General features: G+C 39.4%; 2 protein-coding genes and 1 pseudogene across 3 annotated transcripts; 2 read left to right on the top strand and 1 right to left on the bottom strand.

Moving 5' to 3' along the window:
• The first annotated feature begins 8,789 nt into the window (after positions 1–8,789).
• Positions 8,790–49,084, top strand: GORASP2 (golgi reassembly stacking protein 2). Its single transcript, XM_033231162.1, has 10 exons — positions 8,790–9,680; positions 29,190–29,270; positions 30,712–30,915; positions 31,366–31,452; positions 32,511–32,641; positions 35,841–35,973; positions 37,633–37,756; positions 43,454–43,540; positions 44,838–44,945; positions 47,738–49,084. Exons 1-10 carry the CDS (start codon positions 9,618–9,620, stop codon positions 48,076–48,078), a joined length of 1,359 nt encoding a protein of 452 aa, XP_033087053.1. The 5' UTR covers positions 8,790–9,617; the 3' UTR covers positions 48,079–49,084.
• Positions 49,085–69,109: 20,025 nt separating this feature from the next.
• TLK1 (tousled like kinase 1) lies at positions 69,110–232,914 on the bottom strand. Its single transcript, XM_033231161.1, has 21 exons — positions 232,627–232,914; positions 195,953–196,071; positions 156,807–156,878; positions 139,858–139,933; positions 136,931–136,977; positions 135,074–135,169; positions 133,732–133,821; positions 132,397–132,489; positions 128,704–128,814; positions 128,451–128,587; positions 124,822–125,010; positions 106,747–106,813; positions 93,052–93,149; positions 89,522–89,603; positions 85,139–85,230; positions 84,967–85,056; positions 84,640–84,809; positions 84,321–84,456; positions 76,475–76,586; positions 75,396–75,503; positions 69,110–71,171 (listed from the first exon to the last, which is right to left on the bottom strand). Exons 1-21 carry the CDS (start codon positions 232,763–232,765, stop codon positions 70,995–70,997), a joined length of 2,301 nt encoding a protein of 766 aa, XP_033087052.1. The 5' UTR covers positions 232,766–232,914; the 3' UTR covers positions 69,110–70,994.
• On the top strand, positions 205,911–207,623 carry LOC117094871 (annotated as a pseudogene). The gene has a single exon (XR_004441712.1). The product of XR_004441712.1 is annotated as a phosphoglycerate mutase 1-like (transcript).
• Positions 232,915–288,358: the final 55,444 nt, after the last annotated feature.

Genomic DNA, 288,358 nt, shown 5'->3' with positions numbered 1-288,358 from the left:
AGGCATGGTGGCGCACACCTGCAGTTCCAGCTACTTGGGAGGCTGAGGCAGGATAATCGCTTGAACCCCAGAGGCAGAGGTTGCAGTGAGCTGAGATGGTGCCACTGCACTCCAGCCTGGGCGACAGAGTGAATAATAATTATTATTTTATATATATATATGTGTGTGTGTGTGTGTGTGTGTGTGTGTGTGTGTTAATGAAGATGATGGAAATGTCAAAGAAATACAAGAATATCAGTACAATTCAGGCCTTTTATTGAGTTTGCTTGCTGGGAAGATTGTATCCAGCTCCAGAGATTCTCTTTGACAGAGGAACAAAGACAATTCAATGGAGGAAGGATTGTCTTTTCAGCACATGGTGCTGGGAAAATTGGATATCCAACTGTGAAAGTAATCCACCTAAACACATATCTCACATCTATACAAAAATTAAGTCAACATGGATCATAGGCCTATAAATAAAATGTAAAACTGTAAAACTTCTAGAAAAAAAACTTAGAAGAAAATCTGCATGGACTTTGGTTTGGTGATAAGTTTTTAGATATAAAATCAAAAGTACAGTCCATGGAAAATATTGATAAGTTGGACTTTATCAAAATTTAAAGCTTTTGCCCTGTGATTTACACTAAGAGAATGAAAAAACAAGCCAAACCTTGGTTTCTAAATACAATTCTCCATTCTAAGGAATTCAGGGTGCCTTAAAGAAATGACTAACTCTAGGGCTAGAGCAAGAAAAAATACAAGATGAATCTGAGCATCCTATAGTGCCAGAAAGTACAGGCATGCTCAAAATACAAAAGGATAATTGCACAACAATGTGAATATATTTAATACCACTTAACTGTACACATAAAAATGATTAAGCTAGTAAATATTATGTATGTATATTTTACCACAATTTTTTTTTTTTTTTTAAAGAATGGTGGTCTGTCAAAGGGACACAAAAGCCAACCTGAAAAGTGCTTCCCATGGTCAAAGCCAGTACCATTTAGCAATAAAATGTGGCATTCCCACCAGCAATGAGAGAACCTGTCTCAAACAACAACAACAAAAAACCAACCAAGGACAAAATACATAGACATGAACCCATATTGATATATAAATGATTTAATTAATAAATAAATGGGAGAGAAGGGGCAAAAATCCTTACAGAATTCCAAATTATTTTTGTCATTGTTGTGCTTTTGTTTGTTTTGTTTTTGTCGTTGTTGCTGTTTTGAGACAAAGTCTTACTGTGTCACCCAGGCTGGGGTGCAGTGGCGCGATCTCGGTTCACTGTAATCTCTGACTCCCAGGTTCAAGTGATTCTTCTGCCTCAGCCTCCCAAGTAGCTGGGACTACAGGTGTGCGCCACCATGCCCGGCTAATTTTTTTTCGTATTTTTTAGTAGAGACGGGGTTTCACTATGTTGGCCAGGCTGGATTTGAACTCCGGACCTCGTGATCTGCCTGCCTCAGCCTCCCAAAGTTGGTTTTTTGTTTTGTTCTTTTAGAGATTGGGTCTTACTCTGTTGCACTTTAGAATGCAATGGCACTGGTCACGGCTCACTGCAGCCTCGATCTTCCAAGCTCAAGTGATCCTCCCACCTCAGCCTTCTGAGTAGTTGGGACTACAGGTGTGTGCCACAATGCCAGGCTAATTTTTAAATTTTTTATAGAGACAGGGTCTTCCTATGTTGCCCAGGCTGGTCTCAAACTCCTGGCCTCAAGTGATCCTCTCTCCTCAGCCTCCCAAAGTGCTGGGATTACAGGTGTGTCACTACACTCCACCCCAAATTATTTGCATAGATAATCCCCTTCAGGAGGTGGAGCTTAATTCCCCTCCCCCAACACACACACATACACACACACACACACACACACACGCCCTCAAGGATGTCTAGACATGGTGACTTGCTTCCATAGGAAGAAGGGGAACATAGTAACTTTACTATTAAAATGGACAGCATCTTAATGATCAAGGTTAAAATCACCATTAATAAGTCATGTTGATAGCACATACTCCTGATATGATCTGATAAGCATGGGCATTTCACCTCTGTGGTATTCCTCCCCAGAATCCATAACCCCAGTCTAATCATGACAACAGGCATACCCAACAAGAGGTATATTCTTTAAAATACCTGGGCAGGGCCAGGCGCAGTGGCTCACGTTTGTAGTCTCTGCACTTTGGGAGGCCAAGGCAGGTGGATCACTTGAGGTTAGGAGTTTGAGACCAGCCTGACCAACATGGTGAAACCCCGTCTCTACTAAAAATTTAAAAATCAGCTGGGCATGGTGGCGCATGCTTGTAGTCCCAGCTACTCAGAGGCTGAGGCAGGAGAATCACTTGAACTCGGGAGGCAGAGATTGTAGTGAGCCGAGAGATTGCGCCCACTGCACTCCAGCCTGGGTGACAGAGCTAGACTCTGTCTCAAAAATAAACAAACAAAGAAACAAAGAAACAAAACCTGAGCAGTACTCTTTGAAACTCTCAAGGTCATGAAAAATAGGAAAGATTGAGACACAGTCGCAAACCAGAGAAGACAAAGGAGACATGACAACTAATTGTGATGTAGGCCTGGATTGAATCCTGCAACAGAAAAAGAACATTAGTAGAAACACTTGTGAAATTTGAGTAAAGTTTAGAGTTTAGCTAATAATGTATCAATGTTGATTTCTTGGTTTTAACAAATATATTGTGGTTGATGTAAGATGTTAACAATAGGAGAAACTGGGTAAAGGGGACCTATGAGAACTCTCCGTACTGGCTACAACTTTTCCTTAAATCTAAAATTATTCCAGGCTGGGGAAGGTGGCTTACGCCTGTAATCCCAGCATTTAGGGACGCCAAAGCAGGAGGATCACTTGAGGCCAGGAGTTCAAGACCAGCCTGGGCAAACTAGCAAGATCCCTGTCTCTACCCAATTTTTTGTTTTATTTTAAATTATGCCAAAATCAAAATTTTGTCTAAAAAATAAGACAAAGAATAATTTGACAATAAAGGTGATGGAAACAACAAAGATCTATAAGAAACTGAGCACAATTTGGGTCTTTGTGGCCAAGTCTGATTGCGAAGAGAATTCCTCCCAGCTCTAGAGATTCTTATTCATTATCTGATTACCACAAAAAAGCAGAAGTTTATTATACATTGCTCTAATGGGGAAGTTCTCAAAAGTGTGTATCAGAATCACCTGGAAACTAATGACAAATACTGGGACCAGGGTCATCGAAGTAGACTAGCACTGGGACTTCTGTATTTTTACAGGTTCCCTGGTGAACCTGATACATACCCTAGCTTGAGAACCACTGGTCTAGTGCTTTTCTGTTGATATTGTCACAGGATCCTTAGGGTGTTGCTTTGCCAGCTGGAAACCTCTGTGATCAGCAGCACCTCTGCTTGAGTTTTGCTTGCACCCACTGGGCTTGTCCTGCCCACTTGGCCTGGCAGGCTGCACTTGCTTGTGCTGCCGGCCTGGATCCCACACCTGACAAGGGTGAGTCAGGTGTGAAGCAGTGAGGGGTATGTGAGAGAGTGAGCACAGGTTCTTGCCTCTTTGCACAGCCAGGCACACTGGCTGCTGTGGCAGGGTGGGCAGCTCCAGGCACTGGCACAGGCGCTGGCTCCATGCAAGGCTGCGGCTGCACCAGATATACCGCAAGTGGCTTCCACTGTGGGCACCAGCATCTAGGAGAGGGGAATCTGGTGGCACCCAAAAGCTCAGAGATGCCAGGAACTGCAGAACTCCAAAGAAGATGTTATAGTGTGTCACAGCCCTGGTTCAGGGAGCCCAGAGGTCTGGGCATCCAGAAGGGCTGCAGCTCTTCTCTCCTTCTCATTGCCCGTAGCATGGTGAGTCGGGGGGGACGTGTTTTGGGGGGCATGTTTCAGCCCATTTGTGTTACAGCTCTTTCAGTCCTGCTGCCACGCTCTGGCCCACGGCTCCTGGGCTAGCCCAGACCCACTGCTGCTTCCCATCACATGGGGCAGCTGTCTGGCGCCTGCGAAAGGTGGGAGGGCTATAGTGTTGCAGCCCCTTTAGCTCCCACCATAGCTCGGGGAGCCAGCCAGGGAAGTGTTGCAGCTCCTTTCACTCCTGCCATTTGGTGGGTCCCGAGTTCTTGTCCCATATCCAGGAAGAATGAGGTTGCATGGGCAACTGGAGGGTGATCAAGGCAGAGAAGAGCTTTATTGGGCAACCAAACAGCTCTCAGCAGAGAGGAGACCCAAAGTGGGTAGCTCCTATCCACAAGCAGGTAATCCTGATGAGTCTCTGAGTCTGGGTGAGTCTGGGGTTTTCATGAGCTGAGAAGGGAGGAAGTACATGCTGACTGGTTCATGGAAAAGGCACCATCCAACTGGCCAAAAGGCATCAAGGAAGTTCTCACTCTGGGTCATGAACTCCACCTGGAACTGGCAGCCAGACCCCCAGGTTTTAGGCCTGGCCTGAAGATGGGGTTTCACTGGGGACCTGCCTCTTCCCACCTAGGAACCTGTCTGCCTCCTGCCACCATCAACAGGCCATTTGCGGTGCCCAGGCTGTCTGCAGGCCCATGTCAAGCCATCCTCAGCACCCCAGCCTTCCTCCCATGCTCACTGGTGCCCAAAGTCTGAAGGGAGCCGAGGTAGCAGAAGGCTGGTGTCTCAGTACTGTCCCAAGCATACACACACCTGGTTGGGTTGCAACAGTACCTGGGCTTGGCCACAACTGTGTTCCACACCAGAGTGGGTGCTGGGGATGTGGAGAGGCCAGGGAGTGGGAGCAGGCACTTCTGAGCTTGTGGGGGAAGAGGCTTCCTGGGACCCTGAGAGCATAGGGATGCCTGGGTCTGGAGCCATAGCCGGGCAGCTGCAGCTGCACCGAGGAGTTGGTGGGCTCCCACCCCACCAACTCGGTAAGGCATGGGAGCTCCCACTGGGATCATCTGTTCCTGGCCCCCATGGGCCAATGAGTGCACAGCCCTGGTCACACTTCCCCCACTACAGTTGGCGTCCTTGCAATGGCAACTCCATACGGGTCACCACTGCCATCAACATAACTACTAACATGACCATTCACACATTCAACAGCCATTTATTGAGTAACTATTATGTGCCAGCTCTTTGTTAGTACGAAGAGCACAGTAGTAGACACTCAGGCAAAGCCCATGCCCTAACGGAACTTACATTCTAATATGCAAATAAATATACACTGATGGAGTCTCTCCTTGTACTTCCCAGTTCCAAATCCCCAAAGTGAAAACCTGATTGGTGTAGCTAGTCACTACCATCCACTTGTGGGGGGAGAACCTTTTCTGAAGGCCACCTCATTCAGTGTGAGTGTTGACTGCCTGTATAACAGGGTTCCCCTCTACTCCAGTCAGCTGTGACGGAGAGTGCATGGCATGTAACATGGTCTCTCACGTGGTCTCATGTGGTTTGCTCTCTCAGCAAAACAGGCTAGGTTAGGAGATCCCCCTCTGCCCTATCCAATGTGGTCCTTATCCAAATATGGTAGGAACCAAACTTTCTCAGGGTAGTCTGAAGGCAAAAAGATAAGGCTGCACTAGCCAATACCAAGCTGAGTATCACTAATCTAAAAATCCAAAATGCTCCAATTGGAAACTTTTTGAGTACTGACGTAACACTCAAAGGAAATGCTCATTGGAGCACTTTGGATTTTGGATTTTTGGATTAGAGATTCTCTACCAGTAATGTTCCAAAATCCAAAATCCAAAACACTTCTGGTCTCAAGCATTTCAGATAAGGGATATTCAATGTGTATGATAAAAATGATCCCTCCATCATGAACCACTTATTTACAAGAACTCAGAATTGGCCAGGTGTGGTGGCTCACACCTGTAATCCCAACACTTTTGGAAGCCAAGATGGGCAGATTGCTTAAGGCCATGAGTTTGAGACCAGCCTGGCCAACACGGCAAAACCCCGTCTCTACTAAATATATGAAAATCATCTGGGCATGGTGGCGCATGCCTGTAATCCTAGCTTCTTGGGAGGCTGAGACACAAGAATTGCTTCAACCTGGGAGGTGGAGGTTGCAGCAAGATGAAATTGCACCACTGCACTCCAGCCTGGGCAACAGAGCAAGACTCTATCGGAAGGAAGGAAGGAAGGAAGGAAGGAAGGAAGGAAGGAAGGAAGGAAGGAGGGAGGGAGGGAGGGAGGGAGGGAGGGAGGGAGGAAGGGGAGGAAGGGGAGGGAAGGGAGGGAAGGGAGGGAAGGGAAGGAAAGGAAGGAAAGGAAGGAAAGGAAGGACTCAGAATTAATGTTAATGGAACTCAGAACACACATAAAACTAAGTACTGGATACTTCTTCCGGAAGAATAGATTACTTATGTTTTTTTAGCCTGTAGACATTTGCTTCTGTTGGACTTCACTTTTCTGCTGCCTCTGATGTTTCAAAATACCAACCTGCCTGGAGCAGATTCTTACTCCAATTGAGGCTGACTTGACAATAATCTCCCACGTGTTCCCTCCATCATGTTATATTGTTTATATTAGCTTTGGCAACATCCTTGAGATTTTATTCTTTGCCTTCTGTTGGAGCGTATTCTCCAACTAAAAGAGTAAAACAACTGGCACCAGGAAAAATAGGGCAATCATTCTCACATTTTTTTCAGTTCCAAACCAGGTGGGCCCTGTACCTCACCCCCACACCCCCCACCAACTGCTGCTAAAGAAAGAACATGAGATTTTACCATCACCCTGGGAATTAGGAAAAAAAAGAAAAAAGACCCACACATTTTGATGAGACACAAATAGTAACCACAGATGTAACTTATTAACTGATTCTGAAACAGAAAAGGCTTTGAAGCTATTTATTACACACATTCAATTCAAATCAGTAAACAGTACTATCATGTTCCCAATACTCAACCAGGAACTGGGGATCTAAAGATGAAAACACATGATCGGCTGGGTGTGTTGGCTCACACCTATAATCCCAGCATTTTGGCAGACTGAGGTGGGAGAACCATGTGAGCCCAGGAGTTCGAAACAAGCCTGGCAGCATAGTGAGACACTGTCTATGCAAAAAATCAAAAACATTAGCTGGGTGTGGTAGTGCGCGCCTGTAGTCTTAGCTACTCGGAAGACTGAGGTAGGGATGATTTTGAGCCCAGGAGGTGGAGGCTGCAGTGAGCTGTGATCACACTCCTGCATTGCAGCCTGGGAGAGAGAGTGAGACCCATCTCACAAGAAAGAAAGGAAAAAAGGAAAAAAGGAAGGAAGGGAGGGAGGGAGGGAGGGAGGAAAGAAGGAAGGAAGGAAGGAAGGAAGGAAGGAAGGAAGGAAGGAAGGAAGGAAGGAAAAAGAAAAAAGAAAAACATATGATCCTTGCTTTGATTGAATGGACCATAAATGGTAGAAGACAGACCTGTGATGATGACAGTGATGTTATAGAAATGAAGGAACTAACTGTTTCATGGCGAGGAGAGAGTCACGCTGACCTTAAGGATAAATAAGTAACATTTGAGATGGGACTTAAAGGATTGGGATTTTTTCAAAGTTAGGATTTTTGTAAGTGGAAAATATAAGGAAGGGCATTTCAGAAGTGGAGAATAGCATGAATAAAATCAAGAAGGTAAGAAAGTAAATGGCTTGTGTGGAGAATAGCAAGCAGCCACTCATGAGGCTGAAACATACACTACAGCTCTAAGGAAGGGCTGGACTTGCCCACGGACCACCAACGATCCACAGCCTGGGTTCTACAAGCCATGGCTACCATCAGACATATGGGAGACAACTGGTCCAAAAATTTTGACCACTGAACATGGCAACAGCTTCCATCATAAAGAGGGTTATAATTGCCAAGCAGAACGAGAACATTATAATTAGATCTAGTTCTTACAGTTATTCTCTTGCACTAAATTTATTAAATTGTTGAATGAGCTGCTAGGCACTCTGGTAAATATCAAGAACATAAAGGCAACTCCACTGCAGACCCTGTCCTTGAGGAGCCTAATAAATGGAGATTTCATTTATGGATTTATGGATATATTAGGCCTTCTAAAAACCTGCTATTCACTTGTTGATAGCAGAGAAAATTATTTTTAAATTTTAAATAATATTTTCTTATTACAAAAGCACTTCATGAGCATCAAAGAATATGCAACCAGCCAAAACAAAAAATAAAACATCTCTGTCACCACCCAGAGATGACCACTGTAGCCCTTGGTTCATATTCTCCTCCCACATCTTCATATGCATACATACGTATTAATCTGTATTTTGAAGACATGTTTTTCGTATTGTCTACAGACACATCCCGTCTTGTAACCAGCTTTTTAAAAAGACAATAATGTCCACGTTTCCATGTGAATAACTACTCTTCTAATACTCAGTACATATTCAAATTTCTCCAAATGAACCAAAAATGTTCTTTACGCTTATTTCTCCAAGTTGGCCCCCAACTCAAGCCCTTACAGTGTGTCTCTTGGTTATATTCTTCGTGTTCCTTTTAATCTGGCATAGGCTCTTTCATAGGACTCTGACTCGATAAAGAGAACTGGCCAGCTGTCCTGAAGGAAGGCCCACTTCCTGTATTTGCCTGATTCCCTGTGGTGTCATTTTACTTGCTCCTCAATTCCCCTTACATCCTGTAAACATCAAACTCAAGATGCCATAGAGGCAAGTTAACCACTTTGGGCTAGAATACATCATGGGTGATAGTACATACTTTACATTGCATCACATAGGAATCCACATAATACCTGGTTGACGCACCATTAGTCCAACTGACCACAAGGCAACTGGGGGTTTCAGAGGGAGTACATGTAAGGGGCAGAAGCAGCAAAGGAATACGACAACGGAATAAGCATGAATACGACCTGGCTACCTGAAGGAGGTGGGACGGGAAACCGAGCAGCAGCAGGTGGTGGAATGCCAGGGAAATCCAACCGTGCTTCCCACGCTGGCATCGCTCTGATTGTGACCAATCCTCTAATCTTATTCTCACAATTAGGGAGGGAGAAAAAAAAAAAACCCAAACCAAAAAAGAAGTTGGTAGGTGACTCTGTGAGACTACTGTTTTATAAAGGGAGCGTTTCCTTTTATAAAATTTAGCTGAGCAGATGCAGTATGCTGTGCTCATACTGTGCAGTGGCCCCACAGGGGGCCACTATTCCCCTCAGCTGTACAGTCTGGGAAAATACCTGTACACCTGGAGAAGAGAGAGCTTGCTGTGTGTTGAGTTCGCTCCTGTTTATCAGCAGCCTTTCCCTGCCTCTGGCCACCAGGGGGACCTGCAACCTGTTCTTTCAGGCGAGCGGGAACGCGTCTGCATAAATCTGGCCCAATCCAGGGCCCCGTAGCAAGGCGCCAAAGCAGGGGGCAGCGCATTTCTGTTCTCTCGCGAGCACGACGCGGCACCTCCCAGCCCTTCTCCTGCCCTCCCTCTCCATCCTCCCGGCCCGCGCGCGCTCGGGCCCCTTCCAGTGGCTCGCGGCAGGTGGCGCTGTCTGCGGCGTCGCAGCGGCCCGGGCTGCAGCGGAGACGATCTCCCGGCGGGCTGTGCGGCCCGGCTCTCCGGCTGCAGCGAGTGCCACGTCCCAAGTGCTACGCGGAGGAGCAGAGCGGGCGGTGCGCGGGGGGCGGGAGCAGCGCGGATCCCGGCTCAGCCACACAGATCGCCCGCCGCCATGGGCTCTTCGCAGAGCGTCGAGATCCCAGGCGGGGGCACCGAAGGCTACCACGTTCTACGGGTAAGGGCTCCGACGGCGGCCGCGGAGCTGCGGGTTGGAAGTGGGGCCGGCCGCGGGGAGGCGGAGGCCCCTATGGGCTCCTTCACGGGGCAGCCAGGCCCGATCCCGCGAAGGAGAGGCTGTCGCGGGCGCTGCCTTGGCCGAGGCTGGTTCCGGAGGCCGCTGGCATCCCGCCTCCGCGGAGCGCCCTGTGCACGGGGTCCGCGGCTGTGGGAAGACGGGCTGGAGCTGGAGACAGCTGCCGGCGACTCGGCCGGGGGGCGGCCCTGGGAAGGGGGCACAACCTTGCTCTTTTTCCGCACGGCCTTCTCTCTCTCCCACCCACCCTCGTTTTTGGCTTCCAAAGTTAGGAAGGGCGCGGAGGGAACGTCTCCAAAGTAGTGACTGTGAAGGCAGCCTTTGCGCTTTCCTAGGAGAGGGATCCTGACCCGCAGTCCGGAGGCGGGGCCTGCGGCGGCAGGTGTTAAATCACCTCGGCGCCGGCTGAGTGACTTGAAAGGCCAGCGGGAAGGAGAGGGAGATCGAAATGGCCTGGAAGTAGGTTCGACGGACCTAAACAGACTTGATTTCGACAAGACTTCTCCTTCCCCGTGCCACTCCTGACCCTCCCAAACCTCCTTCTCAAGATTTCCTGGAGTGGGAACTTCCGTTCTGTTCCGACTGCTGAGGGTGTGGTTTAGATTAAGGTTTAGATCCACAGTGGTAAAGAGGTAGTGCAGAGGAATGTTTTTTTAAAAAAATCTGAGTATATAAAGGAAAACAACCCTAGCTTAACTTCCAGGAGGCAGAGAAACATAATACCTCAAAAGGCGTCAGCTAATCCCCTACCTATGAACGGCCTGGGCCTGGGTGGTACAAAGCATGTGATCTTTTCCTCATGGAACCGGGCAACTTTAGAAGTAGCATTGATGGTTGTGTGCTGTGACACCTGTGTGAGTGTTAACATGCAGAACTGTCAACAGAGTGGCCGCAGCGTGTAGCGCCATTTGGGGGTGTCACTCAATATTAGCTCCTCACAGGCAAGAACGTTTTCACTGAAAGTAAGAGAATGCACTTCCTGGTGCTACCTTCATTTCCTGCCCTGGGTCCCATGTTTTAGGTGAGACAACATTCTTAAATTGCCCAGCTGTCTAGGTGATAGGGCTGAGGCAGATCATCTTTCTGATCGTCAGGATTATCGTGTCTATTGCCTTTCCATTACACTAAAAATCCCTCCTCTCGCCATACTCTTGGTAGTAAAGGGTGACTTTTTCCCCCGAAAGGAAAAGGGAGCCTATAAATAAACCGTATTATCTTCCTATCCCCTTCAGCTAACCAAACCCCCAAGAGCCACACTGAGAGAGGAAATGGAAGGAGAATTATCAGTTCCCAAATGTGAGGTGAAAGCTGTGCTTTGCTTTGTATTATCTGATCTGATTTTGAGTTCTCTACCCTGCGGTATTACCCAGTATTACCAGCTGTTTCTCACAGTGTCCGATTGTGGTCATGAATCCTTGGGGATTCGTGATGTTTTTATAATACATGCACTCAAGGAAACTCAGTAAAACACATGAATGTTAATAAGCAAAAAAAAGAAGTCGCGTGTTTGAAAGAAAGCCATACACATCAAAAGGATTCCAACTTAATGACTACATTCCAACATAAAACGAGTTTGTATTTTCTTTATGTAAGTGCAGTCAAATAAATCAGCGTTCATACATATTCAGTAGTGCAGATGTGTTATTAATCTATAAATCTGATTTTTACAAACACTAGGGACAACCTTAGTTACCAGTCTGCATCTGGAGCATTAATATTGCACATGATGAAATAATTCTTATTTAGTTAGACTTTTATTAAAGAGAGCTTTAAAATAGTAATGATCTAGTTTAGGAGAATTTTGTGTCTGCGTTCCTAAGACCCTCTGCCCCTGATTCTGTAATTGGTTTCCTTATCTTTGTTTTTAGAGGGAAAAGTGCTGTGTTAAATCTTAACATATAAAAATGTCTTCCTTTCATTTGTTATTGCCTAGATGGACAGCGATATATTTCATTATTAGATTACCAAGCTTGTAAACTGGAGTAACTGTGGCAGGAAGATTTTGAATAAAATCACCCATATTCAACAAGTTCTAGAGTGATTTAATCAGAAGTTAGTTTTCTTGAATAACCAATTCCTGGCCATTTCCTGGTTGTAGTAAAAACTTATATGATTGACTGGGTTTTGAAATACCAATTATAATATTTATATCCACTGCTGTCTTTTGATTTCATGAGTCCCTATAATTCAGATAGATTGAACTTTCCATTGTTTTCATTATTTTTCAATATCCATCTAAAAATCTTTAGGGGACAGCCTTGAAATGGATTCAGAAGTTCTGCTATGAACAGTATAGTTCCTTTTTATGTATTCTCTATGTGTGAGTGCATATTTTCATGATTGGGATCATATTGTGTACCCAACTTCTTATCCCCACTCCAGAGGTAACCACTGTGGACAGTTTCTTACATAGCCTTTCAGATATATTTTATGCTTATAAAAAAGTCTCTTTGGCCGGGCGCAGTGGCTCACGCCTGTAATCCCCGCTTTGGGAGGCCGAGGTGGGCGGATCACCTGAGGTCAGGAGTTCGAGAACAGCCTGACCAACATGGTGAAACCCCATCTCTATTAAAAATATAAAAAATTAGCCGGGCATGGTGGTGCACACCTGTAATCCTAGCTACTTGAGAGGCTGAGGCAGGAGAATCACTTGAAGCTGGGAGGCAGAGGTTGCAGTGAGCTGAGATCATGCCATTGCACTCCAGCCTGGGCAAAAAGAGTGAGACTTTGTTTCAAAAAAAAAAGTCTCTTCTCTCACCCTTCTCTCTTTGTTTCTTTTTGTTACCTTGGAATCTTGGAATCATATGATCCATGCTGTTGCACACCTCAGTCTTCTCAGTTGATGACCTATCTTAGCAGTCTTTCTGTAGTAGCAAGTCAGGATCTGCCTCATGCTTTCAGTTAGCTCGTGGTAGTCTGTTGTACCATAGATTGGTTAAGGAGTACCTCCTGGTGTTGAATATTTGATTTTCTAGTCTTCTTTTGTTATATGTACATATTTACAAACTTGAATCCTATGTTTTGTTTTCCCATAACATACATCCTTTTCCCCGATTACTGTATTGAATTTTAATGGTAGCTGTCTGTATAAATATTGATTTTTCATGTTAGTAAATAACTACATTGTTTTCCTATTATCAACATGTGTCCATTAGAGAACATTTGGATATGGTAAAAAAGGACCGCAAAGAACCTGAATTACCTGTAATCCCACCATCTAAAGGCAAATACTGTTGAAGTATTTTCCTTAGTCTCCTTTTTTTCGTGGGCCTAACATCGTCCCTTAGCCATGTTTCACAAAGATTTTGAATGATATGACATATTCAAGGACTATATGGCCAAAAGTTATCTTAAGAGGTTAACATTACAACCAAAATATCCAACAGCTGAGAAATTATTAAACAAATCAGGGCCTAACCACAGATAGAGTGCTATACATTCGCTCAAAATTGTGTTTCAAACACCCTGTGTATGTGCAGGTACATTTGAGTGCTCAGGAAAATAAAGCTGAAAGATAATAAACCAGGTTGTCTAAAAAATTATTAGTTAATGGTTACCTTTTTTTTTTTTTAACTTTAATGTATTTTCGAGGATTTCTGAAGTGATCATTAAATACTTGTATAGTCACTCAAAGTGTAGATATGCAAAATTACTTTTAAAAAAGAAGTGGACTTCTAGTGGAGGATTTAAAATTTTGTGTAGAAGTCTTTTTTAAAAAAAATAACATTTCAGATTCTTTTATACAGTGGGTCAGATTTGTGCTTACTATGAATGGCACTTTTATTTTGGTCCTCCAATCCTAATGTAAGGCGGGAAAAATGTTAGGGCTTCTCAGTTTTTGAAGTTATTGTAAGTTACTTCCTACAGATGAACTATGTTTAATATCGAAATTTTACCTACATTTTCCATTAATTATCCAGTGAACCCAACAAGACCATTCTCAAAATTAAATTTTTGCAGTGACCTCACAGATGCCTGTTATAGGACCTGCTTCTAAATTAAAATATTCATATTCTGTTCCACACTTACAAACTCTGAGATGGGGGATATCTGAGGGCATACCTTCTAGAGCAAGTATTCACACCAGTGTGGAGACATGGAAAAGAGCATTTTCATTCTTTCTCATGCTTTCTTCGGGGAGAGATTTTGAGGTGATGGAAGGGTCATTGACATGTAGTGTGTCACCAGTGTAATAACAGGTTTTTATTTTCTGAGCCATTTGCTGCAGACTGGGCAGCATTTAGGTGTTCTTAGAGAAGCAAGTGACTGCAAGTGGAATTACTTCTATAGAAAATGCAATGCCTAGACCATATCTACTATCGTATGGAACTGCTCTTTTTAAATATTTTTTTCTATTTTGTCAGAGATGAGGTCTCCCAAAGGAACTGTTCTCTATAAATGGAGCCTAACTAACCTACATGCAATCCTGTTGCGATGGGATTTCAGTTTAGTACTTACTTTGAAAAAGTTAATTTCTAATACTCAATAGTCATTGTTTTCTTCTTTATTCTTCTAACATTGTCTTTCTCAAACTTTGAAACACATGCCATCTTTTTGTTGTTGTTTTGAGACGGAGTTTCACTCTTGTTGCCCAGGCTGGAGTGCAATGGCGCGATCTCGGCTCACTGCAACCTCCTTAGTTCTCCTGCCTCGGGCTTCCCAAGTAGCTGGGATTACAGGCGCCTGCCATCATGCCCAGCTAATTTTTGTATTTTTAGTAGAGTTGGGGTTTCACCGTGTTGACCAGGCTGTTCTCCCCTGACCTCAAGTGATCCACCTGCCTCCACCTCCCAAAGTGCTGGGATTACAGGTGTGAGCCACCACGCCCGACCTCATGCCCTAACACAGAAATCTCACTCTGGCTCCTTTCTCACTCATTCTGGAAACAATGTGTAAAAAGAGAACAGTAGGTTTATTTAGTATTGTTTTCTATGTATAAAGTTATAATTGTGAAACCTGAAGAGTCTGACCCTGTCCCTAAAATTGATCTCTCCTTTTTTTTTTTTGTTTTTTTTGTTTTTGTTTTTTTGAGACAGAGTCTGGCTATGTTGCCAAGGCTGGAGTGCAGTGGCACAATCTCGCTCACTGCAACCTCCGCCTCCCAAGTCCTATCAATTCTCCTGCCTCGGCCTCTCTAGTGGCTGGGATTACAGGTGCCTGCCACCATGCCCGGCTAATTTTTGTATTTTTAGTAGAGACGGGCTTTTACCATTATTGGTCAGGCTGGTGTCGAATTGCTGACCTCAGCTGATCCACAGTCCTCGGCCTCCCAAAGTGCTGGAATTACAGGCGTGAACCACTGTGCCCAGCCCAAAATTGATCTTTTCTAGTAAAAGGCCCAGAAGTTGTTTAATAAATATTCTTTAAAATTGCTTTCAAATGTAGGAATCAGGATATCTCAGTTTATTAAAACCATGGAATACAATGTATATAAACCTTGGGATACTTTTAGGAATTATATCATTGAACATAAACTTTTTCTAATGTTAATAGACCTTGAACAAATTAGTAGTTTCATGTTGTTTATATACACTTTTTTTTTTTTTGAGACGGAGTCTTGCTCTGTCACCCAGGCTGGAATGCAGTGGCGCGATCTCAGCTCATTGCAACCTCCACCACTCCAGTTCAAGCGGTTCTCCTGCCTCAGCCTCCCAAGTAGTGGGGATTACAGGCACCCACCACCACACCCAACTAATTTTTGTATTTTTAGTAGAGATGGGGTTTCACCCTGTTGGCCAGGCTGGTCTAGAACTTCAGACCTCAAGTCATCTGCCCACCTCAGCCTCCCAAAGTGTAGAGATTATAGGCGGGAGCGACTGCACTCCCAACCCCCCACCTTTTTTTTTTTTTTGAGACAGGATCTCACTCTAGGCTGGAATTTAGTAGCACAGTCTCCACTCACTGCAGCCTCCAACTCCCAGGCTTAAGTAATCCTCCCCCATCTCAGCCTCCCCAGTAGCTGTGACTACAGGCACACACCACCATGCCCAGCTAATTTTTTATATTTTCGGTAGAGATGGGGTTTTGCCATGTTGCCCAGGCTGCTCTCGAACTCCTGAGTTCAAGCAATCCACCCGCTTCAGCCTCACAAAGTGCTGGGATTATAGGCGGGAGACACTGCGCCCGGCTTTATATGCTTTCATACTTATGTGATGAGGTGTGTTTTAATGCCTGCACTATCATCCTCAGGATTCTCACTGGGGGAGATCTGCTGCTAGTAGTTAATTATGGTTTCAGTAAGTAGTAGAGTGTACAATACTGAGTTTTCTGTCTTCTGGGTCAGATACTAGCAGGGGTTTTTAATAATTCCTCTACAAATTTTATAAAAATTGAGCTTAGAATAACCTTTAACATCAGTGTGTTCATTTTGCTTACTTTAATGTTCTACCGAAAGGATTATATATATTGATTGATTGATTGACTAATAAAATATCAATGTAAACTAGGAAATGTGCTTTAGAAACTGTGACTTTTTTTTTTTTCTTTTTTTGAAACAGGGTCTCTCTCTGTAGGATCTCACTCTGTTGCTATGGCTGGAGTGCTGTGGTGTGGTCATGGCCCACGGCAACCTTGAACTCCTGGGCTCAAGTAATCCTTTCATCTCAGCCTCCTGAGTAGCTTACAGGCATATGCTGCCATGCCCAGCCAACTTTTAAATTTTTTTGTAGAGCGATCTTTCTATGTTGCCCAGGCTGGTCTTGAACTCCTCGGCTCAAGTGATCCTCTTGTACTGGCTTCCCAAAATGTTGGGATCACAGGTATGAGCCACCATGCCTGGTCCTAAGTAGTTACTTTGAGAGACTATACATTTCCCTGTTGGCATTGCAAATAAATTTACTGTAGCATGAAGGTAATTTTTCTGGGGTTTTGTTCTCTCTCTTTTTTAAGCACCAATGAGAGATAGCTCAAGCACATTGTCAGAAATAAGGAAGCTTGAGCCAGGCACAGTGGTGTGCATCTGTAATCCCAGCTACTCCAATCAGGAGACTGAGGTGAGGTGAGGGCCCAAGAGTTTAAGACCACCCTGAGAAACATAGTGAAATCCGGTGTCAATAAAAGCAAAATTGTCACTTGACCCAAAACTTTGAGGCTGCAGCGAGCTATCCTCATGCCACTGCACTCCAGCCTGGGTAACAGAGCAGCGTCTCTAAAATTAATTAATTTGTTAATTTTTAAAAAAAATTTTAAGGCTGGGTGTGGTGGCTCATGCCTGTAATCCCAGCACTTTGGGAGGCTGAGGTGGATGGATCACCTGAGGTCAGGAGTTCGAGACCAGTCTGGCCAACATGGTGAAACCCCCTCTCTACTAAAAATACAAAACTTAGGTGTGTTGGCGCATTCCTGTAGTCCCAGCTACTTGGGAGGTTGAGGCAGGAGAATCGCTTGAACCCTGGAGGTGGAGGTTGCAGTAAGCTGAGATGGTACCACTGAACTCCAGCCTGGGCGACAGAGTGAGACTCCATCCCCTCAAGAAAGAAAAAAAAAATTAGACACCCGGTTTTGCTCTGTTGCCCAGGCTGGAGTGCAGTGTCACAGTCGCAGCTCACTGCAGCCTCGACTTCACAGGCTCAAGCAATTCTCCCTCCCTGGTCTTCCAAGTAGTTGGGACTACAGGTGCGTACCACCACATCTGGCTTATTTTTTTGAAGGGACAAGGTCTCAAACTCCTGGGCTCAAATGATCCTCTTGCTTTAGCCTCCCAAAGTGCTGGGACTATAGCTGTGAGCCACATCCTTGCCCTCATTAATTAATTAAAAGTAAAATCCAGGCTTTGCGGCATGTGCCTGTAGTCCCAGGACTCAGGAGGCTGAGGTGGGAGGGTTGCTTGAGCTCAGGAATTCAAGAGTAGCCTTAGCAAAATATTGAGAGCTTGAGAAAGAAAAAGAAAGAAAGAGAGAGGGAAGGAGGGAGTGAAGGGAAAGAGGGAATGAAGGGAGGGAGGGAAACAAAGGAGGAAGCACCTGGTACAGTGACTCTCATCTGTAATCCCCACACTTTGGGAGGCTGAGGCAGCGGATTACTTGAAGCCAGGAGTTCGAGATCAGCCTGGACAGTAAAGTGAGACCCTGTCTCTAAAAAAAAAAAAAAAGACAGAAAGAAAGAATCTTGTTATCTTTGTGGACATGAGTACATTGAGAAACTATCATAGTCAACCACCAGAGACCACCTTTGGGAACTGGATTCTAGTGCCAGCTCTATCACTTCATTCTATTTCCTTGAGCACCCCTTTGAAATGCTTTGAAAAGCTTCAGTCTTTGTATCTGAAAAGTGCAGATAATAGCAGAGCCACTTCCACCTTTTCCACTGAAAAACACATTAGATACTGTATGAAAATAATGAAAACAATTGAGCATTATTAAATCTCTTTCTTAAAACAACACTACCTCCTTGATTATCCTGTGGATTAAATGGGATATTTCATGTAAAGCACTTAACTTAGAATGTGGAATATAATAAGGATGCAAATGTTTGGTGATGGCTTTATTACTAGTATTTGCATTATTGTGTAGAACCAGTGTTGTGGCAATACTAGCTAAAATATACTATTGTAGTTGTCAACATTTTTAGTATTTTTATTTAATTAAGCAACCATTACTTTTTGTCTGTGTACCTAATCTGTACTTTGCTGCTGTTTAAAACATAAGTTTGAGGTCAAATCTGACCCATTAATTTTAGTCATTTAGGCACACACACAAATGGTACCTGTTAATTTCCTCCTATCCTCATTTTTAAGGAAATTATTTTTTAATTTTAAATGGAGAGTGCCAGTATCCTTTTCATTGCATTGCTACAGTGTTACTAGACATATTAATTAAAATGGCTGAAAGAGTCTATGTAATTAAAATGATCTTGCTATATTTGATTTTCTTCATTGTGGAACCTATAGATAGCTTAGCAACAGTTAGATTTATTTCATGGTGGGTCATTCAGGCTTACAGGTTACCTAATTAGCCTCCTCATTTTTGCAGTTAAAGAAAAGAAGTGCAGGCCTGTAATCCCAGCACTTTGGGAGGCCAAGGTAGTGATCACTTGAGGTCAGGAATTTGAGTCCAGCCTGGCCAACATGGTGAAACCTCGTCTCTGCCAAAAAATACAGAAACTTAGCCAGGCATGATGGTGGGCACCTGTAATCCCAGCTACTTGGGAGGCTGAAGCAGGAGAATCACTTGAACCCAGGAGGCAGAGGTTGCTGTGAGCTGAGATTGCGCCACTGCACTCCAACCTGGGCAACAAGAGGGAAACTCTGTATCAAAAAAAGAAAAGAAGCACAGAGAAGTTAATCTGATTTGCCCAAGGTCACACAGCAAGTTTTCTTTCCCTAGGAAACAAATCCCTAAGTTATTTGAGGAATATAAAATGCGTTAAGAAGTTGTCAGAATTTTTGCTTCATTTAGAGCAGAGTTCAATTTCTTCCAATGTTATTTTTCTAATGTACAGATCTTTTCTGGAAAACCATTATGCAATAATGAGTTTTTATTTCCTATTAGTTGCCATTACAATTTTATTTTAAATTGCTTGAATGTTAAAAATTATGTTAGGGTTAGTGTCAGGAGAACATGCACTTTGCTTTGTGAAGAACATGGGAAGACAATGTTTTAGCAGGTGAGGCTTGAACTCTCTCAGTCTACTGCAAAATTATTTACCACACATTTGTGTCAAGACTCAAATAAGGAAACTTACCCATTTGCAGACACAGAAAACAGTACTCTCTCCTTATCCACAGTTTGACTTTCTGTGGGTTTCAGTTACCTTTGGTTACTGAGGTCCAAAAACATCAGATGGAAAATTCCAGAAATAAACAGTTCATAAGTGGTAGATTGCTCTATTATTAGTTACTGTTGTTAATCTCTTACTGTGCCTAGCTTATAAATTAAAGTTTATCATAAGCATTTGCATATGGGAAAAAATATAGTACAGTATATGTAGGGTTTGGTACTCTGCAGTTTCAGGCATCCATGGGGGGTCCTGGAACATATCCCCTGCGGATAACAGGGACTACTATAGCTCCCTCACCCTTCCCTACTAAAAAAATGCCTATTATAACTCTGGAGGATTTAGGATTTCTTTTTATTATATCACTTTCCCAGATCTTTTCCCGTCATTTTGAACACCTGCGCACACATATAGTGCATGAGGATTTATGTTTATAGTTGAAGTGGGTCATCATTTAGTTATTGCTTGGATTGAATTTATTTTCTAGTCTTGTTTAACATCTTTACTGTTTTTAAAAGTAGTACAGGAGGGAGGGTGTTAGAGGAGATGATGGTATAGATAGTCATTCAGTGGGGCTTACCTACATTTTGTGTGTGGAAAAGGAATATATGATGCAGTAATAAAAAGGAGACAGTTATACATTCTAGTAAGCCGATTTTATGATAACATTTTCACTGTTAGAAAACTTAAGGAAGATAATTTACGTATCAGCCAGAAACGTGGATAAGTGTGTCTTTGTATATCACCTAGTGAAATATGTAGTCTGGTGATACCCTGTATGCTGCAAGTTGCCTTGTGGTTTCCTTTCTTTGTTACTTTAAGGTAGAAGGTCTGTATACCTCAGCTGAGAGTATGTAAGTCAATAGACCAATGCAGGTGGGAGAATGCCGCCTGACACCCAACTCCACCCAAACACTTCTTCCGTCTTACTCTGCCATTCCTCGCTCCCCCAAGTGAAGAATTGAAGAGAGAAAAAGGTTAATGTGAAATGATCCAAACCTACCATAAGTAGTAGTATTTGAACACTCTTAATCCTGGAAGAAGAGATGGATGCTTCACTGGAAAGCAATAGTTAGGTCTGTGTGGTAAAAGAAAAGTTTAGGCTAAATCTGGTAAAACTTTTTTTTTTTTTTTTTTTGAGACGGAGTCTTGCTCTGTCGCCCGAGCTGGAGTGCAGTGGCCAGATCTCAGCTCACTGCAAGCTCCGCCTCCCGGGTTTACGCCATTCTCCTGCCTCAGCCTCCCAAGTAGCTGGGACAACAGGCGCCAGCCACCTCGCCCGGCTAGTTTTTTTGTATTTTTTAGTAGAGACGGGGTTTCACTGTGTTAGCCAGGATGGTCTCGAACTCCTGACCTCGTGATCCGCCCGTCTCGGCCTCCCAAAGTGCTGGGATTACAGGCTTGAGCCACCGCGCCGGCAAAATCTGGTAAAACTTTTAATGATCCGGTATCAGAAGTGGAGGGAAAAGTCAAGAAGTTAATTGCCCTTTTTTTTTTTTTTTTTTTTTTTAACCAGGAACTTGATGGAGCAAAAGTGTTAATGGTATCTTGTAGGACAGCTTTTCCTAACTTTATTTTTATTGTAGCTCAAAGCAAAAAATGTATTTTCCATTACAACCAGTACATACTACATTTCATGAAGAATATAGGCCTTTATTATATCATGAATTTTTGACAAATTTTCTATTGTGATATTGTGTTTTGATACTTGTCTTTTGTGACACACTAAATTGATTTCAGAACCTACTGAAATCATCCACTGTAGTTGAATGACACCACTTTAGGGATTATTTCTATAAAGTTGGTGATTAAAAAATCCAGCTTCTAATCATTGATGGAAATTTCTTTTTATGTAATAAAGATGCCCCTTTGCTGTGCAGTTTCATCATAAACTTCTCATTATTGCTTGTTGAGGGTAAAAACTGTCTAACAAATATCATCTTGTTTATTGCAGCCGTTTTTTCTAGAGTGTTAGAAGAGAAGCATTTCTTTCACACTGCTGTGATTTTTATTTTGTAAGCTAACCTCAGATGTATAGTTTGAACCTTACAACTGCCAGTTAGTGTGTTCATAATTTCTTCTACCTGTCCATGTTTTGGTAATATATCTTTTTATAATTATTATTTTGTAAGCATAATTGCTCTTTAGTATTTTCAGCTGCTTTATTATGTTTCTTAATTGATCAAAGAAAATCATGTGGCCCTAAGAAGAACTGGACAAAAGGGCATTGGGAAAAGGGCAACCTCAATATACTTGTTTTGATACAGGGAGCATCTCTTAAGACTTTATATTAAAAGAGTACACACAAGTGTATAGCTTTGTGAATTTTCACAAACAACACACTTACTGTAACCAGCCTCTTACCCCTTTCCAGTGACATCCTGCACACCCCCCACCTCCGCAGGATGAATACTATCCTGATTTCTAACAGCATAGATTAGTTTGAGCTATTGTTCTTTGTATAAGGGGAACCATGTGCTACGTACTCATTTGTGTCTGGCTTCTTTTGCTCAGATATTGCTTGTGAAATTTATTCATGTGTATTATTGTAGACCTTTCATGGCATTAATGTATTTGGTGCCATTGAGATAATATGCCAATATTTATTAACCTGTTGATGGGCATTTTTGTAGTTTTCAGTTTGGGACTTTTATAAATAGTGGTACCGTGAACAGTATAGTGTATTTCTTTTTTTTTTTTTGAGGCGGAGTCTCGCTCTGTCGCCCGGACTGGAGTGCAGTGGCCAGATCTCAGCTCACTGCAAGCTCCGCCTCCTGGGTTTCCGCCATTCGCCTGCCTCAGCCTCCCAAGTAGCTGGGACTACAGGCGCCCGCCACCTCGCCCGGCTAGTTTTTGTATTTTTAGTAGAGATGGGGTTTCACCGTATTAGCCAGGATGGTCTCGATCTCCTGACCTCGTGATCCGCCCGTCTCGGCCTCCCAAAGTGCTGGGATTACAGGCTTGAGCCACCGCGCCCGGCCAGTGTATTTCTTTTAGAGAACAGGTGTATACCCACTTCTGTTGGGTATATACTTAAGGCTGGAATATACGGTCAAAAGGTGTGCATATTTTCAATATTAATAGATATTGCCAAGTCATTTACTAGTTTGCATTCTAACCAGCAGTAATTGAGGTTTCTAAATGTCCTACATCCTCACTCACACTTAATATTTTTCATCTTTTTGATTTCGGCCATTCCGATAGGTGTGTAGTAGCACTGTGGTTTTAATTTGCATTTCCTTGATGACTATTGAAGTTGAGCACATTTTCATATTTCTTGATTACTTCAGTATCGTATTTTGTTTAGTGTTTGCTAAAATCTTTCCCCCATTTCTCTGTTGGGTTGTCTTTTTTCTGTTTTAAGCAACTTTATTGTGATAAAAGCTACATACCAGAAAGTTCAGACTTTTAAACTATACAATTTGGTGACTTTTTAATATATTCATAGAGTTGTACAACCATCACCACTGCCTAATTCCAGAAACTGTTTATTACTCCAGAAAGAAACCCATATGTATTAGTAGCCATTTCCCCCCTTCTTCCACCCACAACCCCGCATAACAACTAATCTGCTTTCTGTCTCTATGGATTTGTCTATTATGGACATTTCATATTAATGGAATCAAAAAATATGTAGTCTTCTGGACTAACTTCTCTCACTTAGCGTTAATGTTTTCAAGATTTATCCATGTCATAGCGTGCATTAGTACTTCATCCTTTCTTATGGATATACCACATCTTGTTTATCCATTTATCAGTTGGGGGACATTTGGGCTGTTTCTACGTTAGGAATATTATGAATAATGCTACTATGAGATTTGTGTACAGGTTTTTGTGTGGAGATATATTTTCATTTTGCTTGGTTGTTTGTATACCTGGAGTGGAATTGCTGGATCATTTGATAACTTTGTGTGTAACATTTTGAGGATCTGCCAACTGTTTTTCACAGCAGCTACACCATTCCCACCAGCAAATGTATGAGTGTTCCATTTTTTCCACATTCTTGCCAATGCTTGTTACTTTCTTTTTAATTGTGGTCATTCCAGTGGACAAGAAATGGTATCTTGTGGTTTTATCGTCCATCTTTCTTAATGCTTTACAGCAGTTCAAGATTTGTTCAGTATGCAGATCCTTTGTTGGATATGTATTATGTCTTTTTACTTTCTTAATTATACCTTTTGATGAGCAGAAGTTCTTAGTGTAGTTCACTTTATCAATTTATTTTAGTTTGTGGTTAGTGCATTTTGTGTCCAGTTTATTAGGAAGCCTTGCAAACTTGAAGGTCTCAAAGATATTCTCTTATGTTTTTCTCTACAGGGTTTATTGTTTTACCCTTGACCTTTACATCTACCATCCATCTGGAATTGATTTGTGGGAGGCAACATTTGAAAAAATGGTTTGTCTCTCTTTCCTGCCAGCACTTTTACAAGTCTTATTTTTTCTTTTTAAGAGTAAAAGGTATTTAATATGGTTGCAAAAATAATGATGTGTCCAGGAATTGGTTAGCTATAAAGATTTACCCTCAGATGGTGATAGCAGAGTTAGGAGGATGAGCTTAAGATTTCTTGGCCTTCTATCATAGGCGTGAGACTTAGCTAGGCATTTCATACACTTAACTCATCGAACCTTTACAACATGCTTATGAAGTAGATGGCATTATCCCTTACTTGCAAATGAGAAAATTGAGGCCCGGGTGGTAAATAAACTTTACCAAGCTCACACAACTCATAAATGGACAAAATCATGGCTTAAAACCAACTCAGTCTGGCTCTAAAAGTATTATTTTTTCACTATATATAATCTTATAAAATCTTATTTATTTGTGAGATGGAGTCTTGCTCTGTTGCCCAGGCTGGAGTGCCGTGGCGTGAACATGACTCACTATAGTCTCGACCTCCTGGGCTCGAGCCATCCTCCCGCCTTAGCTTCCTGAGTAGCTGGTACTACAGGCGTGTGCCACTATGCCTGGCTAATTTTTTAAAAATGCTTGTAGAGACAGTCTCACTTTGTTGCCCAAGCTGGTTTTGAACTCCTAGCCTCAGGAGATCCTCTCACCTCTGCCTCCCAAAGTGCTGCGATAACAAGTGTGAGCCACTGTGCCTGGCCTTAATTATTAAATTTACAAATTTAACCTGTTCATCGTAAATTGCTTTGATATTTGGCCCAGTAATAAATGTTAAATGGTCTGTGGAGCCAAGTATATATAAACTTTTAGTTAAGATGACTTGAAGAAAGCAGAAGATAAATTAATAATCAGGAGCTCTCATAGGGGATCGAAAGTATTGAAGTGGTAATCTGATGCCTGAGAGATTAGGTGCCAGGAGATTCTTGTCAGTGGATAACACTGCAAGAGAAACTTGCGTCAGTGTTTGGTTTGCTATGTTGTAGATCATATTTTCCATGCTACAAAATATAGGAAATTTCCTTTAGGTATATTAGGGTCAAAGAGAGCATTTTTCTAGGGCACCCTCTGCTGACTTCCTAGCAGTAATTAAGATACCTGCCTGACGTAATTGCACAGATTCTAATGATGTAAATAAATTAAGGAAAGAAGTTAATTTCAAGGGCCATTAGAAACAAAGGAAATCGATGTTAGTAACAAATGATATAGAAAAATAGAGCTAGGGAAAGGATCAAGTTCATTTTAGAATTTAAAGTTAGCTATTGAATCCTTTTTGAATTATAGGAAAAATACTTCTGATATTGGAAAATTTCCATTTCAGACAAATAGTTTAAGCTTTATACTCTAAAGTTTATACTTTAAACTTTATAAGGGTGGCCTGATAAGAATCAGCATGTAGGGTCAGCTTTCTAAATGAGTGATTACATTATAAAAGTGCTGTCTGTGGCCCTTTTTAACTAAAAGGTAAACTTCTGGCGGTCTTAGTGGCAAAGTCTGAAATTGATCAGTGACCTAGTTGGGTTCTAGATAAAATGCTATTAATAGTTCTTTGGAAACATTCAGATTCAGAGAATTAGATGATTAGATGTGGGCTTTATTAGATGAGAAACTCCACTCTGAGGAGGCGCCTAAGGATCTGTGCTGTTCATCCCCTTTCACACCTGAGGCCTTTCACGTCTAATTGATAACCACCTAATAGGCATTTCAGATCTAGGTAATCTGACTTTGTCCCAAATAGCTGTGATTTGACCTCACTTTTCTTGTGACTCCAGGCAGCCACTTCTTTACCTTTCAGAGTTGCCATTTGAAAAGAAATATGCTATTTTGAGCCCTAGACATTTTATTTGATAACATGTAGAATATGAAATAACTCCCATAGAAAACAGTATACAGAAACTAAAAACTGGGTATGGTGACTTGCTTTGGGATTCTGGTGCTTTGGGAGGCTGAGATGGGAGGATCGCTTGAGACTAGGAGTTTGAGACCTGCCTTGGCAACATAGCAAGACCCCCATCTCTACAAAAAGTTAAAAAATTAGCTGAGCATGGTGGTGCACTAGAAAAAATTTAAAAATTAGCTGGGCATGGTGGTGCACACATGTAGTCCCAGCTACTTGGGAGGCCAGGAGTAAGCTATGTATGCACCACTGCACTACAGCCTGAGCGACAGAGTGGGACCCTGTCTCAAAAAAAAGAAAAAGAAACTGAAGACATTTAATAAATACCTTTGATATTTAACTTAATTAGTTTACAAAAATGATTTGGTCCCAAATTTGCAAGAAAACATAAAAACATGATCAAACAGTTTTAGGGAGTTAGGCATTGAACTGTCTATGTAGGGCAACTATTCTTTACTGTAACAAAAGAAGAATATCAAGTTTTACTTCTTCTGAGACAATACTATAATTTGGCTTAAAATAATAAAAGGTAACAACATTAAGAGGTAATGAACAATTCTGATTGACACTGTATAGAGGGATGTATTTTAGGAACAATCTGGGTTCCATTTTGAAAGTATTAAAATGACTTGTTACTGTATAAATAGCTGTAGCTTTGTGTATGGTTGAATGTATCTGTCATTTGCTGTTGTTATTTGCAAAACTGACTATAGAACTATTTGAACTATTACAGAAAATCAACCTATAAATATCAGTGCAAACTTTTGTTCTTGTGGAATAGGTTTTTTTTGTTGTTGTTTTTTTTGTTTTTTTTTTCTATTTTGTTTTGTTTTGAGACAGGGTTTTACCCTGTCGCCTATGCCGGAGTGCAGTGGTGCAACCTGGACTCATTGCAGCCTCAGCCTCCTGGGTGCAAGTGATCCTCCCAGCCCAGCCTTCCAAGTAGCTGGGACTACAGAAGCACACCCCGATACCCGGCTAATTTTTTTGTAGAAACAGGGGTCTCCCTCTATTACCCAGGCTGGTCTCAAACTTCTGGACTCCAATCCTCCTGCCTCAGCCTCCCAAAGTGCTGGGATTATAGGCATGAGCCACTGTGCCTGGCCATGGAATAGTTTTGACAGCACTTAATAATATCAAGCAGAATAAAAATTCCTTAGAGGAAAATATTTTGGAAAAAAAATGCAGAATGGATTATATTTGTTTTTTGCTTTTTTGTCATATTTCTGTTACTAGCTACTAACATTTTACTACTGTACATTTTGAAAATTTGACAGTCCATTATCAAATATGGGGTGATAAACATTTGAGTTGTTGAGAAGCTAAGTAATCTTTTTTATTCTATGAACCTATGAATTACATTAAAAATAATCTCACTCTTTCGTTTAAAGGCCAGTAAATGTAGCTCTACCCCTTCTTTCTAGCCTTCTGTTGGACTAATAGTTTCAGGATGGACTTTCGGCCAGGTGCAGTGGCTCACACCTGTAATCCCAACACATTGGGAGGCCGAGGCAGGCAGATCACTTGAGGCCAGGAATTTGAGATCCACCTGGCCAACATGGTGAAACCTTGCCTCTACCAAAAAAAAAAAAAAAAAAAAAGGCAGATGTGGTGGTGCACACCTGTAATCCCAGCTACTTGGGAAGCTGAGGCACAAGAATCGCTTGAACCTGGGAGGTGGAGGTTGCAATGAGCTGAGATTGTGCCACTGCACTCCAGCCTGGGCAACAGAGTAAGACTCTTGTCTCAAAAAATAAAAATAAAAAAGATGGATTTTTGAGTTTCACTTCCACCATTAGGCAGCTATGGAATCATAAGCAAGACACGGTATTTTTTTTTTTTAACCTATCAAATGAAAGAATTGCACAAAATCCATGGTTTTTCCCAGCACTTTGGGAGGCCGAGACGGGCGGATCACGAGGTCAGGAGATCGAGACCATCCTGGCGAACACTGTGAAACCCCGTCTCTACTAAAAAATACAAAAAACTAGCCGGGCGAGGTGGCGGGCGCCTGTAGTCCCAGCTACTCGGGAGGCTGAGGCAGGAGAATGGCATGAACCCGGGAGGCGGAGCTTGCAGTGAGCTGAGATCCGGCCACTGCACTCCAGCCCCGGCGACAGAGCAAGACTCCGTCTCAAAAAAAAAAAAAAATCCATGGTTTTTAAACCTTCTTGGAGTCATGGAGAAATCCTTTGAGAATCTAATGAAAGCCACCAATATTTACACCCTGAAAACTGCTTATCCATATAAAAGATTGTGTGTAATTTCAGGAGCTGTAGTATTCTCTGAAGCCATCCACAGACCTCAATTTAAGATCCCTGGATTAGAGGATTTCTGGGTTAATCCTAGTTTTCAAAGTCTGTAATTCTCTATTTCTGTCCACTACCCTGTCATCTAGCTACACATGCTGTGATCCTCATTCTTCAGACTCCTGCTTCGGGTGTTTGCTCATATTGTTTTGTCCATTTTCAGATGTCCTTCCTACCCCCTTGATCATCTTTACCTTTGAATGTTCTACCCTCTTTTTAAACCACAATTCATTGTCACTTTTTATGTCTGAAGCTTCTTCTTTCCCTTAGAACCTTATACCAAATAGCCCTTAGCCTGTTTGGTCTTACATTGTAGTGATTAGAGGGCTATATATACATTGCCCCTTCCTCTTCTCACCTATTCCTCAGCAGATTATAAATGTCTTGACATAGGTGACTATGTACCTGTATTCACTTTGTAACTGAGTGCTGCCTTGCTACTAGTAGTGAAGGAATAATTGCTTGAATTTGTCGCTTAATTGTAGTGACTGTCTGCTGTGTCCCCTGCTAATTGCTGAGCGGATTAGCCCCTTTCTCCCAAAAAAAAGGAGAAAGTGGTATGGAAATAGAACCACAGAGGGAAAACCTCGTATAGAAGATGAACGAGGCCCGGTGCAGTGGCTCACGCCTGTAATCCCAGCACTTTGGGAGGTTGAGGTGGGTGGAGCCCAGGAGTTCAAAACCAGCCTGGGCAATAAGGCAAAACCCTGTCTCTACAAAAAATACAAAAACTAGTCGGACATGGTGGTGTGCGCCTATAGTCATCCCAGGTACTCGGGAGGCTGAGGCACGAGAATCGCTTGCATTGGGGAGGCAGAGGTTGCAGTGAACCGAGATTGTGCCACCGCACTCCAGCCTGGGCAACACAGGTAGAGTCTGTCTCAAAGAAATAAAATAAAAATATAAATAGAAGATGAACTTAAAGAAAGGGTAGAGTTTAGGGAGCTGGACAGGCATTAGCGGGGAGAGATGAAGAGAAATGAGAGAACTAGTGTGTACTATGTTTCATTATTAATGAAATTGGTCTATTTTTACTGAAAAGAGATATTCGGCTTACAATTTTCACCTAAGCTTTACATTTGTTATTTTTGTCATTTTTGTTTCCGCAGGTACAAGAAAATTCCCCAGGACACAGAGCTGGATTGGAGCCTTTCTTTGATTTTATTGTTTCTATTAATGGTTCAAGATTAGTAAGTTCAACTTTTTGTAGTTTTGTCTGTAGTATTTGTAATCTCTCAAAAATGGAATTTTTCAGATGATCTGAGATGGGTGTTTATTAGTTACAATCATTCTGTATAGTATGATGCCAGTTTATAGAAATAATCATGTATTAAAAACATTGAAATATCTAGAATATTATACCTTATGCTCCACTGATTATCTTAGGGAAGTCTCCAGAATCAGTGGAGTCTTTTATATGTTAAATATTTAATTTTCATAAGCAGAAAGAAATAAGATGTAAAAGATTGGTTTTTAAAGATGTCAGACTTCTGTTGGTTATTGACAAACGAATTAGTAGAAAGATTCATTCTCTCAAATTGTCAGTTCTCTTGGTGCTAAGTTTCACAGTATACAAATAATGTTATTAGAACCAGACAGAGAGATATGCTCCAAAGTACAAAATTAAAACCACTTTTTATACCTTGTTTAGAGTTTACCCATAATAAAGTTCTAAGATAAGGAAATTATATAATCTCAGCAAATTCTTAGGACAGTAGCCACTTGGTTTAATTTTTCATAACAGTCTGAAGTTTTTGTTCATTACTTATAACATCTCTGACATACAAATAAAGGCCAGATGTTGGCCTGTATTTGTATGTCATCTGGCCTTTATTTATGAAATGAAATACTTAATATACTGTTTTTACTTTCTTTTCTATCCAGCTCTTAATAAATAATAAAGTATGTAGTTAGAAATAGAGTCCAAAATTAAACGTTAACCCCAGTAAATGTTTTAGATTTTTATAATCAAAGTCATCACAACTTCGTTAGTAATGTGACTTTTTATGGCATATTTTGTTTTTATACATTGAAGCCCTAGATCATTCTAAATAATGTTGGGTTGCAAATTCCATAATCCATAGTGAGCTATTAGAAAAAAGTCAGTTTCAAGTTGTTGCTAACATAAGAGTTGTTCTTAATTTCGTGACATTCCTTTTACATAGAGGAAAATTTAAATGTTGGTGAAACCTTTGTTGAATATTTTATTTATGTTGATTATTAATATTACTCTTATAGGGCCATAGGATGCTTAAGCTAACATTAAATTTTTATTGGCCAGGCGCGGTGTCTCAAGCCTGTAATCCCAGCACTTTGGGAGGCTGAGACGGGTGGATCACGAGGTCAGGAGATCGAGACCATCCTGGCTAACACGGTGAAACCCCGTCTCTACTAAAAATACAAAAAAAAAAAAAAAATAGCCGGGCGAGGTGGTGGGCGCCTGTAGTCCCAGCTACTTGGGAGGCTGAGGCAGGAGAATGGCGTAAACCCGGGAGGTGGAGCTTGCAGTGAGCTGAGATCCAGCCACTGCACTCCAGTCCGGGCGACAGAGCGAGACTCCGCCTCAAAAAAAAAAAAAAAAAAAAAAAAAATTTTTATTTACTAAGGAATGTGATTTCTATATGTTCACAGAATAAAGACAATGACACTCTTAAGGATCTGCTGAAAGCAAACGTTGAAAAGCCTGTAAAAATGCTTATCTATAGCAGCAAAACGTTGGAGCTGCGAGAGACCTCAGTCACACCAAGTAACCTGTGGGGCGGCCAGGGCTTATTGGGAGTGAGCATACGTTTCTGCAGCTTTGATGGGGCAAATGAAAATGTTTGGCATGTGTTGGTAGGTATCAACTGTGAACTGTTACTGGAGGTTCATGAAGCAGTGTGGAAAGATGTTTTAACAATGGTTGTTTCTGGCTTAATAAGATTGTAAGGATATTATCATTAGGCAATTTTTACCAAAAATCAGCATTCATTGCTTTTTAAATGTGGAACAATTTTTTTTTAAGTTGAGGAAGAGAAGGAAATGTAGAAGTTTAAGAACTTTTTCTAATGATTTATTCATTATAAGATGTGTTAGAGTAGATAGCTACAAAAGTATTTTAAATATTAAATATTATGTAATTTTTTGCTCAGAAGTTTAAAATATATTCTGTAGTTTCTGACATATGACACATCTCTAGCAAGACAGAAGTATACAGATTTTAAAAATCAATATAATTAAAAATTGTGACTAAACCTTGGAAGATTATATATATTAATTTTAGGGTATGTGTTTGTGTCATTCTAGGAGGTGGAATCAAATTCTCCTGCAGCACTGGCAGGTCTTAGACCACACAGTGATTATATCATTGGAGCAGATACAGTCATGAATGAGGTAATTCGTGTGTTTATTCATAGTGAAAACTATATAAAATTTTCTCATTGATGCTTGAGTTGAGAAAGATATTTGCATGCTTTGCATTTAGAGTTAAAATTTTAGTCTTTGCTGATCAAGAATAACTTATGCCTCAGGGTGTTAAATGGAACATCTGGTAGGTGTCTTATTAGGTATAGCTGTGAGGGAAAACACGTACTGTGCGGCAATTGCACAGATTTTGTGTGTAGTATACAGAAATCTCTGCATACCTCAAGTCTAAATCAAATTCTCATTTTCAATTGTTCATTGATTTCATTTGCTCTTCCCCTTTTTGTTCAGTGACAGCATTAGTGTAGCTATATTAGATCCTTTTCCTTATCTGTTAGCTAGCAGAAGTATACATTGCTAAATCAAAAATGAGAGAAAAGGCTGGGCACAGTGGCTCATGCTTGTAATCTCAGCACTTTGGGAGGCTGAGATGGGAGAATTACTTGAGCTCAGGAGTTCGAGACCAGTCTGTGACCTGGTTGTGAGACCTTGTCTCTACAACAAATACAAAAATTAGCCAGGCATGGTGTGGTACATGCCTGTAGTCCCAGCTACCTGGGAGGCTGAGGTGGAAGGATCACTTGAGCCTGAGAGGTTGAGGCTGCAGTGAGCCAAAATCATGACACTGCACTCTAGCCCAGGCAACAGTTAGAGAGACTCTGTCTCCAAAAAAAAAAAAAAGGAGTGAGAAATAAGGTGCCCAGACAACCAGGTCTTAATAATGGGAAGTAAAAGCAGAATATGTAGAACTTGGGTATAAAAGAATTGTACTAAGAGTGCCAACTAGATCTTAAGGAACTGGCCATAAAGCCTTGTATGTAGTAAGTAGGCTTTGCTTGAATTAATATATTGAATTAAACCTGCTTGGTGTATTGGTTTTAAGAAGTGATTTTTATGTCTAGGGCAGGGCCCAGAATCCGTATTTTTTTCTTAGGTTTCTCAGGTGATTCTAATAGTAGCCAAGTTTGAGACACACTGCTCCAAAGTACAGTAACATGAAACATTTTCCTCCTGTGACACTTTTGCAGTCTGAAGATCTATTCAGCCTTATTGAAACACATGAAGCAAAACCATTGAAACTTTATGTGTACAACACAGACACTGATAACTGTCGAGAAGTGATTATTACACCAAATTCTGCATGGGGTGGAGAAGGCAGGTAAGGTCATTTTTTAGACTAAGTTATGACTGCTTAAACATACCAGTCAGATGTGTTGTAAACATTGTTTTTATTTTGAAAGAAGTTATTGGTTTATTGTAAGACTCCTCTTAAAAAAGGGAAGAGCTAGTCTAAAATATTGAAATCAATTTTTTTAAAGTACATATCTAAGGAACATAGTATACATACTGTAGTCCTTTTCTTTACTGACCTAAGAGCTAATAGCATTTCTTTTTTAATTTGAGAAATTATTGAGCATAAGCCATAATTATAGAAAAGCCTAGAATTTGGAAACTTTCCACATGTTTTCAAAAGTTCTAATCCCATGCTGGGAAAAGGATGACTTAGTTGCTGCAGGCAGGAAAAGCCTCCATTTGCTCATAGTATCTTTACCCACACTACCTGAGATTCTCTAGCTGAATGTTTTGCCACAAGTATTCTAATTTGCTGCAGTTTGGGAAAAGTAAGATAGATGTGTCTTCCAAGAGTCTGGCCTATCTGGGGCAGTACTTGATCAAATTATCATTGTCCATTGCTCAGGTTTGTAAATGCCCAGAAATATGATCTACTCGAGGCATTCAAAATTTATTCATTAGAAGAGGCACTTCTTCATATAAACTAAATTTGCAGAGAAGCTGCTGTATTTATTTGAATAGCAAATTTTCAGTTTGCAATAGAAAAATACCCCCTCTCCAGTTAGAAGAATACTCAAGTCAGATTAGTACCACAGGAGTGCCTGGTGAGCATGGAATCAACTGGAGGAAGAGATTCTGTGGACAGTGAAGACCAACGGCAAAAAACATCACATATTCTTTCATTTTTAATTATGTTAACTACATTTGGCTACATTCTTTGGAAGACATTTTTTCTTTTGAGGTGTTTAATACTGTCAGTTGGCCATTGCATTAGCTAGGCCCATACAGAGCATTTTCCTCAGTCTGCCTCTGACCATGCATCTGGTCTTTTTGTGCCTCTGTTATTCCTTCCTCAGAGGCTGACCACATTTCATTTATTAAATCTTATTTCTCTTAATTTCATTCTTAGGCTATCTTTACGTTTGGCCAGGGTCTTGCTGTTGCCTCAAATGCATTGTCTATTACTACTTAATTACTTTGATCAATAAGCACCTTGTTTTCAAATGTAGCTACCCCTGAAAGGCTATAATTGGTCAATATAAATTATTTAATCTAAATAATATAAATTATTTCTCTAAATCTATGTGAGATCCAGTCTAGTGAGAATTGCAGGGTTTTATTTGTTTGGAGGCAGGGTCTTGCTATCTCTGCTGGAGCACAATCATAGTTCACTACAGCCTTTAACTCCTGGGCTCAAGCTGTCCTCCTGCCTCAGTTTCCTGAGTACCTGGGACTACAGGTGTACACACTGTACTCGGTTAATGTAGAAACTCTTTTTTAGAGATGGGGCCTTGCTTTGTTTCCCAGGCTAGTCTTGAACTCCTCACTTCAAGCAATCTTCCCACCTTGGCCTCCCAAAGTCCTGGGATTATAGGTGTGAGCCTCCATGCCTGGCTGAATTGCAGTTTTGATTGTGAGAAGAAGGAACAAATAACCGTAAGATGAAGCATCATTGTGCACATCAGACTGGTTAAAGAGGAGCTAGGCCTGGCATGGTGGCTCACGCCCGTAATGCTACCGCTTTGGGAGGCTGAGGCAGGTGGATCACTTGAACTCAGGAGTTCAGTACCAGCCTGGGCAACCTGATGAACCCTCGTCTCTACAAAAAATACAAAAATTAGCCGGACGTGGTGGCATGCGCCTGTAGTCCCAGCTACTCAGGAAGCTGAGGCGGGAGGATTGCTTGAGCCCAGGAGGCAGAGATTGCAGTGAACCAAGATCATGCTACTGCACTACAGCCTGGGCAACAGAATAATAAATTGTCTCATAAATAAATAAATTAATTAATTAATTAAAAAGAGCTGAAGTTGGCCACTGCCTGCTCACCCAGCTTTTGGTGGCAGTGGAGATAGTAGATGGTATGGCAGGAGAAAGGCACAGAGATATTCATGCATGGCCTACTCTGAAAGTGTCAAGTTGTTTGGGAAATAAAAGACATCATGATGGAAACATAAGTTGGAACCTGATTGTAGAGAGCCTTAAATACCACGGTCAGGACTTCTGATATATTTTGAGCAACTGAGGCTGTGATAATTGTATCAGTAGGGGGTTTTGGGTTCAAATGGTAAAAACCAGCTGTCACCATCGTAAGTAAGCAAGTAACATACTTATTGATATGGATTAGCTCATATAATCAAGGAAACAGCTGAAGAACCAGATGTAGAAAGGACAAGACTCAGAAAACCTCTAGGGATTTAGATAGGAAGAAGTATTTGGCAATGTCATCAGCATTCATTCTACTAAAGCCATTTTTGTTTTTTCTCTGACTCCCAAGGTTTGCAGCCATGGGCAAGAGAAATTGGCCTGGCTTTGACCATGAGCCATGCCCTTGGTTTGGGCAGGGCAGACACTCTGATTGACAGTCCTACCAGCACTGCACACAACAGCAGAGAAGTAATTCCCCAAAGGGAGGAAAGAGAAAGGAATGTTGAGAAGACATCAGACTAGAAAGAAGCAATGTGATCACATCTTACTAGAAAAATGCCTCTGGTGGCAGTGGGAAGTTGAAATAGAAGTATGTTCAATCTGGGTTGAACATACATGACTGATTTGTGTCAGGGTTCTGAAAGAGAACTATGGAATGTGTAAATGATGTCATCATGCAGAAGTGCTTAGAGCTCTTCAGTGGAAAGGCTGTATATATGTCATTCATTTAGCAAATAATCATCAAATGTCTGCCATGTGCCAGCAGCTATGAAGGCAGTTAACAGACAAGGTCTCTGCCCTTAAGGACCTTAACATTTTGTTGGGGGAGATAGATAGTAAATAAATATGCAGTGTGTTGGATGGTGATGAATGCTTGAAAAATAAAGGAGTAAGGGTGGTATCCACAGTGGAGGGAAGGGTGCTGTTTTCTGTGGGGTGGTCTGGGACCTCTGCTTAGATGACATTATCTAAAAGAATAGAAATTTGTTTTTATCTTTTAAAATCTCAAAGAAGGGAGTGCACGTTCAGGGCAACTTGAATCTATGCTCTTGGGTTACCTCCCCCCACCCCAAAAAAAACACCTCAAAGAAATACAAGCTGTGATTGATAACAATGTTAAGAAAAAAATGTTTTTATAGCCTAGGATGTGGCATTGGATATGGTTATTTGCATCGAATACCTACACGCCCATTTGAAGAAGGAAAGAAAATTTCTCTTCCAGGACAAATGGCTGGTACACCTATTACACCTCTTAAAGATGGGTTTACAGAGGTAAGGTCACATTCTTACCTAAGTATATCATAAAGTTTTTTACCAAAACAAGTCATGTATTTCAGTGTATATGGCAGTAGCACTATGAAATAGGGTAGACGATGAGTTAAGTATTGATGGTGTTAAATTTAAGGTTCCGGTAAGATACCGAGATAGAGGTGAGATACATGAGTCTGGGTTATAGGAAAAAGGACAGGGCTAGAGATGCAGATGTGGGAATCATCAGCAAAGAGAGGGTAATGTAACCCAGTGGCTGTTAGGACAGCTGTACAGCTAAGGGACTGGGTCTGGGCGGGTCGCCGTCTTGAAAATCTGGATGGGCAGAGATCTAGCAAAGGAAGCTCAGCCAGAGGCCAGAGGGAAAACCAAGCTTCAGGAAATCAGACACAGTCAGCCATGTCAGGTACTGCAGAGAAGTTAGGTGAAAGGAGTGAAAAAACCATGTCCTGGGCAAGAGCAATTTCAGAGACTTGCCAGGGGACAAACACAAATTGCAGGTCAGCAGAGTGAATAGGTGAAAAGGTGCTGCTAGTTGTTGCTTATTGTTTCAAGAAACGATTGAGAAAACAAGGAGAGCTATGTGTGTGGGGGTCATGAGGGGAGTGAAAGGGCTATTACAGGATCAAAGTAAGACTTTTCAAGGAACAAGAGAGATTTGAACAGGCTTATAGGGTTTTTGAATGTTTCTTAAGGAGGCATCTCAGGGCAGTTAACTCTTGTCTGCATAACTAAATAAAAACCAAATACCCAAAAAGAAAATGCTGCTGTTGTAAAAACAGAGCTGCTGCCACTGTGGTTTTGTCTACACAGTTTGGCCGTCTTCAATTCTAGAGGAAGGAAAGAAGAGCTGCTGGGAAGTTTCACCTCCAACATTGGCTCTTGGCCAGAGCCAATATAGTTACATGTTCAGACCCCAACCACCATACCCACTGGCCCTAATCAGGGCTTTCCCAGTTGAACCTCTTTGGGTGGTTTGGGAAGATGAGAGAGTGACTAGCAGCTAGGCACAGGGTCGGAATACAGGTTGTCTCGGAAGGTACCGAAGGGCACTGGAGCTGCTGCAGAAGGTGGATTATTCACAAATGAAACCACCCATCTGTAGAGTCCATATAGACTCCTTTTTTTCTTCTCCTGAAAAGTGGGGATCTGCCTGCTACATTTATTCACTGATGAGAAGAATATTAAATGCACTCATGAGGTTGGAAATCTTGAGAAGTCTATCATGTATTAAGACTTCCAGCTGATTTCTTTCCTGAGCAGTGAAAGTGAAAACAAATAAACCAGCTGGGAATTCAGACAGAAGAGGAAAGCGGTGGTAGTTTAAAGATTGAATAAAATGATTTCCAGGTGGTGAGGAGAGAGGAGAGAGTAGAATCTCTTCTAGTGTGGAAGTATCAAGAGCATTGTGTGCAACTTGGGGTAGAAGCCATGTGTCCCAAGACTAGAAGTGACAGGACAGAGAGATGCTTACAGTACATGGTCCGTGACATGTACCAAAATTAGGAGGGAGGGTCTGGAGGCAGATGTGCCAAATGAAGCTTATGACAGCTCATATGTGAACCAAATATGTATCTGCAGGGCAGGTAACAGCCAATATTTATATTTTCTTTTAAATAAACTTAAGTAATCTTCATGTTTTTTTTTTTCTCTTTTTGGAAGGTCCAGCTGTCCTCAGTTAATCCCCCGTCTTTGTCACCACCAGGAACTACAGGAATTGAACAGAGTCTGGCTGGACTTTCTATTAGCTCAACTCCACCAGCTGTCAGTAGTGTTCTCAGTACAGGTGTGCAGAAAAATATATTCTGTTTTCAGTCTATTTTATGTAATATTATTGCATATAATTTTAAAAATTGACCAGACACAGTGGCTCACACCTGTCATTCCAGCACTTTGGGAGGCCAAGGTAGGAGGATTGCTTGAGCTCAGGAGCTCTAGACCAGCATGGGCAATATAGTGGAACCCTGTCTCTCCAAAAAAAATTTTTTTTTAATTAGCCAGGTGTGGTGGTGTGCACCTGTAGTCCCAGCTACTCGAGAGGCTGAGATGGGAGGATTGCTTGAGCCTCGGAGGTTGTGGCGGCAGTGAGCTGTGATTGTGCCACTGCATTCCAGCCTGGTTGACAGAGTGAGACCCTGTCTCAAAAAAAAGAATTTAAAACATTAATGCCAGTGTACCTTGAAAACTGCATATATACTCTGTGTTGACAGGTACTGGCTGTGAAAGCTTGTTCTAAATCACCATGTGGATACACACGGGGCTTAAACGTCTTCCCTGCTTATTTTAGACCCTGAGCTTTCCTTAGATTCTACAACTTGTAAAGCCAGAACTCTTGACTTGAAATTCTGTTTAACTGCTCTGGTTACACAACACATTTGCGTGTTTCTGAAGTAGTAGGCACTGGGGATGCAAAAGTGAGGAGGAGCTCAGTCTTGCTTAGGGGACATGTCCCTGTCTCCTTCCTTTTTTTTTGAAACAGAGTTTCACTCTTTTTACCCAGGCTGGAGTGCAATGGCATGGTCTTGGCTTACTGCAACCTCTGCCTCCTGGGTTCAAGCGATTCTCATGCCTCAGCCTCCCGAGTGTCAGGGATTACAGGCACATGCCACCATACGGCGGCCAATTTTTGTATTTTTAGTAGAGACAGGGTTTCATCACATTGGCCAGGCTGGTCTTGAACTCCTGATCTCAGGTGATCTGCCCTCCTCGGCCTCCCAAAGTGCTGGGATTACAAGCGTGAGTCACTGTACCCAGCCTCCTTCCTTTTCTTTGTTCTACCTGATATAGTCCTTTTTGTTTATTTTGGGTTTTATTTATTTATTTATTTTTGATAGCTTTCTCAAGATAAAATGCATATTAACCATACAATTCACCTGCTTAAAGTATACAATCCAGTATTTTTTTAGTATATTTGTAGAGTTGTACAACCAATAACCTCAATCAGTTTCAGAATAATTTATCACATCAAAAGAAACCCTGTACCCATTTTCAGTTTTTCTGAAGTTTTTAGTTTTCATGTTTTTGTAGGGATGGGGTCTCTCTGTTGCCCAGGCTGGTCTCTAAGTCCTGGCCTCAAGTGATCATCCTGCCTTGGCCTCCCAAATTGTTGGAATTACAGGTGCTAGCCATGGCTGGTAGCCTCATTATTACCTTTTATTCCTGGGCTCTCTTAAATACTTATATTCACAATTTGTTTATATCCCACTTTGTTCTGTAATGGACTTAAAACAGCCTACCAAGATGCAGTAGTAAGGTTGCCAGTTTGGTGTCTATAATTGGTCTCCTAGGTTCTCATCCCAGCTCTTTAGTCCTGGTTTTATTTCTCTAGATGAAATTTAAAATTTCGGCCGGGCGTGGTGGCTCAAGCCTGTAATCCCAGCACTTTGGGAGGCCGAGACGGGCGGATCACGAGGTCAGGAGATCGAGACCATCCTGGCTAACACGGTGAAACCCCGTCTCTACTAAAAATAAATACAAAAAACTAGCCGGGCGAGGTGGCGGGCCCCTGTAGTCCCAGCTACTCAGGAGGCTGAGGCAGGAGAATGGCGTGAACCCGGGAGGCGGAGCTTGCAGTGAGCTGAGATCCAGCCACTGCGCTCCAGCCTGGGTGACAGAGCGAGACTCCGTCTCAAAAAAAAAAAAAAAAGAAATTTAAAATTTCAAACATACACAAAAGAGCTGGAATTGTATAATGAACCCCATCACCCAACTTTATCAATTATCGATATTGGGATATACTTCCATTTGCCTTCTTTGCTGGTTTTCTTTTTTTCCAGCTTTACTGATAAATAATTTGCATACCATAAATTAATTTGCAATAAGTAAACAACTAAATGATTTTTAGTAAATTCGTAGAATTGTGCAGTCATCACCACAATCGTTTTAGAATGCTTCCTAGATGAAATTAAATATTAATGTCATCAGTCTCTAATCATAGAGTTGAAAGGGAATTTAGAGTTTATTTCATTCAAGTGGTATAAGTCCTTTTTATGATATTACAATTTTTTGCCTACATCTCATCACATAATTCTCTAGTTTATTCCTGAATAGACTTAGTAAGGGGTAGGGTAGTGTACTTCCCAAGGCAGCAGCCCATTCTGAGTCTGAATTACTCGTATTTGTTTTAGAGTAAGCGTGTTCCAGATTTTTTTTTTATTATTGTATTTTTTATTTTTTAGACAGAGTCTCACTCTGTTGCCCAGGCAGGCTGGAGTGCAGTGGCACTATCTTTGCCCACTGCAATCTCCGGCTCCCAGGTCAAGCAGTTCTCCTGCCTCAGCCTTCCCAAGTAGCCATGATTGATTACAGGCACGTGCCACCACACCCAGCTGATTTTTGTATTTTTAGTAGAGATGGGGTTTTGCTATGTTGGCCAGGCTGGTCTCAAACTCCTGACGTCAGGTGACCCACCCGCCTCTGCCTCCCAAAGTGCTGGGATTACAGGCATGAGCCACTGTGCCCAGCCCTTTTTTTTGAGGCAGAGTTTCGCTCTTGTTGCCCAGGCTGGAGTGCAGTGGCGTGATCTCAGCTCACTGCACCCTCCGCCTCCTGGGTTCAAGCGATTCTCCTGCCTCAGCCTCCCGAGTAGCTGGGACTACAGGCGTGCACCACCATGCCTGGCTAATTTTTTGTATTTTTAATAGAGATGGCGTTTCACCGTTTTGGGCTGGTCTCGAACTCCTGACCTCAGGTGATCCACCCGCCTCAGCCTCCCAAAGTGCTGGGATTACAGGCATGAGCCATTGCGCCTGGCCCCAGATGCACTTCTGATTTTAGGAGATAGTTGTCATGTCTCTTCAAGCCCCAGTTTCTCTTTGACATTTTAAATCTTTTCTCATTACGTTGTAGTTATACTTGTATTGTCTTTTAAGCACATGCACAGAGATCCCTGGCTTATGGCACTGCAGAGAAATGGCTTCTTGACGTTTAAGGACAAATGTAAATAAAGCACAAATTGCTCAAAAGAGACTGAAAGAAATTGACATCATCACTTTTGAGTAAATAAATTTAAAAAGACTAAAATATTCTAGCATAACACGTGAGAAACAACTTTTTGATGGGCATTTTTCCATCTTCACTTTTCGTTATGTTGCTTGCAAAGTAGCCCATACATTGTAATATAATGTAATATAATAGCCCATATAATGTAACTGTAGAGATATAAAAGTAACTGTAGAGAAATAAAAGTATATGTCTTTTTAAACTTTTTTGTGGATTTGAATATTTTTGGATTATAAAATTTTTTAGAAAATGACTACAATTTTGAAGTAGCATTGATCATTGTGACCTGCTTGATTTTTCTGCAGTGTATCACCTTTTTCCTTTTTTTTTTATTTTTTTTATTTTTGAGACGGAGTCTTGCTCTGTCGCCCCAGGCTGGAGTGCAGTGGCATGATCTTGGCTCACTGCAACCTCTACCTCCCAGGTTCAAGTGATTCTCCTGCCTCAGCCTCCCAAGTAGCTGGGATTACAGGTGCTCACCACCATGCCCAGTTAATTTTGTATTTTTAGTAGAGACAGGGTTTCACCACGTTGCCCAAGCTGATCTTGAACCACTGACCTCAGGTGACCCGCCCGCCTCACCCTCCCAAAGTGCTGGGATTACAGGCATGAGCCACTGTGCCTGGCCCGAGTGTATCACCATTTTACTTGTTACGTATTTTACTTATTTGATCTTTCTCCTTTCCTTTTCCTTCCCCTCATTAGAATGGAAATTTCCTGAAGGTTCTGATTTCTGTTTTCTTCATGTTGTAAAGTGCCTCAGTACCTAGAACAATGTGTAACATACAGTAGGTGCCCCCCAAAAAACTTGAACGAATGACCACACTCAACTGTCCATTCAGCTCCTTTGAGAATCTGATGAAAGCAAAGAACCTGCCTTCCAAAAATTGTTGTATACAATTTTAGGAGCTTCACAGACCCTCTGAAGCCCATTTGTGGGCCCTAGATTTAGAATTCCTGGCTTAGATTTAGTCAGTTATTTTTGAGACTTGTGAATGTATCTATCCTTTAAGAATGAAAAGCGCTGGATGCAGTGGCTCACGCCTGTAATCCCAGCACTTTGGTAGGCCAACACGGGCGGATCACAAGGTCAGGAGATCAAGACCATCCTGGCTAACATGGTGAAACCCCATCTCTACTAAAAATACAAAATATTAGCTGGGCCTGGTGGCAGGCGCCTGTAATCCCAGCTACTTGAGAGGCTGAGGCAGGAGAATGGCGTGAACCCGGGAGGCGGAGCTTGCAGTGAGCTGAGATCGCGCCACTGCACTCCAGCCTGGGTGACAGAGCGAGACTCCGTCTCAAACAAACAAACAAAAAGAATGAAAAGAAACTTATGTGAAAGATTTTATTGGGAAATAGAAGAAATTTGCTTAACCAATCCAAGCTGCTTTTATTTTCTTAAAACCGAGATTTCAAAACAAATATAAAAAAATTATAGCATTGCTATTGTATTTGACCACTTACGAAGTGCACACTCACTAACACTTTGGTACAGAGTAGAAAACAGATTCTTATATTTGAGTGAAATTATGCAGTCTGGGAACTGGTAGAGCATTTGCCAATGCTCCAGTTAGACTTTTTTCTTATATTTTGCTTGCCTCTGAATTCCACAGAAAAGTAGATAAATGAATAAATAATAGACTGCCTGCATGGTTGCTTCATACTTTTAGGCACAATTTATTCCTGCTACCATATTTAAGCAGATCTGTAAGACAAAATCTGGAATGTGTGTGCTAGATAAGTGAAAATGAATGCTAAATAGGTGAAAGATGTGCTTTCATTTATTGTTTTGACATCAGCAAAACCTCCCACTGGAGTAGGTGGTAAACATGATTAGGTGGTATCCTAAGGCTTGTACATGAAGAACATAACCCCCTCAAGCTAATGTTAGTACACATGGAAATGTGTTAGACTTCGAAGGACTGTCACAGAACCTAAGGTCAAAAGGAAATGGACATTCAGGAAGCCAAGTCATTCTCTTCATCCTAGAGGTTCATGTGCTCTTTTGTCTCTTTCAGGCCACCTATGTCATTCTCTTCTTTCACAGACCAGCATTCACTGTTTCACAGGGCACATGGTCCCCCTGCAGCCCCCGACTTACGTGGTATCTTAGTTTAGGAGCCCAGTTGAGATTGACTAGAATCCTTGTGTCCCATATACAAATGTCTAAGACTGTTTTCGAATCCAGCCCTGCTTGGGTCAGTTGTAAACCTCTTGTCCAGTGAGCTGGGCTGGGGTGGGACTGCACGGCCTCCTGCCCTCTTGCCACAGGCTCTGGTAACAGCCTTTGTTGAGAGCCATGGGCAGAGTTAGTGGATCTGCAGTAAAGGGTGATGGACAGTCAGTTGCAGCTGGAAATCGGGACCAAATGAAGACCTGACCACAGGGCAAGGAGGGACTGCAGATTGTCCTCACGTGTTCTACTCATTTTTTGTCGACTAAATTTGTTAGAGATGAAAAGATTGTGCTTTCTTTTTAGGTGTACCAACAGTACCGTTATTGCCACCACAAGTAAACCAGTCCCTCACTTCTGTGCCACCAATGAACCCAGCTACTACTTTACCAGGTAACCACCAGGGGACTAGAGATGTGGCTGTTGATAACAGTATTACTGATATTTGCATCTTCAGAACAATGAAAAATATTCTACCTATGTCGTAACTTTTTATGTCTTTTAATCTCAATTTATCTCTGCAATAAGTTTCTGATAAATGAAAGCTAGGGCAGCTGTCCTTAGTAGACAGGCACGTACCACCACACCCAGCTAATTTTTGTATTTTTAGTAGAGATGGGGTACATTTAGTAGAGATGGGGGCAGCCACTGTGCCCAGCCCTTTTTTTTGAGGCAGAGTTTCGCTCTTGTTGCCCAGGCTGGAGTGCAATGGCACGATCTCAGCTCACTGCACCCTCCGCCCCCCAGGTTCAAGCGATTCTCCTGCCTCAGCCTCCTGAGTAGCTGGGACTACAGGTCCGTGCCATTTACCAGCTAGTTAGCTGCCGAGCCTAGTGCTCCTTACCCCCGGCTAGCGGCCACCTGCTGCCCCTGCAGTTCCACAGTGCAGCATAAGCCAGGAATAAGGAATCTGCAGAAGTCCATTCTCCATTGTCTCATTAGTGAGGACTTCCTGACAGTAGTTCGTGGGAGCCTAGAAGAGAAGGCTTCTTATTTGGTCTTTAGTAGCTCTAACATTAAATTAAATTTTTGTGTTTTTCTCTTCATATTCCCAGTGAAGACCAAGTTCCTTTATCCAGCCAATAATAATCAAATATTATTTTAGTGATCAAATATACCTTCATTGTGAGCGCTTTTAATGTATGACTAAAAGTGTCATTATCCAAGCATATTAAGCCATGAACCAAATGTGTGCACACAGAGAATGATGAAGCAAGTGTGCTGATACATGGACATGTGGGAATTTGGGTGAAAGGTGGATTCTTTTTACTACTTTTGCAACTGTAAGTCTGCAATTATTTTTCAGAATAAGAAATTTAAAAAGTCATAGAGACTGTAAACCTCAACCATCAAAGAAAAATTCAGTTTCATTGTCTTTCATATCTACTGAAACAAATCAGCCTTTTCTCCAAGGCACTCGGGCCATCATCATCCGTATTCCAGAGTGTTAAGAGTATTAGTTATTTATTTTCATCTTTACCCATTTAGCCACCTAATCACTTAGGTAGAGAAATATATTTCAGTTAAGTGAAATTTCGTTGTAATATGATTATGATACAAAACTGCTACACATTAGGTAGACTTCTGGTACTGTCACTTAGAAGTGGCTGGGATTGTTTTTAATACACAAGGATTTATTTCTTCCCCAGGTCAAGTGATTTCCCTTTTTTGTTTTCTGCCTTCTCTTCAGGTCTGATGCCTTTACCAGCAGGACTGCCCAACCTCCCCAACCTCAACCTCAACCTCCCAGCACCACACATCATGCCAGGGGTTGGCTTACCAGAACTTGTAAACCCAGGTATGTTGCAGATCTCGCCCTCCTAAGACTCTCTCTAATAAAAGTTTTATTCAGGAATGCCCATCTTCCTCAGTTTTTTCTGGAAAGAGCAAATCAGTTTAACAGATTTCAGCTACTTCAAATAAATATTCATCTTTTTTGATTAAAAAGCTTAAGAGGATCATGCCTGTAATCCCAGCACTTTGGGAGGCCGAGGTGAATGGATCACCTGAGGTTAGGAGTTCAACATGGCCAACATGGCAAAACCCCGTCTCTACTGAAAAAATATAAACATTAGCCGGGCATGGTGGCAGGTGCCTGTAGTCCCAGCTATGCAGGAGGCTAAGACAGAAGAATCACACTACTGCACTCCAGCCTGGGCAACAGAGCAAGACTTCATCTCAGAAAAAAAAGCTTAAGAGGAAAGAGGAATGTCTCTGAGTCCCTGCTGCCTCTCCTCCTCCTCCCGCTCCTCCTCCTATCCCTGCACCCTGATGGCTTAGCCTCAGAAAAGCCAGGGTAGCAATAAAGCACAGTGGCGTGGCCCTGCTGCATTGACTTTAATGAAGGTGTGTAGGCTGCCTAGTGGAGGTGAATGAATTCCCCGCCATTCTCTTCATATTTGGAGCCGCTGCCACTGGGGAGGTAGTGGAGCCTATTGTGCATAGTCCAAGCCCAGAAATTATGCCATAAAACGTCTCCCCTGCTCAGCTGACTGGGCTTGTATTTTTTGTTTTGTTTTTTCGAGACAGAGTCTTGATCACCCAGGCTGAAGTATAGTGGCGCGATCTGGGCTCATTGCAATCTCTACCTCCCAGGATCAAGCCATCCTCTCACCTCATCCTCCCAAGTAGCTGGGACTACATGTACATACCACCACACCTGGCTAATTTTTTGGAGAGACTGGGTTTCACCATGTTGCCCAGGCTGGTCTTGAACTCCTGGGCTCAGGCAATCTTCCTGCTTTGGCCTCCCAATGTGCCCAGCCAATATTCTTCTTTTTTAAAAAAATGTATATATATATATAAAAACAAAACAAACGTGAATATCTTCCATTATTTACAAATGCTTTTATACTTAAAACTATGAGAAATTTTAGCTGGACATGTCTAAGGTAGCAGATATTCCAAGTGTCTACACTCAGATTTTCTGTCTGAAAATGAAGCAGCAGTGTCCTACGAGTGCATACGGTTAATGATCACCCAGCATACCTTAACCTTTGGGAGGGCTGACTTACTGGGCCATCTCAGTAGTTTGGCCCATCAGTGATGCCAGTGAGTGATCTTACAGCACCATGGTGTGCATCGTCACCGTCTCGTTTCTGTCTAGATGATAATTACCCCTCTTGTAACACTCACCATCTGTATATATTTCTTAACCTACTTAGTTTTCAGGCCAAAGGTTTAAAAATGGAAGTACTAGGCCAGGCACAGTGGCTCATGCCTATAATCCCAGCACTTTAGGAGGCCAAAGCGGGTAGATCACCTGAGGTCAGGAGTTCAAGACCAGCCTGACCAACATGGTGAAACCCTGTCTCTTAAAAATACAAATAGTAGCTGAGCATGGTGCCAGGTGCCTGTAATCCCAGCTACTTGGGAAGGTGAGGCGGGAGAATGGCGTAAACCCGGGAGGCGGAGGTTGTAGTGAGCTGAGATCGCACCACTGCACTCCATCCTGGGACAGAATGAGACTCCGTCTCAAAAAAAAATAAAAATAAAAATGAAGTACCAGTAGTAGTCAAACTACCATTTACTGTCGCAGCGCTCACCCCACCTTTTGTGCCCTGTATTCTTGGCTCCTCCTCTGCCCCTTCCCTAAATTTGACAGACTAAGTAGTTTCACCAGCTGGTGGTTGCCCTGAACCTGTGCTTTACACCCTGCCTTTCCTTTGTTTCTTGAAATAATTCTGCTTTCCTTCATCTTGCATTTTAATTTTTTTTTTTTTTTTTTGAGACAGAGTCTCACTTTGTTGTTCAGGCTGGAGTGCAGTGGTGTAATCTCATTTCACTGCAACCTCCGCCTCCTGGGTTCAAGCAGTCCTCCCACCTCAGTGGCGTTGTAGTCTCTAGTAGTTGGGAGCACAGATGTGTGCCACCATGCCCAGCTAATTTTTGTATTTTTTTTAGTAGAGACGAGGTTTTGCCGTGTTGCCTAGGCTGGTCTCCAACTCCTGGGCTCAAGTGATCCTCCCGCCTTGGCCTCCCAAAATGCTGGGGTTACAGGTGTGAGCCACCACGCCTGGCCTTGCATTTTAAAATCATCATAATGAGTCCACTGAGTGTAATAGAAATAGTTATCAATCACAGGTTTTAAGCAAAGGCTGAGTACCCCTGGTGAGGGCAGTGGAAAGGGCAAGAGTCCAGGCCCCTCCCTTCTGCTGCCTTTGCAAGAGGGTTGCGGCCTACCTCTCTCTGTTGTCTGTCAAGAATGCAGCTGTAACAGATTGCAGCTGGCATGGGTAAGCATGAGTCCCCGTGTCTGACATCCAGTGTAGCTGTGTCACCTGCTGGGTGGGCTGCTATCTGTTCTGACTAGAAGGATCCTATCTTTCTTCCCTGAGCCAGTTTCCCCCAGTGCTGGGCCAGGTCACATGGAGCCTAGAAGCTGAGAACCTATTCCTCCAGGCAGCCGCAATTGTAGGGAATAGTTAACCCTGCCAGCGCCTCTATCTGGAAATCAGCCAAGGTTGTGATTTGTGTTACCTCCTCAGCTTCAGTTTCCTTAATGAAATGTAAATTAAAATAGCCCTTTGACAATGCCTGCTGCCCTTTCAGTGCTGGGAGGATGTATGATCTATGCCGTTTTTGTCCTAGGTCTGCCACCTCTTCCTTCCTTGCCTCCCCGAAACTTACCTGGCATTGCACCTCTCCCCCTGCCATCCGAGTTCCTCCCGTCATTCCCCTTGGTTCCAGAGAGCTCTTCTGCAGCAAGCTCAGGAGAGCTGCTGTCTTCCCTCCCACCCACTGGCAACCCACCCTCCGACCCTGGCACAACTACTGCAAAGGCAGACGCTGCCTCCTCACTCACTGTGGATGTGACGCCCCCCACTGCCAAGGCCCCCGCCACGGTTGAGGACAGAGTCGGCGAGTCCACGCCAGTCAGCGAGAAGCCTGTTTCTGCGGCTGTGGATGCCGGTGCTTCTGAATCCCCTTAACGTTGAACCGTTCTTCGGAATTGGCGTGGTATATTTATTTAACCACGGGAGTGTGTCTGGAGATGCAAACTATCATTAATTTCATGCTAGTTTGTACCGTGTCTGTAGGCATCCTGTAAATAATTCCTACAGGGGAAACTAAACGAGGACGTGGGTTGTTTCCTGCCAAGTTGAGTGGGGCTCACGCGCTAGGGCGAGATGTCAGAAAGTGCTTGTATTTTAAACAGCCAAAAAGAATTGTAAGGGTGGCTTGCTGCCAGGCTTGCACTGCCGTTCCTGCGGGTGTGCATCTTCGGGAAAGGTGGTGACGGGGCGTCCACTAGGTTTCCTGTCCCCTGCTGCTCTTTCCGTAAGAAAATGAAATATTCTATGCCTAGTACTCACACGCAACATTTCTTGTACTTTGTAAGTCGTTTGCGAGACTGCAGACCACTTCACAAAACTGTAAACGGTAAAGAGATTTTACTTTCGGTCTCCGTGAGTCGCATCTCTATTAAGGTTTACACAGGAATTCCACCTGAAGACTTGTGTTCAAGTTCCACAGCGCGCACTGTTAATTGAACGTCTTTTTCTTCAGCCTATACACGGATCCTTGTTTTAAGCTCTCTGAATCACTCAGACAACATTTTGTAACTGCTGCTGTTGCTTTCTACGTCCACCTTATAAAGTGGCATTTCAAAAGAAATAAAGAAGGTGTCACAGTTTTAAACCAGAAGGTGGCACTCTGTGGCTCCTTGTAGTGTTATAGCTATACTGGGAAAGCATAGATACAGCAATAAAGTACAGTAATTTTACTTTTTTTCTTGTGTTACATCTAAATTACAACCCTTAATTGCCACGTGTGCACTTACTGCTCTCCGGTATGTCTTATTACTCTCCAGTATGTCATGCATCTTTAACTTTTCATGTCCTATGTTTGCTTTCTCCCATTTTTAAGAGATGGTAAGTTAACTGGAGTTGATTTACTGAATGAAATTAAATGCAGATATCCATGTTTTTGAAATAAGACAAAAGTGGTTCCTCGGTTATTGCCCTGGTATGAGTCTGTAGATGCTGATCCCCTGCAGGGAGGACATGGCTGGGGTGGCAGCACCCTCACATCACCCTCACGTCACTCACCCCTGACTGCCCTGCTGGACACTTGAAGTCAACGCCAGCCCGGCACTCTCCTAGGAGTCTCAGTGCCAGCCAGTTTTGGGGGTAGATCCTTTTCTGGGGCTAGGTTTGTACTTAAAACTGAATGATGAAAGAAGTCTCCAGCCCTAATCATAGCTGCTTCTGTTTACACTGTGTAAATGTTTCTAGAATATTTCAGTTAATCCCGTTTTTTGAAAAGGAGCTTATAACAGGTGAGGAAAGTATTCACAAGCACATTTAAATGTAATAATTTTTGGCTTTCCAAGATAGGAAAAGTTGAGAAAGTTACTACTTTCTAAAAGAGTTCTTAAATATTAAGATCTCCTTAATATTTGTTGTTTTTACATTAAAAGACAAATATTAAGGAGATCCCTTAGTGGAAAGCGAGTGAGTAATTTTTAAGTTTTACAAAATGATTTTTTAAAAACAGTTATTCCAAGGCAGTGCTTGTGAACTCTGGTGCAGCCACAGCTCTCATCTGGGAGTGATGACAGGCTGGACTCTCTTCCTGGGCAGATGAAGTAGCATCAATGAAACACTAATCTCTAGGGAGATTGAGGGACCTTTTTTTTTTTTTTTTTTTTGAAACAGGGTCTCACTCTGTCACCCTGGCTGGAGTGCAGTGGCTTGATCTTGGCTCATTGCAGCCTTGACCTCCTGGACTCAAGCAATCCTCCCACCTCAGCCTTCTGAATAGCTGGGACCACAGGTGTGTGCCACCATGATAGTGAGGGACTCTTAACACTCACCTGACTAATGGACACAGACTCAGCCTAGATTGGCTTGTTGGATCTTCCCTGAGGTGGAAAATACTTCATTATTTTCTGCTGCCTTCAGACAAACCAGTTTCAGTCTTTAACAGTGGTAGATCTGGTACCAGGTTCCAGAAACACGATGTAAGAGATCGTTTCCCTGATAGTGGGCCACTTCCATGGCCTTGTAGGGAGACAGACCAGGGAGTCAGTCCTTAGGGCCAAGGCAGAAGGATTGCTTGAGCCCAGGAGTTCAAGTCCAGCCTGGGCAACACAGACCTTGTCTCTACAAAAAATTTAAAAATTAGCTGGGCATGGTGGCATGTGCCTGGAGTCCCAGCTACTCAGGAGGCTAAGGTGGGAGGATCGCTTGAGCACAGGAAGTCAAGGCTGCAGTGAACTGTGAGGAAACCATGCAAGGCTAGGAAAAGTCTTGAGTGTTTGTGTGCATGAGGCTGGGTCTTGTGTGCTGGACTAGGGAGTTTGAGCTTTTGCTTCAATACGGTAGTCACGAAGGCTGGAGGGCAGCGCAGTGGGGTCCAGCCTCAGGAGGGACGCTCACCTGAACCTCATTGGCTAGCTAAGTCTCTACTTTGAGTCTAGGATAATGACTGTGTTAGTCTGTTCTGACACTGCTATAAAGAAATACCCAAGACTGGGTAATTTTATAAAGGAAAGAGGCTTAATTGACTTAGTTTCACGTGGCTGGAGAGACCTCAGGAAACTTAAAATCATGGCAGAAGGCAAAGGGGAAGCAAGAACCTTCTTCACATGGCAGCAGAAGAGAGAAGCGCAAGCAGGGGAAGTGCCAGAGGCTTATGAAACCATCAGATCTCGTGAGAACTCACTCGCACGATAACAGCAGTGGGGAAACCACCCCCATAGTCCAATCACTTCCCACCGGATACCTCCCTCAACACATGGGGATTATGGGAACTACAAGAAGAGATTTGGGTGGGGACACAGCCAAACCATATCAATGACTCTACCTTTTCCCCTCTGATTTTTCTGTTTTATTTTTAGTTCATTACTAATTGTGCTTACCTGGGAGCGGTTTAACTTAGCTCATTTCCTGAAAATTCTGAAGACCTCAAAATTACCTTGTGGCCTCTTCCTCACCTGAGAGGCACCTACTAAAGCTCAAAGATGGCCCTGCCTTGGATGTCCAAACATTTCTGCTTTTGACTATAGTGAAGATGTGAGACCGGTGGGCTGCTGGAGCTACGGTAGTGACAGGGAAGCCCCGATCCCACCGTTAAGGAACCTGTGGTTTAGGTGGGAACATGAAGCAACTTCACGCAAACTGCAGCAAGTGAAGAGTCTCAGCTGAGCAGAGACCTAGAGAGTCTGGGTGAAGGGAACATTCTCTGGCAGCTGAAGAAGGCTTAGCCAGACCTACATTTTAGCAGGTGGAGAAGGAGTTAAAAAATCCAGGCAGGGGCCCTAAGGGAGCTCACAGTAGGAAAGCCATGGGCATTAAAGCCTCCAGCAGCAGTTGGCTACAGGTGCATTTTATTAGAAAATTAAATACATCTTATTTAAATGATTGATTTGTGAAAAGTTTTTTCTTCCAGAGAGTGGCCCTATTTTTTTCAGTAACTTGTGAAGGAAGGTTGGGCCTTCCCCTGTGACCCTGAAGATGAAGGTCTTCTTTAATTATCTGACTACCCAGCAAGGTTTCAACCCTGTCTTCACATTCGCATTGGCTCAATTAGAATATTGATTCCTGGACTCTTGGAGTTTTAAAAACTTCCCCAGGGAGGGTGGACCTGTAACTGCGGGAAGTAGTAGGGGCATAGGAAGGTCATCGTTCTTGCTAGGTACTTGTTTTTACCACTAAGCAAAGTGCACGGGTTAGAGGAGGGGTCCTTTTGTCACATACATATATATATATATGTATATATATGGGTTTTTTGTTGTTGTTGTTTTTTTTTTTTTTTGCATTAGATTTAGGAAGAACAATTTCCGGCTTGGCTAACCAAAGTGTTCCTTTATAGGCCTTTTGCATATCGAGCCAATTGATAAAATGGGGAATTAATGCCACAGCCAATTATTCAAGCACTAGAACAACAGGACGTGGAAGGGCAAGTGGGTCCCACTCCCAGCTGGGGGCTACAGGTGAGGGGGATGGGGAGGGGTGAGGAGAGTGAGAATGCGCCGCTTTCGCCGCAAAAGAGCAGAGGAGTGAGGAGTGCAGACAAGTACAGATGCCGCCCCACTGCCTCTCCAGGGAGTTACACAAACGTGAGTACTCTGGTCACTTGACAGTTTAGAGAAAATGCCACACTCCAGCCATTGATGGAGGCGGGCCACGGATTTTCAGTGTTACCAGAGTTGAGGTTACAGTGTATTTCCTGGCAAGATACAAGCCCATGCTACATGAAGGCTGCTGGGGCTTGGGATAATAACAGTAGCCAGCATTTATTAAGTGTTTCCTGTACATGGGGTGAATAATAAGAGTGCTCTGCCCAGCAGAGAAGAGGAAGCAAACCGGTTCCCCCCAGGCATGTTTCCTTTGAACTCTCCTGTATATATTAAAATGTGGATTAATTGCCAACATTTAAAAATCAGAAGGTTTCACATAAATCCAGATTTCTGGTTTCTCAAAAGTCACAAGTTCTGACAACAGATCAATCCTACAGGGAAATGAACGCCCCTTGGAGTCTGTGTCCTCCAGTCTCCAATTCCCACAGCCCCACCTGCGTACGCCAGCCCCCGCTCCCACCGCCTGCAGGTGTCTGAGTTGGCAGAGCCCCGTGTTATCCTGGTAGTAACACAGCTGAGTCTGGGGAGAGGGAAGGGATGGCTGAAACCGAGGTTTCCTTACAGTCAGCGGGGCCCGAACCCTTGGGGACCCAGGATCAGGAAACAAGGTCCTTCATGGATTTCATTATTTAGGATCCAATGAATCGTGTGGAATGGGCACTAAAGTTAGCAAAATTTGAAGCAGCCACTTGGTAAACCTGAGGGAGAAAATGTCCCTGGACAATGACTGGGACCGTAACAGCAGTTTGAGTTTCACTAGTCTCTTTTCCTAAAGCCATATGCTGGGTCCCCAACCCATTGATTATTTACCTTAACAACCAACTCGATTAGAATTGATCATCAAGTCTCTTTTCACAACCAAGGGTTGTGAATAAGAGTTCATGAATCCCTGACTGACTTTCTTGCCCTCCACTCTCCATGGCCTTGCTTTCCTGGGGAGGGTCCTGTTTGCCAGGCTGGCCTGGTTTGAGACCCACACTAAGAAGTCGGCCTGAGGTTCAGGGCAAGCCTCTTCCAGAAGCACTTGAATTATGGTGGCTGGGAGTGGGGTTACAGGAACTTCTCATTTCTTATAAACTTGCGTATTGCCAGAATTTTTTAAAAACACAATTACTTTTTACTATTTTACTTTTTTTTTTGAGATGGAGTCTTGCTTTGTCATCCAGGCTGGAGTGCAGTGGTGCAATCTCGGCTCACTGCAACCTCCCAGGTTCAAGCGATTCTCGTGCCTCAGCCTCCTGAGTAGCTGGGATTACAGGCACGTGCCACCACGCCTGGCTAATTTTTGTATTTTTAGTAGAGATGGGGTTTCACATGTTGGTCAAACTGGTCTCGAACCCTGACCTCAGGTGATCCACCTGCCTTGGCCTCCCAAAGTGCTGGCATTACAGGCATGAGCCACCGCGCCAGGCTTTAAATTGCCGGGGGGTTTTTTTGTTTGTTTTTGTTTTTGTTTTTGAGACGGAGTCTCACTCTGTCACCCAGGCTGGAGTGCAGTGGCACGATCTCGGCTCACTGCAAGCTCCGCCTGCCAGGTTCACGCCATTCTCCTGCCTCAGCCTCCCCAGTAGCTGGGACTACAGGTGCCCGCCACCATGCCCAGCTAATTTTTTTGTATTTTTACTAGAGACGGGGTTTCACTGTGTTAGCCATAATGGTCTCGATCTCCTGACCTCGTGATCCGCCCACGTCGGCCTCCCAAAGTGCTGGGATTACAGGAGTGAGCCACTGCGCCCGGCCTGAATTACTTTTTAATTACTAAAAACAATAGGGTTATTTTGATCTAGGGGGTGGATGAATGGGAGACTTACAGAGCCAGAAAAAGCCTTGTTCTGGGCCGGGCGCGGTGGCTCACGCCTGTAATCCCAGAACTTTGGGAGGCCGAGGCAGGCGCATCACGAGGTCGGGAGATCGAGACCATCCTGGTCAACATGGCGAAACCCCGTCTACTAAAAATACAAAAATTGGCTGGGCGTGGTGGTGGGTACCTGTAGTCCCAGCTACTCAGGAGGCTGAGGCAGGAGAAGCGCTTGAACCCGGCAGTGAGCCAAGATCGCGCCACTGCACTCCAGCCTGGCGACAGAACGAGTCTCTGTCTCAAAAAAAAAAAAAAAAAAAAAGCCTTGTTCCATCTCTTCTGAAGCCTTTCATTTCAGTCTGTCCAGGACGGCCCCTGCTGCAGGGCCGGGGAAGCGTTTTCCCCCAGCAGCGTTATGACTGATCAGACTAAGGGAGCTCTTTGCCAAAAACCCCCAACACTGTCCCTAGGTTAGAATTATCCATGAAATTTCCCTGAATAGACTTGCGCTGTGACTGCTTTGCAATGCTGTGTTGTGTTTGTAAATCAGTTTGGCCAGAACTGTGTAGCTCAGACAGCTATGCTGAAAGAGCCCGGAAACACAATGGCGAGAGTCCACGTTGTACCCAGGCGCTGTTTTGACCTCTAGAACTCTGGAAACAGTGTTAGCATCAGGTAGTGAAGTATGCATGGTTCCAACACGTCCACTCGAGATCAATGGCCGAACAACCTGTGTGCTTCTTGGTGGTGAGGAACAGAACTGCTAGAGGAGTCTCATAAAATCAAGAAGAAACAGGTGCCTGTTGTATGAGTCCAGGAGCTCAAAGCTCATTCCGATTTCAATGAACGGTTACTTGCCTTGGTCTCTGTCAAGGTTTTGTTTTTAAAGGGCATGAAACTTTAGAGACTAATTCATTTTCCCAAATTCAGATCTCTCTTAGGTAAGTAGTACAACCTGAGAAAAGAGGACAACCCTCTGGGATCTTCGGCACCGTGACGCTGCCATATTCCAGGAAGGGACAGGTGAGTGTTCACTGTGGCTGAATCGGAAGGAGACAGAAGAGGCAGGGAGGAGGTACCGGTCAGGCCTCAGGGCAGGTTCAGGTTCAGGTTCAGAACTTGATCCCGTGGACTGGTGTTACCCAGAGTGTCTTTCCTCCTTTAATGCCTATGTATTTTATTTTAGCATGTTTTGGGGGAAAAGTAATAGTTGCATTGGATATGGCTAATTTTACAAATGAACTTCAGTGAGAAAAGGGAATGGTTTTAAAGAGAAGTGCTGGGTGAGGTATTGGGTTAATTCCCTCAAGCCCCAGGAAGCAGGTGAGCCTGGAGAGCTCAAACCGAGGCCCCTGCTTCACAGGCGAGCCTGCTTCACAGGCGAGCAGGGTAGGAGCTGAATCAACGTAGGTCTGTCCGGTCCCACGCCTCAGTTCTGTCCCCACACGGCAGGTTCCTGGAACGACATTCACCTTTGTTCAGGAACTCTGGTCTTACCGCCGCCCACGTGGAGTGGGATCCGAGCCACGGGGGCCTCCTGAGGGGAGACCGCAGTGCGCGCCACGGGCCACCAGGTGGCGCCAGGAGCCTGGGAAAACCGCGCCCCGCCAGCGGCCGCGGGGTCTCCGGGCCGGTCTCACAGGGCCCCTGGGCGGGGCCGGGGCGTCGCGGTGGGGCACTTTCTGTTCTTTGGAAGAAGGGCTTTGGTCCCCTGCTTTCTTTCCATCGCCGACCCAGTGCGGATGCGCGGGGGATGAGCCTTCACCAAACGAAGCCCCCTTTAATCAGATGTGAAGGCAAATCTCTCCACCGGGGGACCCGTTGGGTGCGGCGGAGACACCCTTCGGTGGTGGAGACACCCTCAGACGCCGTAGAAGCACCAGGGGTCTGAGCGCCCAGTGCGGGAGGTGCAGGGCCGGCTTCCCTCCCCAGGGCTGGAGCCTTCAGGAGCACCGCCCCACCTGGCTTCCTCCGAGGGCAGTGCTGGTCTCGGGCCTCGCCCCGGGCTGGCTGCTGCCCTTGGCCTCGTCCAACCCACACCCGCGGGCGACGGAGGCTCCTGCTGTGCACAGGCCCGGGGGCGCCGGGGCGGGGAGGCTGAGTCTGGGCCCAGGTGTCCCGAATCCAAAAGCATCCCACTGCACTACCTGTAAATTAGCCATTTCGGATCTAGTGATTGAGCAGAGGGGACAGAATAGCCCAGAGGCTAACTAACATGTGCGGGATCAAGGAAGGCGTTCGCGGGCAGCTACTATTAGGGCTTTGAAGGATGCATAGAGGTTCTCTTCGGTGGTCAAAGTGGAAGGAAGAGGTTCTCTTAGGCAGAGGGAACAGCGTCTGCAAGGACACACAGGAATGTGGCACGTGGTGTGTCCCGGAACTACAAACAGCTCTGGTGGCTGGAATGTGACAAGTATGGAGCGGTAGCAGTTGCCACAGAAGGGGGAGCGGGGCCAGATCGCCAAAGGCCTTGAATGCCATGCTCAGGGGCTTAGACTTCACTGCCCTGGGGAGTTTATAAGGGCGGTGTTTTTTGTTCTTGGCAGTGAAGTACCCAGGGAGCTTGCCCCTTACATAGGTCAGTGGTCTGAAAAACCTCCTTTTTAGCAAGCAGGGGCCTTTCGTTAAAAAAAAAAAAAAAATTCATATGGAACATAGATTCAAAAGCCAGGCCAACGTGGAGCTGTCGGCAGTTTCCCTGTGAGCAGGAGGGAAAGGCGGAGCATCCCTGAGAAAGGAGCCATAGTCATTCCCAGCCTGATGGCGTGGGAGAAATCTCACGAGTTCATTATCCCCAAAAACTAAAGTCCAGCAAAGTGCCGTGCCACACCTCATCCCCCACCCTCCACCTGCCTGCTCTAGTTGTGACTGGAGGAGTAACTCACATTTTCCCTGGTCGTGTAGCAGACTGAGAAGAACCAAAAGCTGGATAGGGTGATAGAGCGTCCTCTTTCTTCTTCAGCTCTTTAGCCAAAGGACTCTTTCAACCCTGACCTCAGAAAAGCAACGATCGAACAGTACTTCTCAGCCCTTGTGGCTTTGAAAAACACTGATGTCTATGGATCAGGGCAGTAGTGTGGAGATCCTCCCTCTCGATTCCCTCATTTTATAGATGAAAACCGAGAAATCCAGAAAGGTTACATGTCTCTCCAACAAGCATATGGCTAGGGGGTGGTAGAGCCGGGGCCATACCTAGTACCCAGGTGGAAATCGGAACCATCCAGGGATTCTTTCAGCAAGCCTGCGACCCGGGCAGGTGTGGGGCGGGGCTGGCGGAGCAGAAACAGACCAAGGCTGCAACTGCAGGGCTGCATGGCGGACCTGGGTGCAAGGTCCTCGGGCAGCTCGTGGGGGATTCTCAGAACTCAGCCCCCAGGGCTATTAGTATCTCCATTTTGATCAGAATTTAAAATAACAGTGGGTTAGGGTTTGTTTTACCCAACAAGGAGATGGTGTAGTCAGTGATCAGTCCTCGGTTGTGAAGCCATCTCGATTCAGCCTAGTCAAATGGCCGCCCGCTGCTGGGGGAGCTTCCACCACTGCAGGGGCCACACACCTGGCTTCAGCATTCTTCCTGGGCACGGGCATCCTTCTGCCGCTGCAGACTGGCAGAGCAGCAGAGGCACAGTGGACGACTAGGGTGAGAAAGTGCTACAATGCGACCTGTGAAGAGGGGAGGTGGCCTCAGGGGTTACACCCATCTGTCTTCAAGCCTTGGTGTCAGGGACAAAGTCTGACTTAAAGTTCTCTCCAGCACCTAGCTCCCAGCAGGCATTCACCATATGCCGCATAAAGGCACAGGTCATGAGTGTAGCTCCATTGGGTGCTAGGTTAGAGTCAAAGGGGTGGCAGTCAGTCCCTGGCATGTGGTGGGCACTCAATGGGGTTCTCTGCCTGGGCCACTCCCTTCTCTGGACCCTGGACAGGGATTCGAGTGGGGAGGGGCCTGCCTTCCTGGGAGGAAGTTACAGAAAGGAGCAGGGTGGGGAGGGGAGGAGGTTTCAAACCATTTCCCACGACCCCCTGGGGGCGCATGGGCTATCTCTGGAGGTTTGCTGTGCATGTGACCCAGTGTGACAGAAAGGCAAGGGCTACTCTGCCTCTAACACCCAGGTCCTAGGCTTTGTATTCTTGAATTTGCCATCCAAAACCACAAAGTTGTTTTTTAAAAAAACCCACTAAGTTGTTTAAAAGATACAATTTAGGCTGGGTGTGGTGGCTCATGCCTGTAATCACAGCATTTTGGGAGGAACACTTGAGCCCACGGGTTGAAGACCAGCCTGAGCAACACAGTGAGATCTCCGTCTCTACAAAAAATGAACAAAATCAGCTGGATGTGGCGGTTTGAGCCTGTAGTACTTGGAAGGCTGAGGTGGGAGGATTGCTTGAATCCAGGAAGTTGAGGCTGCAGTGAGCTGTGATTGCACCACTGAACTCCAGCCTGGGTGACAGCGTGAGACCCTGTCTCAAAAAAGAAAAACAAAAACTACATACACACACACACACACACACACACCACACACACACACACACATATCATTTGATCCTTAAAGAATAGAGCTGTCAGCCGGATGCGGTGGCTCACGCCTGTAATCCCAGCACTCTGGGAGGCTGAGGTGGGTGGATCACCTGAGGTCAGGAGTCCAAGACCAGCCTGACCAATATGATGAAACCCCGTCTCTACTAAAAATTCAAAAATTAGCCAGGCGTGGTGGCATGCGCCTGTAATCCCCGCTACTCAGGAGGTTGAGACAGGAGAATCACTTGAACCCGGGAAGCAGAGGTTGCAGTGAGCCAAGATCACGCCACTGCACCACAGTCTGGGCAACAAGAGTGAAACTCCAACTTGGAAAACAAAAAGGGGGGTGAGGGGGAAGAACAGAGCTGTCTTGCACCCTGACTACATTTACAGACTGCACTCAGAACCAGAGAACACTATTTATATTTTTTCCCAGGTAGGTCTTGAATCCAAAGTGTTTAAGCAAAAAACTGTTCAAAATTCTCCAATACAACTGCTTTTCTGTTAAGAAAATTAAGTATCTCATTAAATAACTTTATAAATTTCAAAAAGCTGTATCAAACATGATCCATGGAAGTTAAATTAATTTATTAGATATTGCACCACGGGCCGGGCCAACCAACATGGCGAAACCTCGTCTCCACTAAAAATACAAAAAAATTGGCCAGGCTTGGTGGTGCCAAGCCTGTAATCCCAGCTACTCGGGAGGTGGAGGCAGGAGAACTACTTGAACCTGGGAGGCAGAGGTTGCAGTGAGCTGAGATGGTGTCACTGCACTCCAGCCTGGGCAACACAGAGTGAGACTCAAAAAAAAAAAAGATATTGCACCATGAATTCACTGAATACTCTGCCCTGCCATTTGGTCACTTCAAAGGTTTCTGCATAGTGCGTTGGGGATTTCAGACTCTCAAAACACAAGAACATTGTTAAGAATATTTGACATTTAAAACGTATTAAGGCTCACTTTGTTACTTTTATTTTTAAAAAGATGCTGATGGATTACAGAATTAGTGATGTCTAATTCAGTTGAATTTTGGAGTCAGCCAGACTCGAGTTAAATCTCATCCCTGCTATTTGAGCAAACAACTTAATCTCTCTCCAGTGCACCCCTCCCCTCTTCCACCTACAAAATGGCATAATCATAGGGTTGTTTTTGGGGATTCAAGGAAATGTAGGTTACAGTGACTGGTATACCATAAGGGCTCGACAAATTGTCCTTGTTACTCTTTCCTTAAACACAAACCACTGTTCAAGTGAAATGTTTATTTTCTCCATCTTTGTAACTCCAAGTCAAAGTCTGTGGTAGAGTTGTTGGAAAAGAGAATCTCAAATAATTAACTGGGTCTAAAATAATTCTGGCTTTTTTCTAGAATCTTTTTTTTTCACTTAAAAATGTCAATCTAAAATATTCTGTTTTTCTTCAATATCTCCACAATAAACCAATCGAAATGAACCACCAGGCAGAGGGCACAACGTTGAGCTGGTTTGCTCTTATTCTTGGGTGTGGTCCTCAAGGGCTTCCCATCCGAGCCTCAGGCATCTGTAACCACCTCAGTGGATTCCTACCGATGAGAGGTTTTCAGCTAAGCTCTTCAGGTTCCTGTTCCACACAGCTCCCAAACTCTGGCAAAAGTCACAAACCACAGACTAGCTATGTATGTATGTGAAGCAGAGATTCCCTTTAAAAGCAGGTTACATTTAAATCTGGATTGTCATATTCAAATTCTTGATGGTGACAGAGATATAGTACCTCCTGTGCAGTTGATTTGAGGCCACGACTCAGTTCTAGAAAGGAAGGATAATTCTGGTCCAAAGCATTTAAGAACTAGGATGCTCCCTCCCTTCCTGCCTTCCTCTTCTGTAACTAGAGATTGATGTGAATAGAACCACAAGAAGCAAGCAGCCTGGGTGCCCCAGCCACAACCTAGAGAAGAACTGTCTTGTAAAGTTGCCTAGGGGAGTTACCAAGCTCACTATGGATTTTGCATAACTGAGAAACAAACTTTGGGGGGGTTAATTTGTTACTATACTTATCCTGTTTTCATTTCACACTTAGGCGCAGGGTGCGGGGCATGGTGGGGGGGGACCATGAAGATTTCATAGTTTTGGAAAGAACAATGAAACAAGAACAACATCTAATAAAATGTTCATGATACAGTCTAGGGAAGTAGTTGAGAAAGGTACACAGAAAGCTCCCATGTTTGGCTTTTTGTCAATTAAACAATATTTACTAAAATCTGTTAAATAACTTGTATATGGTACAGTATTAGTCTATCAGAAAAGGATAAGTGGACACAGAATAGTCATTATTTTTTGTAGAGACAGGGTCTGCCTATATTGCCCAGCTGGTGTTTAAACTCCTGGGCTCAAGCGATCCTCCCACCAGCCTTCCAAAGTGCTGGGATTACAGGCACGTGAGCCACCTCGCCCAGGCCAGAAGAGTAATTGTAACCTATGTATGTTTCTTGTAGAGACCAGGATCAGACTTTAATTTTAAATTGTGTGGTAATGGCAAACTACTACAGCTGTCAGTGTTTCCATCATGATCTTATTCAACTCAGTGACCCAGTGAAGGAAACAGTTCTAGTGCCAAGATGGTTGATTTGTGAGAGGAAAAAAGCTTTTTGAAGTGTTTATATTACAAGTTCAAAACAAGTCACTTTGTGTTGCCACTTTTATTTTGCAGTGCCAGGCCAATAAATAAATGGGGAAGGCCGGGCACAGTGGCTCACGCCTGTAATCCCAGCACTTTGGGGGACTGAGGCGGAGGGATCACGAGGTCAGGAGATTGAGACCATCCTGGCTAACATGGTGAAACCCTGTCTCTAGTAAAAAATACAACAAAAAATTAGCCGGACGTGGTGGTGGGCACCTGTAGTCCCAGCTACTGGGGAGGCTGAGGCAGGAGAATGGTGTGAACCTGGAAGGTGGAGCTTGTAGTGAGCCGAGATCTCGCCACAGCACTCCAGCCTGGGAGACAGAGCGAGACTCTGTCTCAAAAAAAAAATAAAATAAAATAAAATAAAATAAAATAAAATAAAATAAATAAATGGGGGAATGCTGTTCCTTCTAACTAACGTGGCAATGAGAACTCTGCTTTTCGAAATTTTGTCTCTGAATATAGTTTTTTACAGAGATGTGGGGAGGAGTAAACTTTATACAATGAATTTCCGTGGTGGAACAGCAGTCCCCAACTTTTGGGGCGCCAGGGACTGGTTTCGTAGAAAACAATTTTTCCTCGGATGGGAGTTGAGGGCATTGTTTCGGGATGAAACTGTTCCACCTCAGATCATCAGGCATTAGATTCTTATAAGGAGCGTACAGCCTTAGATCCCTTGCATGCGCAGTTCACAGTAAGGTTTGTGCTCCTGTAAGAACCTAACGCCGCCTCTGATCTGACAGGCGGTGGAGCTCAGGCAGTAATGCTCGATCAACAGCCCATCACCTCTTGCTGTGCAGCCAGTTTGCTAACAAGTCACAGACCAGTACCAGTCTGTGGCTTGGGGTTGGGGACCCTTGCAGAACATGAAACTTGGCTTAAGCAATTTCCATGGTCATTGGCGGAATGAACATCTTCCATAACCGCCACTGGAAAGTCTATCACCTATCACTTTTTCTAAGTCTTGATCACAAATATGCCAATTTACAATTAAAGGTTACTACTTTCTTTATTGTGTAATTTTTTTAAAAATCAGCAAAGAAACATCTTAAACTGCACTTTAGCATAGCTTCATTCCCCTAAACGTTATTTCACTCCCCAAAACTACAAAGCACATATTCTTTTAGTCAAATGTAAGGGTAAATATGTTTGAATACTAAAATGCTATTGACATAAATAACTCTACTCATGTTGCTTAAGTGTAAAGTTTCTCATACAAACTTGGTTGCTACATGGCTAATTCTGCATCTAGAAAAATATATGATCTCATTCTTCCAAGCTGAATTTCTTTTAAAGCTTTTTCACTAAAAGCTATGTACATACATAGTCTATACTTCTGGGAAGGAAGCTCACAGAAATTAAACTTTAAAATATTTCTACTATGGCCAGATGTGGTGGCTCACGCCTGTAGTCCCAGCACTTTGGGAGGCCGAGGTGGGTGAATCATGAGGTCAGGAGTTCCAGACCAGCCTGGCCAAGATGGTGAAACCCCATCTCTACTGAAAATACAAAAATTAGCCGGGCATGGTGACACATGCCTGTAATCCCAGCTACTCGGGAGGCTGAGGCAGGAGAATCACTTGAACCCGGGAGGCAGAGGTTGCAGTGAGCTGAGATGCCATTGTACTCCGGCAAAACTCCTTCTTAAAATATACATGTATATGTATGTATGTGTATATTCACTCCTACTAATGAAGTTAGAATTCATTGTCAAAGCAAAATATCAGTAAATTTTGTTACATTAGTTCAGAAACCACAATAGTGTTGTTTAATTTTCATAGTGGTTTCAACATAAACACTCTTGAGATCTAAACAGCATCCCCAAAGTGATGAAAACACAGACCAGTTGGGACCCCAACCTGCAGCAGTCCTGTTCCGCCTTGGTGGACGTGCACACTTCCGCAATAGCTGTGTGTACTGGAGTGGGGAAAGGAGGCATTAAAGAGCGTGCCACAGTCAAGAAGACAGGCAGGGCTCAGACTAAGCAGTTATGCACAGACATGGGTTAAATACAGAAAACTTCCAAGCCAGTAGATAGGAGACTGCTGCCAGGTCTCCTGAGCAACTCCTCCTCGCATCTCCCAACCATTCTCAGGTCCAACCCCCCAAAAATACAAAACACATAATGACCCTCTGATAGGGACCTCTTGAATCTGTCTTCTGCATTTGTGGCAGTTGTTCCATTTTGTTGCAGCCCATGCCATTATAAGTTGGGAAAACTTCTGAACCCCACTCTTGGTCCCCATGAGGCAGGTGCTATTAGAAATAGTTTACAGACAAGGAAAGTAAGACCCCAGAAAGGTTAGTGATTTCTGTAAGGTCGTATGTTATTAAGTAACAAAGTTGGGAGGCAAAGCCAGGTCAGACTGCCAAACCCGTGCTTTCTTCCACTTTCATCTTTCTAAATATCTCCTTAAGAGGAAGCTATGAATTTGGCAAGTAGGGGACATAAAGAGGTGCTCTTAGGATGCAATATGACATACGATCATTTGAAACACCAAAAACATGACTAATATTAGTGACAAATCAGCCATGCTCCTTCTTTGGATCAGATAATTTTAGTATCTGAGTTTGATGTCTGTCATATAATAGAAATAAGACCTTAGTACCCCTGTGACATACCACACACCCAATCAAGAACAGGTAGGATGCTGGTCATGCACATACACTATTTGACCCAAGGCATATAGTTCTGGGAACAATCTAAGGTCCTTCAGGTGAAAATGGATCACATAGAGAATCTTAAACATAATTACATACAGAAATTTTATTTTATTTTATTTTTGAGACGGAGTCTTGCTCTGCCACCCAGGCTGGAGTGCAGTGGCTGGATCTCAGCTCACTGCAAGCTCCGCCTCCCGGGTTTACGCCATTCTCCTGCCTCAGCCTCCCGAGTAGCTGGGACTACAGGCGCCCGCCACCTCGCCCGGCTAGTTTTTTGTATTTTTAAGTAGAGACAGGGTTTCACCGTATTAGCCAGGATGGTCTCGATCTCCTGACCTCATGATCCGCCCGTCTCGGCCTCCCAAAGTGCTGGGATTACAGGCTTGAGCCACCGCGCCCGGCCAGCATACAGAAATTTTAAACCCAAGTAGAGTCACCTGATGCAATCAGAAGTACCCATTTGTGATCTTGGTGGTAGAACACCACACATAGGTAATTTCATCAGATTTAGAAGACTTTGAGATACAATGTTCAGGGGCCATATATTGGTGAACTGGTAATTAGTGAAATTTCTCTCCAAAGTTCCAGGACTTCCTTTAGAGAAGTTACTGACTTACTAGAGTCAGTTAAACTTTTTTTGGGGGGGATGGAGTTTTGTTCTTGTTGCCCAGGCTGGAGTGCAATGGCACAATCTCAACTCACTGCAACCTCTGCCTCCCGGGTTCAAGCATTTCTCCTGTCTTAGCCTCCTGAGTACCTGGGACTATAGGTATGCACCACCGCGCCTGGCTAATTTTGTGTTTTTAGTAGAGACAGGAGTTCTCCATGTTGGTCAGGCTGGTCTCGAACTCCCGACCACTGGTGATCCACCCGCCTCAGCCTGCCGAATGGTCGGGATTACAGGCATGATCCACCGCGCCCAACATTTTTTTTTTTTTTTTAAAAAGACCAACTGGTACCACTGCAGGAAGAGGAGCCAGGTGTACTTTCTGTGCCTGTGACAGTGGGCAGAAGACCTTCATGAAGTGCTTTCTGTAAGACAGGTGGAATGGGGTAGCTCATCGATGGACCTGATCTTTGACTAAAAATGCAAGGGAAAAAGATGTAAGAACAGAAAAAGGTGCAGCCCACTCTCCATCTTACCTAGAATGGGTCTGTGGCAGGGCTCTGCTCTCTAGTGACTCATTCTTCATCTAACATTGATGAAACATTTGTAGGGCAGGCGTGTAATTCTAGCACTTTGAAGTGGGTGGATAACTTGGCCCAGGAGTTTGAGACCAGCCTGGGCAACATGGTGAGCCCGGGCAAAAAATACAAAAGTAGCCAGGTATGCTGGCATGAACCTGTAGCCCCAGCTACTTGGGAGGCTGAGGTGGGAGGATTGCTTGAGCCCGGGAGGTCAAGGCTGCAGTAAGCTGAGGCTGCATCACTGCACTCCAGCCTGAGTGACAGAGACCCTGTTTCTAAAAACAAACAAACAGGCCGGGCGCGGTGGCTCAAGCCTGTAATCCCAGCACTTTGGGAGGCCGAGACGGGCGGATCACGAGGTCAGGAGATCGAGACCATCCTGGCTAACATGGTGAAACCCCGTCTCTACTAAAAAATACAAAAAAACTAGCCGGGCGACGTGGCGGGCGCCTGTAGTCCCAGCTGCTCGGAGGCTGAGGCAGGAGAATGGCGTAAACCCGGGAGGCGGAGCTTGCAGTGAGCTGAGACCCGGCCACTGCACTCCAGCCTGGGCGGCAGAGCAAGACTCCGTCTCAAAAAAAAAAAAAAAAAAAAAAAAAAAAAAAAAAAAATAAAACAAACAAACAAAAAACCTTTAGATTTGTACTTTTAAAAAGATGACAATAATGTTTGTAGCTATTTGGCTGTCACCTTTGAAGAGTCATGATGAGATTTAACTCACTAAGCCATGTTTACTACATACCAAGATGTTAACATAGTTAAGAACCTTGCTCCAAGGCTCCAAAAGCTGTGCTTACCAGTTATGCGGCTTTACCAAGTTATTCCCCCCTCCAAATCTGTTTCCTCCTTTGTAAAACAGGGATACTGTCATCTGTCCTACCTCAATCAGTTGTTACTGGCACGGAAACTCTGGAAAATACGACAGGTATCTGTGAGGAAACAGCATCAATAGGGCATGATCCTTTTGGCAATTTGTTCACACACAGCTACTACTTTTTGTTTCAAATTGCTACATTTCCTCACCTTCCATTTCCAGACAATCTAATCAAATCACTTGTTTGAAACCTCAGTCAAGCACTGTGAAAGTTATTTCTTAAAATAATTAAAATTACCACAGGAAGCAAAGCAGACTGAATTTTATAAATAGGGCTAATAGAACAATCTTGGAGTTTTAAAAAGGGATGACAATAGCAGCTTATTAGATACAGTACCTACTATGAGCTGGGCAAGGTTGAGTGTGTTACATTCGTGAATTCACTTATTCCTTCCTTGCAGTCACTCTGCAGGATGGGTAGTTATCATTCCTAATTTTCAGATGAGGAACCAGAAACACAGGTAGTAAATGTTAGTCAACATTTTAATCCAAAGACTCTGGTTCAAAAAAATTGAGATCTTAACCTATTTTATTGCTCTTCTTAAAACAGTCATATGGGCCAGGCACTGTGGCTCACACCTGTAATCCCAGCACTTTAGGAAGCCCAGGCAGGTAGATCACCTGAGCCCAGGAGTTCGAGACCAGTCTGGGCAACATGGTGACACCCCATCTCTACAAAAAGTACAAAATTAGCTGAGCGTGGTGGCACACGTCTGTAGTCCCAGCTTGAGCCCGGGAGGCAGAGGTTGCAGTGAGTTGAGATGGTGCCACTGCACTCCAGCCTGGGTGACAGAGTGAAACCCTGCCTCAAACAAAAACAAAACCAGTCATATGTGTGTAGATAATCCACATCCCTATTATTTTAGACAAATGAAGATTTCCAGGTGAAAGCCATGCATTTTTGTCCAAACTATAAATAACTCTTCCACCCCATTCTCTGGCTCTCTGTAAATAACTTTAAAGGTTGATTTAAACACATTTACTCAAATCTTTCCTTTTCAAAAATTATAGATTTCCCGGGGATGGAGGAGGGGAGGGAAGGTGGGGAATCCTCACAAAAGAGAAAAAGAATAAAGGGAAAGTAGGGGAAGGTAAATGGAGATGTTTTTGTTGTAGCAAATACATCTAATTTAAATTGAAAAGCAAGTTATACAAATTCTGAAACCGCCGCAGAATGAACTGAAACACAGGAACTAGAATTCCAATTTAATTCTAAAACTAGCTGCTAAAAGCACTTATTTATTTATTTATTTATTTTTGAGCCTGTCGCCCAGGCTGGAGTGCAGTAGCGTGATCTCGGCTCACTGCAACCTGTGCCTCTGGGGTTCAAGTAAAACTCCTGCCTCAGCCTCCTGAGTAGCTGAGATTACAGGTACGCACCACCACGCCTGGCTCATTTTTTTGTACTTTTAGTAGAGATGGGGTTTCACCATGTTGGTCAGGCTGGTGGTCTCCAACTCCTGACCTCAAATGATTTACCTGCCTCGGCCTCCCAAAGTGCCGGGATTATAGGTATGAGCCATCGCTGCCGGCCTAAAAGCACTTTTTGAATTAGATTAAATCTTCAAAACACTGAAATTCAGTATATATATGTAGAAGAAAAATTATCAGATAACAGGACAAAACTTAAGGCAGAATGAGAGAACGACCTGTCAATGGGCTTTTAAATGTGTAAGTTAAGGTTGTAACATTCACACAAAAATCAAACAGCAATGTAATTAAATTTTAAGAGTACATTAACAATCTAGGTTGTAAACAGAAAAAAAAAACAATCTAGGTGAACTGTACTGTTTGCCACTAATACACAGCTAATGGCATGAGGGCAATCAACATTACTGCATTTAATAAGTAATGATGAACAGCAAAACAACACATAATATACTCTTCAGATGTTTTGCTGAAGCTCTACACCATTTTGACTTCATGTAATGAGGTGTTTGTTCACATTTTATATGCCATTTAAACTGACAAGAGTTGTTTTAGAAGGAGATGGCAGTGAGTGTTAAAAAAAAAAAAAAGGGCCGGGCGCGGTGGCTCAAGCCTGTAATCCCAGCACTTTGGGAGACCGAGACGGGTGGATCATGAGGTCAGGAGATCGAGACCATCCTGGCTAACACGGTGAAACCCCGTCTCTACTAAAAAATACAAAAAAAAAACTAGTCGGGCAAGATGGCGGGCGCCTGTAGTCCCAGCTACTCGGGAGGCTGAGGCAGGAGAATGGCGTAAACCCGGGAGGCGGAGCTTGCAGTGAGCCGGGATCGCGCCACTGCACTCCAGCCTGGGCGACAGAGCTAGACTCCGTCTCAAAAAAAAAAAAAAAAAAAAAAGATTGAGTCTTTATTTTTGAAAAACTACCAAGTATCTCCAACTCCCCACTTACAAATTAGGGTGGTTTCTACACTTACTTCCTCTCAACATGCACACACTAAAGCAAATTCAAATCAAAGAAAGATTTTTAAAAATCATATGCAAAACCGTAGATTTTACCCTGTATCAGTACTGACTCTTAAAAGAGGCCTTGGCTGTTATCATAGGGATGTAGGACATGCTTTAATTCTGAGGACAGACACCAGGAGACTAGAAAACAATCAAAGCCTAAAAAAACAGTAGTGTCAAAGACTGTCAGAGTGACCTTGAAATCACTTAGCAATAGATACCAACTTTCCATGTGAGGGTAAAAGTAAGTTATTCAATGTGGCTCAATTAGCCATCTTGGACCTGCTGGGTCACTGGCATGTTATTCAAAATCTATAACATTTCTTTGGGAAACTTTTAGAAGGAAAACATGGGTCTGTAAGTTGATTCATCTCCTATACATCTTTGATTTAAAAATGATGACCTAAACCCAGGTCAAGAAAGCAACTTCATTTCATGGCTTGTTCTTCCCCTTTCCTGCGTTCTGACACTAGCAGTCGCTCTCATTCATTTGAAAGTAAAATGGTACAGCAGTGATCTCTAGGTCTATACTATTAAACTGACTGAACCTCAAAGTTAGATTTACACATTCACTTCGTATCTCCCCAAAATTTTAAGCAAACTGGGCATTTTTAGTTCAGGAATTTAAATGTTACTTTATGAACATAGTACTTTATAATTCATAAAGATGAAAACTCCAACAACAAAACTGAAAACTTGCAGGCAGCACCTAAAGCACTCAATCAATGCTAAGATTTCATTACCGTGTAGTATTTTTTTTAATAGGATTTCTATCTGCTCTACAGAGGAATGGGTATAGCTGGCCCCTTAAACCACTCTTGATAGTTCTAAGCGTTACTTACCCAGGAGTTGCCTTGATAATGGTTATTAGGTTTAACTTTAACAGCTTGAAATAATTTACACTTGTCTTGAAGTATACTTAAGGAATTTATTCAGCTGATTTTTAAGTAAAGGAGCTCAGTCAGTCAATATCCTACCATCTTGAAAGCTCCCTTCCAATGTCATTTTCATAGTCTTTACATTTTAACTGTCATTGTTTATTACTGTTTTGGCTATATTCTCTACAATTTCAGCAGCATTTTAAAGAGACAATGTGTCTATGTACAATGAAAAAACAAAATGGCTTGCAACATCAGAAATACAGTTTAACTGTACAATATTAAAGAGAATCCGTGGTAAGTATAACCTCCTTTTTCTGCAACATGAACAACTTACATGTAAGTATCAGCATTATGAATGTGACAATAAAGAAAAAGTCCTTACAGGAGTGAAATACAGCATCCTGAAAAATATTGGTTTCTACCCTACAAGGCAGTTAGAAAACGTTCACATTTTAACAAATCTGTACAAACCACAAGAAATTTGTTTATGGGACTATCTTGCTGATAAGAACTTTCTAGAAATGCAGAATAACCATGAACAAATTATAAATCTAGTATCTATGTGCTCCACAGCCCTAGAACCCAATAAATTGATTTTAAAAACTCAATTATGTCCAACATGGATCACTTTTACGTCTTAATTGTTAATGACTGTATGCTTTTTAATATCTCTCTATGATGTACAGTCAACTTGCACCTTCTAGGTCATTTAATTTTTTAGCAAAGAAGCAACATCATTTAGCAGCAATTAGAGCGCCTTCAAGAAGACTTAAAAAAAATACAATATCCAATTAGAAAAGCCATATTTTAAACATTTGTACAAGAATAAGCTGCTGAAACTTAGTAATTGAAATATGACATCTGTACAACAATTTACAATAGAGCTAGAAGGGAATTTATCATTATCCTGCATAGAACTGGTCTGCATTTGGTTACATACTGTCACCTATTTTGATGAACAAGGCCTGGTAACAAAGAAAAATACCTGTTATCAGTTCTAACATGTTGAAAACACTGGCAATATTATAATTTAGTGAATTCAACTGATTTCAAAACAAGCAGCTCATTTTGTCAAAAGTGTAAAGTATTTAGAAATAATAGCTCTCCCTTTAATATAACCAGTGAAAGAAAACGGACATGTGATCTCGAGGTACAACTTGGTAAACGCCAGAATAGGCAAATGACAAAGCCTAACTATGTCCAAAGATTCTAACTCTCACATTCTATTACTATAAAACACAACTGTCACTGTCATTCAGTTCTTACTTTGGTTTCAGCAGATTAACTGCCAAATGCTGAAGAATGTATCCAGGCACTATAGTTCGTATGTTAGAAATATGTCTCTTATTTTTCCATGTGTTTTTAAATAATGAAAAACTACCCTTCATATTAGAACTCTCTAGCAACAACCAAATGTATTTAAGTATTATAAATGTTATTTACAGTGTTCCCCCAAATAAACAAAATTTTTTTCTTCTATCTTAACATGGTATTCCTGTTTCTTTGTAACAGGCAGTCATCCTTCACTGCTCAAAATTATAGTCAGAAGTGTGCATTTATTCATTGTCCATGATCCACTCTCATACAAATGACACTATGAGAAACTTCAGTTCACAAACAGTTCTTAACCATGTCTTGTGTAAAAACAAAACAAAACAAAACAACAAAAACACTCAAATGCTCTCAAACTCAAGTGTGCATCTGGAAGCAATTCAAATATATCATGCCAATCTTGGAGGAAAGTCAGTAAGTAATTATGCTTGAAGAAGGGGGCGTAGGGGATGCTGTCAGCCCAGCCATGTGTAGGTTTCCTGAAGAATTTGATCTTCTCATGTGTGGGAGAAGGTATGGGTCATTTGCCAGCTGGTGCACATCAAATCGATCTTCTTTTCGATATGCCAAACAGCGTCTTATAAAGGCCTCAAAAAGAGAAAGAAAAAGTCAGCATTTAATGATCTTTTTCCCTTCTAAATATCAATCAACTGAATCAACAGAAGGATGGACACATTTAAGACATAAGTAGATCTCATTTTATTGGAAGTTCAAACCTTAAAAGAAAATTCTGCAGCAATAAAATTCTCACTCCAAATGCAACTCACCGCTTGAAGCCCCTGCAGTGGTTCACTTTACAGTCTAAATTACTACTGCAACCATTTGAACTTATACTGGAAAGTTATTTCTGCTTACAAAATTCTGAAGACTTCTTTTTCTAGCATTTTTCTTCTGCTAAACAGTCCTCCCACCCTCATCCCATTTTGTTATCACTTCAGTTTAGCAAAGGGTAAGATGCCATTTTCAGCCATAATATTTTTTCCTACTGACATAAAGACTTTCTTTAGATGAAGAGACCACTGAAGTGACACTTCCATTAGGGATATTGTTTCCCAGGTTAACCTTATGCATCATCACACTCCTGGAAAAGCTAAATAAATGGAATATAATCACTATTTTTTTTCTCAAACCAATTTTACTTAGTTTTTCTTTGAGAATAGCCTCTTACAAAAAAAACCTTTCTTGAAGTGTAACACATTTTTAGAAATGCACACAAATCGTAAGTGCACAGCACAAAGTAAATACATCTATGTAACTGGCAACCAGATCAAGAAAAAGAACCTCTGAATCCCCCTCATGCCCACTTCCAGGCACTGGCTCTGTCCCCAGTTGAATCTAGGTAACCTTTATCTTGACTTCTAACAACACAGTTAAGTTTTGATTGTTTTGAATTTTATATAAATAGAATTATAAATTATGTTCTCCTTTGCCAGACCTCTTTCACTTAATATTAAATTTTGAGGTTCATCCTTTTTTTTGGGGGGGGTGACAACAGATAAAATATTCTCAGGAGGTAACTGGTAATTGTTTCCCTTTCTTATTGCTGACAGTAGAAATTAATATATACCACTAAACAGAAGTATAATCACATTAAAAAGTAACTATTTTGTACTTTCTTTGCTTTGAAATTCATTAGGAGTCTATTTTTCTCTAAAAATATACCTAGCTATTCTAATTTTACCATAGCTTACTGTTTATCAGAAGTCAATCTGATCCCTTAGAGGTCTTATCTTTTTTATCTTTAACAAAATTTCAGAGATCACTCTGAAAAATGATTCAGAGGGAGAAAAAACATCAAGACTGATACGTTAGAGTTTGAGGGGTGGAAAGGCTGTTAATAGCAAGGTTAAGATTAAGAAGTCTGCAACAAGTAATGTACTTAAAGATGCCCACACCAAGTCAGGGAATGTACTTGGCAAACGTATCTTCTGTAGGGATATAGAATATAGAGATATTATATATTACATTAAAATATTATGATATATATTATATAACTGTATCTGATTAATAATATATCCCCCCAACAACCTCTTAACCCTTCCTGGATTCCAGATCTCAAAAAGGTGACTGTGGCACCTATAAAGAGCCTAAGAAGAGAACCAGGAATGGCTAAATGAGACTTTGCCTTTGGCAACTCCATTCCTCCTGGCCTTTTTGGTCAGTATTAAAAAAAACAGATCTTGGGTCAACTAAATTCATTTAATTTCTGTTCTCGATGAGGCTATAGACAGAAAGTAAGACAAGATTTAGATGCTAGCACAGTTAAAATATTTATTAAAGGAGTCATGTTTATCTTACAAAAATAATTCATTTTGCTTTAAAATAAGAATATTTATCTCTTTTTTTGTTTGTTTGTTTTTTTGAGACAGGGTCTTGCTCTGTCATCCATGCTGGAGTGCAGTGGTGCAATCTCACCTTACTGCAACCTCTACCTCTTGGTCTCAAGCGATCCTCCTAGCTCAGCATCCTCAGAAGCTGAAACTAAAGGCACAGGCCCCTACACCATGCTAATTTTTGTATTTATTTTTTCTTTTTTTTGAGACGGAGTCTTGCTCAGTCACCCAGGCTGGAGTGCAGTGGCGCAATCTCTGCTCACTGCAAGCTCCGCCTCCTGGGTTCACGCCATTCTCCTGCCTCAGCCTCCCAAGTAGCTGGGACTACAGGCGCCCACCGCCACGCCCGGCTAATTTTTTGCATTTTTAGTAGAGACGGGGTTTCACTGTGTTAGCCAGGACTGTCTCCATCTCCTGACCTCATGATCCGCCCACCTCGGCCTCCCAGAGTGCTGGAATTACAGGCGTGAGCCACCGCGCCCGGACAATTTTTGTATTTTTAGTAGAGATGGGGTTTCACCATGTTGCCCAGGCTGGGCTCGAACTCCTGGGCTCAGGCAATCTGCCTGCCTGGGCCTCCCAAATTGCTGGGATTACAGGTGTGAGCCACCGCGCCTGGCCTATTTGTTTTTTTGAGACAGGGTCTCACTCTGCCCCCCAGGTTGGAGTGCAGCGGTATCATCAAGGCTCACTGCAGCCTTGACCTTCCTGAGCTCAGGTGATCCTTCCACCTCAGACTCCCAAGTAGCTGGGACTGTAGGTGTGTGCCACAATGCCTGGCTAATTTTTGTATTTTTGGCAGAGACCAGGTTTTGCCATGTTGGTCAGGCTGGTCTTGAACCCCAGGGCTCAAGCAACCACCTCTGCCTCCAGAGTGTTGAGATTATAGCATAAGCTACTAAACCTAGCCCCCCCGCCCCTTTTTTTTTAAGAGATGGGGTCTCACTATGTTACAGCCCAGGCTGTTCCTGAACTCTCTTCCTCAAGTGATCATCTTGCCTTGTCCTCCCAAAGAGCTGGGATTACAAGTGTAAGCCACCATGCCTGGCCTATATTTATCTTTTTTATTGTCAAAATGTTCTAACCACCATTCAAATAATTTACAAAAAACCAATAAAGATAGACAAAATGGAATGCTGGACAGTTCTAATAAACATAATCAGTGAGATTACACAAAACCCAGCATATTTTCAATTAGGTAGGTTACTACGACCCCAAACATCTCACAGTATGTATCTGCACTATGTAAGAATAAGAGAATATAGAAACTATATAGTGCTTGTTTATGAATTATTCTTATGGCCTGCACTATTCACAAAAGAAAAAAATAGGAGCTTCTTGGGTTTGTCTTATGAATTTGACCAGGTTTAGAAAAGAGAAGCCTACAACAGCAAGTCACAGAGAAAAGAGCTTTGTGATGAATGCAACAGAGGAGTAATAAAAACACAAAAGGCCAACAGGATGAAGGCAGGAAGATACTGAACACCAAAAAAGTTTTGCTATTAATTAGAAATAGCTATTTCCTGTAATTTTATTATACAGACATATGGATTATACTGGATTAGCTCTCAAGAGCTACTACAGAGCAGCATAGAGGTCAAGACTGTGGACTTTGGAGTCTGGAGAGGTAGATACTTGTGAGCCGCAGCTCTGCTGCCTACTAGCTGGTATGATCCTGAACAAGGTCCTTTTGCCATGGTATGGCTGTTCTCCTCTTTTATAAAATGGGAATAACAAAAGTACCTACACCTCATAAGGCTGTTACAAGACAATGTATATAAAAGCACTAAAATAAATGGTATTTATTACTTTTTTTTTCTTTCTTTCTTTTTTGAGACAGAGTCTCGCTCTGTCACCCAGGCTGGAGTGCAATGGCATGATCTCAGCTCACTGTAACCTCCACCTCCCAGATTCAAGTGATTCTCCTGCCTCAGCCTCCCCAGTAGCTGGGATTACAGGCATGTGCCACCATGCCCAGCTAATTTTTGTATTTTTACTAGAGATGGGGTTTCACCATGTTGGTCAGGCTGGTCTCAAACTCCTGACCGCAGATGATCTGCCCGCCTTGGCTTCTCAAAGTGCTGAGATTACGGGTGTGAGCTACCACGCCCGGCCCTATTATTACTTTTAATATTTCTTATATACTTATAATATCTCAGTATTAACATAAGCAGATAAATAATACATAAAAGGTAATGATGAGCCCAGATCTTGTGATTTTTCCCTAATTTTCAAAGTAGCAGCTGATGAACATAAACAATCAGGGACCATATTTGGCTGCTTAAAAGATAAAAACTGCAGCAACCAGAGGCTGATGCAACTCCTTTTCTGAAAGGAAATCACCAGCTCCTGCTGGACAGATCCCCTGCAGCAGCGAGTCTTGTGACTTTACTTATTTTTGGAAAGTACTTACCTTGTTGTCAGCAAAACTGATGAAAGAAAAGTTACTTCACAAAACTCATTTACAAAAATTTAATACCTTGGCTTCACTGCTTACAACAGGTTTTACAGGGAACTGGACTTCTGTGGCTTTTAATATTGTATTTTCTTGAAGAATGTCTTGTTGAGATTGATTGTGACCAAATGGCTTAAAAAAAAAAAATTAAAACGTTGAGATATTTTTCTCACAAAATATTTAAACACAGATACCATTTCTGTCTAAGCGAGTTCCCAAAATCCAAAATCCAAATATTTTGTGTTCTAAAATCTTCCTCAGTTATTTGAAACCAGAGATGAATTCTCATACAAACAAGGTATAACTGATAGCAGGCCAAGAAAGCCTATCTAATCAATCTTCAACATAGATTAAACACTCTAAGAAGAAAATAATGCTGTTGCAATATAAGATAAAAACATAAAAAGAAATGCAAAACTTTATTCTGAATGTTTAAACAATGAAGTTCAATAAGAGAAGAGATGAAGTAGTAATGAAAATACCTATGACAATTTCCAAAGATCAAATACTTTGTGTATCACAGGCGAATTTAAATGAAGGAGCTCTGGATGTGGAGTGAGGAGATCCCACACAAATCCCTTAACCTCTCTTCCCCTATTGATGAAGGGATGGGGTGGGATGTGGGCTAGATAATATCTATGGTAACCTGTACTTCCAACTTCAATATAAAAATAAGTTGGGAAATAATTAAGACTAACTTTGATGGTATCTCCCTGACAAGCAACAGGGGGAAACAGACCACCCAGGCCAAACTGTGTGTGTGGGTGGGGTGGGGGGCGTAAGAGGAGGTCAAGTGAATGGCGGATAATGAAAAGTATTGACTCCAGTATTCCCAATAGTAGACAAATATTAGCATGTTAACAGATAGTTACTTCTTTTCTTAAAAAAGGGGAAAGAAAGAAAGCAAAAAGCAGGTCAAGTAAATTGGTGTGACATTAAAATAATTCTGATCCATGGAAATTTTAGGAAGAAATAGAGGAGAAGCCTGGCTTTCTTTAGAAGGATCTAAATTGACTTTGAGTTAGTGAAATTTTGCTTTTAAGAAGGAAAAATTCAACTTAATTTATCAATGTATAGCTGAAGGCTAGCAGAATTGAATTTACCTTTCTACCATAAAGACACTGAAAGAAGATGACTCCAACTGACCATACATCAACCTTGTTGGAAATCTTTGGTGGCTCTTTTCCAACTACAAAACACTCAGGAGGTAAATACCTATAAGTTTTGTGGGAGAGAAAAAAGGAAAGGTTACTATTGACAATCTGTAACTTAAAATCTTCTAAGTGTAAAATCTTAGAACACTAATTTTATCCATACATAAACTCTAGGACTCCCATCAGTGAAAATCATCAACTGAACTTCTGGAGCATTTACATTCTTTTATCATTTAACTCTAGAGCCAACACATACAACATTGTGATAAAGTTCACCTCTATCTATCCTATCTATCTATCTATCTATCTATCTATCTATCTAATCTATCTAATCTGCCTGCCTACCTACCTACCTACAGAAACAAAAACTTAAGAGAGATTACAATGGTCTAATTTGGAGTATCTAATAATAGAAGAAATTTTCTCCCATCCTCTTTAACTACTGTTCAAACTGTAGGCACTTCTCTCCCTAAAATATACACCAGATCATGTGGTTCTTTTGTTCAAACAACCTCAACAGCACTTACTGCGAACAAGACCTTGTATCTCTTGTTTGTAACACAAGACCCATGCTAATCTGGCAACAACATACATTTTCAAAATCTGCACACACTATTTTCCCCCACCCTAACCCACCAAATTGGCTACTCAAAACCAATTCACTTGCGTCCTCACTCGGCTCTCCTTTATCCTCTGAGCTCTTGAATATGACAATCACTGCTGCCTTCCCTAATCACTCCAATTACTTAGCATCTTTTCTTCTTCAAGACCCACCCAATCCCCATAAGCCGTTTTTGCTTCTCCCCAGGTGGCTCTGCTTTTCTCTGTGTTACTGCAGAATGGTGCAGTGCCTCTATTATGGCATTCAACTACAATCACACCAGACTGTGAGCAGCTCCAGGAACTCTTATTCACTGCGCAGTTTTAAGCACTAGCAGTGTCTGAAACACAACGGATATTCAAAATTACTATTTTAAAACTATCTAAGTCCTATTTATAAGTTCATAATTTTTTTTGATACAGGGTCCCACTCTGTCACTCAGGCTGGAGTACAGTGGTACGCTCATAGCTCACTGCAGCCTCACACTCCTGGGCTCATGTGATCCTCTCACCTTAGCCTCCGGAATGATGGGACTACAGACGTGCACCAGCACACCCAGCTAATATTTTCTTCTTTGTAGTGATAGTCTTGCACTGTTGACCAAGCTGGTCTTCAACTACTGGCCTTAAGTGATCCTAGCCTTGTGCTAGGACTACAGGCATGAGCCACCGCACTAGCCAGTTCATAATTTTTAATAGATGAAGGGTAAAAATCAATTTGTCATCTCCAGTTATAAGTAAAAGATCCATCAGGGATGCAAGCATCTCACAACTCAAAAAATTTAGATAAACTTAAAATTCTCAAAAGGAATAATGCTGCTAAATGGGAATTTACTCTTTTTTTAAAAAATGCAGTTTTGTATTCACTATGCTAAAATCAGTAAGATTTCAGCAGGATGTTGACAGATCTCTTAAAAAACACATGAAACTTCCTTGAAGTAAAACCACCAAAGATAACCGATAACTCACTTGTAATGTAGTAAAAAGCTGGATTTATTTTATCAATAAAAGTGTATTTTATGCAGGTGTCTATGTGTGTAACTGAAACAGGAATGGCTTGTAAACATTAAGCTATACTCTCTCCAGGCACGAGGTGTATGTATGCAACAAGAGCAACCACAGAAATTGATGTCAAAGTAACTTGGGAAAAGATGTCCACCAGGATTTAGTGAATTTGAGACCAGAGAGACAAAACTAAATATTTCAAGCTTGTGAGGATGAAAGGTAATTTATAAGAGCAATATTATATGTGTATTCTAAAATACATGAGTATGTACAGTGCTATCCAAATATATCAAATACAGTTGACCCCTGAACAATATAGGGGTTGGAGGCACTGACCTATGCAGTTATGATTTTTATTTATTTATTTTTTTGAGACCGTGTCTCACTGTGTTGCCCAGGCTGGAGTGCAGTGGTGCGATCACAGCTCCCTGCAGCCTCGATCTCCCAGGCTCAAGCGATTCTCCCACTTTAGCCTCCCAATTAGCTGGACCACAGGCACACACCACCATGCCCGGCTAATTTTTTAAAAAAATATATACAGACAAGGTCTTGCTATGTTGCCCAGGTTGGTCTTCAACTCCTGGGCTCAAGTGGTCTTCCTGCTGGGATCAGAGGCTCACGTGAGTGAGCCACCGTGCCTGGCCACATGTCTAACTTTCGACTCTCCCTAAAAAGTTAAAAAGTTAACTACTAGGCTGGGCGTAGTGGCTCACACCTGTAATCTCAGCAATTTGGGAGGCCGAGGTGGGTGGATCACGAGGTCAGCAGTTCAAGACTAGCCTGGCCAACATGATGAAACCCTGTCTCTACAAAAAATACAAAAAAATTAGCCAGGCATGGCGGCGGGTGCCTGTAATCCCAGCTACTCGGGAGGCTGAGGCAGGAGAATTGCTTGAACCTGGAAGGCAGAGGTTGCAGTGAGCTGAGACCGTGCCACTGCACTCCAGCCTGGGTGACAGAGCAAGACTCTGTCAAAAAAAAAAAAAAAAAAAAAAACATTACCTACTAATAGCCCACTGTTGACTGGAAGTTGACTTACTGATAACATGAGCAGTTAATTAACACATATTTTCTATGCTGTAAGTATTATATACTAAATTCTTATAATAAGCTAGAGGAAAAAAATTGCTATTAAGAAAAATCATAAGAGAAAATCACTACTCATTAAGTGAAAGTAGATTATGACAGAAGTTTTCATACTTGTCATCTTTAGGTTGAGTAGACTGAGGAGGGGTTAGTTTTGCTGTCTCAGGGGTAGCAGAGGGGGAAGAGATGAAAGGGGAGACAGACACACTTAGTGCAACTTCAAAGACATACATCATAATTTCTGTTTTGCTTTTTCATATAATATCAATCCTTCTTCCACCATTTGCTTTAGTTTCAGTGCCTCTATTATAGAAGGGTCCATGTCATAAAAGTCAAAAGCAATGTCTTGACTAATAGAAACCCTTCTGCTAGGCTGTCTAATGTCAACTTGTTTTCTGGCAGTGTCTCTTCTGCTACTTCTTTCTCAACATCTGGTACCAGTTTGGAAGCACTCATCTCCATCAAGTCACCTTAATTCCTCTGGAGGGGTGTCCATTAGCTCTTGAGTTTCTCCAAGATCCATATCTTGAAACCCTTCACCCCACCTTCTTTGCCATATCCACAGTCTCTTTCATAATTTCCTTGATTGCCTCTGTCATAAATCCTGTGAGGTCACACGCAACATCTGGACGTGGTTTTCTCTTGCAGGAATGTACTCTTTCAGGCTTGATGGCTTTCATGGCTTTTTCTAAAACGATGATGACATCTTCAGTGGTGTAATCCTTGCAGACTTTCATGATGTTCTCTCTACTGGGGTCCTCTTTAACAGCACTGACAATCCTTTCCATAGAGTATCATGTGTAATGAGCCTTAAAGGTCCTTAAGACCACTTGATCTAGAGGCTGAATTAGAGATATTGTTTTGTTTGCAGACAAGTAGATGGCTTCAATATCTTCAGTGTTAAACTCATGGGCTACTAGGTGGCCAGGGGCATTGTCCAGTATCAAAAAACTTTAAAAGGTGGTCCCTTATTGGCAAGGTACTTTCTGACTTCAGGGACAAAGCACTGATGGAACCAATCCAAAAAAAAGGGTTCTCACTGTCCAGGCCTCCTTGTTGTATAGGCAAAAGGCTGGCAGCTGGTATGTATCTTTTCTGTTTGAGGCTCCAGAGTTAGCAGCTTTATAGATAAGGGTAGTCCTGATCATAAACCCAACTGCATTTGCATAAAACAGCAGAGTTAGCCTGTCCCTTCCTGCATCAAATCCTGGTACTCACTTCTCTTCCTTACAAATATAAATGTCCTCTGTGACATTTTTATTTTCTAGAATAGGGCACTTCTGTCTGCATTAAATTATCTGTTCAGGAAGCTATCATTTCTCCTCAATTATTTTTTCTTTTGCATTCATTCACTCATGAATGAGACCGAGTCTTGCTCTGTTGCCCAGGCTGGAGTGCAGTGGCGTGATCTCACTCACTACAACCTCTGCCTCCTGGGTTCAAGCAATTCTCCTGCCTCAGCCTCCCTAGTAGCTGAGACTACAGGCACGCGCCACCACGCCCACCTAATTTTTGTATCTTTAGTAGAGATGGGGTTTCACCATTGGCCAGGATGGTCTCGATCTCTTGACCTCATGATCCACCTGCCTCGGCCTCACAAAGTGCTGGGATTACAGGCGTTGAGCCACTGCGCCCGGCCTCAATTGTTTTCTTAATAGCATGTGGGAACTCTTGGGTGGCGGGAGCTGTTTCTCCTGTTATCTTGACATTTTTAAAGTCAAACCTCTTTCTAAAATTATTAAACTATCCTTTACTGGCATGAAATTCTCTAGCTTTAGATCCTTCACCTTCCTTTTGCTTTAAAATTGTCATATAATCTCTTTGCTTTTTCTAAAATCACATTACAGTCTATGGGTATCATGCAGCCAAAAGGCTGCATTTTCTTTGTCCTTTTCATTTGAGACAGGTTCTCACTCTGTTACCCAGGCTGGAGTGCTGTGGTGCAATCTGGGCTTACTACAATCTCCGCATCCCAGGCTCAAGCAATGATCCTCCTGTCTCAGCCTCCTGTGTAGCTGGGGCTACAGGCATGTGCCACCACATTTCGCTAATTTTTGTATGTTTATGTAGAGATAGGCTTTCGCCATGTTGCTCAGGCTGATCTTCATCTCTCAGGCTCAAGTGATCTGTCTGCCTCAGCCTCCCAAAAGTTCTGGGATTACAGGCATGAGCCACCGTGCATGGCTTGCATTTTCAATTAGAGACAACACGGTATTTTGCAAAAAGTACAAGGTTTCTGTGCCTGTTGACATAGCTGCAGCGACAGCTTTACAAATTTTTTTTTTTTTAAACAATGATCTTTTTGTTGAATTCATTTATCTTGGAATGGTGGGCAACTATTCCTCAATCCAAACTATATACCTCAATCTATGGTACATATCAAGCAATTCAACTTTTTCTTGTAATGCCATGATTTTTCTCTGCTCCTTAAGAGCACTTCTAGCATTACTGGTGTTATTCAAGGTTGACAATATTGCACTAAACAGGATGAAAAACATTTGAGAATCACGAGAGATTACTTTTTACCACGATAGGCCTTTTACTGGAGAGATTAATTGCTCACATGAAGGAGATTAGCATCACAGTGTTTTAAACAGATACTCAAAACAGTTGAGCTCCTTACAATAGTAACAAGACATAGCTACAAAATTATTACAGTACACAGTATGTGGTACAGTTAATTTTATGAAATTATGATTTAATACGGCATCTTTACGTTTGTTTACATTTCTCTCAACTGCAAATAGCACCAGGTAGAGTCTGTGTTTGTATACATGTTTTGATAAAGTTTAACTTCTTATAATAGATTTGTGTACATTTTACGGCAGTAAATGATAAAACAGATGAGTGTCTACATTAATTTAATGCCTTCATGACATATCTTTTTCTTAATTTTTTCAGTATTTTTTTCTTTTACTTTCTTTTTTTTTTGAGACAGAGTCTTGCTCTGTCGCCCAGGCAGGAGTGCAATGGCGTGATCTCAGCTCACTGCAACCTCCGCCTCCTGGGTTTGAGCAATTCTCCTGCCTCAGCCTCCTGAGTAGCTGGGATTCCAGGCATGCGCCACCACGGCCAGCTAACTTTTGTACTTTTAGTATTTCTAGTAGAGACGAGGTTTCACCATGTTGGCCAGGCTGGTCTCAAACTCCTGACCTCAAGTGATCCACCCGCCTCAGCCTCCCAGAGTTCTGGAATTACAGGCGTGAGCCACCACCTCCAGCCAATTTTTTCAATATTTCTACACTACATGGTTCATCAGTGAGATTTTTCAAATTGTTGCAAATCTCCAAAAAATTTTCCAATGTATTTATTGAAAAAAAAAGCCACATAAAAGTGGACCCATGCATTTCAAATCCATTTTATTCAAGGTCAGCTGTACAAAGCTAATCAACTAATATGACTGTAGACATAAACCAATTTTTGGACCACAGATTTCCCTGAGAAATACATTCCATGTTCTTATATAACAATGCCATCATTGTATCTCCTTTCAGTACAGCCCCTGAAACATAAGGTCTTTGTCCCTTGACCATCTGTAAAAGGGAAATTTCCTTGTCCTTTCCTATACTAGTGAAGCCAGAGTGAGAGAGAAACAAATATTGACAATGTCCGGTAGAGGAAGAATAATTTATTATTTAGAACATGGTTTTCAAGCTGTCTTCCATGGAATCTAAGAATCTACCAGGATGCTTTGTTTTTGTTGGTTTTGTTTATTAGAGTAAGATTTTGTTGTTAATAAAAAAAAGAGCCTTGTTGCTAAAAAAAAAGCCCAAAGACTTTGAGAATATTGACTTTCAGGGGGTTAGCAGTTTGAATAGTTTTCTTAAAATATGAATAAAAAATTCATGACATTCTTATCTTATCCATGTTGCTAGGAAATGCCACAAGCCAAATTTAAAATTTTAAAATGGCTTTAAAAGAATACACGAATATGACTAATCCCTGTTCATTAAAAGTACAGACCAGTGGCATCGTGTGTAACTGGTTATGATGTGCTCAGGCTGTGTGAACACTGTTCTGGAAAACCTGAGGTCACATTTATGTTTGTAGTCACAATCCTGTTTCAATGAACTTGAACGCAGTTATCTTTCTTCCCATTAAAATGTCACTGTTTATGCTAATTTTCTCTGATAATTAAGTTTGTTTTGAAATTTTATAGTTTATGTTCTCCACTCTGGTGAATTTAACAAGTTTGAAAATTCATGCTGAAGTAGTTTTTGTGAACACGTAGGTATACTGAGGGGGATGACAGTCACTTAGATTTGTATCTATGAATCTGTGATTATATCTAAATTTAAATCTATACATATCAAGTCTTTAAAAGGGATTTCTGAAAGTCAAGTCCAAAGAATATGCCAAATTTATCTCCCATTCACAACCAACAAAACATCCATCTTCCACAAAAACCACCAGGCAGGTGCAGTGGCTCATGCCTCTAATCTAAGCACTTTGGGAGAGGCAGATCACTTGATACTAGGAGTTCAAGACCAGCCTGAGCAACAAATTAAGACCTTGTCTCTATAAAAAATTTAGATTAGCTGGGCATAGTGGTGCATACCTGTGGTCTCAGTTACTCAAGAGTAAGTGGGCGGATTGCTTGAGCCTAGGAGTTTGAGGCTGCAGTGAACTAAGACTATACCACTGCACTCCAGGGTGGGTGACAGGGCAAGACCCTGTCTCAAAATAAAACAAAAACCCCTGCAACCATATAACTTCCACAGAGAGGGCTTGATGCTTGCAGTTTTTGCTTGCAATAGTTGAAATATTATATTAACATAAGTATTCATATTTATGATAAACATCACCCTAACATTATAGAAGAAAACCCATGAATGAATTCTTCCTGTTAGGAGTTTCTGACTGGCAGGTACTAAAGTCACTTGTTAATGCCAAGTCATTCTCTCTCCAGTATGCTGTTATTTGCAGTAAGAACAGATGAGAAGAGGAATGACCACAGAAGTCTCCCTCTCAACTGAGAATTTAATATCAGTACCTTTTACCACAGTAATCTTAATGGCCACATGGAAATAAAAAAAACTAAATTTTATCATAAAAGCACTGGGCACTAATCTAGACATTCTGATGTTTTTAGTAATACACTTACCAGTAAGTGCCTGCCCCCTGAGAAGTTAGATCCATTCCATCTACACCATAGCTATCATCATCCATAATCTTGGACAGACCAAAATCAGTGATTTTGATTTCACCACATGCTGTTCCATCTACCAGTAGGATGTTTCCTAAGAATAAAAGATTCTTTTAATGACACATACATGAAAAACATAACTTTAATAACTTTAAATGTTACTAGTATTCTACTGATGTCTTAAAAGCGGAACTAAAAATCATGTTTTCAGATAACTTAATGACTTTTAAAAACTATACTCAAGTTTTTTAAAAAATTAGACAAATTTCATAATTACCTGGCTTAAGATCATAATGTATAATAGGGGGTTTGATCTCATTGAGATATCTTAGTGCATTTACAATCTGCATTACAATAGACCTAGCTTCTTTCTCTGACATTAACTTGTGTTGCTTCAGATAGAAATCCAAGTCATTGCCTTCACAGTATTCTAACACTGTACAAAACCTACAACAGAGAAGAGAAAAAAAAATTGACATAAGTATTATCCAAGAATTCAGAATCACATTGGGGAAATGGAGAGTATTTACATCATCAACACAGGATGGGGAAAGACAGAGCAAGCATATCCTTCCTTAAAAATTAAACCTTAATATTCACTTACGTATCTGTATCCAAGGAGAAATAATCATAGAGTTTAACTATTCTGGGGTGATCCAGTTCTTTGTGTATTCTATACTCTCTGCAGGCATGTCTACGGGAAGACAGTGTATTAATTCTCCATGATCATTCAAAAAATATTCAATTAAAAAAAACCATAAAGTATTAGTATTTACTTGTGGTAGTTTTCTTTCTTCTCATCTCTCCAGCTTTTATTAAGCTGATGTATCTTCACAGCAGCATATCTTTGTTCATATAGGTCAAAAGCCTAGGATTTCAAGTCAAACACAATTAAGATGAAACACCAATTGAATACCTGAAGAGATGTTTTTTATTTTGGTGATAATTGTTGTAATAATATGGAATTAGGACAAACCCTACAATTATGAATTATCTTCTCTGCTAAGACTATATATAGTTCAATGACACTTTTATTATCAGAAGACAGAAATTCTATGGTAATAAATCAGAGAAAACCTTAATGTGAATTTTCACATTAAATTTTATAAATGCCAATATACTGAATAAAAATAATAAAGCTATTATTGGTTTTTAATATGGATTTATTCCTCTATACTGGTAGCAAGCAGCCAGGAAAACAGACTGTACCACTTTTTTTTTAGGTCGGATAAAACCTTTTAAATCTATCTTTTCCTAGCAATGCCCTACTTCTTTTTCACTTATTAGAAAAATTAAAAAGTTCCTAACAGTTATTATTCCAACTGTTGAAAAAAAATTCTACAGTTATTATAAAACTGTTCAAACATATACAAAAGTAGACTACTATAATGTGCCCTTATGCCCCACCATCCGGTTTCAACAATTATCAATATTTTGCCATTCTTGTTTCATCTATTCCCTACTACCCTTGCATCCCACCCCTTCAACCAGAGTATTATTAAGACAAATACATTATTTCCCCCTAGTAAACACATCAGTATTTAAATAAAAATAACCACATATCATTATCACACCTAACTATATCAGTAATAATTCCTTAATCTCGTCTAATACCTAACCTGTCCTCAATTTTCCCTGGTTGTCTCAAAAAGAATTTATACTTCATTTGTTCAAATCACCAGCCTACTTCTTAAATTAAAAACACAGAATGATCAGTGTTTTAACAGCTTTATATGATTTTTTTTTTTTTTTAAAAGAATACTATTAAAGAGACATTTAATAATTTTGGTTCTATTGTGATTTATACAGAAAGGTGCCCCTTTCACTTAAAAGTTTACGTATTTATTAGAAAGAAGGTCCCCATTCCTTCCCATCAATTTAACCTAAACATAAGCAAGAGGGGATAAATAGTAAAGTGACTACTTTGGTACAAAACTATAAAAGTATGATGAGATATAATATAGCATACAGTTGTTAAGAATATTCTCTTTGCAATCAGATTAGCTTATTAGCTGAGTGACTCTGTGCTAATACCCTCTCTGAGCCCCAAAAGTTAGGGTTATTGAGAGGATTAAATGGGGTAAAACATATGAGGTGTTTAGAAAAATACATGGTACAGCCAAGAAACATTAGCTAATTACATATTATCAAGGGTTAAGTATAAAGAAACTAAAAAGAATAAAAATAAAATAAGTTTATGTAAGGGACAAGGCAGAACAAATCTATAAAGAATTAAATTCAAAGGCAATCATAATAAAGGATAATTGAAGAAAAAACTAAGTATATAACCAATAAAAAGTTATTATCAGAGTATACTGATTATAATAAATTATATATAACACATCATCCTCCCAAGATTTCAGGTGAGTAGAAGTATACCTTTCTATAAGATTAATATGGCAATCACTCAGCAACTGACTCAACATCTCCCACCCTTGGTATAAAATACAACTCTTTACTTCTTGACTTACAATCTGCTTTTTGTCTGGTTGTTTTCCAACAGACCTGGCAATCATGAAAGGGCTTTAAAGGGCTTAGAGAATGATGTCACTAGTATTTAGGTCAGTATAGAAAGTTCAAGTCACTGGGCCCCAATCTGCACTTTCTAATCTCTATGTAAGCCTCTTCTACAAAAGTCCTACCTATGAGGCTAAAATAGTTATGTAAAATACAACCAGGCAGTGGTAGAGGGCTGTTATGAAGGCTCATGGTAAGTTCATAAGCTCAACAACTTTTAGGCCACGCTAATGCTAACTGCACTTTTAGTGACTTTTAGATCCCAGCTGAACTATCATGATAATCTTTTCTACCTTATGTTAAGCCTACTTCGAAGACCCATTAAGTTCTTAAGGATAAACTATTATTAGAATCAGAGAAACAGGAATTGGAAGAGAGCTCAAAGATCACTTTTGATGAATGAGGAAGGTGAGGACCCTGACGTGTAATGCTTACTTAAGTTAACAAAATAACAAAAAATAGTGCATGGTTGAACTGATACCAGAACTGAAGTTCTCTTAATCTAAATCCCATAATTTTTCCAACTCAGAACCAGAAGCGAGAAGGGCATAGTCTTTGACCCATGCAACAGTCAGGATTCCTTTTTTTTTTTTTTGAGAGAAAGTGTCTCCCTCTGTCCCCCAGGGTAGGGTGCAGCAGCACAATCTTGGCTCATTGCAACCTCCCACCTCCAAGGCTCAAGCAATTATCATGCCTCAGCCTCCAAGTAGCTGGGACTACAGGCATGTGCCATCATGCCGAGCTACTTTTTTTTGTATTTTTAGTAGAAATGGGTTCGCCATGTTGCCCAAACTGGTCTCAAACTCCTAAGTTCAGGCAATCTGCCTGCCTTGGCCCCATAAAGTGCTAAGATTACAGGTATGAGCCATGGCCAACAGGCAAGATTTCTAATAATCTTATCAGCTTATCTTAGCACAGATGTTATATGTGATTTACATGTGACAACTCAGTTAATCACTGCAACAACCCTATAATGTAGGTATTGTTACTATTCCCAGAAGGAGACATGAGACAGAGATTTAAATAATAAGCCCAAATTAATAAAATTAGTCAATAGCAGTCAGGATTTAAACTTAGCTGCCTGGCTTCAGAACCAAAGCTTTTAACCAACTATGCCAATATGTAATGAAGCACAAAGTATTACAAGGAATCTGTAATACTATCAAATACACCAAATCTATGTGAGAAGATGAAGAGGGTCCGGGAAGCTGTTTAGAGGAACTAAAGATGAGCATATACCCTTCATTCTAAGAGCAAATGGGAAGCTACTGGGGCTTTTAAGTAGGACAGATGATCAGGTTGCCTTTTATAAAAAGTTTACTCTATTTGCAGTGTACAAAATGACTTGAGAAAAGCAACGCCCAAAAGAAGACAACCAGCTATGAGGTTCCGGAAGAAGCCTTGAGCTAAGAGACAGAAGGGAAGGGTCATGGCTGAATTTACGAGAACTTAATGACATTAATAATAGCAGGAACTAGGGACTTACAATACGTGAGGGCAAGGGAACAAAGGGAAAAGAAGAGCATACAATGGTTTTTGTGTTTTTTTCACTTGAGGGACCAGGCAGATGAATGGCAATGCTATATACTGAAGTCAGGGAAGTCAGGAGCAGTGTTAAAAGGCATTTTAGAGGATATAAAGATAACTTCTATTTCAAATGTGAGTTTCCAATACCTATGCAGCACCCACATGAGGTAAGTCATGTATACAAACACACTTTGAGGTACTGAGCTCAGAAAGAAAGTGTGAGCTGTGTATCACCTGGGGGTGACACCAAATAGACAACCCAGTGAATGAGAGAGAATAAAAACCTTCTTAAGAGAGAATACAGAATGATAAAAGGGACCTCAGGAATCCAATATTTAAAGGTTACACTGAAAGATACAACGTAAAGTACAAAAAAAAAGAAAAAAAGGTATAAAATAGTGAACATGGGGAATAAAAATGCCTACATTTATACTTTTGCATTTGAGAAACGGACTTGACATAGGTAGAAATTTGGATAAATTCAGGACATGTTAATACTTCAGACATTTTTAAATTAAGGGGTACAATCTTTCTACAAGTGTACTGTATTAAATGGCTACCTGCCTATCTTGATTTAAATAGCTGCTACTCTTTGTATTGGACTGGTTAATGGTGACTAGGTAACAAATATCACAGGGACTGTGCAGGTGGCAAACAGTCTTTGGATTCTGGAAAGAAGACAACAGAAGCCACAACAAACCCTTTTTTGTAATGAGGACATATAATCGATAAACAAAAGACAAGTACTTCTTTTTTTTTTTTTTGAGACAGGGTCTTGCTGTGTCACCCAGACTAGAGTGCAGTGGTGCAATCATAGCTTATTGTGGCCATGAATTCCTGGACTCTGAGATACTCCCACCTCAGCCTCCTGAGTAGCTGGGGCTACATGTGTACGCCACCACACCTGACTGATTTTTTTTTTTTTAGTAGAGACGAGGTCTCACTATGTTGCCCAGGTTGGTCTCAAACTCCTAGCCTCAGGTACCCTCCCATCTCCCAAAGCCCTGGGGTTACATGTGTGAGCCACCATGCCCAGCCAACATAAGTACTTCTTAACTACATACTCCTATATCTTTGCTACATTAGTGTAAAAAACAGAATAAAATTTACATTACCTTATATACTTCACTAAAGCCACCTCTACCAAGTAGATGAAGTAATAAATATCTTTCATTTAATGTTGGGTGATCTTTGAACCTTATGGGTGGGGGAAAAAACAGACATATTAAAACACACACACACAAATTCCTTCTACATTGAAGTTCTACTCTCTTATTCTACTCCTAGCTATTTATTTCTCAGTTACTCCACTGCTAATTTCAAATTTCATTCAATATTTCTTTTCATTCTCTACCAGTCTACCTGCCCAACTACCACCCATTTTAAAGCTTTGGTGCTCACAAAACTTAACTTTTATAGCTCAATATTCAGGATCAATGACCAGTTATAGCACTCTCACAAAGACCTAACAATTACTGCATTGCCAAGAGCTTCACAAAATCCTCTATGTACTCAGCATGAATCACTTCTCTGGAAAAAATAGACTTTTATATTGGGAGTTATAATTAATCAATATTTTACAGTATGGACATATGATTAAACACAATTATAAACTGGCCTTCATCATTAAATTTTACTGTCTTTGGACTTTTGTAAAATAAATTAACCACCAATTTTTAAAAAGATTTTTTAAAATTAAAAAAAAAATCACTCATAGGTAATACTACTACTATTACTATTTAGTATTTATTGTACTTGCCATATATAGGCTGAGTATCCCTTATTGAAATACCTGGAACCAGAAATGTTTCTGATTTTGGATTTTCTTTTTTATTTTATTTTAGGATACTGCCAACTGAGCGTCCTTAATCTGAAACTCCAAAATCTGAAATGCTCCAATGAGCATTTCCTTTGTGTATGACCTTTGAATGTCATGTCAGTGCTCAAAAATTTTCAGATTTCAGAGCAGTTTACATTTCAGATTTCCAAAACTGGGATGTTCAACTTGTGTGTTTTATGCTCTTACCTGTATTAACTCATTCACTTTTCAACTCACCCTATCAGGTAGGTCCTATAACTATGTCTATTTTATAAATGAAGGTACTGCTGCAAAGAGAAGTTAAGTAACTTGCTTAACAGCTAATAAAAGGCAGGACTTAGCAGAAAATTATGGTTCCAAAATGTACACTTTCAAAAAAACAAAACAAAAAAAAAACCAGTGTTAGCTTTACAATGCTAACACATCGCTTTTTTTGTTTGTTTTGAGACAGAGACTCGCTCTGGCTCATCTCGGCTCACTGCAGCCTCCGCCTCCCGGGTTAAAGCAATTCTTCTGCCTCAGCCTCCCGATTAGTTAGGACTACAGGCATGTGCCACCATGCCCAGCTAATTTTTGTATTTTTAATAAAGACGGGGTTTCACCATATTGGCCAGGTTGGTCTCAAACTCCTGGCCTCGTGATACCCCTGCCTTGGCCTCCCAAAGTGCCGCAATTACAGGCATGAGCCACCACGCCCGGCCAAAATACATTGTATTTTATTATTGTTTTCAAAATCAACTGACTACAGATTAAGTAATTTAAGCTTTTTCTTGAGAAACTTGTAGATATAAGAAATTTCTGCTTCGTTTCAAGTCACACTGTAAAGCTGTAACAGCTGATTTTATTTTCATCAATGTAAGTCAGATCCACAAAATCTGAAATGTAATTTTCAGAACAGTTAGTCTTAAATTAGTTTTCTACCATATGCTCTATTAGATTTTCTTTTTTAGACAGACTCTCACTTTTTTTTTGACAGAGTCTTGCTCTGTTGCCCAGGCTGGAGTGCTGTGGCGCAACCTCTGCCTCCCGGGTTCAAGTGATTCTCCTGCCTCAGCCCTCCCAACTAGCTGGGATTACAGGCGCCCACCACAATGCCCGGCTAGTTTTTTTATTTTTAGTAGAGATGGGGTTTCACCATGTTGGCCAGGCTGGTCTCGAACTCCTAACCTCAAGTGATCCACCCACCTCAGCCTCCCAAAGTGCTGGGATTACAGGCGTGAGCCACCACACCTGGCCCCTCACCTTTTTTTTTTTTTTTTTTTTTTTGAGACAAAGTCTCACTTTATCACTCAGGCTGGAGTGCAATCTAGGCTCACTGCAGGCTCAACATCCCAGGCTCAGGCGATCCTCCCACCTCAGTCTACCAAGTAGCTGCGACAACAGGTGCATGCCACCATTCCCTGATAAGTTTTGTATTTTTTTTGTAGAGACAGGGTTTTTCCACCTTGCTCAGGCTCGTTCTCGACTCCTGGGCTCAAGTGATTTGCTTGCACTGGCCTCCCAAAGTGCAAGGATTACAGGCGTAAGCCAGCACACCTGGCTTTCATTAGAATTTTAATCTGACATAATTTAGGTTATTCCTTAACTATATTATTTCTTTCCCTGCACACAATGGAATGATCTGTGTATTTATGAATTACACATATCCACAGACATCACAAGGCCTTTCTAAGCAAGATTTTATTTCACTCAGAAATTGGCCACTTCCTATTCTGATACTTGTATTAACTCATGAAGCTTTAAACTACATGAATAGTCTTAAAGATGAAGTGTAAACAGAAACCTTTCCTCTCTTTTACATCAGCTAAATCCAAGTAGTACCTTGCTTAATTTCTACTTCTATGTCTTGCTCAATTTCTGTCTTTTTCATGAAGCTCCCACAAGCCCACAGATATTTTCTTTCCTTTCAATTGCTTCAACATGTACTGTCTATGGCACTCATTCTGACAACCGATTAAGAACCCAGACTGTAACCTCTACTTTTCCATTTCTCTCCCAATTCTTGCATAATGTGGGATACATGGCTTACTGAAATACTTCTGGTTGAAATAATTTCTCCTTCACTACTGTAACATTAACTTTGGTATTCAAATATTTATTAAGTGCCTGCCATTGTCAGGCACTGGTCTAGGCTTTATGGATACAGCAAGAACAAAACCAAGTCCTTGCACTCATGAAGCTTACATTCTAGAGGGAGGAGATAATAACTACAAAATAAATTTATAATTCCAGATAGTGATCAACATTGTGAAAAGTAAAGCAAGGTAACAATACTAAAAGAGGATATGAAGAGGCAGAGACTGCTTTTTTTTTTTTTTTTTTTTTTTTTTTTTTTTTTTTTTTAAAGAAATGGGGGTCTCACTATGTTGATAAGGCTGGTTTTGAACTCCTGGCCAAAGCAATCCTCCTACTTTAGCCTCCTGAGTAGCTGGAACTACAGGTGAGCATCACTGGGCCTGGCTAGGGACTACGATTTTAAATAGGGTGGTCTAAGAATGGCCTTTCTAAAGAACATTTGGAGTGAGATAAGTAATTAAGCCAATTAGGTGTTTAGAGGAGGAACATCCAGGCAGAGGAAATGGTAATAAGCACAGAAGCCCACTGAGATGGGAATGCCCTTGACATGTTTTAAGAGAAGTGAGGACAGTTAGGTGGCCAGGGACCAGATCATAAAAGGCCTTCCAAGCCATGGGAACGACTTTGGATCTTTTCTAAGTACGATGAGACAACCCAAGAAGGAAATATTGTGTTTACGCTCTCTATGGGGCGGGGAGTGGAGGAGGAGTTTTAATAATATAAAACTGTGAAATGCAAATAATGACTTACTGTGAATTATCTTCATTGTTTATTCTTTTCAGCTCACGTATGTGAAGATTTCTGACTCTTTCCAAACGTTCAAGTTCTGCCTGGATTTCTGCCTCTTCCTGAAAATGAAAAGAGGGGACTATAACAAGCTCAATTTATTTGCAATATAAAAAAGATATTTTTACCCATGCATCAATTTTTTACAGTGATGGGAAGAATAGTATATTATAGAGTTAAAAGACCAAAGTGCTCTTTTCAATGCCCAAAAGATGGAATGAGGTAAGGCAAAAAGAAACCATCCTCCACATGAAAATCTATACCTAATGAGATGCTAGGTTTTATTCTGTACTACAAGAAATCTATTTTTATAACGTGTATACTGAAAGGTAGTTGAAAACTGACATAACATAAAATGAGCTATTTCTAGTCCATGCAAATTTTAATTTAAGAAGGAATAATTTACTAGTAGAAAACAAATAAAATGAAAGTATTTTATAATAGTTAAAAAAGGAAGAAAGAAAAAAGAATGATTCTTCCTGCACCTTACAGCATTTGGAGTACAAATACATACATACATACACACACACACACACATAAACACAAATTGACCACTCACTTGGATAAATCTCACTGCAATCCTAAAGAGACATTACAACAAAAAATTTATAGATTGCTGTAGCAGACCCTAAGGTATCAGAGCAGAAGTAAACGAATCTTAAAGAAATTTAATAATCAATATAAATATTGTGACAAATACATTTTTGTCTTAAAATACACAACTTTTAGACTAGCCACCAACACAAGTAAGTACACCTATCACTCATGTCATTCATTCATTCACACACACACACCCCTTTGTGAATACAAATTTGACTACTACTTAAAAAATGGGTAAGACTAGAGCTGGGTGTGGTGGCTCACACCTGTAATCCCAGCACTTTGGACTTTGGGAGGCCAAGGCGGGCGGATCACCTGAGGTCGGGAGTGCGAGACCAGCCTGACCAACATGGAGAAACCCCGTCTCTACTAAAAATACAAAATTAGCCAGGCGTGGTGGCACATGTCTGTAATCCCAGCTGCTCGGGAGGCTGAGGCAGGAGAATTGCTTGAACCTGGGAGGCAGAGGTTGCAGTGAGCTGAGAGCGCACCATTGCACTTCAGCCTGGGCAACAAGAGGGAAACTCCATCCCCACTCTCCAACCCCCCACCACTGGCCAGCAAAAAAAAAAAAAAAAAAAAAAAAAAGGATAAGCCTGTGCCAGGTTTCAGTGAAAATTTCTAGCCCAATTTCTTTCTTCACTCTGTCACCCAGCTGGAGCACAGTGGCATGATCACAGCTCACCTTAGCCTTGACCTCCCGGGCTCAAGCAATCCTCCTGCCTCAGCCTCCCAAGTAGCTAGGACCACAGGCATGCGCCACCACACCTTTTTTTTTTTCTTTTTAGAGATGGGGTCTCACTATGTTGCCCAGGCTAGGGAACTCCTGAGTTCAAGGGATCCTCCTGCTTCAGCCTCCCAAAGTGTTGGGATTATAGGTGTGAGCCACCATGCCCAGCTTAGAATATTTTTAGTACATAATTTTGAAGTAAAGAAATACAGATCACCTTGGCATAATGTGTACCCACTAGAATTGTACATCTAGACCACATGGAACAGAAGTTTTTTCTGAATAATGCATTTAAATATTTCATCAGCTCCTTTGCTTCTTTTAGCAATTTATCTTTTGACATAAAAAATTCTTTACCTCAAAATATAACTCTGAAATTTACTTTGAAAATATAAATATTATCATTTCATTCAAAGACAGATAGTAGAGGTATAAAGCTTATTACAACGGTACCTAAGACAGAAATTCAGAGGAATATTTTAAGCATTAAGAGGAAAAAACAAATTATATCTCTATCTTAAGGTTACTTGTATTATTTTAAAATGAAATTCAACCACTACTTGTTGCAGAGATATTTAATGCACATTTGATATTACATGGCAAACAGAAAATTTCAAAATAAATTCAAATGAAGATAAATCTTTCTAGAATTATTGGGAGATTTTCTAAAATAGGTACACTACATAGATTGTCTTAATTTAACTGAAATTTCCTCATTAATAGCTTCAGTCACATATATTTTTAATTTTAATTTTAAAAAGTGATATCTTAGGAGATTCAATAATCAAAGTTTCATTATAAAAACAGGAAGTAAATTTTAAAGCTTTGAGACAAAAAACTCAAAACACAGCTTAGTTATCATAGTTTAGCCATGTAAAATAGATAAGAAACTGGCCATACAGGTTTACCCAGGAGTATGAAAGAATTTAATTTACACTAGAAATCTAGAATCTAGATTCAGTTCTAATCTAGACTAGAATCTAGAATCTAGATTCAGTTCTAATCTAGACTAGAATCTAGAAAGCAACGACTTTTCCCCTGCGTATTACTAACATTTGCTGCTCAAGAACTTATTGACTGTCATACGTGTAGGAAGCTACTCAACATTTGGTAGGCTGGTGAAAGTTTAAATAATCTGATAAAATTGTGAAAAGCCTATTAGAATAAATACTTGTTTTAACCTTTATTTGAAATTGTGGCATGGGGAAACTATCTCAACAGTGAATTTATAAAAGCTAAATTTTATTGAGTCATAAATACATGTTACAAGATTCAAATAGGTTGCTGAGGAACAAAATTACATTTGTTTTATAACCTTCAGATGTCTATACAATGGTAGTAATCAATATTACAAAATAAATACTTGTTAAAGTAAAATGTATGTCTGTATCAGCAAATTAAAGCAAGCTTTTTTTTTTTTTGCCTCTAAAAACATGACAAATATGTCCCATAAAAATCTTACAAAATAAAAGCACAAGCAAGTTTCATTCCATTTGAATTGTTAAGTTTACTGGAAGAAAAACAAAATGTCAGTAGCATTAGAGAAAGAAAAAAAGATGGATTCTGGGTATTTAGAAGGAAATGTCAAGGGAAGAAATTATGTCTTATATAGATAGATATAAACCCACCATACTCAGTGAAATATATTTGTCTTTCATCTTGTAACTTAGTATTTCGCAATATCTTAGACTTCAAGCAAACTGACACACTTCTGGGGGAAAGGTAACTCTGCTATTCTAAAAATTCCATTAAGAAAAAGTACATATATTGTGATGAGCTGAATGTCTGTGTTCCCCCAAAATTCATGTATTGAAGCCCTTATTTCCTAATAGGGCAGCATTTGAAGATGAGGCCTTTGGGAGGTACTCAAGGTTGGATTAGGTTATGGGGCCTTCATGATGGGATTAGTGGCCTTATGAGAAGAAAGGTCTCCCCACCCCCATCCAAGGAGCACAGAGAAAAGGCCATGTGAGGACAAAGTGAGAGGGTGGTTATCTGCAAGCCAGCAAGAGAGCCCTTACCCAAAACCAAACTCTGCCTGATCTTGTCATGGACTTCTAGAATAAATTTCTGTTGTTTAGGTGCCCAGTCTGGTATTTTGTTATGGCCAACACACCTACTTGTAGGTAAATGCTAGGGCAGTACTATCTAGCACCTTGTCCTCAGAGAATGGGGCAAGGCCCAGTTTTGGTTTGGCCCAGGGTACAATAGTTTGAACTACTAACTTATCTTTGCTACAGATCGTTTCCAAAGATCTATCCAGTAGCCTACATTCTCCTTGCCTGAGACTGACATTAACCTCTGGGCCATCCTCAGAATTACTCTTTTTCCAAGGGTTCAGGAGAAGACAGGATTAACTAGGCTTACAATTGATCTGAATTCATCACAGAATAGAATCCTCAAACTCATAGCAAAACTAGGCCAGATGAGTAGACTGAAAGGAGACAATCCAATCAGCTAAGTTGTGCTTAGTAAAAACACCAAGTTCTAGTCCTGAATTCATACACTAGTTGAGCAGTTAATGAAAGCAGAGAAAATCTAGAAGAAACAAAGAGACAAACAGCATCTCCAGAAATGAACTGGTCTCTGTAGGCTACTACAATGAAGAAGAGACATAAATAAGAACAGACTGTATTAAAGAGAGAGGTAGGTTTGGCAATTAAATACACAATAAAAGGACATGGCTCTTTTCTGTTTAAACAAAAAATACAATGGAAAATTCAACAATACATACTATAGCTATTTTAACAGTATTTTAAAATAAAATCTAATACTCTCACATAAAAAGCCAAGTCAGACAGGTATACAACAGATCTCAACACTGTCTCATTGTTTAAGTAATCTGCAAAAAACACTACCTTCTAACAATTAAAAAAAAAAAAAAGTGTACGGATAAATCCCACAGCAACTTCACTAAAAGACTTTGTCCCTCACCAGATCTTCAGCATAGAAATGCTTTCTATTTGTAATCAAAGTCTCTTATGGCAACTTAATATTCCTCTGGCTCAAGTCTATAAGCCAAATGTAGGCTGTAGCAATGCAGAATTTCTGTAAAACTCCATGTTAAAAATGATAGGTGGTTCCTATGTGAGAGAGATGTTTTTAAAAAAGAAAAGAAAATGGTAGATGAATCTGGAGTATTCTGGAACATTTCTCATAATGGCATTTTTTTCAAAGGCAATTATTAAAAGGTGAAATATGGTAGGCATTAAAACTATAAGGTTTAAAAAGTTATAAAACACATTTTTATATGTAAAGCCAATACATTTCCTGAAAAAATTAAACTTGCTAGTTTAAAGTTATTTAGCAAATCCTGAATACGTTACATATTCTCTCTACCAAAAAACTCAATTTCTAAGAACTGCCTTCGCATAAAGCCAAGATAAAATAGGAAGTATTTTGATGTATTATTCTCAGCATGCCTATAACCTACGGGAGTTGGTAGAAGAATATAGCTTGAAACAGTCTATTCACCGTAACAACACTACTTGATCAAGAAAACCAGTTCGGAATGAGGTTTTAACACCAGCCAGGTGCGGTGGCTCACGCTTGTAATCCCGGCACTTTGGAAAACCAAGGCTGGTGGATCACCTGAGGTATTGAGTTCGAGACCAGCCTGGCCAACATGGCGAAACCCTTTTTCTACTAAAAATACAAAGATTAGCTGGACATGGTGGTGCTTGCCTGCAACCCCAGCTACTCGGGAGGATGAGGCACAAGAATCACTTGAGCCCAGGAGACCGAGGTTGCAGTGAGCCAAGATCCCACCACTGCACTCCAGCCAGCCTGGATGACAACAGAGTGAGACTCCGTCTCAGAAAAAAAAAAAAACAATTTAACACCAAATTCACTTTAGTAATGTGAACAGTATTAATCCCTTAAAAGTTAACATCTCTAAGTCCCAAAAAAAATTAAATTTTAATTTCACAAACTATTTATAATGCCATTCTAAAAGTTTACCACCAAGAAAGCAAAAGGTGAGATTAACAAAAGGCACTATTAAAATCTAATTAAGGGCCGGGTGCAGTGGTTCATGCTTATAATCTCAGCACTTCAGGAGGCCGAGGTGGGTGGCTCACGAGGTCAGGAGTTTGAGACCAGCCTGGCCAACATAGTGAAACCTCGTCTCTACTAAAAACATATAAATTAGCTGGGCATGGTGGCAGGAGCCTGTAGTCCCAGGTACTTGGAAGGCTGAGGCAGGAGAATCGCTTGAACCCAGGAGTTGGAGGTTGCAGCGAGCCCAGATTGTGCCACTGCACTCCAGCCTTGGTGACACAGCGAGACTGTCTTTAAAAAAAAAAAAAAAAAAAGCTAATTAAAATGAAGGGCAGTACAAAAAAAAATTGAGAAAATTACCAATTTATTTCGAATTTATCCCTATTATGTCACATTATATGCTTTCCCATATCCTAAATATGAATGTGTGAGATATGAACCAATAAAAGTAAAAGCCAGCCAACCAACCAACCAATCAAAATAACCACCTAGATACAGTAGGTCTGAATTTTGAAACTATTGCACCATAATCATATTTTTGCTTGAGAATAATTGTATAGATTGGGAAGAAGGGTAGGAGAAGGAGAAAAGACAAAGATCATTAAATACTGGGGGCTTTCTTTCCTAATTATATAAGTGTTCCCTCCACTCCCATCCCCAATCACTAAAGTGGCTTATTACTGATGAGAGCATACTGTATCACCTCAGGTGTGTTCAACTAGCTTAGAAAATTAGTACCTTTACTCAATGTTTTGCTCTCTACACACTTCATTTCCTGTTTTTCTGGGTGTGTGTGGAGGGGGTAATGGTTTATTCTCCCTTCAAATGCATAAATACGTACATTAATACCCATAACTTGGAATGACTATTAAAATAGGCAGGTTTTAATTCTGTCAGTTCCTCTAACAAAATAAAACAAAAACTACCTCCCCAGCATCAAATAAATGTTTGAGAATTCAACTGATTGGCAAAATTTAAATATATAGCACACTTGTCTTAAAAATATTTACAGCTGCTGTATTATAGGAGTGAAATTCTGTAACGTTCCACACTAACCAAGGGGATGACACCAAGCCTGAGCACACACTGGTGCGATGCCTTCGTGTAGTGTACTGCAGTCCTTCTTCCAGTTTTCTTTTCTGCTTCCCCGCCTCAACTTTTTTTCTTGGTAGAGACAAGATTTCCAACTCTTGGGCTGAAGCACTCCTCTGGCCTCTGCCTCCCAAAGTGCTGGGATTACAGGCATGAGCCACCACGCCCGGCCTCTGCTTCCTTTTAAACCTAGTCTTCTACAGACTCATTATGCATATGGCATGGATTTACAGTTATGATTGGGAAGGGCTGGTAGCCAAGCAACTGTTTTCACTTTTTTGTGAAAGTTATCTCTGAACTGAATTTACAGATCTGAATTACAAACCCTGCTGATGGCTAACATGATTTCCAAGATTCTTTCCAAAATGTTTTTTTTTTTTTTTTTTTTTTTTGATACGGAGTCTCGCTCTGCGGCCCAGGCTGGAGTGTAGTGGCCGGATCTCAGCTCACTATAAGCTCTGCCTCCCGGGTTCACGCCATTCTCCTGCCTCAGCCTCCCGAGTAGCTGGGACTACAGGCGCCCGCCACCTCGCCCGCCTAGCTTTTTGTATTTTTTAGTAGAGACGGGGTTTCACCGTGTTAGCCAGGATGGTCTCGATCTCCTGACCTCGTGATCCGCCCGTCTCGGCCTCCCAAAGTGCTGGGATTACAGGCTTGAGCCACCGCGCCCGGCCTCCAAAATGTTTTAAATTCCATTGCCTGCATAACCACAGGATTAATACTAAACACTGTGGGTCAGGCACGGTGACTCACGCCTGTAATCCCAGCACTTTGGGAGGCTGAGGCGGGCAGATCACAAGGTCAAGAGTTCCAGACCAGCCTGACCAACACGGTGAAACCTCGTCTCTACTAAAAAATACATATAAAAATTAGCCAGGCATGATGGCGTGCGCCTGTAATCTCAGCTATTCAGGAGGCTGAAGCAGGAGAATCGCTTGAAACTGGGAGGCGGAGGTTGCAGTAAGCCAAGATTGTGCCACCGCACTCCAGCCTGGGCGAAAACACACACACACAAACACACACACACACAAAGGGGAAGTAAAACACCTTTTACCTCTACATTTTCATTTTGGTAGCTGAACATTATCTACTACCAAGTTAAGGTTGTGTGATTATAAATAGGGAAAAATAGAGCCAGGATAGTTTGTAGGTCCAAATGTGAGTAAGAGATAAGAACGTAAACACTAATGAGTTTTCCCACCTACAGCTATTTAATGTTCTCTCACCACAGTCATCTTTTTGGGACAACTACTCATTTTTAAATGGAAAATAGTAGTAAGGACAAATTGTAAAGTTAGAATTCCAGCACTCTTCTTGGCACCTTTCTGGGGCACGCGTGTGCGCACGCGCGCACACACACACACACACACACACACACACACACCAAGAAATCAGGAATCTTTTCACATTCTTCATGGGCTTAATCACGACTTTTTCTAGTATAGTGTACTTTTCCCAGAATTCCACTGAAAACTGCCTACACAAGCAGCATCTTGTGTCAGGTTCTACGGAAGCATCATGCACAATGTAGTTGGCTTTAACTGAGAGAATTCCTAGAAGATTTCTTCCAGTCATGGCTACAAATATAAAGATGAACAACATGTTTAAAGATTAAGCCCTCTAGCATTATACTGCTCATTATTTTCATTCAAACCTAAAGTGACAAAAAATGTCACATATAAAAACTTATTCTTTGTGGTCATACTAAGGGTTTGATAAGTCAGATGACAATGGTGTTCTAGAAAGAAAGACCAACGGGGACACCAAACTTCAAGAATATTTGGGGGTCAATTCACCTAAAGCCAACGCCCTGTATTCTCCACTGTTCAAAAGGCTTGTAGACAATCCATTGTCTTCCATTTCAACTAGTTGCATGGTCCACTGTGAAGGAGTGAGAAAAGAGCTGTGTACTTGTTCTTGACCTGTAAAGATTTCATCATGGAAGATTAATACTGATGCTGCTGCTGCCTGTTACTGGTTGTTTCTCTTTGCAGGTGCCAATATCGATCAGAGAACAGGATTTCAGTGGCAGAGTTGTTGCTATACTGTTATCTCTTCAGAACGGAGGCACAAGGAGAGATGAATGCCACATCGCAAGGAGCAAAGGAGAGAGAGAGAAAGAAATGGTGTCAGGTGGCATGTTGGATGTGATTTTTGTTTTAGTAGAGATTGAGATGACTGTAAATTGTTTAGCTGATTCCTTCGGTCTGCAAAGATACATTTGTGTTGGTGCTGATGATTCTTGACTAATCCTGTTTCAATTACAAATTGGTTATGTTTTTCAAATAAAACTCTGGCACTTATATTCAGGGCTCATAAGTCAAATGCACTCACACACACTCACACACATACCAAAACACACACATTAAAGCCAATCCCTACTACACTATTTAATACTCCATACTGAGATGTCACACTTTCTAAACACATTCTCTCCAACTAATCAAATATTTTAAAACCAAGAAGACAAAAAAATTTGAAGACAAGAAAATAAAGAGTAACATACCCACATGTTGTTCATATCATAAACTTGAGCTGCAGCAGTCTCAAGACATAGTTACTGGACCCAATAACTTTCAAAATTCTCATTTACTCATCAGTCTGGGGTATTATGACTAGTAACTTGTATCTTTTTAAAAACATGGACATTTCAAGGAATTTAATTTTGCAGGGATTGTATTTTATTTTTAGTTTTATGTGTTAATTTAGTGACAATCCTTGAAAGCAAATCCATACCGTTTTCTTCAACTCCAGAATAAAGATCTGACTATATAATCAACCTAGCAGAGCTTCTGAATCACAAAGATAAATTGTTTTCCCATAATTTGAATTTGTCAGAGACAGGTATCAAAACCTGATCAATTATAAAGCCAGCAGGTTTTTGGTTGGTTTCCTTGAACCCACGATTCCACATGGGCACAGGTAGATAAAATAGGATCATTAGAAGCTTTGCCTCAAATTAACAACTTTTTAAAGATAGGAAATTACTCTCTTCGCAACTACAAGCTTTTATTAATAACTGGGGAAGTCTGTATATAATTAATGATAACCAAAAAAGTTACTTGTTCCTTCTGAAATACTTTCAGGAATAATTTATATAGTCTCCATATATTTTATTATACAGTTCTATTCTAAGAATTCCTTAAGATATATTTTAAAATTATTTGAATTTTTATTAAAAAATGTTTTTTTAAAAGGTCTTTGTTGACTGACCTTTAAAAATAAATTGAGTGAAAAATCAATATATTAGTTAATAACAAAGAAATATTGTAGTTCATACAACGGTCACTAACATAATGCCCAAGGAAGAAAATATGTGAAAGAGAATGAAAAAGAATGTGTATGAAAAATAATTAACTTAAAACTGTTCTCCTTTATCTGTAATGAAAATGAAATAGTATGTTCACCCCCCAATACACCAAAAAAAAAAAAAAAAAAAGTAGGGAAAAGCAAACAGTCCAGTACTTAACAGAGATGCAAGGAAAGCCACAATGAATTAATTTTTCTGAATACAATGAATCAACTTACTATTAGTCTACAACAAAATAATTCTAGGAATTAATCACATGGGTACAGTATTGAAATAGGACTGGGAATGGTTCAAGTTCTGGCTTTGTCACTTACTGGTGCTATTACTCCAGAGGAAGTATATATAGATCTGGGCATTCAAAAAGGTGTAATTAATGTTCACTCAAAAATGGTTAAAGCTTCAAAGTCTATAAAAAGTAATATGTAATTCCATTAAAATGGGAATTTGAATTACGCCTGTGTCAGGCAGAGTACGGCAATAAATCACTTAATAAATGGGTGAGCAATGACTGCATAAACTGGGAACAACTAAAACAATAAATATTACATAAAAGAATTCTTGATACAGTTGAGGGGAAAAAAAAGTGATGCTCCACAGTGATTTCCCTAATCTCAGAAGAGAAAATTAATAAGCCCATAAGTAAGTTTACATTTACTTTTTGGTAGTAACTAGCAACACCTATTTATTTTAGCCAAGTATTTACTTTTGGAGGTTTCTGCCTGACTCTCATTCCTTACTCTATCACACTTTGGATAACAGAGTAAGGCTATGTTTGGATTTATTATTTTTCTAACCCTGAAGAACAGTATAAAATATGAAGTAAACTTTATGATTTATTCAAAGGTAAACATACTTTTTCATATTTTAGTTCAGCTTTTCAATTACAGTGATTATCATTATGAAACACAATGCATGTCATAAATTATCCACTTCAAGAAAAAGTAAACAGGCCTGTCTATTCTCATATGTCCATATGCCATGGGCTTCCTCAACGAACTTTCGTCCTTCAGTGCTAAGAAAGTTAGTCTAATAATTAATTCTGCTTAATGTTAAGAATTTATTGAAGGGACAAAGGGCAAGAGAGTCACCCGTGCTAATGCAAGAGTATGCCAGGCTCCAAATCTAAACCACAAACTGACTGGTTATATTTCCTATGCAGGACACAAGGGGCATCAAATATTCGGATCCAGCCTATGGTAGAAGCTGTATACTTACAAGTTGGAGTACCAGTTCACGTCTGCTTAATAAACCCAGAAGCTGATTAAGACAGAAGTGATAATATCTTTTCGTTTGACTCAAGCCTGTCCTGTGTGTGTTAAGTCTGTTTAATCTTTTCTAGAAAACAGAATGACCTTTTCTCCCACTGTGCTTCAGAATACCAAATAACTTATTTGTATACATGTAACATTGCTTATTATTTTTTAACTGTATAACTCAAAAATTAATACTCAGTTCTAAGCAGGCAACCGCTATTTATGCTCTAAGGTGACATTACTTGCTTAATTTTGTTCCCTGTATGTACTACTGGCCACTTTCTTTATAATACACTCATTCTTCTCACCCAAAATAGTCTCTCAGAAGAAAATCTGGGTATTCATGACATGAGAGTATGTTTCAGCATTATTGTTAATCCATTTCCCCAAAATATTCCACGATGAAGGTCAAAGAAAATTTATGTTGTAAATTAGTTAAAAAGAAGATAAAGTTAGAAATCTAAGACTGCTCAGTAAATCTGATAAAAGCTAGAAAAAAAAAAAAGCAGGAAAAAGATTATGGAAGGGATAGTTACAGGAAAGAGTAAGTAAATACGAAAAATATAGAAGTCAAACACTGGGAAAGGAGAATACGAAGGTTAGAAGGTTTAGTGTTCTACAACATTTTACAAATGTCTATATAATATTTGGACACTAAGTATACTTTACGTTAGAAAAGTGTTTTTCACAGAAACCAGTGTTTTCAAAGTACCAGGAAAGCTTTAAAACCAACCAACCAAAACAAAAACAAACCCTCCTTTGAAGCCTTTTCAAAGTGTACTTTTTGTAATACAAATAGCTAATTCTGAATTTAACTGCTTTACAATTTCAGATTTTGTAACAGATTTTCATAAAATAAGGTGCACATGTAAAATGTCATCATTTAGAAAAAGTAATCTGAAATTTGGTATTACATGTGAAAATAGTAACCCTTCAGTAAAACTCTCAAGTACATCTTGGAATCACTATAACTAAGTAAGTAAGTATTCCTTTATCACCACAGGCTGGTTAGAAAATAACTGGTAAATCTTTATATGAGACATCAAGCATAGGCCCTTATGAACTCATTATAAAAACAGTTTAGGTGGGCACACAAATACTTATGACTCATCCTGTACTAAAAATTCCCTTTTCCCTTCTGTACTTCCTTTACATGGTTCTATCATTATCATAGAACTATTACGATAGCTCTATAGCTCCATCTATTATAGAGAATAGACTGAAGTTGTCAACTAAGTCTCAAAGAGCAGGAAAAGCAGTCAATAATTGCAATAGAACAAAATAGAACTACTTAAAAAACAAAAAGACCAAAATAAATCATTTTTGAATTCACTGTTCAAGTAGTTTAGGTTGAAGCTTTCTGGGCAGTTGGCCTAGACAGATATAGCATATTAAATGATACTAATGCAAATTATATATAATAATTTTCTATTCCTTATAATTAAATGGTAGGAGTCCCCAGCATATTAATAACATTTCCAAAACAAATTAGTATGCAGTGTAATAGTAGCTGCTACCAGAATGGGTTTCTCTGTCCTACCTCACCCGATCCCATGGAGACAACTTCACAGATACTATCTCCAATTAGTTCACTCATTCAATTTTACCTATAATTCAGCCTATTTAAAAAATTTAAAGAACCTGACAAGCAGAAAGCACAAAAAATTGGGTCAAAGAAAAAGAATTTTATGTCTGTGGGTAACTTCATTTTGAGGGAAAAAAACCTACTCTGTTATTACTACTTCTCTGAAATCATTTGAACTAAAATTAAGACCTGTAAAAACAATAAACTGATTACAATTTCAGAGTTTACAAACAAGTAGAAAGATATACATTATTTAAAAGTTTGCGACAGTAACACACAGAAACGTGTTTTCTCAGTTTATCCCTTTATACTATTACTAAGTGCTTTTTCCTATGTACATCTTCTCATCAAAACATCACACAAGCAACAAATTAAAAGATAAGCCAAAGAAATAAGTTTGCTATTTATTTACAATTACTATTTCATTATGAAATGAACATAATACGGAATTTTAGATTTCCTCTTTAAAATGAAGTTATTTTTTACCAAAAGGTAGTACTTAAATAGAGTACTCTGAAGACTTTGGAGGTCTGTCCAAGAATCATTCCTCCACTACAGGGACATGGTATATCATCATCTCAAGATTTTTAAGTTGACACAGATAAAGGAATGTTATTTTAATATACTCAACATAAAAATGTAATTTTGGCCAGGTGTGACAGCTCATGCCTATAATCCCAGCACTTTGGGAGGCCAAGGAGGGTGTATCACATGAAGCCAGGAGTTTGAGACCAGCCCGGCCAACACAACGAAACCCTCACTCTACTGAAAATACAAAAATTAGCCAGGTGTGGTGGCACATGCCTGTAATCCCAGCTACTCAGTAGGCTGAAGCACGAAAATCGCTTGAACCAGGGAAGTGGAGGTTGCACTGAGCTTAGATTGTGCCACTGTACTCCACACTGACAGCGAGACTGTTTCAAAAAACAAAAATAATAATAAAATAAAGTAACTTTAAATGCATCTCTTTTTAATCTGAAATTTTTAATTTGAAATCTTACTCTCTTAAATTTTGGCTTTTAATATAACACAACTTCCCACAAATTCTGGTAGCAAATTGAACTAAAAATGCAGCATATGTTTCACATACCTTTTTGAGATGTCCTAGTCTAAGTTTGAAAATTTCTTCCTGTTCATGATATTCTGCCAAAGTCAACCTGTCAAAAATGAAATTTTAATTCTACATATTGAGATTAATACTTAGTTTATTAACAACTAGCAAAATATAAAAATCAAATGGAAATACTAAAATGTGGACAACTTTTAGCCCAAAATGTATGAGACAAAAATCCTTTGAGATATTCTTCAGACTATATTTAATACTTTTAGATGAAACAGTTAACTAATTCTACAATGATTTAATGAGTACCATTTATCAAGTGATGTTCTAGAATTTATATCCTAAGGATACAGTGAAAAACAAGACAATTTCTCCTTACATATTAGTATGAGCTTACACTCTATAGTGGAGGTAAGCAAGTATTAAAAAAACCCATGTGATGAAATAAGTAAGTTTAAGTAACAGTAAGTGTCATGAAGAAAGCAAAAAAGGATGGTATGGTAATGACTAATCGCATTACGTTAATTTGGACTGGGTGTTAGAGAGGTGACCTTCATCTAAATACAAAAAGACAACCATGAGAGGACTCTGGGGAGTATATTCTAGACATGAGTTATAGACAGTTTAAAACTCTAAGATGAAAATAGTCTTGGCATATAAATAGAAGAGAAAAAAATGGGAGTAAATTAGATGTAGTCAAAAAGGTTGTGGGTAGTAGGAGAAGCAAGCTGGGGAGACATACTATGTATAGATTTGCAGGCAAAGTAAAGAATTTCAGTTTTACTCTAAGAGTAATGGGAAATCACTGCAAAGGGAGTCAGTCCAGTTTGGGCAGTTCTTAAAAAGAGGAAAAAAACAAAGACATTTTTCCTTTCCCTGCTTCATTGTATTGGGAGTAAATAGGAAAGATTAAAAAATGCTAAAACTTTAGTCAAAGTACTAAATTCTGGCCGGGTGCAGTGGCTCACGCCTATAATCTCAGCACTCTGGGAGGCTGAGGCAGGTGGATCACTGGAGTCCAGGAATTCCAGACCAGCTTGGGCAACATAGCAAAACCCTGTCTCAATCTCCTCTCACCCCCACAAAAAAGCACTATATTCTTATACTCCAAATATAGAGATAGGGTCTTGCTTTGCTGTCCAGGTTGAATTTGAACTCCTGGGCTCAGGTGACTCTCCTGCCTCAGTGTACCAAGTAGCTGGGAGTACAGGTGTACACCACCATGCCTACCTACTTCAAAATCTTAATAAAAATAGATACAGGACTTTAAGTCTTCAAAGTGCTTCACGGTTATCTTATTATTTCAAATATTCTTACCTAACTTTGAAAAATAATCAGTTTAATATATGCAGAACCATAATAAGACTTATTAGGGTCTCGCTCTGTTGCCCAGGCTGGAGTGCAGAAACCATGATCTCAGCTCACTGCACCACCACCTCCCAAATTCAAGCAATGCTCCCACCTCAGCTTCCAGAGTAGCTGGGACTACAGGCATATGCCACCATGCCTAGCTAAAGTTTTGTATTTTTAGTAGAGATGGAGTTTTGTCATGTTGGCCAGGCTGGTCTTGAATGCCTGGCTTGAAGTGGTCCACCCACCTCAGCCTCCCAAAGTGCTGGGATTACAAGTGTGAGCCACCACAACCGGCCCATACCCCAACTTTTAAAGAATAGCTCTTATCTATCATATTCAAGCCCTTGTTTGTTAATTTTCTTATGTGTTTTGAGGTTATTTCATTAAGCTCCTAACTCAGGTGTGATCTGTTTGGTTTCAGTCCCTCAGCAACATTTAGCATAAATGCTGTTTCCCTTTAGCTAGATGCTAATTAAATTTACTAATTCTAAAAAAGGAGTATTCAAAGGAAATAAACAAAAACAAGAAATTCAGTTAGTATTCCACTCGCAACATCTTAAGAGCCAAAAAAAATAAAATTTTAAATTAAATCTCTCTACCCAGTCTTAGGGTGACACAACTACTGGATTTTATTACACTGAATATAGCAATAGTTGATAGATGCAGCAGTTGCTTACAGTCAATTTAGAGAATTAAATGCTGGAGTGTGAATGTAGATGAAGTGAGAGAGGGAGGAGGAGGAATGTGATACTAAAGAAAATGAGGTTGAAAACTAAAATGTATAATATCTCAACTAATCTAGAAAAGAAAAGATGTAGGAATGTTGGCAAAAAGCTTCTGGATATGGGTACAGGTTTACGCCACTAGTGGAAATTTGCTGTAAAACAGGATCATAAATTCATACTCTTAAAGTATGGTTTTAGGTCCACTAGTAGGTCATAGGATGGGCTCAGAACTAATTTTTAAAAGATATTTAAATCTGTTTTGTTTCTATATAGAAATTCTATACTAAGATTTTTACTGAATTACAAAACAGCTAAAATTTTGCATATCTTAAACCAAAATTAGTACATGACTTGAGTTACTTGAAATTTTTGTCCTACCAAGAGGTCTGGCTATCAGATATAACTGCAAAGTTCCTACACATGCACATGGCTACACTTTGTGCAGTTTGGGAGAAATGGTATTTTGTTGTTGTGTGTTGCTACACTACTCACTTTCCAGGGCAATGATTCTTACCATTTTACAATCACAGAGATCTTAAAAAACAAAACAAAACAAAACAAAAAATCTGAAGGAAGTTATAAATACTCTTCCCAGAAAATTTTACATATATATAATTTTGGGATTCACAAATCTCAGTAAGAGTTTCTCTGCCAGCGTCTTGTCCTGCCAATTAGAATGCAAACCCCCAAATGACAAAAGAGCCATTTCTTACATTTTCTCTCCATCTCCTACTAGGAAGTAGTAGGGATTATTAATACCTGACACATTGTAACTTCTTCGACAATCTCTGTTGTCCATTTGTATTAATAAAAAATGCTTTTAAAGAAATCTACGTATTTAGATAAAAGAAACTGGGAACAATCTTCTTTAAAGAAACAGGATTTTAGACACAGAATGAAAAGAGCTAAGCTAGGATAATGTTCACAGCAGTGGCTTTTAATTATCAATACTTTTATGTGTGTAAGATGCTTTTAAAAAAACCTGCCCTCTCAAACAATTCAGTCGGTTAAATAACTTAGCAAATCTTTTATTCATAGATAAGGCAAAGATATAGTCCATCTCTTCCCACAGACTCACATCTGATGAGTTAAATTATTAATATTTTTATTATACACACATAAAAATATTTTTATTATGCACACATGACAATGTGATATTTTTATTATGCACACATAATATTTTAAAAGTTAACAAATTTAAACCCCAAACATAGGACTTGACTCCTGATAATCTTCCATACTAAGTCTGAGTAAATGAAAAATTTTAAAAGTGTTCTAAAATAGTTCAACAGAAACGTGGGGTGACAGTATTTTAAAAAGTTAGTAGAAATACCAAAAAAACGGAATACTCACTTTAAACAAATTTGGTGTTAAATGTCTTAAAGACATTCTGTTTAAGCAAAGAATTAACCTGAGGCCTCAAAGTACACAAGCTATGATAAATAGACTGTTAGAGGCACTTAAACAAAAATTAGCCAGACATGGTGCTGCACACCTGTAGTCCCCGCTACTCAGGAGGCTGAGGCATAAGAATCACTTCAACCTGGGAGGCAGAGGTTGCAGTGAGCTGAGATTGTGCCACTGCACTCCAGCCTGGGCGACAGAGCAAGAAAAGAAAACAACAACAACAACAAAAAACCCAAGCAAACTAACATCATAGTTAATGGTGAAAATGGAAAGATTTTTTCCTAATATCAGGAAAAAGACAAGGACATCTACTTCCATCACTGGTATTCAATACTGCACTGGAAGTCCTACCAGAGCAGTCAGGTAAGGAGAAGAAATAAAACACATCTAAATTGTAAGCTAAGAAATAAAACTGTATTTGCAGATGATATGCCTTCATATTTAGAAAATCCCCAGAAAATGCACAAGAAAAAAATCACTAGAACAATAAATAAATTTGACAAAGCGGCAGGACAGGAGAGCAATGCACAAAAATTAGTTACTTCTATATACCAGCAATGAACAACCTGAAAAGGATATTAAGGAAGCTATTACATTTACAATAGCATCCAAAAGAATATAATACCTAGGAATAAATTTAATCCAGGAGGTGAAAGACTTGCCTACTAAAAACTACAAAATATTGCTAAGGATTTCAAAAAGAGCTAATTAAATGAAAAGATATCCTATGTCCACAGATGGGAGACTTCCAAAAAGTAAGATACTGCCATAAGAATACACATACATACCTATGAAACAGATTTGAATTCAGAAATAAACCCAAAAATCTATGGCCAGTTGATTTCTGACAAGGGTACCAAGACCATTCAATGAGGAAAGAATAATCTCATCAACAAATGATGGGGGGACAACTAGAGAACCACATGCAAAATAATGAAGTAGGACCCCTACTTCACTCTATGTACAAAAATTAACTGAAAATGAATGACCTAAATATGGGAACTAAAACTATTAGAAGATAACACAGGAGGCTGGGCACAGTGGCTCATGCCTGTAATGCCAGCACTTTCGGAGGCTGAGGCAGGTGGATCACTTGAGGCCAGGAGTTCAAAACCAGCCTGGCCAACATGGTAAAACTCTGTCTACTAAATATACAAAAATTAGCCAGGTGTGGTGGTGGGCACCTGTAATCCTAGATACTTAAGAGGCTGAGACAGGAGAATCACTTGAACATGGGAGGCAGAGGTTGCAGTGAGCTGAGATCGCGCCACTGCACTCCAGCCTGGGTGACAGAGCGAGACCCTGTCTCAAAACAAAACAAAACAAAACAAAGGGAAGATAACACAGGGGTAAATCTTCATGACTATAAATTTGGCAATAAATTCTTAGGTGTGTCACCAAAAGCATAAGCAACAACAGTAACAAAAGTCAACAAAATACATTTCATAAAAATTAAAACAATTGAATTCATGGAGATAGAGAGGATGACGGTTACTAGAGCCTGGAAAGGACTGTGGGAAGGGGGGCAAAAGGTGGGGTTGGTTAATGGGCGCAAAAATATAGAATGAATAAGATCTAGTATTTGGTAACACAAGAGGATGACCATAGTCAACAAAACTATATTGCACATTTAAAAATAACCAAAAGAGTATAATTGTAATGTTTATAACAAAGAAATGATAAATGCTTGAGGTCACAGATACCCCATTTACCCTGATGTGATTATTACACATTGTATGCCTGTATCATAATATATCATGTACCCCATACATTGGTTGGTGCAAAAGTCACTGTGGTTTTTGCCACTGAAAGTAGGCAAAAACCACAATTACTTTTGCACCAACCTAATACTATGTACTCATAAAAATAAAAAACTCCTGTACATCAAAGGATATTATCAAAAAAGTGAAAGACAACTTACAGAATAGCAGAAAATATCTGCAAATCATGTATCTGATAACAGTTTAGTATCCAGAATACAAAAAAAAGAAAAAAAAAAACCTCCCACAACAACAAAATAACAAACAGTCTGGTGAAAAAATGAGCAAAAGACTTGAATAGACATTTCTCCAAACAAGATATATAAAGTCCAGCAAACACATTAAAAGATGTTCAACAACATTAAGTCATTAGGGAAATGCAAATCAAAATCACCGTGAGATATCACTTTACACCCACCAGGATGGTTATGATTTTTAAAATGGGAAAGTAAAAAGTATTGTCAAGGATGTAGAAAAATAGGGATACTGTCATGCTGGTGGGAATGTAAAACGGTGCCGACTGGAAAATAAGCAGTTCTTGAACAAGATAAGACATAGAATTACCATAATACTCAGTACTAGATAGATAAAGAAAACAAAACATAAGTCCACACAGAAACTTGTAGACAGGTGTTTATAGCAGAACTATTTATAATAACCTAAGGGTGGAAACAACCTAAAGGTCCATCAGTGAATGAATGGATAAACCAACTGTGCATAATCACACAATGAAATATTGTTCAGCCATAAAAAGAATGAAGTACTGCTACATGCTACCACATGAATATACCTTGAAAACTTATACTAAGTAAAAGACACAAAAGGTCACATAAGGTATGAGTCATTTTATATAAAACATTCAGAAGAAGCAAATACACAGAGAAAGAAAACTGATTATTTGCTACTGGAGGTGAGAAGAGAAAGGGCTAGGGAGTGATTATTTAATGTGCACAGAGTGTTCCTCTGGGTTAAGGGAACAGTTTTGAAACTAGAGAGAAGCGATGGTACATAACACTGTGAATGTACTAAATGCCACTGAACTGTACATTTTTAAATGGTTATTTGTATGTTATATGAATTTAACCTCAATTTAAAAATGTTATCACTAGGAAAAAAAATAGGTGATTGTGGGAGGGATGAAACTAGTTTTCCTATGAAGAGTCCAAATGTTCACAACATAATAGAAATTGAATTGCAATTACTTACACTTAGTACAAGTATAATGGCTGGTATGGTTTGGCTGTGTCCCCACCCAAATCTCACCTTGAATTCCCACATGTTGTGGGAGGGACCTGGTGGGAGGTAACTGAATCATGGGGGCAAGTCTTTCCCATGCTGTTCTCATGATAGTGAATAAGTCTCACAAGATCTGATGGCTTTAAAAAGGGGAGTTTCCGGCTGGACTTGGTGGCTCATGCCTGTAATCCCAGCACTTTGGGAGGCCGAGGCGGGCAGATCACCTGAGGTCAGGAGTTCCAGACCAATCTGCCCAACATGGCGAAACCTCGTCTCTACTAAAAATACAAAAAATCAGCCAGGCGTGGTGGCAGGCACCTGTAATCCCAGCTACTCAGGAGACTGAGGTGGGATAATTGCTTGAACCCAGGAGGCAGAGGTTGTGATGAGTCAAGATCATGCCACTGTACTCTAGCCTGGGCAAAGAGCAAAACTCCGTCTCAAAAAAAAAAAAAGGGCGGGGGGGGTTCCCCTATACAAGCTCTCTTCTCTTATCTGCCACCACGTGAGACGTGCCTTTCACCTTCTGCGATGATTGTGAGGCCTCCCCAACCATGCGGAACTATTAGGTCCATTAAATCTCTTTCTTTTGTAATTTGCCTGGTCTCAGGTATGTCTTTATCAGCAGCATGAAAGAGAACTAATACAATGACTTACACACCAAGTACTACTGTGATATGCAAAATAATGGCCAAAGATTTCCATATTCTAATCCTTGAGACATGTGAATATGTTAGGTTATAAATAAAAGGAAAATGAAAGGTACCAGGTGAAATTAAGGTTGCTTATCAGCTGACAGTAAAACAGGGAGTTATTCTGCATTACCCATGTGTGCCCAGAAGGAAGGGGCGGTAGTGTCAGAATCAGAGCAATGTGACAGGTGAGGCACTTGACTGGCCGCAGCTGGCTATGAAGATAGAAGGGGATCATAAACCAAAAAATGTAGGCAGCTTCTAGAAGCTGGAAAAGGCAAGGAAATGGATTCTCTTCTAGAGTCTCTAGAAGTAACACAGCCCTGTTAACAACTAGATTTTAGCTCAAATGAAACCCATTTCAGATCTGTGATCACTATAACAGTAAGGTCATATTTCTGTTGGTTAAAGCTAGGTTTGTGTGATTTGTTACAGCAGCCATAAGAAATTACTGCAGATCTTCTTACCTGGAAGTACAATGCTCCTTTAATAAATACCTAAAAACACGGAAGTGGCTTTGGAATTGGGCAGGGGACAGAAGCTAGAATTTTAAGAAGCTTAATTTCTAAAGGCTGGGCACAGTGGCTCACACCTGTAATCCCAGCACTTTGGGAGGCCAAGTCGGGTGAACTGCTTGAGGTCAGGAGTTCAAGACCAGCCTAACCAGCATGGTGAAACCCCGTTTCTACTAAAAATACAAAAATTAGCCTGGCATGGTGGTGGGTGCCTGTAAATCCCAGCTATTTGGGAGGCTGAGGCAGGAGAATCACTTGAACCCAGAGCGAGACTCTGTCTCAAAAAAAAAAAAAAAAAAAGGCATAATTTCTAAAAAGTTTAAACAGATTGTTAGCAGGCTAAATGTCATCAAAAAGAAAGGATAACCTAGAGAACAGAACCTTGTGTCCAAAAGGCAGAAGCACAGAAGATCACCATAAAAGATTATTCTCAGACCTTGAAACCAAATGGAGTTTGGATGGATTTTGAAATTCCACAGGAATTTCCTTCCACTGCTTTGTGTTTTGAACATGAATGTCTATAAACTGTCATCAGATACCTGTCCCACCATCGTACTGTGGGAGGAGGTAACTTAATTCTCGAGTTTCAGTTTCACAGATGAAGAAAAATTGTGTCTCCAGGTGGATCATACCCCAAGTCTCACACATATCTGATTTATTTGATGAGAATTGGAACTTTGAGCTTATGGGATTTAGATGCAACATTAGACTTTGAGCCGACACTGTAATGGGGATGTTGAAATAGGGTGAATATACTCTGCATGTGGAAAGGATGTGAATCTTTGGGGGTCAGCAGGTAGAATAATGGTTTTCCCAAAATGCCATATCCTAGTCTTTAAAAAAGCTAGATTTAAATGGGATCAAGTTTGCTCATCAGCTGATTTTAAGATAATTACTTTGAATAATACAGCTAAGAACACACAGAGGAAAGGAAAAAAAAAACATTCTATTTGCAGGAAACTAGTAAAAGTCACAGAAAAGGTAATATCTGAACTAAATTAAAAAGAAGCAACAGCAGGAGGACAGGAAGAAGAAATGGGGTATTAAGAGGCATGATGGGCCCGGCGCGGTGGCTCACGCTTGTAATCCAAGCACTTTGGGAGGCGGAGGTGGGTGGATCACCTGAGGTCGGGAGTTCAAGACCAGCCTGACCAAATGGAGAAACCCCATCTCTACTAAAAATACAAAATTAGCCAGGCATAGTGGCACATGCCTGTAGTCCCAGCTACTTGGGAGGTTGAGGCAGGAGAATCACTTGAATCCAGGAGGCAGAGGTTGCAGTGAGCCAAGATCCTGCCATTGTACTCCAGCCTGGGCAACAAGAGTGAAACTCCATCTCAAAGAAAAAAAAAAAAAAAAAAACCGGGGGCATGATGACCCAAGAGTACAGCATGGAGATACTCAAGCAAAAGTAAAAAGGAATGCAAACTGCAGATTAAGGAAGTATCTTCTGCTTGTTTGCTAAGACTTTTAGTCACAGATCAATGTTAAATTTTTTTTTTTTTTTTTTTTTTTTTTGAGACGGAGTCTCGCTCTGTCGCCCAGGCTGGAGTGCAGTGGCCGGATCTCAGCTCACTGCAAGCTCCGCCTCCCGGGTTTACGCCATTCTCTCGCCTCAGCCTCCCGAGTAGCTGGGACTACAGGCGCCCGCCATCTCGCCCGGCTAATTTTTTGTATATTTTAGTAGAGACGGGGTTTCACCGTGTTAGCCAGGATGGTCTCGATCTCCTGACCTCGTGATCCGCCCGTCTCGGCCTCCCAAAGTGCTGGGATTACAGGCTTGAGCCACCGCGCCCGGCCTATCAATGTTAAATTTTATCTAATTTTTAAAAAATTTTTATCTATTAAGATAATCATATGATTTTTCTGTTTATGTGAAAAATTACATATATTTTTCTAATCTATAACCAACCTTGCATATCCAACATAAGCCCAACTTGGTCTTCATAAACTAGCATTTTTATATCTTACATGTTGTGTTTGTGTTACTATTTAAGATTTGTGCATTTATTTTCACAAGTGAGATTTGCCTGTAACTATCGTTCTTGTACAGTCTTTGCTGAGTTTTGGCATCAAGACTATGTTGGCCTCAGAAAATAAGTGGGAAGCATATCTACCTTTTCTGTTCTTCAGAACAGTTTGTAAAAGACTGGCACTATTTCATCCTTAAATGGTTGATAAAATTCTTAGATGCAGTTATTTGGACCCGCAGTTTTTCTCTGAATAAATGTTTAAATACAGATTCACTTTATTTAATAGTTACAGAACTATGTGGATTTTGTTTCTTCTACTGTCAGTTTTGGTTCCATTGTATTTTTCTGTAAATGTGTCAATTTCACAAAGATTTCAAATTTAAGCAATTTATAATGTGTTGTTTCCTTTAAATATCTAGACACAGTAGTAAATATTCCTTTTTTCATTCCTGGGGATGGCTGTGGTTTTTAAAAATTAGTCATATTAGTTTTATTAGGTTTTTCCCCTTACAAAAATTTTAACACTATTTTTAAAAAACTGGTTTATTCTCTGTATCGTATGTGTGTTTCCTATACTAATTTCTGCTATCTTTTCCCTCTTCCTTCTTTGGTTAATTCTCTTGCTCATTTTCTTTCTAACTTATTGAAATAGATGCTTAGTTTGTAAAGTTTTAGTTTTTCTCCTTTTCTTACATACGTAACTAAAGCTGTAATTTTCTCTCTAGATACCGTTTCAAATACATTTTATCAATTTTGTTATGTAGCACTTTCACTAACATTCATTTCAAAATATTTTGAAATCTTTCATTTCAAAATTTTCCCTCATTTTCATTGGCACTTTTCCACTACCTTTTAGTTACAGATTTCTAGCTAATTGCACTGTGGTCAGGGAACACATATAATGATTTCAATCATTTTCATCACAGAGTTCTACCAAATGACTAAGGGAGAAAGAATACCACTCTTACATAAACTTTCAATCCTGTGAAATTTGCTGAAGCTTGCTTTATAACCAATTTCTTTTATAGTCAATATTTTTAAAAGAACATGTATTCTGCAGATGTTGGGCGGTATTCTATATATGTCCATTGGTTCAAGTTTGCCAATCCCATTAAATCTTGCATGCACTGTGTGTTTTGTTTTGTAGTGCTTTATTTTTATCTACATGTTCTATTTCTAAGAAATGTGCTTAAATCTCCCATTATGATTTGTGGATCTATTATTATGTTTTTTATTTATCTTGAGGCCATGTTATCACATTTATATAAATTTAGAATTATTACACCTTCCTAGTGATTTCAACCGTTTATAACAACCACTTCATTTCTAATAATTTTTTTTTTGCCTTAAATTTTACTGTGTCTGATTTAATATAGCTTTCTTTTGGTTGGTGTTTGCCTGAATATCCTTTCTAAACTGTTATTTCAGTATGTCTTTTTTCCCTCTGGCTGCTTAAGAATTTTTTTCTTTGCCTTAATTTTCTGAAATTTCACTATGATGTGTATGGATGAGTTTTCTCTTATTTTTGAGACAGAGGTCTCACTCTGTCACCCAGGCTGGAGTGCAATGGCATGACATGGCTCACTGCAGTCTTGGCCTCCCAGGCTCAAGTGATCCTCCCACCTCAGTCCCCCAGGTAGCTGGGAGTACAGGCCCATGCCTGGCTAATTTTTGCATTTTTAGTAGACACGGGTTTTTGCCATGTTGTCAAGGGTGGTCTTCAACTCCTGAGCTCAAGCGATCCACCCACCTCGGCCTCCTAAAGTGGTAGGATTACAGGTGTGAGCCACCGCACCCGGCCTCGATGAGTATTTCTTTTCATTCACACTCCCTGGAATTTGCTGGCCTTCATGAACCTGTAGACTGACCTTGTTCATCTGTTTCTGAAATACTCTTAGTTATCTCACCTTCAAATACTGCTTATGCTGCATACAGGATTGTTTCTCTAAAGACTATCAGCTACCTTGTCAATAGTAATAATGCAAGTCAGAAAACAGTAAAAATCGTCTCTTCAAATAACTACCAACCCAAAATTATAAAACCAGTAAAGATATCCAAAGAATGATGGCAAAATAATTTTCAGACAAACAAAAACTGGTCACTACCAACAGACCCCTCTGTAATTTTCTTTTACAAAGGAAAATCTGTAAAGGGTATTCTTAGCAGAAAGTTCTTATGAGAGGTGTAGAAATAAGTAAAGAGCAAAAAATAAATATGTGGACAAAGTTCATATGAACACTGACTATGCAAGACAATAATGATGTCCTACAGGTAGACACATGTATATATGTGTGGTCTGAGTATAGAAACATGCTCATACTGTAATAGAGAAAAAGAATAAAATAAACAAAAACTGGTCAATGCAATAAAAGGTGAGAAAAAAAAGAAAAAAGGATGGAGACTAGGTAGGATAAACAGAAGCATAAAGAAAGACCAATTTTAAGCCCCAATAAGTAATGACATGAATTGAAAAATAGATTAAATTCTCCCATGAAGGGAAGCTTTTTCAGACAGGATTTTTAAAAAATCAGTTATATATTTGTCAAAACCCACAAAAGGTACAACATCAACAGTGAACTCTAATGTAACTTTGGATGATAATGACATGTCTATGCAGGCAGCATATGTGCCACTGTGGTGTGGGATGTTGACAGTAGAAGAGAATGTACCTGTGTGGGGACAGGGGTTAGGTATATAGGAACTCTGTACTTTCTGCTCAATTCTACTGTACTACTGCCCTACTACTGCTGCCCTACTACTACTCTAAAAAATAAGTTTATTCATTTTAAAAAGAGATAAGTAGTCCACTAATAACGTTATATAAAACATATTCTTTTTTTTTTGAGACAGGGTCTTCCTCTGTTACTCAGGCTGGAGGGGAGTGTAATCACACCTCACTGCAGCCTTAACCTCCTGAGTTCAAGCAATTCTCCCACCTCAGCCTCCTGAGAAGCTGGGACTATAGGTACATACCACCACGTCCGGCTAATTTTTTATTTTTTGTAAAGATGGGGTCCTGCTATGTTGTCCAGGCTTGTCTCAAACTCCTAGGTTCAAGTGATCCTCCCGCCACAGCCTCCCAAAATGCTCGGATTACAGGGCTGAGCCACCACGCCCAGCCTAAAATACATTCTTAATTTAAAATTAAAGCTATAATGGAAAAGCAATGACCTCTAAAACTTCAATAATATAAAATATGAGGTAAAATATTACTTACTCTTAACTTCGCAGTCACCCTCTGTGAAACATGCAACATGTAAGTCTAATAGATACAACCAAAGCTTAATTTGAAATATATTTTAAGTAAAAATCTTGGTTAAAATGTATTAGCAAAGAAAAATCAATGCAAGTGTCATCAGACTTTATCCAAAGACAGTATTAATAGTAAATCCAAACTATTTACTCTGAATAAAGTCTTTGCAACTAAAATTACTAGTTATCACCTAAAAAACTGACTCTTGATAATAGTTAAAAATAAATTATAAACCAAAAACCACACCAAGTATATGCATTACCTCCCAGTCTTTTCAACAGTATAATGTAGATACTTTCACAAGAAAATGGAGACTCAAAGAAGTAAAATAACTTACTAAAAATAATCTGGGAGAGTTAAGTTTGGAATCCACATCTGTCTGACTAGAGAACCTAAAGTCCTACCCACCACATCTGGATTCCCCACCCCTGGGCCACAGACCAGTACCATCCACGGCCTGTTAGGCCGTACAACAGGAGGTGGGCAGCGGGCCAGCAGGCATTACCACCTGAACTCCACTTCCTGTCAGACCAGCAGTGGCATTAGATTCTCATAGGAGCACAAATACTATTGTGAATTGCTCATGCAAGGGATCTAGGCTGTGTGCTCCTTATGAAAATCCAATGCCTGATGATCTGAGCTGGAACAGTTTCATCCCAAAACCATCCCCGAGCCCCCATCCTGGTCCATGAAAAAACCGTCTTCCACAAAGTTGGTCCCTGGTGCCAAAAGGTTGGGGACTACTGTACTACATAACAGTAACTTCATTTTCTATGCTAATTTCTTGATAGATAATAGAACTAAAGATTCATAACTTGTCCCCTAATTATACTAGATACTCTGCACACAAGCCAAAGCCATTTTCACTAAGCAGTGATTCAAAAGAAGTTTTAAAAGATAGTTCGCCAAGTAGAGATGTGAAATTTTGTGTCTAAAAAGCATTATTCAAACTGCAGTATATATGAATCAAAGTGCTTCTGTGGCCTTTTGCCCTATTTAAACCTATAATCTGATTAAGAATGTAATCAAATTGCTATGTAGTACCCATCACTTCATTTGCCACAGAGTTAGTTTTAGGTCAACATAAGGAATAAAATGGGATAGAAATGAGAGAAGACAATGACTATTAGACCACAATTAAAGCTGTTAGCATCTTGGAAGACAAGTAGTAAACAAAATACCTGTGACAAACCAGAAAGATAATCTATCAAAAAAAAAATTAAATTCAATCAAATGTGGGTTTTTTTTTGTTTTTTTTCCTTTGAGGCCGGGTCTCACTGTCACCCAGGCTGGAGTGCAGTGGAGTGATCACAGCTCACTGTAAACTCAAACTCCTGGGCTCAAGAGATCCCCCTGCCTCAGCCTCCTGAGTAGGTGGGACTACAGGGACATGCCACCACACTTGGCTAATTTTTATTTTTGTAGGGATAGGGTCTTGCTCTGTTGCCCAGGCTAGTCTCAAATTCCTGACCTCAACGATCTTTCCACCTTGGCCTTCCAAAGCACTGGATTACAGACATGAGTCACTGCACCCAGCCTAAATGTTTATGTATTGTAATTTAGTATTGACCACTTTCCATACACCAAACACTGTGCTAGGCATTGGGACTACAGAGATAAAACAGTGAAATAAATGCTACAATACACACAGGTATGCACAAAATATCATGGCACCTAGCTTGAGGGGCAATAGGAGAAACCAGTAAAAAAAAAAAAAAAATGTTAGAGAGAACTTCCTTTTGAAGAAAGCATTTAAAGCATCTGAGCCAAGTCTTAAAGGATAAATAGGAAATGAGACAAATGAAGAAAGGTAAGGAACAAGATAAAGTCACAGAAGCAAGAAAGCACAGTCCATTTAGAGAATTGAAAAAGTTTAACTTAAGATATACGTAGGGCAAATGTTGGAAAATGAGGCTAAAGTCAGAAATAAGGTTTACATAAAGGGTCTTCATGTGGGTGAATTTTATCTGGAAAGTCACTGACAGAGGTTAAACACGGTGGGACATGAAAACCAGTAATCTAGGTTAATAAAAAACCAAAGTCCTATACTAAGACAGTGACCGTGAAAATGAAGAATGGAGCAAACATGAAAATGTTACGGAAACAGACAAAGAGAATGAGGGAAAGGGAAACATTAAGATGACAGGCAACTTCCTAGTATCATTACCTAAGTGGACACTGATGCTGTGACTGAAGAGATAGAGGATACTTACTATGGTGATACCTCAAAGTAATAAGTAACTCCCATCTTTCATGTATTAAAGAAAAGCTTTCAGAAGGAAGCAATAACTACTGTGGGACTTAAAAGATTAACAGAAATTAAGACAATGGGTGAGAGTCTGAATGTTGACAGTGAAGTAGAAGTACTGAATGATGGCAACAATGAGACCAGAGAAGGAAGAAGGAGCCAGATCAAAAGTGCTTTATAAGCCATATTAAGACTTTTGGGTTATATCATTCAAGTACTGGAGAGCTTTGTTAGGGTTATAAGGAAGATAATGAAAGGATCACATTTTTATTTCAGAAAAATGACTGTACGACATGAAAATAGACTGCAGGAAGAAACCAAAATTGAAATGGGACGAGAGAGAGATTATAAAAATAACCCAAGTAAAAGATAGCATTAACTTGAGTTAGAATGAATGGTGTTAGTGGGAACTTACATAAAAGATGAGTGGATGTATCTGCTATCTAGTAGGACTGGGTATCTACAGGGTAGAGTTAAAGCTAACACACACTTTCCTTTTTTTTTCTTTTAAAGAAATAGAGACAAAGTCTCATTATGTTGAGAGGCTGGTCTCAAACTCCTGGACTCAAGCGATCCTCCCACTGCAGCCTTCCAAAGCACTGGGATGATGGTGTGAGACATCCCATCTTTCTTTTAATACAACCACCCACCAACCCAGTCATTCACGTGCGTTTTTGTTTTTTCTTGAACAAATTTACTAACTTACAAAAAGTACAGTTCTTTTTAAAAACTAATGATAGTCAAAACGTTCTAATTGTAACTTACTACAGCTCAAGAAAATTAAGAAAGGCTTTAAGAAGAAAGTACATTTTGAGATGAACTTTGAAAGATTAATATTATCACCATTTAATCACTAATGGATTAAGAAAAAATCAACAAAATCTGGCCAGGTGCAGTGGCTCATGCCTGTGATCCCAGTACTTTGGGAAGCCAAGGCAAAGAGGACAGCTTGAGCCCAGGAGTTCAAGACAAGCCTGGACAACATGGGGAGACTCCATCTCTTCAAAAAATAAAAAATAAAAATAAATAAAATCTGTACTTAAAATGTTAAAGGTGACAACTACAATTCTTACATGTGAGAGGATGGTAGTGCCACTCACAGAACACAGAAAAGGGGCAAGGTGTGCATGTGTAAAGACAGACTGAATGGGAAAGATAACAGTAAATACAAGGTTTTGTTTGTTTTTAGTAAATATAGTTTTGAACAGGCTGCATTAGAAGTTCCTGTGAGACATTTAAGTACTGACAGCAACTAAGCAGGATATGACATTCAAGATTGAGAAAGAATTATCTGATACTCAACAGAGAAAAGTGGGCTTGAGATGGTAATTTTGATGTCAGCAGGATGTACATGGTAACCGAAACCCTAAGAGTAGATACTACTCAAGGAGAATACGCAGAGTGAGAAATGTGATGGCCTAGGACATATCCCTACAAGTCATCTACATTTTACAGACTGGTAAGTAAATGATGCCCATAGAAAGATACTGAGAAGATGCAGCTGGATGAGTTAAAATGGAAACTGAGTATCTTAAAAACTAAGAGAGTCTTTTTGGAAAAAATAAGTCAACAATATTCAATGCTACCACGTAAGTTAAAGACCCAAATGTTACAGCATTTAGCATCAGGAAGATAATCAAGAACAATTTCAGTTAAGAAAGGGGGACTAGAAGACAAGGCAGAAGAGACTACAAGGACAGGCAATTCTTTCAAGAAGCCTAGTTATGAATAGGACAGACAGAATATAGAGACTAAAGGGATTTGTAATTGAGGGAGAGTTTTTTAATGGTTTTGCTTACATGTTTTCTGAACGGAAGTTAACAAGTAGAGCACAAAGGAGGTATCAACAGAAGAGGTTCCTGATACACTTGCGGATGGGATTCAAAGCATGGATGACAGACCATCTTTCAATAGAGGAGAAACGAATATATGACACACAAGACATTAGAGGGTGTATATATTTTCTCTTTTTTTGAGACAAAGTCTCACGCTTGTCCCCCAGGCTAAAGTGCAATGGCATGATCTCGGCTCACTGCAACCTCCGCCTCCCGGGTTCAAGCAATTCTCCTGCCTCAGCCTCCTGCGTAGCTGGACTTACAAGTGCCTGACACCATGCCCGGCTAATTTTTGTATTTTTAGTAGAGACGGGGTTTCGCCACGTTGGCCAGGCTGGTCTCGGAACTCCTGACCTCAGGTAATCCACCCACCTCGGCCTCCCAAAGTGCTGGGATTACAGGCATGAGCCACCATGCCCAGCCTATGTATTTTCTACTCACATGAGTTTACATAAGTTCTTCTAGAACAGAAAATTTATATAAGTTTGGATACATCTGTATATTGAAATTTTAACAATGGTGTTCTCTGTGAAATGGGATCATGGTCTATATTATTTTGTTCTTTTTGTCCTATTTTCCAAATTTTCTACAATAAGCATGTAATTTTTAAAAAATGTCTTTGTCCTTTAAATTATAAAGCATAATTCATTAAGAAAGAAAATCCAGAAAATAAAGAAAAGCAGAAAGGGAAAAACAATACCTATAACCCACTAATAAACTGCTTTCACAGGTTGAGAAAACATATAAATGGTAGTTACATTACTTCATTCTCTCCGACAAAGGAATGTGAATGGAAACACTAAATTAGAATAATCCAAAACTTTCAATTGATTCTTAACTGATTCAGACACAGAGGAAAGGGTGAATTCTGGTAACCTCTTAGCTACCTAAGTCTCTGTTTTAAAAGAGAATTGTTAAATCTCTGCTTAAAAAGGTAGAATTCAGATATTTGGGGCTATTAATTTAGAGCTAAATTTTCAATACTGCCTTCCTTCCTGGTCATAATCAATTTTGCTATCTAAGTATTAATTATAAATAAAACCCACTAGTAACATTCACGCTCAATGGCAACAATTTTAAAAAAGAAAAATGTTAAATGGAGGCTTACAGTTGTGGTAAATTTGGTCTAACAAAAGGATCATTCTCTGCTCCATTGACTGCTTTGTTTTTCCTTTGTTTTGGTTCAGAATTGGTAGAGGGTGCCTGAGAATTATTAGCTGTGGGAGGTTTGCGTTTGGCTAGAAGTTTCCTTTGCCTTTCAATATCTTCCCTTTGCTGATTCACCCATTCTTGTTGCCTGTGCAAAAATAAACAAACAAAAACCATATTAACCTTCCATTACTTTTCATGGTTAAATTGGAAAAAAATGCATTAAAAACATGAAAAACCATATAATATACATTTTTAGCCTTCTGGTTCCACTCTTGTGAACCGACTTGTACTTATCTTTCAGGTCTCATGTGAAAGAATTTTTTTAAGTGAGGTGTTCTCTAAACCCCTAGATTAGGGAAAGATGTGTTGCCATATATAATTTCATGGGAACTTCTATCTCCCCACCTCAACCTTTCTAATAAATATCATTCCTATAGATACTCCATCAGAAAGTGTCCGGTTAGACGACATCACCCCCTAAGAACAGAGACGGTGTCCATTTATACAGTATCCTGTTGTATCCCTAGTACCTAGTGTAGAGATCAGCACTTACCTGTTGTTCAATAAATGTTTCCTGAATGAAATAAATAAATGAGCTAAAACAAGCCCCCAAACTATTAAAGTATGGGGTACATGTTACACATACATCTCACCACAGTATTTGCAAACAAATTTACAAAAGGCAAATATGAGTTTAATATGAAGAGAGTTATTTTCTAAATCTACTTTTGTTAAAAAAAAAAATTGGGAATGAGAAGTTGGTGTTTTGAAATCAAACAAATTAACCTTAACATAAGAAATTTATAAGAAAAAAATTTTTCATAATTTAAGGGAAAAAAAGACAAGAAAATAGCAAGAAAAATTAGCACGGCTCTGAAAAATGGGAAAGTAACAAAAATAAAATTAATGCTTACCATTCAAGAATCTGAAACAATTTTGCAAATGCTCCCTAATTCTAAAAACTAATAGATACCATGTCGATTATTAAAATGTGGATTAGATATTTTAGCAGTTTGAGCAGAGCATTAAGTAGTTAACAGTGAAACTTTTCAAAACCAACTTATCATACAACACCTTAAGCTTATTCTAACAGTAACCATGTTCTCTTTTAGGTCACCTCACTATGCCAATAAAAATTTTCAAATCCTATATGGTTACGATACTTAGAGCAAGTCAAATATTTCATGACCTCCTCTCCCCAACCATTGACACCAGAACTAAAGGGCTCCTACTTTGCTAATGCAGAATTGACCTTACACACATCTCCTTCCCTATGGTTTTAGTGATGAAGTAGCAGAATATGACAGGAGTGAAAAAAATCAAGAAGAACCTAGGTAGAAGATTAAAAGAGTAGAGAAAAACCTCAAGAATAGCAAAGTGAGAACAAGACTTTAATCTGTTTTCATTTAGAGGCAGGAATAAATTTCTATTTTTAATAAGTAAATCTTAAGGCTATTTTAGGGCACCATCAGGATGGTATAAATGTAAATAAGCAGTAATAATCCTAATGATTAAAATATTAATGGAAAGAATTACTGGAATAGATATTAACGGCTGATTATTCAGGGATGACTATACAGTTTAGAGATTATTATTACTTTTTATTTATTTATTTCTCCTCTCATCTTCTAACCACTCTGGGTTATATCACCAATTATAAATGGCTTGATATAAACATAGTAGGTCCTCAATAAATGCTTATTAGTGAAAGTCAGGACATACAAGTAATTATTTTCTTTTTTGGTAGTTATTTTTTGAGACAGAGTCTCACTCTGTTGCCCAGGCTGGAGGGCAGTGGCGTGATCTCAGCTCATTGCAGCCTCCACCTCCCAGGTTCAAGCGATTCTTGTGCCTCAGCCTCCCGAGTAGCGGGGATTACAGGCGCAGACCACCACTCTTGGCTAATTTTTGTATTTTCAGTACAGATGGGGTTTCACCCTGCTGGCTAGGCTGGTATTGAACTCTCAACCTCAGGTGATCCTCCCAACTCAGCCTCCCAAAGTGCTGGGATTACAGGCGTGAGCCTCTTTTTTGACAGTTAAGTGGAAAAACTGGAACTACTGGTAGAATTTATATTTCAGAACATTCATATTGATTATATAACCGTCTCTTTTATTCACTGCAGGACAACTGCAGGTCTGGGTTTAGTAGCAGAGCCTCTTGCTCATAAAACACTAAAAATTTACCTTCTGCTTTCTACTTTATTGTTGATATGTTAGTTCATGCTTCAATCACCTTTCATCTGGATATCCCTCCATCTTAACTACCAATAACACTCATCCTCTTTCTAATATTTTCACATTACCATCAATTATTCTACAGCTATCACTGTAGATATCATTCTGATCACGTACACTATATGTAAACCTTTAACAAGTCCCATTATCTGCGGAATTGAAATCCAAACTCTCTAATATCAGAAGTACATTATCCTTTGTTTCACTGTGGTATAACTAGCACAGCTATGTTGAAGAAAAGTTGAATAAATCTGCTGAGAGAGAAGGTCATTCTGTGGCAAGTCCTAGGTGGCAGTGTTCGAACAGCAATGTTGGTGTGATAGCATGTGAAAGAAAGTTTTGCCTCTATTTCAAATAACTGGATACTCTGGAAAAGCTGATGTTCAAGCTAGCATTACTCCCAACTTTCAAGTTTAAAAACATTTTCCACCTCCCATCCCCAAAAAAGGAGTAGCATACTTAGCACTCCTTAACACATAAACAGCCAATCAATCCTTATCTACCACCATCTGAACTCAAGAAAATATGGAAACTATAATTTCTCTGTTTTAAAGTTTGATCTGAAATGCAACAGAAAACCAAACACCGCATGTTCTCATGTATAAGTGGGAGCTAAACATTGGAGACTCGTGGACATAAAGATGAGAATGATAGAAACTGGCGGCCACAAAGATGAAGAAAGCAGAGACAGGGGCAAGGATCGCAAAACTATTGGGTACTATGCTCACTACCTAAGTGATGGGTTCAATTGTACCCCAAACTTCAGTATCATGCAATATACCCCGTAACAACCTGCACATATATCCCCTGAATCTAAAAGTTGAAATTAAAATAAATAAATAATAAAGAGTTTATCTCAGAAATGCTAAAGCCACATGTGCAGTTTAACTGATAAATGATTTACTATATCTGAGGCAAAAGAGAAGTTTTTTTCCTTAGGAATAGAGAGCAGGCAAGTGCTGAATATTAACACGTAAGGAATGGGGAATGGGAAAAAACTAAGTAGGAAAATCCTAGGAGATAAACACATACACAAATCTTCCAGTGAAATTAAATTTTCAACAATTTCCCTCTCAAAATATCATCTGTAAAGCTAAAGGTTCAGTTAATATGTCGGAAAGTCAGAGTTAGAATAACATATTATATTCCACAGACGAATGCTAATTAATCAAGAAATTACTAAGCTACAATCATAATACTCTTGGTTTCATATCCCTTTCAAATGTACTAAATTCTATGATTTCAGAGTAGTGATGAATTGGAGAGCACAATTACAAATCTATAATCTTTTAAAGCAATGAAAACCCAAAGGAATACTAAAAACTTTTAAATGTTAAGAATGACTAACTTCACAAGATTCTGAAATGCAAAACCATCTGTCCATTGTTCAGTAAATGAAGCGCCATGTCTAACTGTTGTAAAGTGCCCGAGGCGTAATCGATCTTGCATACTCTTCTCTCTGCTTGACAATTTTTCTTGTGTACTCTGAAAAAAGGAGAAAAAAAAATCGTCACTCAATTTTATTCATTAATTTATAAAAGCATACAAAGCAAAAGTGGCTAATGAAGGGGAAGGGAAAATTTACTCAACTTTTAGCCTACCTTTTCAATAAGAAGTTTCTTGCTCATTGATATGCACTTATTTAATCGTTCTTTGTATTTTTCAAGTAGTTTTTGTTGTTCATCTATTTGCCGTCTGAGATCACAGTTAGCCTGTGACATAAGTAGAAAATGCAAAAGGTCTAGACTGGGGAATATGAAAAGCTTAGAAATATTATTAATGTTCTAAATAAATTATATACAGATAGGACTAATAATATTAAATATCTGAGTATGATACAAGAAAAAAAAAGCCTACTTAGCCATGAGATAATACTGTTAAATGTTACTTAAGTGTGCAGTGGAAAGTACATACAGGGAAGTTTGTATCCCTATCCATCACATTCAAATCCATACTCTAAGGTTAACTTTGGCTAAGTTACAAGAAACTTAGTTCAGCTTTCTTATTTCTAAATAGAAGCAATACAATCTACCTCACTTTGTTAAAAATAACTAAAATATGGTATATAAAGTGTCTATCACTTAAAAATAAATGTGAGTTTTCCTCTATCTCATAATTAACAAATTAAATGTGAGTTTTCCTCTATCTCTTATAACTAACAAAATATTTTCTCCACTGAACTTATAAATGACATACACAAGTTGCCTACCCAACAGCTGTCCTCACCACTCTTCCTTAGCAATAGGATACTAATTCTGTTCACTCTGTAGGTGGCCATATGCTCAGAAAAGAGCCTCTCTCTAACATCAAAAGATGAGCCTGATTAGTACAGTGGCAAGAGAATAACCTATAGGGCTTGTTACAACAGATTACTGGGAACCATTCCCAGAGCTTCTGAATCGGGTCTCAGGAAGGACCTGAAAATTTCCATTTCTAATAAGTTCTCCAGGAATGCTGATGCTCCTGGTCTGAGGATCACACTTTGAGAATCAAAAGTCTAGGCCAACCATGGTAGAATCCACAAGACAAGGAGGGCACAGTATCTTGAAAGTGCTGAGAGAAAATAATTGCCAACCTAAAATCAGATACCCAACACAATTGTTTTTCAAGGAAGAGGAAACAGAATTTAAAACTAATAGACCCTCAGCAATTCAAATAAAACCTTAACAATGTGTGTGTATGATGCATATGCAACTTGAAACCTGATTCTAAAATTTCTCTAAGACTGCAAAGGGCCAAAAATAGCCAAAATGAAGAAGAGGATATCTGTTTAACCATGTATCATGACTTAATATAAAGCTACATAATTATGATCACCCAAGCCCCCTTCTTCCTTAATAATGGAAATTCAATGTTTTATCCTGGATTGCTATTTGCCTAGCCAAAAGACTACAGTTCCCAGCTTCCCTTGCAGGGAAGGATGGTTAATGAGATGCAAGCAGAAGTTGTTCAATGAGATATCCAAGAAGGCTGCACACAGAATTGTGCTTTTTGTTCTCTGCTCCCATCCTCCCTCCTGTTATCTGCTTAGAAAACAGATATCATAATTGTGACCCTAATAGATATACAGAATCTTGATGTGACCTTTGAGATATCAGCCATGAACTAACAATGACAAGGTCCCATATGATACTGAGGAGTAATAATATCTGAGCTGCCCACTTCTGTTCTTCTCTTGAAAAATAAGCTTCTATCTCATTTGAAGGACTGTTATTTATGTTCACTGTTACTAACGGCCAAAAACAATTGATAAAAATTGTTTTATCAACAATGATAAAAAGATGCTGCAGTACTTGTGTAGAGATACCAACAGAACAAGGAAACATGATACAGAACACAGAAATAGACACACTTGTATATTGGAAACAAGATTTTATGCTGATAGAGCTGGCAGTGTGAGAATGAGCTTTTAATTAAATGGGGATGAACAACTGATTATCCATATAGAAAGAAACTGAAATGAAACCACATCATGCCATACCAAAAATCAATTTCAGTAAGACTAATAATTTATATTGAAAGATCAGCTGGGCATGGTGGCTCATGCTTGTAGTCCCAGCACTTTGGGAGGCCAAGGTGGGAGGATCACTTGAAGCCAGGTGTTCAATACCAGCCTGTAGACTCCCAGTTCCACAAAAAATAAAAAAAATTTCAGCCCGGAGTGATGGCACAAGCCTGTAGTCCTAGCTACTCAGGAGCCTGAGGGAGAAATATCACTTAAACCCGGGAGTTTAAGGTTACAGTGAGCTATGATCCCGCACGGTGCTCTAGCCCGGGTGACAGAGTGTCACTTAGGGGGGGAAAAATGACCAGACTAAAAAACTTTGAGAAGTAACTGCTATTACACAGTAAAATGGAAAATGCATACTCCCTGTACTCTGGCTATGTCTTTCCTAAACATATACCATAGAAAAATTCTTTCATATTTGCCCTGAAGACACGTACAAACAATGTTCTTAGAACTGTTTATATTAGAAAAAGTAGAAATAAAATGTCAACTAAAAGCAGAAAAGATACAGAAATTATGGTATACTCAAAACGCTTTACAATACTGCAGTGAAAAGAACAAACTACAGTTATACTCATCAAAGTGGACGACTCTCTGATATATAACGTTCAGTGAAAACAAGCTGGGCAAAAGGGTCCATACCGGAAAATTTCACTTAACGTTCAAAAACCAAATGAAATAATATATTGTTAAGAATGTAAGCACATATTTAATACAACCATAAAGAAATACCAAGGCATGACAAACACAAAATTTAAAATAGTGGTTAAATAGTAAATGGATGTGAGAAAATAAATATGACAGGATCAGGAAAAAGACACACTGGATTTTAAAGGTACTGACAAACACAGTAGGATCACAGGTGTTGGTTTTATCGAGTTTCTATACCAGTAGTTCTCAATGCTGGCTTACATTAGAATTATCCGGGATAGCCTTTAAAACTACCAATGTCCAAGCCCACATCATGTCATCAACTTGATCAGAACCTCTCAGGGTAGAGTTCAGGCATTAGTACTTTCACCCTTCCCAACTGGTGAGTCTAAGGAGCATCAAGGGTAAGAACTGCTGCTTTAAACCCTTACATTGTAAATATACTTCTAGATGTATTTTTTAAATAAAGCTTCCATTAAAAATCCTTCAGAACTGCAGCAGTTACTTCATCCTATCAGTATCAGATGTCAGGCATATAATAAAATCAATAAACTTTAATATGAAATGGCTATTTGTGTTATGGTAGTTGGTCACATAAATGTTATTAACTTCCTTCCAGTTCTCCAACAGTTTCTCAATTCCCAATTTACTGAAGATCTAATAAGATATTTCACTTTAAAATTGGTATTTTCAATCATGTACTTAAACTAACAGAAGAAGCTTATTGAGTTCTAGTTACAGTATTTTTTTTTTCTGAGACAGTCTCACTCTGTCGCCAGGCAGGAGTGCAGTGGTGCGATCTCAACTCACTGCAACCTCCACCTCCCGGGTTCAAGTGATTCTCCTGCCTCAGCCTCCCAAGTAGCTGGGACTACAGGCATGCGCCACCACGCCCAGCTAATTTTTGTATTTTTAGTAGAGACGGGGTTTCACCATGTTGGCCAGGACGCTCCTGATCTCTTGACCTTGTGATCCGCCCACCTCGACCTCCCAAAGTACTGGGATTACAGGCATGAGCCACTGTGCCCGGCCTAGCTACAGACTTTTTTTTGCAATGCTAAGTATTTTCTAAACAGTTTGACTGTTGCCAAATAATTTATTCAATTTTTTTTCCCCTCTATGACTCATTACTTACCCTGAGCAAATCATCTATACGTCCCTCCTTCTTTTCCAGGTCCTGGATTTTATTACTTTCTAATGCTGCTAATTTCAGCATTGTGAGATCAGTCTAAATGAAAAAAGTTATTTTATTATCTCCATTATATATGTTGTTTCAAGCAAACACAAAACCAGACTTTACTCCAAATTCAAAAGGTAAAGAAAAATATATTTGTGTGCATATGTAAAGTGAATCTCAAAAAGTTTTAGTGCATTTTTAATAACTTCAAGTGTATAAACGCTACAGACTTACCAAGAGACATCTAGAAAGGTCAATTACTTAGAATATTGATGTCCCACATTACAATTCAATATATCCGCTGCTTTGTGCTATACGTTCCTCTAGCTGATTTTTTTGAATTTTGCAAAACCTGTTTTAAATTGATAAGTAAAAACCTATCTATTTATGGTATACAACACAATGTTTTGATATATGTTTACATTGTGGAATGGCTAAATCAAGTTATTTAACATATATCTTTTTTTTGTGGTGTGAACACTTAAAATCTACTCTCTTAGCAATTTTCATATACACAAAATACTGTTTTTAACTGTAGTCCCCATGATGTATAACAGTTCCCTTGATACTTATTCTTTCTAAGTAAAATTTTATGTCCTTTGACCAACATCTCATGCAGCAAAACCTTTCATTATCTACTCAGTGGATGAAGGAATGTACTTGTAATCCTAGCCTCAGGATCATCCAAAGAAAGAGGTTTTGATACATGCACAACAGTTTGGATATGACCTCACAAATAAAATCTAATGGAAATAAACTGGCAAGCTGAGGTTGAAGAGTAACATCTACTCTACTCTCCCAAACCCCAGTCTGAGAAAGTGCCATTCAGAAACTACCACATGTAAAAAATTAAAATGAAGAACTTAGTGCTCAAAATTCATGAAACTAAATAAGTGTAGAAAATATACAAATAATTCAAATAATTTTTATAATTTGCCACATATATGTATTTACATAAATACAGTCAAATGAGCGGCTTTAATGTACACTTACAAAAAATACAGCAGTTTCACAATATATCAATTACATATACTTGGAAATAAAGTTCAGAAAGCATCAGTAAACAGAAGTCATGTTATGGTTGTTTAAAGAGCTGATAGTAAATTGTGTGTTTCAGTTTCTCACTCCTTCCTACAAATTCTGTTGTTTTTGTTTAGTAATTACTGTTATCTTTCTTGATGTGTAATTCTGCTTTATGACTACATATAAAACAAATAGACATCTCAGTTGTTAGTAAGTTAGTCAATGGTTTCTTAGAAGCCATGGGAAAAAAACAGTTTAATTATCATTTACCTGAATAATTTTAAAGGATAACTGCTTTGGTTGTACAACAGGGTGGTCCCCAAATGCTAATGCAGTAGGAGAAGGGCTATTCGGTCGAACCTAAAAAAATTATTAAAAATTTTATATTAGCAAAAAAAAAAAGTTTCTAATTAGCAATAATTAACATTTCTGCAGAAGTTTCTATCAGAATAATACTTACACTGAAACATAACTGACTTTTAGAAACCTTTAATCACCATTTATTCAACAAGCATTCATTAAGTACCTCCTTCATAAGACCCAGTGAGAAATACAATATATTCCCTGCCCTCATGGAGCTTACATTCTAGTGCCATAAAAAATCTTAATGCTTTCATACGATTAAAAAAAAAAAAAAAAAAAGGCCAAATAAATTATTCTGGAAAATATTAAAAATTTATTATGATAGTTCAAAAACCAAACTTAGTACTAGGGACAATAATACATGCCCTTATGTAGTTTAATATCAATTTATTAATGAATTTCATAGTTTATCTGGTCACTAATTCAAAAATACACTCACTGAAAGCAGATTATAACATTGTATCAACGCTATCACTACAACTCTTAAAGTTACTGTTGAATCTTATGCCTCACTTTATACACAGCAATGTGATATCCTGAAAGGTACAAAATGAGTAAGACACAACCAAGTATGTCTAAAGACAAGGATCAAGAAGGGGACACAAGAAATAAAAACAAGGTGCTTGAATAAATAAGTGAAACTCTGATTCTTTAATTCCTCTTTAAATTACTGAAAACCAATATTGTTTTTCTAGTTAGATAATGAACTTTCACACAATGAAATTTAAAAATGAAATCCAATATGCAAAACAATGCATATGAAAGAACTACATCTAAAACGTTAGCAATAAACCGAAAAGTTTAAGATAATTTTAAGTCCGTGATTCTTTATTTATACTAAACTACATATCCTGCCTTTTTCTTAAGGATTCCCAGAAAGGAATTATGCTATAATTTTAGTGCTTAAGAAATTCAATTGTTAAGGAAGTTATAAATTAGGAATCAATAACTGAATACAGATTGATACAAGAGTACTCATGTTAGTCCCACAGACTAAACAGGCATTCTTTTAACAGAAACAATGCTTCTTGGATATAATTACTTCAGAAAATCTTTAAGAGGCTCACTTCCAGAAATAAAATTCTAATAGCACCAGATAATTTAAAAGGATTTAATTCATGTCACAGAAATAATGTATTAAAAGATAAATGCTAACTTATTTCTCAATAAAAAACAACAAATTATAAAACTTATTCAATATACATAACCTCCCAAAGACTATGCATGAAAAACTTGAAAGATGACTTACAGATGAGGAAGGAGTGGAATGTGAATGTGAATTTTGAGGAGAACGGATTGCAGGAGGTATGCCTCTTACTGGACTTGAGCCATTTCCACCCTGGTACTGAGTAAAAGAAAAAGGAAACATTATTATTTACCAAAGCAGGTTCAGACAGTTGTTATTTCAGATATGACATTAAGAATTAATCTAAATATACCTAATTTTAAAATAAGTAGTCATTTAAATGGATCCAGAACAAAAAAACCCTAAGGTCAGCCAAGTCCTAAAAGACTGAGAGACTACTGATCACACGAACATGACAAGACTGTTTTATAAAGATCCTTATTATTCTATATTCTTACTATCATCTGTTATTTTGGTCAACTCAAAGACAAATAAATTCCTCCAAAGCAATAAACATATTTTGTTTTCCCCCCAAATCTTAGCACAGGTTCCCTACAAATGTTTATTGAGCCATATAGTCCCTAATCCCAAGAAATTCCAAAATGTCTACACATAGACCTTAGTGAACATCATCAACTATTTTAAACAAAACATCGGTCTCAAGATATCCAAGTGTTCATGGCACTATATAAAAAGAATTATAACAGGTCTCTTCCCTCTAACAGCACAACATCCTTAAAAAATCAATTCTTCTGTACAAAGTGCATGACTTAGCTGCACATGAAGAGAAATCAACTGATCTGTTCCATAACTACCTTTTCTCCTATTTCAAGTTTCCATACGGGATGGGAAAAGAAAATAACTTACTGCTGCAAAGTTCCTCTGGGGGTGTAGATTACTGTCCACTTCATCATTTCTTGTTTAATTACTTACATGAACAGCACAGATGGGGACTTCCTAGCCTCTTCATTAAACAACTTCCTGCAACCTAGGGATTTTGCCTTATTTATTTTACCAATAGAGCCTAGCACAAAATTTAGCACACAGTAGGCATTCAAGAGACATTTGTTTATTTGAATTGATCGTACCTTTGGCAAAGGTTCTTAATCAATGATATCAGTAAGTGACTGACCTCAACCAAAGAGCAATGTATCTCATGGTCAGCAACTGCTTTACTTTAGATTTTACAAACCCAAGAAAGAAAGCAGTGGTGGATTAAAAAAAAATCAGCGCTTTCCTTAATCAGCCAATTCTGCTCTCTCAAGTAAATATAAATATTTTTCAATTGAGTAGACCATGTTTGTTGTTTTAATAATTACACTTAAAATTTTTCTAATTTAAAACGGTTGCCAAAAGTGTTTCTATACAGAAGGAAGGCATCATTCCAGATTGGGTAAGAATCTAAATTTATTGTTTTCGCATTCTCTTAGATTCAAGCCTCTATCAAATACTTAATCTCCATCCACAGGACTCAAATGTTGTTGTAATGTGATGAAGTCTGTATTGATAACAGAGAGAATTTTGAGCTAGAGAGCCAGGGAACTTTAAGTTCTATTCTTTACTCCTCAATTCAGAATTTGCCTTAAATGGGTTAACCCATTTATGCCTAGTGTTCTATTATTGCTCAAGGTCACTGCTGCCAAGGTCTGACAGAAAAATTCGAAAAATTACAATGTAGGCTACTTTACATTTCTGGGCTTCAGTTTCATCATCTGTAAACTGAAACACTAATATGTATTTTGCCTATCTTACAGGTTATTATAAACAACTATGTGAGAAAGTATTTAGAAAACAATGAATGGCATCCCAATGTAAATGTAAATTTAATTTTCCTAGAAAGAAAAGATATCACATAGTAATAAAGCTCTGCTCTAATCAAGCAAGTAATCAAAAGGTGACCTGTGCTTCTAAGAAAATATTTTTAGCTCACAGCAGAATAGTACTGAATTAGGAAAAGGAGATAATCCTCAATGAACTTACTTCAAAATAGTCGCTAATTTTGTGGCCACGTCCCCCAATACTTTTTCCTAAAATATAAGAAGCGCATGATGTTAGTAGGGTACTGATGGGCATCAAAAAAACACTAAAGAGTCCGCAGGACATCAGCTGTCAACTTCACAAATATGAAAATCAAGTGACATTTCAATAGAGACATGCCAATTTTTAAAAGTTCCAGTTATTGGAGAATCATACAAATAAATGATGTAAGTGATATCCTGTTTTAAAACTACATTATTAATACTGCTTAATAACTACTAATTTCAGAAAAGCAAATCAGTAAATAAAAAAGTAGCGATTACATCACTGACAAACTAACCTTTACCTGTAAATAATAAAACAGCTTTAGTTATACAAACCATAACATGATTCCTGTCAAACTGAGAGTAACACGCTTCAATAGGAATGTTATTTTGTAAAATGTATTTGGATTTTCTAAAAACTATTCCCAAATTAAATACAATGATTTTTAAAAACTAGATTGTAAATATTGCTCATATATGACCATACTGACAAAGTGAACTAGCTCATTAGAGATCACGTTATTTTTTAAATATTTTGCTCTAAAACGGATTCTTCATCAGTCCTACAAGTCTTAATTTAAGAACATGCTAATATGGTGTTTACAGATGCTTTCTCAGGGGAGAAGTAGCCATCCCTGACTGGAACTATATAGAATACATGATTTCTTCAAGTTACAACTAGTGATATCACAAAGTCAAAAGCTTTGCTTAATATAAACAAACACATATTTATCAATTCAATGCTGACTTATTTCATGCATTCATTTACTTTATTTAACAAATATTTCTTAAGTGGTTACTATGTGCCAGCCATTACTAAGATGAAAAACAGTATTCTTAAAAGTTCAACAACTTTAAATTTCTTCTTGGAACAAGGTGGAGGGAATTTTTAAAAACTAAACAAGTATTCAGGACTACCAATGCTACGTAGAAATTTTGAACATTACTTCTGCACAGATTTATTTAGAGGTCAGAGATGACTGTAAACATCTTATGCTAAAGGAACTTCCCTTCTGTCTATAATAATTTCTCTGTAGACTGTAAAGAGGTGCTATATTTTAATGAAGACAGATGGTTTTGGTTGCCTACTCCAGAAGCTATTTCCCCAATTCTTTTTCCTTAATTGAATGAAAATTTTATTCTGTTAACACCCTTCACCCTGTGTGGCACATGTAACTTCCACTTCCAGGTCCCCTTCTCTCCTTCTTATTAGAAATTCAATTTTGTTCAAGTATCATCCCTTCTCCACACAGGCTGTATGTTTAAGAACTTAATTCCATTTCCTCCATTTCCAGTTTCAAAGATGGGCCTGATTTTTTTTCTTTTTTTTAAATTTCTGACACTATCCACCTAGAGATGGCCTCATTTTTTTAAGGCAATAGTACCTCTGTTGGTCATACTAGTTTTGGAATGGACATATGACCAATCTAGTCCATAAGATCAGTAGTTCCCCACCTTTTTGGCACCAGGGACCAGTTTTGTGGAAGACAATTTATCCACAGACTGCGGGCAGTAGGGAAGATGGTTTTCGGATGAAACTGTTCTACCTCCGATCATGAGGCATTAGATTCTCATAAAGGAGTGCATAACTTGGATCCCTTGCATGTGCAGTTCACAATAGGGCTCACACTCCTATGAGAATCTAATGCCGCTGCTGATCTGACAGGAAGCAGAGCTCAGGCGGTAATGCTCACTGGCCTGCTGCTCACCTCCTGCTATACGACCTGGTTCCCAATAGGCCAAGGACTGTAAGACCGGGAGTTTGGGGAACCCTGCAGAAGATGAGAGGAGAGGTCTGCTTTGGACTTGAAGTCAAGTTTACTCCAAAGGAAGGGGGGAAAAAACACTGAAAGCCAGACTAAAGCAAATATAAATAAGGAAGGTGAAATGAGAAAAAACCATTTAGGCAACCATCCTAAAAACAAAAATAATCAGACAATTCTGCAGATGGCAGACCACAAAGGAAAAAATATGGTTAAACCAATCCAGAAGCCTCATCTTATTTGGGGGCTTGTTTTTGAGTTTTTAGAACGCTGAAATAATCATAATTATTATATCTTTACAATAAATAAAGCTCCAGGTCCACTAACTACAACTTGGGGGAGCTACACTAAGACCAAAAAGGAGCTCAGTGTAAACTGAGATATAAAATACAATACACCTCAGAAAAGGCACTAAAATGACTTACCCATTCCTTCCACAAAGACAGTTGCTGTAAATATATTCCTTGCTTCCAGTGTGCCCTATATATACCAGTAAGTCATGGGTTCACAGCCATAGATCTTATGGCTAAAGATTGGCTCCAACACATGTAACATTATGTATAAAGTCATCATTATACACGATTTAAGAGCCTAATTTATTATATTTAATTTTGAGTGCTCAAATTAAATGACAGTACTATTTTTCTATTCATTATAAGACATTTAGTTTAATGAAAATAATTTTCTTAGCTCATATCACAAAAGGTAGGTATGCAAGAAAGGATGGAAAGAAAAACAGATGCTTTAACTAGAGTCTCATAATTATTTTTATAGCCTTTTTTTAAATAAAAAGGAGAAGTTTAAGTAGTTCTGTTAAAGTGAGATTGAAGCTTTTATTTCAAAAACAAGTCATTTTAATACAATACATATAAAGAATGAAAAATGAAAAGTCATAAGTTAATGCTTGCCAGATTTGGATATGATACTTGTCTTTCTAGGACCCAAATGAAAACAATAAGGGCAACGCTGAAAAGCCTCAAAGCAATAATTATACACTAACTACCTGTGCACACACCAAGATTTACAACTTCATATTATTTTACAACTAGAATATTAACTGGTTAAAAATTAAAACAATTAATTTTAAGTGTCTACTAGGCTCTGAAGGAAGATGTGTGCTTACCCTGACTACTTTCATTCTGGTTTTCTGCTTTTCTCTTTCTTCCCCTGGATGATTCCGATTGTTTCTTCTCTGGTGTCTACAGAAAACAAGATAACAGATTTTTAAATGACAGTTTTAATATACAAAATTATCACAGTCAATATAAAACCATGTTTCAAGACCAAAAAAATAGCATTCAGTAGTGCTCAAGAGATGTTAATATACTGTTATTTACACACAATTTATTTAAAAGATAAAAATTCCTACTGTATAAATTTTTAAATTCCAAGTAGAGAAGATCTTGTACATATTATCTGATATTCAGTTACAGAATTTGACATAAAGCAGATGAAAAATCCTAGAGTAATTAGCCTTGACAAGATGACCTTCCAATGCTTAACTGGATGAGGGGGGGAAAAGTCACCCTAGTGTTTCCTATTAGTTTTTTCCTATTAAGTTTTTCCTTAGTTTCCTACTACTCAAACATACTTAGTGTATAAAAGTAAACTTGGATGAGAAAAAAAGGGGCAGAACACAAACCTGATATACACAATCCCTACTAAAAAGGACCATTCACTTAAATGCCTGGCAATTATCCAACAATTATAGCCAATTCACAGATTATGCCCTAGATAACGGATCAGTAAACTATGACCTGTGGGCCTAATCAGTTTGGTCACCTGTTTTGTATGATCGAACCAGTTTTTACACTTTTAAATGTTTGAAATTTTAAAAATTGAAAAGAAAAAGATTATTTTGTGGTGTGAGAATTATAAGAAATTCAAGTTTCAGTATTCCTAATAAAATTTTATTGGAACACAGCCACACTCTTTCATTTAGGTATTGTCCATAGCTGCTTTTACATTACAACAGCAGGCTGAGTAGCCGCAACAGAGACGGAATGGCCCATAAAGTCACAAATATCTGGCCTTGTACAAAAAAAGTTAAGAGATCCCTGCTCTAGATGGTGGCTCTGGTTCCAAATGACATGTGTGTTCCTATAACAGATAGCAAGTATTTTCATTAGACTAATACAAGTAATTTTTCTGAAGTTTGACAAACTTTCCTGCTTAGTCAAAAATTAAAACCAAGAGCAAAAGCACAAGGCAATGGCACCAGGCCCTCAAATTCTAGAAACTTGGTAAGCACCTCTGGTGCCAGAAAAATTCCTGAACTTCACAGGAGCTCCATTAATATTTGATTGAATGAATGAATCTTACTAAACAACTTAAAATAAATCTCTTAAAGCATCCTGGTCCCCCAACAAGGAAGGGATTTAATACATATTTGTATGTCTCTGAGTGGGCCTACAATTAAATATATGAATAACAATACACAGCCTAATTCTTACTGAACACATATTGTTCCTCTAAGTACCATCTTGAGTATTTAAAGTTTTCTCACCTCTATTTTGCCAACAAGTTAACAGATTCAGAGAAGCTGCACCGAATGTTCATAGACTCTGAATTCTTTAAAAACAGATGCTATATCTTCTCCCCACCTCACCCTCTTACCCCACTCCTAGCATACAGTTATTCTTGATAAATACATGAATGAATATTAACTAACTTACTCAAGGTAACACTACCAGTGTGGCAGAGCCAGGATTCAAATCAAATTCAGCTCTATATAATTCTAAGACCTAAATGCTCTTCATTTTTTCTATGATATCTTACATCAAGAACTAATCTACTGTATAAAAATATTTCAAAATTTTAGTGTTTGTAAATAAAACTCAATATGTCCAATGAAACGCCGGTATGTTTTCACTTCACAAACCAGAAGTCTTAGAGAAATCCACCATAACTGGCCATCTACTCAGGAGGTAGACTGATGCACCAGCAATTTTGGGTAGGCAGTTTACTACTTTCGTTTCATTGTCAAAATTACCAAACTCAAACAATAATCAATCTTCTGTTTTCCCAGAAATAAAAGTATCACTACATTAAAAATTATTTTAAGTTAACATTTATTAAAGAACCCTAAATCGGCCAGGCGCAGTGACTCACACCTGCAATCTCAGCACTTTGGGAAGCCGAGGCAGGCAGATCATGTGAGGTCAAGAGTTCGAGACCAGCCTGGCCAACATGGTGAAACCCTGTCTCTATTAAAAATATAAAACTTAGCCAGGCATCATGGTGCGTGCCTGTAGTCCCAGCTACTCGGGAGGCTGAAGTGCAAGAATTGCTTGAACACAGGAGGTAGGGGTTGCAGTGAGCCAAGATCACACCACTGCACTCCAGTTTGGGTGATACAGTGAGACTCCGTCTCAAAAACAAAAGAACCCCAAATCTATGTTAAAATAAAAGATCCCCAAATAATAATTTATTCATATCCTTGCTAACTTAATTTATATAAAAAAATAGAGTCAAGAAAACATAATTTTTCAGAATACTTTAAGGTTAAACTAATTTTTTAAGCATGGCAGGATCCTATTTGAATTCCATCTTAAATCTTGACTAGGTACTCTTGAACAGGCAAAAATGGGGGGGAAAAACCCATACAAAATGTTATAATTCTGAAACAGTTATATTGAAAAAAGCATTTTCTAGCTAGTAAACAAATAAAATGTAAAGTTCTAAATGGTTCTGTACCATTTTCTAAAGTATATCCTAAGGAATTAGTGTTCAATGACAGGTTGAGAAGGCTATATTCTAAATGGGGGTGAAAGGGGGTGAGTTCAAATGGGGTAAACAAAATTAGATTTCAAAATGCTAACATGCATTGGCTATCTCCAAAAAAGGGATGAGGTGGGAAGATACAATAAATTTTCAAAACTTATTTGAGATAACATTTGTTAAATACTTCACTGGATATGCACTTTAGGATATTTAAGGTTGTTATTTAACATATAGATTACTTAGAGTGTTTTGTTGTTTAACATACAGATAACTTAGTGAAGGCTTTTTCCTCTGAGGCAGAATTTCCCAGTGTGGAGGTATGGGACAGTCCATTGGCAAAAATGTCTTTTCATTAAACCAACCAAAAAGCAAACGAATGCATTATAATTATGGTAAAGAAAGCAACAAGTTTACCTCCTTTAAACCAGAGAAGAATTTATAGATGGAGAAGGAAAAGGGTAACAGGACTAAAATTAATTTTAAGACTGCTGTGCCCCAGAAGTTATTAAAGGGGAAGGAGAAGGGAAGGAAGTGAGTGGCTGAGTTAAGGCTCTAGCCTACCAGAGACATATTCTATGTTACCTCTACCGTGAATCTGCAAACACGGCATTTCCTATTTTAATATTGAGATTCCAGGTGAGATTTCCTTCGAAAAAATAGTCCGGCAGCTTTTAAAAAAAACTACTGATCATGACCAATGATTTCCTTGAGGAAATCCAAAGGACATCAACCAGGCCACGTATGTATTTGCTAAAGTATACAATGTGCACATATCAAACATTTTATATAGCACATTTTCAAGATTGCTCTTGCTAATAATGCTGTCATTTCTTTCTTTTATTCTCTATTTTTTCTTCACTATCCTACTATAAATAGACCACTAAAGAAAAGATTAATATGGAATGCAAAACAATAGGTTTGGCTTTGAAGTGAAGATGAAAAGAATGCAGTAATTATAAAAGGTCAAAGACCTCCAATATACAGTGAAACAGTCGTTAGGAGATAATGAAGAAAGGAGAGCCTAGTACACTTTAAATCAAGTTAGTTGTGTAAATGTTAGATTTGTAATCATATCAAAACCTGAATGACTACTCTGGCATTTAGATACTCCAAGATACTAGTGTGAACTTACACAGTATTTTCTACCAGTTGAAAGTTTGTTGAAAAAACACAAGACAAATTTAAAGGACTCAAGAGGTGTAGTGATATAATTTAACTAATCCTCCAGTTTTATTTGGAACTTAGGTCAGTGATTATTAATCAAGGTTTTTATAACTAATCATGTGGCCTGCTGGTTTTATCTTATAATAAAATATGAACGAGTCTTTCTTCAATGTAAATAAGACTAAACATAAGAACACAGGAATCTCAATGCTGTTACAGAATGAGGGACAGAAATCAACATGAATTATTCCATGAAAACAGATAACCACATGTATAAGCCTCAAACTAGAGAGATATTTAAAATTATGGAAATAAATGCAATACAGAAAATTTAACAGTATACAAAAAGATATTTTAACAACAACAAAAAAAGAAGGGGTGGATATTAAAGTCTGTTCTTCATTGGGCCTAACTGAATAAACAACAAAAATCAGATATCATCATTTCTAAAAAAATCACTATAGTTAATAGACACAGAATATTTCAATACTTTTTGTTAAACAAGAAAATACTTTAAAACAGAAAGAAAAGTTACTCTAATATCAAACAGTATCCCTACAAAATATTCAGTCTTCAAACCTAATAGAATAAATTTTTTTCTGATAGATCCATTCGGCCAAAGACTGGTTTCAAAACTGCAACTCACTGGCTATTCTAATGATTCACACTCGGGTATCAAATTCAAAGCTACTATAATTTGAACAAATGGCATGACAAACCTTTTTGCTGGCAGCTGGTAAAACAATGTTCAATTTTTATCCACATTTCTAGGCAAAACTTGTTGAACTAGATGTGAGACAGGAAAATACTTGCTGCTTTGTATCCTATTTACATTTAAATAAAACGTGTTCATGAAATATGCACATCCGAATTCAAGGATGATTTTGAGCTGGTATGACCTGAAATTCACATCATCTGTCTCTATCCCAGAGTTAAAACTTTAATATTGATAACTATTATCTGTAAATATTTACTTGAACCTTTGACCTCTAAAAGAAGATCTCTATTATAATGTTGATTTTAATATTTAGTATAAAAAATTTATGTATGCAAAATTTTGGAATCCTATCATCAAATAAAAGCATTTCCTTGTAGTTCTAAGTAAATCAAAATCATCGTGTCAGCAATTTGGAGTTTAGTGTATTTTCTGCTGTACTGCCTTTATTGTTTAATAACGTGTAATATAAAAGATGGTAGAACACCAATAAGAAGAAATTGGGTAACCACCCAACTAAATATGTGCTGTCTTACAGGTATATTTAAAGTATGTCAGCTCATACATTTTTGTAAAATTTTTGTAAACGTTGAAGGACTCTCTCTATTTACACATGCACAGCATTCACAACCGTATCAGTACTCCAAAGAAATGTAATATTAAAACAATTACGCTTAATTTTTAACAACTACCTAACTTAACATCCTCACATTGTGACTTCTGAAACTCCCATCACTTGGACCCACTGCATTCATACATGTTTAAAGGAGTATACTAAGTTTTTAATATTGATGAAAATGATTTTGTCTGTTATTTTCTTATCACTTACGTAGTCTATTTCTTGGCATTTTCCCTTCTCCGGCTATCCCTTTAAGGCTTTATTTGTTAAATAGTATATACTATAAAATTAGAATAATGTTGAACTTTCTCCCCTACTCAAATTACCTTGCCAGTAGTTTTCAAATCATACAAGAATAAAACAGCCATTTAGAACAACTGCTGAAGGGTGGGGGGCTGGGAAGTAACATTTTCAGATAATTTATTCTGGAAATGTTTGCATTTTGAGAGTGCTTATAATAGTCAAATTCAGAGCTGTGGTCTCATAACTTTTGACCCATTGTGACACTCACAATGGAATAATATACTCCTGTATCATACCCCTACAATTCCTTTGAACATGACTCCCTAGGTCTGTACAATCATTTCTCTGGTATACATACTTTTAAATGTAAATGCTGTATCGCAAAATATGCACACTTAGATTTTTAAAGATAATGCCAAATTGCACATTCAAAGCCAATATCAACTGACATGTTTACATTAACACTGTATAAGACTACTCAACAATCCTTTAAGATCTGATGGGTAAAAAAGTGTTACTATTTTCTCTACACCAATACAACATTATTATTATTATTATTATTATTGTACTTTAAGTTCTAAGGTATATGTGCAGAACGTACAGGTTTGTTACATAGGTATAAATGTGCCATGGTGGTTTGCTGTACCTATCAACCTGTAGTCTACATTAGGTATTTCTCCTAACGCTATCCCTCCCCCATCCCCCAACCCCCCGACAGGCCCTGTTATGTGATGCCTCCCCCCACCCCACCCCACCTCGTGTCCATGTGTTCATTGTTCAACTCTCACTTAAGAGAAACAACATGTGGTGTTTGGTTTTCTGTTCTTGTGTTAGTTTGCTGAGAATGATGATTTCCAGCTTCATCCACGTCCTTGCAAAGGACATGAACTCATCCTTTTTTATGGCTGCACAGTATTCCATGGTGCCAATACAACACTTTTAATCAGAAAAAAAAAGTGATCTGTCTTTTTTTTTTCTTTTTCTTTCTCTTTCAAGAGACGGGGTCGGCCGGGAGTGGTGGCTCAAGCCTGAATTCCAGCACTTTGGGAGGCCAAGGTGGGTGGATCACCTGAAGTCAGGAGTTTGAAACCAGCCTGGGCAACATGGTGAAACCCCACCTCTACTAAAAATACAAAAAAATTAGATGGATGTGGTGGTGAGCACCTCTAGTCCCAGCTACTCGGGAGATTGAGGCAGGAGAATTGCTTGTATCCGGGAGGCGGAGGTTGCAATGAGCTGAGATTGTGCCATAGAACTCCAGCCTGGGCAACAAGAGCAAAACTCTGTCTCAAAAACAAAAAACCAAAACAAAACAAAACAAAAAAACAAAAAAAAAGAAAGATGGGGTCTCGCTTTGTTGCCCAGGCTGGACTGTAACTCCTAGGTTCAAGTGATCCTCCTGCTGCAGGCTCCCAAGTACCTGGGACTACAGACATGTGACTATATCCAGCTTCTTTGTCCTTTTCTTAAATTGCCCTATCATGTCTTTATTAGTATTGATTCTTAAGGTTGACTATACATCAATCATTTATAAAGCTTTTATTTAAAGCTCATGCTGGAATCTCCAGTCCAAATTTAACCATCTCTGGAAAAAGACCAAAGGAATCATTATTTTTAAAAAGGTCCAGAAGTGATGTTATGTATCATCAGGATTAGGAACAGTCTGTCTGTCTATCTAGGTTTATATATAAAATAATAAGTTGCATAGTTCCCACATATTCCACTTTACAGAATCTCTAAAATTAAGATGTTATTCCTTACAATCTTCCATATTAAAGACCAAAATTATTACATATAGCAGAAAACTAATTAGGTTATAAAAAGTCAAATGGGTTGTCATGGTTACTTGGTTATTTTAGAAAAATGAGAATCTTAAAGAAAATTAGTAGAACATTCACTGTGTTCTACTGACATAAAAATACAACTTTCTAATATTTTTTAAACTAAAGAATAAAATTCTGAAACAAAATTTGTCAGTAATGTCAACTTGTGGTCAATGCTTTAAAAATCCAGTCTAAAAGCAACATTTATCAGATTAAACATTTGTGAAGTGCTATTAGCTCAGGTATATCTTAGATTGGCAAATTTGGTAATTACTATAAGTTATCTGAAACCTAAATATTTCCAAAGAGTACCATTTTTGTCCAAAACTTATCAGGGTAATTTATATAACAAGTTATATACTATATTAGTTATACGGAAAGATTATAACAGCACAGTAGTTGAGAGCATCACTTTGAAATAAGGCATACTTTGGGATTCAAATTCTGGTTCTGTTAACTTGTATCTGTGTGACTATGGACAAATTACTCACCTGTTTCTAAATTTAGACATGTTAAACTTATGAAGTGGCAATCTAGCTCCATGGGTAACATGCTAAACACCTTCTTTTTTCTCATTCCATTAATGAGTTGGCTCTCAACCAGGGGAGATGGTATTTGGCAATATAGAGGCATTTTTGGTTGACACACTGGGGATGGGGGTAACGAGGCTGTAGATATCTAATGTGCAGAGGCAGAGATGCTGCTAAACATCCTACACTGCATGGAACAGGAACCCCACCCCCCAAAATTTATCCAGTGCAAAACGTCAATAACGTTAAGGGTGAGAAACCTTGCTTTGATGAATACATTAAGAATCATTTGTAGTTGCTACATAAAACTAACTGTGTGATGTGCTTTTTTACTTTCATTCTGAGTTTACAGTGAAAATTACCAGAGGCTATATGGCACGTGATGACAACTCACTGGATGATTTATGGATTATGTATTTGTGTATTCTAGGATTACAACATTTTGTTTGAAATCCTAAAATGGTAAATACCAAATAGTTGTAACCAACATAAACAAAAGCTCTTTAGGGCCCTGGAATTTTTTAAGTTATAGAGCAGTCCTAACACCCAAAATTTGAAAACTGCTTTTGTAGATACACACATCCTGATCATAAGACCAGGAAATGCTAGCAAGTGAGATGAGTATGCTAGAGGAAAAGTAGTAGCCTATTAAGGAGATAGGTAGACAGTGATGTCACCCTGTCATGTTACCAGTCAACAACTATTTACTGAGCACCTATTATGGTAAAGCACTATACTGGGTTCCACTTTAAAAGAATGTCTTCACTCTTACATTAATAGGCCGTTTTTCACTTCCAATCTCGTTTCCACCAATCAGCTTAGAAGGTTCCTTTAAAATTTTTTTTTTTTTTAAATCATTGTGGGTACACAGTAGGTGTATATATTTATGGGGTACATCAACTGTAACACAAAGGTGTTACACAATCCAATTATACTCTTAGTTTTTTTTAATATACAATTAAATTATTTTTGACTATACACACTCTGTTGTCCTAATACTAGGTCTTATTAATTCTTTCTATTTTTGAACCCATTAACCATTCCCCCTCCCCACCACCACCACTCTTCCCAGACTCTAGTAACCATCTTTCTACCCTCTATCCCCATAAGTTGCATTGTCTTAATTTTTAGCTCCCACAAATAAATGAGAACATGTGAAGTTTGTCTTTCTGTGCCTGGCTTATTTCACTTAACAAAATGACCTCCAGTTCCACCCATGTTGTTGCAAATGACAGGATCGCATTCTTTCTTATGGTTGAATAGTACTCCACTATGTATATGTACCACATTTTCTTCATCCATTCATCTGTTGATGGATACTTGGGTTGCTTACAAATCTTGGCTATTGTGAATAGTGCTGCAATAAACATGAGAGTGCAGATATCTCTTTGATGTATCAATTTCTTTTCTTTTGGGTATATATCTAGCAGTGGAATTGCTGGATTGCATGGTAGCTCTATTTTTAGCCTTTTGAGGAACCTCCGAACTGTTCTCCATAGTGGTTGTACTAATCTACACTTCCACCAACAGTGTATGAGGGTTCCCTTTTCTCCACATCCTTGCCAGCATTTGTCATTGCCTGCCTTTTGGATAAAAGCCATTTTAAATGGGGCGAGATGATATCTCATTGTAGTTTCGATTTGCATGTCTTAGAAACAATAATATTGGACACCTTTTCATCAACTTGTTGCCACTTGTATGTCTTCTTTTGAGAAATGTCTCTTCAAATCTTTTGCCCATTTTTAGATCGGATTATTATATGTTTTCCCACAGAGTTGTTTGAACTCCTCATATATTCTAGTTATTTATTCCTTGTCAGATGGATAGTTTGCAAATATTTTCTCCCACTCTGTGGGTTATCTCCTCGCTTTGCTGATATTGTTTCCTTTGTTGTGCAGAAGCTTTTTAATTCGATGTGATCCCATTTGTCCTTCTTTTTTTTTTTTTTTTTGACACGGGTCTCCCTCTGTCACCCAGGCTGGAGTGCAGTGGCCCGATCTCGGCTCACTGCAAGTTCTGACTCCCGGGTTCACGCCATTCTCCTGCCTCAGCCTTCCGAGTAGCTGGGACTACAGGCGCCTGCCACCATGTCCAGCTAATTTTTTGTATTTTTAGTAGAGACGGGATTTCACTGTGTTAGCCTGGATGGTCTCAATCTCCTGACCTAGTGATCCGCCCACCATGGCCTCTCAAAGTGCTGGGATTACACGCATTAGCCACTGTGCCCAGCCCCATTTGTCCATTTTTAGCTTTGGTTGCCTATGCTTGTTGGGTATTACTTAAGAAATCTTTGCCCAGACCAATGTCCTGGAGAGTTTCCCCAGTGTTTTCTTGTAGTAGTTTCATAGTTTGAGGTCTTAGATTTCAGTCTTCAATCCATTTTGATTTTTGTATATGGTGTGAGATAGGGGTCTAGTTTCATCCTTCTGTATACGAACATCCAGTTTTTCCTGCACCATTTATTGAAGAGGCTGTCCTTTCCCCAATGTTTGTTCTTGGCACCTTTGTCAAAAATAACTTCACTGTAGATATGTGCATTTCTATCTGGGTTCTCTGTTCTGTTCCACTGGTCTATGTGTTTCACTGATCTATGTGTCTGTTTATATGCCAGTACAATGCTATTTTGATTACTATAGCTCTGTAGTATAATTTGAAGTCAGGTAATGTGATTCCTCCAGTTTTTTCTTTGCTCAGGATAGCTTTGGTTATTCTAGGTCTTTTGTGGTTCTAAACAAATTTTAGAATCACTTTTTCTATTTCTGTGAAGAATGCCATTGGTATTTTGACAGGGATTACATTAAACCTATAGATTGCTCTGGGTACAATGGACATTTTAACAGTATTGATGCTTTCATTCCATGACCATGGAATATGCTTCAATTTTTTTGCATACTCTTCAATTTCTTGCATCAATGTTTCATAGTTTTTATTGTAGAAATCTTTTACTACTTTAAGTTAATGTCTAAAAGCCGGGCGCGGTGCCTCACGTCCGTAATCTCAGCACTTTGGGAGGCCGAGGGGGCGGATCACCTGAGGTCAGAAGTTCAACCAGCCCTGCCAACATGATGAAATCCCATCTCTACTAAAAGTACAAAACAATTAGCTGGGTAGGCCGGGTGCTGTGGCTCACACCTGTAATCCTGGCACGGTGGGAGGCCAAGGTTAGTGGATCACCTGAGGTCAAGAGTTTGAGGCCAGCCTGGCCAACATGGTGAAACCCCATCTCTACTAAAAATACATTAAAAAAAAAAAAATTGGCCAAGCTTGGTGGGGAGGGAGGGAGGGAGGGGGGAGGGAGGGAGGGAGGGAGGGAAGGAAGGAAGGAAGAAGGAAGGAAGGAAGGAAGGCAGGCAAGAAAGAAGAAAAGAAAAGAAGAAAAGAAAAGAGGAAAGGAAAGGAAAGGAAAAAGAAAAGAGAGAAAAGAGAAAGAAAAGAGAAAGAAAGGGAAAGGGAAAGGGAAAGGAAAGGACAGGAAAGGAAAGGAAGAAAAAGAAATGACATAAAAATAGTAAGATTTTTGGTAAGAACAAAGTGATAAAATACTAGCAGAGAGATAAAAGATAGAGGTGGTCATCAAGTAGAATACCACAAACATCATTTATCACACTAACATATTTTAGAAAATAATTTAGGAAGAAAGACAGAATATTTCTTAAAATTTATGATAGGTGTCAAACATCTTAAGAAGCAGAACAGATTTAAATAGAGTAAGTCAAAAGCAAGGTAATCTATTAAGGGGTAAAAGTCCTAAAAATGTAACTTTCAGTGATACTTATCCCACCCATCAGTAAATCGATTTTTAAAGTCTCTCTTCTTTCTTACTAGGTACTCAGAGTAAGGCATTAAAAAAAAAAAGATTTCTCCAGGTCACAGCAAATAAATATAGATAAATTAAAATTTAATGAAAATGTTAACAAAACTTAAGGCCAGTATTACCTCTATTTTCAAATAGAATCATAGCTAAGCACTAGTGCTTAGAATCACACTAAGCACTAGCTAAGCACTAAGCATTACTAAAAGGGCAAAAAAGCAGGTATGAGAAAGTGGAGGTGGGTATGTATATAAAACAAGGTTAAATCAGGAAATGCTCTAGATGCAACAACTGTCCCAGCTTCCATATATCCATAATTTAAAATTCATAACTCAAAAATCCCAAAATATACTTTGATGAAAAATACACAATAATTTAAGGTCAGCGGATAAAGGCTTAAGATTTGATAGTTACCCAGGAAAAAGGGGGGAAAACCACTTTGGTTATAGAGATAGTATATATTTTAACTTTTTCAAATCTGATTTAGATTATACAAAAGTATTCCAAAAGATGAGTATTAAGGATTAAATTGAGAAAAATAATTTGATATATGTCTGCTTTATAAACATGAATATTATGGAATATCTTGTATGTAAGCACACATGTATAAACAGATATAACTGTGCTTCTCCGACATTATTAAAAATGATGTAATTAAATGATACATTCAGTCACAAATATCCCAACGTCAGTAATAAATAAATAAAGCAGATAAATGTATCCCAGATGGAGGAAAAATGGTTATGGTTTTAATAATCATTATGAATACCAAATGAGCTAAAAGATGCATAATCTAACTTAGCATCTTGGGCTTAGGTAGAGACAGCAACTGTACAGAACCTGAAGGTGCTATGGTTTGACTATGTGCCCTGAAGTTCAACGTAGAAACTTGCTCCGTATAGTAAGAATATTAAGAGGTTGGGAGGAGGCAGGCGCAGTGGCTCATGCCTGTAAACCCACAACTTTGGGAGGATGAAGTGGGCGGATCGCTTGAGGTCAGGAGTTCGAGACCAGCCTGGCCAACATAGTGAAACCCCATCTCTACTAAAAATACAAAAATTAGCAGGGCATGATGGCGCATGCCTATAGTCTCAGCTACTTGGGAGGCTGAGGCAGAAGAATTGCTTGAACCTGGGAGGCAGAGGTTGTGGTGAGCTGAGATCGTGCCATTGCACTCCAACTCGGGGAACAGGCAAGACTCCAGCTCAAAAAGAAGGGAAAAAAAAAAAATCTAATGAAATCTAGAAGCTTGTTAGAAATGCAAAATTCTACCCCAGACCTACCGTCATAAACATTAAGTGATTCATTCGCACAGAACAGTTTGAGAACCACAGCCTTGGGTGGTGATAGTCTCAGTACCCAAAGTTAGAGAATCTGAAGAAGGCAGAGCCCAAACAGCAAACTTGAAAATACTAGTTGAAGTCCTTTTATCTCAAGTTTTTCCTCCTAATATTAAACCTTGAAGGTTTTAGAGTTTTATAAAGAAGGCAGTATTCCTTAACAAAGTGATCTTCCTAACTTGGGTTTCATGTCCCTCCAATCCAATCCTCTACATTGCTATCTGCCTTTTACCTCTACTTTGTCTTTTGTTTCCCCTGTTTCAATGGCTCTCTACCTGAAGTCCAAATTCCTTACTATGAAATACAAGGGTCTTCAAAACCTGACCCTTGCCCACCTTTCCCCATTTCTGCATATACTCCCTCTACCAGAAGTCTGAAAACCAGGGGAATCACCGAAGCAGCTGGGTATTTTTTAAAGCTTTTCGGGAGATCTAAAGAACAGTAGTGGCTAGAATCACTGTCCTCTCTTAAACTAAACTATCTGTCATACTCCCAAGTAAAAGCAAACACATATCGTAGTCCCTCTGTATACCTTCTTTTCATACCTCGCCCTGTCTTATGGGATGAATTCACGGCCTCTCTTAAACACTCAAATTATCATCTCTTCTTTGAAGGAAGACCTCTTTGCTTCCTTTCCCCTACAGGCAAATGAAATTGGTGTTTCTTGCACTTTGCTTCCATAGTATCTTGTGCTTGTATCTGTTACAGCACAGCCTACACTGTTCATGAAGCAGACTGTCTAAATGTTTGTTCTACTAAACACTGATTTCATTTGAAGGCAGGGATTGTATCCTATTCATCTTTATATTCTCTGTGATTAGGCAGAGACTATAAGTTAATAGATATGCAATAAATGTTTACTGAAAATACCCTGAATTTTCTGGAGCCTGCTGAATGGACCAGGAGTGATGTAAAATAAAACAAAATCAAAACAATACCTTCCTACCTACCATCTTCTTTCATTTACAAGAGGAAAAACTTTTTCATTCTATTTAATTCCACATTTACAACAAACAAAAGTCAGATTCATATATAAAATAAACCGCATACAAACTGAAATAAAAATTTCACTTGAAGTAGATTAATCAACCTAACAATGACAATTGGATGCTTTCCAGTTTTAATAGTAAGGGTAGAAGAAAACAAGAGGATTCTGGATGTCTGAAAAGAGTACTGGTAGGAGGAAACAAAGTACAGAAAAGGGATTGTAGTGAGTTAAAACCATCACAAATCCTAAGAGGGATTCAACAGAAAAAGTCCAGTTGGTGAACTACAATAGGGTATGCATATTAATTATATTAAAATATGGATATAAATTTCAGGAATCCAGGGTGGGGTAAGGGTGGTAGGAGACAGCAGTTAAAAAAAAAAAAAGTAATAAACTGACTGGGCGCAGTGGCTTACGCCTGTAATCCCAGCTACTCAGGAGGCTGAGGCAGGAGAATCGCTTGAACCTGGGAGACAGAGGTTGCAGTAAGCCGAGATCATGCCACTACACTCCAGCCTGGATGACAGAGCGAGACTCCGTCTCAAAAAAAAAAACAAAAAAAGGTAATAAACCTTCCAGTACTATTTGCTCCCAAAACCAAAAACTACTATTTTAAAAAATGTAGTAAACCGGAGAATGGATTACCAAAATAGTGACATCAGAAGACAATGAAATACTTCATAAACTTTACTACTAGGAGTACTAGGAAAAACCAAAGTACTTCCATCCTGCAACTGTTTTTTCTCATATTTACTTAATGATCTATAAATATCTGTATTTTGATATATATAAAATTTCATCCCAAAGGAATTTATTAAGGTATCAACTACACAGATAAAACCTGGGAATCATTTTCCAGATAAGCAACTTCTTAAATGGAAAGATACACTAAAATAATAATAATAATAATATAATAATAATAATAATAATAATAGTAATAGTAATTATTTCTTTGAATCTTAAGGACAATGTATAATCTGTAGTCATTTCTGTGCCACTAGACTTAACCATTAATTTGTAAAAATCCAAGACAGAGAATGCAGAACAGCAAAAGCCAAAACATTTTTCTTTCTTTTTTTTTCTTAAGACAGGGTTTCACTCTGTCGCCCAGGCTGGAGTGCAGTAGCACAATCATGGCTCATTGCAGCTTCGACTTCCTAGGCTCAGGTTATCATCCCACCTCAGCCTCTGGAGTAGTTGGGACTACAGGCACATGGCACCCTACCCAACTAATTTTTTGTGTTTTTTGTAGAAACGGGGCTTTGCCATGTTGCCCAGGCTGGTCTCGAACTCCTGGTCTCAAGCAATCCTGCCTCAGCCTCCCAACATGCTGGGATTACAAGTGTGAGCCACTGTACATGGCCCTAAAGATTTTTCAAAATTTTCTATTGCTGCCCCTAATGTCAAAACTTCAATACAGATAAAGCTAAGTATATCTAATGATTAACCAAATTGTGTTTCATTGCAAATGCCAGTATGGTCTTTTAAGAAACAAAAACATGTTTTAACTAAAAATATAGCCAAAAGTGATCCCTGGGCTCTTTAAAGGGAAGTTGAATTATCTTATGGACTAATTTCTCTGAAAAAATCCAAATACTAAATCTATAACTTATATTTGGAATATGGGTACCTATAAAGAACATATAACTGGGATAAGTGATCTAACTTTCACCATGTTTTGCTTTTTAAAAAATATCTATCAAAAATATCATATTTAGTGAACAGAAAAGAGAAGTATCTAAAATTATTTTATTGCTCTTCATAACACAAATGCCTATGAAAGAGGAGGCAGGTGAAATTACTAAATATTCCCAATTCTGGGAAAATATCAAGAAATGTTCCAAAGTCCAGGAAATATAAAGTGAGAACATTCTTGATATAGTTTTTAAAAAAACTTTGACTAGAGCTAAACCTACAATTTTCAAAGACTTAGTATAAGTATGTTAATTTTTTAAAAGCTAAACTGATAATCTGATGCTACAGGGGCTACTAACGCTTACCTCAAGGGAACCTACTGCAGATAAAGTCCCGTCACTTGCACAGTCCTTTCAGCTGCCTGCCAGTTGTTTCTGTGGAAGGGAAAGCCTGATGAGTGAGAGCCCTATGCCATACTCCTTTGGAGTGTCAGGGTGCCTGCAGAGAACTGCACGCAACTGTCTACCTAGAGATTTCTAGATGCTTTCAATAACACAGAACTAAAAAGATGCCACCTTTGAAGTTCCCTTTCTTCTGAACAGTGAAACAAAATGCCTAAGAGTCTCTGAGTGCTAATGAACTACTGGTATTATCAAGGTGATAGGTCTATACTAACCAAGTAGAAAAAAGACAAAAATGGATCAAGTAGAAATAAGATTGACAGGGAAAATACACACACACACACACCACACACACACACACACACACACGTGACAGAACTGTATCATCCAAGGAGAGAAAAGGCTATATCCACAAGAGTCAAGCTGTAACATCAACAAATGAATGCTAAAACCCACGGAACGTCCTGTCTACCCATTTTTAAAAGATGTCAAGTATATCACGCTCAGAGTAAATTATACCATGGATCCAAATGCCCGCTTGTAAAATTCCAGATATTTTCTTGGTGGATCAGTAAATGGGTAAAAGGGGGAGGGATTAAGAGGGGAGGGAATTCTTCAGATTTTTTAAAATACAAAAAGTGAAAACCGGCAGCATGATTCCATAAGAAATTCTAAAAAGAGGGAAAAAATGTGTATCTATATCTCAGAAAGTACATAAACTCTTACTAAGGATCAAACTAAAACAGAAATAATAGAAAACTGGGAAACACAACATACTTAAGAACCACCTTCCTCTCACAGAATTATGAATGGCTAATAACTGTCTTCAGTAAGAATATATATACATTATTCATTTACAAGTTCAGCTACATAACCAAAGAAACTGTATTTTCTTTCTAACGCCAAATGCAATCTTCAATCTGAATGTTGTGCTTCGTAAGGCAGAACAAAACATTCCTATAAGAAACTTTAAAAGCATTAACCTTTAGCAAAAGAACTGATGAAGAAACGAAAAACTAATTACAACGGTGATTCCAGCTTTTACTTTAATAGCACCATATTTAAAATGAAATTACTTACCTCTGATTCTTTGTCACTTAAAGATCCCAAGCTTCCAAAACTGTGATTAGAGCTTTCGTTATTTGTTGAGGCCTGTTAAAGATTTTTTAAAAAGTAAAAATTAGGAGTAATTTTTTAAAGCACTGGGAATAATTTTAAACAAACATATTACAAAGTACATAATCTATCTTCATAAATAAAGTATAATTCTTTTAAACGAGGAAGCCAAATGAGGTAAAAATAAGAAATATTAAATTCTTAACACTATAAATACTCTGAAAAGTTTTATAAAGTCAATAAACTTCCGCTGTGTTTTAGGAACTGACTTCTATTAGCTGGTTTTTTAAATCCCAGTTCAAAAGCAAAGGAATTGAGCCATTGTCAGGATGACAAGATACCTAAAATTATTACCCAATGTATTAAAAACTAATGCTACCTTTGGTTGAAAGTACTATTTGGGCTCTTCACGTCCCTTCACAATTATGAAATTCCATCACGTTTGAAACACACCTCTTTGCCTTTCTCCATATTAACAAACTGTCTTTTTTTTTTTTATTTGTTTTAACTCAATCTCTTCAAAAAACTCTTTGACCATCTTGACCATTTTAATTAACTGCTTTGCTCAAGAATTTCTCCATTTCCTTGACAGTATTCTTGAACTGTAACAAAGAAAAAAGAGCTAACGTTCTGTAGGATGATGTCTGCTTTGTTTCCAATATACTTCTATGATGCTTCTATGTTTCTGTGACTTTTTTGTACCATCAGTACATCAGATCAAAGTCTTCCAGAAATGCTTAGACAAGGAGGCTGACAGATCATGGCATATATGCCAAAGATGAGGCAAGAATTAACATTACATACAGGCAAGCCAATTGATATCCTCATGTTTCACCTCCACTTGTAACAAGAGTGGCTGCTAATCCTACTATTAACAGGTTGCAAGTTGGACTATAATTATATAATTGAAATTAGATGAATTTCCAAAGTGACAACTCTGAGCCATTGCATACATGCCCAGTACTATGCTGGATACTGTAAAAGCTGCTGTCAACAGAGGATAGCACTTGAACTAATTACAATTCAAGTAGTACTGGGAATAAGTTATAATCTAATTATGGCAAGATTATCAAATTTGAAACAGCAGCAATTAAGAAGTAACACATTAGAAAGATTCTAGGACAATAAGGGCAGTGGCAAAGTGTCTGAGCATCTGTAAATACCCACCAAAATAATGTATAAAACTAAATAGTAAACCAAAAACCCATGGGCAATATTTACAACAAAACTAGATGACAAGAATCTCCATGAATCCCCCTCAAAACAGCAGATTTAAACAAGTCAACAACAACCATAGATAATGTATGGTATCATTATCAATATGGGAGGAAACAGTAAGAAACAGATGTCTGATAACCGAAAACAAAAGACACCTAAAACAGTCAACAAGCAGGTACAGAAGCTAGGTTAACTTAAGTACAGAAGGGTTTTGCACTTTCAATTAGTGACTTAAGAGGGAGGAGTCCACGGTTACGTCTAAGAAGTGAGAGCAGTCTGGCCTCTATGAATCCATAAACTGATCTTTACATAACAGGGTGGTACAATGAGTATAAATTATTGGGTGTGGAATGAAAATTGAGCACTATATAGGTACAATTACAATAATGGAAAGAGAATATTCAGATAAAGCAGAGAGGGAAGGTCGCCTAGCAAACTCAGAAAGCAAATGCCACAGTTTTGAAGCATGCCTAAAAACAGCAGTAGAGAAAGCCCTGTAAGAAAAGCCATCCTGAACCACACCTGTTATTTAAGTGTTTAGGAAATCCAATTTCACATGAAAGTAGGCAAAAGAAAATTATGTAGGTCATAAAGGTATAAGAAAAAGAAAGTAAGATACAGAATAACATCCAGATAATAAAAGCATATCAGAAACACACATCCACAAAATAGGTAAAAACTGTAACCTACTATTTTAAAATGAGCTAAAAGATATTACAAAAATGACTCAAGACATGAAGCAACTATATAAATCAGATTTCAAAAAACTCGGAAATAAGGTAACAAAACTCAAGAAAGCATTAAAAATAAAAGAAAAAGTTTCAGAAATAAAAAGTAAATCTGAATGAACCCAAAAGCAAATATATACAGTAGATAATGCTTTAAAAGATAACTAGAAGGCGAAAAACAGGAACATTTTTGAAATCAAAAGAAATGAAGAGATAAAAAGGATTTGAGAGTAAGCAACAGCTGATGAAGCAACAAAGATCAATATACAGATAACAGAAGACCCTAAAAACTACTAAAGCCAGAAAACAGTAAAAACTGTAATTCAAGAAAATGTTTCTGATGGCTAGGCTGGGCACGGTGGCTCCCGCCTGTAATCCCAGCACTTTGGGAGGCTGAAGCGGGCGGATCACCTGAGGTCAGGAGTTCGAGACCAGCCTGACCAACATGGTGAAACCCTGTCTCTACTAAAAATACAAAATTAGCCAGGCATGATGGTGCACACCTGTAATTCCCAGCTACCTGGGAAGCTGAGGCAGGAGAATCACTTGAATCTGGGAGGCAGAGGCTGCAGTGAGCCAAGATCACACCATTGCACTCCAGCCTGGGCAACAAGAACAAAACTCCATCTCAAAATAAAAAGAAAATAAATGTCTCTAACATTTTCAGTTGTCAGGCTCTTGTTGTCAGTTGTTGTTCTTTAAATGTTCAATTGAAAAAATTGAAATTACTGACAGAGCACCATGCACACCTAAGAGTAACAACCCAGAAAGCGAACATCAAAGGCAAACACTTTATGCCAGAAGAAAATGGAGTGACATAAGCTATTCAAGGAAAGAAAACAAAAGCAAAGTGTTTTATATTTAGTGAAATCTATTTTAAGCACATGGAAAGCATAGATACACGGTTACCAAAACTGCAAGAATTAGGGAATCCTGCTCCCATGAGCCTTTCCTAAAGAATCTACTATAGAACAAGCTTAAGACAACCAAAATGAATAGTTTATCAGTCTAAGAATTGAAGGCAAGCAATAATATGACTTATTGTTGATCAAGATTAAATGATAATGACAAGGGAGAGGATATAATAGTTAATGACTAAATGCATACAATATTCTTAAAACTAGGGGATGGAAAGCATATTTTTCAGTATCCACTTTGTTCATTGTGCTAATGTTATTTTGAGACCACTATGTGTGTGAAATACAGAATAAGGTAAAATAATTAAGGGATATCCAATTCTATCCTCTGCTTTATATCTTCGAGAATCATAATTCATAGTATAAAGATGCATATGAAAAAAACCTTATAATCCTGAGTTTGAATTGGAAATATCAATAAAAAATCATGAAATATTTTTATCTTTTAAAACAAATAACAAAAATACAAGTAGGTAGGTAGATGAATAAGATTCCACCACCAGTAAAAACAGAATACCTTATTTTCTACAGATAACTATAAATTCTGGAAAAAAAAGATTTAAAAAAACCACCACCCAAACCAAAAGTAGGCAGCATCTAAGTACAAGACAACACTTAGAAGGGAACAGAGGCCGGGTGTAGTGCCTCATGCCTGTAATCCCAGCACTTTGGGATGCCGAGATGGGCAGACTTCTTGAGGTCATGAGTTCAAAACCAGCCTGGCCAACATGGTGAAACCCGTCTCTACTAAAAATACAAAAAATAGCCGGGTGTCGTGACGCATGCCTGTAATCCCCGCTACTAGGGAGTCTGAGGCAGAACTGCTTGAACCTGGGAGACAGAGGTTGCAGTGAGCAGAGATCGCACCACCGTATTCCAGCCTGGGCAACAGAGCAAGACTCTGTCTTTAAAAAAAAAAAAAAAAAAGGAAGAAGAGGAAGAGGAAGAAGAAGGGAATAGATCTAGGTAGGTTTCCTGTTTTTACAGCTTTTGCTGAGGGGAAGGTCCCAGAGATCAAAGCTGCACAGACAGCAGTTGAAACCAAGATCAAAATCTGTAGTCTCACTGGCTTGAAAAACAACTTTCGCGCTTCCAAAGAGGCTGCAAAGTAAGGAGGGATATGCTGGAAAATAAAGATCCACAAAGGGAGAGTCCTAAATTCTCCATATCAACTCTGCCTACTTCTCTGGCTGGTCAGTGATCTATGAAAAAACGGAGCAGACAATAAGCAGCCTAGATAAAACAACTAACAGGGATGTCAGTGCTGCCCTCTGCAGGGAAACATAGTTTAAATTTCAGTCTAGCCAAGTTAACTGCCTCCTAAAACAAAGAAAAATAAAAAAGTCTCCAAAGTCACTGTAATGTGTCATTCACAGTGTGCAGGATACAATAAAAATTTGTAATCATATGAAGAAACAAGAAAAAGTTACTCATACTCAAGAGGAAAGACAATCAATAGATACTAACCATGAAGTAACACAGATTTGGAATCAGCAAATAAATACCATAAAGCAGCTAATATAAGTAGCTTAAACGACAAGATTGGAAATTTCAGCAGAAAAATAAAAACTGTAAAAAGAGCTGAATGTAAATTCTACAACTGAAAATTTCACTCTCTAAAATAGAAAACTTACTGAATGGGCTTAACAGAAGAATGGAAAAAGACAGTACCAAAGATAGGTCAAGACAAATTACTCAAACTAAAGAACAGAGAAAAAAATACTGAAAAATACTGTCTGTTGGACACCATGAAGCAGTCTAATACACATGTAACTGGAGTCATAAAATGAGAAAAAGCAGCAGAAAAAAAAATTTGAAGAAATAACAGCCAGAAAAATCCCAAAATTTGGCAAAGATATTAATTTATAGATTGAAGAGCTCACTCAATCCCCCAAGCAGGATAAGTACAAAGAAAACCACACCTAGGCACATCACAGTCAACTGCTGAAAACCAAAGATAAACAGTTCTTGAAAGCAGCTGGAGAAAGGACATATGAGAATAAAAAGGATAAAAGTAACTGCTGACTTGTCATCATAAATGCTAGAGGCCAACTTTACTATCTGGAAATAGTGAGCTAGAAGAACTCTGTACTAAGATGCATAAGGCACAGCTGAGAAAACAGAGAAGGTTAAGTAGAAAGTCTACACTAAAGAGACCCTTAGGCCCCTTTCTTGTTCTCAATTCTAAAAAGTTAGCAGCCACAAGCTTTTACTCCACAGGTATGAGATGATAAAATCTCTCTCTGGGAGATTTTATAAATCCCTCATAAGTCCTTCAGAGAAATGACCTAATAGATCATCCATGGCTGGGTATGGTGGCTCACACCTATAATCCCAGCACTTTGGGGGGCTGAGGCAGATGGATGGCTTGAGCCCAGGAGTTTGAGACCAGCCTGGGCAACATGGGAAACCCTGTCTCTACAGAGGAAAAAAAAATTGGCCAGATGCGATAGCATGTACCAGTAGTCCCAGCTACTCAGGAGGCGAAGGTAGGAGGATCACTTGAGCCCAGGAGGTAGAGGCTGCAGTGAGCTGTGATAGTGCCACTGCACTCCAGCCTGGGCAAGTGAGACCCTGTATCAAGAACACCCCAAAAAACAAAACCAATCCATCAGTCAGTAAACCCTGCCTAGTTACACAAAGTTTCCAATAAGTGTTTAAGTGCTTAACGCATAGATATGAACAAATTCCAGCATCACTCAAAAAATTCTTTCAGAACTGGAAAGCATGTTTCTGGATTAGAAAGACACATTTTTAAAAAATCAAGCACAATGGCTTAAAGAAAACCAAACCAAGATATATCAGAATAAATAATTTTAAATTCTAGAGACAAACACAAGTTCCTAAATAAAAGCTTCCAGGGAAGAACAAACAGAGTATTTACAAAGAATCAGGAATCAGAATGGTATTGGAGTGTGCAATAGTAACATTGGAAGCTAGAAGACAATAGAACGATGCCTTCAAAATTCAAAATTCGGAGAAAATGATTTCCAACCTAGAATCCTACCCGTCAGATATACTAAAAACAAAGGGGTAGGAGGAAAACATGCAAGATCTCAAAAATTTCACTACCCATATATCTTTCCTCAAGAAGCAACCAGGGAATCTGCTCCATCAAAAACAAATAAATAAACCAAGAAAGAGAAGTTATGGAATACAGGAAATAGCTCAAACACAGGACAGACACAAAAGTCTCCCTGATCCTATGATGATCTTGGCTCCCTGCAAATTCCACTTCCCGGGCTCAAGAGATTCTGCCTCAGCCTTCTGAGTAGCTGGGATTACAGACATGCGCCACCACGCTCAGTTACTTTTTGTACTTTTGGTAGAGACATGGTTTCACCGTGTTGGCCAGGCTGATCTCAAATTCCTGGCCTCCCAAAGTGCTGGGATTACAGGAGTAAGACACCACATCTGGCCTGGCTTTTGAAATTATGAACATGAATGCTGTGTCTTTTCCTTCTTGATTTGCAGGAATTCTTTCCACATTCGGGACACGAATCTATGGTTTGCCTTTTCACACTTTACTGTGTCACTTCAACGCAGTTACATTTATCAAATGCTTTTCTTCTTGGCTACTGCCTTTTGGAACCTATTTATGAAATCTCTGCCAATCTAAAGTCATGAAGATAGTCTATTCATTTTATTAAAGTTTTATTGCTTTACCTTTCCCATTTAAATCTACAATTTACCTGAAATTGACTTTTGTATCATGGTAAGAGTTCAAAGTGAAGAGTTATTTATTTTCCCTTATAGATATCCAATTGATACAGCACATCTGTTATAACAATCAACTGTTTCCCACTGCACTGCAATATCACCTTTGTCATAGATTAAGTTACTATTTACAGATGGGTCTACTGCTGGACTTTATTCTCTTTCATTGGTCTATTTTTCTATTCACATCAATATCATACTGACTTAATGACTAACTTTCTCTTTATTTTTTAAGACACCAGGTCTTCCTCTGTCACTCAGGCTGGAGTGCAGTGCAGTGGCATGATCATAGTTCACTGCACCCTCGAACTCCTGGGCTCACATGATCCTCCTGCTCAGCCTCTTAAGTAGCTGGGAGTACAGGCACAAGCCACTGTGCCTGGTTTAATTTTACCAATAATATCAAGAAATATTCTTGATATATAGTAGTATAATTCCCCCAGCTCTGTTATTGTCCTTTAAGGCTGCCTGGACCATTCTTGGTCTTTACATTTTTATATAATTTTGGAGCCAGCTTGTTAATTTCCACCCTCCCCAAAATCCTGCTGGGATTTTAATTGGTATTGCAGTGAAGCTATAAATCGACTTAGTAAGAACTAACAGCTTTATAACATTGAGTCTTCCAATTTTTGAATATTGCAGCTCATTTAATAAGGCCTTTTTTGACTTCACTGTTTTACAGTTTTCAGTGAAGATATCTTGAGTATCTTCTGTCAGATTTATTTCAATTTATATTTTATTGTAAATATTTAATAACATATTTATATTAGCAATTTTTAATATTGTTGTATATGGTATCTCTCTAAAACTTCATTTTCTACTTTCTACTTATTTGTTGTTGATATGCAGAAATATAACTGATTTTAATATACGATTTATAATCAATGACCTTAACTAATTTACTTATTAGTTTCAATTATTTGTAGATTCCTTGTGATTTTTCTCTAGGTCATAATCATGTTATGGGGATAATCTTACATCACTGTGTTCAGTTTGTGAACATTCACTGAGTATACTTATGATTTGTCATTATCCTAAATATACTGAGGAACAGAACTACTTATCGCCTATGCTATTTATTTGAATGGTTTCTTTGCTTACAAAGTCATCAAATCCTTGGGATTTTCCTAGGCCACACAGATGTAAAAGATGGCCATCATATCAGAAACTTCTATTGGACAGAGTTGCCATAAGATAGGGGGTCAGCAAACTATGGCTCTCTGCCTGGTTTTTATATAAAGTTTTACTGGAACAAAGCCATACTCATTTGATTACATATGGTATATGTCTGCTTTAGTACTAATATGGCAGAGCTGAGTTGAGTAGTTTTGATAGAGATCACATGACCTATAGATATTTAGCTACCTGGCACTTTACAGAAAAAGTTTGCCAACCTCTGCTACAGACCATACGAAAATCACAAAAATCAGTGCTTGAGTTCAATGCTTGAGAGGAGCTAAATGCGTTAAGAGAGAATATTATATTTCATCAACAGATGCCCCCATCTAACCAGACATAATCTAGTATAAACATTTCTTGTATCCCTAAAAAGCATTAACTGTCTTAAATTTGGGGTTTGAAAATCAAGTCTTATGATTCAGAATACAGTAAACATTTCCCATTTTAGGTATTCAACCTCCATTCCAAATTCATGACAGCAACACAGTTCCTTTTTAGAAAACCATCCTGTCCTTGTATTTTTGGTAGGACTGGGAATCAACCTGCCCAGCAACTATAGAAATTCTAAGGAGGGTCTCCTTCTCCCATACATAATCTTTACCCATACTTATAATCAAGAAACAAAGGGGAAAATCAATCAACTCTCTTCTCCAGAAGTTTGAATCTCAAAGGAATGATATAATAAGCATGGGATGGGGGTGGGGGTGTCTTTTTTTTTTTAATCCACTGGAGATCCCACAATGAAAAGGATGGACAGTTCCTGCTGCTTAGTCACCCAAGGTTGCCCTGGTTCCTGTACAACTGTGGTTTTCCAGGCCTCCAAACCACTCTGTGAATTGCCTGATATTCGATCAATAACTTCCCTTCTTTGCTTAAGGTACTAGAGAGCTGGAGTTTTTTTCTGCCAAAGAAAAAAAGTCCAAATCGTTTTGGCAAAAAATCTGGGGTGGACAAAAGTAGAAAACGAACTCAAACATCTTAAAGAAGACTGGTCCATCAATGACATTCACTTTCACACTACATATTTTGACTATGACCAGCTATAGGCAAAACTGTAAAACAGACTAAGTTTTGGTTACCATCCACATTCTTATCAGCACCACCACTAATGGCTCTCTGTAGTTGTCAATTAATTCCAAATATTAATCAAAGTATTCAGATTTTAGTTTGTAGCTGCCATCTCCCCAAATAGCTCTTTAGTTAACTAATATCCCAAAATACCCATTTGCTATGCCAATAGATTTCATTAGAATGCTTCCTATTTTAACATGTTTTTTGAAATGTGGGTTTAACCTGCAAACTGTTAAGACCACCCTCCCACCCCCATGGACAAAATGATGAATATGTCCACCTGGAAGTTCCCAAACTATGCTTGCTCTTCTGTGGTTACTACTGGAACAGACTAAAAGCATCTGAGGGCAAGGATTTTGTCCTCTGTCTACAAACCAAGGACCCTAAATGGAACCTTACACACGAGTACTTCAAAATATATGGTGAGGAAATGAAGCAACTAGATGGGTATATTATTTTTCATGTGACGTTAACAGGTTAGAAGTTAGGAAAATTAGTAAAATAAACAGATACTGGCCTTATTTTCAGTTCCAAAGAGCTTGCTGATACTGGGCAGTGCTAAGAAGATAATATTAAAGCAAGTCCAGATGGACCACATGACTCCATGTAAACTCTTAAATGCAATTCAAAAATTTCCCCCGGTACTCTTAAAAATATATGCCAGTCTCAAAATTAGCCTCCTACTGCCTGAGTCTCCAAATTTTCTGAATCAGGATACACTGTTTTGATTTCTTACAGTAGAAGTATTTCATTCCCCCAAAATTGAGCACATAACTACACAGCAGACACAGAGCTAAGTGCTGAGATTACTAAAATAAGCTACACAGTCCTTTGTCCTCAAGAGCTTAATAGTCAAGTAAGAAACAAATAATTAAAATATGATGGGAAAAATTTTGTCTAGGTACACATAGGTGTTGAAGAGGGACACAGGAGGCCCACCAGATTTGGATTTGGGCAATCAGATGGAAAGAGGTAACCAGAGAAACATCCTTAAAGTGATACCCGATCTGACCTTGACATTCAAATAGTGATGCATCTGATAAAAAGAAAGGGCATACGGGTATGTTCAAAGGAAAGATGTGAAAAACCATATCCATTTAGGGAACCACAAATAGGTTGTTATGAGCAAAGTACAATGTGAAGAAAAGATGGAAGGTGGGGAATGAAATTGGGCTACAGTGGTAAGGTAGGAATCAGAAAAATGTCAGGTAATTTGAACTTCAACTTAAAAACTACGTGAAACCATTAAAAAAAATTCTAAGCAACACCTTCTTAATACCACTGTTAACAAGGCTAGGAGAATCAATAATTTAGAGTAGGTAAGTAAGATCAGGCCTGCTTTTCTGGTCAAATCTATGGTGAAGAATGTCCATAGGGTTACATAAAGGTAGATCTGACAGAGACTTAAGTTGATCACTTCTGCATAATGAGAAGACTCCCCTTATCCACCTGTCCCATGCTGCTCTAGATGCCACCTGATTGTAGCCAACACCAGGAGTAAGAGAAAGGAACACCTGTAAACCTCACCACCAACCAATCTACCACTACTGAGAAGACCACCAGCCTAACCAGAATGGATGCTGTGACAAGAAAACCTTACAGGTAATTTAAGGAGCCTAACTAGCTTGCAAGGGAGAGCCCCAATCAAACACAGAATAGGTGGCTCAACTGGAGGAGAAATTAAGGTCAAGCAGAAATAGATCTTTTATAAGTATATTATTTGAATTTTAAAGTAAATATAATTAGAAATAAGAGAGTTGACAGTGAAACACAATTGCAAAAATTTAAATTCAGTAAAGAGTAGGGGCAGAAACACTGCTAGAAATGAAATTAGTAATCTAGAAAATGAACTAGAATCATCCCATAACATCAAAATATGAAGAAATTAAAATCATGAGTTAAAACAATAGATACAAAGGACATATCTAGGGGATCTACTATGAAAATAACTGGTTTTCAGAAGGGAGGAAACAAATTAAGAAAAAAAATCAAATATTAAAAAGAAAACTTCCTGAGCTGAAGAAAAATTAAAAATTAGAAGACACCAAAAATGGTATCTATAAACTACTGAGATACTATGAGAAAGCAAAAGAAAGACATTTTCAAACACACAAACTCAAAACATGGCAGCATGTATTCAAGAATGCTTAAAAGATTGACACTGTAAGGGCAAGCAATACCCTCAAACTAAATTTTATTTTTTTCTTTTTTTTTCGAGACAGAGTTTTGCTCTTGTTGCCCAGGCTGGAGTGCAATGGCACGACCTCGGCTCACTGCAACCTCCAACTCCCAGGTTCAAGCGATTTTCCTGCCTCAGCCTCCAGAGTAACTGCGATTACAGGCATGCACCACCATGCTTGGCTAATTTTGTATTTTTAGTAGAGACAGGGTTTCACCATGTTGGTCAGGCTGGTCTTGAACTCCTGATCTCAGGTGATCCACCCACCTCAGCCTCCCAAAGTGCTGGAATTACAGGCGTGAGCCACCACGCCTGGTCTCAAACTAAATTTTCCAAAGGGAGTGAAGAGGGTAGCAGATACAGGTTTATGTATGACTGTCATAAAGATTTGCTACAAATGACAAATACATAGAAATTAAACAACACACTCCTAAGTAACCAATAGGTCAAAGGATAAATCTCAAGAGAAATTAGAAAAAAACTTTTGAGATGAATGAAAACAAAAACACTGCATGTCAAAACATATGAGATATAGTTAAAGTAGTGCTTAGAGGGAAAATTGTAACTGTAAATGTCTACATTTAAAAAGAGATGGCGAATCAATAACCCAACCGTCCACCCAAAAAACACTAGAAAAAAGAAAAGCAAACTAAAACCAAAGGAAGGAAAACTATGTATCACAGCAGAAACAAATGAAACAGAGAAAAGAAAAACAATAGAAAAAAAAAAAATCAATGAAACCAAAAGTTGGATCCTTGAAAACAAAATTGACAAATCTTTAGCAAGTCCTACCAAGACCAAAAGATGGAAGACTCAAATTACTACAATCAGAAATGAAAGAGCTCATGTTATCACTGACTTACAGAAATAAGAATTACAAGAGAATATAATGAAAAGTTTCATGCCAACAAATCATATAACCAAGATGATATGGACAAATTCCTAGAAAGACACAAGCTACCAAAAATGATTCTAGAAGATATAAATATCCTCAACAAAACACTAACAAACCAAATTCAACACCACATTAACAGGATCATCACACACCAAGATCAAATGAAACTTATTCTGGAGATGCAAGGGTGGTTCAACATACATAGTCAATAAATATGACACACCACATTAACAGAATGAAGAATAAAAATCATATCATCATCTCAATAGATACAGAAAATGCATCTGACAAAATTCAACATCCTTTCATGATTAAAAAAAAAACCTTTCAACATCCTTTTGTGATTAAAGTCTCAATAAACTAGGTATAGAAGAACTGCACCCAACATAATAAAGGTAATAATGATAAGCCCACAGCTAATTTCACACTCAAGGATGAAAAGCTGATAGCTTTTCCTCTAAGATCAGGAACAAGACAAGTAAGTAAGCCCATTCTCACCACTTCTATTCAATATAGTACTGGAAATCCTACCCAGAGCAATCAGGTTAAGAAAAAAAAAGAATACAAGCCATCCAAGCCAGAAAAGAATAAATAAAATTATCTCTATTTGCAGATAACATAATTGTATATATGGATAACCCTAAGATTCCACCACGAAAATATTAGAGTTAGCTAAACTAATTCAGTAAAGTTGCAAGACACAAAATCAATATACAAAAATCAGTTGTGGAAGGGCATGGTGGCTCATGCCTGTAATACTAGCATTTTGGGAGGCCAAGATGGGAGGACTGCTTCAGGCCAGGAGTTCAAGACCAGCCTGATCAACATAGCGAGACCCCATGTCTACAAAAAATAAAATAAACTTACATTTCCATTTATAATACCATATAAAAAACTAACAAAAATTTCAGAATAAATTTAATCAGCCCAGATGAGGTAGCTCATGCCTGTAATCCCAGCACTTTGGGAGGTCAAGGCAGGTGGCTCATTTGAGGCCAGGAGTTCAAGACCAGCCTGGCAAACACAGTGAAACTCCATCTCTACCAAAAAAATACAAAAATTAGCCAGCTGTGGTGGCAGGCATCTATAGTTCCAGCTACTCAGGAGGCTGAAGCAGGAGAATTGCTTGAACTCAGGAGGGAAAGGTTGCAGTAAACCAACATGGCACGACTGCACTCCAGCCTGGGTGACAGAGCAAGACCCTGTCTTAAAAAAAAAAAAAAAAAAACCAAGGAGGTGAAAGATCTATAAAATAAAAACTATAAAGCTGTTGAAAGAAATTGAAGACAATACAAAAAGAAAGATACCCTGTTTTCATGAATTGAAAGAATTAATACTGTTTAAATGTCTATGCTATCCAAAGTGATTTACAGATTCAGTATAATCCTAATAAAATTCCAATGGCATTTTTCACAGCAATGGAAAAAACAACACTAAATTTATGTGTAACCTCAAAAGAACCCAAAGAGCCAAAGCAAAACTGAGTAAGAACAAAGCTGGAGGCATCACAGTACCTGATTTCAAAATATACTACAAAGTAATAATAATCAAAACAGTATGGTACAGGCATAAGAAATTTTTTTGAAATTTGGTCCAAAGTGTAGCAGTGTGGGAAGTAAGGTCTAGTGAAAGGTGCTTGTGTTATATCTCCCTCATGAACGGCCTGGTGCGACTCTTGCAGTAATGAGTGAGTTCTTACTCTGGCAAGACTGGATTTAGTTCCAGCAAGAGCACGTTGTTACAAAGCAAGGTTCCCCCTCCCTAGTCCCTCTTCACACATATCCACTTCCCCTTTGGCCTTCTGGAATATGAGGCAGTATAAAACCCCTTGCCAGAAGCCAAGGCCATGCCCTTGAACCTCTCAGCCTACAGAGCCAAGAGCTAAATAAACCTCTTTCTTTATAAACTGCCCAGTCTCTGGCATTCTGTTATGGCAACACAAGCAGACCAATACAGGCTATAATTTAAAAAGACAATAATAAGTGTTGACAGGGATGTGGAAACAGTGGAACTCTTATGCATTGCTGGATTGTTGGTAGGAATATAAAACGGTGTGGCTATTTTGAAAAGGAGTTTGACGGTTCCTCAAAACATTAAAAATAGAGTTAACATAGAATCAGCAGTTTCACTCCTATCTATATACCTAAGAGAACTAAAAAATACGTCTACACAAAAGTTTCTAAGAGTATTCATAACAGTTCATAACATTTACATCAAAAAATGGAAATAATCACCCGAATGTCCAACAACTCACAAAAGAACAAACAAAATGTGGCACATCCACATAATGGAACATTCTGTCATATAATGGAATGAGTACAATACATAGTATAACATCTGTGAACCACGAGAACATTATGCTAGGTTTTAAAAGCCAGGCAAAGGCCAGGCGCAGTGGCTCACACCTGTAATCCAAGCACTTTGGGAGGCCAAGGTGGGTGGATCACGAGGTCAGGAGTTCGAGACCAGACTGACCAACATGGTGAGACCTTGTCTCTACTAAAAATACAAAAATTAGCCAGGCTCAGTGGTATGCACCTGTAATCCCAGCTACTCAGGAGGCTGGTGCAGGAGAATCACTTGAACCCAGGAAATGGAGGTTGCAGTGAGTCAAGATAGCGCCATTGCACTCCAGCCTAGGCAACAAGAGTGAAACTCTGTCTCAAAAAAAAAAAAAAGGCCAGGCACAAAATATCTCATATTGTATCACTCCATTTATATAAAATGTCCAGAAAAGACAAATCCAGAGATAGAGAAAGTAGACTGGTGGTTGCCACGCGATGCAGTGTAGGATAGGGAAGAAGGAAAGTTGCTGCTAATATTTGTGTGTTTCAGTTTTGCGGTCATAAAAATGTTTTAGAGTTTGACAGTGGTGATGGTTGCATAAAAAAGTGAATACATTAAAAAGCATTAAATATGTTAAATGAGTCATTTTTATGGTATGTTAATTATATCTCAATAAAAGTGATTCTAAAAGTTCACATTAGTGGAGGGAAATCAGAAGGAAAAAAGCTCAACAAAATACAGTATATAATTATTCATACAAACAGTCATATAGTATGTTCCACTGCGAGCACACATACACAGACTTGAAGTCTTCAAAAGAATAGTTTTTAAAACACCCATGAGACATTGTTTTAAGAAATATAAAAGCAACACAGACACATAAGAAGAATTTCAATCATTACAGAAAGATAATTTCTCCTTCCCACATCAGTACCACCACTGAGAGGAATGACTTATTTAAAAAATGTTTTTAATTAATTTTTTTATTACTATTATACGTTAAGTTTTAGGGTACATGTGCATAACGTGCAAGTTTGTTACATATGTATACTTGTGCCCTGTTGGTGTGCTGCACCCATCGACTCGTCAGCACCCATCAATTCGTCATTTATATCAGGTATAACTCCCAATGCAATCCCTCCCCCCTTCCCCCTCTCCATGATAGGCCCCAGTGTGTGATGTTCCCCTTCCTGAGTCCAAGTGATCTCATTGTTCAGTTCCCACCTATGAGTGAGAACATGCGGTGTTTGGTTTTCTGTTCTTGTGATAGGTTGCTAAGAATGATGGTTTCCAGCTGCATCCATGTCCCTACAAAACACGCAAACTCATCCTTTTTTATGGCTGCATAGTATTCCATGGTGTATATGTGCCACATTTTCTTAATCCAGTCTGTCACAGATGGACATTTGGGTTGATTCCAAGTCTTTGCTATTGTGAATAGTGCCGCAATAAACATATGTGTGCATGTGTCTTTATAGCAGCATGATTTATAATCCTTTGGGTATATACCCAGTAGTGGGATGGCTGGGTCATATGGTACATCTAGTTCTAGATCCTTAAGGAATTGCCATACTCTTTTCCATAATGGTTGAAGTAGTTTACAATCCCACCAACAGTGTAAAAGTGTTCCTATTTCTCCACATCCTCTCCAGCACCTGTTGTTTCCTGACTTTTTAATGATTGCCATTCTAACTGGTGTGAGATGGTATCTCATTGTGGTTTTGATTTGCATTTCTCTGATGGCCAGTGATGATGAGCATTTTTTCATGTGTCTGTTGGCTGTATGAATGTCTTCTTTTGAGAAATGTCTGTTCATATCCTTTGCCCACTTTATGATGGGGTTGTTTGTTTTTTTCTTGTAAATTTGTTTGAGTTCTTTGTAGGTTCTGGATATCAGCCCTTTGTCAGATGGGTAGATTGCAAAAATTTTCTCCCATTCTGTAGGTTGCCTGTTCACTCTGATGGTAGTTTCTTTTGCTGTGCAGAAGCTCTTTAGTTTAATTAGATGCCATTTGTCAATTTTGGCTTTTGTTGCCATTGCTTTTGGTGTTTTAGACATGAAGTCCTTGCCCATGCCTATGTCCTGAATGGTACTACCTAGGTTTTCTTCTAGGGTTTTTATGGTATTAGGGCTAACATTTAAGTCTCTAATCCATCTTGAATTAATTTTCGTATAAGGAGTAAGGAAAGGATCCAGTTTCAGCTTTCTACTTATGGCTAGCCAATTTTCCCAGCACCATTTATTAAATAGGGAATCCTTTCCCCATTTCTTGTTTCTCTCAGGTTTGTCAAAGATCAGATGGCTGTAGTTGTGTGGTATTATTTCTGAGGACTCTGTTCTGTTCCATTGGTCTATATCTCTGTTTTGGTACCAGTACCATGCTGTTTTGGTTACTGTAGCCTTGTAGTATAGTTTGAAGTCAGGTAGCGTGATGCCTCCAGCTTTGTTCTTTTGACTTAGGATTGTCTTGGCAATGCGGACTCTTTTTTGGTTCCATATGAACTTTAAAGCCGTTTTTTCCAATTCTGTGAAGAAACTCATTGGTAGCTTGATGGGGATGGCATTGAATCTATAAATTACCTTGGGCAGTATGGCCATTTTCACAATATTGATTCTTCCTATCCATGAGCATGGTATGTTCTTCCATTTGTTTGTGTCCTCTTTGATTTCACTGAGCAGTGGTTTGTAGTTCTCCTTGAAAAGGTCCTTTACATCCCTTGTAGTTGGATTCCTAGGTATTTGATTCTCTTTGAAGCAATTGTGAATGGAAGTTCATTCCTGATTTGGCTCTCTGTTTGTCTGTTACTGGTGTATAAGAATGCTTGTGATTTTTGCACATTAATTTTGTATCCTGAGACTTTGCTGAAGTTGCTTATCAGCTTAAGGAGATTTTGGGCTGAGACAATGGGGTTTTCTAAATACACAATCATGTCATCTGCAAACAGGGACAATTTGACTTCTTCTTTTCCTAACTGAATACCCTTGATTTCTTTCTCTTGCCTGATTGCCCTAGCCAGAACTTCCAACACTATGTTGAATAGGAGCGGTGAGAGAGGGCATCCCTGTCTTGTGCCAGTTTTCAAAGGGAATTTTTCCAGTTTCTGCCCATTCAGTATATTAGCTGTGGGTCTGTCATAAATAGCTCTTATTATTTTGAAGTACGTTCCATCAATACTGAATTTATTGAGCGTTTTTTAGCATGAAGGGCTGTTGAATTTTGTCAAAAGCCTTTTCTGCATCTATTGAGATAATCATGTGGTTCTTGTCTTTGGTTCTGTTTATATGCTGGATTACGTTTATTGATTTGCGAATGTTGAACCAGCCTTGCATCCCAGGGATGAAGCCCACTTGATCATGGTGGATAAGCTTTTTGATGTGCTGCTGAATCCGGTTTGCCAGTATTTTATTGAGGATTTTTGCATCGATGTTCATCAGGGATATTGGTCTAAAATTCTCTTTTTTTGTTGTGTCTCTGCCAGGCTTTGGTATCAGGATGATGTTGGCCTCATAAAATGAGTTAGGGAGGATTCCCTCTTTCTCTATTGATTGGAATAGTTTCAGAAGGAATGGTACCAGCTCCTCCTTGTACCTCTGGTAGAATTCAGCTGTGAATCCATCTGGTCCTGGACTTTTTTTGGTTGGTAGGCTATTAATTATTGCCTCAATTTCAGAGCCTGCTATTGGTCTATTCAGGGATTCAACTTCTTCCTGGTTTAGTCTTGGAAGAGTGTAAGTGTCCAGGAAATTATCCATTTCTTCTAGATTTTCTAGTTGATTTGTGTAGAGGTGTTTATAGTATTCTCTGATGGCAGTTTGTATTTCTGTGGGGTCGGTGGTGATATCCCCTTTATCATATTTTATTGCGTCTATCTGATTCTTCTCTCTTTTCTTCTTTATTAGTCTTGCTAGCGGTCTGTCAATTTTGTTGATCTTTTCAAAAAACCAACTCCTGGATTCATTGATTTTTTGGAGGGTTTTTTGTGTCTCTATCTCCTTCAGTTCTGCTCTGATCTTAGTTATTTCTTGCCTTCTGCTAGCTTTTGAATGTGTTTGCTCTTGCCTCTCTAGTTCTTTTAATTGTGATGTTAGGGTGTCAATTTTAGATCTTTCCAGCTTTCTCTTGTGGGCATTTAGTGCTATAAATTTCCCTCCACACACTGCTTTAATGTGTCCCAGAGATTCTGGTATGTTGTATCTTTGTTCTCATTGGTTTCAAAGAACATCTTTATTTCTGCCTTCATTTCGTTATGTACCCAGTAGTCATTCAGGAGCAGGTTGTTCAGTTTCCATGTAGTTGAGTGGTTTTGATTGAGTTTCTTAGTCCTGAGTTCTAGTTTGATTGCACTGTGGTCTGAGAGACAGTTTGTTATAATTTCTGTTCTTGTACATTTGCTGAGGAGTGCTTTACTTCCAATTATGTGGTCAATTTTGGAATAAGTGTGATGTGGTGCTGAGAAGAATGTATATTCTGTTGATTTGGGGTGGAGAGTTCTATAGATGTCTATTAGGTCCGCTTGGTGCAGAGATGAGTTCAATTCCTGGATACCCCTTGTTAACTTTCTGTCTCGTTGATCTGTCTAATGTTGACAGTGGAGTGTTGAAGTCTCCCATTATGATTGTATGGGAGTCTAAGTCTCTTTGTAAGTCTCTAAGGACTTGCTTTATGAATCTGGGTGCTCCTGTATTGGGTGCATATATATTTAGGAGAGTTAGCTCTTCCTGTTGAATTGATCCCTTTACCATTATGTAATGGCCTTCTTTGTCTCTTTTGATCTTTGATGGTTTGAAGTCTGTTTTATCAGAGACTAGGATTGCAACCCCTGCTTTTTTTTGTTCTCCATTTGCTTGGTAGATCTTCCTCCATCCCTTTATTTTGAGCCTATGTATGTCTCTGCATGTGAGATGCGTCTCCTGAATACAGCAGACTGATGGGTCTTGACTCTTTATCCAGTTTGCCAGTCTGTGTCTTTTAATTGGAGCATTTAGTCCATTTACATTTAAGGTTAATATTGTTATGTGTGAACTTGATCCTGCCATTATGATATTAACTGGTTATTTTGCTCGTTAGTTGATGCAGTTTCTTCCTAGCCTCGATGGTCTTTACATTTTGGCATGTTTTTGCAATCGCTGGTACCGGTTGTTCCTTTCCATGTTTAGGGCTTCCTTCAGGGTCTCTTGTAAGGCAGGCCTGGTGGTGACAAAATCTCTAAGCATTTGCTTATCTGTAAAGGATTTTATTTCTCCTTCACTGATGAAGCTTAGTTTGGCTGGATATGAAATTCTGGGTTGAAAATTCTTTTCTTTAAGAACGTTGAATATTGGCCCCCACTCTCTTCTGGCTTGTAGAGTTTCTGCCGAGAGATCTGCTGTTAGTCTGATGGGCTTCCCTTTGTGGGTAACCCGACCTTTCTCTCTGGCTGCCCTTAAGATTTTTTCCTTCATTTCAACTTTGGTGAATCTGGCAATTATGTGTCTTGGAGTTGCTCTTCTGGAGGAGTATCTTTGTGGCGTTCTCTGTATTTCCTGAATTTGAATGTTGGCCTGCCCTACTAGGTTGGGGAAGTTCTCCTGGATGATATCCTGAAGAGTGTTTTCCAACTTGGTTCCATTCTCCCCCTCACTTTCAGGCACCCCAATCAGACGTAGATTTGGTCTTTTTACATAATCCCATACTTCTTGCAGGCTTTGTTCATTTCTTTTTCTTCTTTTTTTTCTTTTGGTTTCTCTTCTCACTTCTCACTTCATTTCATTCATTTGATCCTCAATCGCTGATACTCTTTCTTCCAGTTGATCGAGTCGGTTACTGAAGCTTGTGGATTTGTCACGTATTTCTCGTGTCATGGTTTTCATCTCTGTCATTTCGTTTATGACCTTCTCTGCATTAATTATTCTAGCTGTCATTCTTCCACTCTTTTTTCAAGATTTTTAGTTTCTTTACACTGGGTACGTAATTCTTCCTTTAGCTCTGAGAAGTTTGACGGACTGAAGCCTTCTTCTCTCATCTCGTCAAAGTCATTCTCTCGCCAGCTTCGATCCGTTGCTGGCGATGAGCTGCGCTCCTTTGCAGGGGGAGATGTGCTCTTATTTTTTGAATTTCCAGCTTTTCTGCCCTGCTTTTTCCCCATCCTTGTGGTTTTATCTTCCTCTGGTCTTTGATGATGGTGACGTACTGATGGGGTTTTGGTATAGGTGTCCTTCCTGTTTGATAGTTTTCCTTCTAGCAGTCAGGACCCTCAGCTGCAGGTCTGTTTGAGATTGCTTGAGGTCCACTCCAGACCCTGTTTCCCTGGGTATCAGCAGCAGAGGTTGCAGAAGATAGAATATTGCTGAACAGCGAGTGTACCTGTCTGATTCTTACTTTGGAAGCTTCCTTTCGGGGGTGTACTCCACCCTGTGAGGTGTGGGGTGTCAGACTGTCCCTAGTGGGGGATGTCTCCCAGTTAGGGTACTCAGGGGTCAGGGATCCACTTGAGCAGGCAGTCTGTCCCTTCTCAGATCTCAACCTCCGTGTGGGGAGATCCACTACTCTCTTCAAAGCTGTCAGACAGAGTCGTTTGCGTCTGCAGAGGTTCCCGCTGCTTTTTTTTGTTCTCCATTTGCTTGGTAGATCTTCCTCCATCCCTTTATTTTGAGCCTATGTATGTCTCTGCATGTGAGATGCGTCTCCTGAATACAGCAGACTGATGGGTCTTGACTCTTTATCCAGTTTGCCAGTCTGTGTCTTTTAATTGGAGCATTTAGTCCATTTACATTTAAGGTTAATATTGTTATGTGTGAACTTGATCCTGCCATTATGATATTAACTGGTTATTTTGCTCGTTAGTTGATGCAGTTTCTTCCTAGCCTCGATGGTCTTTACATTTTGGCATGTTTTTGCAATCGCTGGTACCGGTTGTTCCTTCCATGTTTAGGGCTTCCTTCAGGGTCTCTTGTAAGGCAGGCCTGGTGGTGACAAAATCTCTAAGCATTTGCTTATCTGTAAAGGATTTTATTTCTCCTTCACTGATGAAGCTTAGTTTGGCTGGATATGAAATTCTGGGTTGAAAATTCTTTTCTTTAAGAACGTTGAATATTGGCCCCCACTCTCTTCTGGCTTGTAGAGTTTCTGCCGAGAGATCTGCTGTTAGTCTGATGGGCTTCCCTTTGTGGGTAACCCGACCTTTCTCTCTGGCTGCCCTTAAGATTTTTTCCTTCATTTCAACTTTGGTGAATCTGGCAATTATGTGTCTTGGAGTTGCTCTTCTGGAGGAGTATCTTTGTGGCGTTCTCTGTATTTCCTGAATTTGAATGTTGGCCTGCCCTACTAGGTTGGGGAAGTTCTCCTGGATGATATCCTGAAGAGTGTTTTCCAACTTGGTTCCATTCTCCCCCTCACTTTCAGGCACCCCAATCAGACGTAGATTTGGTCTTTTTACATAATCCCATACTTCTTGCAGGCTTTGTTCATTTCTTTTTCTTCTTTTTTCTTTTGGTTTCTCTTCTCACTTCATTCATTCATTTGATCCTCAATCGCTGATACTCTTTCTTCCAGTTGATCGAGTCGGTTACTGAAGCTTGTGGATTTGTCACGTATTTCTCGTGTCATGGTTTTCATCTCTGTCATTTCGTTTATGACCTTCTCTGCATTAATTATTCTAGCTGTCAATTCTTCCACTCTTTTTTCAAGATTTTTAGTTTCTTTACACTGGGTACGTAATTCTTCCTTTAGCTCTGAGAAGTTTGACGGACTGAAGCCTTCTTCTCTCATCTCGTCAAAGTCATTCTCTCGCCAGCTTCGATCCGTTGCTGGCGATGAGCTGCGCTCCTTTGCAGGGGGAGATGTGCTCTTATTTTTTGAATTTCCAGCTTTTCTGCCCTGCTTTTTCCCCATCCTTGTGGTTTTATCTTCCTCTGGTCTTTGATGATGGTGACGTACTGATGGGGTTTTGGTATAGGTGTCCTTCCTGTTTGATAGTTTTCCTTCTAGCAGTCAGGACCCTCAGCTGCAGGTCTGTTTGAGATTGCTTGAGGTCCACTCCAGACCCTGTTTCCCTGGGTATCAGCAGCAGAGGTTGCAGAAGATAGAATATTGCTGAACAGCGAGTGTACCTGTCTGATTCTTACTTTGGAAGCTTCCTTTCGGGGGTGTACTCCACCCTGTGAGGTGTGGGGTGTCAGACTGTCCCTAGTGGGGATGTCTCCCAGTTAGGGTACTCAGGGGTCAGGGACCCACTTGAGCAGGCAGTCTGTCCCTTCTCAGATCTCAACCTCCGTGTGGGGAGATCCACTACTCTCTTCAAAGCTGTCAGACAGAGTCGTTTGCGTCTGCAGAGGTTCCCGCTGCTTTTTTTGTTGTTGTTGTTTAGCTGTGCCCTGTCCCGAGAGGTGGAGTCTACAGAGACAGGCAGGTTTCCTTGAGCTGCTGTGAGCTCCACCCAGTTCCAGCTTCCCAGCGGCTTTGTTTACCTACTTAAGCCTCAGCAATGGCGGGCGCCCCTCCCCTAGTCTTGCTGCTGCCTTGCGGTTAGATCGCAGACTGCTGTGCTAGCAATGAGGGAGGCTCCGTGGCCGTGGGACCCTCCCGGCCAGGTGTGGGATACAATCTCCTGGTGTGCCCGTTTGCTCAAAGTGCAGTATTGGGGTGGGAGTCACCCGATTTTCCAGGTGTTGTGTGTCTCAGTTCCCCTGGCTAGGAAAAGGGACTTCCTTCCCCCTTGCGCTTCCCAGGTGAGGCGATGCCTCGCCCTGCTTCAGCTCTCGCTGGTCAGGCTGCAGCAGCTGACCAGCACCGATTGTCCGGCACTCCCTAGTGAGATGACCCCAGTACCTCAGTTGAAAATGCAGAAATCACCGGTCTTCTGTGTCGCTTGCGCTGGGAGTTGGAGACTGGAGCTGTTCCTATTCGGCCATCTTGCCGGGAACCATCTTAATTAATTTTTGAATAGGCAATGTAAACAGGCTACTGTGGTTTCTTTCTTACTGTCTTCCTAGAGTCTCTATTTCTATACAAGCAAATTAAATATATATTCTTTGGTTCCTCCCTTCTTACTCAAAGATAACATTATACAGACTGCATTGCATATTTTTCTCTTAATATATCTTGGAGACATTTCCAAATCAAAACATAGATAGTGTCTTCATTCCTTTTTTTCTTTACTTCCTTTCTTTCAAACAGGTGCAAAGTAATCTACTGTATGTACCAGAATCCAGTAAATCCTCAATTGACCCTGCCATGGAAAATGAAGAATTTATCTAGCATCACAGTTTCTCCTTCTTTCTGGCACATTTAGTTATATTTTTTATTTTTAATTCTTCAAATGGTTGCCTTACCTTAAAGTAATGTAATTTTTTTCTTTAAGTTCAAACTGTGTGTAATGACTCCTCATTATGTAAAACAAGAAAATATATCCTTAACTTCTCCCAACATGACAACTACACAATAAGTTTACATCATTACAGTTTATAACATTTACCCTTCTTTCTATCTGAGAGTCACAAATTCATATGCTACCAGGGTCTGGCAAGTAAATAAACAGGTGAAACAGGCTTAGGGTAAAACAACAGTCAAAATCTAAAAGAATCATTTAAAATTCCTCATTCTAACTGTGTTTTAATAAATTCACTATGTTATTTCTAGAACGGTTTGATACATAAAAATTTTAACTGCCTTATCTTCTTTGTGGAGACTTAGTCCTTAAAAAACATCTATCATTATACCATTCAAGGTTTTTGCCTTTGAAAAATGCTTTATTTGCTATTCATTCATGCATTCAAAAATATTCATTGAGGGCCTTGGTTCTGTTGTAGATGCTAGGGATACAGCAGTGAAAAAAAGACTCAATTCAAGTGCTCATGGAGTTTCCATTACGAGAAGGGAAAGAGAATATAAACAAACATATAAATTTTAGTTATTACCTACAGAATCAGTAAGTTGTAGTGTTACAGAAAAGAAGTGGAAAAACTAAGGGGCAGTGACAAAGGTATTATCTCACATAGCAGGGTGAGATAAGGCCTCTTTGAAGAGGGGAAATTTGAATGAAGTCAGCGAGAAGTGTGTTTGAGGCAAGTGGCAAATAAGCCAGTGTGGGTGCCGTGGTGGGGCAGCTGTTAGCCTAAGGCTAAATCAAAAGGCCTCCTGATTTAGAGGAAGGCCTTCTGATCTGTGCGGAGCACAGTGAAAACACTGAATTTTATTTGAAATGCAATGGGAAGTTTGGGGAAGGTTCTGAGTTAAGAAAAAAAATTGATCTCAAATTTATATTTATATATATGTATATACGTGTGTGTCTGTGTACTTTATATATATATATATTTGAAACAGAAGTCACACTCTGCCACCCAGGCTAGAGTGCAGTGGCACAAGATTGGCTCACTGCAATCTCCACCACCTCCTGGGTTCAAGCAATTCTCCTGCCTCAGCTTCCCAAGTACATGGGATTGCTGGTGCATCCCACCATGTCCAGCTAATTTTTTGAGAATGGGGTTTCTCCATTTTGGCCAGGCTAGTCTTGAACTCCTGGCCTCAAGTGATCCACCTGCCTCAGCCTCCCAAAGTGGTGGGATTACAGGCGTGAGCCACTGCAGCTGGCCTCAAATTTATACTTAATTGTACTTTATTTTTCTTCGTGATTATCTGAGATATTTTCTTTCCAGGTATTTCCAAAGTTCATCATTTTTTAAGGGATGTTTCTTGTTAACAGCTTATAGATGGAGTCTCATTTATTGTGTTAATACATACCTGGCTTTATTGCTTCCATCTTATATAATAGCAGATAAAAATGAAATATTTTCTTTTTTTCTCTTTCTCCTTCTCTTTTGTTGAATTACATTTCTTTATATTCCTCCTTCTACATTCTATTCCAGCAATTTAAAAGTTCTATGTATAGCAGATGACATGAATTCATATATAGAAAACCTTAAAAGCTTCACCAAAAAGCTGTGAGAACTGATAAATTCAGTAAAGCTGCAGAATACAAAATCAACATACACAAATTAGTAGCATTTCTATACACCAACAATGAACTAGCAGAAAAAGAAATCAAGAAAGCCACTGCTGGGAGCAGTGGCTCACGCCTGTAATCCCAGCACTTTGGGAGGATCACTTGAGGCCAGGAGTTGGAGACCAGCCTGGCCAACATGGTGAAATGCCGTCTCTACTAAAACTACAAAAATTACGTGGGCATGGTAGTGGGCGTGTGGAGGCTGAGGCACGAGAATTGCTTGAACCTAGGAGGCAGAGGTTGCAGTGAGCCAAGATTGTACTTACTGCACTCCAGCCTGGGTCACAGAGTGAGATTCATCTCCAAAAAAAAAAGAAAAAAAAAATCCATTTATAAGAACTATGAACAAACAAAAATAGAAATAAAAGTAACCAATGAGGTAAAGGATTTCTATGAGGAAAATTATAAAACACTGAAGAAAAAAATTAAAGAGGACATAAAAAAATACAAAGACACCCCATGTTCATGAATTGGAAGAATACTCTGAAAATGACATACTACCAAAAGTAATCTACAGATTCAACACAATTCCAATCAAAATACCAATGACATTCCTCACAGAAAGAGAAAAAGCATCCTAAAATTCATATAAAACCACAAAAGACTCTGAATAGCCAAAGCAACACTGAGCTAAAAGAATAAAACTGGAGGCATCACACTACTGGACTTCAAAATATACTACAATGTTACAGTAAGCAAAAGAGCATGCTACTGCCATAAAAACAGACACAGATCAGTGGAACAGAATAGAAGCCAGAAATAAATCTATGCATTTATGGCCGACTAATCTTCGACAAAGGCACTGGGAACATTAAAAACCGGATATCCATATGCAGAAAAATGAATCTAGCCCCTATCTCTCACTGTATACAAAACTCAACTCAAAATGGGTTAAAGATTTAAACATAAGATTCAAAACTATGAAATTACTAGAAAAAACCTTACAGGAAACACTTCAGGGCATTGGTCTAGGTTAAGATTTTATGAAGAAGATCTCAAAAGCACAGGCAACAAAAGCAAAAATAGACAAATGGTATTTTCTCAAACTAAAAAGCTTCTTCACAGCAAAGGAAACAATCATAAAATGAAGAGACAACCTGTAGAATGGAAGAAAGTGATTGGTAAACTACTCATCTGAGAAGGGAATAATATCCAGAATTTACAGGCAACTCAAACAACTCAACAGCAAAACAATAAATAATCCAATCTAAAAATGGGCAAAGACATTTCTTGAAAGAAGAACCATACAAAAACCATACAAATTTTAACAGGTATATTAAAAAATGCTTGGCCATGCACAGTGGCTCATGCCTGTAATCCCAGTGCTTTGGGAGGCCGAGGCAGGCAGATCACTTGAGGTTAGGAGTTTGAGACCAGCCTGGCCAACATGGTGAAATGCCATCTCTACCAAAAATACAAAAATTAGCTGGGCGTGGTGGCGTGCACCTGTAATCCCAGCTACTCAGGAGGCTGAGGCAGGAGAATCACTTGAAACCAGGAGGCGGAGGTCGCAGTGAGCCCCGAGACTGTGCACTCCAGCCTGACAACAGAGCGAGACTCTGTCTCAAAAAAGAAAAAAGACGACAAAAAATAACAAATACTAGCAAGGATGCAGAGAAAGGGAAACCCTCCTACACTGTTGATGGAAGTGCGAATCAGTATAGCCATTAAGGAAAAAAATATGGAGGTTCCTTAAAAACAAGATAGAACCACCAGATCCAGCAATCCTACTACTGGGTATACCCAAAGGAAAGGAAATCAGTATGCTGAAGAGATATCTGCATTCCCATGTTTACTGTAACATGATTCATAATAGCTGAAGTATGGAATCAATCTAAGTGTCCATCAACAGACAAATGGATAAAGAAAATCTGGTATACATACACAATGGAATACTGTCTCACCATTAAAAAAACTTCTCTCATTCACAGCAACATTGATGAGCTTGGAGGACATTGTTAAGTGAAATTAGCCAGGCACAGAAAGATAAATACTGCATGTTCTCACTCATATGCAGAAACCAAAAAGACTGATCTTATAAGTAGAGAACAGAATAGAGGTAGGGAAGAGTAGGCGGGAGCGGATAGCCAACAGTTGATTAATGAATATAAAAGTACAGCTGGATAGCAAGAGTAAGTCCTAGTGTTCTATAGCACTATAGGAAGACTATAATTAACAACAATTTATTGTATATCTTCAAATAGCTGGAAGAGCAGATTTTGAATGTTCCCATCACAAAGAAATGGTAAATGTTTGAAGTGTTGACAGATATGCTTGTTACCCCTGATCTGATCATTATACATTGTCTATACATGTAATACCACACTGTACTCCATAAATATGTACAATTACTCTATCAATTAAAAACAATAAAAGCAGAAAAACAAAAAACGAAGCTTCTATGTACAGTATCTGTTGCTTGTGCTCACTTTCTTGCTTTTGGCAAATATACTGCTCTATTTTTCTCTATGGATAAATCAATACTCCTAGATAAGGTATTTACCTTTCTGCCCCTCTCTCCTAGAGCACCGTCGCTACCAGCAATTTGATCCTTAGATTCTAGTTTTTACTTCCAAATTACAAACTCTTGATGCTACTATTATTAAAATTTGCCTAATAATACTGCATCTCACAAGCACATTATCATCATCACTCTAAACATTACAGGAGTCATTGGTCACAACTGTCATACATTCTGTAGCTTCACCTATATTTGTTCTTAAATCAATTTTTAAAATTACAACCTACCCAAAAGACAAAAGAGTAAAACCAACATTAATTCAGTATCTTCATCCAACATACACCTATATTTGAATTTCCCCAATTGTCACAAAAATGTCCTTTATAACTGTTTTCCCCCAGTCTGGGAGCAAATCAGGATTCAGATTCACACACTACATCTGATTGCTATGTCTCTTTAGCCTCATCCAATCTACAACAATTCCATTTACCTCTCTTTGCTCTTTAAGGCACTGAATACTTTGATGAGTCCAGGCCAGCTGTCTAGCAGTGTCCCAGGAGTGTTGCCTCATGATTAAATTCAAATCAAATATTTCCAGCATTAAAAACAGAGGTGACTTGTGTAACTCCTACTGCACCACCTTAGGAGGCACATACAATGTCAGATTCTCTGAGATAATATGCCAATGAAAAGTCTGATCTTGATTATTATGGTGGTGAGAAATGGTGTCCATTTTATTTTATTTTATTTTATTTTATTTATTATTTTTTTTTTGAGACGGAGTCTTGCTCTGCCACCCAGGCTGGAGTGCAGTGGCCGGATCTCAGCTCACTGCAAGCTCCGCCTCCCGGGTTTACGCCATTCTCCTGCCTCAGCCTCCCGAGTAGCTGGGACTACAGGCGCCCGCCTTGTCGCCCGGCTGGTTTTTTGTATTTTTAAGTAGAGACGGGGTTTCACCGTATTAGCCAGGATGGTCTCGATCTCCTGACCTCGTGATCCGCCCGTCTCGGCCTCCCAAAGTGCTGGGATTACAGGCTTGAGCCACCGCGCCCGGCCTGGTGTCCATTTTAAACACATTTCTCTTTTGTAGTAACTAATCTATGGGGTAAAACATTAGGACTTTGTAAGTATACTGCTCTTGAAAACATTTTACTAAATGGTATTAGCATCCATTGATGATCCTTGCCTTAATAATTACATTTGGGAGGCCAAATTATGAGTGTTCTGATTCTACATCAGCTGGCATTCTTCTAAGAGACTATTATGTATTATAACAACAACCATAACTAGCACCTAGATGTTGGTTCCTAAGTACCATTATTCACTAAAATGAACCAGGAATCCTTGGAGAATGTCTGCTCACATTCAATGCAGAAATGGATGAGGTAAGCCAGAAATGTCTTGTGTCTGAAAACCAAAGAATGATAAAAGATCTCTAAAGTGACCATGTGAAGGAGTTTCCACTGGACAAATTTGAGACAATCTGAATTTCAAAGACAATAATGAGTTATAACAACTGAATTTTAAAAAGGAGCTGGTCAGGCACAGAGGCTCATGCCTGTAATCCCAGCATTCTGGGAGGCCAAGGTGGGCAGACTTCTTGAGCCCAGGAGTTAAATGCCAGCCTGGGCAACACAGTGAGACTCATCTCTAAAAAAAATACAAAAAACTTAGCCAGGTATGGTGGCACTTGCCTATTGTCCAAGCTACTCAGGAGGCTTAGACATGAGGATCACTTGAGCCTGGGAGGCAGAGGCTGCAGTGAGCCAAGATTGTGTCACCACACTCCAGCCTGGGTGACAGAGTGAGACCCCTCTCTCAAAGAAGGAAAAAAAAAAAACACACACACAGCAGCCAGGAGACCACAGCAATACCAGAGAAAGATGGTAAAGATGTACATGAACACAAATTAAGCGAAACTTAAAGGGAAAAAACCCACAGGAATGCAGTTTGAAAGAGCGTTTTTGGTGTTATAATGACATGCTACACTCATATACTATATACTACACTGAGTATACTGTCATAACACTGCAAACAGAATATGTAACTTTAAACATCAAAAAAAAATTCACATTTGTCCAATGGAAAATGCATAAAGTACAAGAAGACATTAGGCAACAGATAGCAGAACTGAGTCAGAAAATAACAATAATTACAAAAATGTAATAAACAAAACTCACCATTTAAGAGAGTTGAATGCTCCTATTGTATCAAAAAACATATGATGTCTACAAGAAATACATGTATTTATTTATTTTTTAATGAGACAGGGTCTCACTCTGTCGTCCAAGCTGGAGTGAAGTAGCATGATCTCAGCTCACTGCAGTCTCAACCTCCTGAGCTCAAGTAATCCTCCCAACTCAGCCTCCCAAGAAGCTGGGACCACAGATGCGCACCACCACGCCTGGCTAATGTTTTGAAGAGATAGGGTTTCATCACGTTGCCCAGGCTGGTCTTGAACTCCTGGGCTCAAGTGATCCACCTGCCTCGGCCTCCCAAAGTGCTGGGACTACAGGCATGAGCCACTACTCCCAGCCCCAAGAAACACATTTAAAGAGAGCAAAAATAAAATAGAAAACCATGTATCTAAAACAAATATAATCCAAAAGAAAGCTAAAGTTAACAGTAAGTAGTGTACAGTCATAAAAAGAACAAGAGATACACATGTAAAAATACTACCTCAAAATGTATCAAGCAAAAACAAATGAATGGCAAGTAGAAATACATGAATCATCAGTTAAATATTTTAACACACCTCCCTCAGAAAAAGATACACCAAGTTCACAATACAAGGAGATGTCTAAGATCTGAACAAATACAATTAAGAGCTATCAGATATGAAATGTTTCTAAAATGAGGCACATTCAGGGACTGATGTCATACAAACTACTTTCCAACTGTAATGCAACAGATTGAAAATCCAGAACAAAAAGATAGCTCAAAATATCCTATATTAATAACCCGTGTTAAAAAGGAAACAAAAGTAATTATGAAATATATAGATCTGAACATTAATTAAAATAGTACCCATCAAAACTTATGGAACAGTTACAACAGCAGTTCTTAGAGGGATAGCATTAATCAAAAAACAAGAAAAGTTAAAATAAACGAGCTGATATTACTTCACACTCACTACACTAAAATGAAAAATAATCACAACAAAATGTCAGGGAGGATGCAGAACAAAGTTTTTATACAGGTACAAACACTTTGGAAACCTGGCAGTTTCTTATCAAGTTAAATATATATCTATCCAGCTAAGTATCTTCCCAAGAGAAATGAAAACATGTTACCAAAACATTTGTACCAAAATGTTTATTGTAATCTTACTTATAACAGGCAAAATGAAAACATCCAAATACCACTCTACTAAATGCATAACTGTGGTATATTCACACAATGGAATTCTATTCATCAACAAAAAGAATTAACTACTAAAACAGCAACAACGTGGATAAATCTCAAAAATACTATGTTAAATAAAGGATGCAAGACACAAAAGAATATACTACCTACTTTCATTTACTGTATATGGAATCCAAGTACAGGCAATGTAGTGACAGAAATTAGATAAGAGCTGGGGAAAGGGTTTGACAAGAGGGAACTGACTGGAAAGGGGCAGAAGAAAACACTCTGGAGGGATGAAAGTGTTTTATATTTTGTTTTTTGTATTATTTACACTAAACAATTTCCATATCTAAGGGCAACATGATGAAACCCTATCTCTTCAAAACATTAGCCAGGCGTGGTGGTGCGCACCTGTGGTCCCAGCTTTTTGGGAGGCTGAGTTGGGAGGATTACTTGAGCTCAGGAGGTTGAATACGCAAATGGTTACAATACCTTTATTCCTAATTATCAAAACACTGGAAACAACACAAATGTTCCTCATCTAGAAAATGGACTAAAAAAGCCAGGCGCGATGGTTCATGCCTGTAATGCCAGCACTTTGGGAAGCCAAGACAGGCAGATTACTTGAGGTCAGGAGTTGAGACCAGCCTGACCAACAGGGTGAACCCCTTCTCTACTAAAAATACAAAAATCAGCTGGGCATGGGGGCACACGCCTGTAATCCCAGCTACTCGGGAGGCTGAGGCACAAGAATCGCTTGAACCCAGGAAGTGGAAGTTGCAGTGAGCCAAGATTGTGCCACTGCACTCCAGTTGGGCGACAGAGCAAGACTCTGTCTCAAAAAATAAACAAACAGAAAATGGACTAAAAAGAAGTTGTTATCTTCATACAGCAGAATACTATTTAGCATTCAAAAGGGTCCAACATCCAACAACATGGATCAATCTCAAATGAATGCATTATGCTAAGTTAAAAGAAGCCATACTCAAAAAGGTACATATTGCAATATGTACTCATTTATATAACATTTCTTAAAAACCTAAACTAAAAGAACAGAAAACAGATCAGTGGTTGCCAGAGGCAACCTAGAGGAGTTGACTACAAAGGGGTATGGGAAAATATTTTGGTGAAATAAACTACTTAATATCTTAATTGTGATGGTGGTTACACAATTATATACATTTGTCAAATCTTAAAACAGAACTATACAAGTAAAAAAAGGGTAATTTTACTAATTGATAATTATACCTTAATAAAAACTGTGGGGAGAAAGTTCCATAACCAAACACATAAGAGCTACGCATTTTACTGTATGTTAATTATGTCTATATACAAGTAAATAAACTAAACATTCAATTCAATAGCTGGAAGAAGAGCCACAGAAGCAAATCCAAAATAACAAGTAAATTATGAAGGCAGAAATCATTGGGGAAAAGGGAGAAGAAAAAAAGTGAAAAACATTAAAACAAAAATTTGTTTATTTGAAATATTCATTAAACAAAGTTCTGGCAAGAATGAACAGAAAAGGAGAATATGAAGAAAGAAAGTAACAAAGGAAGTTGTTAAAAGTATTATAAATATATACTAATAAGTTTAAAAGCTTACATGAAATGAATTAATGAACTAAATATTAAAGAAATTAGGCCGGGCGCGGTGGCTCACGCCTGTAATCCCAGCACTTTGGAAGGCCGAGGCGGGCGGATCACGAGGCCAGGAGATCAAGACCATCCTGGCTAACACGGTGAAACCCCGTCTCTACTAAAAATACAAAAAAAAATTAGGCGGGCGTGGTGGCGGGCGCCTGCAGTCCCAGCTACTCGGGAGGCTGAGGCAGGGGAATGGCGTGAACCTGGGAGGTGGAGGTTGCAGTGAGCCCAGATCGTGCCACTGCACTCCAATCTGGGCGACAGAGCGAGACTCCGTCTCAAAAAAAAAAAAAAAATTAAAATGACAGTAAAAGATCTCCCTAGCTGAGCACAGTGGCTCACACCTGTAATCCCAGCACGTTGGGAGGCCAAGACAGGTGGATCGCTTCAGTCAAGAGTTAGAGATCAGTCTGGGTACATGATAAAACCTGGTCTCTACAAAAAAAAATCCAGCAACAACAAAAAACTAGCCGAGTGTCGTGGTGCAAGCGTCTGTAGTTCCAGCTACTTGGGAGGCTAAAATGGAGGGACTGCTTGAGCCTGGGAGGCATAGGTTGCAGTGAGCCAAGATCACACCCCTGCACTCCAGCCTGGGTGACAAAGTGAGCCCCTGTATTCAAAAAAAAAAAAGGTCTCCATTCTAAACAAACTCCAGGCCAAGACAGTTTTACAAGTGTCTACTCATATTCTCATGAACATTTCCTATCATATACAGGATGCTGAAAAAACTAAATACAATGAAAGAGGCCCAGTTCATTTTGTGAGGCTCATGTGATAGTGAATTATAAACCAGATATGGTAGGGTAATGAAAATGTTCTGTATCTTCAGAGGAATGTAGATCACATAAGGGTATACATTTGTCAAAACTCACTGAACTACATTCTTCCAGTTGGCACATTCATTTCTCTTAAAGCATATATGTAAAAATCATAAATAATAATCATGTATTAAATCCAATAAATGGTGGGGTTTTCTTTGGTTGGTTGGTTGGTTGGTTTTGGTTTATTTTGAGACAGTCTCGCTCTGTGGCCCAGGCTGGAGTGCAGTGGCACGATCTTGGCTCACCGCAACCTCCGCCTGCCGGGTTCAAGCAATTCTCCTGCCTCAGCCTTCCGAGTAGCTGGGACTCCAGATGAACACCACCATGCCCAGCTAATTCTTGTATTTTTAGCAGAGACAGAGTTTCACCATATTGGCCAGGTTGGTCTCAAACTCCTGACCTCCTGATCTGCCCACCTCGGCCTCCCAAAGTGCTGGGATTACAGGTGTGAGCCACCAGGCCTGGCCTGATAAGTGTTTTTTAAATAGTACATCATATCAAGTATGGTTTATCCCAGAAATGAAAACAAAGTTCAACATTTTAAGAATCTATTCGATTATCATATTAATAATCCAAAGGAGAAAAACCTGAGTCTTTTAATCAACACTGAAAAAAGACTTTCCTAAGTTCAAAACTATTTATAATTTTTAAAACAAACAAAATCTCCTTAACTAACCAGGAATAAAAAAGCTCTTCTTTAATTTGGGCATAGTTATATACTTGAAACCTAGAGCAAGCATTACGCTTAATGAAGAAACTTCAGACAATTCCTCTTTCAAGGCAAGAACAAGACACAGCATTCAAGGTCATGACCAAGATAAGGAAAAAATACATATTTAAGGTATAAGAGATTAAACTATCATTTTTGGAAGATAATTATTTCTCTTAAATCTACAGAACCAACAAACCATTACAATCAATAAAAGAGAACAACAGCAAAACTGCCAGATACAAGATCAAACTATAAAAATTAAAAGCATCCTAAGTCAGCAATAATCAACTAGAAAATATAATTAAAAACAGATTAACAACAAACTTTAAAGGATCTAATAGCCAAAAATTCCTAAGAAGTCTATGGGGAGAACTGAATAAATAGGAAGACATTTCATGTACTTAAATAGGATAACCTAATCTTACAAAGATGCTAGTAGTCCCTAAAGTAAGGTACAAATTGAATGCATTCAAAATTAGAATTACATTCGAATATTTTAAGGAAAAAGACACAAAAAGCTACAATAGAAGAATTCGCAAATGCTATCAAGAATATAGAGATGCTTAAATTTTATGAAGGACTAAAGATCCATAAAGAACAAAGTCAACCCTAGAAAATGAGTAAACAAGAGATTTTACTTTACTATATAAAAAAGACATACCAAAATATGATAGTATTTTTAATGTGATATTGGAGCACAAGAACACAGACCACTGGGACATCAGAGACATTTCAGAGACAAACCTATAGCCTATATATACATGGCAACCACATATACTTTCTTTCTTTTTTTTTTTTTTTTTTTTGAGATGGAGTCTCATTCTTGTCACCCAGGATGGAGTGCAATGGCGCAATCTCAGCTCACTGCAACCTCCATCTCCTGGGTTCAAGCAATTCTCTTGCCTCAGCCTCCCGAGTAGCTGGAATTACAGGCACCTGCCACTATGCACAGCTAATTTTTTGTATTTTTTAGTAGAGATGGGGTTTCACCATGTTCACCAGGCTAGTCTTGAACTCCTGATCTCGAGTGATCCATCGGCCTCGGCTTCCCAAAGTGCTGGGATTATAGGTATGAGCCACCACACCCGGCCCACATATACTTATCATATATATGTAAATCATATGTGTTAATTATGTAAGTCATATGTATGATAAAGATGGCATCACAAATCACTTTAAAAAAAAGATGATTTAAGAAGCACTGTGGAGAAAACTTGTTCACTGGATGGAGAAAAATAAAACTGGATCACTACCAAAACTATATAAAAGGTGGACCCTAGATGGATTACAGAGCAAGTATGGCAGTAAACCTATAAAATTAGTAACAGAAACTGTAGAATATCTTTATGGCCCAGGGATGGAGAAGCAGTATTTAACAATTAGAATACCATCAAGGTCTATGAGATCAAATTCTAGTTTTTGAATTTCTTTTTTGAACCATTCTAAGTATTTGTAAAGACTGATATTTGAGGACTTTTATTCTTCTTAGGGATCATCAAAAAAACAAAAATTATATTTATTGTTAATAGAATAAAACTCATTCTATCTTGCAAGTATCAGATGTCAAATGGACCCTTTCATAAATCTAAAATATATTATGGAATCTCACAGATCTTGTTTTTCCTATATTTTGAATTTATCACATTCTAGGAATTACTTCATCATTACTTATTATTTTCATCAATTATTCCCAACTATACTAAAAAACAAAATAAAAAATCAAAGAAAAAAATGAAGAATGATGGTGTATGGTAGGCAGAATAATTTCCCCAATGATACACACACCCTAAATCCCAGAGCCTGTGACTATATTACCTTAACATGGCAAAAAAAGGACTCTGCAGAAGTGACTAAGGGTAAGGCTTTTGAGTTGGGGAAGATTATCCCAGATTATTTGGGTTGGTCTACTCTAATCACATGAGTACATAAAAGTAGAGACCCAACCATTCCAGACTATTGTCAGAGATGTGACTTTGGAAGAATGGTCAAGGAGATGGGCTGTTGCTGGCTTTGAAACTGGAGGAACAGCCAAGCCAAAGAATACAGCAGCCTCTAGAAAACAAAAAAGGTGGCCAGGTGCTGTGGCTCACACCTGTATTCCAACACTTTGGGAGGCCGAGGTGGGCAAATCACCTGAGCCCAGGTGTTCAAGACCAGCCTGGGCAACAAGGTGAAACCTCTTCACTACTAAAAATACAAAAATTAGCTGGGCATGGTGGCACACACCTGTAGTGCCAGCTACTGGGGAGGCTAAGGTGGGAGGATCACCTGACCCCAGGAGGCAGAAGGTGCAGTGAGCCGAGATCACCCCACTGCACTCCGGGCTGAGTGGCAGAGCCAGACCCTGTCTCAGAGAGGGAAAAAAAAAAAAAAGAAGAAACTAAAAAAGGCAAGGAAACTGATCCTCCCCTTGAGCCTCCAAAAAGGATTACAGCCCTATAAACACCTTGATTTTAGCCCATAAAACTAGTAACAGACTTCTAACCTACAAAACTATAATAAATTTGTGTTGTTTTAAACACCTAAGTTTACTTCATTTGTTATGGAAACAACAGAAAAATACAGATTTAATAACCTACAAGGATGGTACAATAGTAAAATAAATCATCTTTCAGTTTTCTTCTTGCCTTCCATTATCTTTCAAGTACTGCATCATTTTTCACCTTGCTTCATCTTTTAAGAATATTTTTGAAAGACTAGAATACCATCTTTGTAGTCTAATCTTGGCTTTCACTGACTCCACCTAAAAATTCAAAAATTTTCATTTTCCATCCACGATGGCTAAGAGAAGAAAATGACAGAGGAATACATCTTACAATTATTAGATGAATCAGAAAATAAACACCAACAGTAGCATGTCTAGACTCTGAAGCTGATGGTGGTGATACTATTTGTAAAATCTCAGATAATCAGATAACATAAACCTAGACAAATTTTCTCAAATTCAAGAATCAATGAATTGAACAATATATTTATAAGGAAAAAGAGAAAACACAGTAAGGACTGCATCATATAATATTCTGCAACCATATTCTAGACCACCTCATTATGCTCAAAGGACGTATCACAGTATTCTTTCATCTTTTATGTTTGTGAGCCAAAATTTACTTGATACAAAGAGGTGTGCAATGTAATTCTTATTAAAATATCTAATAAAGTTGTTTTTCATAATACTTTTTATTCCTGTGTCTATAAATTAGTAGTAAAATAACTTATAAATATAAAAATACAAAAAGGTCCATTTGACCCAAATGGTTAATGGTGATGCTTATTTTTGTTAAATACCAAGGGTTAGTCAAAACTTCTGAGGTACAAACCGTAAGGCAAAAAATTGGTGAGACTGATGATAACAAATTTAGAAAGTTCAATATGCTATGAATTCACACAACTCCAGTTCAACAGAGACCATGAACAAAGTAAGAGACATATGACAAAGTGGGAGAAGTTACTTATGATGCATGAAGTCAACAAGAAATCAACATGTAGAATATACATGGAACATGGGGAAATCAGTTCAAAAAAGAAAGTAATACTAATATAAAAACAGACAAAGAATTAAAATAACTTCTAAGACTCCCAACAAGTTAACAAGCATACAAAGACATACTCAAAATAGGCCGAGCATGGTGGCTCACACCTGTAAGCCCAGCACTTTGGGAGGCCGAGGTGGGTGGGGATCACCTGAGGTCAGGAGTTCAAGACCAGCCTGGCCAGCATGGTGAAACCCCGTCTCTACTAAAAATTAGCTAGGCGTGGTGGTGGGCACCTGTAATCCCAGCTACTTGGGAGGCTGAGGCAGGAGAATCACTTGAACCTGGGAGGTGGAGATTGCAGTGAGACAACATTGTGCCACTGCACTCCAGCCTGGGCGACAGAGTGAGACTCCCTCAAAAAAAAAGAAAAGAAAAGAAGAAGAAGAAAAAATTCTCAAAATAATTGATGGTACAAGTAAAACAAAAAGATATTTTATACCTAAATGATGAGGAATGTGGATGGTGTCAAGTGTTTCTGAGATATGGAAATACAGAAATACTCATGCACTCCACCGAAAATGCAGATTAGTACAACTGTTCTGAACAGCATCCTTGTATTTATCCAGTTTTAGTCTATACATACCCTATGACCTAGCAATTGTGCTCTTGGGAATACATCCTAAATAAATGGTAACAAAGGTCCATAAGAGCCCAAGTACATGAAAACTCATCACAGTTTGAGGTAGACAATCTGGGTCTATTACTGAAAGGCTGAACACAAAGATACCGAACCTTTTTGGCACCCAGGATCAGTTTCATGGAAGACAATTTTTCCATGAAAAATGGGGGGGTGGGGGTGGGGTGGGGAATGGTTTAGAGATGAAACTATTCCACCTCAGATCAGGCATTAGATTCTCATAAGGAGTGCACAACCTGGATCCCTCGTATGTGCGCAATTCACAATAGAGTTCATGCTCCCATGAGAACCTAACACCGCCAAATCTAACAGGAGGTGGAGCTCAGGCAGTACTGCTCATTCTCCTGTCGCTCACCTCCTGCTGTGCGGCCAGGTTCCTAACAGGACTAGTACTGGTCCTCGGCCCAGGGTTGAGGACTCCTGACCTAAAAGATATACGCTATTAAAGTTTTATGCAGCAATTAGAAACAGTGGATTAGATGTACAGATAGGACCATGGATAATAAGGGCAGGCAGGGTAAGAAAGTACACAGTGGGAGACCGGCAGTACAATCTACCGAACTCCTTTTTATCCCTGAAACATATTATGCTGTATTATAATGCCTAATGCCCCTGAAATATGGTATACTATATTCAAAACAGGTTTATGAACACTGATCTTATTCTATACATTATAAAAGTCACATTTGCTGTTAAGCACATATGTAGGAATCCTTTACATACTATTTTAGACTATTTAATACAAAGAAAGACTGTCAAATAAAGATGAAAATTTTGCTCACTTTAGCTCCAACACTGCAACTGCCCGTACTCCCAGTGCTCCCACTTGCAACTCCAGTAAATCTAGCTTCCAATAACTCTTGCCTTCTTGGATCCAGACTATGAAGCTCATCCATTGCACCTATTAAGAAAAAAATATACATATGTACATATATATATATGTGTGTATACTTTATACTTACACACACAAATATATATATGTATGATTAGTTAAGATGTTAAAAATTTAGGAATGCTACAAGCAGATGAAATTGACAGACTATTTTTAAATGTACACATCAACTTATCAAAACATCCTACAATGGATTTCCAACACTTTTGGCTGCAACTCACAGAAAGAAATGTATTTTCCATCTAACTCATACACAGTTACAAACATTCATATATTTAAAAGTTTCACAGAATACCTAATCTTACTGCAATGCAGTAGTAAGTGTCTTGTACAACAACTATTTTCTAGTCTATTCCAGTCCATTTAAAAAAGGGTGGGGTGACAGTAGTAAATAGCAATTAAATTGATTTCATAAACCAATAATGGACCATGGGTCCATAGTTGAAAAAATACTACTCTTCTAATGTAACCTCCCTATTCTAAGCATACCCAGAATTGTAACTATGTGACATTATCACTTAATTATTTTATGTATATCTTATATAACTACATTTTAAACTATAAAAAACTGTTTTATTATTGTCACAATCCTTAAGATTTTTTGTATGGTTGATAGTTTTAGGTTTCCATCAGGTAAATGAAACACAGACACGTTTATCATACATACAGATGACTGAAGTAACACTTATTATTAAACAACCACCTTGAAAATTAAGGGGAAAATTTTAACACCCTGATGTTACTGTTATTACGCAGACTAAAGCACTCCAAATTCTAGATGAAGTTCAAACAAATTCTTAAAAATTACTTTATCTAAGTCTGCTAATTCTGACAAAAACCCTAGAAGTGACATAAATGAATGGCTCTCAAAGAGAGCAGGTAAGGATATTGCCAGAATCCGGAATGACTTGGGGAGCATTTTTGAACTATACGAGCCCCCTTCCACACATCCTGACATTCTTCTCCTAAAGGTTAACAACTACTCCTATAGATCTTATCTTTTGAAATTGCCTTTCTTACTTTTTATCCTCACCTGGACAAAGGACTAGATGAATGGTGGCCACTCTTTCATGCTTATTTGGATCCCTGTACCTGAAAATACACCTTCCCCTGTCTACTTCCTTTAGCTCAAAAAAAGAGGTAAATCCCTCTAAAAAGCTAAAGCCTTTAACTTAACACTTGCTTTTGACCTCATTCCTTCTTGACATCCAAGAAATCTTGTATTCACAAGTACCTTACCTCTCTGGCATCTGCTCACTCCTTGTCTCCTTCTCCCCTCACTTATGTCTTTTTAGAAGTCTACCATAGCTTCAATTTCATTGTGCTATCATTTAATTCTTCCCTTAAACTGGTTTATAACCATATCATCCTTAGTATTATCAATGCTTCCATTTTTTCCCTTCTTGCTATTACATCAGAAACTGTACATTATTCCTTTATTGAGAGGAAAAACCAAAGTAAAAACATAAACAGTTCTAGTTTTCATAATTCAGCTACACCTGTTCCCCCCACCACCTTCTTGTTCTCTCTTAACTGCAAATATTCCCCATGGCCTTCTGTTTTCTTTTCAGACCTCCTTTGGCTTCAAACATGATTCTCAAATCAAACACCTATTATATAGCAGGTCTGCCAAGTCTTTTTTTTTTTTTTTTTTTTTTTTTGAGGCGGAGTCTCGCTCTGTCGCCCAGGCTGGAGTGCAGTGGCGCAATCTCGGCTCACTGCAAGCTCCGCCTCCCGGGTTCACGCCATTCTCCTGCCTCAGCCTCCCGAGTAGCTGGGACTACAGGCGCCCGCCACCTCACCCGGCTAGTTTTTTGTATTTTTAGTAGAGACGGGGTTTCACCATGCTAGCCAGGATGGTCTCGATCTCCTGACCTCGTGATCCGCCCGTCTCGGCCTCCCAAAGTGCTGGGATTACAGGCTTGAGCCACCGCGCCCGGCCTTTGTCAAGTCTTAAGCTTGGCACTGAAACTTACAATCTACTGAAGTTTTGCTTTATAAAAAACTATCAATCCGGCCGGGTGCGGTGGCTCAAGCCTGTAATCCCAGCACTTTGGGAGGCCGAGACGGGCGGATCACGAGGTCAGGAGATCGAGACCATCCTGGCTAACATGGTGAAACCCCGTCTCTACTAAAAAATACAAAAAAATTAGCCGAGCATGGTGGTGTGTGCCTGTAATCTCAGTTATTCAGGAGGCTGAGGCAAGAACCACTTGAACCCGGGAGGCAAAGGCTGCAGTGAACCAAGGTCACACCACTGCACAGAAGGAAGGAGGGAGGGAGGGAGGGAAGGAAGGAGGGAGGGAGGGAGGGAGGGAAGGAGGGAAGGAGGGAAAGAGGGAAGGAAGGAAGGAAGGAAGGAAGGAAGGAAGGAAGGAGGGAAGGAGGGAAGGACGGAAGGAAGGAAGGAAGGAAGGAAGGAAGGAAGGAAGGAAGAAAAATGGGTAAGTTGGACTTCATCAAAATTAAAAACTTTTGCACCTAAAAGGCATAATCAACAGAGTGAGATGGCAACCCACAGAATGGAAATCTGAAAATTACATATCTGACAAAGGATTGATTTCAGAATATATAAAGAACTTCTACAACTCAAAACAAAAAACCAAACCAAAAAATGGACAAAAGACTGGAATAGAAATTTTTCCAAAGAAGGTGTGCAAATGACGAATAAGGAGATGAAAAGATGTTCAACATTAATCATGAGGGAAATGCAAATCAAAATCACAGTGAGATACCACTTCATACCCATTAGGATGGCTGTTATCAAAAACTGAAACCCAAATATACAAGTGCTAGTTAGGATGTGGAGAAATTGGAATCCTTGTGCATTGCTGCTGAGAACTTAAAATGGTGCGGCCACTGTGCAAAACAGTATAGCGGTTCCTCAAAAAATGAAACACTGAATTACCATATGATCCGGCAATTTCACTTCTGAGTATATAACCAATACAAGCAAAAGCAATGGCTAAAACAGGTATTTGTACACACATGTTTACAGCAGCATTATTCACATTAGCCTAAAGGTGGAAGCAATCCAAATGGCTCTCAACAGATGAATGGATAAACAAAATGTGGTATCTACATACAATGGAATATTATTCAGCCGGAAAAATGAAGAAAATGTGGGGGCATGCTACAACACGGAGAACTCTGAAGACACTATGCTAAGTAAAATAAGTCAGTCACAAAAGGTGGTTGCCATGGGCTGGTGGGTGTGGTGGAATGGGAAGTTAGTATTTAATGGGTACAGAGTTTCAGCTGGGGAAGATGGAAAATTTCTACAGATGAAGAGTGGTGATGGTCTCACAACAATGTGAACGTACCTAATACCACTGAACTTTACATTTTAAAACAGTTAACACGGTAAATTTTATATTTTGCCACAATTAAAAAATAATAATTACAGGCTGGGTATGGTAGCACCCAGCCTATAATCCCAGCACTTTGGGAGGCCAAGGCAAGAGAATCACTTGGTCCAGGAGTTCAAGATCAGCCTGAGCAACATGGCAAAACCCCGTCTCTACAAAAATTAGCTGGGTGTGGCAGTGCGCATCTGTAGTTGCCACTAAGGAGCTGAGGTGGGAGGATTGCTTGAGCCAAGGAGGTCGAGGCTGCAGTGAGCCAAGATTGCACCACTGCACTCCAGGCTGGGTGACACAGCAAGAACCTGTCTCAAATAATAATTACAAGTTCTTAATTCAATAAATTGGACTTCATCAAAAAGTTAAAATGGTGCTAGTTCAAAAGAACATAGTTACAAAATGAAAAGGCAAACAACAGATTGGAAGAAAATATTTATAAAGTATGTATGTGCTATATACTATGCCTACTCTTTGACTTGATAACTAGTTGATGGCACACTGAAATTTACCATGGAATATGAGGGCATCGGGCCCTGCTCTGACCTGGATCAGTAAATAATAATATATTTTGTTTCCTATTGTTTTTCTCAGATGTATAGCTTCCTCTAGGACCTCAACCCTCTTCCATGAGGTCTTACAGGAAATTATGCACCCAAGCATCAATGCGTTTCTAACCAAAAACTCTTAAAAGCACAATCTTTCCTTAATTCTTAACATCTTCTAATTAGTTTTTTGTTGTTGTTGTTGTTGTTTTTCCTTTTTAGACGGAGTCTCACTCTGTCGCCAGGCTGGAGTGTAGTGGTGCGATCTCGGCTCACTGCAACCTCTGCCCCCTGGGTTCAAGCGATTCTCCTGCCTCAGCCTCCTGAGTGACTGGGACTACAGGTGTGCACCACCATGCCCAGCTGATTTTTGTATTTTCAGTAAAGATGGGGTTTCACCATGTTGGCCAGGATGCACCATGTTGGCCAGAATGGTCTCGATCTCTTGACCTCGTGATCTGCCCACCTCAGCCTCCCAAAGTGCTGGGATTACAGGCATGAGCTACCGTGCCTGGCCCTAATAAGATATTTTAAAGAGGCAATATACGCAAGAGCTCCAGTGTAATTCCTGGCACATAATAGATGCTCAGCAAATGCTAATCCTAAACAGTAGAGCCTTGCTACTCAACCTACAGTGCATGAGCCAGCAGCAACTGTATCATCAAGATGCTTATTAAGACATGCAAAATCATGGGTTCCTCCAGAAACCAACCAAACCAGAATCTGCATCTTAACAAGATCCCCAGTAATTACTATATACATTCATGTTTCAGAAGTACTTCTGTAGAACACGGATCTGTAACTTTTTCTGCAAAGGGCCCAGTCACAAATATTGTAGTCTTTGCAGGCCAATAGGCAAAATCATATAGATACTTACATAACAAGACAGAAACAATTTTTTTTTTTTTTTTGAGACACTCTTGTCACCCAGGCTGGATACAGAAACAATTTCTACAAACTTTTTATTGACAAAATTCAAGATACAATAATGAGTATAATATAGGCCAGGTGCAGTGGCTCACATCTATAATCCCAGCACGTTGGGAGGCTGAGGGCGGATCACTTGAGGTCAGGAGTTCAAGATCAGCCTGGCCAACATGGTAAAAACCCATCTCTACTAAAAATACAAAAATTAGCCGGGCGTGGTGGTGGGTGCCTGTAATCCTATTTACTTAGGAGGTTGAGGCACAAGAATCACTTGAACCTAGGAGGTAGAGGTTTCAGTGAGCCGAGATCACACAACTTCACTGCAGCCTGGGTGACAAGAGAAGACCATGTATGACAAAATAAATAAATAAATACACACACACACACACACAACTTTTTTTTTAAAATAAAAGTCTGCTAATGAAAAGAAGGAAATTCTTTTTGAGAAGACAGCACCTCAACAAATAACCTCACTTAATTGGAGTTTCCTATCATCAAAATCTATTACAAATACTCATCTGTTAAATTTTGTTTTGAGACGGAGTCTTGCTCTGTTGCCCAGCCTGGAGTGCAGTGGCACGATCTAGGCTCACTGCAACTTCCGCCTCCCGGGCTGAAGAGATTCTCCCACCTCAGCCTCCCAAGTTGCTGGGATTACAGACACATGCCACTACACCTGGCTAATTTTCGTTTTTTTTTTTTTTCTTAGTAGAAACGGGGTTTCACCATGTTGGCCAGGCTGTTTTTGAACTCCTAATCTCAAGTGATCAGCCCACCTGTGCCTTCTAAAGTGCTGGGATTACAGGCATGAGCCACGACGCCTGGACTCATCTGTTAATATTGATCTATAGGCTAAACGCAGTGGCTCACGTCTGTAATCACAACACTTTGGGAGACCAAGACAGGTGGATTGTTTGAGCCCAAGAGTTCAAGACCAGCCTGGGCAAAACATAGGGAGACCCTGTCTATACAAACATAAAAAAAAATAAAACCTAAGGTGTGCTGGTATGCACCTATGGTCCCAGCTACTCAGAAGGCTGAGGTAGGAGAAGCACTTGGGCTTGGGAGTTACAGGCTTGCAGTGAGTCATGATTGTGCCACTGTACTCCAGCCTGGGTGCAGAATGAACGCACTTTTTCTTAAAAAAAAAAAAAAAAAATTGATCTGTAATGAGATTGTATGTATTTGTCTTTGAAAATGTCTTTTAACAGAAACAGATATTGCCAAATATTGATATTAACCCACAATCATGACTTTAATTGAGCATATTCATTACTGGGAAGGCAGTTATCTATTGGTTCTTCATCTGATATTTGCTTTTCAGTATGTCATCACAGTGCTGATTACTTCCAACTGAAGGTTAGGTAGAAAGTTTCTCCACTGCAAAATTAAACAAATTTTTGAAATATGGAACTTTTTGTGCATTTGTGTCAACTTCTGAAAAATGCTGTGGGAACTATAGTTTGAGACTAGAAAATGCGTCCACTCATATTCATGTGGGAATGACGATCTAACTTATTTGACGGCTTGAGAAGTATATAAAGCAGCCTGAAATTACTTGGGATTTGAATATCAGTTGCCACTGAAATGACTTTACCACAGTCTTTCACATATAAGCACTATTTTGCCTTGAAATCTTAGGTTAAATTCATTTTAAAAACATTACCCAATCTTCAGAAAAAGCTAATTTCCAAAGTTAATTAGTATTTAACAGCAGTTGAGGGCAGTTCCCTTTGCTCAAAAAAATTTAAATCTCACCCTTTAGCTCAAACAATTGCGAAAAAAATACTTTACCACTTCTAAGCCAGTCAGGATATTCGTCCTCTAACAAAAATTCGTGCAGCTGATGCTAGTTAAGTCCAAAAGAGCAAACTCACTTCACAGTTGACAATACTGATTCAGTAACACACATGGATAGATGGAAATATTTTCTGCAAAGTATCTGCCATTGAATAACAATGAATAACCATAAACTATGAACTCCTCAGTTTTACAAGCTTTGTAAACTAGTCCAACTAAGCCTTTCTCTGCTCCGTATGTATTTTATCACCATCGGTTGTAGCACATCCTAGCAGATTCCACTTCAGATTGTACTTAGTGTCTTCTCAGCTTTGAAAATATTCTTGCCTGTAGTTGTTCTGCACAGACTATTCAGAGGCCAACTTTTCTGCCACTTCAAACTTGGCACTGACTCCTTGAATAAAGAACAACTGAATTGTATCAATAACATCTGCCGGCTCATCAAGAGCCAAGAAAAACCACTCCAAATCATTTGTCTTGTTTTTTAATTGACTAGTGATGTTGCTTCAAATGTCCTCAACTCTTAAATCAATGGTTCTTGCCAAAAAGCTAACAGCCTAAAATAAGTTTATTTTCTATGGATGTAATTTTTTTGACTACTTCAATAAAATACAATTTAATTAACTCAACATCAGTAAATGGCTTTCCTTGCTTGGCAAACAAGCCACTTGGAAACTTCTTTTGGAGGTAGCCTCATTTTCATTTTTATGAAGAAATTATGCTGTGATGAGATATTCCATTTTTAAGTTTTGTAATTTTTCTATTGCTTTCCTGAGAGTTGGACATAGTGTAGTATACGATTAAGGTATATTGTATTCTTCTATTGCAGCTCTAGTGTCACTTCATAATAAGAGCAATGTTTTGCTATTAAATTCAGTAACAAAATAACCCACATTCCAATGTGCCTTAAAAGCATGCCACTCAAAGTCTATAATTTTCTTTTCTTTCCTTGTTTTGACAAGATGGATACACAGTGGTAATAAATAAATAAAATAAAAAATTCCAATCTGGTCACAGACGTGGCACTCAAAACACTGTCAAGTGATAATGGCAGCACTGAAATTTGTGGTACACCAAACAGCAGCTTGAAGTAATGAGAATGCCATATACAGTTTCTGTCAAAACTCCTCAGCTCTGCCATTATAAAGCAAAACCAGCTGTGTTCCAATAAGACTTTATTTAAATGAATAGACAATGAAATTCAAATTTCACATGTCACAAAGAATTACTTATTTTTTATTTCAGTAGGTTTTGGGGGAACAAGTAGTGACTGGTTACATGAATAAGTTCTTTAGTGGTGATTTCTGAGATGCTGGTGCACCCATCACCTGAAAGAATTTTTTTTTTTTTGATGTTTTTAGTCATGTAAAAATAGGTAGTTTGTTTGTTTACTTCTGTTCTAGAAAGCACATTTCAAAGATTTCAATTTTTTATGGACTCAAACTGTCATTTTTGACCCTTAACCAAAAATTCTGTCCTCAAGAGAGAAATTTTCTGGGAAAAAAACTAATTTCACTATAATCTATCAAATTCTTTATTACAGTAAACGTTTATACTTTTGAAAAAGAAGAAATTACAAAAGCCACTATAAAGATCATACCATTCTTAAAGACTATCCCATTTCAAAGCACAACCACCTGTCTTTTAATTATGCTACTCTTCTTACTAAACTGTTTCCCAAAATTTACAAATGTAAATCCAAAACATCACATAAAACATATAACAAGGGATGTCACTACCCAAATTAGAGATCAACCACATTCAATATAATGAAGAAAAATTTTAGGGAACACAAAGAACACAACCTGACCCATTAGTTTGTCATGTTTCATTTTAATAAACATGTTTTCCCTCTCTCCCTGTGTCTTTCACACACACACCTATAAACTCAATAAATGTTGGTTACTGTAGAAGTATGTGCTCCCAAGGATTCAAGGGTGATATATTAGAACATATTACTAGTTCTGGTTAGTCAACATCACTTTATATGATAGTTATATCACCTGTATTTATGACAAGGAATCATTTTTTCATTATATAATTTTTTAGTTGCCTTAAGTCTTCATCTTGCTTGACGACAGTCATAACAAAATCAAATGCCTAGAACGCAGGTTTTTAAAAGGTTAATACTGGTTACCAAAAAGGTAAAAAAGAGTTTTTTCACTACGAGCCTTCTAATAGTAGATTTAATTGCTGCTGAGCCATGCATCACCTTAGTTTTAAATTTAAAACTTCCTGAAGTCTAAAAGTATTTTAATTCATTCCAGATTTTAACTGCTACTTTTCATATTATACCTGATAAGCTGATTTATATAGAATAGTTAAAGCTTTTCTTCTATTAATACTTTCCATATTATACTAGATAAGGCAGAGGTTCTTTTATTAAAAATAAACACTATGATAAAGAAATTATTTCTCTAAGATAAAATATTCCACTTAAATAATTCCTTTTCATTAGTTTTTTTAATGCACTCGAAAGTATAGGAAGCAAAAGAATTCAAAAGTCTGGGCTGGGCACAGTGGCTCACACCTGTAATCCCAGCACTTTGGAAGGCTGAGGTGAGCGGATCACCTGAGGTCAGGAGATCAAGACCAGCCTGGTGAACATGGTGAAATCCCAATTCTACTAAAAAATACAAAAATTAGCCGGGCATGGTGGTGCGCACCTGTGATCCCAGCTACTCGGGAGGCTAAGGCATGAGAATCACTTGAACCCGGAGGGTGGAGGTTGCAGTGAGTTCTTTTTTTTTTTTTTGAGGCGGAGTCTCGTTCTGTCGCCGGGACTGGAGTGCAGTGGCCAGATCTCAGCTCACTGCAAGCTCCGCCTCCCGGGTTTACGCCATTCTCCTGCCTCAGCCTCCCGAGTAGCTGGGACTACAGGCGCCTGCCATCTCGCCCGGCTAGTTTTTGTATTTTTAGTAGAGACGGGGTTTCACCGTGTTAGCCAGGATGGTCTCGATCTCCTGACCTTGTGATCCGCCCGTCTCGGCCTCCCAAAGTGCTGGGATTACAGGCTTGAGACACCGTGCCCGGCCGAGTTGAGATCTTGTTACTGCACTCCAGCCTGGGCAACAGAGTGAGACTCCATCTCAAAAAAAAAAAAAAAAAGAAAAAGAAAAAGAATTCAAGAAGTCTATATTGTATAACACTGGAATTACTTCTGAATCTTGTCTTGAAACATCCATTTTAACATGGTTAACAAATAGAACAGAGTCGGTGCCGCATCCTCAGCCCGCCGCCATGGCCGCCTACAAACTGGTGCTGATCCCGCACGGCGAGAGCGCATGGAACCTGGAGAACCGCTTCAGCGGCTGGTAGGACGCTGACCTGAGCCCAGCGGGCCACGAGGAGGCGAAGCGCATCGGGCAGGCGCTGCGAGATGCTGGCTATGAGTTTGACATCTGCTTCACCTCAGTACAGAAGACAGCAATCCGGACCCTCTGGACTGTGCTAGATGACACTGATCAGATGTGGCTGCCAGTGGTGAGGACTTGGCGCCTCAATGAGCGGCACTATGGGGGTCTAACCGGTCTCAATAAAGCAGAAATTGCTGCAAAGCATGGTGAGGCCCAGGTGAAGATCTGGAGGCGCTCCTATGATGTCCCACCACCTCCGATGGAGCCCGACCACCCTTTCTACAGCAACATCAGTAAGGATTGCAGATATGCAGACCTCACAGAAGATCAGCTACCCTCCTGTGAGAGTCTGAAGGACACTATTGCCAGAGCTCTGCCCTTCTGGAATGAAGAAATAGTTCCCCAGATCAAGGAGGGGAAACGTGTACTGATTGCAGACCATGGCAACAGCCTCCGGGGCATTGTCAAGCATCTGGAGGGTCTCTCTGAAGAGGCTATCATGGAGCTGAACTTGCCGACTGGTATTCCCATTGTCTATGAATTGGACAAGAACTTGAAGCCTATCAAGCCCATGCAGTTCCTGGGGGATGAAGAGACGGTGCGCAAAGCCATGGAAGCTGTGGCCGCCCAGGGCAAGGCCAAGAAGTGAAGGCCAGCCAGGAGGATACTGTCCCCAGGAGCACCCTCCCTGCCCGTCTTGTCCCTCTGCCCCTCCCACCTGCACACGTCACACTGACCACATCTGTAGACATCTTGAGTTATAGCTGCAGATGGGGACCAGTCGCTCCCATTTTCATTTTAGCCATTTTGTCTTCTGCACCCACTCCCTTCGTACAATCTAGTCAGAATAGCACTTCTAGAGCATAGGTTCTCAGTCCAAGCTGTGGAAAAGCTCCCCTTATCCAACAGAGTTTAAAGGTAGTAACTTGGGTTTTTGCGAGTTCTTTGTTTACTAAGGACTTGTGGGGAGGAACCATGCTAAGCCATGACCAATGAGGAGAAGCAACAGAGCCTGTTTGTCCCCAGGAGCCAGTCCTCTGCTCTTCTGCAGTCAGGCCACTGCCTGGGAGCTCTAGTCATTCCAGTGGAGGATGAACGTAACCTGCATGGTGATGTGACGGCTGTTTCCTCCCTGACCCTAGAGGACCTGGCTCTAGAAGTTTGCGATCAATCCTGAATTTAGTTATGTGTTACATTTACTTCTATTAAAAAAGTATAGTATATATAAATAATACAAAACAGTAACCCTTCTGGGGTTTCTTGTGGCGGTTGAAATAGTCCCACATGTGGTCATCAGAAAATAAGCCATTCCTCATACCAGTATGGGATCAGTTCCTTGACCTCTGAGGGGCAGGAGTGCTTCCTGCTGTGTGTGTTAGAATCCCTTCCTGCCTTGTTTCATGGCAGTGAAACGCCCCTTGGTCCTCTCCAAGTGTCTTTCACTGATTTCCGAATCATGTTCTAGTTGCTTGGCTCTGCCACATGGGTCCAGTGTTCACCTGAGCATAACTGTACTAAATCCTTTTTCCAGATCAGTATAATAAAGGAGTGATGTACAATAAAAAAAAAAAAAAGAACATACCTATTTTCATTGACAATATTTTGTATCACATATTTAAAGAACTTAGCTATAATTTTTGTTGGCTATACTACATTCCATTGTTTATTCCACAGTTTGATTACCTACTTTAAAACCAAATACTCTAATTTTTTGGCATTTAAATGAACATGTTAGTTAAATGAGCTATCACAAAACCAGCCCAATTTCTTTTTCTAACCCCTCTGTCACATAAATTCAATAAACACATTTCCTACATTTTTTCTAATGATTTGAGATATTAACATTTAGAACATTAATCCATTTAGAATTATATACAGATATATAATACATCTAGAATTTTTTCCAAAGGAAAATGTCTCAATTTCTCACTAATTCAACCTTTTCCCACTGATTTAAAATATCTCTCTGGTTATCACATTCCTATAAACATGGGTCTGTTTTGTACTTTATTCACTAAACTATTTGTTTCTGAGTCACATTACCTATCCATCTATCTACATATATAGATACATATGTATTGCACATACACATATAAACACATACACTTCCCCAAGATTTCACCCAAATGTCTGACAACAGTAAGTATAGAAAGCCAGGTCCCTGAATCTAGGTCTACATGTTCAATTATATAAGCCTGTGGTAGAGAAGACAGGTCTCATCTAGAATCATTCCAAGTCAGAGTAATGCTTCACCTAATATTTTTAATATACTTGGTCTTTTTAAACACTTTTGTTGCAACCCTTACAGCAAATAATTCAAATACTCTGAGACCAAATAATTTACATAAGAAGATACGGCTTACATCAGAGGTAAAGCATAGGATTTCTGCTTCTCTCTACTGCCATGACCTTAAAAAATGAAAACAATTTAAATTTCAATTTTACTCTTACTAATAAAAAATAATCTCTGATAACTAATTTTTCTTTCATCAAAAACGTACATAGGTCGATAAGCTGTGTAAAGTTTGGTCAAGTTCTTTAAGCTCTATTTTAGCTTCTTTATATAGAAAATGGAGATTAAAAAGTACATTCCTTATAGAGTTGTTAAAGTAAAATAAGTTTATATGGTTTTGAATTAAATCTGTCACTTAGAAAGCATTCAATAAATGTGAACATATATGTTTGCTAAAATATAAGTGCTCAATAAATATTAGCATACATAATGTAATAAGCCCCCTTCCAGCTTTCTTCCTGGGGTTAGAAGTTCCCAGTAAGTACAATAGGATGACATATACTTCCATGCCTAATTTCTTTATGCTAATATAGCAGTAACACAACTAACCAAGTTCCTCTTCCTCTAGCCTCAAACTTGTAGCAATCTGCTATTTTTATAATCAATCTCTCTCACACTGTATATACACATACGTGTGTGTGTGCATATATATACACACATACATACAAATGTATATACACATACTCACATATAGATGTATTTTATACTAGACTGCTTCCTACATTAACATATAGTCCTAATTTTAAAAACAGAGAAATTGAGACACTGAAAGGTTAAGTTATACTGCCTTTTGTTACAGTTTACATCCACTCAGTTAAGCATCTCTGTCCCAAAAGAAGGGTCCAGAGGAAGAGTATGGGTATGTGTGTATGTGTGTGTGCATGTGTCCCTGTCAGAGACAGACAAAGACACAGAGAAAAAAAGAGCATGTACTTGATCCTGCGGTAAGAAGGAATGTTCTCTAAGAAAACTCCAAAATAGGAATCTGATAAAACTTGAGCTGGTGATTACCCTCTCCTCACTACCAGAAAGTAAACTGGTATCTTGTCTCTAACCTAAGTACTCAAGACTCTTTTTTGGTTTCATGCCTTTCCCCCATTACTAAGTAATAGGTGCTTGCTGAAATAAATACAAAAATATAAAAGTAAAAAGTCCCAATACTTCCTTGTCTCCTAAAAGGTAAGCAATTGTTATGAACCTTAAAAAGGACAGTGATGATTTACTGCTCCACAGGACTCCTTCTTGGCCTATTCTTCTATCCCAAAAATATAGGGTGAAAGAAGGGCCACAGAACAGTTTTTCTTTCTTAAAGTCCCTCTACAGCAGGTAAGTAAATCTCTGACCAGAAAGGAGGCTGCAAGTACTTTTTGTAAGAAGTCCAAGTTGAATACTAGCTACATATTAAAGCACAACTGAAAACAATGAATGAAAATCAACAAGGGGCCAGGAGTGGCGTCTCACACCTGTAATCCCAGCACTTTGAAGGCCAAGGCAGGCAGGTCCTTTGTGCCCAGGAGTTCGAGACCAGTCTGGGCAACCTGAAGAGACCCCATCTCTATAAAAAATTTAAAAAATTATCTGGGCATGGTGGTCCGCACCTCTAGTCCCAGGCTGAGGTGGGAAGATCACTTGAGCCCAGGAGGTAGAGGCTGCAGTGAGCTGTGAGACGCCACCACCACACTCCAGTCTGGGCTATAGATAGGTTACTAAAAATAACATAACATAACATAACATACATGGGTAAAATTCTAAATATTCTAAATATTCATGCAGTGATTTCAACCTATTATTTCATCATCATCTTTACTGTATCCTTGTAAGATTCCTAAAATGGATTTCTGTGGACATTTAATTATAACAATATAGCCAGCTGTAACATTAAGAACATGGGCTCTGTGGCCAGACTGCCTAAGTTCAAATCCCAGCTTTGCCACATAGTGACCCTCTTATTATAAAATCTTGGTAATAATGGCTGGATACAGTGGATCATGCCTGTAATCCCAGCACTATGGGAGGCTGAGGCGGGCAGATCACAAGGTCAGGGGTTCAAGATCAGCCTGGCCAACATGTGGAAACCCCATCTCCACTAGAAATAGAAAAATTAGCTGGGCGTGGTGGCATGTGCCTGTAGTCTCAGCTACTCAGGAGGCTGAGGTAGGAGAATTGCTTGAACCCAGGAGAGGGAGGTTGCAGTGAGCCGAGATCGCATCACTGCACTCCAACCTGGGAAACAGAGCAAGACTCTGTCTTGGGGGAAAAAAAAATCTTGGTAATAACTATGTCCATTACAGTGTTGTTCACAGGCAGGACACAGGGTTAATTCATAAGGTGAGTTCAACGAGATAATACATGTAAAGTTTTGGCAGGTTCCTGGACCATACAGCCTAAATGATTTTTACTTACTAAGTCCCAGAAAAATAAGCAACTTGACCAAAAATTCATGCAAAGTAAACTACATAAGAAGAGAAAGCAACAGAAGGAACATATTAGCATTCCAATTTACTCACTTTCTACTCGCCTAGCCTAAACCTTCAAATAAGGAAGAAAAAAAATTAAATTTTATCCACCAGATTTCCAATAAAACAGGGTAGCCTACGTGGGATAGGGCTCCTACCTGCTCTACATGTCCATGTAGACATGTTTAACACAAGTTATCTTGCTTGATGAACATTAAAACAATCTTTAACCATCACTCCCAACTCTAATGTGCTATCAGACTCCAGGGAATGCCAACTTTGGGATCCAGATACATAAATTAGCACTTAATCCACATTAAGGTCATAATAGTCCTCTAGAAAGACATATTTCCAATGACCAAATCACCCCAAAATCAAAATTTTAAGATTCTAATAATAATTTCTTTTATCTGCAACCTTAATGGACACACCAACCGATAAATTTAGATAAGATACCTATATATCTGTGTCTATATATATATAGATCTGTATCAATCTATATATATGTATATACGTATTATATATACATATACATATTATATATATTATACATACATAATACAAGCTAAGTAAATCAAATTTGAATGAAGAATGAAAAAGTACTATTTTTAACAGGTTAAATCATAGGAAGTTACACTCAACCATTTTTAATCTATAAAATAGGTTCATGTGGTTCAACCTAATACTCAATGACCAAAATGGCTTATAATATAATCAGATTTCCTAGTGTCCTCACAAATTACTGTAACTCCCATTTTTGGACAGTATTTAGTGATTCAAATAAATTGTGGGTCACATCATTCTCATGTCTTTTTTGTATTACTCTAAAAGTTGCCAAAACAATGCAAAGTCCTAAAGTTACATGCCTGGCTGGCCTCAGATTAACATCACAGTTTTCCAGCAAACAGTCACTTAAAAATACTGACTTATACCAAGACTTCTTTCAATTATAATATTTCTGACTTCATATTTCTTCACATTTCTTCCCCAAGACAATTTATTTGCCTTATGAACAAAAGGATATTTTCCTAAAAAACTGTCAGGAAAGAAGCAATTTCACTTCTTTTCCTTTTTACCCTTAGTCATGAACGTATGGTAAAGAAAAATGGAAAAATGCAAAAAATTAGAGCCAAAAAAATCCCACTCATATTCCTACTACCCAAAGATAACCAATGTCAATATTTTGGCTTATTTTCTTCCAGTCTTTTTTTCCACATATCTTTTTTTTTTTTTTTCTTTTTTTGTTCAACAATTGAGATTACATTTTATACAGTGGTAGCCCCTGGCATTCAAAGATGCTTTTACATTTACAATTACAAAATACAAAATCCTGAAAGTTCATCAGGTGATATATTTATCCATAGCTGACATATTGCTAAATGAAAGATCTTACATAAAATCTCCATCCATCCACTTCTCAGTTTGGGTTTAGTTTTCTTTACCATTGTATTAGTCCGTTCTCACACTGCTATGAAGAAATACCTGAGACTGGGTAATTATAAAGAAAAGAGGTTTAATTGACTCACAGTTCTTCGTGGCTGAGCAAGCCTCAGGAAACTTACAATCATGGCCAAAGGCACCTCTTCATAGGGCAGCAGGAGAGAGAATGAGTGCAAGCAGGAGAAATGCCACACACTTATAAAACCATTACATCTTGTGAGAACTCACTATCGGGAGGAGACCCGGCATGCGGGAAAGTGCCCCCATGATGCAGTCACTTCCCACCGGGTCCCTGCCACAAAACATGGAGATTATGGGAACAACCATTCAAGATGAGATTTGGATGGGGACACAGCTAAACCGTATCAACAGTAGTCATATATCCAGAAACTCATAAAGTTACACTTACCCACCCCAACACAAGTTTCAGATAAATTATAAACTTACGTATTTGTATAAGTTCATTTCATGTTAATGTTAGTACTCTAATAATACAGCGTAGTGGTATTTTAGTAAAAGTTCTTTCAATTTCTTTACAAATAGCTGTTTTCTAAGATAATTAAAAGCCTAAAAGGAACACTTAAACTTTTGTGTTTAATACTGATGGCTGTCAGCCAGGTGCTATGGCTTCCTAGTTCAAGATCAGCTTGAGCCACATAGTAAGACCTCATCTCAACAAAACATCAAAAAATTAGCTGGGTGTGGTGATCCCAACTACTGGAGAGATTGAGGCGGGAGGATCGCTTGAGCCCAGAGATCAAGGCTGCAGTGAGCTATGAACACACAACTGCATTCCAGCCTAGGGAACAAAGTGAGACACTGTCTCAAAAAACAAAACAAAACACTAAATCAAAATCTCAACTCCACCACACAGTTAACTCTCAGGAACCATTTCTTTATTTGTAAAATGAGAATAAATGTCTAACTTACTGGTGTGAAGATTAACACAACACTAAATATGGATTAAACTCCTCTTACAGATCTTACTTAAAAACCAAGGAACTATAATTTCTCGGAGCTCAATATGTAAAACTATATAATAATAAAAATAAAAGGGATACAAGCTGAGCTACTTTAGCCAAGTTGAAAATTAAACACAGTTACTTGTGAAGTACTTCTGCTTTTTTGCCTAACAGTAGATTCCAGAGGGGATACATGGAGACATGTTAGGCAGCCATCCAGGTTAAGAGAAAACAGGAGCCTAAACTAGAGCACTGACAGATCAGAAAAATATCTAAGAGACAAAAAACAAGATTTGGTGACAGACTGAATTCAGGCGCAGGCTCATGTCTGTAATCTCAGCACTTTGGGAGGCCGAGGTAAGTGGATCACCTGAGGTCAGGAGTTCCAGTCCAGCCTGGCCAACATGGGGAAACCCTGTCTCTACTAAAAATACAAAAAATTAGCCAGGCGTGGTGGCGGGTGCCTGTAATTCCAGCTATTCAGAAGGCTGAGGCACGAGAACCGCCTGAACCCAGGAGGCAGAGGTTGTAGTGAGCTGAGACGGCACCACTGCACTTCAGCCTGGGAGACAGAGTGAGACCCTATCTAAATTAAAATAAAATAAGCTTTTTTAAAAAAAAGAAAAGGGAGGGGTTGTTTTCTGGCTTAGAGACTGATAGTTCATAATGTCTAACTATGAACAATGATGAATACAGGTTGAGTAGCCTTTACCCAAAATGCCTGGGAGCAACATGTTTTAGACTTCTGATTTTTTTTTTTATTTGCGTGTACATAATGAGGTATCTGGGGGATGGGACCGAAGTTTAAACACTACTGACTTAGAAATGGCTAAGATGTAGGCAGGCATGGTGGCACATGCCTGTAATTCAAACTTCTCCAGAGGCTGAGGCAAGTGAACCCGGGAGGTGGAGGCTGCACTACTGCACTCCAGCCTGGGTGACAGAGGGAGACCCTGTCTCAAAAAAGGACAGGACAGGACAGGACAGGAAAGGAAAAGAAAAGGCTAAGATGGTAAATTTTATGTCTTGTGTTTTTTAACCACAATTACAATTTTAAAAACAAAAAATGGCTAAGATGTTTGCATATGTACAGAGCTAACAATTTTCATCCCTGACTTTTCTTGATCTATGAAAAGTCAGAGAAACATCTGCTCTTTAATTCAAAACTTTCAAAAGCTACCTGGATAGTTGGGTAACTAGAAGGGTTGAACTTCCTCAAGGGAAGTTACTTTATACAGGGATGGGCAGCAGTGACTACCCTGTTAAATATCAGAAGGTAAAAAAATCAAAAGAAGACTACTTTGCAATTAGTAAAATCAATATGAAATTCAAATATCAGTGCCCATAGTAAGGTTTTAATGAACACAGCCATTTCACTTGTTAGCATATTGTCTATGGCTGCACTTTACCACACAAACACAAGGAGTTGTCATAATTGTGACAATTCTTTTAAAAACAGTTTAGGACAGGTGTGGTGGCTCACACTTGTAATCCCGGCACTTTGGGAAGCCAAGACTGGTGGATTTCTTGAGCTCAGGAATTCAAAAACAGTCTAACATGGTGAAACCCATCTCTACAAAAAATACAAAAATTAGCCAGGCGAGGTGACAGGATTGCTTAAGCCTTGCAGGTCAAGGCTGCAATGAGCTGAGATCATGGCACTGTACTCCAGGCTGGGTGACAGAGTGAGCGCCTATCTCAAAAAAAAAAAAAAATTTGCTGACTCATGCTCTATATCTTATCCCAAAATAAGGAATTAGATGCAGAGCAGAAATAAAATGAAGTAAATTCAAAAAAGAGTATCAACAAATTAAAATGTTGATTCAATGAAGTGATTTTTTTTTTTTAAATAAAAAGCCATAGTCTTTTCTGTGGCTTTCGATTTTATTTCTACCCCCAAGCCATCTACATAGACACCCAGGCACACGCACACATGTCTTATGTTTAATAGCTTTAGTATCTGAAGTAAGCCTCAGTTTTAAGACAAACTTTCAGCCAGGCGCAGTGGCTCAAGCCTGTAATCCCAACACTTTGGGAGGCTAAGGCGGGTGGACTGCCTGAGCTCAGGAGTTTGCGACCAACCTGGGCAACACAATGAAACCCCATCTCTACTAAAATACAAAAAGTAAGGCAGGTGTGGCAGCGTGTGCCTGTAGTCCCAGCTACTCGGGAGGCTGAGGCAGGAGAATTGCTTGAACCCAGGAGGTGAAGGTTGCAGTGAGCCGAGATCACGCCACTGCACTACAGCCTAGGTGACAGAGTGAGACTGTCTCCAAAAAAAAAAAAAGATAAACTTTCATTAGTTATTAAGCTCTTCGGGCACTCTTAACAAACATAGGATTTATACCACTATTCAGTTATACAGCTTTGTCTTCTCAAATAACCGGACTGAAAGTTATTTTTACGTCATACAAATTTAGAAAAGGCATCCTATAAAAGTTAAATTATACAATAAAATTATTGAGAACTAATGATAATAAAAAGTTTGCATCACTTTTATCACTTTCTTAAAAGCAAGCTCAAGGGGGTAGACATAGAGGTTGTAATTTATTGTGTGAGCTTTCAAAGACAACTAAAATGCTCGCTTATATCAAGAAGTTTTAGACAGTGTTCTAACTGGCCATGTATGCTTGTTTCAGCCAGTTAACTTATTAACATAAAATTTAAGGAAAAATAGAATTTGTTAAATAGTAATATACGAAAATGACATAATTAATATATTTATTTTGGCTTTATAATAGCAAATAGAGAGTAGATAACTACTATAAATTGATCCTTACTGCAAACCTTCAAATTTCAGATGCCAGCATTTGGAGGACAGTATGAAATAATGTAACCCCTCTGAAAAATTCCAATCATTTTTTTCTCAAGCTAGAGAAGAAAATTAGTCCAAAGAAACTTAAGTAATCTTAACATAAAAACAATCACAGTCCTTGTAGTTAGTAAATACTATAGTAAGCTTTGGCAGTAATGAGCAGGAGTAACAAGTCCAAGATGAAATTTAAGACTTTTAATTTTTAAAACAAGTCACCAATAGAAACAGTAATAAAGATGTGGAATCTCTTGATAATCAAATATATGTAGTAAGTAAAATAACATGTAATACCATCCCTACTTAACAAGCCAAACACTTCCTAAAACTACCATGAGAACAATAACGTTTCCATTAAACTGGTTCATATGTACGTGTTGCTAGTGGCACTCTAAAGTTACAACTCGTACAATACAGTAACATCCCTAAAGACATTCATATTTTTTGACTAAATAACTCAATTAACAAATTGAAACAGTAACTACAATACATAACATGAAATTTTCCAAAGGGATAAAGGGTACGTTATACTGTAAGCAACTCTAAAAGTCTGTTTCGAAAGCTAAAACATTTTTTATATTAAATTACTGCTCAAAGGGTAATAATTTAAAAGAAGCAAAGTGACTAAAGATGTGTATCACATTTTTACTTATAGGACAAATAATTGAGTACAGAGCTGAGAAAATATCCAGCATTAAAGAAATAGGATATATACATATATACACACACACACACACACACACACACACACATACATACATATAAAAAATGTGATTTCATGAAGAGCTGTCTTTTAAAAATATATCGGAATGCTCTGAAGATTTTATCTGAATCCAAATGTAACTTACATTAGTACTAGCCAGTTGCCAAAAAAAGACTTTTAAAATAACAGTAATCTGTCTGGGCATGGTGGCTTACGCCTGTAATCCCAGCACTTCGGGAGGCAGCGGTGGGCGATCACCCGAGGTCACAGGCTTAAGACCAGGTTGGACAACAAGGCGAAACCCTGTCTTTACTAAAAATTCAAAAATTAGCTGAGCGTGGTGGCACGCGCCTGTAGTCCCAGCTAACTTGGGAGGCTGAGGCAGGAGAACAGCCTGAATCCAGGAGGCAGAGGTTGCAGTGAACCGAGATCCCACCACTGCACCCCAGCCTCGGCAACAGAGTGAGACTCTGTCTCAAAAACAACAACAACAAAAAAACCGGCTGTCTTCAAGGCATCAAAGGCAAAGATAGTTCTGCTTCCAATTAAACCTACAATTCCAGATGGCTAACTGCTCCACAAGTTGGTCCTATTCAAACTCCGTATATAACCCAGTGGTCCCCAACCTTTTTTGGCACCAGTGGCCAGCTTCGTGGAAGACAATTTTTCCATGGGCCAGGGGTGGGGTGGGGTGGGGTGGGGTGCAGTGGAGACGGTTTCAGATGAAACTGTTATACCTCAAATCATCAGGCATTAGTTCGATTCTCATAAGGAGCGAGCAACCTAGATCCCTCGCATGTGCAGTTCACAACAGGGTCCGTGCTCCTCTGAGAATCTAATGCCATGGATGACCTGACAGGAGGTGGAGCTCAGGTGGGAATGCTCACTGGCCTGCTGCTCACCTCCCGCTGCACGTCTGGTTCCTCACAGGCCAGCGACTAGTATGGGTCTGCAGCCCTGGTGTTGCAGACCCCTGATTTAACCAATTGATAATTTAAACAAAAGGACGATAAAGAGACAGAAGAAGAGCATGGTTAAGAGGAGAAAATGATTCAAATTCACCCAAAATTTCAAAACCAAGTAAAGTATTAAAAATAGGAGCAAACAAGGACTTTCTACTTCCAGTAATGGTGATCAGGTCATCAAACCAATCTCTGGCTGAAGAAACTTGAAAAGTTGAACTAAGTTTAAAAAAAGAAAAGTCTGCTTCTAGAGATCAGGCAGTAAAGAAATGGGGCCAGAATTCACCAAGTTCCCAGAGGTGAGTCTGGTATACCGTTTCTTCTCCCCTACAGGCATCTGCTGATTTAAGCAGTGACTGCGAGGCTGGGAAGCTAAGCAAAACATCTGACAGCCTCACTGGGCTAGCCAGACAAAAATGAGACTGAGCCTCCCCCAAACTCTGGGTTGGAATCTCAACCTCAGAGCAAAAGAAATACAATCAAAGCCCAGCTTCAAATAATCTCAATCCTTAAAAGTGAATTAAGAGAAGCAGATTTATAGAGCCCCTATATTTCTGTCAAAATTAGATGTAAATTTTATGTCATAGAAGACTACCATTATTCTAAGCCTCAAATTACTTCTATAGTTTTTCACATCAAATGTCTCATACATAATAAAAAACAATCAGAAATCCAAGAAAATAACACAAATAAAATGCAAATGAAACATGGAACAAGACCCAAAGGGATCTAGATAATTAAGTTATCAGACACAGACTGTCAAATAAGTATGCTGAGTAGCAAGACTGAGAACTTTAGCAGAAAACCTGAAACTAAAGAGAATAAAACTGAAATTCTAGAACTAAAAAGTAAAATAAACTAAATTAAAGAACTCAGTGTATGAGTCTGATGGCATATTAGACACAGCCTAAGAGAAACAATGAACTGGAAGATTGGTCAGAAAAATATTATCTTTAAAAATGCACACAGGAATAAAAAGATGAAACATACAAAAAAGGATGTAAGAAACATAGGGCAAATTTAAGAATGTCTAATACATGTATAACTGGAGTACCAGGAGGAAAAAAGATGACAAGACAGGAGCACTATCTGAAGTGATATAGTCTGAGAATTTTCCAAAACTGATGAACACGAACACGCTCGTCAGTCCTGTACAACAGAACTTTCTATTCTACTGATAGAATGATGCAACAGAACTTTCTATTCTATTGATAGAACGATGGAAACCTTCTCCATCTGCCAATACAGTAACTAACAGAAACATTTGGCTACTGAGAACTTAAAATGTGAGGAATTTAATTTATAACTTTTTAAATGTTAATTGGTATCAATAGTTACGTGCAGCTAGTGGCTGGCACTGGGCAGTGCAGTCCTAAGTCACAGATATAAGAAGTCCTACAAACACCAAGCTGAACAAGTAAAAGACACCTAGACATATCACAGTAAAACTGCTGAAAACTAAAAATAAACACCCCCACTGCAACAAAAACAAAAAGTGACCAGAGATCTACAAGCTAGAGTACAGTCAAAGGAGCAACAATAAGACTGAGAGTTGATTTCTCAACAGAAACTCTGGAAACCAGGTCTCAAGGGCACTGTGCATAGCTGCAACATGACAAATGAAAACAACTGCCAACCAAGACTTCTATACCAAGCTCCCTCCCCACAAAAAATCCCTTCAAGAATAAAAAATGAAAAAAAAAGGTATTATCAGATAAGCAAAAAAGAATTCCTCAACAGATAGGCCCAAACAGAGAGAGAAAAAAAAAAGAGGGAATATTTTCAGAGAGAGAAAATCAACCCAGCTAGAAGCCTGGAAATGCACTGAAGATTGAAGGAAAAAAACTGAGTATATAAACAAATTTAAAGGTATAATTACTGAATAAAACACTAATGATAATATCTTCTGGGGAGTTAAAATATCAGAGAACTATCTGGCAATAGTATATAATTCTGGAGAGGGAAATGTACAATTAATGTTTTCTAACGTTGCTGCACTGACCAGAAAGAGAAAAAAGTGCTAACTTATATCACACTTTAACACAGAAAGGAAGCATATTGTAATCTCTAGGATAAACATTAAAAACAGATTTAAAAAAAGATGGTCTAACTATTAAGCCAAGTTGGGGAGTGCGGGGGTATTTGGAACAAAAAATAATAATAATCCCAAAAGCAGCAGAAAAGAATAACAGAAAGTTCAAACAAGATAAATAGAAATCATTTATTAGGAGTATCAATTTAAACCTAAATATATCAGCAAGAATATTAAATGTAAATGTACTAAATGTTTCAATTAAAGAACAAACATGGTCAAACTAGTTTTTTTTAACTAATATATGCAACTTACAAGATATGGCTAAAATTCGAAAGCTGAAAGAATGAAAAAAGCTGTATCATGCAAACACCAAATGAAAGTGTATCTGTCTTAACACTAACTACAAATACTACAAGGTAAAATGTAATACTGAGATAAAGAGGAACACAATAAGAATGATGTCCAAAATTGCTGCTTTCATCATCTTAGTGCCTGTAATTTTCTGTGGCTTTAGAACTGATCACATGTATAAGACATGGTTACACCATTTACATGTCAAGCACTAGATTTGGATTAGCAGTGTTTATACATTATATTGGTATGCAGTCATTCCTTTTTTTTTGAGATGGAGTCTCATTCTGTCACCCAGACGGGAGTGCAGTGGCGCAATCTTGGCTCACTGCAACATCCACTCCCCAGGTTCAAGCGATTCTCCTGCCTCAGTTTCCCGAGTAGCTGGGATTTCAGGCGCGTGCCACCACATCCAGCTAATTTTTGTAGTTTTACTTGAGACGCGGTTTCACCGTGTTAGCCTGGATGGTCTCGATCTCCTGACCTCGTGATCCACCCACCTCAGCCTCCCAAAGTGCTGAGATTACAGGCATGAGCCACTGCGCCCAGCAGCAGTTGTATACTTTAAAGCACTATATTGCAAATTTTAAAAGGGGCCTATACTGTGATTTTTGTGTGTTCTTACTAGTACCAAGGAGAGAGAGTGCTTTATGTGCACTAGGTGCCTAATAATGTGTGTTTACCAGTGGGAATATAGGCAGTGTGGTATAGGGATTAGGAGTGTGGACTTGGGTTGGCATCCTTTCTTCAAACACTTCTCATCTGTGTGACTTTGGGCATGTTGTTTGTCATTGTTGCTCTTGGTGGTGAATTTTTTCTTTTGAGAGAAAGGCGAGACAAAAAACAAGCTAATATTATGGAGTCATTGAAAAGTAACTTTTAGGCTATGTTTGGTCATTTGTACATGTTCCCATATTGCACAGTTTTCCTAATTATCTTTTAAGTGAATGTATACAAGGCTGGGCGCAGTGGCTCACACCTGGAATCCCAGTACTTTGGGAGGCCGAGAAGGGTAGATTACCTGAGGTCAGGCATTCAAGACCAGTCTGGCCAACATGGTGAAACCCCGTCTTACCAAAAATACAAAAATTAGCCAGGCGTGGTGGTGCATAGTAGTCCCAGGTACTCAGGAGGCTGAGGTGTGAGAATCGTATGAACCCTGGAGGCAGAGGTTGCAGTGAGCCAAGATCGTGCCACTATACTCCAGCCTGGGTAACAGGGCAAGACTCTGTCTTAAAAAAAAAAAAAAAAAAATATATATATATATATATATAAAATATATAAAATGTTTAGTTGATATACATACCAAAACTTAATCACAGTTGTTGGTCTCATTTCTTCTCACTATATAATACTGTGGTAAAGATTATGCACATGGTCATTTTTCATCCTTTGAATTGCTTTTTTTTTTTTTTTTTTACATTTCTAAGATTTGCCTTACTGGGAGTAAATAAATTATATTTCTCTCCAGCCTGGACAACAGAGAAAGAGCCTGTCTCTAAAAAAAAAGGTGGGGAGGGTCAGGGGGCGGGCAGGGAGAAGCAGAAGCAGGAGAAGAAATGAAAAAATCCATAGTGAGTTGTTAAAGTGCCATGCATTTCTCATTTAATTTCACAACCTTGTGACATAGTTACTATTACTATCCCACCCTATCAAAAATAAAATCTACAGATAAGGCATTGAGAGGTTAAGTAACTTAGCATAATTAAGTGGCAAAACCCTTGAAACTATTATGTTATACTAACTTGTTATGCAATAATGTATTTTACACATGCTACCAACATCCAAAAAGTATAATGCTGCCAACTAGGTCAGAGAAGTAGGAGACACCGGGAGGAAAAATAAAGGAGGGGCAGGAGCTTGCAAAGCGGTACCATTTATTAGCCTTTTGGTTTTGTTGTTTAAAACTATACGACAGACTGGGCACAATGGCTAATGCCTGTAATCCCAACACTTAGAAAGGCAGAGGCAGGAGGACTGGTTGAGCCCAGGGGTTCAAGACCAGCCTGGGCAACACAGGGAGACCATGTCTCTACAAAAAGTTAAAAAATCAGCAGGATGTGGTGGCACGCACCTGTAGTCCCAGCTACTTGGGAGGCTGAGATGAAGGGCTGTGCTTGAGGACAGGAGTTGGAGGCTGCAGTGAGCCGTGATCATGTCACTGCGCTCCAGCCTGGGAAGCAGAGTGAGACCTTGTCTCAAAAAAAAAGAAAAAGAAAAAGAAAGAAAGGAAAGAAAGGAAATTAAGGAAGGAAGGAAGGAAGGAAGAAGGAAGGAAGGAAGGAAACTGCATAATAAAAATTTTTAAATAATGAGAATGAAAAACATCCAGAGAAAATAGGACACATTTGATAAACTGCATTAGACATTTGCTCAGTGTCAAGTTTGCAACCCCTTGATTAAGTGCAAGGCATGTGTTTATATTTAAGCCCAGTACAGTATTTCTAACATGAGCTGAACCCTACCTGGTTCAAAAGTACATGCTCATCTCATGCATGCTGTTGGTATATGAGCTAAGCACATGTATCCTTCAAAAAAAATAATCTGGCAACATTTATCAAAAGCCCTAAAATAGTTTTATACTCTGCTCTGGTAATCCCATCACTGAAAATCTAGTATTTAAAAAAAGAGGCTTTTACTGAGTTACTATATCATTATCTATGATAGTCATAAAATTAAAATTAAAAAGACATAACCTAAATGATTCACTATAGTTGTTTTTTGCTCACCATCATCCCTTCCTCAGGAAAACTACACCTCATCCAATTCACGTCATCTCAAGGAGACTGTCAATTATGGCTTTCTGTGGGTTCCTCAGCTGACCCTAACCACAGCCACCAAAGTGGCTGCCCTTGCTGTAGCTCATCTCCCAGGTTCCAATGATTGGTTAAGGAACTGATAATCAGAATTGATTATCAACAACCCAGAACTGACACATGTGGACATCAGGAAAGAGAAGCTGTCTTTCAAGTGTGGTTGCTAAGTTAAAGGTATATGTCTGGGGCTCCAGAAGCAAGAGGCTAGAAAAACCCAAAAAGGAGACAAAGAAACCCAGTGACATTACTTGCAACCTTGGATCTATCTATTTCCAAAGCCATTCCATCATTCTCCACATACAATTCCTACTAACAATTCCTACAATTCTTTAACTTAACAAAGTTGTGTTAAGTTGTTATCACGTGTAACCAAAAGATTCATGACTAACATCCTACCTAAAGAAGAACAGTTAACCAATTATAGTGCATCCATTCAAGGAAATAACACTGACAGAATAGTGTAACTGTTAAGAACATGCACTCAGCCCAGTCTGAATCCTGGCTCTGCTAAATATTCTCTGTCTGTGCCTAGGTACATTATTTTTTGGTTTTTGTTTTTTTTTTTTTTAAGGCAAGGTCTCCCTTTGCTGCCCTGGCTGGAGTGTAGTGGCGTAATCATGGCTCACTGCAACCTCAACCTCCTGGGCTCAGGCAATCCACCTCAGCTTCCCAACTAGCTGCGACTACAGGCGTGCACCACAACACCCGACTAATTTTTTGTATATTTTGTAGAAACAGGGTTTCACCATGTTGTCCAGGCTGGTCTCGAACTCCTGTGTTCAAGCCATCTGCCCACCTCAGCCTCCTTAAATGATGGGATTACTGGCATGAGCCACTGTGCCTGGCCCTTGGGTACATTACTTAACTTCTCTATGCCTCGATTTTCTCATCTGTAAGGTAGGGATACTAACAGGACTTCATATGATTGTTAAGAGAAGCAAATGAGTGCCCAGAGAGTGTCCAGCATTAATAAATATGTGTATCTTTAAGTAAATGAAATAAGTATCAGAGTAGTATACAAAGTCGAGCTAAACCATATACTTACACAGATGTTTAAAAGAAATCTGCAGGAAAAGGGAAAATTTGTATTTTTTATGAGGCAAATATACAGTATCAAAAAAGGAAAAAATTAAAACATGTCTCTGGTCTCAGGAGACAGGATGAATATGATTAGCCTCACACAAACCCCTCTGACCTTCCCCAGAGGAACTACATTCATCCTCAGATAGGAAGCACTTACCTAGTGTCCAGTGGGGAATCATGAAGTCACACAAGGTATCATATTAACAGCAGAATTTAAACCTAATTAACTTCCACCAGCTAATTAGTTTTCAAGGAAAGGCACAAATTTATGAGTATAACCAATTATTAACAATCCATAGAAATGAAAAGGAAAAAATATTTTAAGTCATCCCCCAAAAACACTTATATTTGGCTAATGAATCTATGTAGAATATAATCACTTTTATTTAAATACAGGTAAAATCGCCTTCTTGAAATTCACTAAATTTCAGACCTAATGACGAAGCCACATTGGGAAAATTTAATTCAAGTTTGACAACCTACCACCTGGATCTGCTCTGTTCCGCATATCTTTCCACTCCATGACTAATGAATTCCTATCAATCCACTCAAATCCTGCCTCTCAATTAGGTTTGCTACATAATACATGCTACCAAAGGTTTTGTTGTTGTTGTTGTTGTTGTTGTTAGCAATAAAAGAACTAAAACTAAGTATTTTGTAAAATACTTTTTTACAGATTAACTAGACTGCACATCAAGTCTCTTTCCCCTGCCCATATTGAATACTATTAAGAGAGTCAAAGATCTGCCGCTAAAACATTCTAATTTAAAGCCTTGTCCATCAGGTTATAAAGCCTCCACAATAAAAAGACTGCTCACAATAAACAGACTCCACAATAAATAGACAGTGGGAAATTTTTTGTTCAAATTCTAATATTTACTTGTTATGGCTCCAGTGGGCTTATGAGACCAAAATATTAAGATAAATGGAATCACAAATCAGATTACCTAACATGGAAATAAAATTTTTCATTGATGTATCTCTAACATTTTCCATGAATGGACAAAACTTATCTTAAAAAAAGGAAATGTAAGATTTGCACAGCTGGTACAGCTTTCTAAATTGGGTTGTTTGGTTGGGGTTTTTGTATTTTTTAAAAAATCTTATCTTCACACGTGTATAAAAACTCATGCAAAAAAAGTTAACAAAAGTTTAGAGGTAAACTGAATAAGCCTGGAAGACTGATCAGTAAGTTAAAATTTGCTTAGAAAAACTACTAAAATCCTAAAAGCCAAATTTTCGTATTTTAGGCAATATATCCCAGTGATTAAAATACACCAACTTGGCTTAAATTCCCATTATGTACTACTCTAGGTCACACTGGTAAGTCACTTTAGTTCTCAGTGCTTCAGTTTTTTCATCCGAAAATGGGAACAACAACTGTATATATCTCAGAGTTATGAAATACAAGAATTAACGTGTGAACACAATAAACTTTACCTATTACTGTTACTGTTATCCATATCACCGTCTAAAATATAATCCACTTTTATTTAGAATTACTAAAATAAGCATCTTCCTGGGTCTGAAATACGTGCATACAATACATAGAGAGATGATGTATGTGAAACAGTCCTTCAACAAAACTTTTAGTTGAGTGCCAACTCTGTAGAGGATGTCCCACTGTGCACTGAAAATATGGAAATGAACAAAATAGTCTCTGAATTCAAGACCTTTCTGTCTAGTAGACAACATAAATAAAACTATAATAGAAGTAGCATGATGCAGATGCTACGGAAACAGACAATCCTATGAGACACTAAACAACACAGGCACTTAACTAGGAGCAAACACAGGGGTCTCAGATGAAATAAACTCCAGAAATATTTTCTGAGGAACAATCACCTACTTATTTCACTTCCGGGTATCACATTGTTTGTTTATGCAATTTATATCGTTAATATATTAATAAGTGTTTTCAAAAAAACAGGACTACCTATCACACTACTTACCATGCTCATAAATGTAAACACCCTTTGGTAATAATAAAGATATTTTCTTTTTTCTTTTTTTTTTTTTTTTTGAGACGGGGGTCACTGTGTTGCCCAGGCTGGAGTGCCGTGGCATGATCATAGCTCAATGCATCACTGCCGTCTTGAACTCCTGGGATCAAGGGATCCTCCCACCTCAGCCTCCCCAGTAGGTAGGACTACAGACATATGCCACCATACCCAGGTAATTTTTTTTGAGATGGGGTCAGGCTGGTCTCAAACTCCTGGGCTCAAGCAATCCTCCTGCCTTGGTCTCCCAAAGCTGGGATTACAGGCCTGAGACACAGCACCTGGCCTGATGATATTCTCTTAAAAAAACAAAATATAGGCTGGGCGCGGTGGCTCAAGCCTGTAATCCCAGCACTTTGGGAGGCCGAGACGGGTGGATCACGAGGTCAGGAGATCGAGACCATCCTGGCTAACACGGTGAAACCCCGTCTCTACTAAAAAATACAAAAAACTAGCCGGGCGAGGTGGCGGGCGCCTGTAGTCCCAGCTACTCGGGAGGCTGAGGCAGGAGAATGGTGTAAACCCAGGAGGCGGAGCTTGCAGTGAGCTGATATCCGGCCACTGCACTCCAGCCTGGGCTACACAGCAAGACTCTGTCTCAAAAAAACAAAAAAAACAAAAAAAAACAAAATATAGCCTTGCATAGGTTATACCGCCTCTTCAAGAAACATTTCCTTCACCAATAAATAAAAGTTACAAACTTTCCCCTACTAAATTATATTAGGACTAATGTCACAGGAATGACAATATTTTTGAGCTGAAAGAGGCTTTTGAGAGCCTCTAATCCAATGCTCTCATTTTACAGATGAAAAGAGGCTGTGAAGTATAATGGAAAAAAAAACCAACCTGAAAGTCAGAAAACTGAATTTTGGGCCCAACTGTCTTACAGCAAAAGCCTGTGCAAATTATCTGTTTCCTCATCTGTAAAATGAGAGGTTTGTACTAGATTGCTTCCAAGATCTATTTCAGCTCTGTAACTCATGGTTTATGGAACTGAAGCAGAGATAAGCAACTTGCCCAAGGTCACACAGCTAGTTAATAGCAAAGACAACCCTCAGATTCCAACTACAATCACTTTCTCCCCTATACCATACTGCTTCTCCTACTTCGTAACATTATTCCTGTAATTTATTCTAAGATTCTTGAAAATCATTAATAAGCATGAAGGAGTTCATGAAACTAAATGAATGATTTCTACAGCTCTTCTAGAGAAAATGAGCTTTAAATCCAAATGCAACAAGTACATGAGGTCTCAAGCTGGGTATTATTACTTACTACACTTATTAATATTAAATTGACCTCAAGAAAGTTGTCAGAATTTATGCTTAAATTCTCATCATCTAAAAATCCAACTCACAGAAGAGATTATGTGCCATGCAAAATTAAAATATGAATTGCTGTAAGGAAGGATAAATATTATAGGTATAATTCTAGGAATAAGATGGGAATTTAAATTCTTCATTTATGTTCTAGTTATATTTAACATGCATTTTTAAATTCAAAAGAAATCAATTTAAACACTTTTCTTTCTTCTTTCCTCTTTTCAGACTCTCTAGGTTTAAAAACGTTAGAATAGCTTAAGCATATTACTTCTGAAATCATGTAAACAATTACAAATAAAAGACTATATAAACTATGCTCATAGTTTCTCTTACAAAACTGAAAATCAGCCCCCATAGTATTCTAAAATTCTGTGCTGAAATATATTGCAACTCTACTAAATTGTATCATAAACAGCATTTGGTTCTCTAAAATGTCTGAAGCTTATTATATTTCACAGGGAATTTAGCAAGATTTCATGAAGACTGATCTTGCTGACACCAGAAAATACAGGAAAATCCTCGGAGGAAAAGCACAATAAAAATGCAAAATAGTAATAAAGTCAACAATAGTTTCATACTACGGACTTGAAAGAACATTCAAAAACGTTAATGAATATATAAGTATAGCTTAACTATATTCAGGGATTTTTAAAGAATCATAGAATGTTTACATTTTTGAATTGGATGAAGCCTTAAGTCACTAATCCAATAGCACTCATCATAAGAATCTACAGAATTTATCTCCACCTCCCCAAAAAACATGTCCCTGTAGTACACTTTAAATTCTCAAAACTAACTACTACTTTCCATTGTTGTTAGTTGCGAGTTCCATTGTAGCTCCACTGTTCCACTGTTTCAAGTCTAGTCATACAGTTCTTACATTCTTGTAAAAAAATTAGACTGATCTCCATCTATGTCCTCCTAATTTTCACCAATTGGTCTGCCTTCTAAAGCAGGAGAATGGATCTATTCTCCCTCCTACTTATTAAAATTAACAGGTTTTTACATCCTATTTACTGAAATCCAGGTTTCTTAAATACCTGGAGACAGCTATCATGTCTCCCACCCGTTAGTCTCTTCTGTAAATATATGTTCCTAGACTTCCTGTAGATCCTAGAGACATTTCTGGAATACAATGCACTTTCACATTGTAAGTAACTTTAAAAAAAAAAAACCTGCCACTTGTTGAATTTTGATGTAATGCCAAAGAATACTCACTCCTTCCTTTTCCAACCATGTATCTACATGAAGCTGGATTCTCTTCACATATCTCAACCAAAACATCACAACAGAAGGCAGACACAAAACCCAGCTGTCTTCTCCTCGTAAGCCAGAAATCAAGGTGATTTGCAAAAATACAAAACACCACCACTGGTCTAGTTTCCTTGGTTTTAGAACATATTTATTCTTCATAAAAAATTCTATTTACAACACACTTTATTTTTAAATTAAATATATTTGAAATTGTGATTTAATTTCTAAAATGGCAAATATTAGTAGACATAGCCACATAAACCTAAATCTCCTTGGGGTCCTCAATAATTGTTCAGCGAGTAAAGAGGCTCTGAGGTCAAAAGGCGAAAGCATAGTCTATTTCGCATAAGATTTTCAAACTTCCATTCTGGTTTCTCTCTTTTCTCTCTCCTCTAATGTGTAAATGTACCATTGTAAAGGAGACATCTGTCACGTATCTATTCATGAGCTAGAATCCTTAAACATATAACCCTGTCTTCCTCCAGCTAGCGATTTCAAAAAATTAAAGGTCTACAGGGCCATCTGGTACACCTTCGTTTTTAACATCTCATTACTAAATCATCTGAAGTCAAATACTTTAATTCTTCTAAGGAATGCAGTCTTTAAATATGGAAACAGAGCAAGTTTACAGTTTAATCGTACTATCATGCCATCTTTTTTTGAGAGAGTGTCTCACTCTGTCACCCAGGCTGAAATGCAATGACACTATCTAGGCTCACCACAGCCTTCACCTCCCAGGCTCAAGCAATCCTCCCAACTCAGCCTCCCGAACCATGCCCAGCTAATTTTTCTATTTTTTGTAGAGACAGGGTTTCACCATGTTGTCCAGGCTAGTCTTGAACTCCTAAACTCAAGCAATCCACCCACCTAGGCCACCCAAAGTGCTGGGATTACAGGCTTGAGCCACCACTCCCGGCCCATACCATCCTTTTGGCCAAGTTTTCACTATTTACAAAAAAAAAATCAAATTATTTATACTTGGCAGGAGCAGGAAAGAAAATGCAAGTGTTCTGTATAAGCAATCCTTTGATTCTCAGCAATAACACATTCAAAAGTACCCATGTACTGCTGATACGCAAAAAAACCCAACTACTTATCTAGCCATTATGACACTAGGTTCCTAGGCTTCAACAAAGCAAAACTGGGCTTTACTTGAAAACCTTTTTAACTCCTCACTCCCTTAATCACAGGATTATAGAAGACAAAATGGGATGGAGATTATAGATTTAAAAGATTCAACAGAAAATCTAGAGCTACATCGCTGAACACCTCAAACAGAACCACAAGATTGGTAAGGGAAAAAGCTTTGGGACCCAGGGAAAAGAAATCTACACTTTATTTATCATATAATTTCCTAAATTCTAATAGATTCCCAAATCTTAAAGAGCTGTATTGTATTTGTAATAAAACTATATGAATATGATAACGGTAATAAGGTAAAAAGAGAGAAAGAAAACCACAACATACAGCATCAAAAATAATCGGATTACAATATTAGATTTTTGGTTTCAAACGTCAAAACTTCAAAATAAGTAACTTTTACAGATGCTTATGGCATATCTTTAAATGTAACCCATTTTCAAAGTTAAATTTGCCTAAAAGGAGTTCATCACATAGAATATTTATGTAAGTTCATATACATGTTCATCTCTTTGAAGTTTCAATTCTTCTATTACTCTATGTTAAACTGGCTCAATTTTTCAAGAAACAAAGTTAGTTCTCTTCTTGACACATACAATACATTCAAGTTCCATTAATATCAATGGTTCTTACTAGCAGTAACTGGCCGTCAAAAAGCTTTCTAAAACTTCATCAATTTATATAATGTAGTAACATGTATACCTGAAAAAGGTGCTAAACACTTGTTAAAATAAAAACTGAGATTTCGCTCAATAGAAAACATCTCCATTTTGATACTCAGGGCTTCATATTCCTGTGAGTGTTAGTGAAATCTGAGAACACATCGCCAAACTTCAAAATGAATATAACCCTAGAGAGGATTAATAGTTTTAACTTGCATGCTGGTTGGTCAAAAAGAAATATCCCTCTGTAGCTATACAGGTACTTACTTGGCAGGAAGTGTAACTTTCACAAAAGCCTGTCCTATGATATCATGAATCAACAGAAACTCACTACTTTAGGTTACATAAAAACCCACTGCAATCTAAACTGCCGGAAAAAATTATGGTTATTTGGAAGCTCAAGCTAAACGATTCCAACCCCTCCAAATTTTCAAACATCAGGAAAAGTGCAGAATGTTTTTAAGTTGAAGTAACCTCAGAAACTCACAATCTAGATGTTTTGTCTCCCAAATTCCCAATACTGATAACAGATGTCAACAGATAAACAATTCAATACTATGTCCTCAGTATCCAGTTCACGGCCTGGCTCACAGTAATGGCTCAATAAATATTCGAGATATGAATGAATGAACGAATGAATGATGATATAGTCTTAAATAAGAAACAATAAAATGGTCTTTTTAAACCCACAACACTAACACAAAACATCTTAATGAAACTACAAACAAAAGTAAAAGCATGCTAAAAACACCAACTTCTCTATAAAATACATTTTAAACCGTTCATTTAGAAATTTTCAAGTGCAAAAGAATCACCAGATATATTAAATTTTTAGTCATTTAATACTTTTACATTCTAATAATGAAAGCTCAGCGTTGGGATAAGATGAAAGGGAGAAACGTCAGTCAATGTATTCCGCCTGTTTAATGGATCCCATAAATCAAAGCTTTCCGTGAATTTTCTGGAGCATATTCATGCCAATCTTTAAGCCTATTGTCACTTTCACACATGCTCACAGGAACAAAATGACAAAGAATGCTATGCCTGAACCACTGGATTCAGGACACAAAACACTTGATTAACAATTGCCAAGGCTCTGGATAATCGACAGATATTTTCAAAATAAAGTACTCCCACCGATTCCTACATAAATCGAAGCTCTTGATTTCTTTAAAACATTCACTAGACTGCTGAACTTCCAGACGTTTGAAAATATGCCTACAATCTCCTCGTGTGCGACAACTGGGAGTGAACAACCCGTTTACCAATTGCGGATGAACATCGCTAAGCGTTTTCCAGACAAAAGAGCGTTAAAAGACATTCCATGCACATTTATTCATCACCCATAAATGTGTTTTCTCCCAAATTTCATTTTATGTCGTATCCTTAAAGTTAAATACAGCAAGTTGAAATTTTAGTCAAAAGCACGCCGGTGCCTTACAAGCTGTCTAACTGCTACATCTGGTGGCAGCACACTTGCTTGCAAGAAGCCAGAAAACTTAGAAAACAATTGTAACCGATCTAGTGCGTGTTTGCAATAACCTTTACGCAGATATTTCCCACAAAACCCACGACCCTGTCAGAGAAGAACAGTAGCCTACTTGCAGCAGAGAATATAACGCACAAACACGCAGGAGGCAACGGCGAAGGAGAGAAAGTTGCAACCATCTGGAGGGGCGGTTTTAAAACCCTGCCCACGAGTCAGTCTGTCGTTTAAATTGCTCTAGGGGGCCACACAGGGGATCAAAGTCTGCCTAGATAATTTCAGCGTCTCTCCCCAAATGAGAGACCCTGCAAGCGAGGGGCATCCTCCAGGTCCGGGGCAGCAAAGCTCGCAGAGCGGGGACCGCCTCTATGGGAGGAGTGCGCGGGGGAAGGGGAGGGGGCTCGAGGACGAAGGCTCCAGCGGGAGGGAAAACCCACCAGAGACCGGAGGCCAGGAGGTTAAGAGTACTGAGTGTGCTGGCAAATGGAGCAGAAAGGGGCTCGCGTCCGGGGGGAGGCTTCCCACCCTCGCAGAACTGGCTCCCAGGAACCCCAGGCGAGTCTGTGCGCCTCGCCCCGTCCCCACCAGCGCGCACCCCCTCATCCGTCTCCTCCACCACCCGTGAACCACCACCCACAGCCAGGGCAATACCTCCCCAGAGCCGGGGAGCCGGGCGGCCTCGCGTCCACCTCGTCACCATCCCCCACCCCGGGGTCTGGCGGAGGAGCCCCGGGGGGTCACGGGGGTCCGCGGCAGGGGAGGGGAGGCCCGCGAGCGGGCGCGGGCGCGGCAGTGCTTACCTTCCCTGGGCCTCCCGGATGGCGGCGTGTGATTCAGCAGGGACCTGGCCGCCGCCGCCGAGCCCGGGGTTGGAGACGTGGAGAGCTGGGACCAAGATGGCGGCCCCTCCAAACTTCCACTGCTACTTTGGACACTCATCAAGCTACTTTCTGGGAACCCGACTCCCCCCCTGCGACGGCAGCGGCGGCAACGGCACCGGCACCCGCCTCCGTCATGGCGGGGGCCGCGCTAAGGGCGAGCTAGAGAGCGAGGGCTGGGAGGGGAGAGTCAAGGGGATGGGGGAGGAAACCGAGAAGAGGGGAGGTGGGGAGGAAAGAGGTGAGGGAAGGAGAGGGGACAGGGAGGAGGGAAAGGGGGAGAAGCTAGGGAGCGGGCGGGCGCGCCGGACAAGAGGCGGAGGGAAGGAGCGCGGCGGCGGAGGCGTCGAGGGGGTGCCCTGGGGCCGGGGTCGGAGCGCGGGCGGAGCGCGGGCTGCGCCGGCCGAGGAGACTTCCGCGGGCGGAACCTGCCGGCACCTCTGCAGTGCGTCGGCCCCCGGCGTCGCCCGGCAGGCGGCGGCGGGCGGTGGGTGGCGGCTGAGGCGGCGGGGTAACCTCTGCATCAGTTACAGGCGGCGGCGGCGTCACGCGCCGCCTGTGCAAACACTATCGCGAGGCTCCTGCGCCTCCGGTAGCGGCAGCGGCGGCCGCGGGAGCAGGCTTGGGGGAGGGACCTGCCAGGGACTGGGGGGGGGGGTTGGGGGCATGGGGAGGGAGCGAGCGCGCGAGGGAAGAGACGAAAGCGTGGGGGCGACCCTGCCGCACCCGCGGATCGCCGCGCGGCGCGGGAGCCCAGGGTTGCCGGACTCGCGTGCGCGGGGGCAGCGTCCCCGCGCCGGCCGGAGGGAGGCGCGCCCCCGCCGCGCCACTCGGGCTCGGGCGCTGCTGCCACCTGACTCCCCCTCGATTCCCGCGGAAGCGCGCCTGGCTCCTGACCCACACCCAACCCGGGGAGAAATGCTGCTGCTCTTGCTCAGCGGCCGCTTCTCGGGAGTTCAATGTGATCGTTTCTCAAAATGGAACTGAAAAGTTGAAAGTTCCTTCTTTCTTGCCCCTCTGTACTATGCAGAAAAACATATGTGCGCCTCCCCGTCTGCAGAATGAGAATAATGACCGAATAAAACAGCTCTGAAATGGGTAGTGGGAGAGTTGGGAAATAAAACTTTCTCGTGTTTTCTAAAAAAGAGTGAAGGAATCTTTAATGAAGAAATTGAAAATTACCGGTTTCGTAGACTGAATGGTATAGCAATTCTTTGTTTTAAAACAGTTAAGTGGAAAACCTAAATGAAAAATGTGATTACTGAATTCACATATTTAGGAAAACTATACAGCGTTCATCTTGTAGAAGGTATGGTTTCTAGAAATTTCTAATTTGTTTCTAGTGTCTCCGCTGAGTCCAGACTACAAAAATCCCAAAACAAATGACAGCATTTGCTAAAATTTATAGATACAGTGTAGCTTTCTACAGACCCACACAAGTACACTCACACCGGGGATTGGGCTTCTTGTACATAAAAGAGCAGTCTAGTTCAGGAAAACTACAACAAGGTTATTTCTCTCTTTAAAAAAACCAAATTGAATAGAGCACTAAAAAGATTATAACATAGCCCTACTGCACAGACATGAGGAAATGGCATGATTACCAGGGGGACAAAAATGTCGTTTCTATTTTTTATTTTTATGACTTTGCATTTCTCATAGTAATGTTTTGTTCAGATAAACTATCATACTGGAAAAGAACTTTGATTGTCAGTTATCTCCAAAAGTAATTGTAGTTGCCTTGTGCTTTAGATACTTCAGTGAGTTTTTAGTCTTGTCTGCTTTTCAAACTTAAGAGGGACATCTCACAACTTTATTGAGGTATGATTGACAAAATAAACTGCACATATTTAAAGTGTACAATTTCAGGCCAGGCGCGATGGCTCACACCAGTAACCCCAGCACTTTGAGAGGCTGAGGCGGGCGGATCACGAGGTCAGGAATTTGAGAACAGCCTGGCCAATATGGTGAAATCCCACCTCTACTAAAAATAAAAAATTAGCCGGGTGTGGTGGCACATGCCTGTAGTCCCAGCTACTGGGGAGGCTGAGGTGGGAGAATAGCTTGAACCTGGGAGGCGGAGGTTGCAGTGAGCCAAGATCGCGCCATTGCACTCCAGCCTGGACGACAGAGCGAGACTCCTAGACTCTGTCTCAAAATAAATAAAAATAAAGTGTACAATTTGATAAGTTTTGATGTATATACATCCCTGAAACCACTTCTACAAGGAAAGTGGTGAATGTATCTATCACCCTCCAAAGTTTCCTCTATCCCTTTGTGGTTCCTCCTCCACTCTACTTCCATTCTCTCTAACCACAGATCATCTTTCTGTCATATGGGTAGCTTTACATTTCATAGAATTTTAGATAAATGTTGGCCATACAGTCAATATGTACTCTTGTCTGCTTTTTTTTTTTTTTTTTTTTTTTTGAGACAGAGTCTCACTCTGTTTTGCCCAGGCTGGAGTACCATCTTGGCTTACTGCAGCCTCTTGCCTCCCGGGTTCAAATGATTCTCCTGCCTCAACCTCCTGAGTAGCTGGAATTACAGGCATGTGCCACTACACCCAGCTAATTGTGTATTTTTAGTAGAGACAGGGTTTCACCATGTTGGCCAGGCTGGCCTCGATCACCTGACCTCAGGCGATCCGCCCACTTTGGCCTCCCAAAGTGCTGGGATTACAGGCATGAGCCACTGTGCCCGGCCTTGTCTGACTTCTTTCACTCAACATCATTATTTTGAGAGATTCGTCCACATTGTTGCATTATCAATAGTTTCTATTTTTAAGTATCATTCCACTGAATGAGTATACCACACTTGTTTATCCATTAAACTATTGATGGACATTTGCATTGTTTTCACTTTTTGGCTATTATGAATAATGCTGCTAAGAACATTCATGTACAAGTCTTTCTGTGGACATAGATTTTCCTTTCCCTTGGATACATACCCAAGATCTTGCCATACGATTTTTATACCTGAGTACATGCACTGTAAGAGGAACAGAGTTTCTGTAATGACATGTTGATAAATGTATGCTCTTTCTGTATTTTTAAGAGTAGGCTTAGTCAGCAGATTGCGGTGAAAAGAATATGGGACAGGAAGGAAGTTAAGAGACCTGAGTATTAGTCTCAGCATGTAACTTGATTCAATTTCTTCATCTACAAGAAAGAGGTTAGAGTCACTGAGTGATTTTTTAAAGCTCCTACCTGAGACTATACAGAGCTCAGTTCCTCTCAAAAATGGTAAATAAAGCCCAACCAAAAAGGTTTGATGATGGTAGGTTATCTCTCCCAACCTTCTCCAGAGCTTCAAGCTTTTCAGTTGCCCTTATACCAATTCATATTACTTTTTTTTTTTTTCAGTTGTCACCCAGGCTGGAGTGCAGTGGTGCAATCTCGGCTTACTGCAACCTCTGCTTCCCAGATTCAAGCAAGTCTCATACCTCAGCCTCTTCAGTAGCTGAAACTGCAGGTGCCCGTCACAATGCCTGGCTAATTTTTTGTATTTTAGTGGAGAGGGGGTTTCACCATGTTGCCTAGGGTGGTCTCAAACTCCTGAGCTCAGGCAGTACACCCACCTTGGCCTCTTAAAGTGCTAGGGTTACAGGCATGAGCCACCACATCCGGCCTAACTCATGTTACATTTAATGCAGATTGGCTACGTTTATTTTTAATGATAACTAGACGATTACAGCATATACATGATCAAGTTACTTTCATTATATTTTTGTTGTGAATACTTCCTTAAAAGGACAATTAAATGTTTGATTCCTGTCTTCATGTAGTTTTTGATAAGACAGTACTCACCAACCTTAAAAATAAAGGCCCCTACTGGCAATAGGGAGTTACTTAAACAAACTGCGGCTTAGCCTGAAAATGGAATGTCATGCCATTATTTAAAATCATGTCTTCAAAGAATACCAAAGAAGATAACATTTTCACACTATAGTAAGTGAAAAAATGGATATGATCTGGATTTATTCCTAAATATGCATCAAAAACAACTGGAAGTACTCAGGAGGCCAAGGTGGGAGGATCACTTGAACACAAGAGTTCAAGACTAGCCTGGGCAACATGATGAGACCCCATCTCTTCAAAAAAAAGAAAAACTGGAAGGATGTGCCCCCAAAAGTTAATAATAACTAGCATTGGGCTTTGAGATTACATAGTTATTATTTCTTCATGTATGCTTTTCCAAATTTTGTAAAACAAATCATGTATTTCTTTTTACATTCAGAAAAAGTTCAGTAAATACTTTTGAAGTAATTGAAGCATAAAGAAGGCCTCTGGACATAAGTTGTGCAAATACATAATTTTATAAAATGATTATGTCAAATAAATGAAAACTTTTAAATGGCAAGTAGAGGCTTCTCCACACCTTGACATTTGCTAGTATATGGGCATTCAAAAAATGTCTGATAAAAAAATAGATCAAGGCTGGGAATGGTGTCTCACACCTGTAATCCCAGCACTTTGAGAGGCTGAGGCAGGAGGATCACTTGAGCCTAGGAGTTGAAGACCAGCCTGGGCAACAGAGTAAGATCCCATCTCTATTTTAAAGAAAGAAAAAGATTAGATGGTTAGAGTGATAGATTACACAATAGGAAAAAATATACAAAAGTCAGAAGAGTCCAGATTCAGACAGAAAGAGACACCTGCCACTCTGTAGGGAAGAAGAAATCTCAAGAGCAAGAAGAGATCATTGGAAGCTTTCTGGCAATCTTCCATGGAAGAATATTCCCAGAGGGAAAGCCCGCTTGAGAACACAAAAATGAACTGAGCAAGTAAAGGGTAGTAAACCTGCCTAGAAAGAATCAGGAAGAGACTGGAGAGAACGTTCTGAGTGCTCCATGGGGACAGGGCCTTAAGCCTCTAGTACAGACCAAGGGCTCTGTCAGTATTGTGGAATTAATGAATGATGATGATCAATGAGCTGGGATTCAGGTGAAAGGGCAATGCAGGAGAAGACTTCAATGTTGACTAGAGGATTATAGCATATACATGATCAAGTTACTTTACTTATATTTTTGTTGTGAATACTTCCTTAGAAGGACAATTAAATGTTTGATTCCTGTCTTCACATAGTCTCCTAATGGAAGGTCAGATGCAAAAGTGGAAGGTTTGAGCCCCGATCTGTAGGATGATCATAATTTACAACGATGTTTAGTAGACTCTTTACTATTTCTATACTATAGTAAAAATATTTACAAAGCATCCAATATTATAGACATACTAAAATGCATTTTATACTCTTAACATTTGATTACTTCTAAATTCAAGGAAAAGATTAATGTCTGAGCCACCTAAGCCCCTTTCCCACAAACCAACAAGAAATGAGCCCAGAGGCCAGGCATGGTGCCTCATGCCTGTAATCCCAGCATTTTGGGAGGCCGAAGTGGGCGGATCACAAGGTCAGGAGTTCGAGACCAGCCTGACCAACATGGTGAAGCCCCGTCTCTACTAAAAATAGAAAAATTAGCCAGGCATGGTGGCGCATGCCTGTAATCCCAGCTACTCAGGAAGCTGAGGCAGGAGAATTGCTTGAACCCGGGAGGCAGAGGTTGCAGTGAGCCGAGATTGTACCCTTGCACTCCAGCCCGGGCAACAGAGGGAGACCCCGTCTCAAAAAAAAAAAGAAAAGAAATGGCCCAGAGACTGGATGAGGTATCCTTTCTGAGTAGTCCTATACAGTGGGATACTGGAGCCTGTTCGTAATGTCCTGGGAGACTATGTACGTGGCTTCCCAACTCCACGTTCAGTAATGTTACATGTTACAATTGTAGCTTGAAGTCAGCCATGATGAGAGTACTTATAAATCCTAGGTCAGCAAAAGCTGCAAGTTAGAGTTGCTTCTCCCCATCAGAGCCAGTTATTAAGCACTCACCAGCACACCGACTGCTCCCATCATACATTTGTCATTGCTGTACTGTTCTCTGTTCTCTATTTCCCCCTCTTGGCTGAAAGCCTAGGGAGGTCAAGGACCCTTCTCTGTAATGTTTACAGTTGTATTAATACCCAACATCTAGCACCTGCCTGGCATACAGTTGTGGAGCCAACCAACTACCTACACAGCTGGTTAATAAGCACTGGAGTCCCCCGAGCTAACCTGCTCATAAACATCTAAGCTGGCCATCTAGCAAAGGAAGAATAGGCCAAATGCCCCACCATCCCCTCACACTCATCCTTCATTGCCCAATGTTTGTGGTTTGATAAAGTTCACTGACCTTGTTAGGGTTTTCAGATTAAACTATGAATATTCTGTAGGCCATATTTATCCTAAAAAGTTTTTTATTTATTTGAAATTCAAATTATCCGAGCATCCTGCATTTTAATTTGCTAAATCTGGCAACCCAAGCCCTTTTGAAGTAAGCAAAAAGATAGTTCGGAAGGTAGTATCTATGAAAGACGAAGATTTTGTGACCTGGCAGTTCCCTTCCAAAGAATATATCCTAGAGGAATTCTTGCTGCTGTGCACCAGGAGATAGAACAAGAACGTCTGCGGCACTACTGTTTGTAGTAGTCAAAACCTGGAAACTACCCAAATGTCCATCAACAAGAGAATGGATAAATTAGAGATATGCATATTTATACAGTGGGATACTACATAATTAAAATGCTCACAAATATAATGCTCATTAAAAAGAACAAGTTACAGAAGAAAAAAGTCAGTTTGATTCCTCCTAAAATATACAGAATCATTCAAAACTAAGTAATATATTGTTCAGGAATACATATGTGATTAAACTACAAGGAAAAAAATGTAACTGAGAAGCCAGGATCAGAGTGGTTACCTCCTTCAGGGAAAAGGGCACATGTGATCATGGGAACTCACAGGGACTTCAAAAACACTGCTAAAAGCACCACTTGTTAAGCTGGGTGGGAGTACAGAGGTATGTTTGTCTTATTCTTTCTCTTTAAACTACATGTATATATTAGATCTACTCTTACATGTATGAATTATTACATTACAAATGTTGAGTTGAGGAGTACTGGGCCTTCTTCCATCTTATCAGAGTGAATTGAAATGTCAACATGGCCTCCTCTGCCTGGACTCACCTCCAGATGTTTGTTTCCTTCTTTGTCCAAAGGTATGAATACAGATCAGAGCTTTTAAGATGCCTACCCTGCAATCTCAACATGTCCCCTCAATAGTTTTTTTTATTAGTTGCTTAGACAAATGGCTCCATTACATTAAATTATGAAGAATTCTCATTTCATTAAGTTGGTTCTATCTTCATTGTACAGTTCACAAAACCACTGCTTGAAGGTTTTGGTTTCCAAATCCTGAAGAGATAGTTCCAAGCTTTTGTATATAATAGGTTAGATTACACCTCCTCTGCTCTCTCCAGTGATGGAAATGTTTTCTCTCAGATTTGTCAATCCATTTGAAAAAAAAGAAAACCTTGGTCCATACATAACAAAAACTGGAATTACTAGATTCTCAAACAAAAACTGGAATTACTAGATTTATTTCACCTGAGGTTAAAAAATTGTAACCAACTTCAGAACAATAATATCCCCTCCCCCAAAGCGCACTAGAAGCTATCCTCCAAGGACCAGGTATTATGAAATGTTTACAAAAACAAAGTACAACAAGCAAACAGTGCTCATATTACAAATTTTGAATCAACAGTTTACCTCTTAATAAAGCAGGCAGCTTTGAAAAGTAATTAAAAATATATAAATTATAATTTATAATTCTAGTGTTACACTTTACTCATCCTAAATTTTACTGATTAAACCAAAATATAAATTTATCACATTAGAGGAAAAAACAAAAATGCCCAAAATCTTACTCTGAACATTGTTTCTGCAGCATAAATTTTTTCGTAGGCAAAAGAAATGGAAGTTTCTTTTCATAAAAAAAATCAAACGTCTTTGATTTTTGACAATATCTTTCCCACTCCATAGTAAAGATTTTCAAAATTACTTAATGCTTTTCCAGAAAATAAAAACTTAAATGCCAAATCTTTCTTAATTAGATACATGACAAAGGAGACATATATAACCTCATATGTATTTAGAAACTTTGAAACAATATGGAAATGTAAAATATTGATGAGAATTTCTTCCTCCTCTTCCCCCCCCAAAAAAAAAAAGGAGTCAAAATGCCACCATGAAGTAAGAGCGGGGATTCTGGGCTGCAAGTGATTTTTTTGTTCCATGATCCAGGTTCTGATTACAAGTCTGTGTTCAGGGCACGGTGGCTCATGCCTGTAATCCCAGGACTTTAGGGGCAAATCAGGACCATTCTCCCATGGATTTGACATAATTCAATGAACCATGAATCACTGAATCATAAAAAGAATTCATAGTTTGGAAGATAGGGGTTGGAAAGAGCTGATGTCTAAAACGGACTCTAGCTATAGATACAAGATAATATAAACACCAATAATGGGAGATAAGTTGATGCTAAGTCTAAAATGTTAATAGAACTATCACAACAATATAGTTACATTGAGATTTTATTTATAAAGATGGGAGTTATTCTGGAAGTGTGTGCTCAGGGCGCAGTGGCTCACGCCTGTAATCCTAGCACTCTCGGAAGCAGGGGCAGGTGGATCACTTGAGGTAAGGAGTTTGAGACTAGCCTGACCAACATGGTGAAACCTCGTCTCTACAACAAATACAAAAAGCTGGGCATGGTGGCATGTGCCTGTAATCCCAGCTACTTGGGAGGCTGAGGCAGGAGAATCACTTGAACCTGGGAGGCAGAGGTTGCAGTGAGCCGAGATCTTGCCACTGCACACCAGCCTGGGCAACAGAGACCCTTTCTCAAAAAAAAAAATTATTTTTGATCCACTAATTTCATTCTGGGAATCTATCTGGAAGAAACAATCTTACATTTGAAAAAATGTGTCTGTGCTTTTTTCTCTTTGTACACAAAGATAATTCTATTCAACATTATTTATAATAACAATAAAATTGAAAATAACCTAAATGTACAATATTAAGCATATGGTAATAAATTGTGGCTCATCTATCTTATAGAAGGCCATTAAAATGTTTGTGAAGATTTTATAATAACCAAAAGCAATAATTTGCTTATAAGAGCATCTCAGTGAATAAAGCAACATAAAAATATATATACAATATAGTCTCGATCATATAAAAAGTGTATAACAAAAAGAATGAGAGGAAATATATCAAAATATTTTTATTACCGATTCTCACTATCTTGCCCAGGCTGGCCTTGAACTCCTGGGTCAAGGGATTCTTCCACATAATTGGAATTACAGGCATGCACCACCAGGCTCAGTTGAAAATATAACAAAGTATTAAGAGTGGTTGTCTTGCTGTGGTAAAATAATGGCAGATTTTTGTTGCTGGCCTTTGTACTTTTCAATATTTTCCAAATGTTTTATAGGAATAGCAATTACTTTATGGGAAAACAAATGCTGTATTTTTTCAAATGACTGAGTTTACTACCCCAGATTAAATTAACGAAGACCAAGAAAAAGAAGGATTAACAGGGGCTAGAAGAAAAACAAAATGTTTGGTGCCTTTTTTTCCACAGATAGTTAAAAGCTATTGTTTGGCTTTTTATTGATTCAATTAAGCCAAGGTAGATTTTAAAAGTATTTGTGGGCCGGGCGCGGTGGCTCAAGCCTGTAATCCCAGCACTTTGGGAGGCCGAGGCGGGCGGATCACGAGGTAAGGAGATCGAGACCATCCTGGCAAACACGGTGAAACCCCGTCTCTACTAAAAAATACAAAAAACTAGCCTGGCGAGGTGGCGGGCGCCTGTAATCCCAGCTACTTGGGAGGCTGAGGCAGGAGAATGGCGTAAACCCAGGAGGCGGAGCTTGCAGTGAGCTGAGATCCAGCCACTGCACTCCAGCCTGCGTGGCAGAGCGAGACTCCGTCTCAAAAAAAAAAAAAGTATTTGTGGACAGCTTTCAGGAACCCACTAGCAGAATCACAGGAATGGCCATCTTTGAAAATCACAGTAGAAAATAAGAGCAAACAAAACTAAGTCTGCAGAGCAAATGACAAAACTGAAAAGAAACAGCATGCACACATGAAAAGAAAGGCATGAAAACATGGCAGCAGTGAGACTAAGCATGATAAGTTTAGTTATTAAATGTAGATTCCCTATTAATAGAAAAAGCCTCCCAGATTGTGTTAAAAATTAAAATCCAATACTTTACTGCTTATTAAAAAAATCTTAATATAATAACACAAAAAGACTACAAAGAATAGTTAAATATGTAGTAAGCAAGCTTATAATAAATTAGAAAAAGCATTATTAGATTAAAATAGAATTCAAAGCTTAAAGGTTATTTTGATTTAATATAAATATGAGATACACAAAAAGATAAATGGCAATAGATACAACAATTCACAAAATTGAAAATAAATTCGTTAACTATGGGAGTGTTACAGAACCACTACCTCACTGTATCAGTTTTCCTCTTCTTCCTGGGCACATGGGAAAACTATAACTTCCAGTCCCCTTTCAGTGATATGGGACCACGTTATTGGGTATAGACAATGGAATGTAAGCAGGCATCTGGTGTGTCTCTTCCAGGCAAAAGACTTAAGAGTCATTGCGCCACTATCACAGTCTCTCTTCTCCTCTGGTAGCGACTATAGAGACCAGATAATGATGTGAAGTCACAAGGTGAAAGTGCCCTGGATCTTCCAATCACTGCAGGGAGCGTAGCTGCCCCGTAAGTTGGCACCAGACTTTGCACATAGAGAAATAAACCTACGTTGTTTAGTGCTTTATTTGCTATTACAGCATAGCATATCCTGTCTTGATTAATGCAATGGGCAAATGTCAAACCACCCAAATAGTCAAGAAATTTAAATTAAACAATGAAGTACTACTTTTCATCGATTAAACTAGAAAGAAAAACTTGGAATATTAATACTCAGTGAAGTGGGGTAAAGAATTATCTTTTCAATAAATGAGGCTGGGTCAAATGGATATCCAAAGGGGAAAATATGTACTTTGACCCTTACCTCACACCAAACACAAAAATATATTCCAAATGAATTGTAGCTGTAAATATGAAAATTAAAACAAAGCTCTTAAAAATAGAAAAATATTTTTATGATCTTAAGTTAGGCAAAGATTTCTTATACAGGACATGAAATGTGCTAACCATGTGGGATATATTTGATTGGTTAGACAATATTAAGATAAAGAACTTGTGATCATCAAAAAACTTGCTTTAAGACAGTGAAGGAGCTGGGTGCAGTGGCTCATGCCTGTAATCTCAGCACTTTGGGAGGTCAAGGCAGGTGGAGGGAGGTCAAAGCTATAGTGAACTGAGATCACACCACTGCACTTCAGCCTGGATGACACAGCAAGACCCTGTCTGAAAAAAAAAAAAAAAAGACAGTGAAAGGATGCTGGGTGCAGTGATATGCACCTGTAGGTAGTCCTAGCTACTGAGGAGGCTGAGACAGGCAGATTGAAAGTTCAAGATCAGTCTGGGCAAAATAGGAGACTCTTACCCTGCCCTGATCTCCAAAAAAAAAAAAAAAGATAGTGAAGGCAAACACAGGGTGGAAAAAGATAGTTGCAATACATATATCTGACAAAGGACTCGTATTCAGAATATGTAAAAAAAATAAAACCTTTAAGGAAAAGATAGATAATATAGTAGAAACATAAACAAAAACTTGAACGGTTGTCTCACAAAAGAGAATAACCAAATGCAAAAAAAAAAAAAGCTAAATTTATTTAGTCAACAACAACAACAACAAAGCAAATAAGGCAAATGAGATACCACTCAACAGATAGGCTGAAATGAAAAATATGAAATGTCAGTAAATATGTGCAACACTGGGAACTCCCACACACTGGTGGAAGTGGATATTGGTACCTGGTAGCAGTAACCATTAAAGTTGAAATGTCCATATCTGTGATCCATCAATTTCATTCCTAGGTATATACCCAACAAAAAGGCGTTACATATATTCATCAAAAGCACATGGACAGGAATGTTCATAAAGCAGCACTGTTTGTAATAGCCTCAAACTAGAAATTACCTAAGCACTCATCAGAATAAATAAATTGTGGAACATTCACATAATACAGTACTATGCAGAAATGAGAATTAACAAATCACAACTAAACACAATGATGTAGATGAACTGTACAAAAATAATATTGGGCAAAGGAAGATAGACATGAAAGATTACATACTATGTGATTCCATTTATATAAAGTTTAAAAACAGGCAAATCATTCTGTAGGTTAAAAATCAGGACAGTGGTTACCCTTGAGAGGATAGGAGGGAGTCTTTTGAGTGACTGGTAATGTTCTGTTTCTTAGTTTAGGTTCAGGTTACACAGTACGTTTACTTTGTGGAAATTCATCAAGCTATACATTTAGATTTGTACACTTTGGTACATGTATGTTATACTTCAATAAAATGTTTTAACATATACAATAAAAATATAGACACACCACACACACAATACAAAATTATGGGAAGTATCTAGTTAAACTAGTTAATATGGTTTGAATCTGTGTCCCCACTCAAATCTCATGTAGGATTGTAATTCTCAGTATTGGAGGTGGGACCTGGTGGAAGGTGATTAGATCATGGGGGTGAATTTCCTTCTCTGTGCTGTTCTTGTCATAGGGAGTGAGATCTCATGAGACCTGGTCATTTAAAAGTGCCATCTTCCCCCATTTCTCTCTCTTGCTCTTATTCTGACCATGTAAGACATGCCTACTTCCCCTTCGCCTTCGGCTATAACTAAAAGTTACCTGAGACGTCCCCAGAAGCCACGCAGATGCCGGCATCATGCTTCCTGTACAGCCTGCAGAACTGTGAGCCAATTAAACCTCTTTTCTGTATAAATTACCCAGTCTCAGGTATTTCTTTATAGCAGTGAGAGAGCAGACTGATACTCTAGTATTCTCATAGCTTGTTGGTAAACTGGTACAAACATTTTGGAAAGTGATTTGGATATATGTATAGTCCACTTTAACTGTGTAGCATACATATATTCCCATTTCTGAGACTCTTTCCTAAGAAAAAAATCCAAAATATGGAGAAATACTATGAATAAAAATGTTTAAGGCCGGGCGCGGTGGCTCACGCCTGTAATCCCAGCACTTTGGGAGGCCGAGGCGGGCGGATCACAAGGTCAGGAGATCGAGACCACGGTGAAACCCCGTCTCTACTAAAAATACAAAAAAAAGCCGGGCGAGGTGGTGGGCGCCTGTAGTCCCAGCTACTCGGAAGTCTGAGGCAGGAGAATGGCGGGAACCCGGGAGGCGGAGCTTGCAGTGAGCCGAGATAGCGCCACTGCACACCAGCCTGGTGGACAGAGCGAGACTCCGTCTCAAAAAAAAAAAAAAAAATGTTTATCACAGAGTCAAAGTCAATTATAACTATAGCATATCCTGTTAGTATAGTTTTATTCAGCCAGTTGTGACTACTTTGAAAACTCTGGTGCAACATGACAAAAGCTTTTGATATAATGTAGGGTGAAAAAGGAAACAGAAAATTGTATGCTATTATTATAACTAAGGAAATATACCAGTTAGAATAACATAACTAAAAAGGAAAACACACAAATGATATATATGCAACTTTCTTGCCCAATCTCATCTACTCTTATGACTCATATGGATCACATATGTACAGAGCTAGACAGGATCTCACTCTGTTGCCCAGGCTATAGTGCAGTGGTGTCATCAGATCTCACTGAAGCCCCAAACTCCTGGGCTCCAGGGATCCTCCCACCTCAGCTTCCAGAGTAGCTAGGACTACAGGTGTGCACCACCATACCCTGCTAATTTTTTTTCTCTTTTTCTTTTTTTGGAAGAGGCAGAGTCTCACTATGTTGCCCAGGCTGGTCTCAAACTCCTGGGCTCAAGGCATCCTACCCCCTCGGCTTCCCAAAGCGCTGGTATTATAGGTGTGAGCCATCACATCCAGCCTAATGATGACTCTTAAATTTGTATCTTTAGCCCACATCTTTCTCCTGAGCTCCAGGATGTTCAGAATCATCCCTATGCATCTCCCCTTGGATGTTCCACAGTTTTCTCAAATGTCTTCATCCTATATTCACTATCTTGGGTAGAAACAGGACCAGGAATAAGAACCAAGACAAGAACCCAGTTAGTTATCCAAACAAGAGACCTGGGAGTCATTCTTGCTTCCCCGCAGCTCCCCATTTCCCATAACTCCATCCCTTACCACTCCCTAAGACTACAGTGTCTCTTAAACAGCCTTTTGAATCCATCTCCTCCCATTCATTCATCTATCCATCCATCCATCCTTCTTCCATTGTGTTAGTTCAAACTTTTATTATTTTTCCTCCTGGATTATTCCAAAAGCTTTCCAACTAGTCTTTCTAGCACTATGTGATTCTTTTTTATCTTTTTAATCTTGTTATCACCTGCCTGTCTCCCCAGTTTTATATCTGGTTACTGCCTCATGGGAATCCCATACTGCAGCCACACCAAAGTTATTACAGTGACCAAACAGGTTATACACTGTTTCACTTCCTTTGCCTTCTTGCAGCTTGGAATTTCCTTCTCCTACCTATTCTTTCCCATACCCTTTTCCTAATCTTATTTGCTTAATTCACCATTCAAGACACAGCTCAAACCTCTCCTTGGCTGGAGAATCTTTGGGGAATCACATTTTTATATGATTGTAATCATGGGGTACACTGATTCTCCTTCTTGTTTTTATCACTAACATTAAAATGGAGCAATTTTTTAATTTGCCAAGGTGCTTTTCATAATTATTATTTAACATGCAATATTAAGCTATCTCCTTGCTCCCATAGTATACTAGTATAATTTTTATTATATCACTTATCACTTTGTTTTATAATTATTTTTGTAGGTCCACCTCCTCCACTAGGCCCTGAGTTCCTTGAGGGCAAATACTTTGTCATACTCATTTCTATATCCTTAGCACAGAGCCTGCTGCAAAGTAGGAATTCACTAAATGAAAGTGAGTCAATGACTAAGTAATGGTTATTATGTTCACACAATAGTCTTTTGGGTAATATTTTTTTTCCATTTCTCAATTCCCCAAATTTTCTGTGGCTATGTATTCTTTAGATTCACCATCTCTTTTTTTTTAAAAAAAAAAAAAAAAAAGGAAAAGATTTAGAATGTAATTTTTAGTAATAGTACCTTTAACATTTTAAATGATTTTTATTTATAAAATGCCTTATGACTCCCAACTTCACTTAATAAGTACAGTCCAGGCTGGGTGAAGTAGCTCATGCCTATAATCCCAACATGTTGGGAGGATTGCTTGAGGCTAGGAGTTTGAGACCAGCCTGGGCAACATGGCAAGGCCCCGTCTCTACACAAAATGGATAAAATCAGCCCCAGGTGCAGTGGTGCAAGCCTGTAGTCCCAGCTACTTCGGAGGCTGATATGGGAGGATTGCTTGAGCCCAGGAGGTCAAGGCTGCCGTGAGCTATGATTGTGCCACTGCACTCCAGCCTGGATTACAGAGTGAGATTGTTTCAAAAAAAAAAAAAAAAAGTACACTCAGCCCTCTGTATTCATGGTATTTATAGCCATAGATTTAATCAACTAAAGGTTTAAAATAAAATATTTGAAAAAAAAGAAATGGTAGTGGTTGCATTCTATACTGAACATGTACAAACTTTTCTTTTTTGTCATTATTCCCTAAACAATAGTGTATAGAAACTATTTACAGAGCATTTACATTGTACTAGGTATCATAAGTAATCTAGAGATGATTTAAAGTTTATAAGTATGTAAATATGATACCTCTTTATAGAAGAGACTTGAGTATCCTTGAATTTTGGTATAGGAAGGTGGTCCTTAAACCAATCCCCTATGGATACCAAGGGACAACTGTACATACACAATGAAGAAAAACTGGAGGACCATTTGTTATCTCCCATTCTATCTGTAACACACTTCCTCATGCCTAATTAATAGTTACCTCTCAGTCATTGTCTAACTAGCCCTCCTAGCAGTATTTGATTCAGCTGATTGCTCCCTCCTTCTTAAACCTCTGTCTTTATTTGCCCTCTGGGACACTGTCCTCCCACCTTGATGCCCGCAACTTCCTCCCGTGGACCCTGGTTCTCAACCTTGACTGCACATTAGACTCAACTGAGAAGCTTTTAAAAAAAAGAGATACCAAATCCAGGCCCCTTTTGTATCAGAATCTCTGGAGCTGGAGTCAGGATATCAAGGGTGGTAAAGCAGTCCAGGTGATTCAATTGGGACCGGTGCTGAGCAGCACACTGCGTGGGTTTAAAAACCGTCTCTGTGCAGATTGATTCAGAATATATGTTCTCCAGCCCTGATCACTCTCTGAGCTCCAACCTCGGCTAGCACGGCTTCTCTTGGGCTGTCTAATAACTCACATATCCAAAACAGAACTCTTGATTTTTGCCCCCAAACCTGTTCTTTCCCCAGTTTTCCCATCTCTGTAAATGGCCCCATTAGTTAGTAGTTGCTGAGGCTGAAATCCTAGGAGTTGTCTGATTCCACATTTCCCACATCCAGGTAATTAAGTTCTGATCTGCTACGCATTAAAAGCACACTCTAATGTTACCATTTCTCCTTTTCTCCATGGCTACCACTCTAGTCTAGGCTACCATCATCTCTTACTGATCTAAAACAATAACCTCGTAGTTATTCCTGCCCTACATTGCCCTCTGCGTCCACAATGACTTGGCCTCTGTTCTAGATCTTCAGCCTCCTCTCTGAGCATTCTCTGCCGTGCTCACTCTCTGCTTCATCTCATCGGCCTTTTTTTTGTTTTGTTTTTTTGTGTTTTTTGTTTGTTTGTTTGTTTGTTTTAGACATAGTCTCCCTCTGTCACCCAGGCTGGAGTGCAATGCAGTGGCACAATCTCGGCTCACTGCAACCTCCACCTCCTGGGTTCAAGCAATTTTCCTGCCTCACCCTACTGAGTGCCGGGGATTACAGGTGCCCGCCACCATGCCCAGTTAATCTTTGTATTTTTAGAAGAGATAGGGTTTCGCCATGTTGGCCAGGTTGGTCTTGAACTCCTGACCTGAAGTGATGTGTCTGCCTCTGCCTCCCAAAGTGCTGGGATTACAGGTATGAGCCAGTATACCTGACCCCTTTTTTCTTTTTTGAGACAGGATCTCACTCTGTCACCCAGGCTGGAGTGCAGTGGCCTGATCACAGCTCACTGCAGCCTTGACCTAGGTTCAAGGGATCCTCCCACATCAGTCTCCAGAGTAGCTGGTACTACAGGCACACACCACCATGCTGGCTAATTTTTTGATTTTTTGTAGAGATGTTTTTTTTGCCACGTTGGTCAGGCTGGTCTCGAACGCCTAGGCTCAAGGGATCCACCTGCTTCAGCCTCCCAAAGTGCTGGGATTATAGGCGTTAGCCACCTCATTGGCCTTCTTAAAGCTATTTCTCAAACAGAACAAGTACTTCTACCTCAAGACAGAAAGCCTTTGTGAGAGACATTGGCATACAGAATCCTAAGCGTCTTGAGGGGAGGGAAGGGCGTCTTTATTGGAAAGAGAAACTAAATTAGGAACAGAACTGGTCATCAAGGATATACTTTACCATTTTGTTTAGAACCTGTCTCTTTTCAACTAACAAAGTGATAAAAGTACAGCAATTTTTAGACTTAAGGTCCTTATTGAATAAGGCCCCCAAAAGGATATGGGAGCATCTCCTACCAAGACTATAGTGCATTTTTGAACAAAAAGGTTTTATATTAATAGCATCCATATTTTACTACCTAGCATTTTTTTTTTTTTTTTTTTTTTTTTTTAATTTCGAGATGAAGTTTCGCTCTTGTTGGTCAGGCTGGAGTGCGATGGCGCGATCTTGGCTCACTGCAACCTCTGCCCCCCAGGTTTAAGCGATTCTCCTACCTCAGCCTTCTGAGTAGCTGGGATTACAGGCATGCGCCACCACACCCGGCTAATTTTGTATTTGTTAGTAGAGACGGGGTTTCTCCATGTTGGCCAGGCTGGTCCCCTGAGATCTCCCAACCTCAGGTGATCCGCCCGCCTTGGCCTCCCAAAGTGCTGGGATTACAGGCATGAGCCACCGTGCCTGACCTTGCATTTTTGAATGCTTACTATATGCTGGGTTCTATACAAAGTGTTTAAATGCATTATCTAATATGTGCCTATCAATAAACTCTGTAAGATAGATAATATTGTTCTTCTCATTTTTTTAAGCAGGAAAACTCAGATTTAGAGGGATTAGGGAGCTTGTCCAACATCATGCAGATATTAAGGGAAGAAACCAGGATTGGAACCCAGGTCTGCTTGAGGCCAAGTCTGTGCTCTCAACTGTTCTGCATAGGCCTTTATTTCTTTCAGTTTCCACAGATATGCTTCTTGATTTCTGGATGGAATGTCATGGAACTTTCAGTTACAGACAGGAGCTTAAGGGAAGCTCTTTGGCTTCTCACCCTTTCTTCTCCTCCATCTTCTGTCTTCATTGACTTATACTAAGACAGATAGGCTTGGGTAAAGACACCTCATGACAACAATAGTAATCTCAGCTAGGGAGCAGGCAAAAACAGCAGTGGAAAAGTAACTCCAAGCCTGACAAAGCAACGAAGACATATCAAGCAAAACATTAGCTGAAATGAACTGAGAATCAGTCAGCTTTATAAGGAAAACTACAGGGAAGCTTAAGATTTTTCTTGTCTAAATAGAGTCAAACAAAGCTGCTGCAATATATATTGCTCTTATTCTTTTCGTTAAGCAGTTATAGACTTATTAAACAGAAGAAATTTAAATGTTAGTTTAGGCATTCTACCATTTTCCTCGTTTGGGGTATCAATTTAACTTAACATCAAAACAGTCTTAATTTTCAAGTATATGGCCTCTTACACTGATGACTATTAAATTTTATATATACTTTTTATTACGTTGGATAATTCAATGCATTTTCGGTGCTGTAATTTTGAATGACTCTTTCCAGGGTTCCGAGGTAGCTTGCACCTGCTCTAGTTAGTGCTTTTAATAGCCTCATCTAATGATGGGTTTGAAGACTATTCTAATATTTCTTGTTACACCAGAATGGGCCTTATATTCTATGTAAGAAGATATGGAATAACAATTACCAACTGTATAGGGAAATTGGCAATGCTACTGTGATGACAAGTACAGTTGGAGTGGTGTGATTGATTTATTCATTTCCTTAATAATCCTCATCGTTGTAATGAGTCATCCCTGTCTCTTATTCTAAATTACAGGGCACCCTTTTATTCCCAAATGAAATAAATATACATGATGACATTTTTTTCTTTCTCATTCTCATTTCAAAGACCTAATTTTTTGTAATCTAGCAGTTAAGCGAATCAGACAGACATGAATTAGAATCTTGGCTAAGAGGATAAAAATGTTAGAGAAGGTGTGGATTCCCCAATGCCCCCTATTTGTCTTCTAGAGATCTTTCAGAGGTTTTGAAACATGATAGATTCTTTATTGCGATGAGTCTGACATTTAAGCAGTTAGCTCCTTCTATTCCTTTTATGAGAAGAGAAGGAGTAAGCGAAGAAGAGAAAAAGGAAGTTGTTTTTGGTCTGACAATCAAGCAGACAGTATTTGTTCTACTTATCAATTTCATTATTCACAAATAAGGAATAAGTAAAGGAGACATTAAGGAGCAGGAGCAGCCAGGTGCAGTGGCTCATACCTGTAATCCCAGCACTTTGGGAGGCCAAGGCTGGGCGATCACTTGAGGTCAGGGGTTCAAGACCAGCCTGGCCAACATGATAAAACCCTGTCTCTACTAAAAATACAAAAATTAGGCCAGGTGTGGTGGCTCAAATCTATAATCCCAATACTTTGAGAGGCTGAGGCTGGTGGATCACCTGAGGTCAGGAGTTCAAGACCAGCCCTGGCCAATATGGTGAAACCCCATTTCTACTAAAAACAAAAAAAACTAGCCAGGTGTGGTGGTGCATGACTGTAATCCCAGCTACTCGGGAGGCTGAAGCAGGACCATCACTTGAACCTGGGAGCCAGAGGTTGCAGTGAGCCGAGATCTTGCGACTGCACTCCAGTCTGGGTGATAGAGTGAGATTCTGTCTCAAAAAAAAAAAAAATTAGCCTGGCATGGGGGTGGACATCTGTAATCCCAGCTACACAGGGCCACTCAACTCTGGCTCTGGCCTGGATGACAGAGTGAGAGCGAGACTTTGTCTCAAAAAAAAAAAATTGCCCCCCAGGCCCCTGTGTCTCAATAGGCAGTATTTGTCATCAAAATTCAGATCCTAAACTGATAGGAAGGAACGCCTTAGCATATTATCAGTTGTTTTACCCATATTGATATCTCTTTTCTTGAGTATGAATAATCGAAATCATAGATTAACAACATGGGAGTGCTACAAAGACTGATTGTTTTCTCCTTACGATTCCTGGAAACAAAAGGGGAACTGTCAGAACCGAGAAGACTACAACATGTTTTAATTACTTCACGTATTATGGCCTTTTACAATGATGACTATTAAATTTTATATATACTTTTTATTGCACTGGATAATCCAGTGCATCTTCAGTGCCACAGGTTTGAATGACTCTTTCCAGAGTTCTGAAGTAGTTTGCATCTGCTCTGTTTGAAGCTTTGCGCTGATGTTACAAAGTTCCAGTAGTCCAGGAGGGTTTTCTGCACTGGCTTTAAAATGAGTGACTGTTACTGAGACACTGATTTGAGACTACGTTTTCAGTCATGTAAATGCTGCAAATGAATCACTCGAGATGTTAGGACTATGTGGGCATACAAATAATGTTAAGAGGATGCTTTTTTTTCTTTTTTTTTTTTACTTTAGCATAATGTTCAAAGCTGGAGAAGATGACTCTTCATGAGAAGTAAAACTGTAGGGCTAATGCAAATGTTAAAAAGTTCGGAGACTTGGGGCTTTAAAATATGATTAACTCTGATAATGATGTTTGAGGAGTTAAAGTTAGAAGAGATTCATTCTGTAAAAAGCTTTGAGCACAAGAAAGTTTGTTTGTATAATGAACAAAAACAATAAAGGTTTGCCATTTGTTCTGATCTTTCAACAGAAGCTGGAAGAATTAATGTCTCATTGAGAGAAACAGTAGCTAAAACAAAATTCCGTGTTCCTTTAATGATCTTGAAGCAAAACTTCAAAGTTGGTAGTTGTAAAACACCATCACCGAGACCCCAAAATTGTCAGACTCACAAGTGAAATGGTGAAACTTGTTTCTTGACTTCAATCGGTATGAATCATTCCATGTGCTTAATCAATGAGGTGTCCATATAAAGACTCTGAAGCATCTGAGAAATCCGAAGCAAAAAACCAAGCCAGGACCCAAGTGCTCTAATTTTTTTGTACTTCCTAAAGCTTCCCTTCTAACATATTAGCATCAAAGAGTTTCTACATCCTCATCTCAGTCCATTTTGTGTTGCTCTAAAGGAATGCCTGAGGGTCGGTAATTTATAAAGAAAAGAGGTTTATTTGGCTCCTGGTTCTGCAGGCCATATAAGAAGCATGGTGGCAGCATCTGCTTCTGGTGGGAGCCTCAGGCTGCTTCCACTCATGGTGGAAAGTGAAGGGGAACTGTTGTGTGCAGAGATCACGTGGCAAGAAAGGAAACAAGGAGAAGGAGAGGCACCTGGCTCTTTTTAATAGCCAGCTCTTAAGGGAACTAATAAAGCAATAACCTATTCCTCTCTAAATAGAGAGAGAGTATTAATGTCTTCATGAGGGATCCACTCCCATGACCCAAACACCTCCCATTAGGCCCCACCTCCAACACTGGGGATCAGATTTCAATGTGAGATTCAAAGGGGTAGAGCATTCAAACTATGGCATTCCTTGTCTCTCTCCGTCTCCTCCTAATCTGTCAGCTGCCTCTGGCTTTACTTCCTTCCTTATCCAGCTACACCCCACAATCCATCTCATCAACCCTACTCTTGCCAAGACAATTAACTTGTTTACTCCTTTGAAAGATCACTTACTGAACCTAGTCTGGATCAATCCATCCACTGGCTTTTCTCTCCTATACCTGAGCATGTAGAGAAAAATCCCCATCAGACTATCAAAAAGGAACGCTAGTGATGACTACCTCTGGGAATAGGGCCATATGGAAATCACACTGTACTAACAAATGTAGATGGAATTAGAAAATCACTTTTTGGTAATCAGCATAATAAAAATTCAGAAAAAGCCTCAATGGATGCTAATTTAGTGGGTGAAAGTAGAATGAGGAAGAGAATTTGACCCAATCTCAAAGTACTTTCTCCCAAATTCTTATTAATTACAAAGGAATACAAGAATAATTTCTCAGTCAGAAACCTGGCATATACCATCTTAATCAACTGATCAAATTAATACCACCAGAAATGGGACATACTGACATTATGGACTACTTATTAGAATGCAGTAAGAACTTAGCTTCACTTCTATGATGTTCCAGCAGGATCTAGGTCAAATCAAAAGGACACTTCAGATAAGTCTAAACTGAGAGACATTCTACAATATTATTGGCCTGTAGTCTTTAAAAATATCAAGGCCAGACCAATGGAACAGAACAGAGTCCTCAGAAATAATACCACACATCTACAGCCATCTGATCTTTGACAAACCTGAGAGAAACAAGAAATGGGGAAAGGATTCCCTATTCAATAAATGGTGCTGGGAAAATTGGCTAGCCATAAGTAGAAAGCTGAAACTGGATCCTTTCCTTACCCCTTATACGAAGATTAATTCAAGATGGATTAGAGACTTAAATGTTAGACCTAATACCATAAAAACCCTAGAAGAAAACCTAGGTAGTACCATTCAGGACAGAGGCATGGGCAAGGACTTCATGTCTAAAACACCAAAAGCAACGGCAGCAAAAGCCAAAATTGACAAATGGCATCTAATTAAACTAAAGAGCTTCTGCACAGCAAAAGAAACTACCATCAGAGTGAACAGGCAACCTACAGAATGGGAGAAAATTTTTGCAACCTACCCATCTGACAAAGGGCTAATATCCAGAATCTACAAAGAACTCAAACAAATATACAAGAAAAAAACAAACAACTCCATCAAAAAGTGGGGAAAGGATATGAACAGACATTTCTCAAAAGAAGACATCATACAGCCAACAGACACATGAAAAAATGCTCATCATCACTCGCCATCAGAGAAATGCAAATCAAAACCACAATGAGATACCATCTCACACCAGTTAGAATGGCAATCATTAAGAAGTCAGGAAACAACAGGTGTTGGAGAGGATGTGGAGAAATAGGAACACTTTTACACTGTTGGTGGGATTGTAAACTAGTTCAACCATTATGGAAAACAGTATGGCAATTCCTCAAGGATCTAGAACTAAATGTACCACATGACCCAGCCATCCCACTACTGGGTATATACCCAAAGGATTATAAATTATTCTACTACAAAGACACATGCACATGTATGTTTATTGCGGCACTATTCACAATAGCAAAGATTTGGAACCAACCCAAATGTCCATCTGTGACAGACTGGATTAAGAAAATATGGCACATATACACCATGGAATACTATGCAGCCATAAAAAAAGGATGAGTTTGCGTGTTTTGTAGGGACATGGATGCAGCTGGAAACCATCATTCTTAGCAAACTATCACAAGAACAGAAAACCAAACACCGCATGTTCTCACTCATAGGTGGGAAGTGAACAATGAGATCACTTGGACTCGGGAAGGGGAACATCACACACTGGGGCCTATCATGGGGAGGGGGGAGGAGGGAGGGATTGCACTGGGGAGTTATACATGATATAAATGATGAATTGATGGGTGCTGACGAGTTGATGGGTGCAGCACACCAACATGGCACAAGTATACATATGTAACAAACCTGCACATTATGCACATGTACCCTAGAATTTAAAGTATAATTAAAAAATAATAATAATAATAATAATTAATAAATAAATAAAATATCAAGGCCTTGGAAGACAAGGAAATTGAAGAACTATTTCAGAGTAGGAGACTAGAGAGACATGATAACTGGGTACAATAGATGGAATGGATCCTTTTGCTTTATAGCAAAAAGAATATACTGAGGCCCGGCACAGTGGCTCACACCAGTAATCCCAGCACTTTGGGGGACTGAGGCAGGAAGATTGCTTGAGCCCAGGAGCATGAGACCAGCCTGGACAACATAGTGAGACCCTATCGCTACAAAAAATTTAAAAATTAGCCAGGTGTGGTGGAGACATGCCTGTAGTCCCAGCTCATCCATAGGTTGAGGCAGGAAGATTTGCTCAAGCCCAGGAGGTCAAGGCTGCAGAGAGCTATGATTATGCCACCGTCCTCCAGCCTGGGTGACAGATCGAAACTCTGTCTCAAAAAAAAACAACAACACATTATTGTGACGCTGGATAAACTTGAATAGGGTCTCAGGACAAAGAGTTTATGGGGGTTATTTGTACAATTCTTGCAGCTTTTCTGTAAGTTTGAAGTTGTTTCAAATAAGTTATCTGAAAATAAAGTTTAAAAACCTGTTTTTCCATATTAAAAATCATGATACATTACATATACCAAAAAGAATAAGTGTAATAAATGTACAATAATGACATTTAAAAATAAAAATGAACATCTATGAATTTACTACTAAGTTTGAGAAATAGAGAATTTGTCAATAATGTTAAAGCTCCCAGTGTGTTCCTCTCCACCCACAGATAAGTCTAAACTGGATAAGATATATCCTGAATATATCTTATCATTTCCTTGCTTTTCTTTAAAGATTTACCACATATGTAGAAATTCCTAATACTCCCTAATAGTGAAAGAAGTTTAGCTTTCTTACTTTCTGTTTATTAGTTACTTTTATTTTTTCTTTTCTAAATCATCTGTTTTATCCTTTGTTTACTTTCCTATCTGGTTGGTTTTATTCTTCATTGATTTTTTGATACTCTTTATATACTATGGATATTATCTTTGTCTATTATATATATATATATATATATATATATATTGCAAATATTGTCTTCTAGTCTAGTGCTTGCCTGTTAACTTTGTAACTTTTTGTTTGTCTTTCACTGTATGGATGCTTTAAATAATTTAAATATTGGGCCAAGTCTGTCAATAGTTTAATTTATGACCATTGGGTTTCTTATCCTATCCAGGAAAGTCTTCCTTATTTAAAGATGTCCTCCTACATTTTTTTCATACTTTGTTAGTTTTGATGTTTAGCTCTTTAATCCATCAGTAATTTATTCTTCATTTATGTAATGAGGTAGGACTCTAAATTAACATTTTTTTTTCATCTGTAGTAGGCAGAATAATGGCTCCACAGAGCTGTCCATGCCGTAAACCCAAGACCTATGGATATGTTACCTTACACAGCATAAGAGATGTTCCAGATATGGTTAGGACTGTAGAGATGAGAAGATTATCCCAGATTGTCTGTGTGGGTCCAATCTAATCACACAGGTCCTTCAAAGTAGAGAAACTTCCCTAGCTGTGGGCAGAGGGCGATGTGACTACAGAATAATGGTTAGAGACATGCGATGTTATAGGCTTTGGAGACCGAGGAGAGGGCCAAAAGCCAAGGAACAAGGGTGGCTTCTAGAAGCTAGAAAAGGCAGGGAACTAGGTTCTCACTTAGAGAATCCAAAAAGCAGAAAGCCCTGCTAACACCTTGATTTTAGCCCAATGAGACTCATATCAGGTTTTTGACCTACTGAACAACAAGAAAATAAATTTAAATATATTATTTAAGCCATAAGGTTTTTGATAGTTTGATAATTAGAAAACTAGTGCCGGGTGCAGTGGCTCACGCCTGTGATTCCAGCACTTTGGGAGGCCGAGACAGGTGGACCACTTGAGGTCAGGAGTTCGAGACCAGCCTAACCAACATGGAGAAACCCTGTCTCTACTAAAAATACAAAATTAGCTGGGCGTGTTGTAGTCCCAGCTACTAGGGAGGCTGGGGCAGGAGAATCACTTGAACCTGGGAGGCGGAGATTGCGGTGAGCCGAGATCATGCCATTGCACTCCAGCCTGGGCAACAAGAACGAAACTCCGTCTCAAAAAAAGAAAAAAGAAAAAGAAGAGAAAAAGAAAACTAGTATATCTTTCTAACCAACATCTTTAAAAAAAATTCCATTCACTTCCGACTAAATTAAAATGTCATCCTTACTGTATGCATAATTCCTATTCAGCGTTGGTTTCTGAACTGTATCCTGATCCATTTATCAGAAAGGATTTCTTTTCACCATTTATAATTATGTTTTAATCACTGTTACTTTATATTTTTAAATGTATTGAATCCTCCCTCTCCATTTAATCCCCATCCTTGCCTCTTTATTTGGGACCTCATCATTTCTCCCATGTTTCCTAGCATCTTAACTGCTGTCTCTGGTTTTATCCTCCTCCAGTTCATTTTCCACTCTGTTCCTAGGATGATGTAAAAATGTAAGTATCATCAGATTTCTACCCTTTAAATCCTTCATGGTCACCCTTCATCTTCAATACAGAGTCCAAATTCGTTGGTATGGCAAATAAAAAGAGCATTGACACATGACACTGCCTATCTCACCAGTGTCATCTCCTAATAGATACCATCTGCTCCAGACACAAAAGAACTTGAAGCTCGCAGAGTGCACCACACTTTCAATCCTTTGTGTCTTTGGATATGCTGCTGCTTCTGCCTAGAATATCTTCCATTCCTCCTTCAAGCCAATTAGCACTGCACATTCAAAACTCAGATAAAGCATCAACTTCCTGTGGTAAACTGTCCACATTGCTGTTAGATTGGGCTAGTGCCCTTCCTTTGTACTCCCATAGCAGCACAAATATACCTCTTCTAGCATACACTTTTACGTTTTTATTGCAATTATTGGTTTACTTATCTTTCTCTCTTGCTCTCTCCCTAGATAGTGAATTCCTTAATGGCAGGAATTGTTTTTCATTTCTATATCTGCAGTACCTAACAGAGTGCTAACAATCTCGTGATAATAAGAGTTTGAAAAATAATGAACTAAGTGGTAAATCTTATTAAAACCTGAACTAAGTGCTTTTCATAATTCACTAACTACTAAGTGCTGGCTCATAATTTTATGTTCTGTGAAACTGTTTTTAACTAAAAATAATATTGTCCAGCTTGTTCACTCATCTTACTCACAAGGCTTGGCTACAAGTGACTTTGGGATGCTTCCAAAGGAAGAAACTTTCTTCTGTTGAACAAATTCAAAAGAATATGACTCAGGCTCTAAAAGTAAACCCAGAGGGGAGGCTTTAAAATATTTTGAGTAGGAATGGCATTGTTGGATTATTTTGATAGGAATAATCCTCATCGAAATGCCTATGGGAAACACCAGATTCAGTGAGATACCTCTCCCTCTGCACTCTCACAGCAATGAACACAAACATCTAGCCTCACACATACCATGTCACATGGAAGGGACGCATTTAAGAATCTCTTCCTGATTACCAGTGATTCTCAGTCAGGGAGATGACACAGTCCCCTCCCCTGGAGGGATGTTTGGGGAAATTTTTGTCATAATGATGGGAGGAAGTGCCCTTGTCATTTAGTGTCTAGGAGCCAGAGATGCTAAATATCCTGCAATGTGTGGGACAGTCCTATATGACCAAGAATTATTCTCCCCATAATTCCCACAGTGACTCAATTAAGAAGCAAACTTTATTTCTCATCCATTTCTCATTGGCTAGGAGAAGCCCAGCACTAAAAGTCACTCTGAACTGAAACTGCAAAGGAGTGTGGGCAGAACACCTCATCATGCTTTGTAGGTTGTGTGGGCTTAAATAATCACTTTGTAATTATTTTCATAGTAACTTCCATATTAGTCTCTTATATAATTGATGAAAGATGAATGATAAAAGAATAAAGTCTTTAGGCCAGGTGTGATGGCTCATCCCTATAATCTCAGTACTTTGGGAGGCCGAGACAGGTGGATCATGAGGTCAAGAGTTCGAGACCAGCCTGGCCAACATGGTGAAACCCCGTCTCTACTAAAAATACAAAAATTGGCTGGGCATGGTGGCAGGCACCTGTAATCCCAGCTACTCGGGAGGCTGAGGCAGAAGAATCATTTGAACCTGGGAGGCGGAGGCTGCAGTGAGCCGAGATCATGCCATTACACTCCAGCCTGGGTGACATGGCAAGACTCTGTCTCAAAAAAAGAAAAAAAAAAAAAAAAAGAATAAAGTATTTAAATCCAGGCACTTCTTTTTATTTTTTATTTTTTGGTTGGTCCAGGTAAGAGTAATTCTAACAGAAACAGCAAAGTTCATCTTCATTACTTTCTTCCATCAATCCTCCCATCTCGAGGAGTCTCCTTTGAGTTTTGGCATCCACTCCTAGGAGCCTCATCAATTTAGCATCATCCTAGGAAATAGACATCCTAGCTGGAATATATACACCTGACACGTCATTCTTCAGGGTTCAAGGTCTTAATTGTTTGGCCTGATAACTCAGGTGACTCCCAGAGAATATTTCTAAACTATCTGCCTTCCAGTTTTAACATTCTATGACTCAATACCATTAAAAGTCTATGACAGTTTCAAAAGTCCTTCCTAAACTTACTTCTAACTCTAGCTATTAATGAGTACTTACAGTCTTTAAGGGAAGAATGTCAGATGCCATGAGCTGAAGTGTTAGAGAGAATTTTAAGAAGGGGGCACAACATCACTTCAGTCAAGTGAGAGATATTTTTTGAGCTACTGGCTTTTGAGTTCCTCCAAACATGATTTTTTAGGAAGCCAGCTCTCCACCATTCCCTAGATCCATTCCTAGTTTTAAAATATTGTTTACTGTCTGCCTGGTTTTGATAGAATGTCAGCTTCATGAGAACAAGAACCTTGTTGGGCCGGGCGCGGTGGCTCAAGCCTGTAATCCCAGCACTTTGGGAGGCCGAGACGGGCGGATCACGAGGTCAGGAGATCAAGACCATCCTGGCTAACACAGTGAAACCCCGTCTCTACTAAAAAATACAAAAAAACTAGCCGGGCGAGGTGGCGGGCGCCTGTGGTCCCGGCTACTCGGGAGGCTGAGGCAGGAGAATGGCGGGAACCCGGGAGGCGGAGCTTGCAGTGAGCTGAGATCCGGCCACTGCACTCCAGCCTGGGTGACAGAGCGAGACTCCGTCTCAAAAAAAAAAAAGAAACTTGTTACCCTTATTTATACTACATCTCCACTGCCTAGAACTCTATCTGTTATATAGAGGCATTCATTAAATATTTGTTGAATGAATGAATGAATGAATGAATAAGTAACTTACTATAAGTACAGATTTAATTATATACCAATAAAAGAACAGAGTGGTATATTCTACAATGAAAAGAAACTTCACATTGAGAGGAGATTGTATGACAGATTATGAACTCTGGACTGAATTACAAAGTCAATGGGAGGGGCAAGAAGCAGGAATCCACGTGCATAACATGAAATATATAAACAGATATGACTAAATCATAAGGAATACAGGAGCATGGTTCAAAGGTCAAGTGAAATTCACTCATCCCTTATGTCAGATCTAGGTGAAAAATACCCGGTAAGCTTTTAGCAAAAACATGATCAATTCTAAAGCAGTACCCTGAAAATAGTCCAAAGTCTCTTAGCTTAAGCAATAATCCTGTACACACTTAAAATCTTATTTTACAGGATCCTAATATGGGCATTAAGACCTAAGCAGGCTGGGCGCAGTGGCTCATGTCTATAATCCCAGCACTTTGGGAGGCCAAGGTGAGTGGATGACCTGAGGTCAGGAAATCAAGACCAGTCTGGCCAACATGGTGAAACACCATCTCTACTAAAAATACAAAAATTAGGCCGAGTGCGGTGGCTCATGCCTGTAATCCCAGCACTTTGGAAGGTCAAGGTGGGCAGATCACGAGGTCAGGAGTTCGAGACAAGTTTGGCCAACATAGTGAAACCCCATCTCTACTAAAAATACAAAAAACTAGCCAGGTATGTGGTGTGCACCTGTATTCCCAGCTAATTGGGAGGCTGAGGCAGGAGAATTGCGTGAACCTCGGAGGCGGAGGTTGGAGGCCATTGCACTCCAACCCAGGAACAGTGCCAGACTCCGTCTCAAAAAAAAAAAAAATTAGTAGGACGTGGTGGCACGTGGTCCCAATGACTTGGGAGGCTGAGGCAGGAGAATCTCTTGAACCCAGGGAGGTGGAGGTTGCAGTGAGCCGAGATCATGCCACTGCACTCCAGCCTAGGCGACAGAGCAAGATTCTGTGTCAAAAAAAAAAAAAAACGAAAGAAAAAGATTCAAGCAAAATACCTCATAGGAGAATCATTTGATACATTATCCATGACATACAAAGACATTACAACAGACTCATTTACATCCTTTGTGCTTAATAAGTACTAGTAATTATTTTCATTTTACAAAAGGACAAAGTAAACATGTAAGAATTATAAGTCAGCTGTGAAAATCATCTTAAATCAATATCACATCTTAAGTGAAATATCCATGCAACCAGGCTATAGAGAGGGAATTTAAATAACATCGAAAGATCAACTCAAATATTGAGAGCACAATTTTTTTTTTTTTGAGACGGAGTCTCGCTTTGTCGCCCAGGCTAGAGTGCAATGGCGTGATCTCGGCTCACTACAGCCTCCACCTCCTGGGTTCAAGCGATTCTCCTGCCTCACAGCCTCCTGAGTAGCTGGGATTAAAGGCACCCACCACCATGACTTGCTAATTTTTTGTACTTTTAGTAGAGATGGGTTTCACTGTGTTGGCCAGGCTGGTCTCAAACTCCTGACCTCGTGATCTGCCCTCCTTGGCCTCCCAAAGTGCTGGGATTATGATAGTACAATTTTAAGATTTCAAATATTTCCTGATTTTAAAATGTTCATAAGAAGTATGGGAAAGACTTGAGAAAACAATGTGCATTTTTTATTGCATAGGCCAACTGATTTTTAAAATGTTCAAAGTCCCACAGGGTGGCAAAAGAAATTCTGTTACCTATATCATTAATTCAAAATCACTATCATGGGAAGCATTTCAATTTGTGATTGCATTCATTAGTAAATAACAGGAAATATGATAGATAGTTTTTGTGTACCAAGAAGTCTGAAGAAAGGCCGTGAAATCAGCTGGGAGCCTTCCATCTTTCTGTGCCTTTCCCTTTTTATATGGTTTTTGCCCTCATGTTATCATTTTGTGGTCACAAGATGGCTGCTCCACCTCCAGCATTGTATTTGAATTCCAAGCAGGAAGAAAAGCAGTGAGCCAAAATCATGCTACTGCACTCCAGCCTGGGCGACAGAGCAAGACCCTGTCTCAAAAGAAAAGAAAAAAAAGGGCAGAAGGCGTATGCCAGCTAAAACATGGAAAGAGATCTATCAGACATCTCCATTCAGTGAGGAAGAGACCCTGGCAATATGTTCACAAGGTCATATATTTTTGTCAAATTTGCACAATTAAGATATTTTAGCTGCAATCATTAATATGACTTTTCCATTTGAACTTCTCCATCCTCACAACACAAAGTGAGTGTTGTTGGAGTGGCATGGGTTTTTGGGAGATGAAGCTAAGGGGAAATTCAGTGGAATCTATTTAGGAGCTACACAGTCACTTTTGTTTATAGTTGAGTTAATGCCAACCTTGGAGGTATAGGAATCATTTTCAGGAAAACTCCTGCTGCCCATGGTGCTAACTCGCCTGGCACCATGATGTGAGGGTACAGGGCTCAACATAAAGCTTACTGTCAAGCCACTACACTAGGACATTGATGACAAACTGTTAAATGAGTGTCTTCAATTCAAGGAGTTGCATTAGTCACTCACAAGAAAATCTGAAATGCTCTCAAATCAGATACATGAAAGAATCTAGGTAAAAGTTTTCCAAAGTTTGACAATAATCCTAAAATTTTAGATGACATTTCCATGTTATGATGCTGAAAGAAAGTTTTCTAAATTACCAATTAAAAAAAAAATTTCAAACAAACTTGCTAGAGGAAAGCCTGGATTATCTTTCTATTCTATGTAAAATATTCTTTCAAAATGTGAAAACTTCATATAAAGAGGCAAACAACAAGCATGCAGCAAAAAATAGTTTTAAAAATTTAGGAATATGTCAGGCAGTTTATAAAATTTATATTGTTATTCTTTGTGATTTTTAATGGTATTTATCAGTTTTTTTTTTTTTTTTTTTTTTTTTGAGACGGAGTCTCGCTCTGTCGCCCAGGATGGAGTGCAGTGGCCGGATCTCAACTCACTGCAAGCTCCGCCCCCCAGGTTTACGCCATTTTCCTGCCTCAGCCTCCCGAGTAGCTGGGACTACAGGCGCCCACCACCTCACCCGGCTAGTTTTTTGTATTTTTTAGTGGAGATGGGGTTTCACCGTATTAGCCAGGATGGTCTCGATCTCCTGACCTCGTGATCCGCCCGTCTCGGCCTCCCAAAGTGCTGGGATTACAGGCTTGAGCCACCGCGCCCGGCCGGTATTTATCAGTTTTTAAAATCTAATTTGTTGTGATTTCTTTCCTTATTTTAAATAGTCACTTTTGCCCTTAATTTTGTGTTCTTCTGGCTGGGCATAGTGGCTCACACCTGTAATCCCAGCACTTTGTGGGGTAGAGGCAGGTAGATCACTTGAGGTCTGGAGTTCAAGACTAGCCTGGCCAATATGGTGAAATCCCGTCTCTATTAAAATACAAAAATTAGCTGGGTGTGGTGGTGTGTGCCTATAATTCTAGCTAGTAGGGAGGCTGAGGCAGGAGAATTGCTTGAACCCAGGAGGTGGAGGTTGCAGTAAAAAAAAAAAAAAAGTTTATGTTCTTCTTTTAAACAAGTTCCCCCTAACTCCAAATTGGGGAACTTTCAAGTCCCATAAAATCAGGATCTGCCCTTATGCCTCAAGAACCCTACCAAGAAGCAATCTTAGCCAGGAATGGTGGTTCATGCCTATAATCCCAACACTTTGAGAGGCCAAGGTGGAAGGTTCACTTGAGGCCAGGAGTTTGAGACCAGCCTGGGCAACATGGTGAGACCCACCCCCCGACATCTTTAAAAAAAAATAAAATAAAATTAGCCGCATGGTGGTGTGCGCCTACAGTCCCAGCTACTCCAGGGACTGGGGCAGTAGGATTGGTTGCACCCAGGAGTCTCTCTCAAGTCAGAATTAGAACTGGCCAGAGATACCCACCCCTTTCTCCTGAGCCACACCCTGAATTCATTTCCTTCCTCAATGAAGGCCATCTTTAGGCATCTCACATCAGCCAGGAGAGGGCCTTGGGAGGAAACAAAGGGAAATTGAGTTTTAAATAATCTTACTTCTGCCACTGAAAACTAAAATCCCTGGTCCCACTGCCTTCCTAAGAACTTCTCTTTTTGCCATTGACCTATATTAGCAGTCCTTCTACCAAGACATAAGAAGGGGTTTACCCAGCAAGGCCAACACACTTTCCTAAATGTGTGCTATAAACTGTGATCAGTTTAAAAACTCTGATCCTTTGATGTAATAAATTGAGGAGATGCTGAATACTGGAATCTTCTCTGAAGACTCCCAGTGCATAGTAGCATCTTCAAGGCTTTGAGAGGTCCAGATTTAATTCAGCATTTCCCAATCTAATTTGACCACAGAATCCTTTTTACCTCAGAACACATTTTGAAAATTTTTGCTCTAAATAGATGAACACACATTTATTATTATTATTATTTTGGAGAAAGAGTCTCACTCTGTTGCCTAGGCTGGAGTACAGTAGTGCGATCTTAGGTCACTGCAGCTTTGACCTCCTGGGCCCAGGTGATCCTCCCACCTCAGCCACTTTGGTAACTGAGACTACAGGTGCACACTACCATGTTGGCTAATTTTTTTGTACTTTTTGTCAGACGGGGTTTTGCCATGTTACCCAAGCTGGTCTCAAACTCCTGGACCCAAGTGATCCGCAGGCCTCAGCCTACTAAAGTGCTGGAATTACAGGCGTGAGCCACCATAACTGACGATTATTTTCATAATACAAGTGGCAACCCTCCAAAGGGCATTTGGATTTAGAAGTTATTGGTAACAGGGCCAGGTGCGGTGGCTCAAGTCTGTAATCCCAGCATTTTGGGAGGCCGAGGCAGGTGGATCACGAGGTCAGGAGATAGAGACCATCCTGGCTAACATGGTGAAACCCCGTCTCTACTAAAAACACAAAAAATTAGCCAGGCATGGTGGCATGTGCCTGTAATCCCAGCTACTCGGGAGGCTGAGGTGGGAGAATGGCTTGAACCTGGGAGGCGGAGGTTGCAGTGAGCCGACATCGCGCCACTGCACTCCAGCCTGGGCGACAGAGAGACTCCATCTTGAAAAAAAGAAAAAAGAAGTTATTGGTGACAAAAAAAATCAGTCTGAACCACTGGACTTTAAGGTGTCATGGCCAAAAGGTTAGAGATAGTTTAAGAGTTAGGGCCATCTGGCCGGGCGCGGTGGCTCAAGCCTGTAATCCCAGCACTTTGGGAGGCCGAGACAGGCGGATCACGAGGTCAGGAGATCGAGACCATCCTGGCTAACACGGTGAAACCCCGTCTCTACTAAAAAATACAAAAAACTAGCCGGGCGAGGTGGCGGGCGCCTGTAGTCCCGGCTACACGGGAGGCTGAGGCAGGAGAATGGCGGGAACCCGGGAGGCGGAGCTTGCAGTGAGCTGAGATCTGGCCACTGCACTCCAGCCTGGGCAACAGAGCGAGACTCCGTCTCAAAAAAAAGAAAAAAAAAAAAGAGTTAGGGCCATCTGTACATGCTTCAAATTCCAACATCTTGATGACTGTTCTAGTCATTCATAAGAAGGGTCTTGAACCTGTTCACAAGAGAGGATTATTTTGGAAAATGTTGTTATTTGATCATGTTTCCATGCTATTCTTCTCAGATGTGGAATTAGCTGCCTAGTGGATCGATATACTTTAACATATGTACATTTCGGTTTTTAGTTACAGAATCTATTAAATGATTATGATGTAAAGCCTGCTAACTTTCCTTGGTTAACAATAAAGCTGGTGTAAATCACTACAAGAAATCTTGTTGAAATTAGCTCTTTAAAACCTTCTGCTCAGGTACAGACTTATATAGTATTGGTAACCACACATTTGGTAAAAGAAAGCAATCTGTGAGCTCTACCATATGCTGACATAAATCAAATACATGAGGCCAGCAGCCACACTTAGAAATATCAATACTGGGAGAGAATGAAAAGTCTACTTTAGGAGGAGTGAAAATCACACCCGCTAGGACTTCATAAACCTCACCAAAACCGTTGTTTCTTAGATGACATAAATATGTCTCCATAGTGACTGTTAATATTTTTTTGTTTGTTTTCTGTTTTCTTTTATCACTTAGGTTTTTTTTATTGTTGTTGGGTTGTTTTTGTTTTTTGAGATGGAGTCTCGCTCTGTCACCCAGGCTGGAGTGCAGTGGCGCGATCTCGGCTCACTGTAAGCTCTGCCCCCCGGGTTTACGCCATTCTCCTGCCTCAGCCTCCCGAGTAGCTGGGACTACAGGTGCCCGCCACCACGCCCGGCTAATTTTTTGTATTTGTTTTTCAGTAAAGACGGGGTTTCACCGTGTTAGCCAGGATAGTCTCGATCTCCTGACCTCATGATCCGCCCGCCTTGGCCTTGCAAAGTGCTGGGATTACAGGCGTGAGCCACCGCGCCCGGCCTTTTTTTTTTTTTTTTTTTGTGACAGTGTTTCGCTCTTGTTGCCCAGGTTTTTTTTTTTTTATTGTTTTTTTTTGTTTTGTTTTGTTTTTGAGACGGAGTCTCTCTTTGTCGCCCAGGCTACAGTGCAGTGGCACAATCTCGGCTCATTGTAACCTTCACCTCCTGAGTTCAAGTGACTCTCATACCTCAGCCTCCCAAGTAGCTGGGATTACAGGCACCGCCACCTCATGCCCAGCTAATTTTTGTATTTTTAGTAAAGACAAGTTTTCACCATGTTGGACAGGCTGATCTCGAACTCCTGACCTCGGGTGATCCACCCGCCTTGGCCTCCCAAAGTGCTGGGATTACAGGTGTGAGCCTCTGTGCCCTGCCGTTTTTGTTTTAATAATGCGATTGCCCTTGTCTTAGCATGTCTAGATCGTTTTTCCCTTTTAGGCTAAAAGCAAATGGCTTACACACCAGTACATGGGGGGCATAGTTGGGGCTCACCATTGATGAAATGTATTTCTTTAATCCTTATTCACATTAAACTGTGAACACAACATTTAGGAAGTGTAGAAAAATGAGCCTCAGCAGTCAGGCTGCTACATATAATTGTGCCATTTGTGGACTGTACAACCCAAATAACTATAAACAGTCTTCAGTGGGGCCTGTAATTCCATCTTCCATACCTGCAGAAATAAATTGACTGAAGAAGAGAGGAATGTAAAGAAATCTTATGAAATCCTGTGATGTTTCTTCCCATACATGAGCAAGGTTGATCATTTATTATGTATCTTTAAGTTCTCCACCATTTATTATGAAACAAAGTAAAGTTTTGGGGTTGAGAAAAAGTTCAGTGAAACAAAATTTGAATAAAAATTAAAAGTAAAAGCCACTGTGGGCCGGGTGCAGTGGCTCATGCCTGTAATCCCGGCACTTTGGGAGGCCGAGGTGGGCGGATCATGAGGTCAGGGGATCGAGACTCTCCTGGCTAACGTGGTGAAACCCCATCTCTACTAAACATAAAAAAAAAAAAATTAGCCGAGCGTGGTGGTGGGCACCTGTAGTCCCAGCTACTCAGGAGACTGAGGCAAGAGAATGATGTGAACCCAGGAGGGAGACCTTGTAGTGAGCAGAGATCGCACCACTGCACTCCAGCCTCAGTGACAGAGCGAGACTCTGTCTCAAAAAAAGAAAAGTAAAAGCCATTGTAATTATTTTTCATTAAGAGAAAAATTCATTTGGTTATATTAGAAAAAAGAGGGAGGATTGAAACGCAAGGTTCTTGGCAATCACTACACAAATTACTACTCTGCTCATTCACTGCTCCTTTTCTAACACAGTCCTTTCCTCAATCAGTTCAAAACGCAGAATGTCTGTGGCTGGCAAGTTGAAGTCAGCAGCAAAATTTCTCTGATATGCATTTTCGTATACTTGCTGTCAGTAAAGATTCAACTAGTGAAATCCTTCAAGCCCTAAACCCTTAAAGATATGAAACACTCTTCACAACTGAAAACACCCTTTTCATAACAAGATGTCAGACACTAAGAAGAATATAGTACTTGTATAAAACATAATCCACCATGAATAAGCTCTATATTTGAATATATATTATTTTCTACTGGGAAATAATGAAATATGTCATTGTCTTCTGTTCCTGAAATTAAGTATATTGTTCCTAAATAATCAACACTGTTCATTTTGTAAAATGTTGTCTTCTTACATCTCATTTTGGTGGAGCATATGGATAAACACCTAAAATGATTACATTTATAAGATTTTCTGTTGAGATCCCAATGAGCTAAAAGGCATTGTAAGCCAGAAGCAGTGGCTCACGCCTGTAATACCAACATTTTGGGAGGTCGAGGTGGGCAGATCACCTGAGGTCCAGAGTTCAAGACCAGCCTGGCCAACATGGCAAAACCCAGTCTTGCCATATTGGTGTGTGCCTATAGTCCCAGCTACTTGGGAGGCTGAGATGGGAGATTCACTTGAACCCAGAAGGTGGAGGCTGCAGTGAGCTGAGACTGCATGAATGCACTCCAGCTTGGAGTGCATTCTGTATCAAAAAAAAGAAAGAAAAAGGAAGGGAGGGAGGGAGGAAGGAAGGAGTTAGGGAGGGAGGGGCATTAGCTGTTTTTTTTTTTTTTTGAGATGAGAGTCTCACTCTGCCTACCAGGCTGGAGTCCAGTGGTGTGATCTTGGCTCACTGAAACCTCTACCTCCCGGGTTCAAGTGATTTTCCTGCCTCAGCCTCCCAAGTAGCTGAGGCTATAGGTGCCCACCACCATGCCCAGCAAATTTTGATATTTTTAATAGAACGAGGTTTCACCATGTTGGCCAGGCTGGTCTCAAACTCCTGACCTCAGGTGATCCGCCCGCCTTGGCCTCCCAAACTGCTGGGATTACAGGCGTGAGCCACCATGCCAGGCCTTGTAGCCAGAATTGGTGTGACTTTTTCATTTTATTGAAATATAATATGGATAATTATCTCCTGGTAATTAGAAAACATCAAACCCATGGGGATTTTTTTAAATGTTCTCAAAAAATTGAAATGGTTGGCTGGGCACAGTGGCTCACGCCTGTAATCCTAGCACTTTGGGAGGCCGAGGCAAGCAGATCACGAGGTCGGGAGATCGACACCATCCTGGCTAACACGGTGAAACCCCGTCTCTACTAAAAATACAAAAAAATTAGCCAGGCGTGGTGGCAGGTGCCTATAATCCCAGCTACTCAGGAGGCTGAGGCAGGAGAATGGTCGGAAGCCAGGAGGCAAAGCTTGCAGTGAGCCGAGATTGTGCCACTGCACTCCAGCCTGGGTGACAGAGTGAGACTCTGTCTCAAAAAAAAAAAATTTTTTTTTAAATGGTTACTTGGCTTGCCATATATCTGTATGTTTTTTCTATGTCTGCTCTCGCAACCTCTTCCCAGCTACATGGACAGAGGTTACAGAGAAGTCAGTGCAGAAGGATGGAGGTGAGCTTGGGCATCCCTTCAATGGACTCTAAAAACTAAGTAGTTTGCAGGGGAAATTAAAAAAAAAATGGTATGGTGTCTGAAGGCAGCAGTCTGGAGGCCACTGTCAGCCTGGTTCTACGAGAGACTTCACAGTGAGTTAGCAAAGAAAGTTGAAGACAGATTGGGAGGACTATTCCATCAAACTTAAGCATTAGTTTAAAAAGTAACAAACTATGCCTATAAGAATATAGCTCTAAAAACTTACTCAGTAAGATTATTTCATGTTTTGCTTTACTTAAACTTACTTTCCTAGTCTCTTTCAAAGTAATGGGCATATAGCTAGAAGTTACATCTCATATAAGTCATCATTTGGGCCTTTAGTTGGACTAGAGAAACTAAATGTTCCTTTCCTCCTGGAAGCAGGAGAACCCTAAGTGTGGGGAAAGTACGAAGAAAAAAATACTCAGTAGTAAACTTTGAAATCTAAACTTTTGTAAAGTAATAATATTGTTGTAACAGTGTTACATTTTGTGTTATAGTCTAATGGAGGTGAAAAAAAAGGGAAAATATATGATAAACTTCTAGGTTTTTAGAAAAGCACTCATACATTAAATTTTCTTATACTTGACTGATAATCTCTGAATATGAAAAGATTTCTTATTTAAAAATGAAAGAGAAAAAAGCATTTGATGAAAAGGAAACTGGTTAAATAACATATTCTTTTAAATAGCTTTTTACAAAAAAACAAAAGTACCCCCCAAAAAGTAAGATAACAGTACAGAACTATAGGCACAAATATAAAACATTCAGTAGTATTCAATGTGATGTTTTGAAAGTGTTATCAATGGACTACCTGCATCAGAATCACTTGGAGCATCAGGCCAGGCATGGTGGCTCATGCCTGCAATCCCAGCACTATGAGAGGCTGAGATGGGCAGATCACTTGAGGTCAGGAGTTCGAGACCAGCCTGGCCAACATGGTGAAACCCTGTATCTACTAAAAGTACAAAAATTAGCTGGGCATGGTGGTGCAGGTTTGTAATCCCAGCTACTTAGGAGGCTGAGGCAAGAGAATGGCTTGAACCTGGGAGGCAGAAGTTGTAGGGAGCCAAGATCACACCACTGTACGCCAGTCAGGGAGACAGAGTGAGACTCTGTCTCAAAAACAAAAACAAACAAACAAAAAAACCCAAAGAATCACTTGGAGGACTTGCTAAAATGCATATACTTGGGCTCTACTCCAAACTTCTAAAATTAAAATGTGGGGTAATTAGGGGTTCCAGAATCTGCATTTTTGGCTAGTACCCTTACATGATTCTTATAAGAACACTAACTTATGAAACAACTGCACCAGACAAAGTTTCTTGTGGATAGATATGATGTGTCCATTTTTGTATCCTCAGTACCTACCCTGGTTTCTGGCCTACAGTAGACGGTCAATAAATGTTTACATGAACAACTTGCATAGGGGAGATGGTCTGTGTCCTCTTATTCATAGTTTAAATCCAAGCATTTACTGAAGTATTCATCTATGTTCTATAGTTACCAGAGGTAAACAAGAACAGAGAAAAAAATGATAAAGGCAAAGAAACGTGGGCTGGCCAGCTGGAAATACATTATAAATGTATTTGATGTACATATTTAATGTGTGATATATATGTGTAAGCACATTTAATATTCTATAAATGTGTCAGCTCAATTAATTAGAGCATGAAGCTTTTCTGCTCAGAGGCATCATTTAAGAAATATCAATGGTTCAACATGGCCACAATATCTCAATTGGAAAAATAATGTAAAATATTTGCGTCTTATGGATGAGTAGAATAATTTTCAATAGAAATATTAGCACATTCAAAACTGCAAGGAAAAAAATCCAGGAATGAATGTGACAAAGTAGAGGATTGGAGTGGATTTGGATAGATGTATTAAAGGGCCATTGAAACTATTCAATTAGCAGGTTGTAAGAGCAGCTGGGACTAGACAGAGCTGGTGGTTGGGTTGGCAGTGATGAGAGTGGAAAGTTAGACACACATCCAAAGATGTGTTAGAAGAGAGGTCTGATGGACTAAAGGATGGAGATGAGGAATAATTATAAACGGCCTTTAAACTCTGCATGGTGAGGAAAACCTGACTCTGATAAATTTATCCTCCAACCTAGAAAAGCAAATGTTTGCTTGTTTTAGTTCTTTATTCATGATTATTTAAGACCTTTCCTATTTACCTGTTGATCAATTTTAAAGTAAGTTTATTTCCCATATAAGTACTTTATTTAATGGATTCAAATGAACAAAGCTTGACTTTGACATCACCAGAATCACATTTTTGGTAATATATAATATGAATTATTAAAAGTAAAGATCAAGTCCTGTCCATCCAATAAGTTTCTAATGAAAGAACCGTGTACCCAAAATTTGTTTTTCAAAAAAGTGAAAGAATTGTTTTCCAGACAGCCATCTGTAACTAAGTTGTTTGTGGCTTGGAAGCAATTTATTTTAAAAGTAGTGTTATATTAGGAATGTGCATGTGTATCTGCCAGATCAGTTTTCTAGGCTAGCCCATAAAATCATGCCAAGGTCATTCTGAACTCAAAACTCGCCAAAAGCATCAAGTGTAGTGGCTCACATCTATAATCCCAGTACTTTGCAAGGCCAAGGTGAAAGGATTGCTTAAGCCCAGGAATTACAGACCAGCCTGGGAAACACATGGAGACCCTATCTCCACAAATAATTTAAAAACTAGCTGGATATGGTGGCATGCACTCATAATCCCAGCACTTTTGGGGAAGCTGAGGAAAGAGGATCACCGAAGCCTGGGAGATGGAGGCTGCAGTGAGCCATGATCACATCACTGCACTCTGTCCTGGGTGACAGAGTGAGACCTGGTTAAAAAAAAGAAAGAAAGAAAGAAAAAAAATCAGAAACAAACCACAAAGTGCGGAGTCTGTCTGAGCTTCTGAGCCTTGAGTCCTAAAGCCCAGAATCAGTCTGAAGTTTGAGGGATCCCTCAGCCAGTGGATCCTCCTATAAGTGTGTGTTTGGGATAGGGCACAGTCAAAGTAGTAAATCCAGTGGGCCCTTTTGCTGGGGAAAAACTTTTCAATTATGGAGGAGGATCATATTATAAATTCAAAATAGAATCTGAAAATTTCAGAGCCTCATTTACTGAAAAGTTTCTGCAAGGTAGAAATCAAGGAACATGAGGTTGGATGTTTTCATGTCTCCGGCATGCACAATACTGGTGAGCAAATAAACTCAGATTTTGTTGATATTTTCAACAGAGCAAGTGTAAGGGAAAAAAAGAAGCTATCCCACAATAGATCATTAGTAACTGCTGAGCAGAGGGCACACCTTTGACACGGCTTACAGTAATGCCCAATGACTCAAGAATTCCCTTTTCCAGAAAACAGGGAACCACTAGCATAAATGTGAGAGACTGGAAGGTGAGGCCAGGCAAGAGTTTTTTCCCCTGATTAAATCAGAACCAATACTATTAGAAAATAAAGCCCTGTTTACATACAAACATAAGCAAATTGTGTCTTTGGAAAACATAGTAGAAATAGAAATTGTGGGGTTTCCACTTTCCCCTCCCATCAAGATACCATTTGTCAGCATTCCACAGTTATATTACATTATTTAAAGTGTGCTTTGCTTCATCCTTCAAGTGCTTGTTTTTGCTACCCCTCGCCATCCCGTATTAAATTTCAGTTGCATGATATCGTTACTTAAAGGAGTTTAAAATTTTGGTCTGTGCAACAACAGTGGTTTGGAATTATCTTTATCATATGACTATCTGGAAGCCATAGTTCCTTTCTTTGAACTGTTAGAATGACTTGCACAGCCCAGCTTTTACAGTCTTGCTGCAATGTATTGGGATCCATTAAGGTAGGCCTAAGCTTAGGAATTTAAAATTCAGGCAAGCTAAATAAAACTGGATCAAAATCAAGATTAGTTGGAATCTGGGGATGGTGGTGCATGCCTGTAATCCCATTTGCTCATGAGGCGGAGGCAGGAGGATCAAGCCCAGGAGTTCGAGGTTACAGTGTGCCATGATAGTACTTGTGAATAGCACGACACTGAGCAATATAGTGAGACCCCATCTGTAATTTTACAAATTATTAAGGAGATTCATATTAGGTCCTTTTGAGTCTTAATTAGCATCATAAATATATTAGGATCAATCAGATTTTAGTTTATATTATTTTTATTAATCTAAATCATTTAAAAATTGCTCCTGACAAGTCAAATTAGGCACTTGGCTCAAATCCCTTCTTTTTTTTTTTTTTTTTTTTTTCCTGAGACAGAGTCTCTCTCTGTAGCCCAGGCTGGAGTACAGCAGCATGATCTTGGCTCACTGCAACCTCCACCTCCCGGGTTCAAACCATTCTCCTGTCTCAGCCTCCTGAGTAGCTGGGACTACAGGTCCATGCCAACATGCCCGGCTAATTTTTTGTATTTTTAGTAGAGACAGGGTTTCACCATGGGTTTCATCCTTTTAGCCAGGATGGTCTTGATCTCCTGACCTCATGATCCACCCACCTCAACCTCCCAAAGTGCTGGGATTACAGGCGTGAGCCACCACGCCCGGCCTCAAATCCCATTTTTATATTATCTGTCTTCCTCACCCTAAGTTCATTACAAAAGTTTTTACATTCATAGAGTATGTTTGAGATTAATTTTAAATTCATTTTATCAATGCTTGTTAATTAATTACTGTTGAAATGCCATCTCATTATTTACAGATTTACACTTAATATTTTATCATCAATCATTATCAAGCATCTTTGAAATTACTGGCTAGAGAGCTGCCATTCAGTAAGAGCCACACTATCAACATGAACCTTGCCTGACCTCACTTCAGAGCCTTTTTGAGGACAGCTGGGCCACATATCCAGCCACTCAACTAGGAAATCCCATTCATGACACATTTGATAGGTGATCATCCAGCCTCAATTGGCAAGAAGGTCCCAACTGTTTAGGTTTTCGTTTACTGGCTCTGTAGACTGCTCTAACCACTGAGAATTTCCCTCAGAGTGTGCTGAAAATTTCTAAGGAACTGTTCCACCTTGGTTCCCATCTAATGCTCTGGTACAACTCTGAAGAAATCTCAGTGATTCTTTCACTTAAAGTTTTCTGTTCTTTACAGGGAGCTGTTCCATCACCCTGAAGTCGTATCTCTTCATGCACAGTCTCTGCAGGTCTTGACTACAGCTCGATGTGACCAACTGGAGAGGGCAGTGAGAACCTCAGCTCGCTGGGTCTAGACACCACTATGACTATGTGAACTTAGCCTAAGACCACTTTATCAGCTAGACTCTATCTATCTATCTATCTATCTATCATCAATCATATATATTATCTATCTACCTATCTAGGCAATTTGCATTGCACAGGGAAGAGGGGCTCATGGAAAAACTGGATTTGGGGACTGTTACTAGATTTTGTTAATGTTTATTGAGTTCTTACTATACCTAAAACGTACAGTTGGCAGATGAAATACAGGATACCCAGTTAAATTTGAATTTCAGACAAACAACAAATAAGTTTTGGGTATAAGAATTTCCCTGCCAGGCCCAGTGGCTCATGCCTGTAATCCCACCACTTTGGGAGGCTGAGGTGGGCAGATCACAAGGTCAGGAGTTCAAGACCAGCCTGGCCAATACGGTGAAACCCTGTCTCTACTAAAAATACAAAAATTAGCTGGGCGTGGTGGCATGCACCTGTAGTCCCAGCTACTCGGGAGGCTGAGGCAGGAGAACGGCTTGAGCTGGGGAGGCAGAGGTTGTAGTGAGCTGAGATTGCAACACTGAACTCCAGCCTCAGTGACAGAGCAAGACTCCATCTCAAAACAAAACAAAACAAAAAAATAGAACTTTCTATTTATCTGTTAAATTGTTAGATGTGGACTACTTAACAATATTTTAAGTTATTTTCAAATCTTAATTCTGGCACACACAAATATCATTCTCATAGTTTTATTGGACAAAATATTGATCTAATTTCCAAAGTTCTTTTTGAAAATTTCCATTTCTGTAGAAGAATGGTTTTTAGCATCTTTTAGGGTCAGATACGTTTTTGGAAATTTGATGTAAAAAATGGATTCTCTCTCAGTGGTGGGGGAATATACACTATATTAATATATTGTTAAGTATTGTTAATTCTTCCAATTAATTTCTTTAAAATTTAAAAAACAAAGCTAGTTGTTTTTTCTACTGCAAATGTAATTTTAGGAGAAATAAGTATCCCCATGCCCTCTTGGTGAGAACGTAATTTTTTTTAAATGTTTAATTGTGGTTTTAAAAAAACCCCACAATATAAAATTTACCATCTTAGCCATTTTTAAGGTATACAGAATGTATAGTTCAGTAGTGTTAAGTATATTCACATTTTGTGTGACCAGTCTTCAGAATTCATCTTGTAAAACTAAAACTCTATACCCATTAAACAACAGCTCTCCATACCCTTTATCCCCAGTCCCTAGCAACCACCATCTACTTTTTGTCTGTATGAATTTGACTACTCTAGGGACTCTATATAAGTGGAATAACATTGTATTTGTCTTCTTGTGACTGGCTTATGTAATGTATCATGTCCTTCAGATTCATCCACTTTGTAGCATATGTCAAAATCTCCTTCCTTTTCAAGGCTGGATAATATTTCATTACATGTATGAACCACACTTTGTCCGTTCATTCATTGACGGGCACTTGGGTGGCTTCCACATTTTGGCTACTGTAAATAATGCTGCTAGGAGCATGAGCATTGAGAGTGTTAATTTATACAAAATATATCGGAGGAAATTTTACAGTGTCAATAAAATTACTACAGGTTGGTGATCCATGAGACATATAAGAATTATAAAAGAAAAGATGGGCCCTGTGCAGTGGCTCGTGCCTGTAATCTCAGCACTCTGGGAGGCCGAAGCTGGTGGATCACCTGAGGCCAGGATTTTAAGACCAGCCTGGCCAACATGGCAAAACCCTGTCTCTACTAAAAAAAAATACAAAAATTCGCCGGGGGTGGTGGCGCATGCATGTAGTCCCAACTACTTGGGAGGCTGAGGCAGGAGAATCACTTGAACCCGGGAGGCAGAGGTTGCAGTAAGCTAAGATCATGCCACTGCACTCCAGTCTGGGTAACAGAGCGAGATTCTGTCTCAGAAAAGAAAAGAAAAGATGGTAAAATTATCGATAAGTGAAAGGTTAAACATTTAAGTAAACATTTTGTATAGAAAACAAATTTAAAACTTGTGATTAGATCAGAATTTAAAGGGATTTAGAGTTAGATTAGAATATTTCTCCATTACACGTGGAGAAATTGACATGAACTCAAGATTTTCCAGAGAAATGCCTTTAAATTGGCACTTTGCAGTGCTATAGTCCTGGCTACACTGATACTAAAATGGAATGATCTAAGTTGGAACCCCAGTGCGTGCCCAGATTTGGTCTTAAATTCTAGTAGCCATCAAAAGTAGCTAATGCCATGTCCTACGATAGGGAGAAAAATAAAGATAGAATATCGTAATGTTTTCAGGAAGCAAAGATGTTTTTAAAATGTCAGAGTCATGTTGAAAGGACAAAAGAGCCTGCTTAAAGGCAGGCCTGGCCAACTTGTGTCATTTTGTGTCATTCAAGCATCCAAAAAAAATAACAAAAAAAGGTACTTATGGCTAATTGAAATGATTTACATATCTGTAAGCCACTCCAAAAAGGAAAAATCTATGTATTTTATATAAAAAGGAAATTATGGACTGGGCACGGTGGTTCACGCCTGTAATCCCAACACTTTGGGAGGTTGAGGTGGGTAGATCAGTTGAGGTTAGGAGTTTGAGACCAGCCTGGCCAACATGGTGAAACCCCGTTTCTACTAAAATACAAAAAGTAGCTGGGTGTGGTGGCGGGTAATCCCAGCTACTCAGGAGGCTGAGGCAGGAGAATCACTCGAACCCAGGATTTGGAGGTTGCAGTCAGAGCGTGCCACTGTACCCCAACCTGGGCGATACAGTGAGACGCCTCCAAAAAAAAAAAAAAAAGATTTTAAGTAAATAAAAAACAAAAGGAAATTATGATGTTAAATAAGGGTGAATGCAATGGAATATGCTATATTTTTTAAATGCATTTTTAATAGGCTCATGCCTGTAATCGCAGCACTTTGGGAGGCTGAGGTGAGAGGATTGCTTGAGCCCAGGAGTTAGAGGTTACAGTGGGCCATGATCATGTGACTGCACACACACCAGCCTGGGAGACAGAGCAAGACCCTGTCTCTAAAAATAGTAGAATGTTGACATTCATAGGTGTTCCATCTATCATCTATTAAATATATGACAGTTAAATTATAGAAATTATAAGATACACACTTATTGATTCTAAGACAGCTTTTTTCCCCCCCACAACAGAGTCTTGCTCTGTTATCAGGACTGGAGTGCAGTGGCACAGTCTCAGCTTACTGCAGCCTTGACTACCCAGGCTCAAGCGATCCTCCCACTTCAGCCTTCTGAGTAGCTGGGACTACAGGCACATGCCACTACACCCAGCTAATTTTTGTATTTTTTTTGTACAGGTGCGGTTTTGCCTTGTTGTCCAGGCTGGTCTCCAACTCCTGGGCTCAAGCGATCCTCCCACCTTGGCCTCCCAAAGTGTTGGGATTACAGGCGTGAGTCACGGCACCAGGCCAAGACAGCTGTTTTTTGTATTTTAACACCTCTGAAATTGAAGTGGTTCTACAGTAGATGGCCTTTTAATTGCTGTTGAGTGGAGAGCAGCATGTTCACACTTAGTAACAGCTGTCCATTCTCTTCACTTCAGTTGAGTAATCTGCTTCGTTGTTTGTTATTTTACAGATTGAGTTAAACCACTATTTGAAATGTCTAAAAATAAAGGTTTCCTCTGTAACTCTGGGATTGAAACAAAATATTGTATACACAGAAAGGCAACGAAACAGAGCAGTGGAATGTACATTTGCTATTAGTGAAGCAAATCTTCATCTTTAGAAGAGTGTCAGCATATCTCCCATATTTTTTTTCCAATGCAACAACTAAGTGCTTTATGGGACCCGGGAAAGAAAAGCTACCTGCAGTAAATGAAACTATGTTATATTTTGTTACTGAGATACATGCAAAAAGATTATTATTACATGTCGAGAAATACAACTGAAGATGGGACAAATGGCCAAATCCCTCATAGAAAGAAATTTCAGAGCAATGAGAGGCTATTTTAACTGATTCCTCAACTATGTAAGATTATCAGTAAGGTGTTGTGTCATCGTTTAATTAGTTTTTGTTCTTTCCTAGAGGCACATAACATAATGAAGCAGCTGACAATCAATAGCATCTTACATTTAATAAAATATGGCATGCATTTTTCTCTATTTGATTAAGAAAAGAGAAAGCTGTGAAATGGTGAGATAGCCAAATTATAATGAAAAACAGTAAGAACCCTACCAACGTTAGGATGGATGAAAGAGGAGAGGTAGAAAGGTGATGGATTAGACAAATGTTCTAAAGAGGGAGGCTGGGCAATAAAATCTCTACCCCTTATCTTCATGGAGATGAAACCTTTAAGGGGCCTATCACTTCTAGGGCCTAGTAGGGCATATACAGGTTCCAATAGTGCTAGAAGACCAAGTCAGTATTTAATGGGGACATGATACTGGTTTATGTAATGCTGACCAAGCAAATAAAAAAGAATGCATTATTTTAGGAAAAGAGACCAGCTTGCTAGAAACTAAAATCTATGTAAAAGTGTGGACTGGACATGAAAGTCCCATTGACATGAGGAAAACCTTACTATAAAAAGGGACGTATCTCACCAAAGAAGATCTACAGATGGCAAATAAGCATATTAAAAGATGTTCAACATTATATGTCATCAGGGAATTGCAAACTAAAACAACAATGAGATACCATTACACACCTATTAGAATGGCCAAAATTCAAAACACTGACAAAACCAAGTGCTGACAAGGATGTGGAGCAACAGGAATGTTCATTCATTGCTGGTGGGAATGCAAAATGGTACAACCACTTTGAAACAGTTTGGCAGTTTCTTATAAAACTAAACATACTCTTACCATACAGTCTAGCAGTCATGCTCCTTGGTATTTATCCAAATGAATTGAAATCTATGTCTACAAAAAACCTGCACATGGATGTTTATAGAAACTTTATTCATAATTGCCCAAATTTGGAAGCAACCAAGATGTCCTTCAGTAGATGAATGGATAAATAGTGGGATATCCTACAAGGGAATATTCTTCAGAACTAAAAATAAATGAGTTATCAAGCCATGAAAAGACATGGAGGAAATGAAAATACATATCACTAAGTGAAAGAAGACAAATTGAAAAGGCTACACACTGTATGATTCCAACTATATGACATTCTGGAAAAGTCAAAACTAGGGAGACACTAAAAAGATCAGTAAGTGTATTAGCGAGAAGGAGGGATGAGTAAGCAGATCACAGAGAATTTTTAGGGCAGTAAAACCACTCTGTACGATTCTATAACAGTGGATATATGTCACCATAAATGTATTCAAACCCATAGAATGTACAACACCAAGAGTGAACCCTAATGCAAACTATGGACTTTGGGTGATCATGATACATCAATGTTGGCTCATCCATTGTAACAAATGTACCACTGTGGTGTGGGATGTTGACAGTAGGGGAGGCTGGGCATGTTTGGGGATGGGGGGATATAGGAATTCTTTGTACTTTCTGTTTGATTTTGCTGTGATGCTAAAACAGCTCTAAAAATAAAAGCTATTTTTAAAAGGGTGGGGGGTCTAGACTAGTCCTTGATACAGGATTGAATCACTTTCTTTTTATCACCTAGGCTGGAGTGCAGTGGCATGATCTCAGCTCACTGCAACCTCCGCCTCCCAGGTCCAGGTGATTCTCTTCTCAGATCTCAGCCTCCCAAGTAGCTGGGATTACAGGCGTCCGCCACCACGGCCAGCTAATTTTTTGTATTTTTAGTAGCGATGGAGTTTCGCCATGTTGGCCAGGCTGGTCTCAAATTTCTGATCTCAAGTGATCTGCCCACCTCGGCCTTCCAAAGTGCTGGGATTACAGGCATGAGCCATTGTGCCTGGCCAGGGCTTGAATCACTTTCAAAGATACAAGTATATCTCAACTAAATTAACAACACAGGCTCTCTAACGTAAATTAGTCTGATTTAGTCTTCTTTTTTCTTATTTTTTTAATTTTGGCTTTAGTAAAATTAATGTAATCCTGGCAAAGTATAGATATTAGTATTATTGCAACTTTAGGAAGGTATAAAAATAAGAATAGACTTTTTATAAAAGAAATTGAATTCATGGTGTTGCTATTTTTAAATTGTAAGTGTAAGTTTTATTCTCACTGTTGTTTAAGGCATTTGAGGGATTGTAAATAATCCTTCAAATTAAATTTGTAATTAAATTTTAAATCATTGAAGGAATTTTAATTAATTATGTTTAGAATCAATGTTTAAATGCTCAAGGAAACTGATTTTCTGAGTTTTGTTTATTAGCCATATAAACTTAGAGCATTAATTACATTATGAGTGGAGAGTTCTCTTCTCCGTGCTTAAAAAACCCTGAGACTTCAAGAATCCCCAAAATAGTACAGATCAAAAGCCCTAAAAAGGCATGTACTCCCAGAACAACATAATCAACTTTAAGAAATTTATTTTAAGGCTACAATTAAAATGAGCAAAGGTGTAGCTCTAGGATATTAATCCTAGTGCTGCTAAGTGTAGCAAAAGTAGAAACAACTTAAACATTCAAAAACGAGGCATTTGATATTGACAACTATCCCAACGTTTACAACTCATTCTCTTGGGGAAGCTGTGAAACATTAGTTACTGTTCCCTGCAGGTGGGACGGCAAAATGATGCAAGCCCAGTGCAGAGCATTCTAGCAGTGTCTATCAAAATAATAAATGCACGTTGACTCAATAGTCCCACTCCTAGGAATTTATCTTAGCAATACACCTGCACTTGTAGGAAATAACATGTATGAGTTTATTCTTTGCCCCTCTGGTTGTAACAGAAGAAAAATTAGATACAACCTTGTAAAGAAGACACTGGTTAAGTAAACCATGGTTCAGCTTCACAATTGTACATTGTGGCTATAAGAGAGAATGAGGAAGCTCTTTATGTACTGATAATGGAGAAGCTTCAGAAATATGTTGCTTTTTAGAAAAAGTAAGGTGCAGCACAGTGTAAATAGAGTGTTCGCTTTGTATAAGAAAGTAGGGGAAATAAGAGCATGTATTTGCATTTGCTTTTATTTGCATAAGGAAACATTGGAAGAATATACAAGAAACTAATAAAAGGGGTTACTTATATGGAACAGGGGCAGGATGGAAGTATTTACCTTTTTATATTGTTTTGATTTTGAACCATATGAATGTTTTTCTTATTCAAAAAATTAAATTTAAGTTAGTACTGCTAAATAAATTATTAGGTGTCTACATGATAGAATCCTAGATAGTGATGAAAATGTATGTTGTAAGTGTTTAGATATACACAGAAATGTTCAAATATATATTGGGTAAGAAAAGCAGGTTATAAGAAAGTAATATATACTCCTATAACTTAAGAAATTATATTCATTTCTTTAGTATGGTTTACTAAAAGCTGACTCAGTAATGGGTCCTTTTGTAAGTCTATTTGTTGAAGTCCTAATTCCCATACCTCATAATGGGACTGTATTTGAAGATATGATCTTTAAGGAGGTAATTATAATGAGTTACAGTGAGGTCATTAGGTGGGCCCTAATCCAGTATGACTGGAGTCCTTATAAGAAGAGGAAATTTGGACACAGATATGTACAAAGTGAAGACCATATAAAGACAGAGAGAAGACGGTCATCTACAAGCTACAAGCCAAGGAGAGAGATCTCGAAAGAAACTAACCTTGCCTACACCTTGGTCTTGGACTTCTAGCCTCCAGAATTGTGAGAAAATAAATTTTTGTCATTTCAGCCACGCAATCCATGGAACTTTGTTATAGCAGCCCTAGCAAACTAATGACAACACTGATACACATTCTTAAAATCTCTAGGAGCTTGTAGGCACAGGCAGTGTATGAGAATGCCTGTTTTGTACCTCTTACTAGCTAATTAGGTAAATCAAAATACAGTGTCATATCTTCATTGATGTTTATTTACATTTTCCTTATGTTAAAAAGTTGTATTACTGTTCTGAATTTGAATGTCATTATAATACCATGATCAGTGAAGCAACTGATTATTTTTAGATGAATAGAGCTGGACTGGAATGTGGTAACCAAGGTGTATATTATAGCAGCCTCTCTGAAAGAGAAATAAGGTTGTAATGCCACTCACACCTTCACGGTCTCTCTCTTTTTTTTTTTTTTTTTTTTCATAAGAGACAAGGGTTTCACTATGTTGCTCAGGCTAGAATGTGGCTATAAGAGAGAATGAACTCCTGGGCTCAAGCAATCCTCCTGAGTAGCTGGGACTACAGGCACATACCACCACACCCAGCCATGGTCAGTATCTTCCCTTTAAGAGTAACAGCCCTGGCTGGGGCTGCTCCCCACCAAGACCACATCTAGGCAAGTATTTGGGAAATAAAAGAATTTCAATTTCAGACATAATCAGAAAAATCTGATTAGTATATCCAATTATTACATCCAATAGGCTAAGCACCACAGTAAACAAAAACAATGCCCTGTGCAAAAACAAAGTCAAACAAAACAAACAAACACCCAGTCCTAATGTTCACGGACACTTCGGACTTGACTTTTTTGCATTGTATTGCAACATCCTTATATCTGGACCATCTAGAGACAAAACTAAACCAGGACAATTTGCAAGGGAGAATTTGCCGGCTAATTAAATTAGGGCAAGGTTAATTCATTGAGAGAATGCCATGAAACGTTGAGAGGAAATCTGGGAACTGCTAACAGGATCTAGGCTTCTCTGACTGTTACCAGGAGGGAGAAAGGAAGGTGCATTTGAAGCTGAATATATCCAGGAGGCTGAGAGAGTAACTTCAGCCAGCAGGTATATGCAGCTGGATGTGCCAGAGACAGCAGTCATAAGCAGCCAGCCCAGAAGGCAGTTCTTCAGATACGTCTACATTATCTCCTGTGATCCTTGCAGTGACATCCTTTGGGCAAATGAAAAGCTTACTTCTGGTTGATTTCTCTGCTTCCTGCCCCATGTTACATTCTTAGAAACTAAAAAGCGCTCTGAAGACAGATGCTCAACAATTCAGAGACCTCGAATCCTACAAGACTGTTAGTGCCTGGAACACAGTTTACATTGCTGTAGAGCCTTTCATGCGACAAAAATTTAAACAAGCATTGTTTTATTACTTACTTTGACTGGTTCCCTTTCTATAACCGGTTTGGACTGTAGGAAGCCTTTTGGTTTTCACCACGAATTATATCAAACCGTTTGTCATGGTAAGTTCACTTCCTCTTTCTTTTCTTGTGTAGTTGAACTCACCTAAGATGTGTGGCTTACCCTATACTTATTTAATACACAGGAAATATAATATACAAAGATACTTCATTGAGGTGCACATGAAAGTTTAATTGTTCAATGCTATTTTGCACTGACTACACTCAGTCATAAATGTATCTAGTGATATCTGAGTTAAATGGATGTTGATGTTCTGTTTGCATTTCCTCTCTTTTTCTTTTTCTTTTTTCTTTTTTTTTTTTTTTTTGAGATGTAGTCTTGCTCTGTCGCCCAGGTTGGAGTGCAATGGCGCCATCACGGCTCACGGCAACCTCCGCCTCCCGGGTTCAAGCAATTCTCCTGCCTCAGCTCCCTGAATAGCTGGGATTATAGGCGCACCCCACCATGCCAGGCTAATTTTTGTATTTTTAGTAGAGATGGGGTTTCACCATGTTGGTCAGACTGGTCTCGAACTCCTGACCTCGTGATCTGCCTGCCTCGGCCTCCCAAAGTGCTGGGATTACAGGCATGAGCCACTGTGCCTGGCCTCTTGTTTTTTTCGAGACAGAGTCTCACTCTGTCGCCCAGGCTGGAGTGCAGTGGCGCAATCTCGGCTCACTGCAACCGCTGCCTCCGGGGTTCATCCAAGTGAGCCATCCGAGTAGCTGGAGTTACAGGCATATGCCACCACGCTCAGCTAATTGTATTTTTTATAGAGACAGGGTTTCACCATTTTGGCCAGGCTGGTCTCGAACTCCTGACCTCAGGTGATCCACCTACCCTCCAAAGTGCTGGGATTACAGGCATGAACCACCATGCCTGGCCTCCTCTCATTTTAAAGCTTGTCTAACAAGCCTTTCTGGACCTCCAGAAATCAATTAGCATCTGCATAAGCTCAGCCTGGCCACTCCAGCAGTTGTTTTATCATAGAGAAACATTCCTGGCTCACCCCTCGCTGCCCCCTCCCTCACCTCCCCTCCCTGCCCCCAAGCTTCACTCCCTGTTATGCTGCCTTTTTGTCACTTTAACCTGACACCCCCAATTTTCCCAACATCTCTTCAGTTGATATCTTTATATCTGGTAATAGGTCCCTGACGTTTGATTTCATTATACCTTTGCCTGGGTAAATAAACATGTTCCCCCTAAGGAAATAAAAGACATCCTTTTAGACTTCCTTTATCAATGGCAGTGTAGTCTAACGGAAAAGGATTTGGAACCAGTAGATAGAAGACTTCAGTTCCAGCGCCAGCTCCTTTTAAAACCGGTTGTGTGACTTTGGAAAAGCAATTTAAGTCCTCTTTACCTCCAGCATGTAATTTCTTAACTGCAAAAAAAAATTATAAACCCATTTTGTCCTCATAATTTTTATTATCAAAGGACATTTATTAAATGCCTGCTTGGTGATGAGAGCTTGCATTTGGGCTAAGGCAGGCAGTCAGAGCCCCTGTTAATCAGGGGTCTTTAGCAGGACATTTGAGCTTCCTATGATTGTACACAGCGTTTTAGTTTTAGTGCTCTGTGCTCATGAAGAAATAAGAGGAAAACAGCAAAAAGCATTTTGGGTTTGTTGTTTTTTGTTTTTTTTTTAAAAAAAGCAAAATGTATTTAACATAAAAAAAATTGTGGCCGGGCGCGGTGGTCAAGCCTGTAATCCCAGCACTTTGGGAGGCTGAGACGGGCGGATCACGAGGTCAGGAGATCGAGACCATCCTGGCTAACATGGTGAAACCCCTTCTCTACTAAAAAATACAAAAAAAAAAAACTAGCCGGGTGAGGTGGCGGGCGCCTGTAGTCCCAGCTACTCAGGAGGCTGAGGCAGGAGAACCGCATAAACCCGGGAGGCAGAGCTTGCAGTGAGCTGAGATCCGGCCACTGCACTCCAGCCTGGGCAACAGAGCGAGACTCCGTCTCAAAAAAAAAAAAAAAAAACAACAAAACTTGTCTGTTATCCTAATTTCATATCTGATCTATATCTTTGCTGTAAAAAAAAGTCATCTCTTTTATGAAATTATGGCCAGAGTAGATATTTCTTTGTAAAATTGTCCTTCTTACCAAAATGAAAAGTTATAAAGCCTTTTCTTTTTTTTTTTTTTTTTTTTTATTATACTTTAAGTTCTAGGGTACATGTGCATGACGTTTATATCATGTATAACTCCCCAATGCAATCCCTCCCTCCTCCCCCCTCCCCATGATAGGCCCCAGTGTGTGATGTTCCCCTTCCCGAGTCCAAGTGATCTCATTGTTCAGTTCCCACCTATGAGTGAGAACATGCGGTGTTTGGTTTTCTCTTCTTGTGATAGTTTGCTAAGAATGATGGATTCCAGCTGCATCCATGTCCCTACAAAGGACGCAAACTCATCCTTTTTGATGGCTGCATAGTATTCCATGGTGTATATGTGCCACATTTTCTTAATCCAGTCTGTCACAGATGGACATTTGGGTTGATTCCAAGTCTTTGCTATTGTGAATAGTGCCGCAATAACATACGTGTGCATGTGTCTTTGTAGTAGAGTAATTTATAATCCTTTGGGTATATACCCAGTAGTGGGATGGCTGGGTCATATGGTACATCTAGTTCTAGATCCTTGAGGAATCGCCATACTGTTTTCCATAATGGTTGAATTAGTTTACAATCCCACCAAAGCCTTTTCTAAAAAAAAATTTTTTTTAGAAAAAATATTTTTATCTCCAAAAGGTTTTGCTCATGGGTGAATTCCAAGTCTGGC

The sequence above is a fragment of the Trachypithecus francoisi genome, unplaced genomic scaffold (assembly GCF_009764315.1).
Source record: "Trachypithecus francoisi isolate TF-2019V2 unplaced genomic scaffold, Tfra_2.0 Lachesis_group13, whole genome shotgun sequence".
NCBI classification, from domain to species: Eukaryota; Metazoa; Chordata; class Mammalia; order Primates; family Cercopithecidae; genus Trachypithecus; species Trachypithecus francoisi.
This window is presented reverse-complemented; position numbering and strand designations above follow the sequence as displayed.

What these genes read in the sequence shown, in the direction of transcription:
- TLK1 (XM_033231161.1), bottom strand. Translation starts at nt 232,765, where the DNA reads ATGAGTGTCCAAAGTAGCAGTGGAAGTTTGGAGGGGCCGCCATCTTGG. An exon ending in GCTTTAGTGAAGTATATAAG is followed by an intron (nt 85,231 to 89,521) that starts GTAATGTAAATT and finishes TTGAAATCCTAG; the next exon opens with GCTTTTGACCTATATGAACA. An exon ending in ACATTATGATCTTAAGCCAG is followed by an intron (nt 84,457 to 84,639) that starts GTAATTATGAAA and finishes TTTTATTCTTAG; the next exon opens with GAAACATCCTACTGGTAGAT.
- GORASP2 (XM_033231162.1), top strand. Translation starts at nt 9,618, where the DNA reads ATGGGCTCTTCGCAGAGCGTCGAGATCCCAGGCGGGGGCACCGAAGGC. An exon ending in AAAATGTTTGGCATGTGTTG is followed by an intron (nt 30,916 to 31,365) that starts GTAGGTATCAAC and finishes GTGTCATTCTAG; the next exon opens with GAGGTGGAATCAAATTCTCC. An exon ending in CAGTAGTGTTCTCAGTACAG is followed by an intron (nt 37,757 to 43,453) that starts GTGTGCAGAAAA and finishes CTTTCTTTTTAG; the next exon opens with GTGTACCAACAGTACCGTTA.